This window comes from Phacochoerus africanus, chromosome 5 (genome assembly GCF_016906955.1).
Source record: "Phacochoerus africanus isolate WHEZ1 chromosome 5, ROS_Pafr_v1, whole genome shotgun sequence".
In the NCBI taxonomy this organism is placed as follows: domain Eukaryota; kingdom Metazoa; phylum Chordata; class Mammalia; order Artiodactyla; family Suidae; genus Phacochoerus; species Phacochoerus africanus.
The window spans coordinates 91,378,858-91,667,215 of NC_062548.1; the positions used below are offsets into that span (position 1 = coordinate 91,378,858).

The 288,358-nt window shown below is 38.6% G+C and overlaps 1 protein-coding gene and 2 pseudogenes across 3 annotated transcripts; 1 reads left to right on the plus strand and 2 right to left on the minus strand.

The window, feature by feature from the left end:
- Window positions 1–23,017: 23,017 nt before the first annotated feature.
- ACYP2 (acylphosphatase 2) lies at window positions 23,018–196,717 on the minus strand. 3 transcript variants are annotated; one of them, XM_047782085.1, is made up of 5 exons: window positions 196,423–196,710; window positions 183,615–183,631; window positions 181,603–181,712; window positions 116,388–116,440; window positions 23,018–23,453 (listed from the first exon to the last, which is right to left on the minus strand). In XM_047782085.1, exons 1-5 carry the CDS (start codon window positions 196,562–196,564, stop codon window positions 23,440–23,442), a joined length of 336 nt encoding a protein of 111 aa, XP_047638041.1. In that variant the 5' UTR covers window positions 196,565–196,710; the 3' UTR covers window positions 23,018–23,439. The 3 variants fall into 3 exon arrangements, with proteins under 3 accessions (XP_047638041.1, XP_047638038.1, XP_047638040.1); XM_047782084.1 differs by lacking the exon at window positions 23,018–23,453 and adding an exon at window positions 115,285–115,790 and having other exon boundaries at window positions 196,423–196,717; XM_047782082.1 differs by lacking the exon at window positions 116,388–116,440 and having other exon boundaries at window positions 196,423–196,701.
- On the plus strand, window positions 55,325–55,666 carry LOC125128068 (transcription and mRNA export factor ENY2-like; annotated as a pseudogene).
- Window positions 196,718–277,532: 80,815 nt separating the features above from the next.
- Window positions 277,533–277,767, minus strand: LOC125128471 (thymosin beta-4-like; annotated as a pseudogene).
- Window positions 277,768–288,358: the final 10,591 nt, after the last annotated feature.

Here is a 288,358-nt window from a genome sequence, read left to right on the forward strand (position 1 = left end):
ACTTGCCTTTCCTGTGTCGGGCCGGGCAGGGTATTTATCAGTGCGCATTCGGTCCCTGAGGATCAGCAAGGGGCTGTTCCGAAGCCTCCCCCCGCCCCCCTGCAGCCCTTGGCTTTGGGGCCAGGAGCCGAGCTGCTCGCATCCCTGCATCCCGCTCGCCCTCAATACCGGCAGGACGCCGCCCAGGCTTTGCTCACGTCTGCTGGAGCTGGCTCCAAAACTGCGAGCAGGCAGGAGAGAAACTTGTTTTCCCGTGAACCATTAAATACTGTGCAAGTCATGATTTGCTGCGCCTGGGCTGCCTAGTCTTTGCATGAGAAAGCTTGGCTGTCGCTGTTCACGATTTCTGACACATTCTCCTTCCCCAGCCTGGCGGCAAGCATTAAAAAAAAAAAAAAAAAGCAAGGGAACAATCATTTCAAATGAGGCTCCCCGCGGTGTATGCATCTGCTCCAGCCATAGCGGGGTTCAGAATCAGGTGGAAGGGACTGGAGGCTATGGCGGCAGGTTGAGGCTTGTCCATGTAGCACTTACCCCAAAATAGCAAGGTCCTGGGAAAAACAGTTGATGACTTGTGCCCACCTTCTGGCCTTGGAATTTCTTACCTCATTTCACCATTGCTTCCCAATTTCCACTACCAGAGCCAAAAGTCTTTGGCATCTGTTATGGTAACTCATGCATTTCCCTGGATAATAGGAAAAGGAAATACCTTATTGAGACAAATTCTCCTATATATCAGGCTATGCATGTGTATGTGTTTTGTAACCCGGAGTCAGTTGTAGTGTATGTTTCCATTTAACTGGGGAAATGTTGGTCCTAGGACTCATTGTACGTACTGTGAGCCTAATTCCTTTGAGGAAGAAGAGTGTATGAATAGAAGTTACCTAGATACTTGAGTGTGGACCTTGTTGGTAAAATGATTGGAGTGTGTGGGATGTATAAATAAATCTGGGGAGAGTGGATTGAAACCAAAAGCCAGGGAATTAACATTAATGAGCTCCTGCTTGGGAGCCTAGCATTTGCTCTGCAATGTTTTAAATGCCACATACTTAGCTGGTTTTATTCTAACGATCAAACTGTGATAAGAGTATAGACCTTGCGGGCGGTCAGCATTTGAATCTGGTTTTGTTTTTGTTTTTGTTTTTTTCCTTCATTTTTTTAAAGTTTTATTGAAGTATAGTTGATTTGCAATGTTGTGATCATCCCTGCTGTACAACAAAATGATTCCCTTATACATGTACACACATCCTTTCTCTTTCAGATTTTGGGGGTTTGGGAATGGCATATGCACACTGATATATATGGAATGATTGGCTAACAGGGACCTGCTGTATAGCACAGAGAACTCTACCCAATATTCTGTGATAATCTATGTGGGAGAAGAATCTGAAAGTGTTTGACTCTTGATTCCACCACTGAGTAGCTGGTTCAGTTGGGCAAGTTTTCTAATCTCTCTGAGCCTCAATTTCTTGGTCCACAAAATGGGAAAAAATGGCTAAGGTTGCTGCAAAGTGGAGATGACTAACACAGGCAGAGTAGGGAGAGGAGAGCCAAACACATGTTAAGTCCTTGGATATCATTAATTATTATTTTTATTGAGCAGTTTGGTCTGCATATGCTACTAGATGTCTTAAGGCTTACAGAACTCTCTCATCACTCTTGATAATTCCTATTCCAATCTTCACCAATCTCTTCAAGTTCCTAGAACTCCTCGCCCTCAGGGACAATCCCAACAGCTTGACAGGAAAAAATGAGAAGTTTTCTCAACTTTATCACTCTGAAAACAACGTAATCACCTGAATTTGGAGTTGCCATCGTGGCACAGCAGAAATGAATCTGACTAGGAACCATGAGGTTGCGAGTTTGATCCCTGACCTTACTCAGTGGGTTAAGGATCTCACATTGCCGAGAGCTATGGTATAGGTTGCAGATGTGGCTCGGATCCTGCGTTGCTGTGGCTGAGGTGCAGGCCGGAAGCTGTAGCTCAAATTCGGCCCCTAGCCTGGAAATCTCCATATGCTACAAGTGCGGCCCTAAAAAGCAAAACAATTTTAAAAAATCTAATTGTGCCTACCCCAAGGAAGTCACAATCCAGTTATGGATGCGGGAAAAAAATTGTAAACAGCATTGATATGTAACAGCATTATATAACTGATAGTCACAAGTGTTCAGTTTTGGTACAGATATACAGTATTACTACAAATTATAATAATACAGTATTATAAAAATGTGCCAATGATATATTATTGGAACATCCTCTGCAGGGCACTGCAAAATAATATGGATTTTTATAATAACTATTGACTTCTTTATGTAAAAAAAGCACTGGACTGCTATTATTTTTTTCTGCTACTAACTAGCTAATCTGACCTAGCAGAGACGCCTAAACCTCTCTGCTGCAGATTCTCACTTGTAAAGAAAGGTAGTCAGATTAGATTATTTTTATGATCCCTTCTAGCTGTAAAATAGAGGTGATTCTATTGGAAAATTCATGTCTGAAAAAAAAAAAATCAATGAACATAACAGGCCTGAATGATACATGTCATTTTCTCATTTGTGCTAGGTAATTTGAATACTTGTCAGCAAAAAAGAATTCAAAGTAGTGTACTAACATTGCGCAAGTTAAAAATACCAGTGCTATTAGAGCTAGAACACCATATGCGAGGAAACACAATAGGATGGAAATTGCTCATCCAAAATGTTATAGATGCAGAAAATTGTCAACACTTTTTTTTTTCCAAACCATAGGAAAATGCCAAAAATAATGACAGTTCAGTTGTATAACCTCATAGGAAAGCTGAGCCTCAGGAAGATCCAACTTTTTCTCATTTCTTTCTTTAGTGATGTGATAAAGGTGAGGACTTTAAGAATATGGCAGAAAGCCAAGCTATTTTTAATTTTATTTATTGCTTTAAAGATAGTTTTTTTTTTTGCCTCATATGCATGTATGGTAAGGATTAAATGGCAAAATGCTTGCAGAGAACTTACCTTAACACATAGTAAACACTTGTTAAAAGTTGGCTCTTAGTATTCTTCCTCTTGGTATAATTAGTAGGATAGAAAGTTCATCAGGTATATACATTGCATTGTCTTTTTTTTTTTTTTACACTGCCTTCTTTTAACATCCTTTCAAAGTGCATTTTGTTCTTTTCTTTTTTAAAAAATTTTTATTGGAGTAGACTTACAATGTTGTTAGTTTCAAGTGTACAGCAAAGTGAACGAGTTATACAAATACATATATCTATTCTTTTTCATGTTCTTTTCCCATATAGGTTATTACAGAATATTTAGTAGAGAACCCTGTGCTATGCACTTGGTCCTTGTTGATTATCTGTTTTATGTATAGTAGTGTGTATGTGTTAATCCCAGCCTCCTAATTTATTCCCCTCTACCACGTTTCCCCTTTGGTAGCTATTAGTTTGGTTTCTGAATCTTTAGGTCTTTTTCTGTTTTCTAAGTGCTTTGTCTTTTTTTTTTTTTTTTTTTAAGGTCTTTTAAGTGCCCTGTGATGCCCCCAGGCAACCTTTTCCCACTCATACTGGAGCAGAAACATTAATTATAGATAGCTCACATCCTGTCTGCTGCTATTCAAAAACCAGTCTTTATTTTATGTTTTGTCTTTTTAGGATTGCACCTGAAGCATATGGAAGTTCCCAGGGTAGGGGTCATATTGGAGCTGTAGCCACTGGCCTATACCACAGCTACAGCAACACAGGATCCAAGCCACATTTGAGACCTACACCACAGCTCACGGCAATGTGAGATCCTTAACCCATTGAGCAAGGTCAGGGATCAAACCCATAACCTCATGGTTCCTAGTCGGATTCATTTCTGCTGTGGAAATGTAACTCCTCATTGTAGTTTTGATTTGCACATTCTCTGCAATTGGTGGTGTTGGGCGTCTTTTCGTGTTTTTTGTTTTTTGTTTTTTGTTTTTGGCCATCTTTGGAGAAATATCTGTTCAGATCTGACCATTTTTTAAATTGGGTCATTAAATTGTCTTTATTTCATTACCTTAGCCTGTATGAATTTTATCAAGCCAAATATACATTAATTTGAGAGCAATAAGAATGAGAGATGTTGAAAATTCCCATCGTGGCTCAGTGGTAACAAACCTGACTAGTATCCATGAGGACACAGGTTTGATCCCTGGCCTTGCTCAGTGGGTTAATGGATCCAGTGTTTCCGTGAGCTGTGGTATAAGTCGCAGATGCAGCTTGGATCTAGCATTGCTGTGGCTGTGGCGTAGGCCAGCAGCTACAGCTCCAATTTGATCCCCAGCCTGGGAACTTCCATATGCTATAGGTACGGCCCTAAAAAGACAAAAAAAAAAAAAAGAACCAACAATGTTAGTATTAGGTTTACTCATCTTTGAGGATGGACAAGTTCAAACAAATTACAGATATGATAGAGTTCTGAGTTTTCCTCTGGTCTAAATTCAAAGCTAATTAACTTATATTTCACCTTTAAGAGGAAGGGATTACAAAACAATATGAAGTGTTCATCTCTTAAAAAGTAAAAATCTCCAGTGTAAATCATATAGATTACTCTGATATAAGTGATGTGGATGTATACATGGATATGTTTATATTTATTCCCTGTAGATGTATGAATTAAAATCTTAAAAATTTTTTGAAATCTCTGGAGATAACTAAAACAATGACAGCCTGAATTACTCAAAAATCATTACTAGAGATCAATAGTTTGGAAATTCACTGGATTGAAGGAAGAATTCTGTGTTTTATGAATTTGGAGTGTTCTAACCACTTCTGTAATTTTGTGATTTGAGGTTCATTTTGAGATAATCCAACTATGGTCGCTTATATAGAAGGTGTATAACCAAATAGCGAATGAAAAGCTGGTCTTGGGTGACTAAAACACTAGAGGGTCATTTTGGTATGATAGCAGTATTTTAAACTGAGCAATTGTGTCATAAAGATTCATGACTAGCTATGAACATATAAATTCTTAAGGAAGGAACAATGCAAAATGAAATATGGTTGGGGTGTTAGCATTACCAAAAAGTTAGGAGTCACTATCTAAACTGTCTAGTTTTGATGGTTTTCTGTGTCTTCTAGCTTCTTTTTTTAGGCTGATTTCCCTTGTTCTATCTGAAGACTTCCAGAAATATAAACCTCTTCCTTGTAGGTTGTGACCATATCTTATCTAATTATTGAGGAATCCAGTATGTACTGAGTGCCTTGGATGCTCTGGCCTAGTCTCACTGGACCATGAGATTTTAATTTGTTCATTTGAGATTCTCAGCCCCTAGAAAAGTACCTTGCAAAAAAACAGACCCTTTGAACAAGATTGTCCCAGGAAAATTCTTCTTTATATCCTACCAAATATGAACTACTTTTCCTTTTTAAGTGTTTTTTTTTTTTTATGGATACAGGCAATAATTGTTCAATAAATGTTTTAGATAATTTTTATTTATTTTATTTTATTTTATTTTGGGGGCACACCTGCAGCATATGGAGGTTCCCAGGCTAGGGGTCCAATCAGAGCTGTAGCTACTAGCCTACGCCACAGCCACAGCAACGTGGGATTGGAGCTGAGTCTGTGACCTACACCACAGCTCACAGCAATGCCAGATCCTTAGCCCACTGAGCAAGGCCAGGGATCAAACCCATATCCTCATGATGCTAGTTGGGTTCATTAACTGCTGAGCCATGACAGGAACTCCTGTTTTAGAGAATTTTTAAAAAGGTAACTAAAACTACCTTCAAAATTTTTTATTTAGCTATTAAGCTAAGCAATTTACATTCTTCGAGTTCTGCCCGTAAAATCTACCTTTGTTTCTTTTGATGATACAAATTGCTATTCTCTGTGTTTTCCCTTGGGGAAAAGAACAACTATTTATTGAACTTGAGAATTAGTAGACCTGAGTTTAAGTCCCAGCTCTGTGATGAAAGCTCTGTGACTCTGGGCAAGTTATTTAAATTCTTTGAACTTCAGATTTTGAATATGTATTTTTGTTAGTGTTTAAAAAATAAATGAACAAGAAAAGACCCCAAAGGAGTAGAGATTACATAACTTATCTGCTATGGATTTTATGTTAAATGAGACATGCATAAAGCCCCTGGCACAAAGTAGGTACAGAGTAGGTGTCTTTTCCCACAACTCTTCCCGTCTTTACCCTGTGTGGAAGGTCACCCAGCTAGAAAGTGGTACAGCTAGGATTTGGTTTTCGATCCATCTCTCTTTTTTTAATTGCTTCTACATCTAGTTTCTCTACCTCTTGTTTTAAACCATGGCAACAAAAATTGAACATAAAATTCTAAATAGGGTCTTCTAATGTCACTGTGGTATAATGAAGAGTGGGTAAAAATAACTAGAAAGAGTAAAATTGGCCGGTGTTCTAGGAGAGGAAGCCTTCTAGATAGGAAGGTGTGCCAGGGAGGAGACTACGGTAACCATTCAGTGATGGGAGAGGGGTGCGCAAAGTGAAAGTTTGTACTATCCACTTGTAAAATGTTACCATACACAATGCATTCTGACAAACTTGCAGTTAGAGCTGATATTTAGATTCCATGGTTGGTAAAACAAACAATAACAATCTAAGTTAATAAGCACACAATCAAAAATCACCACCATTCCATTAAAACACATGACTTTACGTGGTGTCACAATTTCAGAGTACGCCAGTGAACTGCTGAACAACAGCAATTTTGATATAGATGGGTGGTCTATTGTATAGACCTATGATAAATTAAAAATTGCTTTCCTTCTATTCTAAAAGTGAAGAGTTGGAAGATAACTTAAAACTTTCATCTAAAGAAAAAATAAGGGAGAGTTCCCATCATGGCGCAGCAGAAACGAATCTGACTAGGAACCAGGAGGTTGCAGTTTCCATCCCTGGCCTCGATCAGTGGGTTAAGGATCCATTGTTGCTGTGAGCTGTGGTGTAGGTCGCAGACACGGCTCGGATCCTGTGTTGCTATGGCTGTGGCATAGGCCGGCAGCTATAGCTCTGATTGGACCCCTAGCCCAGGATCCTCCATATGCCATGGGTGCAGCTCTGAAAGGACAAAAGACAAAAAAAAAAAAAGGAAAAAATTAGGGGTTTTACCTAAAAAGTAGAATATATCTCAAAAAAAATCACAGTTGAAGATTTAAATAGAAAAGTATAACAATTTTAGTTAATAAGGTTTAGTTTAATTTACCTCAAATACCTCCTAGACCTGTATCATTCCTTTCAAAATGGTATGGCAAATAAATATTTCACAAGTCACCACTCTTAAACTATTATTCTAGCATATCCTTGACCCCTTCTGTAATTATAATGGTATTATGTACTTTAAGTTTTATTTAATTATTTCAGTATTTATAAACTTTGCAAGAGTTTGGAAACAGCCATGTTTTTTTACCCTCTGATAATAAGCCCAGGAGCTAATTAATAACCTATTTACCTGATTGGAGTCTTTCTTTCTTTTGTTGGTTCATTCTTTCTTTTATTCTTTCTTTTGTTCTTTCATTCTTCTCTCTTTCTCTGCCAACTTCTGAGGTTTTAATAGTGGGTTGTAAGATTCAGGAAAAGGCATCATAGAGGATTTTCCTATCTTTTAAGGGAAGGTAGGCAGCATTAGAAAGAAATCTGGCATTTCTGCATTTTTCGGCCAGGTAGAGAATAAACATGGAAAATACCCCGGTCCTTACTTTATTTGGATAATGGCTAGTCGACCCTGTGGGAACTTCCGGGAAGACTTTCAGGCTATTGCTCAAGGTATTGAGTTGCCACAGTGAACAAGGACCTGGGCTTCCTTGTTAGAAATCAAGATCCTGGTCAAGTGTGACCTTTCTGAGCCTCTGTGCATTTGTCTGTACACTCCCATACTAACATCTGCCCTGTGGGCTGCAGCAAGGTTAAAGGAGCAGTTACACACAAAAGAGCTTTGTTAAACTGCCCTTTATTAAATGCATCAGTTGGATCACAGTGGTGTCCTAACCACCCTTTTGGGGTTAGTTTCACAGGCAACTCCCTGTGCATTTAGTACAGTTTGCCTCAGTCTGTACTTTGCTACCAGCCTTTCCTGCAAAACTTGCATTTACTTTTTTTGTATATTTTAGTTTCTGTATATTTGTTGAGCCTGCTATTAATCATCATTTTAAGCCATATGTATCTGTGTGAGAATATTATACTGAGAGGCTCATACACAAGATAAATCTTCTCCAAAGTCATATTTCTCTCTCTAAAGACAAGATAGAATAGTATGGAATATAGGACCAAATAACTGCCTTTAGACTTTTGTTTTAATTGGAATATGGGTTGACTAGATTGGATAAGAACAGAAAGTCTCACTAATGGGGAAATATAATGATTCTAAGTATGTTATTTCCCTAATGAATGGTTGAGGTCACATAAAATAAAACATATAGAAGCCATATAATTTTATCTTGTGCATACCTCATGGGGGGTTATATCCCAAACTTACACTATTTTCTTTCTATCATTTTCTATGCATATATAGTAAAGTGAGATGTGGATTTTTTTCCTTTATTTTCTCTTTTCTTTCTTTTTTGTCTTTATAGGACCTCACCAGCAGCATATGGAAGTTCCCAGGCTAGGAGTCGAATCAGAGCTGTAGTTACCAGCCTACGCTATAGCCATAGAAAGGTGGCATCCGAGCTGTGTCTGTGACCTACATCACAGCTCAAGGCAACACCAGACCCTTAACCCACTGAGTGAGCCAGGGATCGAACCTGTATCCTCATGAATACCAGTCAGGTTCATTACTGCTGAGCCATGACAGGAACACTGTGATTTTTTTTTCTTTTTTTTCTTTTTTTTTTTTTTACAATTACTACTCTTTAAACTTTTTACTTTAAACTTCCCTAAGAATTTTTTATACTTTCTAATTTAGATCCTTTAGTCTTTTTTTTTCCTAAACTGAATATAAATATGCTCAAAATTTAACTTCCTATTTTGAATATTCTCTTTGCTTCTCCTTCAGTATTTGAGGGAATATAACACAGTGGTCATAAACTGTGTCCAGGAGTTGGAACCCTCTCTTAGTAACATGTCTTGGCACAAGCTTTATCTTTCTGAACTTTAATTTTCTGATCATAAAGTGGTAATACAATGATTGTACCTGCCTTCCTCATATTGTTTTTTGTGAAGCTAAAATAAGACGGTCCATGATACACTGCCTGTCACACGGTCAGTGCTCAGACACAGGCTACCTATTGGCATTACCATCAGGATATAAATGTCCTCAAAGTTGAAATTGTCTCACATTCCCTCTCTGTGCACCCAACACCAGGCATTGTGCTTGGCATCTGCTACATTCCAAGTAGATGCTCCTGAATAAATGGCAAAAACATCCAGTAAGTTTTCTACAGTCCCTACTGTTTCTCCCTTAGTCCACTGGCTCCTCCTGCTTCTGGAGTATTTCACTGAGTTATGAATACCAGACTGGACTCCCAGAGTATCCTAAGATCTTAATTTTTTTTTAAGTGTAGTTGACATACAATATTATAGAAGTTTCATGTGTACAACATAGTGATTCACAATTTTTAAAGGTTATATTCCATTTATTGTTGCTGTGCAGTGTATCCTTGTAGCTTATTTATTTTTTACATAGTAGTTTGTACCTCTTAATCGCCTACCCCTATCTTGTTCCTCCACTCTTTCCTCTCCCCACTGGTGGTTACCACTAGTTTGTTCTCTGTGAGTCTGGTTCATTTTTGTTATATTCACCTAGTTTGTTTTATTTTTAGATTCCACATATATTATACAGTATGTCTTTGTTCTATTTCGCTAAACATGATACCCTCCAAGTACATCCATGTTGTTGCAAAGGGCAAAATTTCTTTTTTTATGACTGAGTAGTGTGTGTGTCTGTCTGTCTTCTTTATCCATTCATCTGTTGGTGGACACTTAGCTTGTTTCTATATTTTGCCTATCGTAAATACTGCTATATGAACATTGGGGTGCATGCATCTTTTCAAATTAGTGTTTTTGTTTTTTTTCAGAGAGACTTCTGTGTTTTGGAAAGAATGATTTCATTGTTTCAATCAGACTGCATATTTTTTCCTTGGGTATTATTCCAGCTGTCTTTTGGCTTTAGACTTAACACTCTCAAAAGGCATGAATCTTTGCCCTAGCTCTGGCCTCACAGCTCCACGCTTTTGATCCTCTTGTCCAAAGAGTGTATTTTTTTATCACAAACCATCCTTAGTCCTGCTTTTCTCAGTTTGTGGATATAGTTATATTCTGTGTGCTGCATTTCCTCCTTTTGCGGGGGTGGGGGACCAGCGGTGGATTTATTTTCACCTTTATTCACTGGTTAGAAAGAAACTGTTGCTCCATTTCTGGCATCCCTCCCTCTTCCCACTTCAACTGCACTGGAGGACAGACTTGTTCAGCAGATGGTCAGAACAGGACCTTGACTAGGGCCGTGGGGCTAGAGGGCAGCATTACTGAGTTAAAGGTCCCTGTTCAGGGATGGTGCACACCCTTGCCCCCTCTTATACGTCCTGTCTCCGGGAATTTTACAAACCAGATAGGGTCTGTCTCAGTTGCCCTGGCCATTGCAGCCCTCTCTTTTCTACCTGCAACTGGATGGAGTTGATAGGCCAGTCATGGGTTATCATGCAGGTCTTTGGGAGAGGGCAAGGAATTCAAAGGAGAGGGCAGAGGAAGTAAGAGGCTCGCTGTGGCTTCCTGCTCCAAATCGGTCTCTGTAATCCACCTTTTACTTGTAATCTACTTTTACTCCCTTGTTGAACTGGGAATGTGTCCGCTTAATGAAATCGGTACTTTGTTTACTATTTGGCTGTCGTTTCTTGCCTATATGCTCCTTCAGCAGAGAATCCCAGAATCAGTCTTATTGGTCTTATTTGACCAAAGCCACAATGCAGAACCAAATTCTTAACTCATTCTCTATCCAGAATGACCTACTGTACAAAACCTTTCCAGGCAGCCATAACAACCTTTTTCTGAAACCTCATCCTTGACGATATTATTAAGGTACATAGCCTGTTCAAATCACCTCCTAGTCACCTTGTTGATGAAGGAGAGATTCCTGCCCTGGGGTTGAGCACCCGACACCTGGCACTGGACAGGACAGATGAGACTGGCAGCATTTTTTGAGTCACAAGTGCTGACGCCAAGGGGACAGGACACCATGCCATGCGGGGACCACATGGGACTTATACTCAAGAACAGAATGAGCACCTGGAGGCCTTGGGAGGCAGGTTTGGAGTGTCAAGAGGATGAGGTCACCCCTGGTTTCCACTAGATGATGTGATTGGCTTGTTTGAATAATTTTGCCGGCTGACAGGAAACTGAAGCTTGCTACTCAGAAAGTGTATCTGATCCCTTGTAAGGAGGGTTGTTTGGCTATAGGACCTTTTCCCTAGGAGAGGACTATGAAAAGTAGCATAATGTCTTTTCTATCAAAGAAAATCTTGGTTATGGCATTTTGCTCAGGTTTCACTGTCCTGCGACCCCCACCCCTCCCCTTTCCCTCTTCTTCCAGTAACAATTTGTTTCAAATTAGCCAACTGGGAAGAATGTGTGAAACCTGACCTGACCAATGGGAAGGGGACAGATACATCACCTGAGTTAGGGATAAATAGGGGAGGGTCCTTTGTTCACCGCTTGCACTTTTTGGAGTGCCCATGCCCTTCGAGATCTCCCCGTGTTCATGTGTCTCATTTTTCGACACTGACAATCCGAGCCATGTCCGGACTGACAAGGAAAACTTATAGGCCATTTGAGACTCTCCCAATTTTATTAGATGTCAAAACAGCAATAACAACAGGCCTTAATTTTAGGACTTACACCACACAGTGCCATAACATCATTTATTACTTTACTCTAGATGTATGATTGTGCATGTCTTGTTTCCTCTTGAAATTGTGAGCTACTCAGCACTTTAAAAAATATATAATTTGCACCAAGATATAATCTCTTCTGTCACATCGGAAGGTGATATTTTCAAATTTAATCATATAATTTCCTTTTATCACATCCCTGTTTTGCCTGGACATGGCTAACTTTTTTAATGGAGGAAAATTTTAGCAGTGAAGGATGTGCTAGGTAGAATTTAAACTTAGATTAGTGAAGAGTTTGAACTCATGGCTGGCAATGATGCCCAAGATAAACAGACTGCTGAATTAAAGACGTGATGTAACGTGAATTGACAGCTCCAAACATTTGGAGTTACCCATGTTTGCTGACATTTGAGAAGAGCTAATGGATTTTTTTCCCTACTCTCTTTTCAAACAATAGGTGAAACAATAAAATGAATTGGACATTGGCATTCTTTTTAAAATCAGAGTTAAGCTACAGCCTAAATACCAAAATGCTGATGTCTCAAATGTATTATTCAGACTGCATATTGTCGGCACTAATGGGGCCCATTAAGAGGCCTTATTGTTGCTAAATTGAAGCAAATTGGTGTAAAGGAGGAAATGTAAGGAGATCATAGACAGAGTGGAAGAATTTGAAATATTTCCCCTCAACTTTCTAAAAAAATCTAATATAAAATCTTTCATTTATCTCAGTTTAGGTCTATTAAACTAATTTTATTTGCTACTTTATTAAAGTATTTATTAAATTTTATGCAGCCTAAACTCCTTCCCTTTTAGTTATGATATATAATTAGACAAATGACTGAAAGTTTCAACGTATCACCGATCTTCTATTGTTAGAGAAATCCATTATGTCTCTGAGATAGAATGTCTTTTCTTGTATTTCTTTCCAGAAATCCTATATAGATCCATCACAGTGCATATAAAATATTATTGTTGTAAAGCAACTACTGATTTCACTCTAATGTGAAAACTTACAACTGATTTCCTTAAATTAAAATGAGATTTCCATTGCTAATTTCTGTTGGCATGGAAATTTTTTTGAGATAAACACTACTTTTAAGGTTAAGTGCTAATTCAGTTTTTGTACTATTACAGTTTAATTCTAAAAATTTTCTGGTGAAATAAGTCCAAATTGGGTATTAGGAACTTAATGTATACATTTTAAATTAGCTTTTAAAAAATAGATTACAAAGAGAATTCATACTTACTCTAGAAAAATTTGGCAAACAGAGGTAAAAATATAGCAAAATCTGACCGGGTAGAGATAATCCTTGTCCAATTCCAGTGGATTTGTTTCCATTTACACCATGAATCAAGAGCTGTGCTGTCCAGTGTGGCAGCCACTAGCCACACATAACCTAGCCTCCCTGAACTCCACCCTCTTTCTCTGCTCTTCAGCAAGGCATCCAGGCACTGTTTGGATTCCCTCTTATTGCCCCTGCAGTCTGGAAATCACCTTCAGGCAGAAAATTGTGGCAATTTTAGGACTCACTTCATTTGTTCCCCTTTTCTCACTGATCATGGTTTGGAACTGCTTGTTGTCCAACGTCTGAAAATAGTTGTTCCATATATTTGGCACAGTTTTTTTTTTTCTTTTCTTTTTATAGCCACACCTGTGGCATATGGAAGTTCCCAGTCTATGGGTCAAATCAGAGCTGCAGCTGCAGGCCTATGCCAAAGTCACAGAGACACTGGATCCAAGCCACAGCAATGCCGAGCCGTATCTGCGACCTACACCGCAGCTTACAGCAACACTGGATGCTTAACCCACTGAGCCACAGTAGGAACTCCAGCCCAGTTTCTGGTTGTTTACTAAGGGAGATTAAGTTCATTACTTACTGCTATATCATGGATAATAGCGCAAGTTTTTGTCACCTTATTCTATGTGTCTGATATAATCAGCATATGCTTGGCTTATGAGGGATTTTTTTAATAGAGGAATTTAACCTATTTTTAAATATTTTATCATGAATATGCAGTCTTACTTCTGTTATCATAGTTTAAGCCTTTGGGGGAATATTTCTTTTCCTATATTTAACTCAATGAATATTATTGAACACTGACTATGGCCGTGCATTTTTATAGATGCTACAGATACAGCAGGGGACAAACTTATACAAATTTTTGCGTTAATGTTGCTTACATTGGGATGAAAGACTATAGGTAAATTATGGAATATTAATTAGTGATAATTAATGATAAGCACTATGGAGAAAGTAAAAGAGAGAGGTGGATAGGAGAGTGAATATTTGACAATGTAAATTGAGTAGCCAGGGAAGGACTCATTGATAGTGACATTTCCCCAAAGAGCAGAAGGAAATGATACCTGTGGATCTGGGAGAAGAGCATTCAGGTCAGAGACAAAGTAAGTGGAAAGGATGCTTGGGACACTCAAGGACCAGCAAGGGATTCCGTGGGGCTGGAGCAGGGTGAGTAAGGGGCAGAGTAGCGGGCAATCAGGTCAACAAAACAAGGGGAGGCCAGAGTGTAGAGGCCCCATTGGACCTTCGTGATGATCCTGGCTTTTACTGAGAGTATCATAAATGGAATTGGAGGGTTTCAGGCTGAGGAGTGCCATGATCTGATTTCTGTTTGAATAGTATGTCAGTGCTCAATGGGAGGAAAAAGAATGTATACATGTATGTGTAACTTGGTCCCCATGCTGTACAGTGGAAAAAAACAAAAAAACAAGAAATCAGTAGGTCAATGCTATGTTGAGTGTAGACTGAAGAAGTTCAAAGGCAGGAGCAGGGAGTTCAATGAAGCTATTATATGGTGACAGATCAGGGTGTTATCTTAGAATTAGCAAGAAGTAGTTGTATTTGAGCATGTATTTTTAAATTTTTATAATGGGAAATATGAACAAAAAGATAGGGAATGGTCTAAGGAACCCCTATGACCCACTTTAGAGGTTGTCAGCTCACGCTTAATCTTGTTTTATCTACTCCATCTACTTTCTTGCCCTCCCTTCCTTCTACTTAATTATTTGTAAGCAAATTATGGTCATCTGAAGACAGAGACAGCAAGGGAATGAACCACAGAGAAAAGTAAATGTTTTTTTTTCTCTAAGTTTTGGCCGTAAGCATTTCAAAATGTGGTGTTATCACAGTCAAAAAGGTGTAGCCTGTAGGAACACCCATCAGCTGAAGTCGAAGGATAAAGTTGGAACTCAGTTTAGGACGTTAAAGTTTGAGATGCTGGAGTTCCCGTCGTGGCGCGGGGGAAACAAATCCCACTAGGAAGCATGAGGTTGCGGGTTCAATCCCTCGCTCAGTGGGTTAAGGATCCAGCATTGCTGTGAGCTTTGGTGTAGGTCGCAGATGCGGCTCGGATCTGGCGTTGCTGTGACTATGGCTGTGGCCAGCAGCTACAGCTCCAATTAGACCCCTAGCCTGCGAACCTCCATATGCCGTGGGCGCAGCCCTCAAAAGACAAAAAAAAAAAAATTGAGATGCTTAATCCAGTAGACTGTTGGTTATATAAGCCTGGAGTGGAGAAAATAGACTGGACCAGAGATTTAACTTTCAGAGTTGTCGACATACACATAATATTTAAAGTTACCTCCTGGGTAATGTTGCCATCATCAAGGGATGAATACAGATTAAGAAGAGAAGGGGACCAAGGCTTGCGCTTTCAGATCCTCCAAAATTGAGATTAGAGAAATGAGGAGTCACATAGAAGAGGACTGAAAATGTGTGAATAATGAGGAAAAGGAAAATCAAGAAAGTGTGATGTCCATGAAACCAAGAGAAAAAAGTGCTGGTGGTTTTAAGAAGAGGACAGAGAACTGACCAACTCTGCAGTGAAATCATTAGAGATAACAAGAGGAGTGTTGGTAGACAGGTGGCAAAGCGAAAGCATGATGGAACAGGTTCAAGAAAGGAGAGGTAGACTTCTATATGGGATCTAAAATAAGACACAAATGAGCATTACGTATAAAACAGAATCAGAGTCACTGATTTAGAGAACAAACTTGAGGTTGTTGAGGGGGAAGCAGTCGGGGAGTGAATGATTGGGATTTGGGGCTTAGCAGATGCAAACTATTATATATAGGATGGGTAAACAAAAAGTCCTACTGTATAGTGCAGGGAACTATATTCAATATCCTGTGATATACCATATATATTCCTTTTCCATATTCCATAGGAATATGGCTGACTAACTTCGCTATACAACAGAAATTAACATTGTAAATCTACTGTAATTCAATAAAAATTTTTTAAAAAGAATGGAGGGATAGGATTAGAGCAAATATAGGCTTTGGAGGAGTTTGTAAATGGAAGAGATACATGGCAGTAGTTGGAGGAGTCAAAAGGCAGAAATAATGGCATGTTTGTAAACTGATGGGAAAGATTCATTTAATAGGAAACAAAAATTGATGGACCAAAAGTGGGAATGGCAGGAGCAGCATCCTTGAGGGTAAGGCATCCAGATTTACAGATATTCCATTTGTGGTAATAGACAGGAAGGTAGAGGAAGTACTTGGGCACAAATGTAGATAGGAGGGTGGATGCAGTGGTAGAAGGTTGTGCAAGTTCTCTTGTGCTGAAAATAGGATTCAAAGCCAAGGCTGAGTGAGGAGTAAGTATGAAACGGTTCTCTAGGAGGGTGAGGAAGTGAATGGATTAGAGAATCAGAAAAAATGCTGGGCAGCAATTAGGTCGTTTTTTGAAGTGAAAGCTAGAGAGGTTTTGTTTATCTTAGTAACTAATTAACTTTTTAGCCAGGCTTTATATATGGGCCTCTTTTCATTAATTTTTGCTTAAAACTTAAGTTGTTCCTAACAGGATAATTTGATGTGGTATAGTTTCTGGTTATATACTTCAATTCAAGAGAGATTTCTTCTATCATAACTGATGTTTCCTTCTGTTTCAGTTATTCTAGTTTTTTTTGCCCATGAATTTCTATCGTTGATTTATCGATGAGTTAGATATGGGCTCTCTTTACTCTAAATAATTTTCTCTTTCACATTTTCCTCTCTTTCCCTCAACTTTTCAGATTCATTCTCTACACCAGTGTTTCTTAAACCTGCCAGGTTGTCAAAATCACCTGGGGACATTTTTAAACATGATTCAGGGATGAAACCCATGTGAGATTCTGATTCATTAGGTCTAGGATGCAGCTTAATAATAAGTCTATGTGAAATGGTCCTGAGAGTTCCTGCTATAGCTCAGCAAGTTAAAAACCTGACTACTATCCAGGAGGATGCGGGTTTGACCCCTGGCCTTCTTCAGTGGGATAAGGATCTGGCATTGCTGCAAGCTGAAGTGTGGCAGGAGCAAGATGCACCTCGGATTCGGTGTGGCTGTGGCTGTGGCATAAGCCAACATCTGCAGCTCTGAATCCAGCCTTAGCCCAGGAACTTCCGTATGCCACAGATATGGCCCTAGAGAGAAAAAAGAAAAAGATTAAAATGCTCCTGAGATATTTCTGATAATCAGCTGGTTTGACAATCATAGCTCTATATCACTAATGAAATTGCCAATTACTAATTCCAGAATGGATTACAATTCCCCTATTATCTTTTGGGTGTCCTGTGGTCTATTCATAGCTTAGCATGTGAGTACATATATGTTGTTGCTTGTTCTTCAGAATATAATTTTTATATTCCAGCTAATTTTCCCTTAATCCATATATTGTATTTTAATCTGAACATATTCTCAGCAATGCTCCCTGTTCTTTCAAAGATCAACTTTCATTACTTGCTATTGAAGGCATATGCAGATGTTTCCTGGAATTTTATTTTTTCCTATAATAACTTTTAGAGATAGGTTTTTACCTTGATTCTAAAGGATAATATTCCATTTACCTTGGCTGCAGTGCTCTTTTGGATTTCAAGGCTGATTTTTGTTTCCTGTTTCTTTACCTTTTAATGAGGAGAGTTTGGTTTTACACTGGTATTTGCCAACAGACAGAATATAATCCTCTCAGGTCTAATGCCTTAGAATAGTTGATCTGCCCTGATCCAGTATTTGGTTGTTGTTTTGCTATGAGATTTCAGGAGACTTAAATCTTAAAAAAAATTATAAAATACATCATAGATATTGAATGTATAGAATGATTGATAAAGTATAAACAACCATAAAAGGAACACTTACAAAGCTATGCTTTTATTCTTTGACTGCCATGCTTTAAGTAAAGGGACTACCCAATTGGCCAATACCTGTTCCTTTTATTCCCTGTGTGCTGTGATTTCACTCTGTTAACCCAATCACTGGAGAAAGAATAGTGGTTGGGATTGGAGAAGAGAAAGGTTGATTCTTTTTTTGCTACCCCAGAAAATAAGGGGTAGGAGAAGGGTTTCTGTTTCATTTTTCCCTTTTCTTTCTGCCTTTTTAAAATTTTAGACCCTCACCTGCAGCATGTGGAAGTTCCCAGGCTAGGGGTTGAATCAGAGCTGCAGCTGCCGGCCTACACCAGAGCAACACCAGATCTGAGCCACATCTGCAACTACGCTGCAACTTGGGGCAGTGCTAGGTCCTTAACCCACTGAGCGAGGCCAGGGATGGAACCCACATCCTCATGGACACTAGTCGAGTTCTTAACCCACTGAGCCACAGTAGGAACTGCTTGTTTTTTTCTGATTGTTGTAGATATTACATCTCAGAAATAATGGTACATACTGTCTACAAGCTTTATGCCAATTTTCCGGTTAAACATTGAAGGGATATTCTTAACCTAGAGTAATCTGTGCTGAATTCAGTAGAGAATCTGCCCTGGTGCTTGCCAATGACCAAATAACTGACCGTGATCCTTGCTCTTTAGAATTATTTTGAAGCAGAAGCTCCATTTCCAATACAATGAACTTCCTGCAACTTCTCTTCCACTAGGCATCTTCCAGTGTTTATAAAAAACTAGAAGAAAAAAAAGATACCAGTTTGGAAACTTGTATTCACTGATTTTTGCAGAGGTCATTGTGCCAACATGTAAAATAAAAATAGTGAAAGAAAAATGTGCTTTGAGGATGAAAGAATGATCTTGGACCTCCAACCAAGAATATATATAAACCTTTCAGCAAAGGAGAAAGCATAAATTTTGCTCTTTAGAAGGGAGAAGAATCCACTTTCTACAGAAAAATCTAATGAGATTACATAGTAGCTAGACTTTTTAATTCTAGCTACTATGTTTTACTCAAAACTACTTAAATATGTTAAGGAAAATTACCTTTTACATATTTCTACATGTTAAGTTAAAATCTCCAAGATTTGTTTATAAAGCACTTTTTAACTAAGTCACTAATCATACATTTGTGTTTCCCTTTGCATATTTTGTTTTGTTAACATCCAAATATAAACAAAAGACAACAGAAAATCAGTTTCAGAAATATTTTAGCTAGCATGGACTTTTATGGAGGCACTATGAAAAATATTTCCAATGCTCACGTCACAAAAATAGAAGTGGTTACAGGTAAAGTATACCGACCTCACTGGCTTGCCAGAAGTAATCAAGAGAATGGGCAATGTATTGAGTTTAGCATTTATAAAAATTTAGAAAAGACCATACTAAATTCAGTGTCTTTGTTGTTTTTTGTTTTGTTTGAGGCAAAAACCAAAATATTCTCAAAATACGTCATGTGGGGAATCTTGATAACAGGAAATAGATGAGAATGGCTCGGATTGGGGCTCTTGGCTGCCCATCTTCCTCATTGTCCTTCTGCAGCTTTCCTGGGAGTCGGCCTCTGTCTTATTGGAATCCTGTAGGAAGTCCCAATTCAGTCAACCTTTTTGACTGCGCCACTGAGGGCACCTAGGCACACAGCTCATCAGTGGGTAGGCTGGGCCCAGAATGCGAATCTGATTCCTAGACCAGAATATTTTCTACCATAGCACTCTGCCTATTCCCATTCCTGAAATTAGTTCCAGTCATGAAAATCTTGTCCTTTTAACAAGTAGTGAACATTCTTTCACATCTGTATTCATGGAGGCCAGGAAGAGCTACTCTGTGAAAAGTATTTGTGGACTGTATACTTGTTAAATACTAGCTAATTTTTGGAAGTGAATTATTTTTTTCTGCTGTCTCTGAGTTTAGAGGCATATGCTTCTGAAAGATTCCTTCAATAGACAATGTTGAAAATATTTCATTGTAAAAATGGTGACCAGATTCCAGGGAAGTTGAACTAGTGGGTGTTGTTGCCACCCCCACTCCCTCTTGTTAGTTTACCCATTCTGTGCTTTTCTGTATATTGTTAGCACAAGCACTTAACTTTGAAGCACTTACCTCTGAAGCACTTACCTCATCAGGCTGCAGGGAATTCCCCTCTATCTAGTTTCCCAGGTTCCAATGAAACTACTTGCTTCTTCTCAAGCTTAGAAGCCCACAGCCTTCCTAACAGAAAAATCTCTTGTTTCTACCACACCCTTGTTGCGCTATGTGCTGCACCTGCCAAAGATTCCGTCTTTTGCATCTTCCCTCCAACCAAGAAGATTCTATTAAGCTTAACTTCTTGAGTAAGAATTTTTTAAAGACAGGCATTTAAAAAAATTATTGCAGTGTATAGTTTGACAGAGTTGTGTTAGCTTCAAGTGTACGACAAAGTGTTTCAGCTATACATATACCCATTCTTTAGATTCTTTTCCCATATACATTATTAAAAAATAGAGCCCCCTGTGCTATAGAGTAGGTCCTAGTTACCTATTTTATATATAGTAGTGTGTATATGTTAATCCCAGCCTCTTACTTTATCCCTACCATTATGTTTTTCCTTTAGTAACCATAAGTTTTTGAAATCTGAGTCTGTTTTATAAGTTCATTTATATCATTTTAAAATTAGATTCCATATATAAGTGATACCATATGATACTTGTCTGACTTAGTACAATAATCTCTAGTTCCTTCCATGTTGCTACAAGTGGCATTATTTCATTCTTTTTTATGGCTGAGTAATATTCTATTGTATCACCCCTTTATTCCTGCTGATGAACATTTAGGTTGTTTAAAAATAGGAATTTTGCATAAATATGAAAAAATAAACACGTTAAGAAATTATATCCCCCTAATTCTGACATGTTGGTTCTTGAGGAGGGTGTGGGCTTGTGCAGTGCTGAGACACCTGGATGATGGTCACTGTAGAGACCTCTTTTTTTTCCCTGTTATTTAAAATGCCTAATTTAGGTAAATTTACACCTATCAAGATTTATTATTACCTAAAATGTGACACCTACATTTAAAAGTCCCTGTGTGAGTTCAATATGAAATTGATGTATTGAATTTACTGTTAAGGTGTGCTATCTGGTCTCTGTAAAAAATTGCTTTACCTTTTTTTTCTCTAACCATTTGTGAACACGCATTTTTTATCATTATCTAAAACATTTTTTATCCAGTACTAGGACTTAGTTATGTATTAATCATTAAGCAACCTTGACTAATGTGATTCACTTTGTGCAGCTAGAAGATTGTGCCAGTAAAGTGTGATTTTCTTATAAAGACAGTGGGGAAGGGAACTACCAGAGGAAATCAGGGTAATAAAAAGTGACATATTGGTGTCATTTCTGAGATCGTATTTTCTTAAACTCATTTAGCTTCTCTATGTGTAAGAGATACGGGTTTTATTTTCAGCTTGATGTGCAAGAACTGTCTCTTTTTCTCTAAATCAAATAGATCCTGCTTCAAGCTCCATCCTGTCTGGGAGGTAGAAAATTCAATCTTTCACCCCTGGGGCTTTGCACCCCCTCTCAGAAGGATCATGTAAGGGGTCTAATGCAGAGAGAACATTCAAGGTAGTCTTTTCTGGTCTCCAGTCCATGCCAGTTACCATGACTACCATCCAAGCCCCAATGATCCCTTGCAGTCAGGATGCTTTGCAGCACTTGTGGGCATAGGAATCTTGCTATTTATTGCTGGGAGTCTGTGGGCCTGGGGTCCAGCTTCTTTGGGTGGACCACACTATACCCCTTCTCAGGTTTGGCCATCCCCCAGAGGTGCTATTGGGGATAAAGGTGCAGGCCTCCATCTCTTGGGAAATCACTGCCTTTGGTCTTAGATAATCTCCCCATCCCTTTGGCTCTTGCCACTTCTGCTGCTTTTACCTGCTCAAGGCTTAGTGTTTGTCTTTCTACTCAACTCACAGCATAACACCCCCCTTTTAAAAGGAAACCTCAGAAGGAAAGTTGACTTCAGGGGATCTGACATCAAAACTCTGAGGTAAAGGAACTCAGCCTTATCTACTTTCCTTGAACCAGGAGTAGAGAAATACAAGGAGAGCAAAACCCAAATGAATAACACCCCTGAGCCTCTCAAACAATAGGAGAGCTCTTTATTCCTTTAAGTGTATTTGAAAAGTTTTTTTTTTTTTTAAAAAAAAAACCTTTGTCATTCCCTACTGTTTTGTTGTCATATTCATTTGATATCAATATTTTATCATTGAGCTAACCATTCAAGTGAACAAACCCAGCCCATCCTTTATCTCCTCTTAATCCTAATCTTGCAGCAGGCAGAGAGATGCCTGAATTCTTTTGTCCATGCCATGGAGTGTAGCAATAGAGATGTGCTCCATAGATAGAATGGTGGTTTCCAGCCTATATTCCCAAGGCATTTGATATTATTGGACAATTGCAGAGGACAAGAGGCAGAAGGAAAAGCGAGACCAAGTGTGTAGGGCTCCAGGGACCCCTGTTTCAATCATACTAGTCCTTTTCCATTTGCTTTATGGATTACATTCTGTGTAAATTTTTGTTTTAATGGATTCCTTATTCCAAACATTTGGAAATTATTGAAGGACTATGTTAAATATCTTTCTTCCAGTGTATAATTCTCTAGTGTAGAAATAAACCTCCCCCTTAAAATACTCTCTTGCTTAATTATCATCTGCATGTGAATATCCAGAGGTTAGGCCAAGTTTGGAGGGAATAGTATGACTTATTTAGACTCTCAGTTTCTTTTCTGGGTCATAGGACAGTCATTGCGGGTTGTTGTTGATAAAAACCTTACTGCTTACTGTACTAAAAGCGTGGGTTCTTCACACCTCTGTTCACTACACAGAACAGTATATATAGTTCATAAAAAGCACTAAGTTGCTCCAACTGAAGTGCTGAACATGTTTTCATTTAACCAGTATTTTTTAAAGTAATTCTTTAGCCATAAAATCAATATTCTCATATGTACATTTATATCTAACTACTGATTGTTATTAAATAAATTAATCAACTTTGAATTATTATTCAAAGATTCTATAACAATGCAGACAACTGTACATAAAAATTGTTAAGTGATTAACTTTATTATTTTAGGTCCAGCCAAATAACATGTATGCCATAATATTCATTAAAGATCCCATGAGACAAGTTTAATTTATATATTCATGTTAAATACTGTATAATGACATTTTAAATTTTATAATGCTAAGTTTTGGCTTGTTAAAAACAAAGTTGAGTAAAACTATTTCAGTGTCACATATAATGTAACATATGTTATAGCTTTCAGAACAGAAATTTCCTTTATTGCCCTACTCTGCTACTATTATTCTAGTGTATAGGCTGAAGAATACGTATGTCTTTTGTGCAGTATAATTTCTCTCCTATCAATATCGAATACTAAAATTCGAGTATTCAAGTTTAGAGATGGTTTTTTCATTAGAAAAGTTTGTGCGGTCAATTCGAGAACTAGGACTTCCAATCTTGCTCAGCCAGGACTTCCTACAAAAAATAAACAAATAAATAAAACATTAGCATTTAAGTTTATGGACTAGTTAAAATGATCCCACAATAGGTAACAATGGGAGTTTACATTTACTAAGTGACTTTTGCATATAATATGAAATAGATATGATATATACAATCTTAAAAAAATTATCAGAGTACCACAGAGTTTAACATATAATTAATTGTGGACAAAGAAAAACTAATAACAAATTAAGCACAGTCAAATCCTGATGACTTCATATTGGGGTTATTTCCCTCCTCTTAAAATATCCACAGCCATTATTACCTAACTCTTCTATGTGAAAAGATAAAAATACTTTTATAAAGACGTAATAAAAACAATTCACCGTGAGTTTTTCTCATTACTCAGCACATGATAGATTATATATATAAATATACATATATGTACAGAATGAGAGAATGAAAGGATAAAAAATGTGATTTTTCCATAAATATTAAAATTAGATGAACTTTATTAAAACCATTTATTACCACATGCATTAGCAAAGCAACTGCATTAAAGGGACAAATTAAGTGTCTGAAACTTTTTTCTGCTTACATAGTGCCATGTTTTTTCTTAATTAATATGTATCTAATTTACACATTTGGGTACTTACCTAAGATTGTTCATATATAATCCAAGATTATTGTAATATTGCTAATACCTCACATACTGTTAAGGATATTCCAGGATCTTTCTACCTATTGATAATTAGGGGAGTTCCCATCATGGCTGAATCTGAATAGTATCCATGAAGACACAGGTTCGATCCCTGGCCTCACTCAAGAGGTAAGGATCTGATGTTGCCATTAGCTGTGGTGTAGGTCACAGACACTGCTTGGATCACACACTACTGCGGCTGTGGCATAGGCTGGTGGCTACAGCTCCGTTTTGACCCCTAGCCTGGGAACCTCCATGCCGTGGGTATGGTCCTAAAAAGACAAATAAAACTTAAAAAAAAAATAATTAGTTGGGATGACAGATTAAGTGGGACTACAGGTTAATAATATGAGGCAGTTTTATACAAGAGATGGCTGTTATCCTAGTTGTTCTAATAGAAACATTCTACAAGTTTCCCCATATCCCCAAAGTTCTTTGAAGTTGTGAAGCTAGTGCTGTCCATAGCTATTGAATATCATATGTAATAATTTCATATAGCCTTGAATTAAAAATATTTTCTAAGCTAACGTTGTCTGATTAGCTGAAAATCACTCAATCAGACTAGAGAAGAATTCCAGGGATTCCAAGTGCCTTGTGCTATTTAACCCTTTAATTATTATTGAAGTATAGTTCATTTACAATGAGTTTCGGCTATACAACATAGTGATTCAATATCGTTAGATTATACACCATTTAAATTTATTGGCTATGTTCCCTGTGCTGTACATTGCATCCTTGTGTCTTATTTGTTTTGTAAATAGTAATTTGTTTTAACCCTTTTTTTAGTTCTTATTTGTGACAGTTTTCCTGGGTAAGGTGAATTTTCACTTTTCTTTTTTAGAAGTTAAGCCATCAGCACAATAACACATTTTCTTTTCAACGCATTTAGTTGAAATCTTAAAAATCAAAATAGCACTTGTTGAAGAATAAAGTTCAGTTATTAGGAAAAGGGCTGATGGCCATTTGTAGCAACATGGACGGACCTAGAGATTAACATACTAAGTGAAATGAGCCCAAGAGAAATAAGCCAAAAGAAAGACAAACATCACATGGTCTTCCTTATACATGGAATCTAAAATATGACATAAATGAACTTATCTATGAAACAGAAACCGATTCACAGACATATAACAGATTTGTGGTTGCCAAGGGGAAAGGGGGTGGGGATGGGATGGATTGGAAGTTTGGGATTAGCAGGTGAAAACTATTGTACATAGAATGGATAACAAGGTCCTACTGTGTAGCACAGTATATTCAATATACTGTGATAGACCATAATGGGAAAGAATATGAAAAAGGATGGATATGTATATGTATGTATGTATATATGTATATGTACATGTGTGTGTGTATCAACCACTTTGCTATATACCAGAAACTAACACAACATTGTAAATCAACTATACTTCAATAAAATAAATCAATTTTTAAAGGGCTAATGGCTTCAATTTTACCCATGTCCTTGAAACTTTCTAGAAAAGAAAGGCCACTTGTAATAAAAGCTGACAGTTATGGACCACTGACTGTTTGCTCTGCACTGTGCTAAGTTCTTTACATACACTATTTCTTTTAATCCACACATTAACCCTATAAACTATAGTCCATTATTCCTCCCAAGTTATTGAGGAAGAAAGAGACATAGAAGAGTTAATTTAACATGCCTAGAGTAGGAGCAGTGTGTGGGCACAAGTGATCAAATTCTGGATATATTGTGAAGGTAGAGTCAATAGCTTTGCTGACAAATTGGATGTGGGTGTGAGAAAGAGAAGTGAAGTGCGACACTAGGGTTCCTGATTTGAAAAACTACTAGGATGGGATTGTCATTTACTGAAATGGAGAGATTGTGAGAAGAGCAGATTTGGGGGAAGGAGGAGAAGTTCAGTGTTGCAGTGTTAAACTTGAGATGTCTATTAAACATCTAAAGGAGATGTTGAGTAGGCAATTAGATCTATGGATATGACTGGAGAGAAAATTTGGATAGACAGCATTGAAAAGCATAAAGCTGGATGGGATCACCTAGAAAACGAATACAGACAGAAAATGACAGAAGTCCACGGACTGCACCTTACGGCACCCCAATATTAAGAGCTCACAAATTAGAAGAACCACCAAGCAAAGGAGAAGAAGGAATCCATAGGAGAAAAACTGGGAGAGTGTCATGTCTTAGGAGTCAAATGAAGCCCTCTGGGAGCAGGGAGAGATCAACCAGGACAATGCTGCTGGCAGGTCAAGTAGGGTGAGGACTGAGAATTGACCACTGTGTTTAGCAACACAGAGGTCACTGATGACCTTGACAAGGGCAGTTTTGGTGGAGTGAAAGCTGTACTTGAATAGGCTCAAGAGAGAATAAGGGATGGAGGTACAGCAGGATAAGGATCTGGCATCGTCACTGCTGTGTTATCACAGGCCACTGCTGTGGTGCAGGTTTAATCCTTGACCCTGGAACTTTTTTTGTTGTTGTTGTCTTTTCTAGGGCCTCACCCGCGGCATATGGAGGTTCCCAGGCTAGGGGTCTAATTGGAGCTGTAGCCACCAGTCTATGCCAAAGCCACACCAACGTGGGATCCAAGCTGCATCTGTGACCTACACCACAACTCATGGCAACACCAGATCCTTAACCCACTGAGTGAGGCCAGGGATCGAACCTGCAACCTCATGGTTCCCAGTCAGAGTGGTTAACTAATGAGCCATGACAGGAACTCTGGCCCTGGAACTTCTGCATGCCACCGGTTCAGAGGAAAAAAAAGAGAGGGAATAAGAGAGGAATGGAACCAGCAAATGCAGGACTAGGACTGGTGGGTATCAGAGCTGCAACAATTAATCCACCTGAGCTCAATGTAAAACCAGTTAAAACTAGTCGATGGCCTAACTATCACCTGTAGCTGGTCTTCAACAATACCAAGAACTTCTTTTACTGGCCAGGAGGAGTTATGCCACTGGTAGGGCAGATGGTCATGCTGTTAGGTGGTAGGTGCTTCAGTTCGGCTTACACTGTGAGTGTGTAGGTGTCAGGAGGAGCACCACTCTGTACATGTCATTCATGTTGCTAGGAATCATTTTACCTGACCTGCCTACTCACCTAGGAGTGTTCTGGTCACCCGTCACTTGGCAAGCCCTAAAGACCTCACCCTTCGTGCACTTGACAGACCTCAGTCTTGCCCTTGATAGCTGTGGCTCCAGTCCAGAGATGGCCGGAGAATTTGGAGTTCTCCTAGCCAAAAATTAACTAGTCACAACTGTTTTACACAAATTTATATCTAATTGGTGAGAATGGGATTTTGATGTGTGTGTGTGTTTTTTCCCCACTCACCCTTGATGTGAAAAAGAACCACATAATCGGTATCTATTAATAAGTATTTAAGTAGCTCCATATGCAAAGTATATTCTACAGAATGGAATGCATATGTGAATATTTAAATGGAATGCATATGTGAATATTCCCTCAGTAACTTAGGATCTAATAAGATATAATAAGAATATAATAAGGCAGAATGTGCTGCGCAATGTGATTTATATAAAGGGAGAGTGGAATGGGGGAGGGGCTAAATTCTGATTGAGGTTCTCAAGGAGATCTTTTTGCCAGCAATGGCATTTGAGCTGTTTTTTTTAAAAAAATACTATTGAATTTTTCAAATCTTCAAATGTGGAATGCCAGTTTAAGCATGACAGGAAATCAAGAAGCATAAGAAAAAATATTGATAATGTTAATTTAAAATATAAGACTTTTGAGTGGTCAAAAAAATGTTTTAAGGAGTTCCCTTGTGGTGCAATGGGTTAAGGATCCAGCATTGTCTTGTCAATGAAAAGGGATTAATCTCTAAAATATATAAATACCTCCTGTAGCTCAATCAATACCAAAGAAACAAACCAATCAAAAAATGGGCAGGAGATCTAAATAGATATTTCTACAAAGAAGACAGGCAGATGCCCCCCCCCAAAAAACATGAAAAGATGTTCAATATCATTAATTATTAGAGAAATGGAAATCACAACTACTATAAGGTACCACCTTAGACCAGGCAGAATGGCCATCATCAAAAAGTCTACAGACAATGCTGGAGAGGGTGTGGAGAAAAGAGAACCCTCTCAACACTGTTGGTAGGAATGTAAATTGGTGCAACCACCATGGGAAACAGTATGGAGGTTTCTCAAGAAACTAAAAATAGAACTACCATATATGATCTAGCAATCCCACTCCTGATATATCTGGAGAAAACCATAATTCTAAAAGATACACACACCCCACTGTTCATTGCAGCCCTACTCACAATAGCCAAGACATGGAAGTAAACTAAGTGTCCATCAACAGAGGAGTGGATATATGGAAGGAAGAAAGAACATGTGTATATATACAACAGAATATTACTCAGCCATAAACAGGAATGAAATAATGCCATTTGTAGCAACATGTATGGACCTAAAGATTCTCATACTAAGTGAAGTAAGTCAGATAGTGAAAGACAAACATCATATGATATCACTTACATGCGGAATCTAAAAAAAGAATACAAAGGAACGTATTTGCAGAACAGAAGCAGACTCACAGACTTAGAAAAACTTATGGTTACCAAAGCAGACAGGTTGCGGGGAGACTCTGGGTTTGGGATTGGCATATGCAAACTGAAATATATGGAAAGATTAGCCAATGGAGACATGCTGTATAGCACAGAGAACTCTATTCAGTATTCCATGGTAATCTATGTGGGAAAAGAACTTGAAAGAGAATGGATGTGCTTGTAAGTATCATTGAATCACTCTGCTGCACCACAGGAATTATCACAATCTTGTAAATCAACTATACTTCAATAAAACTTTTAAAAAAGTTTTAAGGAGCTCCCTTGTGGTGCAGTGGATTAAGGATTTGGCATTGTCACTGCTGCATCATGAAATAGGTAGACTATTGGGTTTGATCCCTGGCCCAGGAACTTCCATATACTGCTGGCATAGTCAAAAACCAACCAACAAAAAAAGTCTTAAGCAAAACCAAAAAAAGAGCAAACTGGAAAACTTATTTGCAATGTTTTTACTATACAAAGAACACTTAAAAAGGAATGTAAAAAAGATGGCTATCCAATAGAGAAGTGGAGAAAAAATATAAATGGCCAATAAATATATAAAAATATTCTCCCTTTTACTCATAATTTTAAAAATAGAAAAAAAAAAGAATGAGACACTATCTGTTACTTAGGAAATGGCAAAAATTTGAAAGTTTGAAGTGGCAGTTAGGGCATGGGAAAAAGCCATTTTTTTTTTTTTTATGACCACACCTGCTGCATCTGGAAGTTGCTGGGTCAGGGGTCAAATGAGAGCTGCAGCTGGCACCACAGTCATGGCAACACTGGATCCAAGCTGCATCTTCAACACTGTAACTTGCTGCAACCTGAGCAAGGCTGGGGATTGAACCTGCATCTTCACAGAGACATTGTCAATTCTTAACCCACTGAGCTACAATGGGAACACCAAGAGCCCCCTTTTTACATTGCTGAAAAAAATGCAAATTTGTACAGCTTCTTAGAAGGGCAACTTCATACTAGCCATCAATTTTGTAAATGTCCATAATTTACAGACACAATGTCATAAAAAGGTACATTGGGATACAGACTCTGAGCCAGAGATTACCCTGTAGGGAGCCATCTTGGCTTTAACACCTGTGGGAGGCAGGATTGGACTGAGGGAGAAGCTGAGCACAGATGCAGTTTCAGTGAAGATCTTGGCCAATATTCGAGAAGCTCCGAAGCTGGGAAGACCCTTCGGTGTTTTCCTGAGCTGAGACTAGAGAGGGCTGGGTTTTTATGTCCCCACACGAACCAGTCATTAGAGATGAACTGCCCAGAGAAAATGTCCCCTTTAGTGAGGTGACTTCCTTCCACTGAGGCAATTCCTGAGAGGGCTGAAGGCAGGGGACCGGATTCCAACAGCACTCACAGCATCTGGGGAATGAGTCTTGAAGGGGGATCTGAGTGGCCCATCACAGTGTCCACTACACATATTCTCAATAGGTGGGCAAAAGGAATGAACTGAAGCTGCAAGACAAAGGAGTGGTCATTCATAGGATGGAGAAAACAGGATCATGAAATAGGTAGACTCATCAGGTTTAGAAAAGAAAGAAATCACATCTTTGCACAGAAAAGAAGGCAATGGGTCAAAGAAACTGGAGAGCAATTTGGATATGTGGAGGCATTCACGGGACAGCTTCCATTTTCTCAGTAAAGTAGCAGGTAAGGCAATTTCCTGAGAATTAGGTGAAGTGAGGTCAAGTTGAGAGATTCAAGTGAGAAAGATGTTAATAATTCGCTTTAGGAGTTAGCAAATGTTGACTGAAACGAAAGAACTGCTGGGGAGCATTGAAAGCCCTTGAGGTCAGGCTAGATGTCCAGGGGCTGCAAGCAGCTCATCTTGTAAAGTAGTGTGCTTCCTTAGCTGCCTGTCCTGAAAGCATAGTCTGAACCAAGGGAGTCATGGATTGATGCCTGGGCCAAAGGTTCCTCCATAGGGACAATCTGTCTGATGGGGCAAATTTAGCAATTCTATCAGATGTGTTCTGGAGCTCTGACGGGGAACACCTTGTCCCCTAATCTGGATGGATTTTTCTTTTGGCCAGCTGCAGGGCTGTGCTCTTAGGTTTACTAGGGTGAGCTGAATAAACCATACATTGAGGGGCCTTTGATTTTTGGTATCTATACTTGCCCATTGAACTAGTCAGATCCTCCAGAGGAAGACATGCCCAATATCCTGCCTGGTGTATAAATCTGGCTATGCATGTTCTGGAACTCTGGGAAGAAGGTCAGGGCCTCAATGTTTAGCATGTAACCTTCACTGAATACCTGTTTTCAGCACTGCCTGCATCTTTTTCAAACTATGCCTTTAAGACCCTCTCTGGAGCTGAAATACCAGTTTCCATTTGAGCGGATGGGGCAGCTGTTCCCCAGTGTGGAGTGGGGGTTACTGCTTATTAAACAGATTTTTAATTACTTCTATTTTTAACCCCACCTCTCTGCCCACTTCCATGGGCCTGTGCCTTGAGAGGCTCCCACTGTGTAAAATGTGTCATTTCTCTGCTCCCTCCCACTGTAGGTTTATAACTCAGGTCTGTGTTACTGCTAACTAGTCTGCTTTCTAATTTCCAAAGTTTTGTTGCTATAGTTCTCTCACCCATTCTTTATTCTTGTAGGTGTTTAAAACTTTAAAAATGCACTTTATTCATACTTAAATGGGATTTAAGAAGGAACAGAGGGAAATGCACATGTTCAAAATGTAACATCCTTAACTCAAAGTATGGGTTTATCCTTTATATTTAAATCTTTAATCTATCTGGAATGAGGTGATAGCAGTATTTGAAAAAGGTGTGTTACTTTTGAATGCTTAGACATTTTCCTCAGCACAACTATTATCACATACTGAATCTGTGTATATGTCTGAATTTATATCCTAGATATTCTAATGGGCTTCATTGATAGTTTGGTACCAGTTTAGGTATTAACCAAAGATAATCATAACACTAAAATATATTTTAATGTCCAGTAGTCCCTATACCCCCTACCTCATTATTCTTCTATTTCTAAATGGCTATGGCTCAGATAGTCTATTAGATTTTAGTAAAACTTTATTCGCTCCCTTCAAATTCTCTTTTAAATCAAAATAATTTGGATACAGAGGATAAGATGGCGGAGGAGTAGAGGGACACGCTCGCCCTCTCCCACAAACACAACAAAAAAAAGCACATCTACAGAATAAATGACTCGCACAGAACAGCAACCAATCACTGGCAGAAGAACCTAAACTCCAATAACGGCAAGAAGTTCGTGACATTACTAGGCAAAACAAGAGAAAAGAGGAGAGTGAGAGAAGGTGAATCCGAGCGGGACGGGCGCTCCCGAAAGGGAACTGCGGAGGAGAAAGGGATCCCGCACCCTGGAAAGTCACCTACACGGGGGAAAGATCAAACGAACCGGAGGAATCTCCAGATGCAGAGAAGAGTGTAGCAGTAAGTTGGAGTACGGAAAAGCTGATCAAGAACCGAATGGACCATCTGAACTATGGGCACAGTCACCAAAAATTGAGACGCCTGGGTGGGGGCTGGGCACCGAGTCCTCGGCTCCAGAGGTTAGTCCCCGGGAAAGGGCCGGGGGACGCCCGGGTGGGGGCTGGGCAACAAGACCTCGCCTCCGAAGGTTGGTCCCCGAGAGAGGGCCAGGGGGCGCCTGGGTGGGGGCTGGGCACTGAGACCTCGCCTCCGAAGGTTGGTCGCCAAGAAAGGGCCGGGGGACGCCTGGGTGGGGGCTGGGCACCAAGACCTAGGCTTCAGAGGATAGTCCCCGGGCTGGGGGGGTGGGGCAGAGCGGAAACTGCTTGGGAGGTCTAGAAACCATTTGACGGGGCAGAGACTGCCTGGGAGACTAGAAAACAAAGCTGTCGCAGAGGAAGGGAGCAATACCCTAGGGGAGGGGAAGTGGAAAGCCGCATCAGAGGGAACCTGGGAGAAGAGCCTGGTCTGCACCCATGCTGGGGAGGGGAGAGAAGAAGGGGTGGGTCCCCATAGAATACCCCCCACGCCACAGCAAGCTTACAGGCCCTCTAGCTAGCTGAAAGCTGTGCTTCCCGGTGCATCCCCTCCCCCCACCCCAACCACCCCCTATGCTCTCGCTGAACCTGGGGCTGCCTGCCATCCAGGAGGGCTGGCCTCAACAATTGCCTGAAGCCTACCACCACAGGGGCTGTCCCTGCACAGGCCTGCTTGCCCTTTGGAGGGGCTACACTTCCGCAGAGTAGCACCAAACACCACCAGCCCCCGAGAAAAGGCCTGCAGCCCAGAAAAGCTAGAACAAGCCTAGCCAGGCAGTGAATAGATCTGCCTAATTCCCGGACGGTTTTTCTGAGTCCGGCTGCCCCGGGGAGGAGCCTCTTCGGTTTCCAACGGCCCTGCTACCCGCCGAAGCCCCCAGGAGGTGCCCTAGTGGATCAGCTGCATAGGACTGCCAGCTCCAGGCAGGACCCCCTGCAGCCCAGAAAAGCTGCAACAAGGTTGCCCAAGCTGGGAAAAGATCTCAGATGGTCTTTCTGAGTCAGGCTGCCCTGGGGAGGAGCCTCTTTGATTTCCAACAGCCCTGCTACCCGCCCAAGCCCCTAGGGGGTGCCCCACTCCCACGGAATAGCTGCTCAGCACCACCAGCCCCCTAGAAGAGCCCCTGCAGTCCAGAAAAGCTGCAACAAGCTTGGCCAGCCTGTGAAAAGATCTGCCTACATTCTCAGGCCATCCTCCGGAGTTGGGCTGCCCTAGGGAAGAGCCTCTTAGGTTCTCAGTGACCCAGATAGCTGCTCCAGCCCCCAGGGGGTGCTGCACTCCGGAGGAACAGCTGCCCAACACCGCCAACCCCCTGCAAGAACCTCACAGCCTAAAAACACCAGAGCAAGCTCTGCATGACCAAGGGAAATCTGCTACCATCGTGGTGTGGACCTCCCAGTCCTGTCTGCCCACAGGAAGTCCTCCTTTGCTTCAAAGAAACCCTGTTAGCCCCATCAACACTCCAGAAAAGCCACACTGCCTCAAAAAAGATTGACCAACAACGCCAGCCCTCAGGAAATATTCCACGGCAGTGACAAGGCAAACACTGCCCGATCACGGAGAGTACAACTCCCTCAGGAGAAAGAAAACAACAAGCAAGATGAAGAAGCTGAGAAACCACCCCCAGTCAAACCAACAGGAGAACTCACCTAAAACAGTCAACAATGAAACAGATCTCTGCAGTCTGACAGACCTGGAGTTCAAAATAGTGAAAATACTGAAGGAATTAAGAGAAGATATGAACAGTAATGCAGATACCCTCAGGAAGGAACTAGAAAATATAAGGAGGAGCCAAGAAAAACTAGAACATTCATTGGCAGAGATGCAAACTGAACTAAGGGCAGTAAAAACCAGAATGAATAATGCAGAAGAACGAATCAGTGATATGGAAGATAGAAGAATGGAAATCACTCAATCCAGTCAACAGACAGAAAACCGAATCGAAAAACTGGAAAGCAATATGAGAGACCTATGGGATAACATAAAGCGGGCCAATCTACGCATAATAGGAATTCCAGAAGGAGTAGAAAAAGATAAGGGGATGGAAAATATATTTGAAGAAATTATCGCTGGAAACTTCCCAAATCTAAAGGATGCTGGGTTCAAGATACAAGAAGCATAGAGGGCCCCAAACAAACTGAACCCAAACAGACCCACAGCAAGACACATCATAATAAAAATGGCAAAAGTTAGTGATAAAGAGAGGATCCTAAAGGCAGCAAGAGAAAAACAGAATGTTACCTACAAGGGAACCCCCAGAAGAATATCAGCTGACTTCTCTACAGAAACACTACAGGCCAGGAGGGAATGGCAAGAGATATTTAAAGTGCTCAAAGGAAAAAATGTGCAACCTAGAATACTCTATCCAGCAAGAATATCATTTAAAATAGAAGGGGAAATAAAAATTTTTTCCAACAAACAAAAACTTAAAGAATACTGCAACACAAAACCCAGGTTAAAGGAAATATTGAAAGGGCTTCTCTAAACCAAAAAGAAAGGAAGGAAAGGGAAGAAAAAAGAAAAGAAAAAAAAGAAAAAAACGAAGAAGAGGAAGAACTAGGACTGAGGAAACTGCAATCAGAGAGCAGTCACTCAAATAAGCCAGCATACAGATTTAATCATGAACAGGCCTCAAACAAAATAAAATTAAAAAGAAAAAAATAAAAAAGAGTCATCAAAACCATAAAATGTGGGCAAGGGATATTAGGAAGTAAATAACCCTTTTTCTTTGTATGTTTCTCTTCTTAATTTTAATATAGTAATGAAGTGTTTGAACTTACAGGACCATCAGGCTAAAACACACAATTATGGGAAGGGGTTAGCATACTTAAAAAACAGGGCAACCACAAGCCAAAACCAAATATTGCATTTGCAAAAAATGAAAAAAAAAAAAACACTCAAGCAGATAATAACAGGAGACCATCCAACCAAAAAAAAAAGGAAGAATGGAGAACCATAGAATCAACTGGAACATGAGGTTCAAATGGCAATAAATAATCATCTATCAATTATCACCTTAAATGTCAATGGACTGAACGCCCCAATCAAAAGACACAGAGTGGCTGAGTGGATAAAAAGGCAAAAACCTTCAATATGCTGCCTACAAGAAACTCACCTTAGGACAAAAGATACATATAGATTGAAAGTGAAAGGGTGGGGAAAAATATTTCACGCCAATAGACATGACAGAAAAGCAGGAGTCGCAACCCTCATATCAGACACAAGAGACTTTAAAACAAAAGACATAAAGACAGACAAAGAAGGACACTACTTAACCATTAAGGGATCCATCCAAGGAGAGGATGTTACTATCGTCAACATATATGCCCCAAATACAGGAGCACCCAGATACATACAACAAATATTAACAGACATAAAGGGAGATATTGATGAGAATACAATCATAGTAGGAGACCTTAATAACCCCCTCACATCAATGGACAGATCCTCTAGACAGAAGACCAATAAAGCAACAGAGATCCTAAAGGAAGCAATAGAAAAGTTAGACTTCATTGATATCTTCAGGACCCTACATCCAAAAAAAGCAGAATACACATTCTTCTCAAATGCTCATGGAACATTCTCAAGAATCGACCACATATTGGGACACAAAGCTAACCTCAATAAATTTAGGAGCATAGAAATTATCTCAAGTATCTTCTCTGACCACAATGCCATGAAATTAGAAATCAACCATGGGAAAAGGAAAGAGAAAAAACCTACTGCATGGAGACTAAACAACATGCTACTAAAAAACCAATGGGTCCATGAGGAAATCAAGAAGGAAATTAAAAACTACCTTGAAACAAATGATAATGAAGACACAACCGCTCAAAATCTATGGGATGCTGCGAAAGCAGTGCTCAGAGGGAAATTTATAGCAATACAGGCCTTTCTCAAAAAAGAAGAAAGATCCCAAATGGACAACTTAACCCTCCACCTAAACGAATTAGAAAAAGAAGAACAAAAAAGTCCTAAAGTCAGCAGAAGGAAGGAACTTATAAAGATCAAAGAAGAAATCAATAAAATAGAGACTCAAAAAACAATAGAGAAAATTAACAAAACCAAGAGCTGGTTCTTTGAAAAGGTAAACAAAATTGAAAAACCCCTGGCCAGACTCACTAAAAAGAGGCGAGAAAGAACCCAAATAACCAAAATTATAAATGAAAAAGGAGAAATCACAACGGATACAGCAGAAATACAAAAAACCATAAGAGAATACTATGAACAACTATATGGCAACAAGTTTGACAATCTGGAAGAAATGCACAATTTTCTAGACTCTTACAGCCTGCCAAAACTGAATCAAGTAGAAACAGACCAACTGAACAGACCCATCACTAGAAATGAAATGGAAGAGGTCATAAAATCACTCCCTACAAATAAAAGTCCAGGACCAGATGGCTTCACAGGTGAATTTTATCAAACATATAAAGAGGAACTGGTGCCCATCCTCCTTAAACTCTTTCAAAAGGTTGAAGAAGAAGGAATACTCCCAGAGACATTCTATGATGCCACCATCACCCTCATTCCAAAACCAGACAGAGATACCACCAAAAAAGAAAACTATCGCCCAATATCATTGATGAATACAGATGCAAAAATTCTCAACAAAATCTTAGCCAACCGAATCCAACAACATACCAAAAAAATTATACACCATGACCAGGTTGGGTTCATCCCAGGTTCACAAGGATGGTTCAACATACGCAAATCAATCAGCATCATACACCACATTAACAAAAAAAAAGTCAAAAATCATATGATCATCTCAATAGATGCAGAAAAAGCATTTGACAAAGTCCAACATCCATTCATGATCAAGACCCTCGCCAAAGTGGGTATAGAGGGAAAATTCCTGAATATAATCAAAGCCATTTATGACAAACCCACAGCAAATATAATCCTCAGTGGGGAAGAACGGAAAGCCTTCTCACTCCAATCTGGAACAAGACAGGGATGCCCACTCTCACCACTGCTCTTCAACATAGTTTTGGAAGTCCTAGCCACAGCAATCAGACAAACAAAGGAAATAAAAGGCATCCATATAGGAAGAGAAGAGATCAAACTGTCACTGTATGCAGACGACATGATACTATACATTGAAAACCCTAAGGACTCACCACCAAAACTCCTTGAACTGATTCATAAATTCAGCAAAGTAGCAGGATACAAGATTAACATTCAGAAGTGAGTTGCATTTCTGTATACCAGCAATGAAATATTAGAAAAGGAATACAAAAATATAATACCTTTTAAAATTGCACCTCACAAAATCAAATACCTCGGAATACACCTGACCAAGGAGGTAAAGGACCCATATGCCGAGAACTATAAAACTTTCATCAAAGAAATCAAAGATGTAAAGAAATGGAAAGATATTCCATGTTCCAGGATTGGGAAAATCAATATTGTCAAAATGGCCATACTACCCAAAGCAATCTACAGATTCAATGCAATCCCTATCAAATTACCCAGGACATTTTTCACAGAACTAGAACAAACAATCCAAACATTTATATGGAACAACAAAATACCCAGAATCGCCAAAGCAATCCTGAGAAACAAAAACCAAGCAGGAGGCATAACTCTCCCAGACTTCAAGAAATACTACAAAGCCACAGTCATCCAAACAGTGTGGTACTGGTATCAAAACAGACAGACAGACCAATGGAACAGAATAGAGAACCCGGAAATAAACCATGACACCTATGGTCAATTAATCTTTGACAAGGGAGGCAAGAATATCAAATGGGAAAAAGAAAGTCTATTCAGCAAGCATTGCTGGGAAACCTGGACAGCTGCAAGCAAAGCAATGGAACTAGAACACACCCTCACACCATACACAAAAATAAACTCCAAATGGCTGAAAGACTTAAATATACGACAGGACACCATCAAACTCCTAGAAGAAAACATAGGCAAAACACTCTCTGACATCAACCTCATGAATATTTTCTCAGGTCAGTCTCCCAAAGCAATCGAAATTAGAGCAAAAATAAACCCATGGGACCTCATCCAACTGAAAAGCTTTTGCACAGCAAAGGAAACCAAAAAGAAAACAAAAAGACAACTTACAGAATGGGAGAAAATAGTTTCAAATGATGCAACCGACAAGGGCTTACTCTCTAGAATATATAAACAACTTATACAACCCAGCAGCAAAAAAGCCAATCAATCAATGGAAAAATGGGCAAAAGACCTGAATAGACATTTCTCCAAAGAAGATATACAGATGGCCAACAAACACATGAAAAAATGCTCAACATCGCTGGTTATAAGAGAAATGCAAATCAAAACTACCATGAGATATCACCTCACACCAGTCAGAATGGCCATCATTAATAAATCCACAAATAACAAGTGCTGGAGGGGCTGTGGAGAAAAGGGAACCCTCCTACACTGTTGGTGGGAATGTAAACTGGTACAGCCACTATGGAGAACAGTTTGGAGATACCTTAGAAATCTATACATAGAACTTCCATATGAACCCCGCAATCCCACTCTTGGGCATCTATCCGGACAAAACTCTCCTTAAAAGAGACACGTGCACCCACATGTTCATTGCAGCACTATTCACAATAGCCAGGACATGGACACAACCCAAATGTCCATCGACAGATGATTGGATTCGGAAGAGGTGGTATATATACACAATGGAATACTACTCAGCCATCAAAAAGAATGACATAATGCCATTTGCAGCAACATGGATGGAGCTAGAGAATCTCATCCTGAGTGAAATGAGCCAGAAAGACAAAGACAAATACCATATGATATCACTTATAACTGGAATCTAATATCCAGCACAAATGAACATCTCCTCAGAAAAGAAAATCATGGACTTGGAGAAGAGACTTGTGGCTGCCTGATGGGAGGGGGAGGGAGTGGGAGGGATCGGGAGCTTGGGCTTATCAGACACAACTTAGAATAGATTTACAAGGAGATCCTGCTGAATAGCATTGAGAACTTTGTGTAGATACTCATGTTCAACAGAAGAAAGGCTGGGGGAAAAATGTAATTGTAATGTATACATGTAAGGATAACCTGACCCCCTTGCTGTACAGTGGGAAAATAAAAAAAAAAAAAAAGATCCAGAAAATAAATAAATAAATAAATCAAAATAATTTGGGGAGAACCGACATTCTATCAACATTGAATCTTATCATCAAGAGCACAATTTTGTCTGCTTTTGTTCAAGTCTTTATGTTACTCATTAAAATGTTGTTATTTGCTTAAATTTCAGGTCCTGTATATTTCTTGATAAGCTTATACTTAGATATGGTCTGTTTTTCTTGCTGTTTTGAACAGGAGGCTTTTTCATCATTATGTTTTTGGGGAAATTAGTCATCTCTCAAATTATAATCAGATGCCCTACTGAATCTTCTTGATGATACAACAGTTTTTTTCTTTTCATTGGGTTGCCTAGGTAAAACACCACATGTGTTTTTCCAGAATTTATTCTGTAAGTATTTATCATATTGACCAGATGATTTCAAATTGCTCTTTATTTTAGCCTTCCTAGCCACATTTTGGCTACTTACATGCCTTTTAGAGAATTGCTACAGCAACTGTGCAGAGGAAGACTGAATCATGAACAATGTGTGCCCAGCCAAGGGGCCAGTAGGATCACAATACACTAATACACACTCTAACTTCAGCATATTTTACCTATTAGTTTTGTATACTCAATAAATACTGAATGGATGGCTACCTGGATGGGTGAATTATATTTGCTCGAACGAGACTGAAAGCTATTATTTCTGCTGTAAATCTGAATTTGGTTTGTGTGCATATATCTTTCTGATATTTTTATATAAGAAATATGATCCAATATGATATTTTTATATAAGAAATATGTAGGCTTTAAAAAGCAAACAAAAAAAATAAGAAGGTTCAACAAATAAAAATCAAAGAATAAGAATGTAAACTGGAAAATTCTACTGACGGAAGTCGTGTTACTTGATTACCATGTTCTCGCTTCACTCTAGTTGCCTTCTGTAGAAATTTTTGAAAATGAAACTAATTTTTGTCAAGTTTAATTCTCTTATCAAAATCATGTTTGCAATTATAATGACAATTATGGGGAAATAATAGAAGACATTTCATTATGGATGCATTTCTTACATGGTTGATGAGGATCACACACAGTTGTGAAAACAATGTTTTATGGAATGGCAAAGGACAATGATCCTGCACACATTAACTTTTAAGTATTCTGCAGGCCATCTTTGCATTAAAAAGAATCAAACACAGGGCTGATAAATGTTAAATGACCAAGGGAAAATCTAGTCGTTTAATAAATTAACTGTGCTGTGTTTTTCTCTTCCTATTCAGAGAGTCTCCAACTATCAGTCCCCTCAGGGTTTCCAAAGCATTCTAATTCGTGGGTGCAGATGGCACACATTTAGCTGTCAAGTACAGTAAGTACCACACATTTATGGCCTTGGCAGCCAGCAAAGAGGCCAGCTGTGGCCTTCTAAAATGCACTTGGGTTTTTGCTCTCCTAGAGACCCTTTTTTGACTGCCCCGACCTGAAAAGGGCCCTGCTCCCCCACTACTGTTTGCATCATGGGAATTCCCACATTCTAGAATTGCTGTGCTTATATGACTGTTCATGTGTTCACTTCATACCTCCTCTGATTTTGAATCCAAACTCTAAGGAGGCAGGGTCAGAGTCTTCCGCACTATTATATCCCCAACATCTAGCCTGGTGCCTGGTGACAGGGGGCACTTGATAAATATTTACTGACAATTGAGTATTTGTCACCCACCTGCTTCCATGCACGAGAGAAAGAGCATTTCTAGGGTCATACACAGTCTACACACAGAAAGAAACCCTGAGTATGACCTGTTAACTCTGAGATTTTTTTTTTTAATCTCACACAAAACAAAACCCTCCCATTTAAATTTTTTTTTCTTTGAAAGGTGAAGAAATAGTTGCTCTTATTATTGAAAGTGAGTAAATATTTTGATCATAGTAATCTCCTGGGAAATAACTCAAATAACGACAATATTCAATCTCTTAAAGGAGGTTGGATGCCTATGGATCTCTGACCTAATAACTTAAATATAAGCATGTGAACAAAGTTTATTCCTGAAATCTATCCATTTATTTTTGCCAGCCCCCAGATGATATTTCTTGTGATTTTGAGTTTACTCATTATATAAATAAGCATGATAACCAACTTCTCTGAGTTCAGGTGAAGCACCACAGGAGGGCCAAATCCAACCTACAAACCCAGTCACATGAACTCAGTCAGGTTTAGCGCATGGATAGTTGTGTATGTATATCAAATACAAATCCTTAGACATTTTTCTTAGCATCCCAAAGTTGTACAGACACCTACTATTTATTGGATTTGTTGGTGTATTTTTAAGCTTCTTCTTAAAGAAAAGAGGCCTTTCTTCCAACATAATCTTGAACAAGAGCTTAATGCCTATAGCAGGAGTGGAATGCTTCTCTGAGCTAGGGAAGGTTGGGGTTGGGGGGTGTGCCCCCCCTCCCCCGCTGCCTCAGGCTTTTCTCTCAGCACCACTGGGGAATTGAAGGCTCTGAAGAGCACAGTTTGAAAACTTCCCTATTAATCCATTGCTAAGCAAGAATATAAGAGGAGTGGAATGGATGGAAAATCCATCACATGTAGAGGTGGAAATCAACATAGGACTGTCTTTTCTATAACTCAAGTCAGTGTTTCTGACAAAACAGAGTAACCTCCTGGGGTGGTGAAAAAAAAAATCCCATTTAACTAATATCCTTCTCTGAAACAAAGAGGTGAAATAAAAGCACTAGAAAGCCAATACTATTAATAATTCATAGCAGTTCTATTTCCTGGGACTGAAGTGGGGCAGCATAATCCTTTCCCATATCTCTACAGCACCAGCATAAAATATAAACCATAGCAAGAAAGCAGACAGCAGGAAAAGACAGCTAATGAATTAAAAGCTCACATGGTGCATGCTGGAAAATATCGAGTTATCTGCTCATTTCAAGCTTTCGAACTAGCACTAATAATAGCATATTATTATAATAGCATATAGTATTTTTGCTATCCTCTTTTCTTTCCTTATTAGTTACATGTGGACAAATAATACCATATACTTCTTTATTGTGAATATGGGCATTTTAAAGGTATTTTGATATAGAGTCTAAAGTTTCGGTCAGGTATATGGCCCATGATTAATAAAGAGTTTAGTGATTATCAGTGGAATCCTAGGACATCCATCATTAAGCCAAGACCAGATTCCTTATCTTTAAAATAGGATAATATTACTTCTGAGTTATTGAAAGGATTAAAGAGAATGTACATAAATTGCCTAATGAAATATCCTACATACAGTAGGCCTTTAAAATCAGTTATTACATGTAATTGTTCTCTGTCTTTGCAGAAGATGGTGTATAGCCTGTTTAGCAAGCTCTGTGACCTCCAAGTCAGTCACACACGTCCATGCAACTTTCTTAGTAGAACCTTTTGGTCTTTGGGTAGCTACTTCTCAGCTGCAATGGGAAATGGCACGTCACTCAACCTCCTCATTTTGGGGAGGGTCTGCAAGAGTGACCCAGGGTTGAGCCATGCCTAGGATTCTGAGAAGCAGCTGCTGAATCAAGGACCTGGGCGCAGAGAAGGCAGAAGAAGAGAAGTCAGGACTGAAACCTCTACCCTTCTCAGCCACACCAGAGTTTCCAGGTCAGCAAAGGGACAGATACGCTCTTTCTGTTTCATTGAGTAAAAAAGAAAATAGATACTGGCAGCACAGTGGTAATGGAGTCGACTTTGGGATCATTCTGCTTGGATATGACCATTTCCTAACTAGTCATCTTGGGCAAGTTTCTTAAACTCTCAGTGCCTCGTCTGTAAAAAGGAGAGTATGAATCCTGCCTTAGAGAGCTGTTAGGAAGATTAAAACAGAAAATCTGTGTAGAGTGTTTAACACAATCTCTGGAGAATAATAAGCACTCAATATTTTTTAGCTATTGTATCAGTCAGGGTACAGTAGCTCATAGTGAAAATCACCTCAGCTATTTTACAGTGGAATTGAATATATGGAATTAGATGCTTACAAAATCACTGGAAGGGCTGGGAAAACAGAATTGAATGGGCCTGCTGGAGCAACTCTGTAGAAATGGCTGCTAAAGTATATAAATGTTAAAACTGTGATTTTCATATAAATATAAAATGACGTGTGTCAAAGACTTCTATTCAATACATTAACTAATAAGGGAATCTAGAAGATGTTGGTTTGGTTCAAAGGAGAATTTAGACATGCACATGTATATATATTCATGCATACAATCTAGAATGTTGAACTCAACTTGCCAGTAGATGTAATAGTGGTTAAAATTCTGCAGGGCAGCACTGTCCAATGGTAGTGGGCCTCATGTGAAATTTAAAATTTTCTAGAGGCCACATTAAAAGTAAAAATAAGACTTCCTACTGTGACTCAGCAGGTTAAGAACCCAACTAGTATCATGAGGATGTGGGTTCAATCCCTGGCCTCAGTCAGTGGATTAAAGGATCTGCCATTGCCGTGAACGGTAGTAGAGATCACAGATGTGGCTCAGATCTGGTGTTGCTGTGGCTATGGTGTAGGCTGGCAGCTGCAGCTCTGGTTAGATGTCTATCCTGGGAAATTCCATATGCCACAGTTATAGCTATTAAAAAAAACAAAAATAAATGAGATTAATTTTAACAATATATTTTTGTCCAATATATCCAAAATATTAAGGTATAATCCATAGAAACAATAAATAAAATGAACAAGGAATTCTGTACACCTTTTACATCAAGTCTTTGAAATCTAGTGTGTGTTTTACTTTTAGTGCACATCTCACTTCAAACTTGCTACATTCCAGTGCTCAACAACCACATGTGACTAGTGGCTCCTATAGCAGTATAGCCCCAGGGCAATGAAAAAGTAATATTTGAGATGATCTTTTCTTCAGGGAAAAAGTTGATTGTATATCTATCAGAAAAATTAATTTGCTTTGCTATGGACAAGAAGCATTTTCATTTCTATAGTTTGCTACAAGTAAATTTCTGCCTTACAGAGTTATAAAATAGCCTGGTCAACGGAAAATCATTTATAGGTGCACATTTGTAAGCAATCTGAAGATCCCTGAAAACTCCACAAGACAACACTCAGATCTTCCCTCAAAGACACCCCCTAATCTCCATTTCCAAGCCTTAGACAATTCTTTTTCTGATAGGCCCATTAGGGAAACTGCTAGGAAGCAGGAGGCTGCCACCAAAATCATGGCATTTACAAACACACTACCCCACCTTCAGTGCAGGCATCATGAAGCCCCTATCAGAACTGTTGGCTCCCGAGCCATGTAATGTCTGCTAGATCCCCACACTAGCTAAATGGATGTCTCAGACCCTGCTGCTTCTCTCCCTACCAAACTCAGTTCCAAATTTTAATCTCAAATGAGGACCTTTAACTGATGAAACCAAAATCACATTTGAAACTCCAGCTGCAAGGGAGTCCGAGAACTACAGCTCCTAGCTCTCCAGAGTCTGCAGTCAAAGAAAGGCACCGGAAGGCATTTGGAAGGGAAGCTGAGCAAGGCAACGTACCATGTTTCCCACGGCTGTTCTTCAGTTAACAAGAACTTCATGAAACTCTATACTATGGGATACAGAAGATGAGAAATATTGTTTGCTGGTCTGTATGACTGCAACCCTTTTGTACACTCTCTTGGATCTGGAGTCCTTCTCAGGACTAGAGCAAAATCCCAAAGAATACCAGCACTGAAGGGTCTAGTGGAAAAAGAAAAACAGATGGAGCATGGGTAGAAGGAATGGCCAGAGAAGAGAGAGAGAACCCCAAAGTGTGGTGTTAGGAAATCTAAGGACAGAGTAATTTAAGAAGAAAGTGAACTAAGTCACCTGCCAAATGCTCCCGAGACCCAAGTCAAAGATGAACTGAAGAATGCTTTGGAGACCTTTGCAACATCAGCTGCAGTGGGGTACAATCAGATTAGAATGGTTTCAGGAGTGAGGGGCAAGGGAAGAAATAGAGATGCAAAAACAAATCAATCTCTTAACTGTTCGACTGTGGAGAAGAAAAGCGACACAGAGCAGCTTTATACACTTGAAGTTTCTGTTCTCAGCAAGCCAAGTTCAGAATTTGGTCTCTGTTCTGAATTCAATGCTGCCCCACATTTACAGGTACCTTGCCTCCGAAGAACAATAGTTGAGGAGGATTGCTTTAAGGACACACAACTTATGATGTTTTCTATTCCAGATGTGTTAAAAGCTACTCCTCCGTGGCATCAAATGAAAAGGGAGTTGGCCAGACTCGCCTGTATTTTCACCTCTCACCCTGACTTCCCAACCTACCCTCCAAAATGTTCATAAACAAATTGAGTTTTTGGGGTGATGCCATTAGCTGACAGCAGGCTCGTAGACAGTTTAGAGTCAAACTGTGACCCACCCAGAGCAGAGGCCATTATTGCAGACATTTATTTTAATCCTTGTTCCTGGCTCTTTTTTATGTCCCCACCCTTGTTTTTTTTCTTTTCCTTTTTAATTTTGAAATGTCTTCTCTCTTGTTAGAGTTTTACACAGCCTTACAAATTGCTTTAGGTCATCTTGGGAACAAAGTTAAGCATAAACACATAAAGCTAAGAGGGTTTTATTTTATTTTGGTTCTTCCCTTTTTATCCTTGATACCTTTTCATTACTTTTATAAAGGAAATTATTAGAAGGGGGGTGTGGAAATTTATTTACAGAGTTTTGTTTTACAACCGACTTTGCTAGATTGTAAAAAATTTTCCATTACAGTGAAACACACATCATTCTGAGGGCACAAAAATAATCTACAATGAAGCTGTCTCCTGACCTGGGCCTTGAATACTGGGGCTAAGAGGTCTCAGCTCAGAGCCCCAGGCAAGGGCATCTTCAGGCAGGATGCTCAGCTGAGTGGTGAGGTGGGTGCTGTGGGCATCTACCAACTGCAGCCTCCAGCGAGCATGGTGCTGATGGGGGGCTCTGCACAGCACTTGCTGCTGGTGGAGCAGCAGTATTGGTTCTCCTAGGCCTGCAGACCTAGACGAAGCATCATCCATAGCAAGGTGCCTACACTGGCTTTAGAGACGAAATCACAAAGCATCTCACTGACAATCACTTTGAAATAATTTTAGGGGGACTGAATCGAAACAATAGTTCAAATGCAGAATGGAGGGGCGGCTAATGACACAAGTACCAGTGATAAAATGGGAGATTTGATAGATGGAAAACCAAATCTTAGCAGAAGATGGTTGGCTGTGTTTTAAAGGGACCATTCACCCTGAAAATGGAGGCTTTCAGAATACTCTTAAGTATCTAACAACTCTCCTTTATGGATACGTCTTAGTAGTCAGGGAAATGGCTTATCTTTTGAACTTCCTAGGGTTTAAAAAAATTATTTTTTGATTCTCATTTTCCCCTAGGAGGGTATTTTCTCTTTAAATGTAAGCATGTGACTCAGTTCATATGAAGCTTCATGGAATTCCTGCTGTGGTGCATTGAGTTAAGAATGCAACTGCAGCCCCTAGGGAAGCTGCAGAGGCACTGGTTTGGTTCCCAACCCCCAACCCCCGCATAAGTGGGTTAAGGATCTATCTGGTGTTGCTGAGGTCGCAGCTGTGGCTGGGATTCAATCTCTGGCCCAGGAACTTCCGTGTGCCATGGGTGTGGCCATAAAAAAAGAAGTGCTATCGCCCTGATAAAAAAAATTTTTTTTTGTCTTTTTAGGGCTGCACCTGAGGCATATGGAGGTTCCCAGGCTAGGGGTCAAATCAGAGTTGTAGCTGCTGGCCTACACCAGAGCCACAGCAACACCAGATCTGAGCCACATCTGCGACCTACACCACAGCTCATGGCAACGCTGGATCCTTAACCCACTGAGCGAGGCCAGGGATCAAACCCACAACCTCATGGTTCCTAGTGAGATTCGTTTCTGCTGCACCATGACAGGAACTCCACAAATTTAAATATCTTACTGGATGACTTAAAACTGTTGTACTTTTCATAAAGAAATCTACAGCTGGATTAATCTCAGACAAATAAAAGGACATCATCAGTATATCCAAGTTAGCTATCTAGTGGGAGGTAACAAAGTGAAAGAGGGAAGAGTTAGAGGCTAAAAGGGAGTAGAGAGAAAAGGATTTAATGGAAGAGGTTGACAGACATGTATTGATTCCCTCCTCCAAGGTAAAATACCACATGATTTTAATATTGCATTCTGAAATGTGCTTGATTTCTCTCAAGCCATTAATAAAATGATTGAAGAATGTCTGATACTAGAATCAAAATGCAGTTTAATTAATTGCATTTCCCCTTTTGAACTGAAAGCTACCTATTTAGTAAATGGCTCTCAGATTTAGTTTTCCAAATAACTTTTAGATGAGACCAGTCAAAGTAGGCATATAAACCCAAACTCAGCAGAGTGATGTGCATGCATTTGAATTGAATTAAAAGTCTGAGATCTTCAAAGTTATAATCATGATAGCTAAAGACAGAAGATGGGTCCTGCTGTGGAAGAAACCAGGGTCCCTGAAATTGGGTCTAGAAAGTGCTATTTCATCTGACAATTATCCAAATAAGGACTAATGTTCAGGAACATCTTCTCATCACACACTATTCCTGCTACAGCTAAACATATCAAAGAAAGAAAGAAACTAGCTAGCAGCTTCCTATAGAATCCTGTGAGGAATCATAACATTGGTAGAGATGCTCAAGGTCATCAGTGGTCTAGGAAACTGATCTTAAAGCTTCCTCTGAAATGATCAAGCGCAGGGGAACAAATCATGCTAACCAAATCCATAGGGGATCACCTTATAAAGTACAATACCATGTATTCATTTACATTGGGTACCCCATCCATCTATACAAGAATTTTTCAATTGGAGAAGCACATTAATGAGACAAAATAACAATAGTTGGCCTAGGAAATATATAATGATAAAACCTTCCTCCCTAGAAAACACTGAAGTGGAGCTTTCAATAGCCTTTTATAAAACTAACACTATACCCACCACTTTTTAATTAACCTATCATTGCCTCACATAGGTTAATGAGGTTATGGCTTTCTTTGCTGTTACTGTGTTCCTGTTCGGAGGACATCCTTAGGTCACCTGGATTATACTGAAACATATTCCAGTACATCCTTGTTTCCAGGAAAAACCTATCACTTGTTGTACCATGTTTACAAGCCACACCTTAAGGTACTTTGCCTTGAAAGAAGTGATTTTACTTGTTTAAATTTCATAAGACAGTATCTCTGATATTTTTTCTAGATCTAGGAAAGGTGAAGGAAGCGACTTTTTAGCCAGTGACTCCTGGAGTAGCAGGTGACTGCAAGAATGCCACAGAGAGAGTACACCAGAAAGGGAATGTGCTGAAGCATCATAATGTCCTTCACGGCGATCCACAACAATTATCTCACAGAAACATACAGCCAATCTTCTCATTCGGCAATGTGCAAACATGTTGAACATTACCTAATTGTCCAAAGTGCACTCAAAACCTAGAGGCTTAAAACAATGTCTTGCTTACAAGTCTACATTGTGGACAGAGCTTAGTAGGGAGAAGTCATCTCTGCTGTAGAGAGCAGTTCCGAGGCTGAGAACTGGAACAACTGCAAGTCTCAGTCCCTCACACCTGTGGCAGGTGAGCCTGGAAAAACCCAGTAACCTAGGGTTTGGAACAACAGACTCCTCAGGCATCTCTCCCTCATGGTTTTGTGGCCTATCCAGCATGGTGGCTTCAGGGTAGCGAGACTTTTTACATTTCTATTAGCTCAGCAGTCCAAAGGCACATGTGCAACAGGAGGAGTGACACAAATGGGTGAGGATGATCTAGTCTCAGGGTTGACCCCATTGCATGCCACCTGTTAGAAGCCAGTCACTAAGGCTGGCCCCTATTCAGGGGGAGGAGAATCAGACCTTACTTTTAGTGGGAGGAATGTCAAACAATTTGCGGATTTGTTTTAAAATCACAATAGATAGTTGAAAAATTATAGAAGGATACACATTTACTTATTTACGTATTCATTCATTCAACAAAGACTTACTATTACCATATACTAAATAAAGCATTGCTTTTTAACCTTTTGAAAATATTTTAGATAGTCTAGCTCCAGACGCCTTCCATTTGGACATGATTTTAGGTAGTAGGAAAGTTGTATTTTACTTTAGGCCTATCACATAAAAGTACTCAAGCCAGCACAAAATATCAGATGATGAACAAATCATCCATTTGGAGAGGAAATATATTCTCAGCAGCACAAATGGGTCTTTATTAGAATTCATTAAAAGCCTGGGATAGTGGAAGACTAAATCCTCATTTGATACATATATTCTAGAAAAGGTCTGTGTAAAAGCAAATCATTTCTTCCACCAACTTTATACTTTCAGTGACCGACATATGAGTTTTCCTTTACTTCCAAAGTATTTCCCATTGCCAGTATGTGAAAGGATTAATTGAAGAGACAAAAGGTTATCAGAGAGCTCCAAAGCATCATACATTTTTTTTTTGCCCTCATCTAACCTGACATTTCTCCTTCTCTCTACCTAGGCTTCTGGGACGCCACCTTTTGTCTTTCTCCTACATCTCCAGGAGATCCTTATCAGTGGGAGTTCCTCTTACTTTGCTCAGTCCTTCCTTTGGTGATCTCTAGGTTTCTGCTCTTAATCCCCTGCTCTCTTCATCTCTATGTACTCTTTGAATGATTTCCTCTATACCTAGATTTAGCATATAATCCACTATCTACTGAGTGGATTATGATACAATCAAGTGGGGAGGCTCCAGATTCATATAATCCACTATCTACTGAGCTTCCCCACTTGATTGTGTCATATCCACCTCTACCCACACCTCCCTCATCCAATGTGCTCTTCCTCCTGCATTCTGAAATTTGACAGAATCTGGGGAGTCTTAGACTCTCAACATCTGGGCACAGTCAACCACGATGTCCCACTGATTCTAACAATCTTCACTCTCTTTACCATCCTTGTTTCCCTTGATTTACATCAGGCTCTTATCTGCCTACCAGGAATACAGTCAAGATTGGCTCTGAGCACCACGATAGGGAATATTCAGGGAAGAGGCCCAGGCTGCCACAGAAGCTAAGTGCCATTGGTGGTGGTATGCAAGGGGTGGGGCTACCTTTGCAGCTTCCTTCCCTACACAGGCCCCTGCCTCTTTGGACTCTGGGGTAGGCTCCTGCCTGGGCTGGACTGCAAGTCCTCAACACAGTCATGCTCCCCCTCTTGTCAGAAGCAGGCCCTGCACCCCAACAGTGGTCCCACCCTACCTCCCCATGCACACTGACCACTGCCTTTCCCCCTGTGCACCTGCTGCCTCGGGAGCGGTGGCCAATGGGTTGCTCACATGTGGAGCACAGCTGAGCTCCAGGGGCCCTGCACCTAAATAGGAAGAGCTGAAACCTCTTTTCTTGGCTGTGTGAACACGGATTTACACCTCCACTGCCAGCCTTATAAATTCAGTGCTTGTTGAACGTCTGAACAGATGAATGTTCCCACAGCTGAAAGGGGTCTGGCTTTAGCAGCTGTGGGCTTTGTGAGAGTGTACACACACTCACACAGGTTGGACCTGGCCAGAGTCTGAGCTGCCTCTACAGTTCTCACAGCAAGCCCAAGTGCATGAATACTGCAGCCCTGGGTCCTGATCTCAGTGGATCTGTGCTAGTGGCCCCAGAAAACAATGCCTGAGAGACACCAGGGCCAGTTACATAGCCATGGTTAAGATGGGGCTGAGGGCAATGCAAACAGTGGACTTTGTGAGCTCGCATAACAGGTAAAAGGTGACACAAAAGAGTACACTCACAGGTGAACAGCTCCAGTGGAGCAATACTCAGTGACTCTTCTCCCAGTGAGAGTGCAGAAATTCCTCCTAACTCACACTGCATATCAGAAACACAATTCAGAAACAGATCTGGGGGCTCCTATTCCAATAACTAAGGTGAAGACCCTGCCCCTCACAGGTCTGTGACAACCACAGAGCAAATAGGAGGCCCCACTCAATATCCAGTGGAGGCTCTGGTCACCACAACATCAGTCACATCTCTTATCAAGGAGATAATAGCCAGCATGCACCGAGGAAAGAGGTGGCAGGTGTCCTAACGAAAAACATCCTTCATACCAAAAAAACATTAAACCCAGACAGGCTGCCTAAAGTGGTATTGAGCCCAAAGCTACCTCTAAACACACCCTCTGACATGGCCCTGCCCACCAGAGGGACAAGACCCAGCTCTACCCACCAGAAGTAGACACCAGAAGCAAGAGGAATTAAAACCCTTGCAGCCTGCAGAAAGGATACCACAAACATAGAAAGTTAGACAAAATGAGACAACAGAGAAATATGTTTCAGACAAAGGAACAAAGTAAAAACCCACAAAAACAACTAAATGAAGGAGATAGGCATCCTACCTGAAAAAGAATTCAGAGTAATCATAGAAAGGATGATCCAAGATCTCAGAAAAAGAATGGAGACACAGATCAAGAAGTTACAATGCACATCACAGATAGAGGATCTTAAGAGACTACTACAAGCAACTATATATGCCAATAAAATGGACAACCTAGAAGAAATGGACAAATTCTTAAGAAGGTACAACCTTCCAAGAATGAACCAGAAAGAAATAGAAAATATGAATAGGCTATCATAAGTACTGAAATTGAAACTGTGACTTAAAAACATCAAAAAAAACCAAAGTCAGAACCAGATGGTTTCACAAAGTAATTCTATCAAATGTTTAGAGAGGAGTTAACACCTATCCTTCTGAAACTATTCCAAAAAATTTCAGAGGAAGGAACACTCTCAAACTCATTCTGTGAGGCTACCATCACCCTGATACCAAAACCAGACAAAGATACCACAAAAAAGACAATTATAGACCAATATCATTGGTGGAATATATGCAAAAATCCTCAATAAATTATTAGTAAACTGAATCCAATAATACATTAAAAGAATCAAACACCATGATCAAGTGGGATTTATACAGGGATGCGAAGATTCTTCAGTATCCACAAATCAATGTGATATACCATATTAACAAACTGAAGAAGAATAAAAACCATATGATCATCTCAATAGATGCAGGAAAAGCTTCTGATAAAATTTAACACCTATTAATGATTAAAAACTCTCCAGAAAGTGGGCATAGAGGAAACATACCTCAACATAATAAAGACCATATATTACAATCCGACAGCTAACATCATTCTTAATGGTGAAAAACTGAAAACATTTCCATTAAGGTCAGGGATAAGACAAGAATGTATACTTTCACCACTTTTATTCAACATAGTTTTGGAAGTCCTAGCCACAGCAGTCAGAGAAGAAAAAGAAATAAAAGGAATCCAACTGGCAAAGAAGAAAAACTGTCACTGCAAATGACATGATATTGCACATAGAAAATATCATACATAGAAAAACCAGGCAACTACTAGAGCTCATCAATGAATTCAGTAAAGTTGCAGGATACATAATTAATACACAGAAATCTCTTACATTCCCATAGACCAACAACAAAAGATCAGAAAAAGAAATTAAGGAAACGATCCCATTTACTATCACATCAAAGAGAATAAAACACCTAGGAATGAATCTGCCAAAAGAGTGAAAAGACCTAGTAATAAAAGACCTATTAGCACTCTGCTAATATTTTTTTTTTTTTTGGCTGTGCCATAGCATATGGAGTTCCAAGGGCCAGGGATAAGATCTGTGTCACAGCTGTGGCAACAATGGATCCTTTAATCAACTGTGCCAGACTGGGGATAGAACCTGTACCCTAGTGCTGCAGAGATGCCACAAATCCTGCTGCACCACAGCAGGAACGTAAAGACCTGTACTCTGAAAACGTAAGACACAGGAAAGAAATCAAAGATAACACAAGCAGATGGAAAGATATACCATATTCTTGGAATGGAAGAACCAATACTGTTAAAATGATGATACTACCCAAGGCAGTGTACAGATTGAATACGATCCCTATCAAATTACCAACAGCATTCTTCACAGAACTAGAACAAAAATCTAAAAAATTTGTATGAAAACACCACAGACTCCAAATAGCCAAAGCAATCTTGAGAAAGCAAAATGGAAATGGAGTAATTAGGCTCCCCAACTTCAGACTATTCTACGAAGCTATAGCAATTGAAACAGTACGGTTCTGGCACAAAAACAGAAATATAGATTAATGGAACAGGATAGAAAGCCCAGAAACAAACCCATGCATATGTGATCAATCTATGACAACGTAGGAAAGAACATGGAGGAAAGACAGTCTCTTCAATAAGCAGTGCTATGAAAACTGGACAGCTACATATAAAAGAATTAAATTAGAACATTCTCTAATACCACATATAAAAAACTCAAAATGAATTAAAAAGATAACTGTAAGGCCAGATTCTATAAAACTCCTAGAGGAAGGCAGAGGCAGAGCACTCTTTTTTTTTTTGTCTTTTTTTGCCATTTTTTGGGCCGCTTCTGCAGCATATGAAGGTTCCCAGGCTAGGGTCGAATTGGAGCAGCAACCGCCAGCCTACGCCACAGCCACAGCAACGCCGGATCCAAGCCGCATCTGCAACCTGCACCACACGGCAATGCCGGATCCTTAACCCGCTGAGCTAGGCCAGGGATCGAACCTGCAACCCCATGGTTCCTAGTCGGATTCGTTAACCACTGAGCCACGATGGGAACTCCTAGGCAGAGCACTCTTTAACATATATCCCAACAATAACTTTTTTATCTACCTCCTAAAGTAATGAAAATAAAAATAAACCAATGGGACCAAATCAAACTTACAAGCTTTGCACAGCAAAGGAAGCCATTAAAAAAAACAAAAAAGACAATACATAGAATGTGAGAAAATCTTTACAAGTGAAGTAACTGACAAGGGATTAATGTCCAAAATATACAAACATCTCATGCAGCATTATATATATATATGGGCAGGAGATCTATGTAGACATTTCTCCAAAGAAGATAGATGGCCAAACATCTCATGCAACATTGTATATAATGGGCAGGAGATCTATGCAGACATTTCTCCAAAGAAGATAGATGGCCAAAATCCACATGAAAAGATGCTCGACATCACTAATTATTGGAGTAATGCAACTCAAACTATAATGAGTAATCACCTCCCACCAGTCAGAATGGCCATCACCAAAAAGTCTACAATCGATAAATGCTAGAGAGGGTGTGGAGAAAAGGGAACCTTCCTACACTATTGGTGGGAGTGAGTATTAGTGCAACTACTAAGGAAATTGTATGAAGGTTCCTTTAAAAACAAAATACAGAACTACCATATGATCTAGCAATCCCACTCCTGGACATATATCTGGAGAAAACCATAATTCTAAAAGATACATGAACCCCACTTTTCACTGCAGCACTAATTACAATAGTCAAGACATGGAAGTAACCCAAATGAGTCCAAGAGAGGAAGGCATAAAGATGTGGTACATACATACAATGGAATATTACTCAGGCATTAAAAAAGAATGAAATATGCCATTTGTGGCAACATGGATGGACCTAGAAATTATCATACTAAATGAAGTCAGACAGAGAAAGATGAAATCCTATAAAATGACTAATATGTGCAATCTAGTTAAAATGATACAAAAGAACTTATTCATTGATGGAAGCCTGAAAGGCAGTGGAAGAGGGAGCGACACCATGCCTGAGAAGGCAGTAGGGCTTCTACAAGGTGTAAAAATGATCTCTTACCTTACAGAAATCTTAATAGATGATAGCTCTAGATCCCGACATTGGGGATTTAGGAGATTGTGCCAGCTGTTTTCTCAAGTTACTCACCTACTTGATTCCCAATCTCCATATCTCCAAAATGAAAAGTTTGGTTTAAATCAGAGGTTGGCAAACTTCTTCTATAAAGGGCCAGACAATAAATGTTTTAGGTTTTGTGATCTGTATACTCAACCCTACTGTTCTAGTGCAAAAGTAGCCATAGACAATATGTAAACAGAAGGACTTGGCTGTGTTCCAACTTTATTTACAAAAACAGGAGGTCTGGGCAGCCGAAGAGAGTGGTAGGTAATGGTCATCAGCGCAAGGGTCATTTCATCACTGGAAAGGGACGGCCCTCGCCCGAGGTGGTGGCAAGATGAACAAAGATGCACAGATGAGAGCAGTGATTAACTAAAAGTTGATAGAAACTGGAGAAAGAGAACACCTCCAAGAGTTGCTGAGAGCGAAATTAATTGAATGTGGCTGGAAGGATCAGATGAAGGCACACTGTAAAGGTAATTAAAGAAAAAGGACTAGAACACGTTACTGTTGATGACTTGGTGGCTGAAATCACACCAAAAGACAGAGCCCTGGTACCTGACAGTGAAAGAAGGAGCTCCTACGAAGAATAAGAACATTCCTTGCTCAGCATGCCAGCCTTTAAGATTGAATTAGATTGTGTTGTTTTGTAGTTTTATTTCTGAAAGTAAAACTTGCCATAAATTAGGAATAAATTTTTTTTGTCTTTTTGTCTTTTTAGGGCAGCACCCACGGCATGTGGAGGTTCCCAGGCTAGGAGTCTAATCGGAGGTGTAGTCACTGGCCTACACCATGACCATAGCAACACCAGATCCAAGCCACGTCTGTGACCTATACTACAGCTCATGGTAACGCCAGATCCTTAATCCACTGAGCAAGGCCAGGGATCAAACCCACAACCTCGTGGTTCCCAGTCGGATTTGTTTCTACTGCACAATGATGGGAATTCTGGAATCAATTCCCCCAAATAAAATCCTTTTTTGTATGATGGTTAAAAAAATAAAAATAAAAAAATACAGGCAGTGGGCTGTATTTGGCTAAATGGGAAGTAATTTGCCAATCCCTGGTCAAGATGCCTTCCAGATTTACCAATCCATCGGTTCATGAAATAGTACTTCTCAAATCCTTTATGCTAGTTTTTAAATTTACTTTTGTTGTGGCTGGTTAGCTCAGTAAGTATGAACATGAATTTTAAAAAGATAAGGTTTGTGGTTTGATTCATCATGGATCAGCTAGTTTCTCTGTTCCCTGATCACAGACTACACCTCACACTTTTCAACAAATTCATGACCCTGCTTGCAGCTAGGTAAAGCTGTGTGACTGGACAAATGCCATCCTTTCCTGCTTCTAAGGACACAAGCCCTGCAGGTGCTCCCCTAATGATGAGGCAGCAGCATCCTCTTTAACAATATCACTGAATTCATTTCAGAAGAGCAACTTATTTTTAAGAAAACTTGTCAATGTAACAGCAGGCATTGGGGAATCTATAGGTAAACAGAAATATCTCATCACCTTTTAATAAGCCAAATGGGCCTTTATGGTTACTAAGCAAAAGAATGCTCCAAAAACATGCTGTTATGTATATGAGTTAAAACAGAAGCAACAAACTATTTTATGCCAATAGCAGCAATATCCAGGCAATAATACAGAGCCACAGTAATCAAGACAGTGTGGTACTGGTACCAAAACAGACATTTGGACAAATGGGACAGAATAGAGACCACAGAAACAAACCCAGACACCTATGGTCAATTAACCTTTGACAAAGGAGGCAAGAATATAAAATGGGAAAAAGAGTCTTTTCAGCAGGTGGTGCTGGGAAAACTGGACAGCCGCATATAAATCAATGAAAGTAGAACACACCCTCACACCATGCATAAAAATAAACTCAAAATGGCTTAAAGACTTAAATGTAGATGAGATACCATTAAACTCCTAGAAGAGAACATATACAAAACATTATCTGACATCAACCTTACAAATGTTTTCTCAGGTCAGTCTCCCAAAGCAATAGAAATAAAAGCAAAAATAAACCAATGGGAACTAATCAAACTGATAAGCTTTTTGCACAGCAAAGGAAACCAAAAGGAAAACAAAAAAGACAACTTACAGAATGGGAGAAAATAGTTTCAAACCATTCAATTGACAAGGGCTTAATCTATAAAATATACCAACAACTTATATAACTCAAGAGCAGAACAAACAAACAAAACAATAACCCAATTGAAAAATGGGCAAAAGATCTGAATAGACATTTCTCAAAGAAGATATACTGATGGCCAACAAGCACATGAAAAAAATCCTCAACATCACTGATTATTAGAGAAATGCAAATCAAAACTACCATGAGATACCACCTCACACCAGTCCGAATGGCCATGATTAATAAGTCCACAAATAACAAATGTGAGAGGGTGTGGAGAAAAGGGAACCACCCTACACTGTTGGTGGGAATGTGAATTGGTACAACCACTATGGAAAACAGTATGGAGGTACCTTAGAAAACTAAATATAGAACTACCATATGACCTAGCAATTCCACTCTTGGGCATATATCTGTACAAAACTTTCCTTGAAAAAGACACATGCACTCACATGGTCATTGAACACTATTTACAATAGCCAAGACATGGAAACAATCTAAATGTCCATCAACAGATGAATAGATTAAGAAGATGTGGTATATCCATGCAATGGAATACTACTCAGCCATAAAAAAGAACAAAATAGGAGTTCCCGTCATGGCGCAGTGGTTAACAAATCTGACTAGGAAACATGAGGTTGCGGGTTCGGTCCCTGCCCTTGCTCAGTGGGTTAACGATCCGGCGTTGCCGTGAGCTGTGGTGTAGGTTGCAGACACGGCTCGGATCCCACGTTGCTGTGGCTCTGGCGTAGGCCGGTGGCTACGGCTCCAATCGAACCCCTAGCCTGGGAATCTCCACATGCCGTGGGAGCGGCCCAAGAAATAGCAAAAAGACAAAAAAAAAAAAAAAAGAACAAAATAATGCCATTTGCAGCAACATGGATGGAACTAGAGACTCTCATACTAAGTAAGTCAGAAAGAGAAAGACAAGTACTACATGATATCACTTATATCTTGCATCTAATATACAGCACAAATAAACCTTTCCACAGAAAAGAAACTCATGGACTTGGAAAACAGACTTGTGGTTGCCAAGGGGGAGGGAGTGGGATAGATGGGGTGCTTGGGGTTAACAGATACAAACTATTGCCTTTGGACAGGCTTGTGGTTGCCGTGGGGGTGGTGGGTGGCGAAGTGGGGTGGACTGGGAATCTGGGGTTAATAGTTGCAAACTACTGTATTTGGAATGGATAAGCAATGAGATCCTGATGTATAGTTAACTCAGTGGGTTAACGATCTGGTGTTGACATGAGCTGTGGCGTAGGTCGCAGACGCGGCTCGGATCCTGTGTTGCTCTGGCTCTGGCATAGGCTGGCAGCTACAGCTCCAATTCGACCCCTAGCCTGGGAACCACCATATGCCGCTGGAGCGGTCCCAGCAAAAGGCAAAAAGACAAAAAAAAAAAATTTACTCCCTCTAATCTATCCTCTATAGGTACCTTGACTTTTCATTTGAAAATACAACTCAGTTTGTGTCTTTACAGAAAAAAATCTGTATCCTTAGAAAGCTGTACAAAATCCTTCACCATCTAGCCATGGCCCCAGTAATGTATTTTCATCCATTAGAGTCTTCCACTTAGAGAGTCTAGTGTCTCCATATTGTTAGATCAGGTATTTCAACCACCATTCTCCTTTGTTAATAACATAAACATGCTAGTCTAACAGTTTTCAATATTATAAAACTTACACATGGGGGGGAAAAACTCCTTGAAAAACCATGTTGGAGCTACTAAACCCACTGAAAAGACTTAGTATCATTGGTAAAATATTATATGGTATTTAACTCAGGATGTCATTACCTCCTAGCAAGAGACATTGCCAGTACAATTTCAGCATTTGTTGTAACGACTTTGATCACAAAAGCCAAATTTTATATTTTGATCTATGTTCAGATTGTTCCTTCCCAAAGAAAAGAAAAAATAAGAAGAAACAATGCTTTTATTCCCTTGGGCATTTTTCAGACACTTCCATAATCTTTTTATTAATTTAAAATTGATACATGTTCATTGGAGCATTTTGAAAATAATTTGAAAACAAGAAAAGAAAGTTAGGAGTTTCCGTTGTGGCAGAAACGTATCCAACTAGCAACCATGAGGTTGCGGGTTTGATCCCTGGCCTCGCTCAGTGGGTTAAGGATCCGGTGTTTCCATGAGCCATGGTGTAGGTGACAGACATGGCTCAGATCTGACATTGCTGTGGCTGTGGCATAGGTCAGCAGCTACAGCTCTGATTTGACCCCTAGCCTGGAAACCTTCATATGCCCTGGGGGCGGGGGGGGAGAAAAAAAAAAAAAAAGGAAGAAAGCTACCTGTATTTCCAAAGGTAAATGTAATGAAATCCTTGAAGCAAAATCTTTACCTACATCCTCACTGATACCTTAGGATAAATTTTTAGGAGTAGAATCACTGAGTCACATTTTATCTAATCAGGCAGTACATGCAAAATGTACAAAAACTCAAAAAAACAATAGGATATTTAACGAAAAATAAGCCTCCCTTTCTTTCCTCCTCCTCCTTCCTAGGAGGCAGCTACTTTTAGTAGTTTTCATTTATTTTTTCAGAAATACTTCAGGCGTTTATAAGCTTATACATATGAATCCTCTAGCACACATGTTAAGAAATTAGTAAAATTGTTTCAGTAGTGAAATTTGTAATTTTATGTGCTAGATAATCACAGGCATAAAACTTTCCACGATAAGGCAATAATGAGTTATATCATTCTGTATTATCATTTAATTTAGATTTTTATATACTCACTTAACTAATATTTTTATCTTCATTGGACATTTTTAAAACTTTTTATTACAGAGGTTTCAAACACACCCAGAAGTACAAAAATATAATGAAACTACAAGTACCCATTTCATATGTACCTTTTAAGGCTTTTAATAAACAATGCTAAGTTTTTCTCTATAAAGTTTTTTTATTGATCTATGCTCCTAATATGAGATTTACATTATCTTCATTTTTGTACTGTTAAATTTTATAGCTGCTGCAACCAATGTTATATGTATATCTCTTTTAAAAATGATTTTTGTTTTTTCCATTATAGTTGGTATACAGTGTTCTGTCAGTTTTCTACTATACAGCAAAGTGACCCAGTCACACATACAGGTATATATATATTCTTTTTCTCACAATATTCTCCATCATGTTCCATTACTGAGTAAGGCCAGGGATCGAACCCGCAACCTCATGGTTCCTAATTGGATTCATTAACCACTGCACCATGATGGGAACTCCCAGAGGGAGAAAATATTTTAAAAGTATACCTGGAACATTTATAATTACAATTTCTTTAAAGGAACTTCTAACAAAGACAGAGAGGGCAAACACTAAGCTATTTAAGTTTCGGCTTTAATTTTTCTCCAGAAAAAGATGTATGATATATAAATAACATTCATAGCAATTGCTATGTAAATAACTATAGCAGATATAATTAGGGATATGCTTAATGTTGCATTTTATTGTTTGACCACATATTAACTAATAAGAAATTACATTAAATTGGAACTTTATTCTTATCAAATAGACAAACCAGGCAGGGCTTGGATATTTACTACAAAACAGCACATGCTAACATTCCAAACTCTCCTAAATGTAATTCACTTAATGTGTTAGATTCTTTAAGTCTGCTTAACCATTTCTCAGAGCTTGATAATTCCTTAGCAAGAGGATTGTTAAATACCTACAAAGCTGATCCTCACTCTGCGAGCTAATGGTTTCCCCTGCTAAGAGCCTCAGAAAGCACATCCCTGGGGTTGCTGAAAGAAAGCACTAGATCTCCCCATTCCTATCTTATTCCAAGAGTGTAGGGGAAATGTCTTAAAAATGGTTTTCTCTCCTGATCTAATACCAGGAGCTAGAAATAGTCAAGTAGTACTAGTTTCATTTCAAAATTAAAACCTGTTTTAAATGTAATTTTTATGCAATTGTCACCTCTGTCCCACAAATCTAGTCCCTTGTTTCCTATCACTAAGAGTGACATAGAGTGAGATATGCAACAGATATTGAGAGCCAACTAGTCACATGTTACCAGAAAAGTACACTTGGATCCGGGTTCACATTGGTCTGGTTCTCTTTTAGAGAATAGAGTTGAGCTCACACAATTCAAGGGCTTATCTGAAATTTAACTTGAATAAATGCAGACGAGCAGCCCCATTAGAGTCATCGATTAGAGCGGGATCATTTTAACTTAAGGTCAAAATAAACTTTATTGGTGCATTTATTAACATTAAGTTGTTTCACTGAGGAATTTTTTTTTCTTTTTCTTTCCTGTCTTACCTTGCACAGGACTTTAATATTAGGAAGACTGAAATATAATCTAGAGAATTCAGGACCATCTCAGTTCAGGTTGCCATGGCATTTTCCATAACTGATCCCTGTACCCCCTCTTACAAACTAAAATAACATTGAGAATGTAAAAATTATGCACATGATGAATAAGTTATTACCAAAATTTAGTTAAAATGATGTTTTCCTTTTCCTGTTCTGGGACAATAAAGCTAAATGCTATTACAAAGTGGTAAAAAAAAATTGAGAGGCAAAGACACTGGTGACTTTAATGCCTGTTTCTCAAATTGCAACTGAATGTAGATATTTTGGTTTAGTCAAAAGATATGGAAAGCACAGCCAAGGATCTTTAGTGTGGTGACACAAAATTGCTGCTTCCATGTCATTCTCCTTTGTATCTGTGTTAAAAGAAACTGTTCTGGTCTCAGTAATGTTTCTTTTCCTGCAAACACTGTAGCTCATACAAAACAGTCTGATTCCTTTAGTTTTGCCCTCATATGCTTCCTTTTATATAAAAACTTAGTTTAAAAAATTTGACATTTAAGTAATTTCAACAAAATTTCCATTAATTTTCCAATCAATTTCCCTAGATTTTTGTTTCAGAGAACAATAATTTTATAGTCTCAATATGATGCTGGTCTTTGTGAAGCTTAAGAGACTAAACCAGACACTTGTATATGCTGCAAATTCCTGTTTTTATTCCAAAAATAACCTTTATAGCTTTTGGCAGTACAGGTCTTCCCTCCTCACAGCCTTTGGCTGGAGATGGCGGAGGGGGCAGGAAGGTTGTTGGGAGATCTGTTCACTAGTTTTCAGACATAAATAAAGATTGTGAAATATTAACTAATGACTTCAATGAGATTTTAAGTGTAAAATCAGTAATTATAAAATCCACAGATTATATGACTCCCCCAAAGGCTACATACCATCCTTTGGATTTTTTTAGCATAAAAAAGAGAACATGCTGTTAAATAATGTGCAAGTAATTTTATTGCGTCTTCTAAACGTGCGTTTAAAACACTGTGTGTTTATGGAGTTCCTGTCATGGCTCAGTGGTTAACAAACCCGACTACCATCCGTGAGGACATGGGTTTGATCCTTGGCCTTGCCCAGCAGGTTAAGGATCTGATGTTGCCATGAGCTGTGGTATAGGCTGCAAAAACAGCTCAGATCCCGCATTGCAGTGGCTGTGGCACAGGCCTGCAGCTACAGCTGTGATTGGACTCCCAGCCTGGGAACTTTCATAAGCCATCAACATGGCCCTAAAAGACACAAATAATAAATAAATAAATAAATAAATAAATAAAACACTGTGTGTTTAAACTATAGACAGGAACATAAGATTTGGTCATTTTCTACCACATGCCCAGAGATATTAAGGCATGCTCCACACAGTTCATCATTTATTCAAAATGGAGTTTAGACAGGCTCTACTTTTATTAAATTTGAAGTCACAATTTTGTCATACTGTTGCTAGAACAGCAGCACAAAGATAAAAATGGCCCAAAAAGCTTTGTTAGAGGAAAGTTCTACCTAGCACGGCTCCCAACCTAGATCCTTTCTAGACTTCCTGCTTTCCTAACCTCAATTCTTTGTTCTTTTCTGATGAAAACAAGCTGACCTTTGCTAAGCATCTTCTTACAAAAACACTGATGACAAATGCTATCTTTATAAAAGATTCCACAGTTGAAATGTGAAATGGTGTTTTAGGGGCCTCCTGAGGAGCCTGTGTTCTGGCATTGAAAATCTCTTGTGAAAAGATTATTAAGACTATTTTCTTCCTTTGGTTTGTCAATTCATTCATTCATTCAGCATCAACAAATAACCACTGAGTGCTTGTTATGTGCAAAGCAGTATGAGTGATTCAAGGATGTGGAAAGCACAGTCCTTATTTTGGAGGAATCTGCAGTCTTGAAGACAAGAAAAGTGTAAGGTGCACTCAACAACAGTCAGCCTTCCAAAACTGGATCATTTATCTGATTCTTTCATTGTACAAATGAGGGAGTGATAGCCCAGAGAGGTGAAATGACCTGCCCAAAGTACACAGCTGGTATGGACATCTTTGGGAGAATGGCAAGAGCTCTCTAGCTGTGGAGCAGGCCACTTACTCCATCACTCACTGATGGTCCTGGACAAATTAATCAACTGATCTAAGCCAGACCTACAAGGCTGATACCTAGGTTGAAAGGCTGATGAGAAGGGGAGCAGAGACTCTCTCTAGGTCTGCTTTCACTCATGTTTACTCTGACCCAGAAGCAGCAAGTGTGAAGAGTGTATACATGATAAAGACGAAAGTGAGCTGATGCAGCTTCTCCACCCCTCCCCAGTTCCTCAGACCCTCGCCCAAAGTTCAGTGGTCAAGGCTGCCCACAGGGAGCATAAAGCTGTTAGGTTAAGGACTCCAGAGGCTCGGGCCCATGACCTTTCACATACAGAATGCTACAGTTAAGATCCTGCCATCTTCCATTTCTTGTTTTAGGGGGCCTAGCTTGCACCAGCCTTGGCTTCTCTATTCCTGCCAAACATCAATTCCCTTATCTATAATATTCAAAAATATATATACACTGTAGGCTAGTCTAAGACTTATGCAAAATGGACTATGTAAAGTGCCCAGCATGGTGTTGGACCTACAGAAGGTGCTTCATAGACGACTTTCTTAGTTGAGGAACTGACAGTAGGATTCAGGTTTCCTGACTCTTATCCTAATGCTCTTCTTAATAATACACAAATGGCAAATTCCATTTAGTGAGTATTCACTTTGTGCCAATGGAATGATACATTAAAGGGAGAGATGGCAGTAAACATCACATGTCTAGAAATCCTAAGAACTCTGTTTAAACTTGTTATCCTATGAGTTTATCAAAGTGACCAGGTTTATAATGAATATGCCATAATTAGGGGCTTTATTCATCAGTTCAATAATATAACAAAAAGGAAAGAAATTTCATTCAAAATAGAAAAAAAAAGAGGGGAGATGGATAAACTTAACAGAATTGCCTATGATAGTTATAAAGAAAACTATCAAGACTTATGAGCAATATGTCAAGAAAACTATAAAGCTGTATTGGGATATATAAAACAAGATGAACAAATTAAGATATATACCATGTTACTATATTGAAAAAAAATTTCACCAAGTAAAATTTACTATTTTTTGGGGGCTCTGCTTGCAGCATATGGAGATTCCCAGGCCAGGGATCCAACCTGCACCACCGCAGCAACCTGGGCTGCTGCAAAGACAACACTGGATACTTAACCCACTGTGACACAAGGGAATTCCCCCAAATTTACTACTGAATGTTAAAATTCTGCACTAACAAGGAAACCATGAGTTATAATGCCAATCTATTTCCCAGGAAATCCTAAAACAAATTCTAAAAGTATACATTAATTAAATGAGTAAAATAAAGAAGCGTGGAACATATAGAAATCAATTTAATGTATTATACAATCATCATAAAATTAGGGAAAATAACATTTAATACTTGCCTAATTCTATTTAATAATTACCTAATTACACTTTAATAACTGCCACGATAACTGGCTGACAAACACAAAACAAAACGTGACTTAGATCAGCTCTCATACCACATTACCAGAATAAGCCCCTAGTGGATTACAGAATAAATATTTGCTTTAATTCTTAGAAAAGCTATGAGAAAAAAATCAAATATTTATGAAATCTTTAGAGGGATAGTATCTTTGACAAGCTTAGAGCAGTAATGAAAATCACAAAGGGAAAAGTAAAGATCTCAAAGACATCAAGGAAAGATTGTTGTAACATAAAAACAAACAAGAATGGAAAAATAATTTGGAAACATTTGTATAGGTCATGATAGAAAAGAAGTTAGAATATGTAATATGTGAATAACTTCACTTCAAAAATATTAAAACCTCAAGATGGAGTTCCCATCATGGCTCAGTGGTAATGAACCTGCCTAGTACCCATGAGGTTGCAGGTTTGATCCCCAGCCTTGCTCAGTGGGTTAAAGATCTGGCATTGCCATGAGCTGTGTTGTAGGTTGCAGACGCGGCTCAGATCCTGAGTTGCTGTGGCTATGGTGTAGGCCACCAGCTACAGCTCTGATTCAACCTCTAGCCTGGGAACTTCCATATGCCATAGGTGTGACCCTAGAAGAAAAAAAAGAAAGAAAAAAAAATTACAACCTCAAGAGATTGCCATAATATTGCTTTAAATGGCCAAAGAATATAAACATGCAATTCACTTATGAAGGAATACAAGTAAATTATACACATTATTAAGTTCCTGGCAAGATATTTTCTTTGGCAGCGTCTATGGTGTGTAGAAGTTCCCTGACCAGGAATTGAACATGTGCCACAGCAGTGACAACACCAAATCCTTACCTCTAAGCCACCAAGGAACTCCCTTGGAAGGATATTTATCATTGCAAAATACTGGAAACAAACAAAATGTCCAATATAAATTATACTCTATCAATTCAATAAACTATTATATAGCCAATAGAATTTTAACTATGAAAACTAGAAAAGTTGTTATTATTTAATGGTAGAAGGGAGCCATATAATAAGAATACTTATTACGCACATCAAAAAAGGCAAAAATGAAAAAATTACTACTGACAAAGTACAGTGGAATTGTGGTTTATAATTTTTTGTAAATAAGATTGAGAAGGAAGCAGGAAACCCCTATACTAGTAGTTGAACAATAATAGTTATTAAAAACATTAGAGTCTCACATATATTGCATTTTTCAACATATAGATGAAAGCAAAGAGGAGAAACCAGGAGGATCTTTCACCAAGCCAGAACCCTCCAGAGAGCACTCACATTTCCCAAAGGCACTGGAGAATGCAAGAACACACCCTGAGAATCAAGTGTGTGATTTTATCCTACCTTAGTCTACGGAACCTTGTTCGGGTCTGTTCATACCATGATTGTCTTTTTCCTTCCTGAAGCCTTATTTTTACCATAATACTTGCTTTTAAAGTTTGCCTGGATTTATACAAATGCCTTCTTTTAACATGCGAATTTCTTTTTTGTCATTTTTAATAGACCTCTATTTTTACAGTCCTTTACCCTCTCTTTCACTGCCTCCCACATATAAGGCATAATTTAGATTAGGAATTAAGAACCGACACAGATTTGAATCCTGACTCATTTATGTGACTTTGGGCAAATTACTTATTTGTAAGTCTTGGAGACTTTTATCTATAAGATAGAAATAATAATATTTCATGGAGTAATTATGAGGTTTAAACAAAGGAGATAATTCATGTAGTATACTCAGTATAGTACCTACTTGTAACACTGTAAACTCCAAGGTAATGACATATAAACACGGTACTTGAAATGCCAGTCAAAATTTTAACTATTAAGAAAAAAATTAAAACTTAAAACCGGAGTTCCTATTGTGGCTCAGCGGGTTAAGAACCCAACATAGTGTCTGTGACGATGGGGGTTTGATCCCTGGCCTCACTCGGTGGGTTAAGGACCTGGCGTTGCCACAAGCTGTAGTGTAGCTTGAAATGAAGCTTGAATCCAGTGTTGCTGTGGCTGTGGTATAGTCAATAGAACCTTAAAATGGTCTATTTCTTTCCATACATTTGGTAGATCAAGAGAGTCATGGCTTAACTGAAAAAAGGAATTTCCCTTATTTTTCTGTCCTGTGTTTGTCTTTTTAAAAATGCCTTGAATCCTTATGGATTGGAGTCATGTATAAATAAATAGATATACCAAGTTTCCTTAATCAGCAGCACTTTAACTGAAAATTTTCATTTATTCAAGTTGGAGAGAAGACAAAGAAAACGCATTTATTCAGTTATGACTTTGTGAGTTTAACAGCCCAACCACCTCATTTCACTACTGAAGGCTATGAAGTGATCAAAATCAAATTATAGAACTATTTGATGTAGTTCATATTTAAACTTTTGAAATGAAAATGAATCCCAGGTGAAAAGTTCAGGTAGCAAGGAAGGGGCATTTTAAAGGAATTAAAATGTGGTGGCTTAGGTTCAAAGTAACTATGGTTGGCAGAAAATCAAGGCTTTCCATACTGTGTCTTAGGCAACGTCAGTGACTAGAGTGTAGGTTTTCTCTATGTGTGTTTTTTAACACTCCTTGAAATTGGTAAGTGTCATATGAGCATTACTTGGACTTTATTTGAATTTATTTGAATTTCAACAGCTACCAACAGATGTGCTTAGAATGAATAGGCCCCGATTCCCAAATAGCACAGTATTTCAAATCTATTTTCAACTCTGAAATGAGAGCCGACTCCAGGAAGACAGCTCTGAACCTTTTTCCCAGCTGCAGAAATAACTCCTCTTGTTGCCTCTCTGACCTACACCAAGGGAAGCAGCTTGAAAAGATGTTCTTTTGCCAACAATCACTTTACCACTGAAACCCACAAAAGGAAAAATAAACTGTTGGCTCCTCTTCCAATGTTCTCCTCACATCCTCCAGAACCAGGTAGATAAAGAAAACCACAGCATTCTTTTAATTCCTTTCTCATCTTCTAAAATGATCTTGATATTTTTGTTTCCTTATAAAATGGGGCTTCTCTACTAACAAATTACTATTAATCTTCTCCAAAATAAGTTAATTCATCTAAGGTTCAAGGATGCCTGCCGCTCCCCCCCAAGTTTGTTTACTTTGCTCATTGGTTAATTCCCACTTGTCTAACCCAACAACACTCTCTCCCTTCCACTGGTTTCCACCACTGACTTTAAGATGTAATGGCCCCTCTCACTGGAAGGTAAAAACCTCTAGCTGTTCCCCTATCTTATTTCTTCCCTTCACACCCAAGCTTCCGGAGACAACAAATCCCTATTGAGTCAAATGGAAACTCTGACTTTGCTTTCAGACATAATAATGACCTTATTGGGTGCCTTTCTGTGCCAAGTGCTCTTAGAGGCCTTAAATGTTTTTTCTTGATTAAAAATACATGAATAATAATTCTAGTGTCAACATAGGATTGTGATTTGAATATGAAAAAAAATCATTGTAACAAAAAATGAATAATTCATACTCATTATAACAGATGAAAGAATACAGAAACAGATAAAGACAGCACCAATATCTCCTCCATCCATGTTCCACATCTATTTAATCATTGCAACTATCATTAGAGACCAGAATTATTGACCCTGTTTTATAGATGAGAACCCTGAGGCTGAGAAAGGCTCAGAGTATACCCTGCAGTGGTCAATAGGAAGAGCTTCAGGGTCTGATTACCTGGGTTCATTCCTTGACTTTTCTGTTATTATGTGTCCATGAGCAAATTACTTATTATTTCTGTGCCTTAGTTTTCCTACCTGCAAAATGAAGGCAGTGTCTAGTTCATAGGGTGCAATGATGTAATGTGCTCAAACATAAAAATATTGCTGTTTCCAAAGGATAAAAAAGATCAAAAAGAAATTATTTTTAAATGATAGCTGAGAAGAAAATTTTAGGGATTAGAACAAAACTGTTCACCATTCTGCTACTAGTGTAGAGTCTGAAAAAGTTTTGACAGCTGCTGGAATTTCTGCCCCTAGACTACGCTCTTAAAGCAATAATGACATCATCAATGCGTTTTGTTTTTTAAGATCACTTTTTTTTTTCATTTTATTTATTTTTTAATTTTTGTCTTTTTAGGGCTGCAGCTGTGGCATATGGAAATTCCCAGGCTAGGGGTCAAACTGGAGCTACAGGTGCTGGCCTACACCACAGTCACAGCAACATGGGATCCGAGCTCCATCTGTGACTTATACCATAGCCCATGGCAATGCCAGATCCTTAACCCACTGAGCGAGGCTAGGGATTGAACCCACATTCTCATGGATTCTCGTCAGATTCTTAAGCTGCTTAGCCACAATGGTAACTCCCACATTGTTTTTTAAAAAAATCCAATAACCCCTATTTCAATTTTTTTTATTAAATTTTATTCATTTACTATATTACCAATTTTGTTATTTTTAGTAATTTTTATTTCAATTGCAGTAGAATGATTATGTTTAACATTTAGATACTATAAACATATATTTTATATAATGTTTTGACCTAGAATTTAAATTTTGTAATGCCTCTGTGTATCCCTAGCTGATTTGGTCAGCCTGCCATCTGGTTCTACTCCCATGCTATAGATGTTAGCCTCTTCACGGTTTCATCAGGCACAATATGTATTTGCTCTCTATGATGGCTATAGCAGTAAAAATCGCTTAATCATAATTATTAACTTTTCCAGAGTAAATCATTACCCACACCCTAGTAACCCAAATATTTACATCCTACTTCTCTATATGCTATTTCTAAGAGGCAGTAGAGATGACTGCAGTAAAGCTACTTGGGTAATCATTCAAAGCTTTTTCTTTTTTTTAATTTCTAACCATCTCCTTTGCAAACACAGCTTAATGGACTTTCAATGGGAAACAGAGGAAATAAACAAAGTGTATATCTCCTTCTCTTGTCTCTCAACATTCCCTTGAATCTTAAGAAAGTAACCTACTGAATCGTCCCCTCGGCTTTCTAAACTGGGTGGCCTAGCCCGAAGAACAAAAATTCTGTATGCTAAGACACTAAACAAACACGATTGTTTAAAGAATTTAGGTTGAGAAATGAGCGATCCCTTTCAAAACAAGTAAGAACCAAACAACAACATTTGAGGAGTCAAAGAAAAATAAGACTACACAAATCACACGCTCTCTTCACTCCTCTTAAACATTGTCTATCTTGTAAAACAGCATGCAGTGTCTGTTTAATTGTGAGAATTTAAACACTTCACAATTCTATGATGTGCCGATCTGTGGCTAAATTTTATTCTGCCCAAGAAGCCATCTTCTTTCTTTACTCGTATTTCTTTTTTTCTGCCCTCCTGTCTCCGGCTGACTAGCTTCTGAGATTTTGTACTAGGTCTTTCTACACCCCTTAAAAATTTTTTTTATGATTAGAATGCTTCAAGCGCTGAGTTAAATTCATATTTTGTTCTTTTCAGGAGTTTCTAGTCCATACTCTAAGACACAACACAAGCAGAATCAAAAACACCAAAAAAGAGTAACATTTCACAATGAACTTGAAGACTATTATCACTACTCACTTTCCAATTTTAAAAAATACATGCATTCCTTATTTTTGATCAGTTAATATATGTGTGACTTTCTTCTGAACACTTTAAGGAAAAAAATAATAATACAGGTTCTGTGACATTAAGTAATATGAAATCTTTTTTTTTTTTTTTAATGGCCACACCCATGGGATATCGAGGTTTTTAGGCCAGGGACTGAATCTGAGCTGCAGCTGTGACCAACCCCATGGCTGCAGAAACACTGGATCCTTTAACCCACTGCATCCAGGCAGGACTGAACCTGTGCCTCTGCAGCAACCCCAGACGCTGCAGTCAGATTCTTAACCCACTGTACCATGGCAGGAACTCCAGCAATGTGAAATTCTAAAGGTGTCTGCATTCTGACTAATTTAGCCAAAGGTGGTGGTGTTATATAATTAAACTTGGTCCTAGAATAGAGACCCAGCTTTAAATCTCCTGAGTTTAGATCACCTAATGTCCTGCATTCTTGCTACTCTCATGCCATTTTCCCTTGTTTCTTACTTCTCTTTGGTCTTATCTTTCTGTATTTTCAATATCCACCCAGGCCTCTTGTTTCACTGAGCCCCTCCCCTACAATGACCTCATCCTCAGTGTCCCTCATTAGAGCCCACATTGGATGCATGAGCAGCGTTCTAACCATCCTCTACTGTCTACTTTCAGACCACTGTCTCTCAGCCCCTAGCTCACTCTGGTATTTGACTCCTTCAATTCTCTGGCTCTTCCAATCCACTGGTCAGGCCACCTTCTCACTGTTCCTCATTCCTATATGTCCTCTATTCCTCCAGTTCAGATTCTGAGATCAATCATTATAATCATTCCCCTACGCTTCTTCCTTCAGCTCTACATCCAACTCTATTTACTCATGTTGCATCTATAAACTGAATGCAGCTGAAGAACAATTCACAACCATGCTGATGTGGCTCACTTCAAACTCATGATCTTAATGCTGTTTGACAATCACACCCTATGTCATAGTTCAGTCACTCTTCAAGTCTCTAGGCAACTGTTTCCTACCTCTCTCCAGAATCCTGCTGCCTCTCACCTCATCCTCACTCTCACTTGAGTTTAATCTTGCTTTCCCCTTTGCCTCAGTGTTCTCAGTAACCCAAAGAGAATTTCATAGATTCCAAGAAGAGCTTATCCACTTCTATCCACTGGCCCATTACTACACCTTCATTATTTTGCCCTTCTGCTCGTTCCTATAAGTGAGCTTGTCATGCTCGTATTAAAGGCTGACTCCTCCTTCTCTTCTTGGGCACCAGATTCCATTTGCTTTCACCTGTTCAAGGACATCCCCCCAATGATTCTCCTTTCTCTCTCCCACATCATTAATTTTTGCTCCCTGTTCATTCACCTCAGCATGCACACATACTTCTTCTCCCATTCTAAAATTGCTTTCTTTGCCCCACTTTCTCCACCAGCTATCACCCCACCACTTCTTCACAGCAAAACTTCTCAAGAGTTGTGTATTCTTGCTATTTTCGCTTGTTCCCTTCTGGATTTTCTTCTGAACCCATTACAGCCAAGCTTTCACCCTACTGCTCCTCTGAAACTGTCCTTGTCAAGTGACAACTCCATTTATTTCCCTTTGGGGCAAGATCCTCAAGAGAATTATCAACATTCACTGTCTCCAATTTCTTTCCTCCCAATTCCCTTTAAAAACCTATGCTGACCTCTATCACTTTCATTATAAAATTTCTTGGTCATTTCTCATTTTACTTGACCTGTCAGCACATCACACGGTTGAACACTTTCCTTCACACGCTGGCTTTCCACACACAGCACATTTTCAGATTCCATCCTACTTGACTGGTGTCATTCTCGTTTGCAGGTTCTTCCTCTTCTCCCTGACTTTGTAATTTTGGAGGCCTGAGGGCTCAGTCTATTGCTACTTACACCCCTGGTGTTTTCATCCAGCTTTAAATATAGCTTTAAATATCATGTATATTCATCATTTCCAAATTCACATCCCCATCCCAGACCTCTCTTGTGCTCCAAACTCACAATGCCTACTTGGTATCTCAACTCTGTCATCTACCAGTCATCTCCAACTTAACATGTCTAAAAACAAACTTCTGATTTTCCTGCAAAGATCTTCTCTATCATAACCTTCCCTGTCTCTGCTTCTGGCCACTCCATCCTATCAGGTCAAAATCCACAGAGGCATCCTTGACTTCTGTCTCTTATACCCCATATTCAACTCACCATGAAATCAGACTGACTCTACCATCATACTAAATCCACTACTCACCTCCATTGCTACTACCTGGTCTAAGAAATATCTTTCACCTGGATTACCCTGTAGCATCCTAAAAGATTTCTCTATATCTACCACTGTCTCCACACAGCCTATTCTTCAAGGAGCCAGAGTCATCTATGCAGAACATGGAGTCAAATTTTGAGTCCTCTATTCAAAATCCTATAGTGGTTTCCCATTTTGCCAAGAATAAGAGCCAAACTTCTTACAGTTTTGTTTAAGACTACTTGATCTGGCTTCTCTCTTTCTGTCTGATTCAGTCACACTGATCTTGTTATTCCTTGGATACCCTAAGCATGTTCCTGTCCCAAGGCTTCTGATTAGCTCTTCTCTCCACCTAGAATGCTCTACTCCAAAATATCACTTAGCTAACTCCATCATTGTCTTTGAATCTTTGACAAAAAACATACCTTTTCAATGAAATTTCCTCTCACCACCCTCCTTAAAACTGCCATCTGCTCCCCCTCCCTTACCCTCAGGACTCAATCCCCTTACTCAACTCTATTGTTTAATCAATAGCATTTATCGCTTTCTAATGATTTGTTTATTTTTTATTGTTATTGCCTTTCTCCTCTGTTAGAAACTCCAAGAGGGAAGAAATCTTTGTTCTGTTTAACAGTATATCCTAAGGGCCTAGAATAATGCTAGGCATGCTACTGGCACACAATATTTGTTGAATGTTTAATAAAGAAATAAATTATGTGTTCCTTAAATGTAAGGTAGTATTTGTCTCAAAACCATTTAGCCTCACGCTGTTTTTGTAGAAAGGTTTTTTTTCCCCCACTCTTGATTCAATTTTATTTTGTTTATTTATGTCTATTTAGGTTTCTCACATTTCACCTCAGTCTGAAAAGGTACTGGCACAAGTCTGTCCAATATGTTCTCTTATATGTCTTTAAGTTACTGCTGTTAACTGTATTTTTCATTTAAAATATCTTCTCATTACTAATCTTTGGTTGACACTCGTTATTGTCTTTCAATAATTCCTCCTCTTATATTCATCACTACCTCTTCTCTTTGCCCTAACTCTGCTCATCTTGTACACACTGCTAAAGTTATAGTCTGTGATAACTACAGAGCTCAATAATATTTGCAGATTTCTTCCCCTTCCAACCTCAGAAAGGATTATACTTCACTGATCTTTTGAAGCTAGGCAAGGCCATCTGACTAGTTTGGATAGGTCACTTTTAATAGAAATATCTAAAAACCTATTCATGGGGAAGGGATGGTTTTCCACGTCTGTAGCATGTAGAAGTTCCCATGTCAGGGATCAAAGCCACACCACAGCAGTGACCTGAGCTGCTACAGTGACAATGCTGGATCCTTAACCTGCTACACCACAAGGGAACTCTGAGATGGCCTTTTCAATATACACTGCTTGGTCAATTAAATAACCGTATGGAAAAAATGAATCTTCACCTATATCATACCATTTGCAAAAGCAATTCCGAATGATTTTCAGATATAAACGTGAAAGCTCTTAGAAAGGCAAGGTTTCTTAGGACAAAAAGCACTAGTCTAAGGGGAAAATGACAAACTGGAATATACAAAGATTAAAAACTTTTGTTCATTAAAAGACACCAAGATAGCGAAAAAGCAACTCATAGAGGAAGAAGATATTTGCAACACAAGACATGAAAAAGGACTTGTATCTAGTGGATTTCTACAAATCAACGTGAAAAAATAGAATATGCAATAGAAAAATGGGAAGAAGACTGTGGATGCTTTACATAAAGAGGCTATCCAAATGGCAAAATCAAAACCACATGAAAGGGTTCAACTCATTAGATAGTAGGTAAATGAAAAATTAAAACCACTGTGTAACCTTATCACACATGCACCTGAAAAGTGAAAATAAAAAAGATGGCAGAAGCTACAGAAATAAGCTCTCCTGAGGCTGAGAGTGGGTGTCGTGAGACTAAATGTTGAATATCACTAAACTGCAGGGTGGGTCTCTTGAGACTCAAGGGTAGCTGGCACTAACATGCTGTTTTGCATGAGTATATCTTTTGTGAGGAAAAGAGAAGCCAAAAACAGCTGATCAGGATGCCATCAACACAAGCAGCTCCAGTGGGCAATGAGGAATGAGGGATCCTGCCACTCCTGCAACCTCACTACCCTCCCACTGTGCCCTGGGAGGCCCAGACCCCCAGCAGTCCCACGTGCTTGTAGAGGAAATCGGGGCAAGGAAGGTGATGGTGGAGACAAGTGAAGACAGCATGGAGATGGGGGCATTCCCACCACCCCAGCTTCTGGAGGAGGCAGTACACCCCAGGACCCCACAGACTGTGGCCCTACTCCCCAGATCCTAGTCCCTGGGCATCGCAGTCATGAAGCTGCCAGAGCTGGGCAGAAGGAGCCAGGCCACTCATAGAGGGTGGGGAAGCAGCCTCTCCCTCTGTTTTAAGCCGACAGCCACCTGAGCCGGCTTTCTGCAAGAAAGTGGTGGGTAGAAGGCCCTATGAGCTTGTGGCATGGGGAGAATGGAGTCTGAGCTGATAGCTGGGGTGAAGGGCATGGAAGCAAAGAATGAAAGGGGCACCATCTTCTCAGAAGCGATAGAGGAGGAGGAGAGGGTTGAGGTGATGAAGCCAATGGATGAGGAAATGGAAGCAGCAGAGGAACACAGGAGGGTGAACACAGTGAAGTGGTGAGGCAGGGGCCCCAGCCATGAATAAAGGTCCCCACATGACCCCCTGGATGCCATCTGTCTGCAGCTGGAACCCCACAAACGCTGAGGCTGACTGGCCTTCCTCCAGCTGGAGCAGAGAATGGGGCGCCTGAGTCAACACCATCTACAGTGGAGGAACCAAAGCCGAGGAACTTCCTGGGTTTCTGGGTCACTGCCTTTCAGGACCACCTATTGCTCCCTGCTCTGATTAGAGGCAGAGATGTAAAGATGTTCTGGTACTTAACCAATTTGGAGGTGAAGGAGTTCAACCATCCTAGGATGGGCTGCAAATTCAGGTTCTTCTTTTGAAGGAAGCCATACTTCAGAAACAAATGGATTATGAAGAAATACAAAGTCAAGATTTCTTGCCCAAGTGGTGCCTCTTTCCACCCCAATTATAGGGCATATGGGCCATGAACCCAAGGCTTTCCTTCATAGGAACCAAGACCTTACCACGTGCAGATTCTTTGCCAGGTTTTCAGACCACAGCCTTCCAGAATCTGACAGAATTGCTGAGATTATCAAAGAGGACCTCCAGCTAAATCCACCGCAATACTACCTATTGCATAAAGGGGCCCATCTAGCTAGACTCTGCCAGTTAAGGGAGATAGTGGAGATATCCAGGCCCTCTGGACTCCCATCTGGTTAACCTTTGTGCTTGGGAATACTCCCACACAAGGTCCTCTACCAATATCCTGCTGGACCTGGGCCTTGGCAACAGCAAGGATATGACTTACTGTTTTTGTGCTGACCTTTCTGTACCCTCCCTCCTCTGAACATTCAGTGCTCTCAATTTCAAGACTGAGATCTCGGTGGGTGTGCTGCTTCACTTCCACAAGGTCTTCATGCTGTTCTGCATTAACATCACATGCTGCACGGTGGTGATTCACACTCTTCTAGGCTGGGTAAGTGATGCTGTAGATTGCACCATCTTTATCTGCATTGCTTGGACCCTGTTTGCTCCCAAGGCTTCTGGTACTTACTACCACCTGGATTTCCAGCTATGTTTGAGAGACTGTTTTACTCATTCTGCTCTGCACATGGCTTGTGGACAATTGCTGGGCATTAATAATTGAGAGCAGCAAAGGGCCACTTGATCTCTGTCATTTCTACAGTTCCATTGCTCTTCCTGCTCCTCTGGTCACCAACTGCTGCCTGCTACTAGCTATGCCAACCCACTTAGGCTGGATAAACATTTTAGACCATTGTCAGCTCTACCTTCTGTTTTTTTTGTTTGTTTGTTTTGATAAGTAAGGATCTTTGAAACTGATGGTAGACCCAAATTTCCTGTCAGCATATAAAAGATCTTCCTATTCTTCCCCTAAAAGACTTCAATTCCTCGCCATCACTCAGGAACCCTACTGGCTGTCAGGCAAGTGGTTGAGGTGACAAGAGATACCCTGTTTGCATGGTGTCCTTGCCAAGTACCAGCTTTCTCAGCCTCAACCAGGGAAGCCAAAGAAAATTTAAATACTTTTATTTGCCTCCCTACCTCATCCTGAATATGATGAAGCACTGGCAGTGCCAGGGTAGCTGTACAGTTTCTTTCATCTCCCTTTCTCTTATCTTTTTTTTTTTAATTTGTTTTAAAAAATCTGCAGAAGCAGCCTTTTCAGTTTAACTTGGTTCTTTATCATTTCCAGAGGCAGCAAGCTGTCTGGTAAAGATGACCAACAGAGCCGTTACTCCCTCTCACCCGCCTATAGCAAGGTCTAGATGGTTTAAAGGAACACAGATATACATGGGATGAATGGGTGGGAGAACTAGAGAGGTTGTGGTGGGTGTCCTAATCAGGAAAGATGAACAAAAGGCCAGAGGCAGAAATGAGCCAGGGGGAAAACTGGACTAGAATTAAGAGTGGATTGGCTGAAAGCCTGCAAGGAAGGGATACCTTTCTCTGTCAGTGGTGATGGGTGGAGAAATACTTTTCTCAGGATTGACATGGAGGAGTTAGTTCAGGTGTTTACTATGTTGCTGAAAGGAGGGTTCTTTATAGAAATACAATGGAACTTTGCATGTTTCCTCTCTTGTTTATGTATAAGATTAATATTGTGCCCTTAATTTCACCAGTATTTAGTCAAACCCTATTACTTTCCATTTCTGCTTACTGGGAAAATGCAGCTGTATAGATTTTCTTTTGCTTTCAGTTGGGAACATGTGGAAGAATGTTAATCTCTTTCCTGTGCAATATGGAGACTTTTGTGAATATTCATAACAGTTTTCAACTCATTTCTGTTCAAACTGTATCTTTGGAAGTATAATTTGAATAACTTGGTCTTGTCAGATTCTGAAGTCTTTGGAAACTATTGTCTTTATGGAAAAATAATCTACAAAAAAATTGTGGCTGACTGTAATTGACAATTTATCCTGGTACCAAAATTGACAATTTATCCTGGTACCCACATAATAATTGATGTATCTCTATTCCTCAATAGCAAAAACACTTATGAGATTGCTCTATAAAATTGGAAGTGTTATCATTGGCATACTTTCCATCTTTCCTTATATGTATGTTGGTAAACTAAAACCATGTCAGTGTGAAAAAACAGAACTAAAAAGATGGAAAGTAAGGGTGGGAAAATAGAGAAACCAGAATGTTCATACACTGCTACCGGAAGAGTAGCTTGGTACAAATACTTCAGAAAATTGTTTGGCAGTATCTGTGCACACCCTCTAATCCAGCTCTGGGAATATATCCAACAGAAATGCATATATATATTCACAACAACATGCATAAAAGTATTTATAACAGTACAATTCTAATAGCAGACACTGCCCCAACATCCATCACGAGTAGAAAAAAAAGGTTTTCTAAATATTCACACAATGGAATACTATGAGGAATAAAGTACTGTGCCTCCATGAAATATGTTGTGAGCCCCAAAGGCAGTCTCCACGTGCAATAATATGAATCAATCTCACAACATGAGGTTGGATGAACGAGGCCAGACACAAGAGTACATGCTATGAAATTCCATTTATACATGAATTTTAAGAACAGGTAATATTAATCTATGGTGGTAGAAGTTGGAATAGTTATTACTCCAAGAACAGTGAAGGGTCTGAGATTTTACCTTGCTTACAAACTAATGTTAGCTTACCTAGTTAATGGACGTGAGAGACAAAGAACCTTACAACTCAATAGCTACTGTCAGTATCACGCCAGCTCCTTGAGCCCTGCTTCTTAATTATGCAACATGAAGAAAGCTAAGTGACACCTGCACACATAGTGAACTGCATTACAGAAGAGGAACCCTGAGTTTAGGGAACCTCAGTCTTTTATAATGGGAAGTAAACATGCCTACCCTTTGAAGGGAGACATCTTTAATATAATAAATAGTATAATAAAGGAATAATAAGACACAGTTTATTTAAGACTTGGCAAAACTACCCTTTTCTCTGGAGAGAAACATCTATCTCTTTTCCATGTTAGATACATAGGTGTATTCAATTTGTGGCACTTCATTGAGTTGTATACTTGGTGAAGCATACTTTTCTGTATGTATATTTAACAAAATATGCTTGCTTTTAAAAAAAAGGAGCTCTCTTGTGGCACAGCAGGTTAAGGATCTGGTGTTGTCACTGCAGCAGCTTGGGTCACTACTACACTGCAGGTTCAATCTTTGGCCCAGGAACTTCCACATGCAGTGGGCATGGCCAAAAAAATGTTTTTAAAAGAAATCCAAATTTAAACCCACCACTTTTTCTCTGAAACTTCAATGCTAGAAAATGGCCAACTTAAATGCTTCTGATCTAAATTTTAGGGTAGGCTTTAAGTCCATATTTAGAATTCTAATAGGATCATTTACTATACCACAAATGGTTAAAATCCATTTCCTGGGGAGTATGGGATGTTTATCTAGGTATGGGCCATCAACCTTTAGTATTTATAGTGATCCTGCTCATTTGATCAACTGACTTTTATCAGAGTTGAACTGTAAACAGTTTATTAATGATGGTTGTGATGGTTCATTTTCAAAGCTCAGTTTTTCCAGCCAAATAAACTATATAAGACCTACGTATCATTTAGTCCTGTTGTTCAGCAAGGATGATGCTATTCTGAGAATTGGCCCTATCGGATACTTGCTTTTTAAGATGGTCTTATCAAAGTTTAATATCCTTTCTTATTAGGCCTCCCTCTATTGAGGTATAAATATTTCACTGAGTTAGAAACATAATTCCAAACTATGACTTTGGCACCTACCATAGAAGACTGCTGTATTAACAGCAACAAAATCTTCTGTAAACTAATGAAATCATTTGGTTTGGCTTATTTGAGCAAAATATTTCCATTTCTGTATATAAGAAGGTATTTGGAGACAATAAGGATAATTCAGTGTTGAAAATGGCAGTTTTTTAAATATATATAAAGACATGTAATAATGTACAAGATTAAATTATTGCCTTTGAAACATAAGGTAGATTTAATTAGGCTTTTTACAATTCTTACTCTCAGTTCATATCACACATTATAATTTTAAATGGCATCCATATGGATGGCTTGCCCTTTATTTTCTAACAGCAAAATTTCCTCTTTGCTGTTGGTAGCTCAAAGCATAAGAGACACAGGATACTCTGATTTATGTAGAGATCCAAAGTTCAAGTATAGTCAGTCTTACTAAGAAAGTTGAGGATTAGAAAGATAGTAGGTAGAGTTGTTTTTTTTTTTTTTATTTAGCATGAGAGTCTAGAACATTAAATAGGGCACAGTTATATAAGTTGGAGCACCTGGGTTCCAAAGGGCTCTGCCATAAACTAAGCAAACCACTTAATCCTAAAGATATAGTTTTCCTCATCTTTTTAGCAACAGATTTGAAACATCATTCCTTCTAAATCTGAGTATTTACTTACCCCTTAAATATAAGCTTTTCCACAAGGTTCTGTGGCCTCTCCGGGTTTATTCTGTGTTCTTCCTGGGCAACCTCAGCACTTTCAAAGCTTTTGCCATCATCTTTGACAAAAGGACTCAAATTGGAATCTCCAATCCTTACTCCTAGATCAGGGATTGGAATGTCCATTTGCACAATGTTTCCAGCATTGCTTTCTTTCCCTGTCTATTTTTACTTCAACATCTTGTATTATTAGAAATATCCAGAATTCTCTTCCTAAATCTGATCTTTCTCGTCCCCTCATTCTCACTATTAACAAAGTGACCTAATCCCTTCTGTATAACTATCCTTGTCAACACACCATTGTCTCCAGATGAAAGTCCTAACACCCTGCTATTGCATTCAAGGTCAGCTACAGCCAAGCCTCTGCTCAACATTCTTGCCAGACTCCACTCATACTGGAGTCCTTGCTATTCCCCTTGCATCTGTGCCTTTGCTCATAACATTCTCCCACCTTGGATTCTCTTCCCTACCTCCACATCTTTGGAAATCCTACCATTCCTTCTAATTTTAATTCAAATGCCATCTCCTCTAAATAACTTCTAAAACCTACTTCCCATAGCATACACTTTGTAGCATTTATTTCATACAGATTTATATTTAAGTTAGCTGTTTATATGTGCTAGTGATATATCTCTTTGTCACCCAGTTTTAAGTTATTAAAGGGCCCAAGATCATGTCTAGGTCTCTTTTTCTTCTGTGATGAATAAGACACAGTCCTTGTCCTCATGCAGCCAACAGTCTAGCATAGGAAACAATAGCCAGTAAAAGAAATGCTAAAATAAAAGCAAGCACAGGGAGATATGGGACCATATAAGAGGATTACTTCCCCCACCTGAAGGTTAGGGATATCAAGGAAAGCCTATATTATTATATAAGAGGTACATTTTAAGTTCCTTTCTAGACACCCTACTGGACAATAAACTTTTTTACTATAAGGAATCTTTTAATCTATATATCCCTAATGATACATTTTTTATACCTAGGACAAATTGGGCACTCCAAAACTACTTAATGAATGTGTCAGTAATTTTTATTGACACATTGAGTCCTTCATAGCTCTAAATGTGTAGAATATATATCACATTAGTGTTTTGTATTAGTTTTTAATTCCACTTATCAGATGGACAAAAAATAATTGGCTATTAAAAACCAATAAAAAAGGACAGTAACATAATTTTAGGCTTGAGGTTTTAGGTAAGTGTTCACTGCCATGGCTGCTCAAATAATTCCCAAGAAAGAAGACCAGGGCAGGCTTTAGTCAGATCCTTTCAAGTACCTTTTTTCTAAGGAAGGAGGCAACATTGATATCTGAGCTGTTGTGCATTATAGATCCCAACTGAGTCAAAATTGGGTATTTGTTCCTTGATCTCAAAATTCATATGATTTCAAGAAAAACAATAGGCTTTATTACTAGCCCTTAACACTAGGCTACACTAATAATAGCTGTCATTTATTAAGGGCTTACATCATGGTACTACTGTGCTAAGCACTTTATGTGCATTATTCTCTTCATTCCTAAACAACTCCACAACAAGGTATTCCCATCTCCATTTCACGTATTAAGAAAATGGGACTCGGCTGAGATTATCTTACTTGTGTCCAGTCACCCAGCCAGGACATGGTAAAGCCAGGAATCAAATCCAGGTCTGACTCCAGAGTCCAAAAACTATGCGTGGATAGATATGCCCATCTTTTAAGTAGAAAATTATCAAATTCATTTGCCAAATGGCTAAGATTTTCCCTTTTGTATACAAATTTTCTTAGCATATAAAATATTTACTAATTTTGATGTTTATTAATGAAACCTACAACACTTCAAAGTCAGAAGTATGGTACCAGTAACATGTAATTGTTTGTTTGTTTTTTCCTTTAAAGATTGTAAACATATTATGACCTAATTTCTATTGAGATATGAATACCACCCACAAATGAATATAAGACACAATGGCATTTATGATACATCTACTGTTGGATCACATCCCTTTGCTAAAGGCACCATCACAGCTGAAGCATATTTTCAGGTGTTCAAGTGGCTCCGACAAGCTTTCTACTTTAATTCCAGGAGTAACCAGCAGCATCTGGAAGACAACGAACTTTTGTCCAAGACAACCAAATAGCAAAGGTCTTTTGGGTGGGGAAGAGATTATGTCACTGTCTAAAAATCCTTGACAAACTTGGCTCCTCAGCAGTGAGGAAGAATCCAGAGCCAAGCAGCATTTGTGAGGTCCCAAAGACGTGATGAAAAGAGAGGGATAAAAATGGGAAAATTTCAAGGAAAGTGCACAATGGAAGAGAAAAATAATCATAAAATTTTTTTCAGTGTTAGTTTCATGCACACCAAAGAACACTAAAGTGAGACCTAAGATACAATGATTTTAAGTTCCTGCCTTTTTTTTTTTTCTAATCTAATTTTGAAACGTCTGTGAGGAAGTGATTAGAATTTATTACTGTGATTGGAATTTATTACTTGTGATGGGAAGGAAGTGGACTAGAAAGTCTTCGGTTTCCTTTTAGAGCTTTGATCTTATTATGCTAGGGAGGCTGCAGATATATATGCTCCTGGGGATTCATTATTTAGAAATGTGTTTAAACATAATACAGAAATAGATGGGTACCCTCTTAACTTTATATAATATACCCTGGTCCTAAAGTGACCATCATGCTTACTGGGCAACAGTAGAGGCCTTCCCACTGAAGTTAGGAACAAAGAAGGATGTTCACTTGCCACAACTATTCTTTTTCAGCCACACCTGTAGCATGTGGAAGTTCCAGGGCCAGGGATCAAACCCACTCCAGAGCAGTGATCCAAGCCACAGCAGTGACAACACTGGATCCTTAGGTCACTGAGCCACCAGGGAACTCCCACTTGTCACCACTACTACTTTTTACTGTATATTAGACAATATAGTTAATAATAAGAGAAAGAAACTAGATGTACAGAAATTAGAGAAGGAAATAAAAACTACCACAGTTTTGTGATCACTATGGAAAACCTGAGATATTCAAGTCAGGTTGAGCAAGTACTACAAACCAGAAAATTCAGTAAGGTAGTATGATACAGGATTAATATATGGATATCAATACATTTCAAGTGAACAGTGAATTAATTAATTAGTTATTTTAGGGCCACACCAGTGGCATATGGAAGTTCTCAGGCTAGAGGTCGAATTGGATTTATAACTGCCGGCCTGTACCACAGCCATGGCAACATGGGATACCAGCTGCATTTGCAACCTACACCACAGCTCACAGCAATGCCAGATCCCTGACCCACTGAGCAAGGCCAGGGATGGAACCTGCATCCTCATGGATAGTAATTGGATTTGTTTCTGCTGCACCAGAACAGGAACTCCCCAAACAGTGAATTATTTACTTGCTTACATGTTTGTCTTTTTAGGGCCTCGATCACAGCATATGGAGGTTGCCAAGCTAAGGGTTGAATCAGAGCTGTAGCTACCAGCCTATGCCACAGCAACGCAGGATCCGAGCCACACCTATGAACTACACCACAGGTCATGGCAACACCGGACCCTTAACCCAATAAACGAGGCCAGGGATTGAACCCACATCCTCATGGATGCTAGTTGGGTTTGTTAACCACTGAGCCATGACAGGAACACCTCGACCAAACAGTGAATTTAAAAGTGAAATGGGAGAAGATTCCATTTATAGTAGCAACAGTGAAAGATAAAATATCTAAGAAAAAACTTTAGGAATGTGTAAGATTTACAAATACAATTTTAAAGCATTCCTGACATAGACAAAGACTCATACAAGGGACTAGCATACCAAGTTCTTAGGAAGACTCAATGTCATAAAGGTGTCCTTCCTAGGCTAATGTGGAAATTTATTGTCATTACAATTACAAAGCCAAAAATGGAGGAGGGGGTGGCGGGAGGAAAAGCAAATTCCAAACTACATTAAAAGAAAGAATGTCAAGGAAACTTCCAAAAATAAATAGAAGTGAAGAAGTTTATTTCTTATCTTTTTTTTTTTTTTTTGCTTTTTAGGGCTGCACCTGTGGCATATGGAGGTTTTCAGGCTAGGGGTCAAATCAGAGCTACAGCTGCCAGCCTACACCACAGCTACAGAAACGCAGATCCAAGCCAGTCTGTGACCTACACCACAACTCACAGCAACGCCAGATCCTTAACCCACTGAGTGAGACCAGGGATCAAAACCACAACCTCATGGTTTCTAGTTGGATTTGTTTCTGCTGCACCACAATGGGAACTCCAAGAAGGTTATTTCTACTACTTGTTATAAAGCTACAATAATTAAAAGTATAGTCCTGACACAAGACTAAACAAATTAATCAATAGGACAGAACAGAAAGTCTATAAATAGACCCCAATGCATACATAATTTGATGTATGATAAACACAGTGTCTCAAATCAGTAAGGAAGAGATGTACAACTCAAAAAATTGTCTTTACAAAACTGGAGACATTTTTACGAAGATTAAGTTGGATTTGTACCTCATGCTATACACCAGATAAATTCCAGAGGAGCAAAGTTTAAATTTTAAAATGTAAAATACTATGAGAATCCAATTTACCATTGCCATCAAAAAGAATAAAATACCTAGGAATATAGGTACCTAAAGAGTCAAAAGACCTATACTCTGAAAATTATAAGACACTGATGAAAGAAATCAAAGATGACTCAAACAGATGGAATGATATACCATGCTCTTGGATTAGAAGAATCAATATTGTCAAAGTGACTATAGTCCCCAAGGCAATCTACAAATTCGACACAATCCCTATAAAATTATCAATGAAATTCTTCACAGAACTGGAACAAAATATTTTAAGTTTTGTATGGAAACACGAAAGACCCCCAATAGCCAAAGCAATCTTGAAAAAGAAAAACAGAACTGCTTGGATCCTGCCCTGCTGTGATGTAGCTCCAATTTTATCCCTAGCCTGGGAACCTCCATATGTGGGTGCAGCTTTTGCAAATAAATAAAGATGAAAGAAAAACAGAACTGGAGGAATCAGGCTCCCTGACTTCAGACTATACTACAAAACTACAGTCATCAAAACAGTATGGTACTGGCACCAAAACATAAATATAGATCAATGGACAGGATAGAAAGCCTGGAAGTAAACCCAAGCACCTATAGTCAATTAATCTATAACAAAGGAAGCAAGAACATATACTAGAGGAAAGAAAGTCTCTTTAATAACTGGTCCTGGGAAAACCGGACAGCCACATCTAAAAGAATGAAATTGGAACACTCTTGGGAGTTCCCATTGTGGCACAGCAGAAACAAATCCAACTAGTATCCATGAGGATGTGGGTTTGATCACTGGCCTCGCTCAGTGGGTTGGGGATCCAGCATTACCGTGAACTGTGGTGTAGGTCACAGACAGCTCAGATCCTGTGTTGCTGTGGCTGTGGTACAGGCCAGCAGCTGCAGCTCCAATTCTACCCCTAGCCTAGGAACTTCTATATTCCATGGGTATGGTCCTAAAAAGCAAAAAACAAAACAAAAAAAACCCCACAAAAATGAATGAACATTCTCTGACACCATACACATAAATAAACTCAAAATGGATTAAAGACCTAAATATAAGACCAAATACTATAAAACTTAGAGGAAAACATAGGCAGAATACTCTTTGACATGAATTGCAGCAATATCTTGTTTGATCTGTCTCCTAGAATAATGAAAATAAAAAGCAAATAAACCAATGGAACCTAATTAAACTTAAAAGCTTTTGTAAAGCAGAGGAAACCATAAAAAAAATGAAAAGACAACCCATATAATGGGAGAATATCTTTGCAAACAAAGCAACTGACAAGGTATTAAAATCTAAAATATACAAACATCTCATGCAACTTTGTATCAAAAAATGGTAATAAGATCTAAAGGACTTTTCTCCCAAGAAGGTAGATGACCAAAAAAATCATGAAAGGATGCTCAACATCACTAATTATCTGAGAAATGAAAATCAAAACTACAATGAGTTTACCAATCAGAATGGCCATCATCAAAAAGTCTACAAATAAATGCTGGAGAGGGTATGGAGAAAGTGGAACCCTCTTACACTGTGGTACGAATGTAAATTGGTACAACTACTATGGAAAATAGTATGGAGGGTCCTCGAAAACTAAACATAGAACTATCACATGATCCAGCAATCCCATTCCTGTGGTTTTCCAAAGAAAACCATAATTCAAAAAGATACATGCACCCCAATGTTCACTGCAGCATTATTTACAATAGCCAAGACTTGGAAGCAACCTAAGTGTCCATTGGCAGAGGACTGGATAAAGATGTGGTACCTAAAATGGGATATTACTCAGTCATACAAAAGCATGAATACTCCCATTTGCAGCAACACAGATGGACCTAAAGATCATACTGAGTGAAATAAGTCAGACAGAGAAAGACAAATATCATATGATACCACTTATGTGGAATCTAATAAAATGATATAAAAGAACTTATTTATAAGATAGAAACTCTCAGATTTCAAAAACCAATTTTATGATTACTATAGATGAAATCATTGTGGGGAGGGAGAAATAGGGAGGGTGGGAACAACATATACACAACACTGTATAAAATAGATGATTAACAAGAACCTACTGTATAGCACAGGGTAATCTACACAATAGTTTGTTGTTACCTATATGGGAAAAAAGAATGAAAAAAATATATATGTGTATGTGTGTATATATGTATGTGTATATATGTATTTGTATATATAACCGATTCACATTGCTCAACACCTGAAACTAATACAACATTGCAAGTCAACTACACTCCAGTAAAATTTTTTTAAAATACTATGAAAACACAAGGGAGAATTTCTTTGTTAACTTGGAGTGGGGAGGCCTTTCTATTAACTAAAATTTGGAGGCATAAAGGAAAAAAATTGATAAATACAACTGTTTGAAAAAAAATTTAATCTACATGGTGAAAAAAAAAGAATCCACAAGAAAGTCCAAAGAAAAATCACAAACTAGAAATACATAAATTTATAACAAGCAAATTTTTAGAATGGTGAGAAAGAATGTATGCCAAAGGGTTGCAAGTCTGATCTAGAGTTTGCCAAAGAATGCTAACTTCAGATTTTACAGTTGGCCGTCCATATCCACTTGTTCAACACCCAAGGTTTCAACTAACCACAGATTGAAAATATACTGTTTTATTCCAGAAAGTTCTAAAAAACAAAATTTGAATTTGCATGTGCCAACAACTATTTACATAGAATTTACATTGTATTAGGTACGATAATAATCTAAATTATACAAGAGGATGTGCATAGATTATCAAACACTACACCATTTTAAGTAAGTGCCTTGAGCATTCTCAGATTTTGTATCCATGGGGGTCCTGCAACTAATCCCACTTGAATACTGAGGGATGATTGTACACTTAAAGAACCAAGTAGGAGTTCCCACTGTCATGAAGCAGAAACAAATCTACTAATTATGAGGTTGCAGGTTCGATCCCTGGCCTTGCTCAGTAGGTTGAGGATCCAGTGTTGTGGTGAGCTGTGGTGTAGGTCACAAACTTGGCTCAGATCTTGCGTTGCTGTGGCTGTGCCATAGGCCAGAAGCTGTAGCTCCGATTAGACCCCTAGCCTGGGAACCTCCATGTGCCACGGGTGTGGCCCTAAAAAGAAAAAAAAAAAAGAAGAACCAAGTATATGTCAAATATCATCCTATTTTCCATTTTAATGGAGGAATCCAATAAGCATACCACCACTGAGACAAAATGAGTAGAAAACCCTGCACTTGTCTCAAGGACATCAGTGATGGGCAAGGTCACCACATGTGATTACTAAATTCTCTAAGCATATTCTATTTACCAAGCCTGGAGGTTTTCATCTTATTTGATGCTATGATGTAATTGCTGCAGACTGCAGTGACTGCACTCTGAAGTCATTTCTGTAGCAGTACGTATGGCTTTGCACAGATTAACTCAATTGTTATGAATACGGCAAACCTGTGGTTACCTTCACCAAGCATGCAATGTAGTCATATTGCAGCACTGCGTCTGCACTCTCATTAGGCCTGTTATAAATGTGTAGGTAATTTCTCCAATTTACTATTATTTCATCTGAAGTATTTTCATACTCAGCACAATATATTTGATGAGTAACTGGTCCAATTGAATATGGTTTATCTCTTGAACAAAAACTATTTCATCATTCAAGAGAAGAATGTAATTACTTCCTATCTCAAAGAGAAAAAGAAAGAAATAAAACTGCAAAACTTTCTTTGCAATATCTCCCATTTCATTTCAGATAGAAACAACACAATTATATCACAGGTTTCAATTAAAGAAGTTTGAGGGAACGCCTAGGGTCATTGCACCTTGAATATTTTCAGTTAATTTTTTTCAAGTTAAGCCTACCTCTTTAGCACACTTAAAATACATTTAAGAGAACATACTTTAAATAAATTTATTGATAGAAAGTTTATGTTCAATATCACACTTGAATAAGCTGGAAATTTTAGACCAGTCCAAGAATATACTTGATATTTCCATGGAAATTTGGATAAGGGTCAGCTGGCACATGTCATAAAGTTTCCCATGATATACTAAAATTAGAGATTAATTCAACTTATAATAATTGAATTAATTAAAAGTATTTCCATTGGCAGGCCCTGGGAGAGGGGATAAGTTGCTCTGCTCTGGTACTCCTTGCTCCAAGGGTGAAAAGAATATATTCTTTGGATCATGTCTACAGCACTTTCTCTCCAGCTGAGGAGAAAAGAACAAAAATAAAGGCTACCAGACTGAATGTGAAGATTTTACCAAGAAAAAAAAGTGCAAAACCTCTTTACTTAAATAAGAACAGAAGTTCATCCCTTTGGCCTGAATGTTTTCTTTCCAGAGTTACTAAGATAAAATGAGGTGTTAGATCTGGGTTCCATGTCAAAGGTGAAAGAGATCTTATTTTGCAGCTTAAGCCACTGAAGCCAGAAAAACACAGTCAAGGTCAAGGTCAGGCTGTCAGGTATTAAAAATCCTGGGTCTGGCCCTTGGGTTTTGTGACTCCCACATCATTGTGTTCCTCACCCCATTTGCTAGAGAGCTACTCATCTCAGCACTGCTTGTATAAATTGCACCCTTTGTAATATAAGCCTCGGTCTTGGGAATTCCCACTTGTAATGGGTATGATGAGGCAGAGGGTGCTGCAAGGACAAACTTCTAAGGACCAATAAAAGTGGGAAAATAAAAGTTGAGAATGAGAAAGGTGCTGATGCTTTTAGCTGTGCTGCAGGAGCTCTGATTAGAGACAGCTTTTTCATTTATTCATCAGAAAAAAGAACCATCTCTACGGTGGGGAAGGAGAGTGAGTTGCCCAGGCCACAAAATTTTGAAGTGTTAATTTTTGGGAAAAGGCAATTTTCTTTTATGATTCTCTGCTTTCAGTGTACATGCAGACTGAATCCTGAATGGGCTGTTTTCCATCATAAATTAATAAACTAATAACTAGTTTATCCTTTCTTCTTAGTTCAAGGATTGTGACTTCATTCCTAATCATCAAAAATTCAGTTTCTAGGAGTTCCTATTGTGGCTCAGTGGGTTAAGAACTCAACATAGTCTCCATGAGGATGTGGGTTTGATCCCTGGCCTCGCTCGGTGGGATAAGGATCCAGCATTGCTGCAAGCTGTGGCATAGATTGGAGATGCAGCCTGGATATGGTTTTTCTGTGGCTGTGGTGTAGGCTGGCAGCTGCAGCTCCAATTTGACCCCTGGCCCCCTTGCCTGCGAACTTCCATATGCCGCAGGTGTGGCCATAAAGCCATAAGAAAATTCCGTTTCTAAAAATGCGTTACTTAGATATGGTGACACATTCTACCCCCTATTTCTGTGGGCATGTTCAATCCTACCCACCTTCGTTACAATAACCCCAGGCCCCTCTCAACCATCCAACTGGTTCATACGTGTAGCAACACATATTTGACATTCCGAGAATAAATTTCCACCTCTAATAAGAGAACCTGCAGCCCCTGGACTACTGGGGTTATACTTTCTTCTAGGGAATACTCTTAACATCTAGGTAATACTCTTAAGTGGTAAGTATATGTATAATTCTTGATATAAATACTTTAAGTTTTGGGATTATTATTTTTTTAATTTATTTTGGGGGGATTATTTTTAAAGTACATAGTTTGCACAAGGGAAGAATTCTAAAAATAAATTCATATGTAAACATCTGACACTAGAAATATTTACCAGTGTCTTCTTCCCTGTTCCACCATGGAAAACAGCTTTTTGGCTTTTTGGTAAGACATGACTAAGCTCCCCTATTTAGAGCTTGTCTGCCATCCCACCTTCTCGGGTCACCATGGGTGGTAAAGGAGGAATCATATTAAATGTTAGCTCAGCTGTGATAATGCCATGCCCCTTCCTAACTCTGGTGGCTTAGACAACCCGCTTGAGTCTCTTAGTCATTATGAGCTCAGTGCTTCTAACAGGGACATGTGGCACAGCCCCAAATACTCACAGTAGACACTAATGATTCTATTTCAGGGGTGAAGAATGGCAGGAGCTGTGAGGCAGTGGATGCTTTCCTCCTTAACTTTACTAGGAAGCATTTATTTACCTCGTTAGCTTTATTCTAGACTAGAAAATACATGGGCGGTGGGGGAAGCTCTACATGGGCGGTGGGGGAAGCTCTGAGTTGGTGACTTTATCAATTCCATTTCTGTTTTGAAGCTGGCTAAAAGCACAAGACAGAGGCCATTCTCACTCTCTCTATATGCAGGGAAATGTTAGAGTATGGCATTTTTTTCTTTCGGGCAGGGTCCCTCTGAGACATTCCTAGAAAAAAAGCACAGTCCATGAACATAGGGAAGGCATGCTGATCTCAGGAAGTTTAGAAAAATACCACAGGTGCCAGGGAGGCAAAAACCCATTAGAGGAGTCAATTCTCCGGCCAAGTAGCTTTGACCTACACTATAGATCATTTCTGAGTAGCTCTAACAACTGCATACTATGTGTAGGTCTACACATTACAGGTGGATTTATAATTTATTTAGGGAAGTAAATTTACTAAAAAACATTTAGAAGATCAGAGTTAGGTTTTTGTCCATACAAGAAAAAATGATATGTTCATGCAAACCTCTAAATAGCTACATAATAAATAGATATCCCTATAAACCACAAATGAAATAGACCAGACATTATCCAGGTGCTGGCCAATTTATCCTTTGTACATATAAGCATTCATAATATTTTGCAAAGATAATTAAGTAAATTTTTATGTGCAATCACAATAACTTCACACTATGAAAAACACTCAAAGGAATCTTGAATGTACCTACTCATTAATTCACTGGAAAGTATAGCATACTATTTGGTAGGTGCTACAAAATGAATTCTACATTCCCAAAATTTGTAGGTTGAAGCCCTAACTCCAATGTGATGGTATTTGAAGATGTGCCCTCTGAGAGATAATTAGATTTAGATGAGGTCCTGAACATGGATCCCTAATGATGATATTAATTCTCTTAGAAGAAGAGAAAGACACCAGAGCTCTCTCTCTTCCGTGTGAGAACACAGCAAGAAGGTAGCCATCTGCAAGCCAAGAAGACTGTCTTCGCCAGAACCTGACTGTGCTGGTACCCAGATCTTGGATTTCTAGCTTCCAGAACTATGAGAAAATACATCTCTGCTGTTTAAGCCACCTAGTCTATGGTATTTTGTTAGGGCAATCCAAGCTGACTAATGCAAGGTTTAATTTTTTTTAATTAAAAGCCTTTCAGACTTCCCGTCATGGTGCAATGGTTAACGAATCTGACTGGGAACCATGAGGTTGTGGGTTTGATCCCTGGCCTTGCTCAGTGGGTTAAGGATCCGGCGTTGCCGTGAGCTGTGGCGTAGGTTGCAGACGCGGCTCTGATCCTGTGTGCTGTGGCTCTGGTGTAGGCCAGTGGCTACAGCTCCGATTCGACCCCTAGCCTGGGAACTTCCATATGCCACAGGAGCAGCCCAAGAAAAGGCAAAAAGACAAAAAAAAAAGCCTTTAAAAATTTATAGAGCGTGTGTGTGTGTGTGTGTGTGTGTGTGTGTGTATCTGAATCACTTTGCTGTTCAGCAGAAATTAACACAACATTGTAAATCAATTATACTTCCATAAAATAATTTTTTAAAAAACAGGGCAAAGAAAGATCAACTTCAAAGAAGCAAATATTAGACTGACAGCTGATTTCTCAAGAGGATCAAGGGGAGCAGAAGAAAATGGAATGGTAGCTTCAAAGTGCTAAAAGACTATAAATGTAAACCTAGAATTCCCTCCATTACTCTTCAGTAATCAAGTGAGAAAAAAGACATTTTTCAGGGTATTGGAAGAGGTAGAAAATATTTCACCAACAACCTACTTTAAATACTAAAGGGTGTATTCAGCTGCCAGATGGGAGCTTAAATATGTAGGGAAGAATAAAGAACAATGAAAAGGACAAATGCAGATAAATCTAAAAGAATTTTAACTGACTATATCAATAGTTATAATAATACATTAGGGGATGTTAATTATATAATAGGGGATTTATATATAAAATGGGAATGCATAAATGTAGCATATAAACCATATTTGTATCAAGCAAAGGAGACTTTACAGTAATCAGTATACTTTAAAACGCTGTTTAAATTCTTGAGTAAAAGATAGTAATTCTTTCTATGTACCCAGTAACATAACCCAAAATTATGTATTAAAAATTGATTAGACAAAATAGAGAAATAAAAAAATCATAAGATTTTAACATATTGTTCAGATATAGCAAACAAAATAATTTATATATTCCACCTAACAGTCACACATACACTGTACCCCCAACCACAGTATGTTGCTTTTAAATATACATGAATCACTGTAAATATCAACCATATGTGAAAGCAAATTGCCACAAATTCCAACAAATTGAATTCATATAAAGTAAATTATCTGACCACTTAGGAATTAGACCAGCAATCAGTAACAAAAATATACTTAGAAACTCTATAATGCTTATAAATTAAGAAATATACTTGCTAATAACCCATGGGTCAAAGAAGAAATCACAATGAAAATTAAACATATTTTTGAAGTCACTGTTCATGAAAATTTATGAGATGCATTAAACCCACTCTAAGAGGAAAATGTGTGTCCCCAAATACATATAATTATGAAGAAGAAAAGCTGAAAGGCAGTGAACTCAACATCCATGATATACAGTTATGAAAAGAACAACTTAAATGTCAAGAAAATAAGACAAAAAGGTAAAAATAGCAATAAATGGAGAACATGAAGATTAACAAATTTAAACTTGATTCTTTGAAATGACAAATAAGTTTATAAACACTAATGAAAAATAATGAGCTTAGAGATGGTAAGCTTAAATAATCAATATCAGAAATAAAAGCAGGGATACTATCACAGAGCCTACCAATATTAAAAGAGATTATGAGATTGACATCAATAAATTGTGCAATTATTTAAATAATCAACTTTTATGCTTAATATTCTACACATTACTGTCTGTCATATTTTAGTAAAAAGCTCAAGAAAACACGCACCTTACAAAAACTGACAGCACAAGGAAAAACAAAATGTGAACAGTTTGGTATTTTAAAAATCAAATTGATAATTAAAAACCTTTCCACAATGAAAACTGTAGGTCCAGTTGGCTTTGCTGCTTGACCCAAAGTAAATACTTAAGGAAAAAAATAACATCTCTTACACAAATTCTCCCAGAGAACAGAAAAGAGAATGAGAAATACCCTCTGGCTCATTTTATGAAGCCTGATACCAAAGTATGACCAGGGCATTAGTAGAAAGAAAATTACAGTACAATCATATTTATAAACATAGATGTAAAAACCCTAAACAAAATGTTAGGTAAATTAATACTGAAATATGTCACAAAGAGAGCTAATACATAATGATTATGCTTGGTCTACTTTATAAATTGAAGGTTAGTTTAACATTCAAAATTCAATCAGGAATGCAACTCATCTACAGTGACAGGAGACCTGTGATCAGTAGTGGTCTGGGGGGCCTGTGTGGAGGGGTGGGTGGGAGGAAAGGAACCCAGAGGTGCCTAAGGGAACTTATGGAGGGGAGCAACAAATACATTCATCATTTTGATATCAGGCATGATTTCTCAAGTAAATACATACAGGAAAAACGAATCAAGCTACACACTACAAATATGTGCAGTTTATTATGTTATTATCCCTCATTAAAGTTTTAAAAATCAGTGCAATTTATCAGTTACAAAAGAAAGAATCCACATGAACAGATTTAGAAAACATTTAATAAAAGTCAACTTTCGATGATTTTTAAAAATAACTCTTAGCTGACTATGAAGGTAATTTCCTTAAACTGATAAAAGAATATCTTTATTTTAAAAATACCCCATAGCAAAGTATCCTAACTCAAGGTAAAATGTTGAAAGCTTTCCACCTGAGACTGGCAAAAAGACAAAGATGTCCTCCCAGTGCCCCTTCACTTCCTGCTCCATCACACCCCTGTGCCCCTCTGACCCTCCACGACTTGGGTGATCCTGACCACAACCTCAGTCTAGGTTAGAACTAAGCACGTTAACATTATTCCTCTTATCCAGTGACTGATTCAAGCAAGGGCAGGAGTAATCCAACACCCCAGTCCCAGGGATTATGTCAAATGCAACACAAGATAGAAACTGATTCAGTCAAAGGAAGTCAAGAGTTTTGTCTGGGGGATAAAAGCTCTCCCTTTTCCATGGACAGCATAGCATAAAGACGTCATGTCAAAACTGCTGCAGCAATTTCTAACACAATGAGGGGGAGCCTTAGAGGAAGATAGAGTGAAAAGAATCATTATAGAGAAATAGAGCCCAGTGAAGAATTACTCAGTTGTGTTTGGGGAGGGGGGGTGTCCCTTTTTTTTTTTTTTTGACCCAGATCAGTTCTGATTCTCTGTCTGAATCCCAAAGCCTCCTAACCAATATAGTTTGCTTATATCAAGTCACCAGTGCAAAGCTTGCATAGAGTAAGATAAAAGTCAGAAGAACACATGTTCGAAAAGCAAACACACATAGGTCAAAGTCATGGCACAAAGTCAGAGACCAAAAACTTCATGAGAGGATGGCTGTTACGATTAAATAAAATAATGTATGTAAATCATTTAGCATAATAGTGGATGCACACCAAGCGGTCAGCACTGACTGCATCTCGCAGCAGCTAGTGGGGCAGCAGGCTGTGGGGAGTGCTCAGGAAGGCAATAAAGCATCATTTATGTCAAAAAACATTTCCTTATAATTTGAAATTATGTAACTATCCTGAGTGGATAGTCTTATGAAGTTTGGGTGGCAATGAGTGATCATAGTTATATCTTGCTGAAAGCCTATCTTTGCAACATTACATACATTTGTTTTTTCAAGTCACTCTGCAAAACAAGTATTATTGCCAACTGACGCATTGGAAAACAAACTCAGGGTGAACTGATTTAGCAGTCCTTTTCTTTCTTCCCTTTTTTTCTTTTCTTTTTTTTCTTTTTTTTAAGGTCCCACCCACAGCATATGGAAGTTCCCAGGCTAGGGGTAGATTCAGAGCTGCAGATACCAGCCTACGCCACAGCAAGGGGAGTATCCTTAACCCACTGAGCAAGGTCAGGGATGGAACCCATGTCCTCATGGATACTAGTCAAGTTCTTAACCCCCTGAGCCACAGTGGGAACTCCTAGGTTTTTGTTTGATTTTTAGGGCTGTTACAAGATAAAATATGGAGGCAGTTGGATAAACACTACTTGTTTATTTTATTTTTTTTCTTCCATGGAATAGAAGATAGGACTAGCAAATGAGAACTTTTTTCTTTTTTCTTTTCTTTTCTTTTTTTTTTTTGTCCTGAGGGCCATACTGCTGTACATGGAGATTCCCAGGCTGGGGGTCTAATCAGAGCTGTAGCTGCCGGCCTACACCACAGCCACAGCAACACCAGATCTGAGCCACGTCTGCGACCTATACCACAGCTCACGGCAATGCTGGATCCTTAACCCGCTGAGCGAGGCCAGGGATCAAACCCGCAACCTCATGGTTCCTAGTTGGATTTGTTTCCGCCGAACCATGACAGGAACTCCAAATGAGAACTTGTTAAACAAATGATTTTCCAAACTACTACCACCTTGAATTGTTCACGCTAGCTTTTAAGGATACAAATCAAGTGCTCCCCAAATCATATACAGTTTCTAAAAGTTATTATAAGACAGCATAAACAAGTGATAAGAATTAAATTTCATATCTAATTATTCTTCCTAATAATCTTCCAAATCTTCCTAATAATCTTCCAAATGACTTAGCAAAACTCTGTACTCAACATATTATGTAACATACTATGTTTTTAAAAAAATAAGCGAACAACAACTTTGATTAGACCATAAGACATGTATGAAAAGATTCTACTGAATTTGTTGTTATGACACGAAAATTCATCTCCCTGTTCCACAGTCCTTGGATATTTAATGTCACTGCTACATAATCTCCTACCGTCTTCCATAGAAGCAGGGGCTGCCATGGTGGAAAAATAATATTGGTAAAGTCAGCCTCTTGCCTGGACCTCTAATTCAGTTGGGTCAATTTGTAATGGCCTACCTGGCTCCATGCCCTGCTTCTCTTTCCTTTTGAGCTGAATCTATTAAATTAACCTGACTTATAGCCATGCATCTGAATTTGAGGCCAACTCCAACCCTCAGCAGGGGAGAGAATATAAGAAATCCTTTGTCAAGGTCTTCCTACCTCTCCCTGATTTAGTATTCCTCTGATTTTTACTCCTGTCCACTCTGACTGGGTTCCTTGCCTCCCATCCCAGCTTCCTGTGACTGGGCTCCTCACTGTCAAGTGTCAGTCTCCTTGTTACTGGTCCCTCAAATACTCAAAAGAAGACCTCCACAATACCCAATGCCTTTTGGAACTTTTTTTTTTAAGGATTACCTTGGTGTTTAAAGTATTTGTGGGAGTTCCCATTGTGGCTCAGCAGGTTAAGAATCCGACTAGTACCCATAAGGGTACTTTACTAGTATCTGTGAGGACACAGGTTCGATCCCTGGCCTCATTCAGTGGGTTAAGGATCTGGCGTTTCCATGATCTGTGGTGTAGGTTGCAGACACAGCTCAGATCCCGAGTTGCTGTGGCTGTAACATAAGCGGGCAGCTGTGGCTCTGAGTTGACCCCTAGCCTGGGAACCTCCATATGGCACAGGTGTGGGCCTAAAAGACTAATTAATTAAATTTACTAAAAACACAAGGCACAGACAGACCTGAAAAGAAAAAAGTATTTGTGCCACTTCTTAAGTAATCCAGAACATGGCCTCTGTGAGGGCCATATTCTATCCATCCACATGATTCCCTCCCGCACTAACACACATGGATGAAACATGAATCTACTTTTCAAACTCATAGGAAGCAGTATGACACACAGGTTAAGGGTGTGGTTTGTGCAATCAGGTTTCTCAGGTCTGAAAGCTAGCAGAACTTTAAGATTCTTAATCCCTGTATACCATAATTTCTTCATCTCTAAAATAGGGATAAAGACAGCACCTGCTTCACACACAAAAAGTCTACACGTTATATATACTAGTGCCAAATAAATAATGAGTGCCACTTAAATATTAGTTGTTGCCGTTATTATTCTTATCTACCCATTTACAGAATGATAATCTGTATTACTGTCTTTAGTCCTTGTATTGCTGAAGCTCTGCCTGATCTTATACGTCTATTCATTTCTGATCTGTTTCCATACTTCATATAAATTCCTCCTTCTTAATTTATGGTAAATGTGATCACTTTCCCAAAAGAAAGTTAATAAAGCATTGAAATTCATTAGTTCCATCTATCTTCATTTCATTTCAAAGAACTAGGAGCTATTGTTAAATCAGCCTGAGCCTGCCCATACTTCTCTTTTTCTGTGATAAGATGCTACTTTTATAGCCACTCTATCATCAGGGCTTATCTTTTTTTTTTTTGTCTTTTGTCTTTTTTTTTGTTGTTGTTGTTGCTATTTCTTGGGCCGCTTCCCCAGCATATGGAGGTTCCCAGGCTAGGGGTTGAATCGGAGCTATAGCCACCGGCCTACGCCAGAGCCACAGCAACGCGGGATCCGAGCCGCGTCTGCAACCTACACCACAGCTCATGGCAACGCCGGATCGTTAACCCACTGAGCAAGGGCAGGGACCGAACCCACAACCTCATGGTTCCTAGTCGGATTCGTTAACCACTGCGCCACAACGGGAACTCAAATCAGGGCTTATCTTGAAGAGCAGCTGTGGTTTAGCTTTTTGAGCAAAAGATTTGGAAGTTCTGCAAAATCAAACCAAGATGGCGGCAGCCTTGCCTACTGACCGGTTCCATTCCGACAAGGCCAATTGGATCCTCAATCCTGGAATTTTTAAGCTGTGATCTCAGAGGAGGAATCTCAAAATGATCATGTGTAGACCTCTGTATCACATTTCATAGTCTCAAATATTTGTGGAATTTTTATAAAATATGAATAAAAATGAAGATTAAATGATGTAACATCCATTTACATGATTCTGTTCTTATTCTATGCAATACTGGTACCACCCTTCATACGCATAATAATACCTTAGTTAATAAAGCCTTAAAATATCACTATTTCTGATATTTTAAGGCTTTATCACAAAGAGTATGACATGTATGACATCTTTAGAAGCAGAGGAGCCAGAAATAATGTGCACACTCCATAAGCAAAAGAAATAAGAGATAGAAAAAGTGGTTTACTCCAACCTCCTAAAGAAGAATTGAACAAAATTCCCAGTCCCTAAACATCTAATACTTGGCTAAACTGCCTGGGGTTGGGGTGGGGATGGGGGAGGAGGGCAGGACAGTTATTCATTTTTTGAAAAAAGATGCTCTAAACACACACAGGTATTGAGGCTGAATTTAAAATTCAATGTATCTTCACATGCCTGGTCCAATTTGAAACTGTGAAGCACTCAACTTCCAAATTCAGTTCACATTCACTATTTGTACCAAATGGCTTGCAAATAGACCTTCAGAATATAAGTATCTTTGCCAAAATAACAGGCTTTTACCCAATTTCATAGACTTAGGCAGCTTGTCATAATTCCATTATTTTTTTGGAGAAAAACCTGTATCACACTTCTTTAAGCATTTCTTAAGTGTGCTACTAAGAATTAACCAGGGTAGCAGGAATGCTGTATAATTTTCAATGCCATCAAAAATTATTCCTAAATCAGAGCTTTACCATGTGCTTCATAGTTACTGTTAAGTGTTGATTCATTGGAAGGGAGTGACAACGGTTTAGTGGAGGAAGTAGCCACTGCCAAATCTAAACCTGAGTCAAGAACATGGAATCATAGAAGACTGTGTTCCACTCCAGGGCTGAACTCTGTCACCTCTTCCAGTATTTACTTCCCCCCTCTTTGGTTTCACTTAAGGGTTGGTTACTCAAACTCCTCTTGTGACCCATGGCCTATGAGTTACCCTGCTGTTAGTTTTCAGGAGAAGAGCTCAGAATGTACATTCACAGCTGTTTAAAATTAACACTTCTTTCTTATCAGAAACAGCTCAACTCTTTTCCTGACATCAACACATTATTGAAAATTCTGCTGTGTAAATTCTTTGTCCTTCCTGACTCTGCCCTTTATTACTGCCTACAGCCAGTAATAAGAATGGATTGTCTGTCAGAGGAAACTGTGGCCTCACCAATGCATATAAAAATTCCAGATGTTCAGCATCTTTAAATGATGGCTCCAGACTTATTCAGTTGAATCAGTTTTTACTCAATTGGGTATTTAGATATTTTTGGTTTTGAATACTGAATGTAGAGTTGGCTAAGCACCCAGGACACCACGTGAATTTACAGTGATGGTGAGTACTTGGGTCACACTGGTACAAGTCTGTGGTTTCTGCAGTAAATACAAACAAGTAAGACTGGAGTGTATATACGAGACTTCATTTTCTCAAAAACTTTCCTATATTTTCTCTAAATATTTATGTTCAAGTAGGCACCAAAGTGGTAACTCTACTGGAATAAAACATTAATCAGACACAGTAGAGAATTTATTTAGGCCCAGATTATCCTCAGCCCCTTCAGCCCCTGGACTTTCTGCAGTAAGGTTCCCAGGCTAGGGGTCAAATCGGAGCTGTAGCCACTAGCCTACAGCAACGTGGGATCAGAGCCACATCTGTGATCTATACCTCAGCTCAGGGCAATGCTGGATCCTTAATCCACTAAACAAGGCCAGGGATCGAACCCACATCGTCATGGATACTAGTCGTATTTGTTATTGCTGAACCACAACAGGAACTCCTGCAGTGAGGTTTTATTTTTATATTACTCAATGGATTTATAACATTTATAGCTGTACAATGAACATCACAACCCAATGGCAGTGAGTTTTTAATCCTAGGTTACAGTCCATGTATTACTTGGTATCTTCTGGAAAGCTCCCCTCCCCCACTGCTGTATATTCAGAAAGCGAAGGTCCATTTTACTATTTGTCTCAGAAAAAAAAGTAAGAGAAAAAATCCTTTAGGTATTCCAGAGCCAAAAAATGATTATCGCTAATTGGGAGTAGTCTTTGTCATTGGGTCCTCATTAGTATGAATAATGTATTACCCATTTATTTCCATTAAAAATTGTCAAAAAATAAAGATCACTAGCAATTTAACTTTTGAATGCAAAAGATGCAATTTAAATGATGCCCAAAGACTTAGTGTCCCATAATACGAACACAAGCGAGAAAGTAAAACCTCATGGTGACAGTAAGGTCCTTGAAACCTAAAAAAACCATATAGGAAAGCTGAAACACGACAAAACTGAAAAGAAGCAGCTAGTCCTGTCACTCCTCATCTTTTAAAAGAAAAAAAAAGTGTTATTACAGGATTTTGTTTGCAACAAATCATTTTAAATACCTTTAATATTTTTTTTCTGTGTGATTTAAATGGTTAAAAATATGGATTATTTTAAATTGTCCTAATGACAGAAAAAACAGGCAATACCCAGTCACGAGAACCAGTTTCTTTTCTGCTCCAATCACACTCTGCCCAGCCCTTCTCCTGGCTTAGCTAGAGACACACAGCAGGGTTGACCACAGCTAGACTGGAGAATTTGGGAAGGCAAGGACTTTATCTTATCATAGCGTGTATCTCTAATAAACAAGATGGTGCCTAGCACACTGCAGATACTCAACTATTACCTGAAATGATTGGAATTGGATTTCATGAGGGCCTGTCATTGCTGTGCCACCAGCTGGTAGTCCCTTCCCTGGTCCTCCTTCAACCATTTAGGATTTGAGAACTGTTTTCAGGCACACTACAGGAATCGATTTAAGAGCAACCTTCTTCTCCCCCACCCTGCCTACTTTTGCCCCTCAAACGTAATCACTAATGTCTATAGGTTCTGTACATGACAAAGCACTTTCTCATACAGTGTTTTTATCTAACCCTCACAACAACCTTTTGAGGTAGGTAAAGCAGACACAGTCTCCACTTAACACATAAGGAATGAGAGGTTTAAGAAGGTTAAAGAATTCGGTCAAGGTCACACAACCAAAAAATGCTCTTTTTTTTTTGCAATCATAGTATTAAGAGCAGACTAACGGTAACAGAACCTTAATACCAATGTCCTAACGTGGATTCCTGAGCCACCCACTTTCAAAGGCACCTCACATTCAGGAGCTGCCCTGTCTTTCACTCACTCTCCCTTACACTGCTTATCTGTTAGAAACACATCCCAAGCCAATGCTTTGTTTAATAAAGAAAATAATGTTTGCCAAATAAAAAATAGTACCACTATAGGAGTTCCCATCATGGCTCAGTGGAAACGAATCTGACTGGTATCCATGAGGTTGCAGGTTCAATCCCTGGACTCACTCAGTGGATTAAAGATGCAGCGTCACCGTGAGCTGTGGTGTAGGCCACAGACATAGCTTGGATTTGGCATTGCTGTGGCTCTGGTGTAGGCCGGCAGCTACAGCTCTGATTTGATCCCTAGCCTGGGAACCTCCATATACTGTGGGTGCGGCCCTAAAAAAAAAAAAAAAAAAAAAAAGGAATAAAGAATAAAAAACATTGTACCACTTAGTCATGGAATATAAGAAAACATGAGTTTTCAAAAACCCATTAAGGCAGTATCCTACGTAAGGTGTGACTTAAAGGAACTATGTCTGATAAATTACTAGGAAAAGTGCTTCCTAAATTAAAGATGAACCAATTAAAATTATATTAGAAATGAGCAAGAACTAAAGTTCTTTTGGTCAACTGGTTTTCAACTTTCTCCCATTTAAAATAATTCTGACAGGAATTAAAAATTTAGTGGCAAAATCCCTGGTGGCACAGAGGGTTAAGAACACGACATTGTCACTGCAGCAGGTTGCTGCTGTGGTGCAGGTTTGAGCCCTAGCCAAGGAACTTCCTTTTACCACAGGCATGGCCAAAAAAAATCTGTGGCAAATTATGTAAGACAAGACAGCAGTCTGGGCTTATCCAGAACAGAAAGAAGTTCTTCAAACCATTTCTAACACAGTGTTGTAGAACCAAATGCTTCAGACTATTTAAATTTATACCAGAATCTAAATTCTGGGCTCATAAACAAACCAAGCTCTCAAACTCCTGAAATTTACTCTGAATAGTTAATATGAAAGTGGTCTGGGAAAAAAAAAGTACAGAAAAAGCTTACACCCAGATTTATTCTGTAATTTTTGTAAATCACATTTTTGGAAAGAGGTAGGAAGTAAGGAAAAATCTAAAGATAGGCTTTTTCTTAGTTATGTAAAGTATTTTATTTCTAATCTAAGAAGAGTAGCTCGCTCTTGTTGTAGATGTTTTCTGTTCTCACCATTTAAGGTTAGCCGAATAAAATTGGTGATGTTGAAAATTCAAGGAAATTCAAATTAAAATTGAGCCAAATGCTGGCTGTCAGACTGATGAGATTAATTCCAACTTTTGCTGTTTGCCCAAGAGAGTCTCATGATTTTTATTTTTAATGAGATAAAGACAAGGAATGTATAAATTGGTACTCCAGCTTGGGGATAGAAATGTGACTCCCCGAATTGTCATGTACCGGGAATATCATAGCTTCCAAGGAAAGGGAAAGCTATTCTGCAAAACAGAAGCATTTGAGAAGGGGGCAGGGTGTTGCAGTTAAAGGACAAGGCTGAGAAAGGATGATGGACAACCTTGTGGTGTCCAAGAGGAAACTTACCAATACTCGTAAAATGCTTGCTGAAGGCATGTGCTGTAGAAACCAGAAAGGATGGAACTCTATACCCAGACTGACCTGGCAAATTGTGGTAGCCTCCAGAGAAACACAGGAGGGGGACCCTAAAAGTGTAAGACCTGGGAATTGGAAATGTGGGGAGAGCTTCAGGTTTCCAAAGGCTATTATAAAACAACTGAGGTCTAAGTTAACTATATGTAGATTGTTAAATGCTGAAGCAATTCCAGGTGATATCTAGATCATATAGTAAATGATTATTAGGGATTGTATACCAATACACATTAGGTAAATCAGTTTGTAAATACTATCTTTCCTCATACTTCCACTCTTCCAAACATGAAGAACCCAGTGATAATAACAATATGATCTTTGAAGTCAAATAGACCTCAAGTCAAATCCTAGCTCTGCCCTTTCCTAGCTGTGAGACTCGAACTAGTCACTTAACTGTTCTGAACCTCAGTTTTGTCATTCAACAAAAACAGGACAATACGCTTTGCAATATCAAAGGTGCTCAGTAAGGATGTTTACCAATTGACAGGTGTGCTGTTAAAGAAGAGGTGACATGAATGCTAAGAATATGTGTGGCCAGGCCCTCAACAAATGTTAGCCATGGTTCCTATGGTCAATCAAGTTTATAAAAAAGAAAGTGCTTCATATCAGGCATTTGGCTCAAAATGTGCAATGGTCACTAACCAAGAGAAATTCAACTGGTGTTTTGTGTTATTACTCTTCAACTAATAAAGTAGGGAGCTTATAATTTAGTCATGTATAACTGTGGCTTTTATTAATGAAAACATAAGGATTTTTTTTTCAACAGAATGTATTCACCAGCTATTGCCACATAATCCTGCACAAGGAAGCTTCCCAAACTCAGTAATTTACAACAAGCTGGTTGATTCTCATGCTCATGTATCTGCATGTTAACTGAAATAAGGCTAGTCTACACAGGGCTTAGCTGGGTGACTCTGCTTTCTACTGTGGGTTGGGATCAGGTTCACTCCACCCATGTTCATTCAGGGACCAAGCTAAAGGAGTGGCAATTGCCCAGGGTAAGACCTTCTCGTGATAAATTATCTGTGGGCAAAACCAAAGCCCAACCATGAAAGCATACTTAAGCATTAGTGTCACATGTACTAACATTCCATTGATAAACGCATGTCTCATGGCAAAACACAACATCAGTGGATCGGAGCTGAACAACAGTCAGAAAGTACCCACCAACTAACAAAAAAGTCAAAAACCACATGATCATCTCAATAGATGCAGAAAAAGCATTTGACAAAGTCCAACATCCATTCATGATAAAAACTCTTACCCAACTAAGTACAGAGCGAACATACCTTAACATAAAGCCATTTATGACAAACCTACAGCAAATATAATACTCAATGGAGAAAAGCTGAAAGCCTTCCTGCTAAAACTGGAACAAGACAGCGATGCTCACTCTTACCACTTTCATTCAACATAGTACTGGAAGTCCTAGCCACAACAATCAGACAAACAAAAGAAATAAAAGGCATCCAAATAGGAAGAGAAGAGGTAAAACTGTCACTGTATGCAGATGACATGATACTATACATAGAAAACCCTAAGGACTCAACCCAAAAACTACTTGAACTGATCAACAAATTCAGCAAAGTAGCAGGATATAAGATTAACCTTCAGAAATTGTTTGCATTTCTGCATACCAACAATGAAATATTAGAAAAGGAATACAAAAATATAATGCTTTCTAAAACTGCACCCAAAAAAATCAAATACCTGGGAATAAATCTGACCAAGGAGGTTCTCATATGCTGAGAACTATAAAACATGAATCAAGGAAATTAGAGACGATGCAAAGAAATGGAAAGATAAATCATGCTCCTGGCTTGGAAAAAAAATTAATATTGTAAAAATGGCCATACTACCCAACCAATCTACAGATTCAATGCAATCCCTATCAAATTACTCATGATATTTTTCATGGAACTAGAACAAACAATCCAAACATTTATATGGAACCATAAAAGACCCAGAATTGCCAAGGCAATCCTGACGAGCAAAAAACCAAGCAGGAGGCATAACTCTCACAGATGTCAGGCAACATTACATAGCTACAGTCATCAAGACAATGTGGTACTGGTACCAAAACGGACATACAGACCAATGGAACAGAATAGAGAAGCCAGAAATAAACCCAGACACCTATGGTCAGTTAATCTTCAACAAAGGAGGCAAGGATATAAAATGGGGAAAAGACAGTGGTTTTTTTTATTATTATTATTTTTTAATAGTTATTTCCCCAATACAATTTTTTTTCTACTGTACAGCATGGAGACCCAGTCATACATACACGTACACATTATCATGCTCCATCATAAGTGACTAGACATAGTTCCCAGTGCTACTCAGCAGGATCTCATTGCTAATCCATTCCAAAGGCAACAGTTTATATCCACCAACCCCACTCCCTCCCCCTCCCACTTGGCAACCACAAGTCTATTCTGCAAGTCCATGATTTTCTTTACTGTGGAAAGGTTCATTTGTGCCTTATATTAGATTCCAGATATAAGTGATAGCATGTGGTATTTGTCTTTCTCTTTCTGACTTACTTCACTCAGGATGAGTCTCTAGTTCCATGCATGTTGCTGCAAATGGCATCATGTCATTCTTCCTTATGGCTGAGTAGTATTCCATTGTGTACATATACCACATCTTCCCAATCCAATCATCTGTCGATGGACATTTGGGTTGTGTCCATGTCCTGGCTATTGTGAATAGAGCTGCAGTGAACATGCGAGTGCATGTGAAGACAGTCTTTTCAACAAGTGGAACTGAAAAATCTGGACAGCTGCATGTAAATCAATGAAACTGGAACACACCCTCACACCATGCACAAAAACTCAAAATGGCTTAAAAACATAAACATAAGACAAGACACCATCAAACTCCTAGAAAAGAATCTAAGCAAAACATTATTTGACATCAACCTTGCAACTGTTTTCTCAGGTCAGTCTCCCAAAGCAACAGAAATAAAAGCAAAAATAAACCAATGGGACCTCATCAAACTGACAAGCTTTTGCATAGCAAAGGAAACCATTAAAAAAAAAAAAACCAAAAAGACAACTTACAGAATAGGAGAAAATAGTTTCAAATGATGCATCTGAGAAGGGCTTAATCTCTAGAATATACAAGCAATTTATACAACTCAACAGCAAAAAAGCCAACAACCCAATTTGAAAAATGGGTAAAAGACCTGAATAGACATTTCTCCAAGGAAGATATACAGATGGCCAACAAGCACATGGAAAAATGCTCAACATCACTGGTTAGTAGAGAAATGCAAATCAAAACTACCATGAGATACCACCTCACACCCAGTCAGAATGGCTGTCATTAGTAAGTCTACAAGTAACAAATACTAGAGAGGGTGTGGAGAAAAGGGAACCCTCCTGCACTGCTGGGGAGAATGTAAATTGATACAACCACTATGGAAAACACTATGGAGGTACCTTAGAAAATTAAATATAGAACTACCATATGACCCAGCAATCCCACTCTTGTGCATATATCTGTACAAAACTTTCCTTGAAAAAGACATATGCACCCGTATGTTCATTGCAGCACTATTCACAACAGCCAAGACATGGAAACAACCAACTTTGCTATACAGTAGAAAACTGACAGAACACTGTAAACCAAGTATAATGGAAAAAATAAAAATCATTTTTTAAAAAAGTACCCAACAATGAATACTACAATTTGACATAGTTGGGTATGATTACATTACATATCTATACTTCCATGTGGAGCTAAATTAATTATCAATAAGACTTTAAAACCAAAGATCCTATGATAATTAGGTGATGAGAAGAGGCAGTAATGAAGATGAAAATTTCTGATACTTCAATTACTAAATAAATGAGGTAATTCAGGCTTCAGAAGTTCATTTATAATTGTATAGGAAGTAATTTTAATTATTATTGCACGTCTTACATGTTTCAATTTCATCAGTCTTTTTACTCAAACTGCTACATCAAAAGTAATTGATATCATTATTAAAGCAGAAGATAACAAATCCTTACTATTTAGTGAGATTCATGGTTGAATATGTATCTGTCATTTTTTAGAATAAACATCTGTCATTTTTTTATATCCATAAGTGTAAGCTTTCTGGGCAAAGCTCTAGTTGCCTTAATTACATAAGAGAAAACTACAAAATGTATAAAGATTGATTTTAAAAGGAAAATAAAACATTTGGTCAACATATGTGCTTTAAAGTTTAAGCATTTTCGTGACTCAGCAGAAATGAATCTGACTAGCATCCTTGAGGATGCAGGTTCAATCCCTGGCCTCACTCAGTGGGTTTAGGATCTGGTGTTGCTGTAAGCTGTGGTGTAGGTCACAGACATGGCTTGGCTCCTGCGTTGCTGTGGCGTAGGCCAGCAGCTACAGCTCTGATTCGACCCCTAGCCTAGGAACTTCCATATGCCACAGGTGCAGCCCTAAAAAGACAATAAATAAATAAGTTTAAGCATTTAACAAACTTAAAATTCTTCATTGAGAAAATAGACAACAAAAGTACACTTAGTCAAAGGAGCACCAAATCATTTTATAAATTATTCAGGGCAAACTTAGAGAAATGACTTTAATTAAGAAAGATTGCACTTAAGTGTTAATATGATAAAATATCTGACATAGTATTTCAAATCCGTGTGACGATGATAAAGAATTCCTTGGCAATAACAAAAGAGTAAGTTTAACAGAAAATGAGATTTCTAGAGCTCCAATGTTGTGCATTTGGGGCTTCAAGCAAAACAATGTAAAATATCCAGATTAGGTACTGGAACAGTTTAAGACCAACTGCTTTGGTAAAAAATGCTATGCACTGTCTTTACTGTATAGGAGGTAGAGCATTAGATGTTAATTAACTCTAATCAACTAATTTGTGAATTACTCTTTTAAACCCTAACATGTTATCATTTCTATTCTACTTTTCCTTATTAATCCTCTTTTGAAAAATCTCCATTAGATCTGCTGATTTAAACAAGTCTCAAATCTGAGCTCCTCATGGTGGTGTACATAATCCTCCATTAACTTGTCCCAACTTATTTTTGACTGCCCCATGATACAAGTGCATTTCTCTTGCTTATCTGGTCTAGTGATTCCAAAGTATTTTTTAGGCACGTAATTCCTCACTTGCAACACAGGCTTTCCAGTAAGTACCTGTGTATAATGTTTGACCCATCTTTTAAGGCTCCTTTCATATCCTTCCTCTTACACTGATGATTTCTTTGTTAACTCCATCTTCCAGAGAGTTCTTCTACCTCTAATCTTTGATAGCATTTATTGTCTGACTGTGAATATGTAAATCACATAACTGTCTTGAATTGTTGAACTTTTCCTATGTATTCTCTTTTTCTTTCTTATGAATAGAATCCAGTTTTGCTTGGATGGCAAACACATTTAAAAATACTCACCTTCCAAAATCCCCTGGCAGATGGAAAAAGGCCATGTGACCCAAGTTCTGACTAAAGGGAAGAAGCACAAGCCTATTTGTAGAGTCCTCCAGAAAAGCAACTGTTTTTCTGATAGAAGGGAACAGAGACATGAATATGATGCCTAGAGGTGAAAGAGCCTCAAGTGATCACAAGAACAAAAGCTCTATGTAAGGTCAGAAAAAAAACCTGGGATATTGATGACTCCATGACACCATTTTACCAGCCCCAGAATGTCTACCTCTAGCCTTGTTATTTGAGAAAAATAATTAGTTAAGCTATTCTAATTAGATTTCCATTACATACTGCAAAACAGCAATCCTAAGTGATAGGTTTTAATACTATTTTTATGAATAAGGGTTTTTTTGTTTTGTTTTCGTTTTGCTTTTTAGGGCCACACCCTCAGCATATGGAGATTCCCAGGCTAGTGGTCAAATTGAAGCTATAGCTGCCAGCCTACACCACATCCACAACAACATAGGACCTGAGCTGCATCTGTGACCTACACCACTGCTCACAGCAATGCCAGATCCCACCCACTGAGCAAGGCCAGGGATTGAACCCACAACATCATGGATATTACTGGGATTCGTTTCCGCTGCCCCACATCGGGAACTCCCTGAATAAGGTGTTTTAAATAATCAAATGTTTGATGCTTAGCATTGTGCTAGTATACAGAAACTACAAAAATAAATAAATACCTAAGATCCTTGCACTACAAGTTATCAATTGAAGATATACAAAACAAATGATTAATACAAGTTGGATGTGACTCATTGAATATTTACTGAGTACATGTATAGATATGCAGCACACCAGCAGAGGACTAGAGAGGTAAGTCAGCCAAGGATTATTTCCTCAAAGAGGTTAAAATAGATCTGTATAAATACTGTAGTATTTATAATATCTATGGTAAAATCCATCTATACAATATATAGATATGTACTGACAGATATATTCATAAATAGCTGGAACAATGTGCAAGACCAAGCACTATAAAAAGAAAGCACACATTAAATCCTAGTTTCAAGGAAGACAAAACTTGATGACATCCAGAAAGAATTATTTCATACAGAAGGTACACCTGTGAAAGAAGTTGAAGAATGGGTAAGATGTAGACTTGTGGAAATTGGGGGTGGAGGGAATGAAGGAGCATTGGGGTTTTAGAAGACAAGGAAGAAAAATCAAAGTGTTAGCAAGGTTTGGGGCTATGAAAATGGTGGCAATGTTAACAGAAAGAGGGGAAATGGAAGAAGGTACATATATGGGTAATAAATAAAGGGTTGGATTTGGCACCACCCTTAGTCTTAATAACAAAAATCAACAGAAAACATGCTTTCCTTCAACCCTCATCTCACTCCACCTATCATTCTATCCTCTACTCCCTTTCATATCCTGCTAAAGCCATGTGTTTGGCAGTTATCTTTGCGATAACCTCACTTTAACCCCATTATCTTTACTCTAAGCCATCTCTGTCATGTTAAAGATCCATCTAAAATAGTCAACATAATTAACAATGGAAACCTAGAGCTGTGCTGTCCAATATGGTAGCCGATAATCTGTTGGGTGTTTAAATTTAAATTAACAGCAAATAGAATAAAAATTCAGTTTCCAGTCTCATTAGTCACATTTTAAGTGCTCGGCAGCCACATATATTCTCCATAGTCACAAAAATTTCTATTGGACAGTGATAAACCTAGAGTTTGCCCTTGAGGTCGGAAAAAGGCCAGGAAGCATGGCTATCATCACAATTTCCAACACTTTCTAGGTGAGCTTTGAACCTATGCAATGGTTCAAGAAAGGGAAGTAAGAGCTAAACAATGAAAAACCCAGGAAAGTAAAATAAGAATCTAGTAGAATGGTTGAAAAATAAAACAAATATAATCAATTAATATATACCTGTACTGGCAAAATCAGAAAATATGAGGAAAAAGCTAATTTACAATTGCAACAAAGGATAAAATACTTTGAAATAATCTTAAAAATGTGCTATAGTTATAGGAATAGGAATAAAATTAAAAAATGTCATTAGGAAGTAAAAATAAGATCAAGAGAGATATAATTTGTTTTTCCTGATTTATTGAGAAATAACTGACATACAATATTGTGCAAATTTAAGGTATACAACACTACGATTTGATATATGCATATACTGTGCAGTGATTACAATAAGTTTAACATATCCATCACCTTACATTGTTGCCTTTCTGTGTGTGTGAGCACATTTAAGATCCATTATCTTGGGGAAAAAGATCTATTCTCTTAGCAAGTTAACAATACTGTTAACTATAGTCCCCTTGCTTTATATTGTTTGATGGCAAGATATTATAAATAGGTCAATCTCCCCAAATTAATCTTTACATTTAACATAATTGCTACCAAAAAATTCAAGTTGCAAAAAAATTTTTGCAACTTGGCAAATTACTCTCAAATTTATCTGGAAGATGACCAGCTATTTGGCTAGCCAAAAAACTTTAAGAGGAGGTTTTGCTCAAATGAGAAATCAATTGAAGCATATTATACACACTCAATAATTAAAACAGTATGGATCTTGCACAGCAATAGAATAGATCGATGAAACAAAGCTTTAAAGCCTAAAACAGATCCATTTATATGGATCATTGTTTATGACAAAATGGGCATCTCAAATTAGAAGAGTGATGAATTATTTAACAGTTTAAAAAAATAGAATCCTGTTTCATAATATGTCAGATAAAGTCTATATTGGTTAAAGTTTTAGTTTTAAAATAGAAAACACTGAAGTATTAGAAAAACAGAGAGCTGCATAATTTTAAAGTATTTCTATTGGGAAGGAATTCCTAAGCATGATCCCCAAGGCAGAAACCATGTGACTGACAGATTAGATTCATAAAAATACAAGAATTACATATGGTACAAATCCCACCATAAACAATTATCGAAGAATCTGTTACTGACCTAATTTTCATCATCATGAGCTTTGATACATAAATTTATTTCATACATTAATACAAAGGCAGGTCATACAGCTATTAGTAATGATCGTGGAGATATATGTATTTGCTGACATGGAAAGATTCACAAAAAGAACTATACCTAAGTATGTAAAGTATGCTTCAGTCTTATGAAAAATTATGTACATAGTCATATATTTACAAACTTATTATATAATTGAATTCTGGAAGAATATACACCAATCTTTTAAGTTTTTTTTCCCACAGCTGCACCTATGGTATATGGAAGCTCCCAGGCTAGGGGTCAAACTGGAGCTGCAGCTGCAGCCTATACCCCAGCCATGGCAACACTGGACTGTAACCTATGGCACACCTTGCGGCAATGCCAGATCCTTAACCCACTGACTGAGGTAAGTGATCTAACCCACATCCTCATAGAGACGTCAGGTTCTTAACCCAGAGTCACAATGGGAACTCCTCAAAATCCCAATATCAGCTATCTCTAGATGGTATTTTTTTCTTTCCTTTTTTTTTGCCACGCCCACAACATGCAGAGGTTCCCAGACCAGGGACTGAACACAAGCCACAGCTGTAACCTGAGCCACTGCAGTGATAACACTGAGTCCTTAACCACTAAGACACCAGGGAATGACCATAACTATTTTATAAAAGGAAATCTGCTAAATGAGTGAACTGACTAGTGAGGAAGGCACTCAAGTTCCTCAATTTCAGACATATCATGGAGGTATGGGTAATAAACTACATGTATAACATCACAAAAGCTGTTTTCCTTGTATTCTTTTAGTGTTTTCATTCCTTTTTTTTGATGCTGGAAGCAGGGATGCCATTAGCAAAGGCCTACATGACAGACCACTGTTAATATGATCATAACTGGGTTATTCCAGCCTCAGTAAAGCACATCAGCACTGCAGGGGAACGGAGATTATACTGAGGATCCAGGAATGACCGGTGAACTCCAAATTAAAAAGCAAAACAAATTAGAAATTCTATGTGCAATTTGATGTGTGATCTATGACAACTGTTTCCTGTAATGTGAAAGGCAATCCATCCACTATAAATGAGGAATTAACAAATTTTCCAAAAGACTCTTGCATCTCCAAAAAGAAAAAAAGAAAAAAGCTCAGGCAATATAAAGTAAAACAAAAATAGCCAGCTTCAAATTGAAAAACAATCTAAAATGTGCCTTGCTAGAAAAACTAACATGGCCACACCATCACCCCTACTACTAAATTCATTCATTCATTTCATCTGTTTATTCATTCATTCCTCTACACTGAATACCTACTAAGTGCCAAGTACTAGAGCAGGCAGTAGTCAGAGCTTACAATCATCAGATATAAGCATGTTATGCCTCAGACTGAAATCCTGCCAGATGGAAGTTAGCTAAAAATAAATTTTCGAGAAAAAAAGGAATAAAGCAGAACTCCTAGCATCATGTATAGTCAAGCAGATAAGCGTTTGCTCTGACTCAATTTTCAAGCACTGATGGTCCTATTCATCTCATCAATTAAAGATAGAAATAATGAGTTTTAAAGGTGTAGAAGAAAGAAGACACTAATGTAACATGGAGAAATGGTAGATTTCTTTCAGATATCTGAACCACAGAATGTGGGAGCGGGAGGGAAACTGCTAAGAACAGAATTAAATTTACTCTTTAGTAAATGAGTCACTTCTAATATTTAGGAATTAAGTATAACCAATAACACCTGAAAATTGAATGCCACAGCCCTCAAAGTAAGATACAAATTATACATTCCAAAACAGAAGTAACAACACTGCCCACAGCCAGGTCTGGATATAGATGCCATCAGAGCTGGGCTTCAGTCAGTCTTTCAGCCCAGCTAAGGAGATCAGGAATGCTCATAGCCTGCACAGAGCAAGGACTAAGAGCAGTTTGATTTGTCTCTCAAAACCTAGGACATAACTGTATTCTTTTTATGTCATGTAGGTCCTGGGCATCAGATTTAAATATTACTGTAAAGTTACACTTTTACAGTGGAGATAGAATTGAGAAAGTATTTATCAATTTGCTTAAATAAATAGAAATGTGAATCTGGAGCCCAACGTCTTTTTTTTTTTTTTCACCTCAGGAACTGTTGAGTACTGTAAAGCAGTATTTCTCAAACTAAGTCCTATAGGTATATTAATAAAAGTCTTCAAATTCTTGCTGACATTTTAAAAAATATTTTGTTTTAATTTTTTTTTTTGTCCTTTTGCTATTTCTTTGGACTGCTCCCGTGGCCTATGGAGGTTCCCAGGCTAGGGGTCAAATCGGAGCTACAGCCACCGGCCTACACCAAAGCCACAGCAACGCGGGATCCAAGCCATGTCTGCAACCTACACCACAGCTCATGGCAATGCCGGATCCTTAACCGACTGAGCAAGGGCAGGGATCGAACCTGCAACCTCATGGTTCCTAGTCAGATTCGTTAACCACTGCACCATGACGGGAACTCCTGTTTTAATTTTTATGACCATCCTTTAAAAAGAAATCTAAAGATAGTCTTCACCTTTTGGATGAACCCCTGCACCTGCATATTGCTTTAGGTTTTTTATGCAACAGTTTGTATGTAAAATCGAGTTTGTTGATTTAAGTCAAGGCAAGCTGACTGGAAGACTATATATAAACCAAGTAGTGGGAGAGCCCAATATCATCTTTGACTGTTTTAACTCATATCAATTTATTAGAAGTAAGTATAGTCATTTTCTAATAAGAGTTCTTATATTCCTGATCCTAGCAACAGTTCCATCAGATACCACTTAATGAAGATATTAATTAACTGAACATTATCTCTAAGTAATAAAGTTTTACAGAGCTGACAAGTGATACAGCTTCAATGTGCTATTTCAAGCTTACTCATTGGCAAAGAGTAGGTTTGATTTGCCTAAGTTCTAGTCACAGACATGAAGGCATTGAGAGTCTTTGAGTAACTTATGTAAACAGGCATTTGCTGAGTAAGTATTCCCAAAATCCAAATACAGAAACAGAAGAACCACAGAACTAGACTTTTGGTAACATCTTTCTGCTATAATTCTCCAAATCAATACTATTTCACCAAAGCAGTGTCACCTATCCCATTAAAGCCATGTTGGTTTGAATTGCAATGTTCATTTGAATCGTAATGGTTTTGTAGTTCTATTTAATTTGTACATTTGTTTTGGTTTTACTTAGTATAAGAATTATGAGCATAAAATATTACAGTTTTATGTTTGTATTATGTTAAGTAACATAAGTAATGTAAGTAAGAGAACTTAAGTAATATTAAAATAATAATTTCAATCAATACTCGAAGTCCACAGGAATTTTATTTTTTCTTCAAAAGGGTAGGATACATCCCTCAAATTGAGCAACTCTGTGTTATGACATACATTAGTTTTTTTTTTTTTTTATTAAAGAGAAAAGAGTATAGTACCATGGTTCTCAATAGGCAGCTTAAATTTTCCTTTTTTATTTCAGAGTAACATTCCCTGCATCCTTGTATCTTCTTCATTCTCCAAATTCGAAGCTCAAAGTGACAGGCCATCTGCAGATGGCCAGAAATGGATACCATCAGCAAAAGGAACCCTCTTTGTAACGGTCACTATACCAAAGATAATTGCTTTCATTTTTGGCTAAACTGTCAGCTTCTGTAGACAGGATGGCATCAATGCCTGTCACAACTGGGTGGCTCAATGTCTGCCAAATGAAGGTCATTTTCTTTTTTTATTCCAGTCTTATTCAAACAAATGTCTTAATATAGTTATTTTAACCATACAAGACATACTCTATAGTGTAGCGTTGTTGTTGATGGAACCAAGAGTCACAATCTACTAACAAGTATCAATATCCTTGGAGACAACTCTCTGTAGGAGGCTCCCTGGATTAAAAAAAAAAAGATTCTAAAATGACACAAATAGTATATTCCAATTTTCCAGAGAAAACAAAAACATGATCAACTTTTATTTCCTTTCCATAAAAATCACTAACTATGAAATAATGAGTACCCCCAAAAAGGCAAAAAGCCAATATGGATGAAAATAAGCAGTATATTCACAAGCAGTATTAAAAATACATTATTTAGGAGTTCCCATCGTGGCGCAGCAGAAACGAATCCAACTAGGAACATGAGGTTGCGGGTTCAATCCCTGGCCTCGCTCAGTGGGTTAAGGATTTGGCATTGCCATAAGCTGTGGTATAGGACTCAGATATGGCATTGCTGTGGCTATGGTGTAGGCATAGGCCTGTGGCAATAGCTCTAACTAGACCCCTAGCCTGGGAACCTCCATATGCCATGGGTGCGGCCCTAAAAAGACAAAAAAAATAAGAATACATTATTTAAATATACTTTTCAAACCTTCTAGTTCACAAAAACGAAGATTCTCTATCTCCCCTACCAAAATATATTATGTGTGTGTATATATATATATGTCTTTTAAGAAAACATATTTTAAAAAAATTTCTGGGTGGTACTAACCTGGAAGCCAGCAAACATTCCTCGCTTCATTCTTAAGAAGTGAAGAAATACATCTGCAAAAATAAACAGCTTGAAAAACCTGGGCTTGCCAAAAAAAATTAAAACCCAAAATGTGTTTCCACTGGTTCCTCAATAATTTTCTTTAATAATGGAGAAATCACTGTAAAAGCTAATAAATTTTATATTAGGGGCTGCCTCACTGAACATATATGCCCCCCCCCCCCAAACACACACACATTTACACGATAGGGTATCAGGACACAAGCTGACAAATGACTAATCCTGTCCAATTTGATTTATGATACAATATTGCTCACTACTATATGAAAGTAACATTTTTCCTTCTTACTTTTCTCTGTAGTTGGGACTTATATCAAGCCCTGAAAAACAAACAAAAATAACCTTCCTTCCTTCCAAATTCTAAACATCAATTCGTATCAGCAGGCTATCTAATGAGTTAAGTCAATCACTAAGCCACTATTTCAATTTGTGCTTCTGCAGCAAACAACCTTCAGAGCTAAGAAAATCATTTCTGGGTGTATCCTGCTATTCTGGACAGAAACTAATTTCCTGCCCAACCCTGGGGTCACATGATACCAAGCTAATGGAAATTCACATAGAGATCAAGCTCCAATCATTAAAAAGACACACACACCAAACTTCCATTCACCATTCTAGGTTTTAAAAAGTAAATTGTGGTCACCTTAGGGAAAATGTAGATGAAAATTAACCTAAGTTGAAAATTAGAAATCCAAGGTTTAGGGCAGTATATTATTAACATCAGCATCAGAACTGAGAGAGAGAGACAGAGAGGCCACTTTAGGACTGCAGAGAGGAAAATAGAGAGATTTTATGTGAATTGTACAGAAGACAAATAAAAACGTAGAGACAAAAAAAAAAATTAGAGGATAAGTGCAACCAGAAAACTTCCAAGTGAATCATGCAAGGTCAAAGGAAAAGCAAGCTTGACATCTCCCTGAGCTGGAAGCATACACAAACCACATGAGGAACATAGCCCAGAAGATATATCTTATGGGTATGTGTGAGGTCCTGGAACATTCAATGTTGTCACAATTTTAGGATTTCAGAAATTCCACAAGATAACAAGTTCATTAGCCTCCTCTTGTCCACATTTTTGGTCGTTATTTTAATTCTGTATTCAAAAATGCCTAATATTGAACTCACGCAAAACTTGAAAGATAAGTTTCAAAGAACAAATCAGAATATTATAGGAAATTACCCAAAAAATATTATGGAAAAAGTCCAAACTGATACGAAAGATGGTTTATGGTTTATATATTTCATGTCCTACCCACTCGACTTCAGAGTACCAAAGTATATATTTGCATCTTTAAGACTGCAGGGCTTTATTAAATATTGATTCCAAGCTACCAAAAAAAAAAAAACAACAAAAAACAAAAACTAGCTATCATGATCTTTAATTTTGATTCATGCCTGCATTGACAAAAATATATGCAAGATACCAGTGATGATTAATTTTATGTGTCAACATGGCTAGACTATGGTGTCCAGTTGTTTGGTTGAACATCAGTTTAGATGTTGCTGCAAAGTTATTTTTTAGATTTGATTAACATTTACAATCAGGTGACTTTAAGCAAAGCAGATTATTCATAATACGAGCGAGCCTAATCCAGTCGGTTGAAGACCTGAAAACAAAGACTAAAGTTTCTAAGAAAAGAATCCAGTTTCCAGCCTGAAGCTTATATATTTTACCTGAATTTCCAGCCAGGCAGCCCACCCTATAGATTTCAGATTTGTCAGTCCCCATAATAATGAAACTCTCTCTTTCCCTACGTGTGTGTGTGTGTGTGTGTGTGTGTGTATATATATATATATGTGTGTGTGTGTGTGTGTATATATATATATATGTATATACATATCCATAGATAGTGTGTTTATGTGTATGTATTATGATTGCATATGTGTGTGTACATACATAGACACACTATTGATTATGCTCTGGAGAAACCTGATTAATACAACGCCCAAAACCTTTTTTAAAAAGTATTACATTTATCCTAATATTATGCAAATTTTATAACTTGAGGAAAACATTGGCTATTATCAAATATTCAAGGTTGTCAAATCATTTAAATAACCTGCGTTGATATGGAGAAAGCCTATGAATGTTCCCTCTATGGTTTTTAAAGCTTTCATTACACATATTAAGAGTTTAAAACATATTGCACCCCCTACAGGAGAACATTTGGTTTGCATTTCTAAATTGTATTTTGGAGTAAGTAAGTAAATTTCACTTACTCTACAATCATAAAAAGAGGATTCAATTGAACTAAAGATCATAAAGAGGATTCGATTGAACTAAAAGGAAATGGATTGGTACACCTATTTCAGGAAACAAAGAGATGCCAGTACCATGGAGAATTTATATAACACTAATAGCCACCTGGTATAAATAAAGGATGTCATTTGTGAAAACTGCAAGAGTCTTAGGTTTGTCAAAGCACACAGGATAAATTATCTTGTTTTCGAAGTACCTTTTAGTACTTTAGTTTTGAATAAAACACAATAGAGATGGTATATTAGCAGATGACAGGCAACCTAATTAAACAAAAATATAAATAACGTGTTTGGGATAGAAAATTTTAGAAACATCACTGTTTTAATTTGATAGGACGGCAATTCAAAACCATTCTCTATGCATAGCGAACAATGATAATAAAGAACAGATCTAAATTGCAATTCATGACATGTGCCTCTAATTCACATTATCCATTATAAATATTTGAAAAAAATATTTGCAAGCAGATAAATTCAGTGACATCTTGAATCCAAGGCCCAAACATAATAGCCAAATGCCTTAAGGGACAGGGAAGTTAATAACAGCATCAGGTAAAGAGATATGGGGAGGCAGGGCATGCATGTCCCATGAAAAGGTAACCTTATTTTTAAAACACGATGGCAACTTTATTCTATTCCAACAGAATGCATCAGCCTGGTATAGAATTCAACAAACATCTGGCACTTTGTGATACCTAAACTAGAGAACAGAAGTAAATTAGAACAGTAAACACATCAATTAGGAAAAGAGAACATAAACATAAATATCTAGAAAATACATTCTAAAAGGGAATTTCTATTTGATTAGTACACTACTCCTAATTATTGGTATGTTTTAACCTAAAGCAAAGTCTGTACCACATGAGAGGAGAAAAATTAGCTGCAAATGAGTATCCCTTAACCAATTGTATGAGACACGTTAGTAAATCCGTACAGATCAAAGGCTCTAAGATGGAAGTTAAACTTTAGGAGCTGAAGGAGAATTTCAGAGACGGGATTTAGGAAAGGAATCAAATCGTTAGGAAGAGATTACTAAAAAGGAGATACCTGGTGAGTTAAATCTAAGTCACTACAGAAAGGATGTTGAAGAGATGGGTCTCTTAAAAAATACCTCAAGACAAATGATAAGATGTATCCACTCAAAATCTAAGGGATGCCTCAAAAGCAGTGCTCAGAGGGAAATTCATAGCAATACAGACCTTCCTCTAAAAAGATCTCAAATCGACAACTTGACCCAATACCTAAATGAATTAGAAAAAGAACAAAACCTAAAGTCAGCAGAAGGAAGGAAATCATAAAGATCAGAGAGGAAATCAATAAAATAGAGATTCAAAAAACAATAGAAAAAAAATCAATAAAACCAAGAGCTGGTTCTTTGAAAAGGTAAACAAAATTGACAAGCCTCTGGCTAGATTCACCAAGAAGAGGAGAGAAAAAAACCCAAACAAACAAAATCAGAAATGATAAAAGAGAAGTCACAATGGATACCACAGAAATACAAAAAACCATGAGAGAATACTATGAACAATTGTATGCCAATAAATTTGACAAACTAGAAGAAATGGACAACTTTCTAGAGACTTACAGCCTGTCAAAACTGAATCAAGAAGAAATAGATCAACTGAACAGACCCATCACTAGAAATGAAATTGAGTATGTCATAAAAACACTCCCTACAAATAAAAGGCTTCACAGGTGAATTCTACCAAACATACAAAGAGGAATGTATACCCATCCCCCTTAAACTTTTTCAAAAGGTTGAAGAAGAAGGAACGCTCCCAAAGACATTCTATGATGCCACCATCACCCTAATTCCAAAACTAGACAAAGATACCACCAAAAAAGAAAATTATAGGTCAATATCTTTGATGAATATAGACGCAAAAATTCTCAACAAAATTTTAGCCATCCAAATCCAAAAACATATCAAAAAGATCATACACCACGACCAGGTGGGATTCATTCCAGGTTCACAAGGATGGTTCAACATATGCAAATCAAATCAACATCATACACCACATTAACAAAAGAAAAGTCAAAAACCACATGATCATCTCAATAGATGCAGAAAAAGCATTTGACAAAGTCCAACATCCATTCATGATAAAAACTCTTACCCAACTGGGTACAGAGAGAACATACCTTAACATAAAGCCATTTATGACAAACCCACAGCAAATATAATACTCAATGGAGAAAAGCTGAAAGCCTTCCTGCTAAAACTGGAACAAGACAGCGATGCTCACTCTTACCACTTTCATTCAACATAGTACTGGAAGTCCTAGCCACAACAATCAGACAAACAAAAGAAATAAAAGGCATCCAAATAGGAAGAGAAAAGGTAAAACTGTCACTGTATGCAGATGACATGATACTATACATAGAAAACCCTAAGGACTCAACCCAAAAACTACTTGAACTGATCAACAAATTCAGCAAAGTAGCAGGATATAAGATTAACCTTCAGAAATTGTTTGCATTTCTGCATACCAACAATGAAATATTAGAAAAGGAATACAAAAATACAGTACCTTTTAAAATTGCACCCAAAAAATCAAATACCTGGGAATACACCTGACCAAGGATGTGAATGACTTATATGCTGAGAACTATAAAACATTAATCAGTTAAAGAAGATGTAAAGAAATGGAAAGATAAATCATGCTCCTGGCTTGGAAAAATTAATATTGTAAAAGTGGCCATACTACCCAAAGCAATCTACAGATTCAATGCAATCCCTATCAAATTATCCATGACATTTTTCACAGAACTAGAACAAACAATCCAAACATTTATATGGAACCACAAAAGACCCAGAATCGCCAAAGCAATCCTGAGAAACAAAAACCAAGCAGGAGGCATAACTCTTCCAGACTTCAAGAAATACTACAAAGCCACAGTCATCAAAACAGTGTGGTACTGGTATCAAAAACAGACAGACAGACCAATGGAACAGAATAGAGAACCCAGAAATAAACCCTGTCACCTAGGGGCAATTAATCTTTGATAAGGGAGGCAAGAACATAAAATGGGAAAAAGAAAGTCTATTCAGCAAGCATTGCTGGGAAACCTGGACAGCTGCATGCAAAGCAATGAGACCAGAACACACCCTCACACCATGCACAAAAATACACTCCAAATGGCTGAAAGACTTAAATATAAGACAAGACACCATCAAACTCCTAGAAGAAAACAGGCAAAACACTCTCTGACATCAACATCATGAATATTTTTTCAGGTCAGTCTCCCAAAGCAATAGAAATTAGAGCAAAAATAAACCCATGGGACCTCATCAAACTGACAAGCTTTTGCACAGCAAAGGAAACCAAAAAGAAAACTTACAGAATGGGAGAAAATAGTTTCAAATGATGCAACTGACAAGGGCTTGATCTCTAGAATATACAAGCAACTTATACAACTTAACAGCAAAAAAGCCAACAATCCAATTGAAAAATGGGTAAAAGAACTGAATATACATTTTTCCAAGGAATATGTACAGATGGCCAACAAGCACATGAAAAAATGCTCAACATCACTGATTATTAGAGAAATACAAATCAAAACTACCATGAGATACCACCTCACACCAGTCAGAATGGCCATCATTAATAAGTCCACAAATAACAAATGCTGGAGGGGGTGTGGAAAAAAGGGAACCCTCCCGCACTGTTGGTGGGTATGTAAGCTGGTACAACCACTATGGAGATCAGTATGCAGATGCCTTAGAAATCTATTCATAGAACTACCATATTACCCAGCAATCCCACTCTTGGGCATATATCCGGACAAAACTTTTCCTTAAAAAAGACACGTGCACCCACATGTTCATTGCAGCTCTGTTCACAATAGTCAAGACATGGAAGCAACCCAAATGTCCATCAACAGATGACTGGATTAGGAAGATGTGGTATACATACATACATACATACACACACACACACACACACACACACACACACACACACACACACACAAAATGGAATACTACTCAGCCGTAAGCAAGAACGACATGATGCCATTTGCAGCAACGGGCATGGAACTAGAGACTCATCCTGAGTGAATTAAGTCAGAAAAAGAAAGACAAATACCATATGATATCACTTATATCTGGAATCTAATAAAAGGCACAAATGAACCTTAAGTCCTGAAAATCATGGACTTGCAGAATTGACTTGTGGTTGCCAAGGTGGTGGGAGTAAGGTGGTTGGGGAGCTTGGGGTTAATAGGTGCAGACTACTGCCTTTGGAATGGGTTAGCAATGAGATCCCGCTGTGTAGCACTGGGAACTATGTCTAGTCACTTATGATGGAGCATGATAATGTGCAAAAATAGAATATGTACGTGTATGTGTGACTGGGTCACCATGCTGCACAGTAGAAAAAAAAATTGTATTGGGGAAATAACTATTAAAAAAAGAGAGAGAGAGAGAGAGATGGGTCTCCACATCGCCTGAGCCCTGTGCAGAGCTAAAAGCATCTCACAACAACAGGGGTCTGTCTGTTGCATGGTCTGGGAAGAGAAAGCAAATCAAGCCCCCTCAAGAAAGGAGTGGAGAAGGGGGCGTGGTAGGAGTGGGTGGGGAGAGAAGATACATAACTGGTGTCCTAAAAGGATATGCAAAGGTTTTGTGAGAAACCAAGGACAATAACAAACAGCAGACCTCTGCAAAAACTGAGTTTTCTGACCCTCACATAGCCTATATGCTTCTGAGTGTTACCTCTTCAGTGCTGACTAGCTGCCTCTGGTTCTTCATCTTGCCTTTGATTCAAATAGCCTCTCTGCACCCAGCTGCTGTCTCACAATTTTTGAGCTCAGTTCCTACAAATTGGCAATATTCACCCTGGCCTTACAGACTTCACCCACCATACCTATACAGGTCCTTGGGAAAACACTCCCCTGACATAAGGAAGCAAAAAACTTCACAGCCATCTAAGGGAAGACATAGTAGTTCAAAGTAGGGAAATCAGAACAAATAGAACAGTCATCTACCAAGGCCAAGTTAATGGAAGAAATAGTAACAATGTAATAAGAATATTTAAGGAGATACACATAGACAATCACTACAAAAATTTTGGAGGGATGGAAGCTAAAAGAAATGTGAAATCTGGGGTTAAAATTCCAATAGAGGAAGTAAAATTGAAAAATCAAACTAGTAAACTGCAAAATAAAGTAAAAGAACTACCACATCATAAAGCGAAAATTACAAAGAACTAAGTTATTGTCGAAATACAAGAGGAATGGAGGACAGATCTAGAAAGCCTAATATCCAAACACTAGGACATTTAGAAAAAAAGAACATAAGCAATGTCCAAATAGGAAAACTTCTGAGTTGAGAAAGAATTGAATTTTCAAGTCAAAGGAGATTACCAAATGCTAGGCAGTTAAAATAGGCAAGAGAAGAAAAAAAAAAAGACACACGATTGACATATTATGGTAAAATTTTTGAACTCTAATAGTAAAAATCAAGTCTTATAGACCTCAAGAGAGAAAGAAAAGGGTACTAACAAAGGTAAAATAAATAGACTGCCACTCTTTCATATACCATACTAGAATATGAAAGTACACAGACTTAAAAAAAAAAAACTGTATTCTAACAACCTTGTATCCAGGCAAGATATAACCTATAAATCTAATGACATAAACTTCAGAGTTTTAAGGATTCAAAAATTACTGATTTAACCTTTTGTGAAGGAAAAGTATTAGAAGAGTACTCTAGGTTAGACACATAAAAGATCAATGTAATACATCATACTAACAAAAACAAGAGAAAGCAAACCATCTGGTTAGTTCAACAGATACAGAAGACATCTGACAAACTCTAACACCCTTTCCTGATTTAAAAAAAAAAAAATCACTCAACAAACTAAGAATAGAAGGGAACTTTCTCAATCTTACAAAAGACATTTACTAGAAACACAGCTAACATCATACTTCATGGTGAAAGACTTCCCCCCTAAGATTAAGAATCAGACAAGGATTTCTGCTCTAACTACTTCTATTCAACATAGTACTCTACTACCCAAGGAAATTAGGCAAGAACTAGAAAAAAGTCACCCAGATTAGAAAGAAGTAAAACTATCTCTATTTGTATACGACATGATCCTATATAAACAGTCCTAAAGACTCCACCGAATAACTATCAGAACCAATAAATGAGTTCATCAGGGTTGCAGGATGCAAGATCAAATAGAAAAATCTATTGTATTTCTATATACTCAGCAAAATTAAGAAAATAATTCTAGTAACAGTAGAATCAAGGGAGTTCTCACTGTGGCTCAGCCAAAACTAACCCACCTAGTATCCATGAGGATGCAGGTTCCATCCCTGGCCTCACTCAGTGGGTTGAGGATCTGGCGTTGGCACAAGCAGTGGTGTAGGTCACAGAGGCAGCTTGGATCCTGCACTGCTGTGGCTGTGGCAGAGGCCGACAGCTACAGTTCCAATTCAACCCCTAGCCCGGGAACTTCTATATGCTGCGGGTGCAGCCCTAAAAAAGATAAAAGAAAAAAGGCAAAACAGAAGAATCAAAAGGAGTAAAATACTTAGGAATAAATTTAACAAAGAAGAGCAAGAAGTACACAGTAGTCTGTGAGGATAAAAAACCGCCACTGAAAATCTGAGGTCTCCATTCTGACCTAGGTTTGGGGAGGCCCCCCAACCAAGCAAATGCATATGGTTCTCTTTTCCTGCTTCCACTTGAATGTTATCAGAAAGCAAAACATCCTGAAATAGCCCTGAGAGTTTTCACTAGTAATACCAACTCTGGGTATGTATACTTTAAATATCATTATAGTTAAATGACCATCCTGTGTGGACAGCATTTTAATAATGTGTAAATGTTTATAAGGGATGATAATTATTTCTTAGCCTAAATAGTTTTCAAAACTAGTTAGGGATATCAAACATGACAAATTGATTACAACATTATAAAGCAACAGGAAAAGATGAGAGAATCTTAGCAGAACTTGTAAATAGACAATAGAAGTGAACTAAATTAAGTATCAAGAAAATAGTCTTTAATGTTTCATTAATGTTAATGGTACTTAATAATCTACAAATATAGTTTGTATTATATGTTCATACAATATAATTTTATAATATGAACTTTTTTGGGTTTTGCTTTTTGCTTTTTAGGGCTGTGCTTGAGGCATATGGAAGTTCCTAACCCAGGATCGAATCAGAGCTGCAGCTGCCAACACCACAGCCACAGCCAATGTGGGATCGAAGCCACATCTGTGACCTATACCACAGCTCACCGCAGTGCTGGATCCTCCCACTGAGTGAGGCCAGGGATCAAACCTTCATCCTCATGGATACTAGTCAGGTTAGTAACCTACTGAGCCACAACAAGAGCTCCTGAACTTTCTGATTTAAAAAAAAAAAAAAAAAAAATCAGTGCATTTAAGATTTGGATAGTATGCCTCATGTTTTTGTTTTTAAGCTGGTTAAAAAAAAGCTTTAACTCAAGATATGCAGTTAAATTTTTCTTTATTTCCACTTAACATCTGACTTCCTACAGAATTGACTAAAATCCATTTGCAATACTGTAAATAAGAAACATATATATTTGATCATTTAGATAACCAAAATATATACCTCAGATATATCTGGTATTCATCTATAGTCCCTGGCTCAGAGCTCCCAAAACCTTTGGAATTTTCCAATTGGTAAGAGCAATGGGAGCATCCATCACAACTGGGTTTATGTTAATGAAAGTGACTTTTGGATCCCACTCCCGGGTAGGGGCTGGTTGCCAGGAGAACCAACCATGTGAGTATAAAGTTGGCCATGATTTCCAGGGAGGGAAAAAGGGCTTGAGGGTGAATCAGTTGTAACTGGCCAATGTTTTGGTCAATTATGACTAATGAAGCCTCCATAAAAACCCAAAAGTAAAGGATTTTGGCTTTTTGTCTTTTTTGTTGTTGTTGTTGTTGCTATTTCTTGGGCTGCTCCTGTGGCATATGGAGGTTCCCAGGCTAGGGGTTGAATTGGAGCTGTAGCCACTGGCCTACGCCAGAGCCACAACAACGTGGGATCCGAGCCACGTCTGCAACCTACACCACAGCTCACGGCAATGCCGGATCGTTAACCCACTGAGCAAGGGCAGGGACCGAACCCGCAACCTCATGGTTCCTAGTCGGATTTGTTAACCACTGCGCCACGACGGGAACTCCGATTTTGGCTCTTGTTCCAGAGAGCTTCCATGTGGGAAAGAACAATGCTTCCACTTAACCATGCCAGGCACCAACCTTCATGATGACGGAAGCTCCATTGTTTGGGACCTCATCACATGTATCTCTTCATCTGGCCATCAATTTGTATCTTTTAAAATCCTTCTGGAGTTCCCATTGTGGCTTAACAGGTTAAGACTCCGACTAGTATCCATGATGATGTGGGTTTGGTCCTTGGCCTTGCTCAGGGGGTTAAGGATCCAGCAATGCCTCAGACTGTGGTGTAGATTGCAGATGCGGCTTGGATCCAGCATTGCTGTGGCTGTGACTCCAATTTGACCCCTAGCCTGGGAACTTCCAGAGTGTGGCGAAGGAGAAGGAAGAAGAAGGAGGAGAAGGAAGAAGAAGGAGGAGAAGGAAGAAGAAGAAGGAAGGAGGAAGAAGAAGAAGGAAGGAGGAAGAAGAAGGAGGAGGAAGAAGAAGAAGAAGGAGGAGGAAGAAGGAGGAGGAAGGAGGAGGAGGAAGGAGGAGGAGGAAAGAGGAGGAGGAAAGAGGAGGAGGAAAGAGGAGGAGGAAGGAGGAGGAGAAAGGAGGAGGAAGGAGGAGGAAGGAGGAGGAAGGAGGAGGAGGAAGAGGAAGGAGGAAGAGGAAGGAGGAAGAGGAAGGAGGAAGAGGAAGGAGGAAGAGGAAGGAGGAAGAGGAAGGAGGAGGAGGAAGAGGAAGGAGAAGAAAACATCCTTCTATAATAAATCAGTAATCTAGTAAGTAAACAATGTTTTCGTGAATTCTGAGAACCCTTCTAGAAAACTCATCAAATGGGGACCTCTGGTTTATAGCTAATCAATCAGAAGCACAGATACCAATGTGGGCTCACAAGTGGCCTCTGAACTAGAGGGTGGTCTTGTGGGACTTAGCCCTTTACCTGTGGAACCTGATTCTATCTCAGTAAATAATGTCCAAATTGAGCTGAATTCTTGGACATCTTGCTGGCATTGGAGAATTGCTTGTTTGGTGTGGGGAAGCCTCTAACACACCTTTTGGAATTGGGCCTAGGAGCCCTTTTCACCATTACACAGCATTCCTCAAAGAAAATGCTATTGGGGTGAAGAATGACCAGTCTTGGGGTTTCATATATCATGTCTATTTAAACTCTGTTTTTTAATCTTTTTGAACACCGTACAAATAAAATTAAGAGAATGAATTATAATACTCTGTAATTTTAAAGCAAATTTTAAATGAATCATAAATGGGAAAGTTTCTAATTTCTCCCAACTCATAATTCAACTATTTTCTAATTATTATTACTTATTCCTTAGAGATAAAAAGACAGTAATCTCATTACTGAACACACAAATTGCTGCCACTATTCCACTAGATGTGTCATTTGTATAAAAATAGTTGTCGATCATTCCAGGCTACATTCCAGACAATACTATAGACTAAAAAATATGACTGATTTTTATCCACATAATTATTATTAAATGAAAACCTGGCCTTTTGAAAAAAGTGAACAGAAAACAAAGTTTCATTTTATCTTTGACCACTTATCATAGCTAAGTATGCACCAGTTCATGAATTATGTTCATGATTCATACCCATGGTAGAGTCAGCCCTAGGGGCTTATCTCAGCCTACCATCTACAAATGATGTCTATCTGAACAAACTCCTTCACCCTCCCTACACTTCCTTTTCCTTAACAGTTAAAAAAAAAAAAGTTATTAAGTAACTTTATAGAGAACTAATCTCTGAATTAAATGAGATAATATATTGTCATACAGATATATAAGCATTCATTCAGCAAATGCTACCTAGTATTTCTCTGCTATTATCTTCCATATTATAGTAAACTTTCAATTTGCATTACTTGATAAACAGAGAATGTAGAGACCTTTTCCTTTTCCTTCTTTAAAGGATAGCAAAAACCTTAATAGATCTTAAAACATTTTTATTTATTTATTTTTTGCTTTTTAGGGCTACACGTACAGCAAATGGAAGTTCCCAAGCTAGGGGTCGAAACAGAGCTGCAGCTGCCAGCCTATGCTACAGCCAAAGCAACGCAGTGTCTGAGCTGTGTCTGCAACATACACCACAGCTCACAGCAACACCAGATATTTACCCACTGAGCAAGGCCAGGGATCAAACCCTCATCCTCATGGATACTAGTCAGGTTTGTTTCTGCTCAGCCACAATGGCAACTCCTAAACAATTTAAACCAAGTCTTTCAACTGGAAACGAAGTCTAGATTATAAGAAAAGCTTTTAATACTTTTTTTCGTAATAAGGAATAGTAATAGAAACCACCTTTCTTCTTACATTTAAAAAATATTCCAGTCCTCTTTTTTTAAACAGGCAAAATACAATGAATAAATGAATCACTTTGTTGTACAGCAGTAATTATCACAACATTGTAAGTCAACTATACTTCAATACTATACTTCAATTATACTTTTAAAATGAAAAAAAAACACAGTGAATGAAGTGGCAGCAAAGTTTTTCAATTAATCACACAACTTACCAGGTTTTTGCTGGAGTTAGAACTTTACATCTATAAAATTAGATATGCTATCTACATTTATATTTTAAGCCATGCTCAGATTTTTGTATTTCACAGAGTAGCAGTATTTTTTGAATTTCGAAAAGCACCATAAGACTGACAACTTTTTATAATTCAAATTTTAAATAACTAAAAATAAGGGTTATAGGGTTATTGTTAAATGGAGCAACAAAAATGTGAATACTAGGGAAATTTTAAAACTACAATACACTATCTGAAGCATTTAATGAAGGAAAGAATATTTTGATACCTAAGAGGAAAAACATTTTCAGATTAAAGAAAAAAGGTTTCTTTCCCAAGCAAGAGTAACTGGCCTCCCTATGCTGACACATATGTGCTCTGTTTGTACATCCTATCTTGTCTCATTTCTCCAAGGATTAGTTCTTGGATTTAAATCTGGGTATCTCCAAATAACGAAAGATTTGACAAACTTAAGATCTTGTAATCTTAAACTGCACATGCTAGACACTCTCAACCAGAACAAAACCCAGCTCTCAACGTAAGCCATGTTCTGGAGGGTAGAAATCAGTACCAACAAATTAACAAACATGTTCAGATATAGATTAGTGCTAAGAAGAGAAATGAAGCAAACTAAGACCGAAATGGAGGGGAAGGGAGAGTATTCAGAGGCGTCTTTAACCAGGGTACATTCGAGCAGAGATCTCAACAAATGAGGGAGTGAGTCATTCGGAAACCTATGGGAATAATAATGTTTAATAGTTATAAAGCATTTTCTCCTGTGCCAGTCAGTATTGCAATTGCTTTACAGAGATAAATTCATTTATGATTCTCCTAACAACTGCATGTACCTACTATTATGATCCTCATTTTACAGATGAGGAAACAGAGGCTAAGAGAGTTAAGGTAACTTGTGTAAGTCAGACAGTTAGTGAACAGCAAAGCTAAATTGGGAACCCAAAGAGTTTGACTCCAAAGAGTCTTGCTCTTGACCAGTGTCACTATGCTCTACTGCCTCTCAGGGAACAACAGGGGCAAAGACCCTAACGTGCTAGTGCATTCACCTGGCATGACCCAGAAACAGCACGGAGGGCCCAGTGTGCCTGCAGGGGAGCAAGGGAGACAGGACTAGAACGTCAGATCAGAGAGATGATGGTGCAGCAGAGAAGGGGGCCAGTTTACATGGGGCCTTGAAGTACACAGTAGGATATGGGGTTTTATTCTGGGTGAAATAAGCGTCCGCTGAACCATTCTGAACAGAGGAGTCAAGACCCAATTCGTGTCTTAAAAGGATCACTCTGGCTGCTGTGCAGAGACTCAACTAGTGAGGACACAGATAAAAGCAGGACCCAAGGCTGATGGCTCTGCAACGGTCCCAGAAGATAAATGGTGGTTTGGATCTAAGTGATCTTTACAGTGAGGGGATGAGAAGTGGTCAGATTCTGGCCATGTTTTGAAAGGAGAAGAGATTTAGTGATGGGTAGGAGATGGGAAGACAAAGAAACAGAGGAGTCATAGATGATACCAAGTCATAGAGTAACTGTAAGAAAGGAGCCGGCATTGCTTATATAGGAAATACTGGCTAAAAAACAGGTTAAAATCAAGAGGATGATTCAGGAGGACTGAGTGGCGTCTGAGAATCTCCATTTCTCACATGTTCCCAGGTGATGCTGACACTGCTGGTCCATGCACCACACTTGTGAATAACAAGACTCTACATATTGTATTTTAAATAATTTCTTTCTGACTTTAAAAAGAAATATATGTTCATCTTACAAACACAAAAAATACCACATAAAATAATTCTATATGCAGAAACACTATTAATATTTAGATATACCTCTTTCTGGACTTTCTGATGTGTTTACGTGTTCATGTATATAATTAAAATTATTATTTTAGAAAATTAGAATCCCTTTGTATACTATTTTTGAACAATATAATGAGCACCTTCTAGTTTCTTTAAACATTTTTAAACAACGATTTCAAAGAGATCAAGATATACAAACTGATATGCAGGGAAAAATGCAACTTTATTAACTTCCTGTGCCAGGCCATAGCTTGCTACACAGCTTCCATCCCAAGTAATACTGGGGAGAAAACGTTACTTTTAAAAATAAGTAACATTTTTCAAAGAGGCATTTAAATATTTTAAAAATATTTTAAAGGACATGTTTTAGGTAAATATGCTACTATCATTTAGGTTCAAACTCTGTCAGGACTCTGTTTCTCCCTTCCAAAAAGCTCCTTCCCATTTCTTTTTTCCTCCAAGATGGTATCTGAGTGCAAGGGAGAACTTGTCCTTTCCTGCTGATAGGAATGGAAAGTGTGGCTCTCCGGGTCCTCCCCAGCCTCCACTTGACCCTGAGGCTCACCAGGCACCATGCAGTGCTGCCTGCTGTACAGCAATTGATTCCAGAACTTGGTGGGCACGTGCCAGCCCTTGGGCCTTGCTTTTTACTTCTGGTCTGCAGCTTCCTCATCCTTCCTCAGTTCTCTTTCTGCTACTTATTCCCTCAACTCTGCATCAGGCAGCCCTCATCCAGCATCACATGCACAGGCTGTGGGCTCCTCAAAGTACCTCTCAAGCCATCCACGCTAGCGTCTCTCTCTGCAGCCACACAGCCCTGGGCTCCCAAGGGGTGCAGACTGTGTCGGGAAGTAGAGAACCATCCCATGCTGTTGGATACCCTGCGTCCTGCTCTGAGGTTTTTAACAATAAGAGGGTACAGAGACACTCTCCAATCTGATCTCATGTTGCTATCTGTACCCAGAGTGACCTAAAAGGCTTTCTCTGTCCTTCTTTCAGAAAGGTAAGAGCACCTACAGCCGATCACATACATCCTGCATTTTGCCATATAGTAAAACTATACATTCAAACTACTGCATTTTCCTCCTGAAACAAAGAGGAGCTTTCGGAATTTAGAAACAAAGGCTGACTTTTCAGACTTTTCAGACTATGGATGAAAAAATAATAATTTAAAAATTAAATTCCCTGTCTTCCTTCTCCTATGGGTATAGCATCTAAAATATTGCTTGCATATGTGATTTTATTGAGTGAACAACATTTCATTATATGAATATAATTTATTTAAACAATTATCTATGATTGAACACTGTAATTAATTGTAATTTTCACCATTAAAAATAACTTTTACATAAATCTAAGCACATGTAATTATTTCCTAGGTATATATTCCTATAAGTGGATCAACAGAGTAAAAGGAAAGGATACAAACACTTTCACAAGGTTTTCTGCTACATTCTGCCAGTCTGTCTTTCAGAAATTTTTATACCAATTCTCCATACAAACTGCAATAGCTGAGAGTGGCTATTTCCTCCACACACCTCCCACAATGGGTTTGATCATTCTTTTTTTCCTCCGCTTTCAAAATTAAGTTGAATTACACATAACATAAAAATCAACAATTTTAGAAATGTCTATCCAAGGAAGACGGATGACCAACAAGCACATGAAAAAAATGCTCAACATCACTGATTATTAGAGAAATGCAAATCAAAACTACCATGAGATACCACCTCACACCAGTCAGAATGGCCATCATTAATAAGTCCATAAATAACAAATGCTGGAGGGGGTATGGAGAAAAGGGAACCCTCCTGCACTGTTGGTGGGAATGTAAACTGGTACAACCACTACGGAGATCAGAATGGATACCACTACGGAGATCAGAATGGATAGAACTTAGAAATTTATACATAGAAGTACCATATGACCTAGCAATCCCACTCTTGGGCATATATCTGGACAAAAATTTCCTTAAAAAATACACATGCATCTGCATGTTCATTGCAGCCCTGTTCACAGTAGCCAAGACATGGATGGAGTTCCCATCGTGGTGCAGTGGAAACGAATCCAACTAGGAACCATGAGGTTGCAGGTTCGATCTCTGGCTTCATTCAGTGGGTTGAAGATCTGGCATTGCTGTGAGCTGTGGTGTAGGTTGCAGACGCGGCTTGGATACCGCGTTGCTGTGGCTCTGGTGTAGGCCTGCAGCAACGGCTCCAATTAGACCCCTAGCATGGGAACTTCCATATACCACAGGTGCCGCCCTCAAAAGACAAAAAAACACAATAGCCAAGACATAGAAACAACCCAAATGTCCATCGACAGATGACTGGATTAGGAAGATGTAGTATATATACACAATGGAATACTCCTCAGCCATAAAAAAGAACAAAATAATGCCATTTGCAGCAACATGGATGGAACTAGAGACTCTTATACCGAGTGAAGAATGTCAGAAAGAGAAAGACAAATACCATATGCTATCACTTTTATCCGGAATCTAATATATAGCACAAATGAACTTTTCCACAGAAAAAAAAAATATGGACTTAGAGAATAGACCTGTGGTTGCCAAGGGGCAGGGGGAGGGAGTGGGATGGATTGGGAGCTTGGGGTTAATAGATGCAGACTACTGCCTTCGGAGTGGGTTAGCAATGAGATCCTGCTGTGTAGCCTTGGGAGCTATGTCTAGTCACTTATGATGGAGCATGATAATGTGCAAAAAAAGAATGTATACATGTATGTGTAACTGGGTCACCGTGCTGTAGAGTAGGAAATTGACAGAACACTGTAAACCAGCTATAATGGAAAAAAAATAAAAATATATTTTAAAAAATCAACCATTTTAAAGTCAACAATTTAGTGGCATTTAGAATATTCACAATGTTATGCTAGTATTCTTTTTACTCTTTGCCAATTTGATGGTTGGAAAAACTCTCTTTAAATTGAATACTAGATATATTAAACATTTCGTATAGATTTGCTGATCAATGCCTTTTCTTTTTTGTAAACTACCAAGCTATTTTTTTATATTTGGATGTTTTTGGCTGTGTTTTATGCAAATATTTAACACATTAGTATATGTATATATGTATATATACTATATATATATATATAAAACACATACATAATAGTATATGTATATATACTATATATATATAAAACATATACATAATAGTATATGTATATATACTATATATATATATATAAAACATATACATAATAGTATATGTTACATATACTTACAACATAGAGAATGCAATTATATTGACAACTTATCTTTTGACCATAAATTTTGTAGATGGTGTCCCTTGGCATATAATACTTTAAATACATCAAAACTATCCTACATCTCCTTCACATTTTATTCACGTTTATAAGGCCCTCACTAACTTCAAGATTTGGTATCTATAAATACTTCCTTTTCTTTAATGATTTCATTGTTTACATTTAACTTCTAATCTGGTCAGGATTTATTTGGTAGGACGGAGAAAACAAACATTTTCCCAAATAGTTACCAGTGGTCTCGGCATTCTTTATTAAATAATCCATCTTGATCATATAGTAATTACATTTTCTGAATTTTCTGTTCTATTTCATTGACCTAACTGGCCTGTATCTGTATTAGTGTTACATACTAAAATTACTATACTATTTAATTCTTTATTCTTCTAAATAAGTTTTAAAACATTCTGTTGTTTCTCTAAAAAACATCCCTGGGAGATGATCACTGTGTGAGTTAGGATGTGCTAGGCTGCAAAAATCAAAGAGGTTTAAACAATAAAGAAATTGACTGGCTTTCAACTGAATCCAAATGTAGATCACATTTCAAGGTTGCTTAAAACAGTGGCTCATCAATGTCATTAATAATCCATCTCCCACTTTCCAGCTCTGCTAGCTGTTATGTCAAATTCAACCTACAGCTAGGTCTCCTCGTGTGGAGGAACATCCTCCTCACGTGCAGGATGGCTGCCAGAAATAAATCAGACCGCTGCATCCTCATCCAGCAAGAGATTAGAAGCCACCAGCAAACTGTTTTTTCGTGTGTATCCTGTCATCTACTCATTCTTTTTTACCGTTTATGATTAAGGAGGACAAAATTAAAATTATTTGCTTGGATTAATCAGGCAGGGGCAGTTAAGACCTGGCATGGGATTGGTATTGGGAAGCCAGTCACTATTTCTTGAGATTTCCCGTCGTGGTGCAGTGGTTAACGAATCCGACTAGGAACCATGAGGTTGCAGGTTCGATCCCTGCCCTTGCTCAGTGGGTTAAGGATCCGGCGTTGCTGTGAGCTGTGGTGTAGGTTGCAGACGCGGCTCGGATCCCATGTTGCTGTGGCTCTGGCGTAGGCCGGCAGCTACAGCTCTGATTCAACCCCAAGCCTGGGAATCTCCATATGCCGCGGGAGTGGCCCAAGAAATGGCAAAAAAGACAAAAAAAAAAAAAGAATTTCTTGGAGTTCCTGTCATGGCCAGTGGTTAACGAATCTGACTAGCATCCATCAGGATGCAGGTACAATCTCTGGCCTTGCTCAGTGAGTTAACGATCCAGCATTGCTGTGAGCTGTGGTGTAGGTTGCAGACGTGGCTCAGATCCTGCATTGCTGTGGCTGTGGCGTAGCCCGGCAGCTACAGCTCTGATTTGATCCCTAGCCTGGGAACCTCCACATGCCTTGGTGTGGCCCTAAAAAAGCAGAGGGGAAAAAAAAAAAAAAGAATTTCTTTAAATGCATTAATTAACTTGAAATGAATTGGTATCTTTATAATATTGAATCTTTTAATCCAAAGATACAGCACCTCTCCTATTTATTCAAGTTTTCTGCTTTTCTATCATGTATTTTTAGTAAGGGCTTGTGGTTCTATTCACACATATTCTGTACATGATTCTACTTATTTCACAAATCTATTTATTCTAGATAATTTTAGTTAGGGTTCTATCATGAATGGGATCTTATTTTCCTTTATATTTTGTACCTAGTTGTATCATTTCAGATTTTTTAGCTTTTGTTGTTTTGTTTTTAAGTTTAAACTAGCTTAAGCATGAAAGAAAGTTTATTGGTTCATATAATTGGGCAGTCCTAGGAAGTACCACCCTTCAACCCAAGCAAGAGGCCCCCAGCCTGGGCCTATATTCTCTAGGGCCCCCATGTACCAAGACACAAATAAATTCATTAAATAATACATGAATGCCTCTTCCACTCAGGATGTGGCCCTTAGAACTGACAGATGCAACATGTAATGCTGAACATCAATTCTCACGGCTAACATTGTTCAGGCCCCTGGAATGTTTCTCCACATTTCCTGCCCAGTATCCTTAAAAAATGACTATTTGTAAATATTGTACCACTGTGACCTTGAAGAGAGACCCTGACCTTAATTAAAAATAGTTTTCTTGAAAACAAACTTATGTTTACCAAAGGGGGAAAGGAATAGGTATAAACTAGGAATTTCAGATTAACAGGTACACACTACCATATATAAAACAGATAAACAACAAAGACCTATTGTTTGGCACAGGGAATTGTATTATGATGTAATCATCTATCATGGAAAAGAATCTAAAAAAGAATATATAGCTGAATCACTTTGTTGTATACCTGAAACACAACATTGTAAATCAACTATATTTCAATTTAAAAAACCTAAAAAATTTTTATTTTTGTGAAAACATAACAAATTATAATAAGATTAAATTTTCAAAGGACTAAATTTTCAATCTTCAGATTTAAATAATTTTATTAAAATTTGTTGTAATTATAGCTCATCTTTGAATATTAACATACAACTTTAAGTATTTTAGAAGATATGCAGCATTTCGAAAAATATATTAGAATACTTAATCTTTCAAAATTTTCCTATTGCTTTCATTTACATTTTTTTTTTCTTTTTTGGCCACACTCACATCATGTGCAAATTCCCAGGCCAGGGATCAAAACTATGCTAGAGCAGCAACCCAAGCCACTAAAGTGACAATGCCAGATTTTTAACCTGCTGAGCCACAAAAGCAAAATTAAATCTTGCTTTAATTTACATTTTTGATGAAATATATTCCAATTGGGCATATTTTCAATACAATTACATTTTAAAATATTTTAGATTATTACTAAAACAAAAATTAAGTATCGATAATAGTATCAGTGATTTTGCTGAAATTGAAGCAGTGGAAATAAGTTTTATAGAATTATTACATTATTTTATATTACCCTCATCCTAAAATTCTGGCCCAAACTCAGAACATCCAGGTTTACATTTTAAAACTCAACGTATCAACATATGGTTTCTGAACCTCCATTTTTACTCTTGCCCAGACCTTGCAATGATTAGGGGAGGACCTTGTCCTGAGTTTTATGTGGTCTCCTCATGGGTGGATCCAGGGATTAAATGACATTGTCAAGGTAGGATGGCTGCTGACAGTCCATTCATATACCAGCCTAGTAGATAATGGATCGCAACTGCTGTTAGATCTTTCTCTGCTACTAATCCTGCTTGAACCACTTGCTCATCCCCCAGGCAAATCATGGTACTCTGGGGATGTGGTGCCATGACCAGACCAGCAGCATCTTATCTGCTCCCCTGTACCGGGAAGCTGAGGGTACATGGAGTGGAGAAGGTGACTGCCTAAAGATGATGGTAGTTAAAATTAAGTCCACCACATTGGAACCTAAGGTAGGTACTTATTTTGCAAGTTAATTTTCTATTTCCCTCTTATCAAACTCTTATTAATTCTAATAGTATTCTGTTGGTTTTTGTTGGCTTCTAGGTAGAGGATGCTTCAAATGCAAATAATGATAATCTGTCTCCTGTGTTATAAAATTTTTATTAGTAGTATTTTCCTTTTTTTTCTTCCTTTCTTTTTTGGCCACCCTGCCACATATGGAGTTCCATGCTAGGGATCATATCCGAACAGCAGTTGAGATCTAAGCTACAGCTGCAGCAGTGCTGGATCCTTAACCCACTGCACTGGGCTGGGGATCAAACCTGCATCTCAGTGTTCCCAAGAGGCCATGGATCCCGTTGCACCCCAGAGAGAACTCCAGTATTTTGCTTTGCATGTTATAGTGCCTCAAACTCTCAAAGCATGGTTCAGTGGTACTGAGAGCAAATATCCTTATCTTGTCCCTAGTTTGAACTGGATCTGCCTTTAGCATTTCAGCATTAAATATCATGTTGATACTGTTTTAACAAAGATATCCTTTGCTCTTTCCAGAATTATATGCCTAGTTCTTCCTACCAATTTTGGGGAATCCAGAGTTTGTACCAATGTGTGCACTGCTACTGTATACGAATGATTAAACAACCAAAAAAACCTCCCAATTGGATAAACAAACTGCTCTAAATTCAGTCATTGCCAATCATGTAAATTTGAATGACTGAATCCCTACTCTACTCTTCCAAGCCTGAAACAATCCAAAAGAAAGGCTGTCTAGACACCAAATGGTGGTCATAAATTTCATCTTCTCTTTTTCTGTTTCCTTTATTTTTAGTAGAAGTCTATAATAAGCACATAAATAAGCATTTGGGATTTTGTGAGAGACAGCTCAGATTTTAAGATTTATGGCCTTTATATTAAGCACTTTGTACATGTTTATTTCACAACAAAAATTTAACATAAAATGTCCTTACTAGTGAAGTGAAAATTTGTTACTACTAGTCAGGAAAATCAGTGGCAAAAAAATGGCTTTGTGATCATGGCCAAATAAGAAGTGAACTCTGACAAAGCAGGATGGTATCTACTTCACTCACCATTATATATCATATATATTACCACGGGCTGGCACATACTAAATGCTCAGTAAATATCTGATGAATTAAATTGATTCAAAGATATAGAGAACAATGTCCTGAAGTTGGGTCATTGCACAATGGACATTACAGAATTCAGGTTCTATATAATTTTAAGAGGATATTAATAGGTATTTGTGGCCTGGCAGGAAGTAATGCTTACAGAGCTAGGAATTTTCTCCGATTCAATTCCACTACTATTTTAAGTAGTAGGCACTATCATCAGCTACATTCAGAATGCCTAGGTGTTCAGAGAGGTTAAGGAACTTGTACGAACCAGGCTTCAAATCCACGCCTTTCCTCCACTCTAGCATGCTACCTGCTATAACACATAATGTGTGGTTTGTATTTATCCCTGACCAGCCAGTCTAAAGGGCGCTGCCTCATTTACTCTTTCATCACCCTACCTATTTCCTTCTAGTAGGTAACAATATTTATGATGGTCTTGTTTATTTTTTCCCTTGTCAATTATCTGACTCTTGAGAGACATATATTATCTAACTTGTTCACAGCCATATCGTGGTGCCTACAACATAGTAAGTGCTCGATACTTATTGAGTGCATTGAACGAATGAGTGAATGAATTAATGAGGTGACCTACCATAATATTACAAGTACCATAATACTAGAAGAAGATTAACTTAGGTAAAGAGAACTACACAGGGTCACCAAACTATGAAGAGAACTGGCAGCCCAGAATTTTAAATTTCATGTTTAGTTTATTCTAGTCTCATACTCCTTCATTAAAAACCTCCTCTTACTGTTTCATTATGGTGCTATTGTTATATGAGGTACATGATGATCAACACTATATTCTCTTCCAAATTCTTTGCACTAAATGCTTTTTATTTTTTCTAGAATTACAAGCACACAAGGAGTAAAAAGCTATCACGCAGTCCATTATCCAGCATCCAAGCAAAGCCTGGCCCAGAAAACAGAAAAAAAAATCTCAGATTCAAGTACAAGTGTTATTTACACCAGTTCAACGTGTTAGGAGCCCAGAACTAAGTTGTGAGTTTGGGCCACAACTTTGCTTTACTCTATAGTAGCTACAGAGGATAGCCAACCAATTATTTTGATATGCATTTTTGTCCTTATAAACACTATGTAAAATAAATAAGGTGAATTAGAAAAAAAAATCTCCATCACTACTGAATAAACAACTCAAGGAACACACTCCACTCAAGAATATAGCGATCATTTTAAGAGGTGTTTATTGGCAGTTTTAAATGGCGTAATAAACTTTGTTATGATAAAAAAAATCAGTGTAAAAATTGTATTTATACTTCAATACAGAAGTGTTAAATAAAACACTAGTAGGTCTATGTGATGGAATTGTATGTGGCCAACGAAAACCATGTTTTATAAGATTTAAAGAAGGGAGAAATGCTTTCAGTTCATCTTCATACCAGCCACGGTCCTGCCAGGAAGTAGACAACATGCTCAAGAAGGGTGCCTGACAAGACTGACTGCTGAAGATGGTCTCATGGCAGGACATATGGCCTCCAGGAGAAAAATGATGCCACTTCCAACCACAGCCTGGCAAGGAGGGATCTCCTCTATCTCCTTACCATCTGATTTCGATCAGTGGAACCCAACTGGAAGGCTGGGTGAGAGAGCCCACTGGTGGAGTCTACAGAGGTCAGCTTCCCAGAACAGAGCTGGGTGGAGAAGGATGGAGTGTGGGGCTGGAGGAGCAAATAGAGAATACCCAGCATGGTATGTATGCCAAAAAAAAATCCGACTGCAACACAGTATTACAATAGAATTCCAAATTTGTAATTGTATATATGGGTCAGATTCCCTGTTAACAGTCTAAGCTGTGCATGCAGGAAGTTTGCTGTCCAGTGCTCTTGGGAACGGTGGTTGTGAGTGGGGAGGGAAGAAGGACTGGCAGAGCAGGAGGATGAACTGTAAAGCAATTACAACAGAGGCCATGGACATTCCTATATAGAACTCTGGAGCTAGGATAGCCCTCCAGAGTCGTCCCAATTGAGGCAAGAAGGCTGGGCTTCTGGTAGTCCCTCAACAACCAGTTATTGAACACAGACTGCCCTGTGAGGTCAAGGGCAATGCCTGAGTAGGGCCATTAGCAGCTAACACTGCCAGCACCAAGGGAGTGTGTCATCCTGAAAAGGGAAGGGGAGGGAAGCCACAATGACTGCTAAGATAGCACTTCACCATGGCTGACTGGGTCATAGAGTTATTGTTATTCTCCTGCTTTGTTTTTAATATTTGTACATTGTTCCAAATGCTCTTTAATATAGAAGGAGATGATTGGCAATCTTTATCACAATATGTATTAGTTTGATCATCAGTAAATTTATAGTAAAAAATGGAAAATAGTTGTTATTGCTTGGTAATCTGCATACTCCTACAAGACTTAGAATTACAGGGGAAAAAAGTTTGTTCTAAGTCCCACTGCGATGCAGATATATATGTGAGAAGGTTGGTACCCTTGGCTACACATTCCAAAGAATGACTAAGGGCTGAAGCCAGAGGTTCCTGTCATGATGTCTGGTAGTATTTCAGTATAATCAATGTGAGATTAAGTAGATACCAGTTAGTTTAACTTTTAATGCTAGGGTGGTTAGGTAAACTTGCTGTTAGGATTCATAACAGAGTGGTGAGCTGGCATTACATAAAAAAAACCCCAATATTCCAGAGCATCTTCTACAAATCTTTCAGATCAACAAATGACACTTTGCGAATTTTTTTTTTTTTTTTGGCCAAGCCCATGGTATTCGGAAGTTTCCAGGTAAGGAATCAAACCCTTGCCATAGCAGTGACCAAGCCACAGCAGTGACGAGGCTGGATCAGTAACTGCAGAGCTACCAGGGTACTCCTTGCTATTTTATTAAAAATTGGATTTTGTTGGTCCATCAGTGACTTATTAATCAACACAATATGTTCAAAATACATTGGAGTTCTCTTGTGGCACAGAGTTTAAGAATTTGGCATTGTCACTGCAGCAGCTAAGGTCGCTGCTGTGACATGGTTCAATCCCTGGCTCAGGAACCTCCATGTGCTGTGGACACAGCTAAAAAAGGGGAAAAAACTATTACTGGTGAAATTAAAAATAGTCAAAATATGTAGATTGGGTTAAATGATTTAGAAACACCCCTCGATCCCTGTAAAAACATAAGAATCCAGAAAACTATGACATGTAGTATTAGAGGTAACATTAGAGGTTTGATTCTTTACTTGGTCCCTTATTTAGCTGATGGTTTCAGAGTTCTGACTGCCTGATCTTTCTCCCCCAGAATGCCATCGTCTGTCTTCAATGAATTTTGCACACAAAAGGAAGTGTAAGCACTTAAAAGAATTACACAGAGCAATAGGATACCTGTGAGGTTACAGAAAATTTGAGCTACACTTGCCACTTACTTATGAATGCTTGATTAATAAATGCCTTTTGTGTCCCTGAATTTTGCCTGAAACCTGTTTTTATTTTTATCTGGTAGCAAGTTTGTGAGAGAGTAGCCAAACACAGCACTTCCTGCATACTATTATCATTTACATTATTCCCCAAAAATGACCTGAGTCATGCATGCCTGAATTGCCTTAGGCTCATTTTGCAACATGTACTCTGCTACCCAGGCCAAACACAGAGGATATCAAATAAGATACTATTCCTATCCTTCCAGAACAGTCTACTGATTCAGAATTGATTTACAAGGAGTTCCCGCCTCAGCGGTTAATGAATCCAACTAGCAACCATGAGAATGCAGGTTCTATCCCTGGCCTTACTAAGTAGGTTAAGGATTCGGCATTGCCATGAGCTGTGGTGTAGGTCACAGGTATGACTCAGATCCTGAGTTGCTGTGGTTTAGGTCAGTGGCTACAGCTCCAATTTGACCTGGGAACCTCCACGTGCCGTGTGTGTGGCCCTGAAAAAAAGACAAAACAACAAAAATTGATTTATAAGAATATAGTCACATCCCATTTCTAGGAGTAAGTATATTACATTTTTCATGTAATAATTCCCCTTTCACTCTACTAATTCATTACAAGATGCTGGTATTAAGTTCTGACCAATTCTTTATCAGATGTCCACAAACTACAGTCTGCAGGCCAGATCTGGCCAGCCACCTGCTTTTGTACAGCCCCAAAGCTAAAACAGTTTTGATGTATTAAGACAGGAAAAATTAAAAGAATATTCATGGCATATAAAAGTTTTCTGTAATTCAGATTTCAGTGTCCATAAATAAAGGTTTATTGGAACACAACTTCGTTCACTAGTTGACATAATCATTTATGGCTGCGTTTATGCTATAATGAGAGAGCTGAGTAGCTGTGACTGAGACTGAGGCAGGAGATAGATGGGTCCCAGGCTGAATAATGCAATCTGTCTTCTACGGACAGATACTCTGAGATAAAGATTACGGCTGGAGCATGGAGGAGGTGCATCCTGCTTGGATTAAAGATAAAGAGACCACATATTTTTCATTCTTGAGGTCAAGGAGACCTCCCAAATTACACATGCACAGAAAGGTTCCTCTGGAGTCAGAGAAGGCAGGGGGCGCCAGACTACAGTACATCCTGTCAACTTCCCAGAAACCCTTGGACTAGAATTCATCCTGGCTAAAAGATGCACATGTACAGAGGGGAGAGCCCTGAGTCAGGCCAAATATGGACTAAAGCAAGATGACTGGCCAGAAGAAGCCTGGAAAGACTGCTCCTGTATGAGTCATTTAAACCACCCCCAAAGCACATGGCACTTTTTCTTTTCCTCTTTGTCTCCCTCCCCCCAGTCCCAGGCCACCTGTGCTTTCTTTGCACCTCTCTTCTCTCATAATAAACACTTTGTCTCACTACTCTCAGTCTCTTTCCCCAAAGGGACAAAGACTAGGGACCTATATCAAGCCTGATGGCACCTGAGGTCTAGTAGTTAGGGTTCGGTACTCTTAACCCGTAGTCACCCCAAATCAAGACTATTAGGCCCACGAAGTCTAAAGTATTTGCTATTTGGTCCTCTACACACACACACACACGAAAGTTGCTAACCTCCTCTTGATAGGATATACTGCCGAACAAGTCAGGATACAGTCTCAATTCTCATTGTGCTTAGGTTCTAGAGAGAGAACACACAGAAATACCCAACAGCAGTAAATGCTATGGAAAATAGGGATGATGAAAATAACCAGGTCTACTGAGATGAGTCCAACAAAGTCCTCTGTGAGGAAGTGATATTTGAGGGGGGAACTGAATGACAAGAACACAACCATGTGAAGATGGAGATTTCTCAGCTTGGAGTAGCAGCAAAGCAAAAAAGATGGCCAGTGGAGCAGGTGTAAGGACCACAAAGGAAGAGTGATAGCAGTTTATACAGCAGAGTCTTTTTGTTTCTAAAGACTGTAGGGGACAATGAGAATCTCCCTGGAACTTAGTGGCAGCAGCTGAAGAATCATTAATAACAACGTCTTCAACATAAAGCATACCATCAAAAGGGCAAACAGGCTAAGAGATTCCATGATTTCCCTCAATAAACCCCCCCACCGAGAAGGCAGCAAATCTGCAAAATTCCCCTCTCTTCCCACTTTTCTTCTCTAAAGTATCTGAGAAATGATGGAATAAGTGGAAATCAGTCCATTAACATCTAAACCTTGCAATAGAGCAAGGTCACTGTCATGGGTTACACACACGTTGTGTGGTTGATGATCATGGGCAATGAAAGAAATTAAACCCAGGCCATCACCTCAGTTGTTACCAATGTGTTCCCAAACAAACACACGTGATCATTCTGAACAACTTCAACAGCTTTATTTAAAGCACCCGGCTTTTGTACTCTCCCTTTGTGAGCATTTATATTTATTTTTAATGACTATGGTTGGAGGGAATATGAATTTTTAAAATCAATCTTCCTATCAGTACAGGCAAAGAAGTCAGCACCTTTCTAAAGAAAAACAAGCCTCTCAAAAGAAGAAAAAGAAATGTAATTAGAAATGTATTAAGGATTAAAAAGCTGTTTTTAACTTGTTTCCTGAGAAACCAAAAATAGACCTGACAAGTACAACTGCCAAAGCAGCTTAGATCTACTTACACTATTATTAAATTTTCCAGTTCAAAATTTTTAGAATCACTAATTTAAGAGGTGAAAGAAAAGCTCTTACATGAAATAAAATTAAGTCCCCAGTTATTTGTGTTTGTGATTCTTCTTCTAGTGAAAAATTGACCTTCATGAACAAAAAAATTGCCAGGTTGCTCTCAAAGAAGTTAATAATTTATTTTGCAACCAACAACCCATTGTAATTCTAATATAACCACAAATGCCACCATAGTCTGCAAACTTTGTACAAATAACAAGTTCCTGGCAACTCAATGTACTTAATTTTAACAAGACATGTAAATTTGGTCACCAGACATTAAAACTCTTAGTAGAAAGACAACAGTAAAGACATTGCTCTGTAGCAGCAGCTCACTCCACTCAGTACCTTCAGTATGAGAAAGAAATGTGTGACTAAAAATTGAGGTCCTACATTTAAAGCCCTTCTAAGTAGCTGTAAGGGATGAAAAGGTTCATACTAGGGCTGGATAGAGCAGACCTGAAAGACCAGCAGGAAATCTTGGGAATATGTGATCAACTCAGGAGCCTAGGAAGCCACATTCTCCCCACCATTAAGCCATAGAAGAGCAGTAAAAGCCTAGCCCTGAGTGAGAATCCTCCTTCCACTTTCCCACTTTGCCAATTGCATTCCATTCCAGGAGTTCCAGGGCTTCAGATAAAGAAGGTCAAAAGACCAAAAGCATAAAGCTTATTTTCCTTTTGTCTCTCCAAAGCCCAACCACAGCCACGCCAAATCCGAGCTGTGCCTGTGACCAACAGCACAGCTCACAGCAACGCCAGATCCTCAACCCACTGAGCAGGGCCGCGGATTGATCCCCCATCTTCACAGATACAAGCTGAGCCACAACAGGCACTCCCCAAAGCCCAGCCTTTCTTTCTCAAATTGCCTCCTCTTTGTGAAGCCACTTTTACAATCCCTGCTTTCAAGACTCTTCCCAGTCTAGCTGGAGATATGACCATGCTTCGCCCCATCTAAGAGATTGTGTCTATTCCGTCAAAATGTTTTAATAAAATTTAACAGGCTTGGGGGTAAAAGTTTTTTCTACTACCTAGAATTGACAACCAAGTATTACATGCCAGCAAATTCTAAAAGAAAAAATGAACAGCTGGAGCCAGATTCCTCCTTGGGTGCTTCTTAGGAGAAAGATGAGCAACTGTAACCAACTTCCAAACTTTAAAAGAATCTGAGAGGGGAAAGCAAGTCACAGGCACCTGCAAAGGCAGCCTCCTATGTGCCATATTTTCGGGGAATCACTACCTCACTCAGCTATGAACACAAAGTTCTAAGAATATAAAAAACTGACTACTGGGAGTTCCCACTGTGGTACAGTGGGATCAGCCACATCTCTGCAGCTCTGGGACACAGGTATGCTGCCCAGCCCTGGCACAGTGAGTTAAGGATACCACATTGCTGCAGCTTAGGTCAAAACTGTGGCTCAGATATGATCCCAGTCCTGGGAACTCCATATGCCACAGGGCAGCTAAAAAAAAAAAGAAAGAAAAAAAGAAAAATCAACTACTGATTCATTTAACCAAAAGTCAGATGTAACCATACTGGGGAAATTAAGCAAAGTATGGTGTATAGTGTAAGAGTTTTTTTTTCACCTATCAGAAAGTCAATGATAATGTCTAAAACTGATGACGTAATTGGGGGTATGGGATTGGCATATTGTATATGGAATGGATCATCAATGAGGACCTGCTGTATAGCACAGAGAATTGTACCCAATATTCTGTAATAACCTATATGGGAAAAAAAGGATACGTATATGTATAACTGAATCATTTTGCTGTACAGCAGAAATTACTACAATACTGTAAATCAACTGTAATCCAATAAAAATTTAAATTAGTGATTCAAGAGTACCAATTTGATTTTATTATTTTCAAACTGGGAGGAAAGCCAAGAAATCACTACAACAGTTATTGAAGAGTGAGATGGAATAGGTTGGAGAGGTGTGTCTGCCTTTTAAAATATATATATATATATATTCTACCACTATTAGACTTTTAAAACATGTACGGGTATTATTTTTTAAAGAACAAAATTAACAAAAACAGCAGACAATATTTTTATTTAGAAAAAAAGACTTGTGGACCTTTTCTGTGTGCTGTTTAAGTATAGGGTAATATGGATATAGCTGATAGATCACAACTAATCTTAAATTCCTACAGGATAAAGTTTATTCAGTTCTAATGTGGGAGCCCAATAAAGGTGCATGTATGTCAGTAAAACCCCTAGATTAGACATTAAAGTAGGGGTGGGGGCTTGAGGGATGGAAGGCTCTCATGGGCATGTATCAAAGTCAGCCAAGTAGATGAAAACCAGGCAGACCCACCCAACAAAGTAGAGAAAACTAACATACAAGGACATTAGAAGCAAGAACACAGTGGCCATTTGGTGTTGGCAAAAATGGCGCTATATACCTTAATTGGCCCTGGAAGAATCATTGCTAAAATTATAGACATAACCATCAAGAGAAGGTTAACTTTAGCTAAGTAGCTTCCAATTTGGCAGTGAGGTGGGGTTGGGGGGATTAGGGATTAGTATAATCTACTTTAAAAGAAGAGAATCTAAAATGGTTTAATCAAAAAAAATCTGTAATATTCCTAAGGACTCTTCAGGGAGCAAAATAAGTTTTACAAATCCCAACAAGTTTCAAAGAATGGAGACTGGTACCCAAAAAAAGATTTGGCTTATCTTATCTGTGTTTCACCTTAGTTGACCATTTTATATGGTATTTAAGTGAACCCATGCAAATACAAAGTTTGCCTTTATCATCATTAGCTATCCAGAAAATAGCAATATTTAAAATTTTATTTCAAATAGTTATAGACACAGTCAGACTACAGTTAATGGATCATCTATAATAATCATCGTCTACATTAGTAGTGTTTTATCCATTTTACATTTTCCCAAGAGATAACTTTATATTCATTTTCAGAACTCTCCCTCTTTGTTGAGTTTCTCTCAGTTTAATTCAATGATCACATGTATTTTTAAATAACTCAGCAGATATATAACAAATGACTTCTCCTATACCTGTCTAAATATTATCCTAGTAATATGTCTAAAATTGTATTAATAACTCTTCCCTTGGTAATATCCAATTACTTTTTATACTCCCTAGTTCACCATTCATGTTGCTTTTTCCCTTTACTGGACTTTCTGATGTAGGAGATTTGACAGGGAGGTATTATCTGGGGCAAAACCCCAGATTTGACAGGAAGGTTTTGAAGGAGCCAAGAGGCCAAGTAGACATTTTGACAAAATGGTTTTGTGACGTTTACATCAAAATATAGAAACAATTCTTACTCTAAAATTTACAGTCACACCAGTGCTCAGGAAATGGGATGGAGTGAGGCTCTGGGATGGCCTGGGGCCTTGGAACAGAAGGAGGATTCCTTCTTTGCATATTATGTGGTAGTTTTATAAAGTTGGCTTGTTATTTAGACCCTATCAAACTGGTCTAGACTCAAAACAATGGCATCAGTATAGACTGACAAAGACCATTTGTCCATTATTCTGAATCTTTAGATTCTCTCCTACCCAACTCTCCTCCCACTGGATTTTCATCACAATCTCAAGTACTATGTGGACATCACGACATGTCATCCAAATACTTCAGAACACAGCTTTAAAAAAAATAGGCATTTTCCTACATAACCATGATGTTACTATCACATTTAACAAATTTAGCACTAATACCCAGGCCAGAGTCAAATGTCCCCTAACAGTACCTCTAATGTGTTTTTACAGCTGGTTTATCCAAACTAGGAAAAAATAAATTAGTCTCTATCTGTGACAGACATAATGGAAAAATATTATTACGACTTGTGATGGAGCATGATTATGTGAGAAAAAAGAATGTATACATGTATATGCGACTGGGTCACCTTGCTGTGCAGTCGAAAATTGACAGGGTCACCTTGCTGTGCAGTCAAAAATTAACAGAATACTGTAGATCAGCTATAATGGAAAAAATAAAAATTATGAAAAAATTACAACTGTAAAATCTAAATGTAGATGTTCACTATGCTATTCCTTTTCTATGCATTTGAAAATTTTTATATTATACATTTGAAAATTCTTGTAATATACAATGTCCCCAATTACATTATTTTATCTTCACAAATATGTCTGTATATGTGAAAGAAGAGGGAAGTTTCTAACTTATGCTATTGAGCCCTGTCCCATTTGATTCTGCCATAATGATCTGGACAATAATATAGAAAAGATATTCATCATCTCTCTCAGTGGATGAGCTAGGAGGAACAATGCATGTGTTAAACAGGTCGATCAACATCCAAAAATGCAACAAGGACTGGTAAAGAAATGAGTGATGATGCATTGGATGTAGTTTTATATTCAGTAAGATCTGGAAGCAGAAGATCACAGGTCAAAAGATGTAATAATAATGAAGAAGAGACCTAAGGATTACCATCTAGCTTTTGTAACAGCTAGAGCAAAGGGAATTGTGGGAGGCATCAAAGCAAACAAAATAGGTCTTTTAACTGAGAGTGACTGCTACCCCTCCTATGAGACCCATCTGTCAGCTCTGTCAGATAAGTATTATTACCATGGGCACTGGGGTGGTAAATGGGAAGGAGAGACAGTGGTATAGAATACGGTGGTACAAAAGCCAAATGGCTGTATAACTTTGATACAAGTTTGCTTTGTTAATGAAGGCAGAGATTATGTTACTCACCTTCTTATCCACAGTTCCCAACACCTTGCCTGACATACAGTAGGTACTTTATCATGTTCATGGAATGAATGAATGCTTGCCTACAGGGCATAAGCAATGAATGATCAAGATATCAGTTCGTGTTTTGAAGATTTATAGTCCTCTGGATGTTCTAAGGCATTACCATGGCCACATGAATGTATATATCTTGGTCTATTTGGCTGGCTACAAACAGCATGATGTTGATGATTTAGGCTGCATCCACGTAAGAAGGCCAACAATGAGGCACTACAGGACCAACTGACCAGACTCTAACTTTGCCAGATAACTATCTAAACGTAATGTAAAGCTGAAAACATCTCAGAATAGAGGGTCACACGAGCTCATTTTGGTGCAGGAAGACATCATGTTTTCTACAAGTTAAGCTAGGTGGTTCAGACTCAATACCCTTATGTGGGGTCCAATGATTTGAGGAGGGAATACTCTGCAAATTGGCCAGTGATTTTCAATCAAGAGCCACATGGATTTCCTGCCAGAAGACCTCTGTATCCAACAGCCCAAGGTGTATCAGCTTTTCCATGGGACAGGGTAGCAAGGAGATGCTTTGGAAGACTGGTTTAGATTGTTGTCCTAGTACCAAGCCTCCTCTGTAACCCGAGGCACTGGTGATCAGATGTGACACAGCTCTGTGAACCATCTTACCATGGACGGGGCATGGTGATACCCAGTATTGCCTCTAAGTGTAGTTTTCTTCTGCCTCAAGTTATAGAAAACTTGTATTGTCTCTCAAATGTAAGAGTACGTGAGAGAGTTTGTGTATGATACTAGATAACTTCTCAGGTTCCTTCTAGATCTAAAATTTCAGGATATTTTCAAAGTACCACCAAATTTCAGCTTTGGAATTTGTAATGACTGGTAATATTCAAAATATATTCATGATTACAGGAATTAAGGCAGAGGACTATAAAGGAGGATGAAAAACCAACAAGATGGGAGTGAAATACATAAATTTCAAACCATTAGAAATGCAATACCATTTAACCCAATTAGTCTATATGGTATCTCCAAAATGGTTAGTGGGAAAGTTAGGGTGTTTGTCACAAGGGGCACTTCAAAAGAATAAAGATGGTTTCCATTTATATTGGTCCAAATACCTTAGCTTCTCTTTAATCCAACTGTATTTTCATTTTATATTGCCTCTTTGCCAAATCTCATACTTATTTTCTGCACTGTTCTCTTGTGCTTGTTCCCAAGGCCACCCAGTGCAATGGCTCTCCAACAAGTATTTCTGCCTCCGGTCTTTGCCATTTCCATTAATCCTGAACATTCCATTAATGACTCTTCCTAAATAATCATTATGATTGGGTCATTTACCACCCATCCTCCTAGCTCAAAGCCTTCGGTGGCTCTGAGCTGCTCAAGGGATTAAATCTAAACTCATAAGCAGTTGAGTCCTTACCAACCTGGCTCTCACTTTTAACATCTCTTTCAGACAGAAAGTTGAAACTTTATGGAGTCTGAACTGATTCCATATCATTTACTTCTGGAAGTTTCATCTTGGCCCTGCCAGGGCTTTTACAGAGCTCTGTTCCTTCACTTTTCTCTGAATACCAAATCCCACCCACCCCAAAGCCCAAATCAGACTCCACAGTTTTAATTTCCTCAGCCAATAGCTATCCTTTGGCCTTCTGAGGTTTTACCACACTTTGCTACCATTTGACAGAATACTCTATATTAGTAATTAACTTTGACAGACATAGGTTTTGTGTCCTCAGGTAGATTACAATCTCAAGGTCAAGGACTTTTAGTCTTCCACGGTGCCTAGCACAACGCATATGGCAGGTACCCAGCAAATATGGAACACTCAATGAACAATTTCAAACACTTTTTTGTTTGAATTTTGTCTGAGAAAACACCAAACTTCAGATTTTTTTCTCTCTAGCTTAATCGTGTGTTTCTCCGCTAAAAAAAAAAATAATGCAATTCTCGTGTGCCTGCAGCTGATATAACAGAGGGTCTCAGAGACAGCACCTGGCCAACAACACCCTCTGATAGCACTTAATAAGGGTGAGTCATTTTAAACTAGACAAGCAAGCATTATATTCCAGAAAAGTGTCTCTACCCACTGTGACTGAAAAGGAAAAACTTCCAGTGACTTAAAGTATACAAAACCAAAAATATATACTCAAAAATCATAGATAACTGTCATATGTGGACATGAATGTGGTCTTAACATGTGCTATTTGGCTGGTCAATATCTTCCGAACTTAAAATGTGCTCAACAGAAAAGCAAAACCCCTACCACTTGGGAACTTGTGTTAGAAATGCAGAGTACTGGGGACCCCGTCAAGCTTACTGAACAAAAATTCGGCCTTTTAACAAAATCCCTAGATGATTTAGAAAGCCTTGAACAACCCCAAAATGGGTGTAGCTGACTGCACAGGAGTTTTTTATTTATTTTATATAGGTGCAAGTATTAGGATTCCTGCCTTTCAAAACAGCCTACACCAGTGGTCCAGCACTTGCTGGACCCCACCCCCGGGGTTTCTTGTTCAGTAGATCTGGGGTGATACCCAAGAATCTGCATTTGGTGCAAATCAACTATGATGAGGTATTACCTCACCCCAGTCAGAATGGCCATCATCAAAATTTTACAAACAATAAACGCTAGAGAGGATGTGGAGAAAAGGGAACCCTCCTACACTGTTGGTGGGACTATCAATTGGTACAGCCACTATGGAGAACAGTATGGGGGTTCCTTAAAAAACTAAATATAGAATCACCATATGATTCAGCAATCCATGACTCGAAAAGATACGTCCACCCCAATGTTCACTGCAGCACTATTTACAACAGCCAAGACATGGAAGCAATCTTAATGTCCATCAACAGAGGAATGGATAAAGATGTGATACATATATACAATGAAGTATTATTCAGCCATAAAAAATTAAATAATGGCATTTACAGCAATATGGATGGACCTAGAGATTATCATACTAAGTAAATCAGACAAATATCATATGCTATCGCTTATATGCGGAATCTAATTTAATGCAAAAGAACTTATTTATAAAACAGGAGCAAACTCACAAATTTCAAAATTTCTTTATGGTTACCCTAGGGTAAACCATAGTGGGAGGGATAAATTCAGAGGATGGAAATAATTACTGTATATTAAATAGATAATTAACAAAGACCTACTCTACAGCACAGGAAAATCTACTCAGTAGTTTAATAACCTATATGGGAAAAAAGAATGGATATATGTACATACATAACTGGTTCACTTTGCTGTGCACCTGAATCTAATACAATATTGTAAGTCAACTATACTCCAGTAAAAAAAAAAAAAAAAAAATTAAAAAGGAATCTGCATTTCTAAACAACTTCCAGGTGATGCTAGTGGCAGTGATGCTGGTCCAGGAACCACAACCACTGGTTCACATCACCTAAAAATAACATGTTAGACATTCTGGGAATTTTCTTCAGGTACACTCTCAGTAGAAAGACAAATACCAAGATAGCAAAGAAGAGAAAAAGTGGCAGCAAAATGTTTCACTTATGTTACAGGAAGGTAACATTCCTTCTACATAACAGAATAACAATAGTTGAACAAATTACTATAGCAACAACTATATGTTATCCACAAGGTTTTTCCTGACATACTGACATTATTCAGAAAAGAAAACCCATCTTATAAAAAGCCTATTTCGACACTGAGACTTATCAGAAATAAAAACCATAGGAAACATATCCCATTAAGGGCTGTGAAAGAACAATACAGGTAGATGGATCTGAAAATGACTCAGGCCTGGATTTGTATTCTTTTGGCCAAGCAGTCATACAAAAATATGAGTTTTTATCTACATGGCTCTAAAACCAGAAGACAAGGAGAGCAGAGCAATGTTGAGAATTTTTTTTTTAATTTTTAAAACAATCTCAGCTCCTTTTTAAAAACTAAAACTCTCAAAATTATAAATATATGCAGGTATAAACCAAAGAGCTCCACCTAGAGTTTGAAAAAAGTGTTATTTCTTAAAACACATCCACATAACAAAGCACTATTTACCCATGTCTTATTTATGCTCTTGTTGATGTCGAAAATATCTGCTTTTATGACATCTTTATAAAAAGGTAACAGTTATTTCACACTTAACTAAAGAAGAACTGAGTTTTTAAAAATAATTGGTTTTTAATAATGGTATTTTTCTTCCAAAAACTTAGCAATTATATTTAGAAGCCATTCTCTTAAAGCAAACTATTAATGTTGGAATAGTGTTTAGAGCACCATGGGAAAGACAACTTAAAAAATGGATTCTTACCTGAACTTGCTATATGACGTTGAGCAACTCACCTGTCAGCTCTGAGTTTTCTCATCTATGAGAGTTAAACGACATCAGTGGTTCTCAGCCCTGATTGTGCACTGGAATCACCTGGGAGCAATAGAAAGCAACTGATGCCTGAGTCCCACCCCCACAGATCCTGATTTATTTGTTCTACTATGGGGCCCAACCCAGTACAGTTGCAAAAGCTCCCCAGGTGATTCTAATACGCAGATTGGCAGCTTTCGATCCGAGGCTCACCAGGCTCTCTTCCACCCCTCACCCCCATGTCTATTACTCTAGTTAGAATCTCTTTAGGAGCTTTAGGTACTTCAGAGTCACCTGGAATGCTTGTTAAACACCTGCTGGATTCACCCCCAGGGCTTCTGATTCTGTAGGGGGCCAAGTATTTGCATTTCCAACTAGTTGCCAATGACGATGATGCTACTAGTGCAGGGTCATACATTGACGATCACTGTTCTAGACGGTGACCTCAAAACTGGATTTTCTGAATTCCCCAGATTATGTTTCCTCTACTTTATCAAACCGTAGTATATTGTCAGTTGGCCTCCTGGATTCCAAGCACTGTTCCCCTTAGCCCACACCACCAGCACAGTTAACATCCTAACCCACAAATCCTGTGCTATTCCCTGGCCTGAAACTTTCCAGTGACTCCCCAAGGCTGACAGAAGACAAGACCAACTAACATGATCAACCAACAGGCTTTTCTGAGTTCAACCCCAAACTTTCTTTCCAGTTTCAGTTTTCAAGAGCCGCTGTCATTTGCCCGTGCTCCAGTCACTTCTACCCACACAATGAAAGCTCTTCCAGCTCGGTGCCTTTGTACTGGATATCCCCTTCCTCTGGGATGTCTTTATTCCACCTTCTCTGACATAAATGTCACTGTCCACTCTGTACGCTAGGAACTGTGCTAGATGCTGGGAATTCAAGCCAGAGAACAAACTCTTCCCTTAAGGAGTCGTGAGATGTGTGGGAGGCATTGTGGATCAGTGAACCCAACACCATTCCCCACCTTCTCCCCCATTGTATCATACATATTCTTTATTTTTCTATATATTATGAGGTTTTGACTTTTTCTAGGGCCACACCTGCAGCATATGGAAGTTCCCAGGCTAGGGGTCGAATAAGAGCTGAGACCACCGGCCTACACTACAGCCACAGCAATGCAGGATCCAAGTTGCGTCTGTGGCCTGTTCCACAGCTGACGGCAATCCCAGATCCTGAACCCACTGAGTGGGGCCAGGGGTCGAACCCACATCTTCATGGGTACTAGTCAGGTTCATTACAGCTGAGCCATGATGGGAAATCTGAGGTTTTGACATATTAAAAAACCTTTCTAACTGGAAAGACTTCCCCTCTTTGGGGCTTACCAGATCTTAGAGATAGAAAAGGGCTCAGCCCTGACCATGCAACCTAACCGGTTCAGAGGCCTGCCTCCTCCATGGGACCCATGCCTCTCCGAAGGCAGTAGTCCTCTCCCTCAAATATCGCTGGGCCAGATGCCAGGCAACTAGGTCATCCCACAGTCAAAAGCCCTCCATGCTAGCCATTCATGCTAGCCATTCATGCTAGCCAATCCTAAACTGCTCACCTGCCCTGCCTTGCCTGCCCCATAGACACCCCAACAAAGGCTCTGGGCTAAACCTTTCCCTCGCTCCCTTCCAACTACCCTGGTGTTGTCCCTGTGACCCTGCACAGCTTGCCAAGCCTTCCATCTCTAGGACTTATGAGCAGAGTAAACATCTTGTTCCTGAACCTCAGTGACAACACCTAAAAGAACACCAAATACTCACCTTCCTCACCAGTGTCTGGAAAAGCTTATCACAGCTAGAGGTGACCAACGGCCCAGCCAGGAGAGTGTGCTGCAGCCTTCTGGGAAAGTTTGCTTTCCAGACAGACCTAGAGCCATCCCTTCCTCTAGCTGTGGGTGTGACTGTAATGCTGGAAGCTGAAAGAGTCTTTTACAACCACGAGAGGACAAGAAATCCCACAGACCCAGACCGCAACGTTGAGCAACTAACCGGATACATCCGCTGACCTCCAGGCCCCTTTATATATGAGAAAAACAAACCCACCCCCATTTGTTTGAGCCACCATTGCTTACAGCTGAAAGCATTTTCTCAAGCAGAGGTGGGGCACAGTAAGCAAGTAATCCTTCACGGCAGCTGTGCGAAGTGACTGGATGAAGCAGAGCATGTGGTGAGAGGCTATAACAGTGTAAGTAGGGAGTAATCAGTGAGGTCTGGAGATACAATACGCAGAGGGGAGCTTCCTCAAAAGTCCTAAGAAAGGAAGAGCATGTGCAGCGAGGGGACTGAAAGACAGCAAGCGGCAAAAAAAGCCAGAAAGAGATGCAAGACCTGGCCTGCTTCCCAAGAAAGGAGGGAACACCCTGTACCTGCACACACTGCTGCCCACTCCCAGGCTCCTATGAACATTCCATCCTGTGCAGAATTCACCTGTTTCCCTCTTTTCCCCTAGTTAGACTTTTTGAACTTTTCACAACACCTCTAACCATCTTTGTAAGCAGATGCTTGAAGCAAGCAGAGGGATGTGGAAAGATACCTACTAAATACTTGCCGAAAGAAAAAGCGATCATAATAGACTATTTTAACTCTGAAAAATTATCTCAAATAAGGGGACTAATTTATAACTCTTTGAGGCTCAGTAATACAGTTGAACCCCACCACCCACCCAGTATGCCATCTTTACACAACCAGATGAGATGCTTGCTGCATTAGAACTGTACTGGGGTTAAAACATGACGTGAACTTTGATGAGATTTTCACTTCAACAATTTCTTGATTTTTAAGTAGGAAAGGAAGAGTTCCCTTCGTGGCTCAGTGGTTAATGACCCCGACTAGGATCCATGAGAATGTGGGTTCAAACCCTGGCCTCGCTAAGTGGATTAAGGACCCAGCATTACCATGAGCTGTGGTATAGGTGGCAGACATGGCTCGGATCCCACGTTGCTGTGGCTGTGGCTTAGCCCAGAGGCTACAGTTCAAATTCAACCCCTAGCCTGGGAAGGTCCATATGCCGCGCGAGTGCAGCCCTAAAAAGCCAAAAACAAACAAACAAAATCAGGAGCTTGATGTTAGCATCCCAACAAAAGAGAGAGACGGAAGGTTCTATCATGCACTGAAATATTATCCATATTTGTTTTTAAGCACCAGGTTCATGGGTGATTTTATTTCATTTCCATTTCTTAAGTTTTTATAATTAACTTCCTTCCCTTAAATTACCTAAATCGGTACAACTGTTCACTTACAAATTAGAGAAAACTTCCTCATCCATGAGTCCTTATTTTACTCAGCATTTATTTGAAAAATATTGCATAAATTTTATAAGTAAAAATGAATCACCAAGTTTAAATTTAAAATGCACATAGCCTTTAACTCATGTCCAGGAATTAACACTTCAAAAATATTGGGCAAAGCACACATTTAATGTCAGGGTTGTGGTGGGGGAGGGCAGCGGGGAGCAGTATTTTAATTGTTTGAATTGCCAGCACCTGGTCATAATAAAGTCAACCGATTTCAGTTGGTTGTTTTTGGGGCTCTCTGCGCACACGCACTCTTATTGCCTGCGCCCCACCCTTCATGCTGTTGCCTCTGACCAGACTCAATGCACTGGCAGCCTCTTCTTCACCATGCAGCTCGCAGCTCAGATGTCACCTCCCTGGAAAGCCCTTCCCTGACCATCCAACCTAAAGAAGACCACAATTCCCTTCACCGCCATTTACCACTATTTGAAAATACCCAGTATTTGGTGTTTGTCATGGGGATACTCACACCTGAAACTGAACTTTATCTTTGGCTCACTGCTGAATCCTAGCACCTGGACTGTGCCTGGCACACAGAATAGGTACCAAATAAGTGTAGAATAAATGAAAAAGATGTACATATACACATGTACACGAAAACTCCTGTAACAAGATGCATAACAGCAAAACTTGAATGGTCAATAACAGAAGAATGATTAAATAAATTATGATTTACCCCTATAATGGAATACTCTGCAGTGATTTAAAAGAACATTTACTGCCATGAAAAGACATTGACAATATATAGTACAGCAAAATGTTTAAAAGTTGCAGAACAATATGTGTACCATGATTATTTACAAATGATAAAGACATAAATGAGTATGCCTTTTTCATTTATGAGTATATATAGTTGAGGGGTTTTTTTTACAATAAGAGAATTATACTATATGTATTTTTAACACATACATATGCTTTTACACACATAGTAAAAAATGTGGAGGATGGCGGGGCTTACATCTCTTACTCCATGTAATTCTGTATCATTTAAATTTTTCGAACAACCAGGTAAACCTTTTGCAAATTAAAAAAAATATATATATATATCACATTTATTTCACAGAGAGGTGACTGAAATCGTTTTCAAGCTTTTGGAAATTTGAGATATAATTTTCAAAAATATATTATGCTCACTGTTTTATACTGTAGATTAAAACACATAAAATAAATACTAAAAAGTATATTTTACTTACAGTCTCAATTTTTTTTTAATGAAGTAGTCTGATAACTGCCAAAACTTGGAAGCAATCAAGATGTCCTTCAACAAGTGAATGGATAAACTAACTGCAATATATCCATACAATGGACTATTATTCAGCAATAAAAAGAAATGAGCCAAACCCAGAGACTGTACAACACCAAGAGTGAACTCGAAGGTAAACTATGGACTTTAGGTGATTGTGATATATCAGTGTAGGTTTGTCCTTGGTAAAAAATATACCACTCTGGTGAGTGATGTTGATTATGTGAGAGGCTATATATGCATGGAGCAGGGAAATCTCTACACCTTCCTCTCAATTTTATTGTAAGCCTAAAATTGCTTTAAAATTAGCAAAGTCTTTTTTTAAAAAAAGAAATGTTAAAAAAGTAAAAGTTCCTATAATTTTTAAATTAAAGCTATACAATCATCATCTAACCAAAATCTGTTTTTTTGAAATGAATTCCAAAATCACATACACACACAAATGAACTATCAAGTCATAAAAAGACATGGAGGAATCGTAAAGACATATTTCTAAGTGAAAGAAGCCTATCTGAAAAGGCTATATACTGTATGATTCCAGCTCTATGACATTCCAAAAAAGGCAAAACTATGGCGACAGCAAAAACACTAGTAGTTGCTAGGGATGGGAGCCGGGGGGGATGAATATATGGAGCATAGGAGGCTTGGGGGGGGGCAATGAAATTATTATTCTGTATGACACTGATGACAAATAGAAGTAATTATATATATTTATCAAAACCCACAGAATATACAACACAAAGAAGGAAACCCAATGTAAACTACAAGCTTTAGTTAAAAATAGTGTATCAATATTGGCTCATCAATTGCAGCAAATGTGTCATATTAATGCAAGAAGTTAATATTAGAGGAAGTGGGTGGGGTAGAGAGATCCATGGGAACTCTTTGTACTTTCTGCTCAATGTTCCTATAAATCTAAAACTTCACTAAAAAACAAAGTCTATTAATTCTTTAAAAATTAATGTTTCATTATACACTTATTTAATCAGATGTGATACTCTAAATTCACATATTAAAATGTAACTTTAAAGCAAAAGCCATGCATTTAAGTAATTTTAATAAAGATTTATATTCCAAAAGAAAATAAATGACTTAGTATTTGAGGTCTAAAACCTGATATTAGAACTCTGACTCTACTGTGGATATTTTTCATGTTTCTAGTTTTCCATTACAGTAATTTATATCAATTAAGTTATACTATAATTTTTTTCCAAAATTACACCTCCTTAATGAATTTTTGTTCTCCTAAAAAATGTCCAAGTCTTCTATATTTCAATAGAACATCCACTGGGAAACACACACATACACACACAAATAGAACATCCAATGGAACTTTCCTAATAACCCTATCTATCTGTGCAAGGACTTTGATGAATAAGGTAGAAAAATATTAGCAAAGAGCTTTGAGATTCTCAGATGAAAAAGGAAAAACGAGCAAGCCTAATGGTCTGTCAGAGAAAAGTTATTTTTATAAATATTGAAAAATTTTTGAGTCTGACACTACCTAGTTATTCAAGAAATCCATTGCTTCATTCCAATCCACCACTGTAACACCTGGAAATTTCAAACAATTGCATCTCATAGTTAAAGCAAAGTGCTGTTAAAATTTCACATTTCAGGAGTTCCCATGGCTCAGTGGTAATGAACCTGACTATTCTCCATGAGGATGCGGGTTCAATCCCTGGCCTTGCTCAGTGTGTTAAGGATCCAGTGTAGCTGTGGTTATGGTATAGGCCAGCAGCTGCAGCTCCAATTTGACCCCTAGCCTGGGAACTTCCATATGGTACACATGCGGCCATAAAAAATTCAAAAAAATAAAAAATAAAAAAATTTCACATTTTAGGAGTTCTCTGTGGAGCAGGTTGAGGATCTGGTATTGTCACTGCTGTGGATCTGGTTACTGCTGTGGATCTGGTTGCTGCTATGGCACAGATTTAGTCCCTGGCCTGGGAACTTCCACATGCCATAGGCGCAGCCAAAAAAATCACATTTCATACAAATGCTAACTATCTGTGGAAGAGATAAATACAACTATATTGATTCTATTCTACTTTTGGCTCAAACTATGAACATACTTTAAGTATATATATATTGTCAACTCTGTACAGAAGTACAGAATCCTAGTTGGACAGGGCCTGTGAGGTCACCTATCCTAACTTACTACCCAGTGAGTTAGATTTTCTAAACACCCTTGACTTGACTGTTATCTACACCAGGACTCTGAAAACTTTTTCTTTAAAAGGCCAGACAGTAAACATTTAAGGTTTTGTGCCCATCTGATCTGTTGCAAGTGCTTATCTCTGACACTGCAGCACAAAAGCAGCAGCATGGGCAGGGCTGTGCCCCAAGGAATCTTTATTTACAAAACAGGAAGTAGGCCAGATCTGGGCAGAAAGCCATCATATGCCGACCCCTGATAGAGACTCCTTCCTAGTTATTGATAAAATTCCATTAGATACATTGGGCACCTTTGCAGGAAAGTTCTTTGTCAGGGAAAACTGAAAGAAGCAAATTCATCCATTACTATAAACAAAATATTGCCTTCTGAAATAACATAGAACATCTATCCTTTGCCATTGGCCCTCCAGATACTTAACTTTCAGAATTCCCTCAAGTAGAACTTTCTCCAGCCTAAATATCCCCAGCGTCTTCAAGCGTCCCTCCTATTATGACACAGTTTTCCAGATCCTGTGACCAGTCGATCATCCTGTTGTACACATACTCCAGTCCATTAACTACCTTTGAAGTGCAGAGTACAGATACATGACATGTGGTTTTCAAAATATGTAGTGATCAAGATGGAATTTTAATTTTAGAATTTGACTCACTGTCTCCAAATACAAATGTTTTTATTTTTTTTCTGGGCTTATTTTAACAAAATTATCATTTAATCTTTAAGAAAAAATACATTTTGTATAGATATAGTCAAAAGTTTATGCCCAGTGTCATAACTCTATGTGTTAATTTTAAATTACCAAGAAATAGAAAATATTTTCTGTTTAATTTGGGGGAAAAAAAAGTAGGCTTCACAAAATAATAAATTCAGAATGATTCCTACACATCAAAAAATGTTGGCAGAACTTACTTCTACAATTGGAATCATATAATGAGATTTACAAAAGAAAACCATCATTTTTTCTGATAAAATGAAACATAGAAGGGGAAGAAAACACACATCTGCAGTGTGTCCTTGGATGCTTCTGGCTTGTTAGCAAGAACAGAGCTGCTACAGTGATAGCCAGGCTCCTTCTATGATGGTCCTTGTCATATTCCACATTTTAATAACTTGGGAAGAAGCCACATCTGTGTTTTTAAAGATAAATTAGCGCTAATTTCCATGACTTCCTGTCACAGCATTGTGAAAAAAATTTTCTAGTAACTAGAAGAAAACTAGACCATATTTATATAGCTATAAATGCACCACATTTGGCCTGACTTTACAACCCATTTCCGTAACTTACTGTGGGTTTAATTTTTTGATAATTCAGTACAGTATTTTGCACATAGTAGATGCTAGAGGGATAAATCCATTCTTTAAAGTATAAATATTTTTATTTGTAGTGACAACACAATTTATATTGTTTGTTAAGCTTGAATTACACTCTCTGGTGTCTGCTTCCTGCTTGCTTGTCATCACAAACGCTTCCCCTGGGTAATCTCATCCATGCATATGAATTCAAACACTACCTGCACACTGATGACAACAAAATTTGTTTCTCTGGCCCAGTTTCTCTGCAGGGATGACCCATATGGCTAAGAGGTTAGTGACACATCCACCTGGACAGCCCAACTGCCACTAAAACAATATGGGCAAAGATGGAACACCATGGCTGATTCAATGATAAGGAACATTTACTTAATACTCCTTATGTGCCATGCACTGTGCTAAGTGCTTCACATGGATTTTTCTCAATCTTCACAGTGCAGTTAAGCATGGCATATTCATTTTCTTTTACCTGAAGCCTCATTAAAATGATAGCATCAAAATATGAAAGATGTAACAGATATCATTAACTACTAGCACCCATTCCCCTCCCCCCTTCGTCTAGGGCAAGAGAGCACTAATTTTGTTCAGGACCATCAGTATGTCAAACCAGTTTCTCAGCCTTCTTTGCAGCAAGGAGTAACTACATGATCCTACACGAGCCAATGAAATATAAGGAAATGTCCATTGGGGAAGTTCAGGAAAAGCAACACAACCCTTATCCCTTCTTGCTTTCTTCCTGATTTAACAGCAGATATTATGTGCAGATGCGCTTTTCACTTTTTCACCTTGAAAGAAAGACTGACAGAATCACAGACATTGGCCCTCATATTACTGAGCTACTGAACAAAAGCCAGTAATCATCTACCTCCAGACTTCTTGTTACTGAGAAAAATGAACTCCTATTTGTTATACCCATTTGCAGCATGTTTTCCTACTAACTTGCAGCTGAAAACAGTCCTACTGGATGTAATACTATAATCTGAACAAGAGAGTTCAACAAATTAGAGGGAAAGTAGATGGAAAAGTACCTATACAGAAAAAAAAAAAAAAAAAAAAAAAAAGGATGCTACAGCCCAAGTGCTTGCAGAAGCAAAAACAATGAGAAGAAAGTCAGCTCACCTCATGGAATTCACAGCAGGCATAGGATTTGGAGGCACAAAGGACTTCAGAAGACAAGACCTATGGATTTAGCCTTTGGAGTTCCCAAAAAAACAAACCAAAAACAGCTCTCCACCAGTCACTACCATTCCTCAAGCTAACAAGTCTACAATTACATATTAGAAAAGTTCTTCAAAAGTCTGTTTAGGCTTGGCTGCCTGTTCATATTTAAGAGTAAGTCAATGAAAATATGATGGCAGGGAAAACCTGAGTATGAAAAAAAGAAGCAAAACCAACAAATGGGGGAAAAAAGGAAAGGCAAGGGTAAAAAGAAAAGAAACTTAGAGGAAACAAAAACAATGCAAAAAGGAGAAGAAAACTGAAAACAGAAAAACACACACTATCCTCAGAGGAATATAAAAAAAAAAAAGAACAATGTGCTATGAAGTAGAAACAATCAAAATATCACAGCACAAACAAACAAAATTGATAGGAATGTTGGAAAATTAAATTGAAACCATTTCCCAGAAAATAAAATTTGGAGACAAGGTGAGAAAAGTTGAAAATTAGAGGATCAGGGCCATATGGAAATTTCAAAAAAGAAGAATCAAGAAGAAAAAGGGAAAGAAATTTTCAAAGGAAAATAATTAATTCTACTCCTCCAAGAGCCTACATTTAAAGTGAAATTAAAACATTCATGGGAGTTCCCATCATGGCACAATGAAAAAGAATCCAATTAGGAACCATGAGGTTGCGAGTTGGATCCCTGGCCTTGCTCCGTGAGTTAAGGATCTGGCATTGCTGTGAGCTGTGGTGTAGGTCACAGTCTCAGCTGGGATCCTGAGTTGCTATGGCTGTGGCTTAGGCTGGCAGCTGTAGCTCCAATTTGACCCCTGGCCTGGGAACCTGCATTAGCCACAGGTGTGGCCCTAAAAAGCAAAAAGCAAAAAATAAATAAATAAATAATGTATGAAAGAAAGTGCAGAAAAAGAGGGATAAACTGAACATCTAAAAAGATTTCTGAGAATAAACAGATGTAGTTCCCAGTTCTTAGTATGAGAATGATATCAACTCTCTCAACAGCAAGACAAGTCATGGAACTGTGCCTTCAGAGTTCTGAGTGGAAGATGATTTGGGGCATAGAATTTTTTAATTTCAACAATCAATCAAGTCTGAGGGCAGATGAAGGTAGGCAAGAATACAAACTTTTTGTCCTTTATGCACCTTTTGGGGGGAAGTTTATGGAGAATTATGTTTCACAAAGCAAGGAACCAAATCAAGGAAAGGAAAACACCTAATTGAGGAAATAGAAACCTGCTCCAGGAAAGGGGGAGGGGACCACCAGAATGACAGCTGTGCAGCAGACCCAGACCTAGACTGGGAGGAAGAGAAGCTTCCAGGGAAAAGTGTAAGTGATAGGTTATCAGATGCACTTTGACATTTGGAGGTAAATCTTCTGTGAGGGTTACAAAAATAGATTGATAGGTACATAGAGTTTCTTTTAGAGAAAAATAGTAAAGCATTAAATTGAACTATATGAAATTGCTGTTTTGTAGCTCAAAATCTGTCAAACATTGGCTGTTTCATATTGTTCATCATAACTTGCAAGCAAATAATATGATGTAGGAAATTTGCATGGAATACTCTAACAAAAACAAAAGTTGGAGCAATATGTGAAACAATACCAAACATTGTTATGAAACTGGATAATAGACACGTGAGGTTGGTTCACTGTCCTGTATGTTTGAACATCCCATAATTAAAGGAAGAAAAAAGAAGAAAATCATGACAGCACAAAAATGTGCAAAGCTTCAATAACCTTTCAGACACTGGAGTAATTTCCACTTAGCCATGCTCAGATGAAGTCCAGCTGTATAACCACTGGACATGGAAAGAAAAAATTCAGTGAAAGAGCCCATCTACAGTGGACCATCGCTCACAGTGAGTAAGGCAACATCAGGAATGTTTCACACCTCCTATTCCATCCCTTCTTCTAGGCATTGACTCCACTGATTCTAGGACTGCATTGTGCAACAAAACAGTATTGACAGCTATTAAAATCCTTAGATATAAAATCAAATAAGGCAACCATTTCTCCCTGCCTATCATTTTCCTCTAAGTTCATTTATCTTCTTGTACAAACCAGATTCCAAGATTCATCATTCTATTTACACCCATGTAAATACCCTTAAGTCCCTGCTCTCTTACTTCTGCTCTTTGTAGCTGGCAACAACCATTGCTGGATGAGCCCTACTTCCTGCCTTCTCTGCATCTGTACCCAGAGAACTAAATATTTCTGGAAAAAATCATCTAAACCAATGGACAGGCTTAATGTTATATTTATTATTGCAAATTGTAAACTGGCAATTTTACCATTGTTACTATCTTAAATGCAGCTAAGTCACCTTAAAGAAGCAAAGTGTAAAACCAACTTCACAACAAAACAACGAATGCCAGAATACTGTAATGGTATCCACAAAGAACTGAAAAAAAAAAGTGGCATGTTAGAATTCCACTCACAGCAAAGATATTTTTCAAGAATGAAGCTAAAATAAAAGCACATCAAGACCAAAAACAAAAAACAAAAAACCTGAGGTAGCATATCACCAGGAGGCCCAAATTAAAGAAAATAATAAAGGATAGTCTTTTGGCAGAATGGAAATATTCCTACACAGAAGCCCAGAGAATTTAGGAAGAAAAAAAGAACAACAAAAATGGCAAGTATATGGAAAACCCCAAAAATAGTGACTTTTAAAAATAATCACTTATGAGCTTTAAAATAGATAATTAAAACACATCACAATAGCATCTAAGTAAATAGAAAGATAAATGGATTTAAAGGGTGCTACAGATGTTGCATTGTTGGCAAAGAGAATAAAGGCATAAATTAATATAAAATTTGGGAATATATCCGGACAAAACTTTCCTTAAAAAAGACACATGCACCCAAATGTTCATTGCAGCCCTATTCACAATAGCCAAGACATGGAAACAATGCAAATGTCCATCGACAGATGATTGGATTAGGAAGATGTGGTATATATACACAATGGAATACTACTCAGCCATAAAAAAGAACAAAATAATGCCATTTGCAGCAACATGGATGGAACTAGAGACTCTCATACTGAGTGAAGTAAGTCAGAAAGAGAAAGACAAATAACACATGATATCACTTATATCTGGAATCTAATATACAGAACAAATAAAACTTTCCACAAAAAAGAAACTCATGGACTTGGAGAACAGACTTGTGGTTGCCAAGGGGGAGGGGGAGGGAGTGGGGTGGACTGGGAATCTGGGATTAATAGATGCAAACTATTGCGTTTGGACTAGATAATCAATGAGATCCTGTGGTAGAGCACAGGGAACTATACCTTGTCAGTTGTGATGGAGCATGATGGAGGATAATGTGAGAAAAAGAATGTACATATGTATGTGTGATGGGTCACTTTGCTATGTAGTAAAAAATTGACAGAACACTGTAAACCAACTACAATGGAAAAAATAAAAATTATTTAAAAAAAAGAAAAAAATGTATATATATAATTTGGTCAGTTATGGTTGTATGTGTTACCTCCAGGGAAAGCACTAGTAAAAGAAATAAAAGAATATATAACTTCTAAACCAATAGAGGAAAAAAAAGTAATAAAAAAGTCAATCTAAATGAAGGTTAGAAAGAGGAAATGGTGAGTTCCCATTGTGGCACGGTGGAAACGAATCTGACTAGTATCCATGAGGATATGGGTTTGATTCCTGACCTTGCTCAGTGGGTTAAGGACCAGGCATTGCCGTGAGCTGTGGTGTAGATCACAAACACAGCTCAGATCTGGTGTTACTGTGGCTGTGGCATAGGCCTGCAGCTCTAGCTCCAGTTTGACCCCTAGCCTGGGAACCTCCATATGCGACAGACGCAGCCCTAAAAAGCAAAAAAAAAAAAAAAAAGAGAGAGAGAGAGGGGAAATGGAACATAGAATTGATAAAAGCAAAAAGAAGAGTTCTGTTGTAGTGCAGTGAAAACAAATCCGACCAGTATCTATGAGGATGCAGGTTCAATCCCTGGCCTTGCTCAGTGGGTCAGGGATCTGCATTGCTATGAACTGTGGTGTAGGTCACAGACAGAGCTCAGATTCTGTGTTACTGCGGCTGTTGCATAGGCCAGAAGCTATAGCTCCAATTCAACCCCCAGCGTGGGAACTTCCACAGCTGTGGGTGCAGCCCTATTAAAAAAAAAAAAAAACTAGTAGAAAGAACACAGTAAGATATTTAATTCTAAATAAATCAGTAATTTCATTAAACATAAATGGACGAAATAGTCTAATTTTAAAACAAAGGTTATATGACTACATAAAGAAACAAAACCCAACTATATGCTATTTACAATGGACACACAAAATATAATGAGAAAGAAACAATGAAAAAAATGGAAAAAAAATTCTATGCAAACACATTCAGAAATTAAGCTTGTATAACTCTACTGATATCAGAAAAAGTAACTTTAAGGCAAAAAGCATTATTAAAGATAGAGAGAAACTCTTTACAGTGATAAAAGTCTTAAGTCACCAGGAGAATACGACAGGTCTAAATTTGCATGTGCCAAATAACATGGACTCAAATTATATAAACAAAAAATTGACAGGTCTACCAAAAGAAGAAGCAAGTCCATAATCATAACCAGACAAAAAGTCAAAAACAAAGTCAATAAGGGTTTTGGACAATATGATCAAGCAAAATTGATTTAATGGACATATATAAAACATTATATCCAATGATTACAGAATATACATTCTTTGCAAAACATAGAGAACTTTCATAAAAATGATCATATACTGGGTCATAAAAACAGTCTAAAAAACTTGAAAGAATTGAAATTATATATAAGATGTTCTCTGACTATAAGGTATTTAGGTATAAATGAACAACAAAAAGATACCTAGAAAAGTGGGATATATTTAGAAACTAATAAATATATTTCTATGTAATTGATAGGTCAAAGAAAATTACACTAAAATTTAGAAAATAATCTTGAAAAAAAATTTAACTATACATTAAAAACTTATAAGATATAATTAAAACAGTGCTTAGAAAAAAATATGCCCTTTAAAATATATATTTTAAAAAGAAAGGCTAAAAAATAAATCCACTAAGCATCCATTTCAAGAAGTTAAGAAAAGAACGGCAAACTACAAAGAAAACTGAAGAAAGAAAATAACTGTAGCACAATTATAACAACAAAATCAATGAAACAGTAAATAACATATACAGAAAGGATCAAAAAAAAAGGCAGAGGTTGGTTCTTTTAAATATTAATAATACTAATATAGGCCTAAGGAGAAAAAGACCAAAAAAAAAAAAAAACCACAGACAACTAATGTCAGAAATTAAAGGGAAAAACACTACAGGCATTGAAATACTGAAAAGATAAGATTTTATATCAACAAATTGGAAATTTTAGAAAATAAGGACAAAATTGACAAAATACAACTTACCAACGTGGACAAAAGGAAAAGAAAATAGTTTTATAACTGCTGAATTTATTATAAAACATTTTAACAAAGAAAACTCCAGGCCCAAAAGTAATCACTGATGGATCTACGGAACAATGCCAAAATTATATAAATTCTAGACTAACATAACTTTGACAATCTACCAAAAGATTATAAGGAAAGGAAAATTACAAATCAGTCTCTAACATGAACATAGATGCAAAAATCTCCAGCAATCCCACTCTTGGGCATCTATTCGGACAAAACTCTACTTAAAAGAGACACATGCACCCGAATGTTCATTGCAGCCCTATTCACAAGAGCCAGGACATGGAAACAACCCAAATGTCCATCGACAGATGATTGGATTCGGAAGAGGTGGTATATATACACAATGGAATACTACTCAGCCATAAAAAAGAATGACATAATGCCATTTGCAGCAACATGGATGGAACTAGAGAATCTCATACTGAGTGAAATGAGCCAGAAAGACAAAGACAAATACCATATGATATCACCTATAACTGGAATCTAATATCCAGCACAAATGAACATCTCCTCAGAAAAGAAAATCATGGACTTGGAGAAGAGACTTGTGGCTGCCTGATGAGAGGGGGAGGGAGTGGGAGGGATGGGAGCTTGGGCTTATCAGACACAACTTAGAATAGATTTACAAGGAGATCCTGCTGAGTAGCATGGAGAACTATGTCTAGATACTCATGTTGCAACAGAACAAAGGGTGGGGAAAAAATATATATACATGTAAGGATAACTTGATCCCCTTGCTGGACAGTGGGAAAAAAAAAATTAAAGTAATTTACAAAAAAAAAAAATGTAAGCAAACAGGAGTTCTTGTTGTGGCTCAGTGGTTAACAAATCCAACTAGGCACCATGAGGTTGTGGATTCTATCCCTGGCCTTGCTCAGTGGGTTAAGGATCCAGAGTTGCCGTGAGCCGTGGTGTATGTCACAGACATGGCTCGGATCTGGTGTTGCTGTGGCTGTGGTGTAGGCCAGCAACTACAGTTCTGATTAGACCCCTAGCCTGGGAACCTCCATATGCCGTGGGAGCAGCCCTAGAAAAGACAAAAAAAAAAAAGTAAGCAAACAATATCCAGCAATATATAAAAAGGAAAATTGATCATGACTAATATAAGTTTATTCTAGGAATACAGTATTGATTAGAATTAGAATATTAATCAATATAATCTCCTGGAGTTCCAGTTGTGGCACAGCAGAAATGAATCCAACTGGTATCATGAGGATGTGGGTTTGATCCCTGGCCTTGCTCAGTTGTTCAGAGATCCAGCATTGCTGTGACTTGTGGTGTAGGCAGCAGACACCGCTCAGATCCCATGTTGCTGTGGCTGTGGTGTAGGTCGGCAGCTGTGGCTCCTATAAAACCCCTAGCCTGAGAATTTCTATATGCCATGGGTGTGGCCCTAGAAAGCAAAAAATAATAATAATAACTTCTCCCAATAACAGAATAAAGAATAAAAATTATATCATCATTTTAATCAATACAGAGAAAGTATTGATAGGATTCAGTATCCATTTGTGATTTTAAAAGTAGAAGAAATTTTAATAACCTGATAAATAGTATCTACCAAAAAAGCTTATACCAAGAACACTATTTAAGAGTAAAATGTTGAAAACTTGAGATCAGTAACAAGACATGGATGTGGACTATCACAATTACTTCTGTTCAATATTGTACTTGAAGTCCTAACCAGTGTAGTTAGCAATAAAGAAATAAAAAGTGAAAGAATAGGAAAGGAAAAAATAAAACTCTCAATATTGTCAATGATATACACATAAAACTCAAAAGAATCTTTAAGCAAACTGTTAGACTCAACAAATAAGTCTAGAAAAGTCGTTGGAAATGAGGCAATACACAATACTCAATTGTATTTCTATATATCAGCAATAAATAAGAAAGAGCTTAAAAGATAGCATTTATAGTAGCATCAAAACTATCAAATACCACTGGAGCTCAACTTCCCTCATAAAAACAACAAAATTACAACCAAATGGTGAGCAACCTTCAACCAAATGTAGTGGAAACTTTCAAAAAGATATCCTACTACAGAATACAAAGAGGAGGCCACATCAAGAGGTAGAAGGGGCAATTGTGTGATATAAGCAACCCCATACATCCCAGGTGGGAAGCCCCACAGACTGGAAAGTAACTGTATCACAGAGACTCAGCTACAGGAGTGAGAGTTCTGAGCTCCACATCAAATTCCCATGCCTGGAGATCTGGCACTGGGAGAAAGAGCCCTTGGAGCATCTGGCATTGAAGGCCAGTGGGGCTAGTGTGCAGGAGCTCCACGGGACTGGGGGAAATGGAGACCCCATTCTTGAAAGGTGCACACAGACTTTCATGTGCACTGGGTCCCAGGGCAAAGCAAAGTTTCCATAGGAATCTAGGTTGGACCTTTCTGCAGTTCTTGGAGGATCTCCTGGGAAAACAGGGGTGAATGTGGCTTGTTGTGGGGGAAGGTCATTGGAAGCAAAGCTCTTGGGAATATTCATCAGCATGCCTTTCTCTGGAGGTGCCCCTTTTGGGAAAACCTGGCCCCACCCATCAGTACTGAGAAGCCCCAGGCCAAACAATAATCCAGGTGGGATCACAGCACCACCCATCAGTAAAAGATTCCCAAGGCATACAGCTGCCTCTAATCTCACCCAGAGACAAAGCCCCACCCACCAGAGGGATAGGAATCAGCCCCACCTACAAGTGGGCAGGCACCAGTCCCTCCCATTAGGAAGCCTACAGCAAGCCCCCATATCAGCCACAAGGGGGGCAGACACCAGAAGTAAGAGAGGTTACACCTCTATTGTCTGCAAAAAGGTTACCACACGAAAAACCTATAAAAATGAAAAGACAGAGAACCATAACTCAGATAAGGGAGAAAGGAAAAAAAAAACCAGAAAAAAAGCTAAGTGAACAGGAGATTATCAGCCTCCAGGAAAAAGACTTTAGACTGCTGATGCCAAAGATGATGCAAGACATTGGAAATAAACTGGAGGCAAAGACAGATAATTCAAAAGAAACACTGAGCAAAGAAATACAAGATATAAAACTTAAGCAAGAAGAGATGCAAAATACAATAACTGAAATAAAAAATTCATTAGAAGCAACCAACAGCAGAATACACGAGGCAGAAGAAATAAGCGAGGTGGAGGACAGACTAGTGGAAATCATGGATGTGGAACAGAAAGGAGAAAAAAGATTGAAAACAAATGAAGAGAGTCTCAGAGAACTTGGAGACAACAGTAAAAGAATCAACATCCATATTATAGGGGTGCCAGAAGAAGAGAGAAAGGGACAGAAAATATTCAAAGAGATAATAGCTGAAAAATTCCCTAACATGGGAAAGGAACCACTCACTCAAATCCAGGAAGTGCAATGAGTGCACATAAAATAAACCCAAGGAGGAACACCCCAAGACACATATTAATCGAACTGACCAAAATTAAACACAAAGCGAAAATATTGAAAGCAGCTAGGGAAAAGAAACAAACAACACGCAAGGGAACCCCAATAAGGTTATTGCAGACCAGAAGGGAGTGGCATGATATACTTAATGTGATGAAAGGAAAAAAAACCTCCAACCAAGATTACTTTACCTAGCAAGGCTCTCATTCAGATTTGAAGGGGAAATCAAAAGCTTTACAGATAAGCAAAAGCTAAGAGAATTCAGCAACACTAAACCAGCTTTACAACAAATACTAAAGGAATTGCTCCAGGCAGAAAAGAAAAGGCCACAACCAGAAACAAAAATACCGCAAATGACAAGGCTCACCAGTAAAGGCATATATACAGTAAAGATAAGAAATATCCATGCACAATTATGCTACCAAAGTCTGAAATTGTGAGAAGAGGAGGGTACAAATGCAGGACACTGGAGATGCACTTGCAATTAAGAGACCAACAACTTAAAACAATCTCATATATATATAGACTCCTATATCAAAAGCTCAGGGTAACTGCAAACCAAAAATCTACAACTGACACACAAACAAATTAAAAAAATCAACTCAAATACAACATTAAAGATAGTCATCAAACCACAAGAGGAGAGAACAAGAGAAGAAGGGAAGAAAAATGAGCAATAAAAACAAATCCAAAGCAATTAATAAAATAGCAATAAGAACATACATAGGGAGTTCCCGTCGTGGCGCAGTGGTTAACGAATCCGACTAGGAACCATGAGGTTGCGGGTTCGGTCCCTGCCCTTGCTCAGTGGGTTAACGATCTGGCGTTGCCGTGAGCTGTGGTGTAGGTTGCAGACGCGGCTCGGATCCCGCGTTGCTGTGGCTCTGGCGTAGGCCGGTGGCTACAGCTCTGATTCAACCCCTAGCCTGGGAACCTCCATATGCCGCGGGAGTGGCCCAAGAAATAGCAACAACAACAACAACAACAACAAAAAGACAAAAAGACAAAAAAAAAAAAAAGAACATACATATCAGTAATTACCTTAAATGTTAAATGGACTAAACACCCAACCAAAAGATGTAGACTGGCTGAATGGATACAAAAACAAGACCCATATACATGCTGTCTTCAAGAGACCCACTTCACTTCTAGGGACACATACAAACTGAAAGTGACAGGATGGATGAAAATATTACATGCAAACGGGAATCAAAAGAAAGGTGGAGTAGCAATATTCATATTAGACAAAATAGACTTTAAAATGAAGAATATTTTAAGAGACAAGGAAGGTCACTACATAATGATCAAAGGATCAACCCAAGAAGAAGATATAACAGTTTTAAATATCTATGCACCCAACATAGGATCGCCACAATATATAAGGCAACTGCTAACAACCTTAAAAGGAGAAATCAACAACACAATAATAGTGAGGGAGTTTAACACCCCACTTACAGCAATGGACAGATCATCCAAACAGAAAATCAATAAGGAAACACAGGCCCTGAATGAAGCATTAGACCAGATGGACTTAGATATTTATAGGACATTCCATCCAAAAACAACAGAATTCTTCTCAAGTGCACATGGAACATTCTCTAAGACTAATCACATCCTGGGATACAAATCAAGCCTCAGTAACTTTAAGAAAACTGAAATCATATCAAGCAAATTTTCCAACCACAATGCTCTACAACAGGAAATCAACAACAAGAAAAAAACTGCAAAAACACAAACACATAGAGACTAAACAACATGCTACTAAACAAACAATGGATCACTGAAGAAATCAAAGAGGAAATTAAAAAATACCCAGAATGAATATTCCAGTAATTAAAATTATAAGACCCCAACCGTAGTTCTTCTTTTGGATTTAACTTTACATATTTTGTTATTCTATTTTGTAAGTCTTGCTTTTATTTTCACTTACATAATTTTATTATGCAACATTTGATACATTGTACATAATATAAGGAACACCTGTATAGGAAAAAAAAAAAACTATGGAGTTCCCATCATGGCTCAGCAGAAAGGAATCCAACTAGGAACCATGACGTTGTGGGTTCAATCCCTGGCCTCGCTCAGTGGATTAAGGATCCGGCATTGCCATGAGCTGTGGTGTAGGTTGCAGATGCAGCTCAGATCTGGCATTGCTGTGGCTGTGGTGTAGGCCAGCAGCAACAGCTCCAATTGGACCCCTAGCCTGGGAACCTCCATATGCCGCAGGTGCACCCTAAAAAGGACAAAAGACAAAAACAAAAACAAAAAACTATCAAATGCCTTGGGAGCAAATAAATACACAAGAACTTTTTTGCAGAAAATTATAGAACACTATTAAGAGTATTAAAGAAGAACAAAATAAATGAGATTTATCACATTTATGACATAAATTCTCCCTAAATTTACCAATACACTTAATCCAGTCCCAGTCAAAAGTCAACAGGTTATTTTGTAGAACTCGACAAATTGATCTATAAGTTACATGGTAATGAAAGGTACTGGAATAGCCACACTATATTGATGAAGAATATAAGTTAGAATAACTTGCCTACCATATGCTAGGACTTAAAGCTACAATAATTTTTTTTCAAGATAATCTGTGATGTTATTAAACATGACACAGATAGGTTTGTTTTTTTTTTCTCTTTGCTTCCTTTATTTATTTTTTTTACCTTTCATTTTTTTTTCCTACTCCACAGCATGGTGACCCATAAGGCTACAAGAATTAACAGGGCATGGTATTGGTGCAAAAATAGACAAACAAATGAAAGTGAATACAGAATCCAGAATCAGGCTCATGCAAATGATCCATGGACACTTGAAACTGCAGGAGAAAGATATTTGCTTAATACTAATTCATCAACCCATATAATTATATGTGATGCATTACTCTATATATGTGTTATAGTACACTATAAAAACAAAACATACCAGTGCATTGATGCTTAAAACTAAAAATAATAGTAGTAAAGTACTACGGAAGAATAAAATTGTTACAAACTATGATTACACCAAAATATGAAGAAAGCAAGTTAGTGTTCAAAGTAATTGTTACACTAAATGTGAAGAGACTGAATTCTGACATTAAAAGAAAAAAATTTTCAAAATGTGTTAAACAACCAAACATAGCTATATGTTGTTTACAAAAAGTACCCTTAAAATGATCAAGAATGGATAAAAATATAAAGGTAAGCATAGAAATATAAGTGAAATGTACATTTAAAAGAAGGAGTAGCAAGGTAGAAATTAAATTTAAAAGCATTAAAATGTATAAAGACAAATACTATGTAATGAAAAAAGGCACTGTTTATGAAGACTACACAAGTCATAAATCTGTATGTATCAAACAACACAATAGCAAGAAATGCAAAGAAAAATTAAATTGCAATAACTTGAAAACATATGTAGAAAGACTTTGATATACCACTTTCACAATAAGTTCATTTAGTTGTCAAAAAATGGAACTGAATAATATAATCAACACACTCAAATATGTATATATACATACATATTTTATATATGTTTTATATATATTTAATATATATGTTATTTTATATATACATGTATATATGAAATCTCATATGCCTTAGAAAGAGAATATACCTTCTTTTAAGGTCTCTTTTACAGTAAATATTGTTGCATATCTCCCTAGCAGCCATTCCTCTTTCTCTTCCTTCTTGATACCAAAACCCACTTGTTAGGAAGAAAGCTAAAAATGCCAGATACTTCCCTAACATCACTTGAAGCCAGGCATAGGCCTGAGACCTTGCTTTGTCCAGTGGGACCTGTAGCGAAATATGCCAGAGTCTTCTAAGAATTTCCTCCATGAGAAGAGAAAGTTGTATGATGAAAAAGCTTCACATTCTTCCTGCCTCTGAATTGATCCTATGAGGGTGTGAAGGATTTGCAGGCAAGCAAAAGGGATGGAAAGCCAAGAGGGTCCCAAAAAAACTGACCCTAGAGTCCTAACATAATGGAGCCATTGAACCAACTCTGGAACTACCTGCCATGGTCTTTTTGGAAAATGAGAAAAATCAGGCCCTTCATTAAGCCACTTTTACTCAGACTCTCTCTTACTTGCAGCCTAAAACATCCTAATTGCATCACCCATCCTAACTGATCTATCCAAAATAAATCATGTTATTATAAGAATTTAACAATTTTTTTTAAAGTAGAGATCTAGGCCCCATCTCAGATCATAATCAAATAAAAATAGAAATATTATAAAAAGTGACTAAAAAAACCATAACCACTGGAAACTTAAAAACACATAACCAAAACACCATTGGATATTTTCTCAAAGAGGAAATAAAACATGAAATTACAAACTACCCAGAAAGCAATGAAAAGAATACTTTTCACCAAAACCTATAGAACAAACCAAAAGCAGTGTTCAGGGGGAAATGGCTAATCACTATCATTAACATAAAAAGACTAAAACTAAAGACAACTACCACTCACATTGAAGATATAGAGACCAAGCAACAAAGAAATAAAAAAGAGGGAATAAGATAAAAGTTGAGAAGTTCCCTTGTGGCACAGCAGGCTAAGGATAAGACCTTGTCACTGCAGCAGCTTGGCTTGCTGCTGTGGCCTGGGTTTGATCCCTGGCCGCGAAACTTCCACATGCCACAGGCACAATCCAAAAAAAAAAAACACCAACAAGCTGAAATTAATGAAGTAGAAAACCAAAAAAGTAAAAATGATCAATAAATCCAAAAGTTAAGATATCCCAAGAAAATAGACAAATTTCCTCTGAGACTGATTAAGGAAAAACAAGGAGAGAATAAATCTGTATATGACTAGGAATTTTCAAAGAAGAAATAAACACAAATATAAGAGAGGTTTTTCTTTTTTAAATGATAAATTAAAATTGGAAACCCTAGAACAACTGGATAAGAAATAATGAGATAATGAGATTGGTACCCTTATAAGAATAGGCCAGAAAGCTGGCTCTCTTTGCACCATGTAGGATACAATAAGTCAGCAGTCCGCAATCTAGAAAAGGGCCCTCACCAAACCTTGCCCTTGCTGGCACCCCGAACTTGCACTTGCAGCCTTCATAACTGCAAGAATTCCTGTTGCTTATAAACTACCCTGTCTATGATACATTATTACAGCAGCCCAAACTAAGACAAATCTTTAGGAATAAATTCAGCAAGAAGTATAACACATATATGACAACAACCATAAGATCACATTAAAGGATAAATTTTAAAATCTGAGCAAATGAAATGCGTCCATATTCTTAGATGGGAAGATTTAATGTCAATTCTCTTAATATCTGAAAATGTGCAATTAAAAGACAAGTAAAATATGGATTCCTAAAAGAGAAAAAAGACATAAGTAAAAGCTGAGGAAATCTGAATAAACTATGGACTTTAGTTAATGCTAAGGCATCTTTATTGGTCCATTAATTGTAAAATATGTATACTAACATAAAGTGTTAATAGGGGAAATGGTGAGTATTCAGAAACTCTCTGTACTATCTTCCCAATCCCAATTTTTCTCTAATTCCAAAACTGTTTTTATTTTTTTTAATTTTTTTTTATTTTTTTATTTTCCCACTGTACAGCAAGGGGGTCAGGTTATCCTTACATGTATACATTACAATTACATTTTTCCCCCAGCCTTTCTTCTGTTGCAACATGAGTATCTAGACATAGTTCTCAATGCTATTCAGCAGGATCTCCTTGTAAATCTATTCTAAGTTGTGTCTGATAAGCCCAAGCTCCCGATCCCTCCCACTCCCTCCCCCTCCCATCAGGCAGCCACAAGTCTCTTCTCCAAGTCCATGATTTTCTTTTCTAAGGAGATGTTCATTTGTGCTGGATATTAGATTCCAGTTATAAGTGATATCATATGGTATTTGTCTTTGTCTTTCTGGCTCATTTCACTTAGTATGAGATTCTCTAGCTCCATCCATGTTGCTGCAAATGGCATTATGTCGTTCTTTTTTATGGCTGAGTAGTATTCCATTGTGTATATATACCACATCTTCTGAATCCAATCCTCTGTCGATGGACATTTGGGTTGTTTCCATGTCTTGGCTATTGTGAATAGTGCTGCAAGGTTGGAGTTCCCGTCGTGGCGCAGTGGTTAACGAATCCGACTAGGAACCATGAGGTTGCGGGTTCGGTCCCTGCCCTTGCTCAGTGGGTTAAGGATCCGGCGTTGACGTGAGCTGTGGTGTAGGTCACAGACGCAGCTCAGAGCCCGCGTTGCTGTGGCTCTGGCGTAGGCTGGCAGCTACAGCTCCAATTAGACCCCTAGCCTGGGACCTCCATATGCCACAGGAGCGGCCCAAGAAATGGCAAAAAGATTAAAAAAATAAAAAATAAAAAAAAACAAGGTTTATTTTAATGACGCATTCGTAAAAACAATTAGGGAAGTTTTTTTAAAAAATAGAATTCCAATTAAATGGACAAAAGTATCTTAAAGTTTAGAGAGAAAATAAATGTCCAAGAAAGCAAATAAATGAATGAAAAAGAATAGGGAAAGAAAATGTACTATAAAGCCACTGTAATTAAATCAATACAAAGTCTTAGTTTAGGAATAGATAAATCAATCAGCAGACTAGAATAGAGAATCCAGAAATAAAATTCAGTTTATATGAGATTTTAATATATGACAAAAACATATTTCAACTCAGTGAGGAAAGGGTGACTGTTTAATAAATGATGCTGGCACAACTGGCTACCTATCTGGTAGAAAATAGGCCCCAGTCTCATATTAGAAATAAAAAACAAATTCCAGATGGAGTAGATTCCTAATGTAATAAATAAAACATCAAAAAATAAGAAGAAAAGCTGGGAAACAACACTTACAATCTGTTTTTAACCAGAAAGAAAAGATAGCCACATGAGTTTATAAAAATGAAAAACAATTTATGTTGCAAAAGCTATCATAAACAAAACCAATAGGCAAATGATAGGTTTGGGGAAATACTTGCAAAAGAGATAACAGATGAGTTAACAGTCATCACCAGTATACAAAGTGCTTTTAAAAACTGGCAAGAGACAAGCAATCCAGTGGGAAAATTGGTAAAGAATGTGAAATGGGAATCCATGAGAACAAATCCACAGAGCACAAAGATGCTTCAACTAACTAGTAATTAGAGGAATGAAAATTATAGTTAAAAAAAATACACCACTCTACATCCAATCCGATAAAAGAAAAATGAGAGAGCAACAGTACCAAATGCCAACAGGATGAAGAGAAAAAAAAATTAAATTGTTTACAGCTGTTCTGAAAAGCAGTTGGGCAAATATTTTTATGTTAAAAGTACACACTCACTTCAACCAACAAATCACAATCCTGGAAATCTATCCCATAAAAATAAAATCACCACTAAAATGTTTATTACAGCATTGCTCTTATTGTGGAAAAAACAAAAAGTGAGAAAATGAATTCCCAGAAATAAGGGAGTAAATAGTTATACATTTAAACTGTGGAATCAGAAAAGAAAATCATGGACATGAAGAACAGACCTGTGGTTGCCAAGAGGGAGGAGGAAGGAGTAGGAGGGACTGGGAATTTGGGGTTAATAGATGCAAACTATAGCCTTTGCAATGGATAAGCAATGAGATCCTGCTGTATAGCCCTGGAAACTATGTCTGGTCACTTGTGATGAAGCATGATAATGTGAGAAAAAAGAATGTATATATGTAAAAAAAATAAAAATACAATTAAAAAAAAATAAACTGTGGAGTATCAAGCAGCCATTAAAAAGAATGAGTTAGAGCTATAACATTTGACTTGGATTTTCCTGGATGTATTTTTGAATAATAAAAGTAACGTGGGAAGATGTACATATACCGTGGTCCCATTTTTAAAAACAAAACACTGAATAATACCCCCAAATATACACGCATCCAAGACTCTGTGTGGGGGGTGTGTGTGTGTGTGTGTGTGTGTGTAAGCAAACATGGAGACAAATATAGAAGGAAACACACACAGGTTGCTAACAGATGACTGGTAGTGCAGCAGCGAAGAGGGATGTGCAAATGTTGGAAAGGAAAAGGGGGCAAAACATATGATTACAGTGATGTTAAAATTAATCAAAAACTTGCTATGACATGGATTAGGATATAAGGTGATCGGCATGAGCATCCATCCTGCATGTGGTCCCCATAACCAAACTCTTTCATAGTCATCTGGCATTTCTCATCCATTGAACTATTAGTTCTGTATAACTCCTATGGTCCTCTCACTTGTGCATTTTGTGACCATCCTACTGAAAAATATGACTTTTCCATTAACTATTATCCCCTATTTTATGAAACTGAATTTCGGACCCCACTTTTCAAGCTGGGGTAGGATTTTACACACAAATGCAAATATGTACCTCTACATAAAGAAATTAGGAAAAATAAGGAGTTGGTAGTTTCATATTACCTGGTTGTTGAATGTCCACAAAGCAAAAAAAACTAGTTACAGAAAAATATTCATAAAGTATTCTATTTCGGTAAAAGCAAACCCTAATTATAAATGTATAATTAAATATTTTAAGTGAAAAAGAAAGTTTGGAAAGGATTCATAAAGCCACTGGCCCAGGTTACATAAAGGGGAGAGAAGCAGAGAGGAGGGTCCAATTACTAGCTTAGCTTTTATACTGCTCTGCATTTTATTACTTCACTTATTACATGAAAAATCTATTGCTTTTGAAGTCTAAAAAATTAAGTAAACAAAGATAAACTACAAAAAAATAACAAAATAATATAGGTACTAATTAGTACCTACCTCATAAGATCCGTTGTGAAGATTAAATGAGATAATCCATAAAAAGCATTTAGTCTATTACCTAACATGTTGCAAATGTTCAATAAATAGTAGCTATTTTTTTATTAAAAAAAAACAACTACAGAGAGCAGTGGAAATTAGGAAGCTAAAAAGATAAAGTCTTTGAAAACGACATTGTGAACATACATAAGGCACTTTTTCCCCTTATTACTGAATCTGGTCTCCTTCGCACAGTAAGACTAATATGATGGTAACTATATAGCTTATCAAACACACTTTCATTAACAGTACAAATAAAACTACGTTTAGGTAAATGAGATAATTAGTAAAAAGGAAGTGGCAAACGTTTTGCCCTTCAAGCTCTTTAAGAACTTCAAGAACCACTGTAAAGCACAATGCTTCTATCACAACCACTTTAAACAAGAAATACTTGGAGGATAGAACACAATTCATACAAATTGGAGAGTGATGCTACTGCTTTTTTTGATGGCCTGCCCAAGTGAGAAATCCATTCCTAAAGGTAGAAATTCCACTCTCAACTCTAAGAATTTCTTTGCTGGTCTGCCTAAAAGCATGATGATTCAATGATAATCTACAAACTGAATTTGGTCCATCAATTCTATTCTTACTTTCCAACCAAACATTGGAATAGGCTCATAAATTGCATGCATGGGTTATTAGTCTTTTTACTTACATGGAATTGACTTTCTCTTCAGGGCCTTGCACTTGGCCTGTCACAGTGCCTTTGCTGGTATTCTTCACCCAGCCAACCACTCCTATTTTCCTAGCTTCATCTTCAGTGTACTGGTTTCAGGAGAAAACAAGAGAGAAGAATCAAAAGTGAGAATTTAGGGAGTTCCCATTATGGCTCAGCAGAAATGAACCTGATTGGTAGCCATGAGGATGTGGGTTTGATCCCTGGCCTCCATCAGTGGGTAGGGGTCTGGCATTGCTGTGGCTGTGGTATAGGCTGGTAGCTGCAGCTCTAATTCAACCCATAGCCTGGGAATATCCATATGCCACAGATGTGGACCTAGAAAGCAAAAAAAAAATTTTTTTAAGTCTGAATTTATAACATGCTTGATTCTAACATTCAAAAAATACTAAGCTGATCACTTTTTTTTCCTAAAGTATGTAGTTCACCTATGGTAGTACCTGTATTTATAAGAACTTTCATTTAAATGGTATTTTTCATTAAATTCTACTTTCAGTAAAGACCAGCACATCATGAGAAAATAAACAGATAGTGGGAAATATTTCAGATAATAGTTTCACTGACGTGTTTTGAGATCCATAAAATTCAGTTGCATTGCCCTCATGCCTGCCAGTGCTAAATTACATTGTCAGTCTGGGTTCCAAAGGATGATCAGAACAAGATTCTCAATCACTGAGAAAAAAAATCCAATTATTATCAATAAAAAGTATTGGATTAAAAGATTCCAATGTTTTCTGTTGGCTCTGGACTTGCCACGCAAATGTTTTGACTGTCTAAGAGTACATTTATTTTTCCTATTATTCTTAATTTAAAATTCCTTTTCCCATTTGCAAATTCAGTTATGCTACTGGCAAATGAAAACCCTGCTACATTTTGATTTTGAATGACTTTAAGCCACTAAACATACTAAAACTCTATGGATCCAGTCTGCAAGCACTTTTTAGAAATGTGCTCTTCTCCTGTTTGAAGGCCAGGGTGACCAATTCTACACTCCACATCCCCAACTAAATGAAGCAACACAAACCAAGATGATTACAGCTAGAACTGATGGAAGGGCTGGTTCTGAAAATAAGTCAAGCTTTCACAGATTATGGAAAAGGAGAAAAACTGAACTCGAGGGGATGGGACTATCTCAAAATGCACAGACTTGATTTGAAGGAACCTATTAGAACCCTCAGGGATCAGAAACAGAAACCTAGCTGGTGACTCCCACGTCAGCTAGAAGGTTAGAATACACCACATTTAACTTTTAGGGAAGGAGTACTATACTTTTAAAATAGATATTTTTTAAGCATTTTTAAATAAATAACTACTTCAAAGATTTTAAAAGTAACAAGGGGTTTTAACTTTTAAAAACCTACAAACCACTTCCTCATGCCACATGGTTGTTTCTCATTTTGCAATTCAAGATATGTATGTACCCTTGGAGTTCCCACTGTGGCACAGTGGGTCAAGAATCTGACTGTAGGTGCTCAGGTCGCTGCAGAGGTGAGAGTTTGACGCCTGCCCAGCAGAGTAGGTTAAAGGATCCGGTGTTGCTGCTTTAGTATAGGTCGCAGTTATGGCTAGGATTCAATTTCTGGCCCAGGAACTTCCATATGCCATGGATGCAGTCATAGGGAAAAATAAAAGATAGGTACCCTTGACTGAGGGATTCCTCCATCCAGAACAAGTGGAAGATCCCATACTTGGTATTAAATATACCTAATCAAAATGTTTAATTAGATCACCCCCAAGAGAGGTACTTCTAAAATTCATAGAAATATTAACAAAAAACTAAGATGGCTGTAATGTTTTTGATAGACTACTTTTAAAAGACATCCTTAATAAAAATCTCAACCAGTAATTTGAAAGAAATAAAATATTTCTTCATTTGCTGTTCAGGACAGGAAATAAGCAATAGATCAGCACTAAGTAGAAAACTGGTCTGTAACTAGAAATAACAGTGGGAGGCAATGACAAAAACTAACAAGCAGATTGTATTGACTTACCATTCTGAAGCAAACACCTGTATAAGAGAAAGATGAAAAGAAATGTCAGCTTTTCCACCTTTTAAAAAGTTATATATTTCCTGACTTAACTTTCATTAAATAGTAAATGAAATGAACAAAATCTTTAATATCTGAATATATTCAGAAAGCGGTTTTTTAATTATTTTCTTTAAAAAAAAAAAAGAGACAGGGAAGATTATTTTTGGAGAAAAAGAATAATATTCTGAAACCAAAGTATAATTAAATGTCAAACTGCATATTCAGTTTTAAATTTTTAAATAAAACAAAATATTCACTCCAAGAACAGTTGAGTATGTTGGCATAAAATTTACTCACCCTCAGCTTTTAGAATGTCTTCTTTAAATACAAGGACTAAATTCAAGTTTAAATATAACAAAACATTTATATTTTAATTTTAATTCCACAACCTAGAAAAGGCAATTGATCCATGATTGCCAACAGCTGGGTGTAGGAAGGAAAGGCGAGCTGGAAAGGAGCTTGAGGGAACTTTTGGGGGGGGGAGGTGATTGGACTGTTCTCTGTCTCAGTTGTGGTAGTGGCAGTGATGGTTACATGACTGCATGAATTTATCAAAATGTGTATACTAAAAAGGGTGAATGTTACCGAATGTAAATTATACCTCAGTGTTTTTTAATTAAGGGGAAAAAATACATTGGCAAATCCCAGGGGAAAAGATCAAACCAATCTCAAGGAGGTCAAAAGACAGCTTCTCCAAACAGAAATGGAGCCTGGTTAAGAGGATACAGAAGAGATCAGTGGCTTAGGTAATTTTATGCAGTTTCATAAGCAGATTTATAATAAGAAGGAACATCATTTGTTTCCAGTGGCAGTGTGTTATGGAACCAAATGAATACGAAGGAAGAGCAGTGAAGGCAATAAAGACAGGATAGTATCACAAATGAAATTTTTAGGGGCCTAGAAAAATATTTTAAAAGATGTCTATAAAATGTGGAGGAATGATGAGGAGAAAGTATTGACCTGAAGGGGACTCAGAAAGGCAATATGTTATAGAGATGGAAGGAAAGACATGAGTTAGTAATATAGAAGGAATGGGCAGAAAATTTAAGAGACGCTTCAGGTCAACCAGACCATGTAGAAGAGAGAGAGATGAAACAGGCCGAATTGTGGAGAAGGGTGAGGTTCTTTTATCCTAAAAGTGAGGGAATCCCAGAAGATGCTGACTAAGAGCTGAAGGTTTGGGTCCAGGAATATTGTAATATTCCCTTCTTGAGTTCCTCAACAGTGAACGGTCCCAAATGATGTTCACATTAAGAAAGCACATGAGGAAGTTCCCGTCCTAGGGCAGTGGAAATGAATCCCAGTAGGAACCATGAACTTTCAGGTTTGATCCCTGGCCTCATTCAGTGGGTTAAGGATCTGACATTGCCGTGGGCTGTGGTGTGGGTTGCAGACGTGGCTCAGATCTGGCATTGCTGTGGCTCTGGGAACCTCCATATGCCACAGGTGCAGCCCTAAAAAGACAGACAAAAAAAAAAAAGAAAGCACATAAGGGAGTTCCAGTCATGGCTCGGCGGAAACAAATCTGACTAGCATCCCTGAGGATGTGGGTTTGATCCCTGGCCTCACTCAGTGGCTTAAGGATCCAGCATTGCCCTGAGCTGTAGTGTACATCACAGACTCAGCTCAGACCTCACGTTGCTGTGGCTGGTGTAGGCCAGCAGCTGTAGCTCCGATTCGGCCCTTAACCCATAGAGAACTTCCATACGCCTTGGGTGTGGCCCTAAAAGGAACAACAACAACAAAAAAAAGCACATGCAACTGATGGAAACAGAAATGGAAACATATGGTTCACCTCTTTCAAATTCAAAGAGTGGTCCATGACTTAGAGGCACCAATATCACCTGAGAGTTTTTTAGAAAACTGCATTATCAGGATTCTCCCCAGACCTAAAGAAACAGAAACTCTGCAGGTTGAGTCCAGAAACCCAAGTTTAACACACTCTCTCCAGGTGATACTCCTGCTAAAGATCAGAATCAATGGTTGGCTCTACCTTAAAGGAAGGTCTGGGAAAGTTTTGAAAAGGATTTATATTTCAGGTCAAGAATTGCATCACAAAGGGGAAAACTCAAAACTCAAAACTCAAATCTAGGGTACTACAGATCTGATGCATTTCCCATTGATACTGTTCCCGTTTGTGTTGGTAATAAATCATATGTTGCATATCAATATTGCCTCAGCTATTTTTACAAGTCAGCGGCACTACATGAAAGAAACCATGGACAATGACAATGAAACGGAAAAAATAAAACCAAAGTTGCACTCTAACTGGACTTGGTGTTGCAGCCGGCCAGGCAACTGCTGTTCCAGCTGTTCTTTAGACAGCTTCCTCCACCCCTACCACTTGCTAGGAGAAATAGCAGGGCTGCCAGAAAGGGAGGTTTACAACATGCTGCCCACTTCCAACCACTACCCCACCCCCACCCCTACCCCATGTGAAGAGCAACATCCTTGCAACATTTTATACATCCCCAGCAGCCCTTCCACCATCTATTTACTGATGACAGAAAGGCCATTTGCTTAAGATGACATGCTTTGAGGAATTGTTTAAAGAGGTATCCAATATACTGCAAGGTCAAGGAAATTACCCACTTCAGTCTATGAAATATTTTACTCACACAGACATAATCTAAGAATCAGGTAACAAATACCTAATAAGCACACTATTGGACTTTCTGATTGTTCACTTAACAAATATTCATTAACTGTCTAATTCTAAAAGCAGAGAATGAGGAGTTCCCATCGTGCGCAGTGGTTAACGAATCAGACTAGGAACAATGAGGTTTTGAGTTCGGTCCCTGTCCTTGCTCAGTGGGTTAAGGATCTGGCGTTGCTGTGAGCTGTGATGTAGGTCACAGACACGGCTCAGATACCGAGTTGCTGTGGCTCAGGCACAGGCTGGCAGCTACAGCTCCGATTCAACCCCTAGCCTGGGAACCTCCATATGCCGTGGGAGCGGCCCTAGAAAAGGCAGAAAGACAATAAATAAATAAATAAATAAATAAATAAATAAATAAATAAATAAATAAATAAATAAATAAAAGCAGAGAATGAGATGAGTAAATAAGACCATCCCTGCTATCCAGGAGTTTACAGTGTAGTGGGGAAGATAGACAAGTAAACTGGCAATTAAAACGTAGAAGAGGGGAGTTCCCTCGTGGCTCAGTGGTTAACGAACCTGACTAGCATTGTGAGGACACGGGTTCGGTCCCTGGCCTTGATCAGTGGGTTAAGGATACACGTTGCAGTGAGCTGTGATGTAGGTTGCAGACGCAGCTTGGATCTGGTGTTGCTGTGGCGTAGCCCAACAGCTGCACCTCAAATTTAATCCCTAGCATGGGAACTTCCATATGCTGCAGGTGTGGCCCTAAAAAAAAAAGTTGAACATAACAGGTACAAACTTCCAATTATAAGTTAAATAAGTGCTAGGGATGTAAGGAACAACATGATAAAAATAATTAACATATGAAAGTCGTTAAGAGAGTCAATTCTTAGAGCTCTCATCCCAAAGAAAATAAAATTCTGTTTCTTTTCTTGTCTATATGAGATGATGGATGTCCACTAAACTTACTGTGAGAGTCATTTCATGATGTATGTAAGCTGAATCATTATGTTGTATATTTTAAACTTATACAGTACATCAATTATATCTCAACAAAACTGGGGAAAAATAAAAATAAAGAAAATTTTAAATAAATAAAAGAGTAATTATGAGTTGTAAAATACATAAACCAGGATGCAAGTGGGATTTCATGGGACAAAAATATGATCCTGTCTTAGGTGATTTTAAAGCAGGCTTACTGAAAATGTATCTTAGAGTTGAGACTTCAATGATGAGCAAAATTTAGTATAATGAGAATGGAATAACATTACAGATGGAAGAGCACGTGCAAAATCAAGTTTATGGCCTATTTAGATATCACACAGAGTTAAATATTCAAAACTAATCATTGTACTCATTTTACCAATTATTTCTAGCCCCAAACTTAAAAATAGCTTAATTCTGTTTCAACTGTTTATAGAAAAACAGATTGTAATGTTTTTATATCCTAGTCCAAGTTATCATAATCTCTCAACTAATCCATAGCAATAACCCTGTCACTAGTCTCCCTATGTTTTGTTCTGCCCCCTACAGTCTAGTCTCCATAAAGCATCAAGGTGGTCTTATTTTCTTAAGTAAAATCAAATAACTTCCTTTTCCAGCTTAAAATCCTCTGGTGGGCTCCCTATTATACTCAAAATAAAATATATTCTGGTTACCACAGCCTCCAGGTCCCTTTCTAATGTTTCATCTCATCTCTTAGGAACACCCCCCCACCGCCTCGTTCATTCCATTCCAGCCAAATTTTTCTCCTTTGCGTCCCTTGACAGGCCAAGCATATTTCTACCTCGTGGCCTGTGCATTTACTATTCCCTCTGCCTGAAATGCTCTCCCCCCCCATCTTCTCATGGCTGGTTCCTTCTCATCATTCATATATCTGCACCAACGTCATTTCCACAGAATAAAAATGCTGTGGTCAATTTATCTAAAACAGTGGTGCACCCCTATATACCTCCTGGATATGCATGACACCAATTATCATATATTATTATGTATTATTTGTTTACTTTTTTTTCATTTCCTGTCTTCACTGTAAATTCTACTGGGGCAGAATTTTCTCTGTCTTTTCCACTAATGTGTCCCTAGTATTAGACCAGAGCTTGGCACATGGTTGTTGAATGAATGAAACAGAAAATAGCTGATATATATATTTTTTTTTTTTCTTTTTAGGGCTGCAACTGTGTCATGTGGAAGTTTCCAGGCTAGGGGTCAAATTGGAGCTACAGCTGCTGGCCTATGCCACAGCCACAACAACACCAGATCCGAGCCACATCTGCAACCTACACCACAGCTTGCAGCAACACCAGATCTTTAACCCACTGAGCAAGGCAAGGGATCGAAACTGCATCCTCACGGATACTAGCCAGGTTCTCAACCCACCGAGCTACAACAGGAACTCCCCAGCTGATAAATATTTAATGTCTTATTTCCTATAATAATCCATTATTAACATTTCAAATAAACATACAACCATACTGATTAGAATTTAGGTTTAATTTCAAAGTGGTGATAAAGTTACTGCACTCAAAGCTGGAAACAATCATAAGAATTCTGAGTTGATTCTAGCAGAACTTTACTAATTTACCTAAATGATAATATATAGTTTGGTGTGTTGTGTGCATGAGTTTATTTATAATATACTATATACTATAAAGGGTAGCAAAAAGTCACTAGATAATGCCTAAATTGACAAATCAAGAAATATTAGGAGTTTCCATTGTGGCTCAATGGTAGAAAACCCGACTAGATCCTTGCTCAGTGGCTTAAGGATCTGGCATTGCCATGAGCTGCAGTGTAGGTTGTAGATGCAGCTCCGATCCCACATTGATGTGGCTGTGGTACAGGCCAGCAGCTGCAGCTCCAATTTGACCCTGAGCCTGGGAGCTTCCTTATACCATGGTGGTGGCCTTAAAAAAGACAAAAAAAAATTAATATCAGCATGTTGGTTATAAATAATGGCTTAACAACCATAAGAAGGGAAAAAAAGAAATGGTCAAGTTGATTGTCTTATAGAACTTAAAGGATTTGGGATAGGAGCCTAGAGGAGGATATAATGGCTGTATTTTAACTATGGATGGTAAAGGCACACATATTTATTTATTTATTACTCATGTGCCCAGCTCACACTCCCTATGTCTTGATGCGCCCTAGGTGTTTGGAAGCATAGACATCAGAGGCAGACTGCCAGGCACAGCTGTGTGACCTTGGCAGGTTACTTCAGCTCTTTCTTTTTCTTTTTTTTTTTTTTTGTCTTTTTGCTATTTCTTGGGCCACTCCCGAGGCATATGGAGGTTCCCAGGCTAGGGGTCCAATCGGAGCTGTAGCTGCCAGCCTATGCCAAAGCCACAGCAACGCTGGATCCGAGCCACGTCTGCAACCTACACCACAGCTCATGGCAGTGCCGGATCCTTAACCCACTGAACAAGGGCAGGGACCAAACCCGCAACCTCATGGTTCCTAGTCGGATTCGTTAACCACTGCGCCATGATGGGAACCCCACACACATATTTATTAAGTAAATCTTAAAACAGTAGAACTAAAAGATCGTTAAATTTTAACAGACTTAATTTTAGGCTAAATTCATACTGCTTGACAAGGTAGATAATACAAGTGTTACTCATTACTTTAAGTTGTGATAAATGGAAAAGAACATAAGACAGAGATAAACCATATGCCAAAGATTCAATACATACTTTATGGAAATTTAGGTTATCCTGATTACAGATAAAACGTTTTGAGGTTGAGACCATGGAGATCTAAGACTTTCTGTAACACGTCCTTTTACATCACTACTTGGCAAAGAATATCAAATGTAATTATCATGCTATTAAATGTAATTTATAGATGAATATCTGTGGTAGACATTGTTAGCTGCCTGGACAAAATCCATTTTCCCCTTCTGCTTTTCTGGCAGAATTCTTATTTTCCTTGGGGCAGCATCACACTCTTCTATATCATCCAGTCCTCCTTAGAAGAGGGATGGCCCATGAGAAATAAGCCAAGTCACTGGTTGAAGCTTTCAGAAAAGCTCTTTATCAGGGGCTGACTTAGCCAAAGTTTCCATCCTTGTACCCTCTCTCTTTCTGTCTGTAGGGTGAGTGTAATGACTTGTGCTACAGCAGCCATCTTGACACCATGAGGAAAAGTCCAAGGAAACCAGAGAGACCTTGGCCATGACATCCATGAGGGATGGGGGAAGAGGGGAATGGGAAATGACTGCTGAAAGGAATTGTGGGGCAGGGATTCTTTTGGAGATGATGGAAATGTTCTATATTAGTGGTTGTAGCTGCAAAACACTATAAATACAGTAAAAACCGCTATATATTTAGTATGCTTTGAATGTGTTACAAGGGTGAATTGGATCTCAATTTTTTTAAATGTCACACACACACACACACAAAGAAAGAAGAAAACAGGACTATGATGTAGTCCTTCTTATCTCTTTCTGTAGAACAACGGCAGCCACTCCCCAGGTTGTTGATCATATGACCTCCCTGACTGCTCCTATCACTTCACACCAAAATCCTCTGCCATGCACATCATCTGGAAGTGCTGCAATCGAACTAAAAAGTTGAGTTCTCTCTAGATTTTACAGCTTATTTCTGGAGGAGAAAGTTTATTTGCCTTCGTGATAGTTCCTTCAATGAGGAGAAATATCCATTAGTGTGTCACTCCTGGCTACCCTCTGACTGTTCCTGACTCCTCCTCAGAGACATTCAGTGACTTATCTAGTGGGTAAGTTTAGAAGGAGAAGCATACATAGCCCAGGTGCTTTCTCTTCTTCCTTCTGGGAGTTAGTTACTCAGAGGAATAGCTCTTCTGCTCTGTCCATTGAGGGAGCCCTGCTGGTACCTGGGTTGGTGTGTTTAATTCTGCAGTACAGATTATTATAAAATCCACTTACCTCAAGATTTACACCACTTCCCCCAAACTCTTCTTTACTCATTTTACTTGTCAATAACTCACATAATGAAAAGGGGTGTTACTTACTGGGCCCCTCAATCACGACTCATTTTTTTGGGGGGAGGGGAGGCCATATCTGCAGCATATAGAAGTTCCCAGGCCAGGGGTCCAATTGGAGCTAGAGCTGCTGGCCTACACCACAGACACAGCCACACCTGATCCAAGCTATGTCTTCAACCTACACTGCAGCTCATGGAACACTGGATCCTTAACCCACCGAGCGGGGGCAGGGATCAAACCTGCATCCTCATGGATACTAGTCCAGTTCGTAACCATTGAGCCACAAAGGGAACTCCCTACAACTCTTATTTAAAAGCCTTAGAGGGAATGTATATCAAGAGGTGGCCAGATCTCCAGTCCATTAACTTTGTAAAGCAGTGAACCATGCAGGAATTAACCACTCAAAGCTTCATAATCCACTTGGAATTTTCTAAGAGTCTTTCTGAGAATTCTGATCCCTAGTTTGAAGCATACTGTACAACAGAGGGGCATCCATATAGTAAAAAAGGTGAAAGTGATCACGGCTTTTCTGCCCTTGACCAGCACTGGCTGAGACAGAGCAATCTCAGGACAGGGCCTGTGTTGGAGAAGATGCTTCTATAGGCTTCCACAGCCTCTCTGCACTGCTTCCACCTCACTTGATAAAGAGAAGGGAAGCTGACATGACACATGTAGGTTTTTTACTGACACAATGCTCTAGAAACTGGGACAGACATCAGCTGCTTCGGGTACAAGAGTTTCAAATACAATATGCTGCTCAGTCGAGGCTCAATCAGCTACAACTGGACCTTGCCTTGTGGAAGGATGTGTCAGGGAGCAACTCTGAGGTGCATATTTGCAAAGCCAATCATATTTTAAATCCACAAAAAAGTTTATATTTAAAGAAACAATATGACAAGTTTTAAGTCTCAGCACTCTTTCATGTAAAATCAGATTTTCACATTGCACTATACCCCTTCATCCTGGGGTCTAACCACATGTATGAATTCTGAGTGTAGAGTCATCTAGTCACTACCTTACAAAGCAGCCCTTAATGACTTTAAACATTTTTGATTGTTAGAAAGTCCTTCCTAACATGGAATAAAATTCTGCCTCATTTTAACCTTTCACCATCCACCTAGGATCTGACCCCTGGAGCCACACACCATGGTATTGTTCAAATAGTCAAAACGGCCATTAGCCTACTGCTTCTTCTCCAAGCCAACTGTCTCCAAGCACTTCAATTTAATTTTAGATACTCTGGATGTCCCCATCAGAAGCACAGCCTGTAGGGGATACAAAAACAAGCGAGCTTGACCTTCAAAATTCTATCCTTATTGTCCAGTGAGAGACACAGATACGTGTACACAAATAACTGTAGCTGAAAGGATAATGGATTAGGAGAAGTAAAAACAAGAAGTAGAACAGAACTACCAATGAAATGCTATAGGCAAAAAGATGAGAAAGTAAATTAGAGTGAACCATAGTTCTTGACTTTAAGGTAGTAAAGTTTTCAACCTCTAAAACATTTACCTGTCTACATAAGGGGAAATGTGTACATCTAAATCATGTGGTATCTGTCAAAGCTATTTAGTAATTCATCCCAATTTTCATCTTCAGCAGTCATCAAGAAAATTTCTATTTATTTCTGCAGTCCAATAAGTTATTCCCACTCTAAATCTGAGTCAATACTGCCATAAACAAACTGTTGAATTTCTAACATACATATAAACAAACAGATTGCCACAAAACATTTCTACGAATGTTCTTAATACTCACCTGAGACTTGGTAAAGCTTAATAAATTTCCCTTTAAAATTTTTAGATATTATTCTACATATAACTGTAATTAAACATTTATAGGGACATTATAAGTCACCTCATAGCTACGAATGCTCTAAAAACAGAGGGTCAGTCCCCTACTCCCCTATTCCTCACCCCAAAGACCCCAGTGCAACAGAAATTGGTGAGAAAAAAACATGGAGCTTCTTGAGAACATGGAGATAAAGCAGATGATGGAGGAGGTGGGCAGGGAACAAGTAACTTAACAGTGGAGAAACACTATCTCAGCCCGGTGATCAAGGTCAATATCAACAGTGATGAGTCATGTTGACGGTTCATACCTTTGATAAGGTGTGATGAGAATGGTATTCTCTCCCTCATCTGTCTTTCTAACAATAACCCACGACCTCAGTCTTATACCAAAAATGTCAGACAAACCCCAGTTTGGGAGCATTCTACATGGTACCTAGCCTCAATATACTCCTCCAAACTGCCAAGGTCATGGAAAACAAGGCAAATCTGAGAAACTGCCACAGCGTAAGTGAGCCTAAGGGGACAAGATGAATAAATGTAATGTAAGAGCCTAGATGAACTCTGAACAGAAGAAGGAATTTAGGTAAAAACTAATAAAATGTAGACTTTAGTTAACAGTAATGTATCAATATTGGCTCACCAGTCATGACAACTGTACCATACCACTGTAAGATGTTAACAACAGGGGAAACAGAAGGTGGAGTATACAGGAACTCTCTATAGAATATCTCTAACTTTTCTATAACTCTAAAACTGTTCTAAAACAAAAAAAAAAGTGTATCTGAAAAAAAAAAAAAGCAGAGGGAGGCATTCCTGCTGTGGTGCCACAGGTTAAGGATCTGGCATTGCAGCAGTCAGATTCGATTGCTGGCCAAGGAATTTCCATGAGCTGGAAGATATGGCCAAAAAGGAAAGAGAAAAAAAAAAGTAGAAGGAGAAAGCATCAATGGAGAATAGCAGCAGCCTGATAGAAGAACTGTTCAGATATTGAAGACTGGGAAGTCATTCTGGCTTATCCATGAACTTGACCATTATGCTAACTAAAACAGCCTGTTTGTGGCCTATCAAACATACATTGTACATCTGCTTTAACTATTAAACAAAAGGGTACATTAACCAGAGGTAAAGAATGTCCATGTTAAAAATAAAGATTAAATGCCTCCCTTTCTGGGATGCCAGTGCTGGTGTCCTTTGATGATAAAACTCCCTTCCCAGATGCAAAGGCCATGCTAATTCAATATGTACATGCTCTGTTTTTTTTGAAACCTTGAAGGAATGAATCCTTGATTTTTTTGATGTTCTTTAGTCTGACAAGATGTAAAACTGTGCTGGAGTTCCCACTGTGATGCAGTGGGTTAATGCTCCAGCTTGTCTCTGGAGGCGACGATTCAATCCCTGGCCTAGTGCCGTGGGTTAAGGATCCAGCACTGCTGCAGCTGTGGTGTAGGTCACAGCTCCAGCTTGGATTCAGTTTCTAGCCCAGGAACTTCCATATGCTGTGTGTGCAGCCGAAAAAGGAAAAAAACAAAACTGTGGAGTTCTGTGGTGGCTCAGTGGTAATGAACCCAACAAGGATCCACGAGGATTCAGGTTCATATTCTGGTCTTACTCAGTGGGTTAAGGATTTGCCATTGCTGAAAGCTGTGGTGTAGATCACAGACGTGGATGGGACCCAGCTTTGCCATGGTATAGGCTGACAGCTGTGGCTCCAATTCAACCCCTAGCCTGGGAACTTCCATATGCCACAGGTATGGCCCTAAAAAGCAAAAAAATAAAAACAGTAACAACAAAAAAAAATGTGCTGAAAACCATGCTTCTCCAGAGCAGTTCCTTGGAATTATCTGAGAGACTGTCTCCTGGGCTATAGTCCTCAGTTTCGCTGGAATAAAACTCTTTTCTATGCCTATTATAGACTGTTTATTGATTATTTCTGTCAATAAACCTATGGATCTATGAATAGACTTTGTGGAAGGGCCTGAGAAGCAAACCCACTATTTGTAATATTATTTCTATAAATATATTTTCCTGAATTTCAAACAACTAACTTATAAACTAATTCTTAGAATGAAAACTTTCCTAAGTTAGGGTCTGCGTATTTGAGAACAATGGGTCTATGTATTTGAGAACAATGCAGAGTACACTTGACCCCCTAGAACATTCTACCATTTTGTCACCAAGGATTTTTTTTTTTTTTCTATTTAGGGCCTCACCCGTGGCATATGGAACTTCCCAACCTAGAGGATGAATCGGAGCTGCAGCTGCCAAGAGCTACAGTGTAAGTCAGTGACCCGTGGTGTAGGTCACAGATTTGGCTCAATTCTGGCACTGTTGTGGCTGGAAACTTCCATATGGCACAGGGGCAGCCATTACAAAAATAAAAAAAAAAAGAAAGAAATAAACACCCCCAGCTTTTTTTTATGAAATAAATTTCCAAAACAAATTTACTTTTTAAACTTAGTAATGTTTATCATACTTTTAAATGTATTTATATTATTTTCATCAATTATGTTCTAACAATAGTCACAACAGTAACTCAAGCCAGAGAGGAAAAAAAATGAATAGAGAATTATGGTCAAAGGCAATTAAGAAAATAAATTACATATACATATATTGCTAAGTGACCAACTGGATACACTCATGTATAAAATGTGGTAACATTGTGTAGGGGAAATACAATGAAAATCAAATTCAAAGAGGAAAAGGTATGCAAAACTTCCCACTAGTTAAAAAGCTTACTTTTGAATGAATGATGGCAAATATTTAATTGCTACCGTATTTATATTCCATTGGACAAATTTCAGTGATTTAACATTTCAATTTAGATACGACAATAATTACAATAATCCAGACGTTACATCCTTTGCAATGATTTAAATTTATGATGAAACAAAAAATTAGTTAACAACGCTTTTATGAGCTAGACAGGGGGAAAAAAGTATAATCTCCGACGAAGTAAACCTTTAAACACCATGTAGGTGTTTTTCCCAAAACGCAAGGCAACCTCAGTAGTTTCAGTGGTAACAAAAGGTGACCGCTCGTTCAAGAACCCTCTCTTCTTTTCCTCCCCGATTTATTTTGCCCACTCGGTCAAGACACACAAACGCCCTCCCCAGTACCCAGCCCCCAACCCCCCCGCACCCCCTTAGGCCGCCAGGTCCCTATGTCACGCGCATCCTCCTTCTCCCTGCCTTTCCAGCTTCCCGGTACTCCTCTCTCCTTCCCCCGCCCAGCCCAGCTGTCCCGCGCAAGCGCCTTTCGCCTCCTTCCCTCCCACTGCTGCTGTGTCATGGCCGAGCGGAAGTCCCGGCCACAATGGGGCTGGGGAACCTTAAGATAGGGTGAGCTTGTAGCAGCATTCTACTCTTACTCCCCTAACACCTCTTTGATCTCCCGCTGTTGGTGAATCCCCTACCCTGCACTCTCCCGAACACTTCATAGTCCACGGATTTGAGTGGCCTGGCGGTAGACATGGCAGCGGCGAGCCTTCTGCCCAGGAGCCGGAGTGGGGTTCGGGGCGCGGTGACTGCAGCGGCCGCGAGAGGGAAGGGGCACATGGGACCGCTTGGCGCACCCTGCGCCTGTCACCGGTCTGGGACGCGAGCGCGACGGGGTCACGCGTCGGAAGGCGGCAAATGAGACGGCGGGGACTGAGAGTGAGGGCAGCCCGGGACGCCCGGAAGAAGAGGCTGCTAGGCCCCTGGAGCCCGAGGTCTCCTTTCCCTGCGCCAAGCTCGCTTGCCGGGAGGGATGCCCCCTAGGCGTCCCAGCGATTTAATGAACCACTATGTTCATTGGTTTCTCACTGTTTGTAAATAAAAGCCGGTCCAGATGGCAATAGTTCGATACCTCAAGAGGATTGCTTTTGAAATGAAAGACCTACTCGCTTGGTGGTTAAGAAGTATTGGTTAGAGAGTAAAATTTTATTAAACAATTCCCCGCCCCTCCTCTCGGTTGCCCCCTCCCTGCTGCCGCCCCCGCCCCGCCTTGCCCTGCCCTGCAGGCAACACCAAGCCCTTGCCACGTTCTCCGTCGAGCCCTATGCAGGCCCTTTCAAATCTATCCGGAGGTGCAGAGCCATTTCTTAAGGTTACATCCTCATCCTCTATGTTGAATCAGAAAGGCTTTGGGCCAGAATCCATAGTCTATTAATTTTTTTTTATAATTTTTTTTTATTTTCCCACTGTACAGCAAGGGGGTCAGGTTATACTTACATGTATACATTACAATTACATTTTTTCCCCCACCCTTTCTTCTGTTGGAACATGAGTATTTAGACAAAGTTCTCCATGCTACTCAGCAGGATCTCCTTGTATATCTATTCTAAGTTGTGTCTGATAAGCCCAAGCTCCCGATCCCTCCCACTCCCTCCCCCTCCCATCAGGCAGCCACAAGTCTCTTCTCCAAGTCCATGATTTTCTTTTCTAAGGAGATGTTCATTTGTGCTGGATATTAGATTCCAGTTATAAGTAGAATCCATATTCTAAATGGACTGATATATTCTGAGATAACAAACCTTATAAATCTAAACATTTTTACTCGGGTAGCTATAGGAAAAAAAAATCCTGTCTGCAGTTAACTCATAGAGTTTTTCATAGTCTTCTTGTTGTTCAGAAGCACCCCAATTGCCTAGAAGGCTAAAGCAGTTTATCCTTAGAAATTTTTACTTTCTGGTGAACTGTTATGAAGTCTCAATTAAAAGCAACCCACCACTCCGAAGAGTTGATAACCTACACTGCCTTCTGGAATTACAAATCCTTTTTACTTGTGAGAATTTGCCTTTCTCAACGTATTTATTGGCTTCAATACCTTCACACATTTTTCTGCATCTGGCCACACAGTTAAAATAATCCTCTGCAGTCTGATTCAATGTTATGTGCCAGTTCTGTTAGCACCCAAAATCATCTAAAACTTGGTTAGAATGTGCTTATATCATTTTAAAGTAAAACGTATTCTGGAAGCACTAATCCAGGAAATTTTATGTAATACAGATCCTGGTTTATTACAGGGACCTCTTAATTTACATCTTCTCATCTCCCTTCTAGTTCATTCCATGTAGACCCTAGAATCAACCTAGGTCTTGTGTCATTCTTTTCAGTCACCTATCTTCATAGTCTCTACACCACATTCTGAATAAAACCAAAGATCTTCAGCCTCCACTAACCTCTTTACCTGCTTCTGCCATCCTACAGATTCTGGTTAACCTATTGTTAAAACAGGTTGGATTATTCTGCTCTCTGAACACAACCTGACATTTAAAATGTTCTTAGGTCTGCTTTATATGGAATACCTCCTCCTATTCCCAGATCTCCCTATATCCTGTTCAGTTGCCTGTGCAAGTACTTAACCAGATTTCATCCTAATTATTTAGTGTCTGCACTGCTAGTACCATGCCTTCCAAGAAGTAAGCTCTAAAACTGGACTGAGGTCCTGTCCCTGACTTTCACTGATCCTTCACTGACAGGAAGGTTGACATTTCCCTCTTCTTAATCAGTGTTAGACTTTTCTCCACAGTTACCCAGGAGTAGCCCTGCCAATTATTATGTAGCTTTATTGTAATTTTAGAAGTGCTATGGAAACAATTGCCACTTGCTTAGCTAAAAAATTGACTGTCTGCCAACAGGTAAACATTAACAAATTTTTATGGACCATTTCAGCATGAATTGCCAATAATATGTGCTTCTATATCTTTAGAAATTTTAAGCATATGTTGCTAATGCTTATGCTAATTTTAAACAACAAAAAAAATTTTTTTTTTTTGTCTTTTTGCTATTTCTTGGGCCGCTCCTGAGGCACATGGAGGTCCCCAGGCTAGGGGTCGAATCGGAGCCGTAGCCACCAGCCTACGCCAGAGCCACAGCAACGCAGGATCTGAGTCGCCTCTGCAGCCTACACCACAGCTCACGGCAACACCAGATCGTTAACCCACTGAGCAAGGGCAGGGATCGAACCTGCAACCTCATGGTTCCTAGTCAGATTCGTTAACCACTGCGCCACGACGGGAACTCCAACAAAAACATTTCTGCATAGAGAAATTTTTGAAAACAGAAGGAAAAAAATCTATAACCCTAACACAATTTTATCATTTTTTGTGTAATCTTTTTTCCCATTTTTTAAAGTTTTATCAAAGTATTGTTGATTTACAATGTGATAATTTCTGCTGTACAGCAGTGTTCAGTTATACATTTTTTTGTGTATTCTCTTAAAATGTTTTAAATGGTTAAAATAATATAAATCACCGAGTTGCTGTTGTGGCTCAGCAGAAACAAATCTGAGTAGGAACCATGAGGTTGTGGGTTCAATCCCTGGCCTCGCTCAGTGGGGTAAGGATCCGGCATTGCTGTGAGCTGTGGTCTAGGTCGCAGACGTGGCTCGGATCTGGCATTGCTGTGGCTCTAGCTCCAATTAGACCCCTAAGCCTGGGAACCTCCACATGCCACAGGTGCGGCACCCAAAAGACAAAAACTAACTAACTAACTAAATATATATATATATATATATACACATATATAAATATTAGAAATTATAAATTTAAACTTATATATTATATATACTTTAATATAAATTATAAATATAAATTCGACTTTTATTATTTTCCCGTTATTGTTTTTCTAATGAATATTTTAGTTATTTCATGACATTCTATTAAGTGAGTATAACCATAAATTTACCTACTTAGTCCCTGTTGTTACATTCTCAGGTTGCTTCTAATTTTTAAGTTGCTACTATAAAAATAAATCATGAAGAAAATATTCCTTCATGTAGCTTCCTTCCCATATTTTAAAATTATTTATGGTAGATTTAAAATACCAAATCAAAGGGTACAAATAAGTATTGTTCCTGATATACATTACCAGATCATTTTCAAAGGGCTGTACCAATTTAAACATACCACTACCGATAATGTATATGATTATTTGGCTTTTGATGCAAACAAATATAAGCAAGCTCTTCAAGTACAATACATGGTTCAATTAGATGAAAAGTTTTAATTTTGTAACTGAACAATAGCTTTGGGATAACTAGGCTTTGTGTTACCGCTGACTGAAATTAAAACCTAGTTATATAATTCTCTTCCTTGAACCCTTTAAAATAATTTGTGTGTGATGTAGGATCATGTTTAAGGTAATACATAGAAAAGGAAAAGCCTGCCTATATGATATGGGTGTAAAAATGACCAGATTCCAGAACCTTTTGAAACAGGGACAGACATCACAGTCTTTGTATCCAAATGACATTTGAACTGAGGACATAACCAACCATCTGTAAATCTCTATAATTTGTCATGACAGTCAGTTGATACTAATTCCTAGAGTGATTTTTCAAAAATTTGATATTGAAGTCTAATTTATTTCAGGAACAACCAAATTTACTTTATCCATCAACAAATTTCTACCTCTGAAATATTTTTGTAACTCATGTTGAAAAAGCAGAACTTAGGGTACAAATCGTAAACTTTCCACAATTGAGGAGGACTAAACAAATCAATGATTCTCTCATGGAAGGAACACTTACAGGTAAAGAAGTGGTTAGATAATTATTACTAAACTGGATTCAAGATCATTAGACACCAGACTGTTAGTCAGCTGAGGAAGTACCTGGTATCCCAGAAGAGGCTTTAATCTATTACAGTTGATTAGGAAATTGTTTAAGCATTTTATCAGAAATCCATATTCTGAAATTCCTGTTGTGGCTGAGCAGTAACAAATCTGACTGGTATCCATGAGGATGCAGGTTCAATCCCTGGCCTTGCTCAGTGGGGTTAAGGATCCAGTGTTGCTGTGAGCTGTGGTGTAGGCTCACAGCTGCAGCTCTGATTTGACCCCTAGCCTGGAAACTTGCATATGCCTCAGGTACAGACCTGAAAAGAAAAAAAAAAAAAGAATGCATATTCCTTCCCAGAAGTACATTCTGTCCCAAGTTTGAAGCTTTTATTTTATTTATTTATTTATTTTTTTTTGGTCTTTTTGCCTTTTCTAGGGCCGCTCCCGAGGCAAACAGAGATTCCCAGCCTAGGGAATTGGAGCTATAGCCATCCACCTATGCCACAGCCACAGCCACAAGGGATCCGAGCCGCATCTGCAACCTACACCACAGCTCACGGCAATGCCGGATCCTTAACCCCACTGAGCAAGGCCGGGGATCAAACCCGCAGCCTCATGGTTCCTAGTCGGATTTGTTGACCACTGCACCAGGACGGGAACTCCTGAAGCAATTTTCTTTATCACAGTCCAGTTTGATATTCAAAACTCAGGAGTACATTTAACCTTAAAGCTGCTTCCCTTTGCCAGCTTGGTACTGCTTAGGCTACTGTGGTGGGAGAGTCCTCTACTTGCCTTACTTTCCCCCTTCCTAGATGAGAATTGGAAGGAGCAGGTAGATACTTATGGGCTGTCTAGGTTGGTGGATATTCAAAGCTGATTAGTTCTTTTGCAGGATCCTTTCTAGGGGCTACTCGGAGCTTTTCTCCATGAGGAATTCTTGACTTTTGCTCCCTTAATAGAGAATGCCTATACTTTAGCTGTGCACTCACACCCCCATCCCAGTTCTGTATTGCATGCTACACCTTCAATTTCTTTCTGTTCAGAGAGACTATCCCCTAAGTAGATGGCTGAGTGAATGGGATCCCTTTTAAAATGGCCATAGAACCAGGTCCCTCCTTCCATTACATTGGATTGTGGGGACTCATATTTCTGCCCTAGCACTGATAGACATTGAAGTTTGCTCTGAATTTGACCGCTTTTTTTGCTCTACCTGGCAGGCATTATTCGGGTATCTGCAGCCTTTCTCTTTACTTTCTGCAGGTCTGGGTCAAATACCAGTCCATTCTAGTTTCAATGAGTAAATGCCAAGCTCTCAGAGTAGTTCTTTTAAGACCTTCTCTCTAGGCATGCAGTGAAGGAAAAATACTCTCTCCCATGGTGAAAGAGGGCAAAGAGGGAAGAGCCCAGTAACTTTCCCCAAAGAAATCCACTCGAGCCTGAGATAGGTGTTGGTCTCAGGATCTTAAAACTGGTATTAAACAATCCTTACCTAGATTATGTAGGCATAGGTAATCTAGCACTTCATATTGTAATGTGGGTATAACTGTTGTTTCATTTTGTGTCTCAGGTCTCAAATAAGGCAAAAGTCTCATTTTTCAGATCAATAGAATTCAATATATAGGCCTCATTTGGTACAAATGCAAATCAAAACTACAATGAGGTACCACCTCACATGGGTCAGAATGGCCATAATTAGTAAGTCTATAAATAAAAAATGCTGGAGAGGGTGTGAAGAAAAGGGAACCCTCCTAGACTGTTGGTGGGAATGTAATTTGGTACAACCTCTATGGAAAATAGTCTGGAGGTACCTCAGAAAAGTAAATTTAGAATTACCATATGATCATAATCCCACTCCTGGGCATATATCTGGCAAAACTTCCCTTGGAAAAGATACATACACTCATATGTTCATTGCAGCACTATTCACAATAGCCAAAACATGAAAACAACCTACATGTCCATAGACAGATGAATGGATTAAGAAGATGTGGTATATATACACAATGGAATACTACTCAGCCATAAAAAAGAACAAAATTATGCCATCTGCAGCAACATGCTAGAGACCCTCAAACTAAGTAAAGTAAGTCAGAAAGAGAAAGACAAATACCACATGATATCATATCTTGAATCTAATATACAGTACAAATGAATCTGTCTAAAGAAAAGAAAGACTCATGGACAAGGAGAACAGACTTATGGTTGCCAAGGAGGAGGGGGAGGGAGTGGGATAGACTGGGAGTTTGGGGTTAGTAGATGAAAACTATTGCATTTGGAGTGGATAAGCAATGAGATCCTGCTGTATAACACAGGGAACTATATCTAGTCAATTGTGATGGAACATGATGGAGAATAATGTGAGAAAAAAGAATATATATAACTGGGTCACTTTGCTGTACAGCAGAAATTGATAGAACATTGTAAATCAACTATAATAAAAAATTTTAAAGCCTCATTTGGATCCTGATTTGAATTTACAAATTCAACAAGACATTATTAAGACCATTAGGGAAATTTGAACACAGATTGACAAATATTACAGAATTATCCTTAATTTTTTAATGTAATTATTCATTGAGGATGTATTGTTTTTAATGCCTTACCTGTTAGAGGTGTAAACTGAAATATATGTGTGCTATGAAATTATATTTGGGACTTACTTTAAAATCTTTGGGGTTGGGGTCTGACAGTTCAAATAGAAAAACTTAGTAAATTGGTGATAGTTATTGAAGCTGTATAATGAGTACATGTGGATTCATTATATTCTAACTTTGTGTGTGTTTGAAATTTTTATGTAAAGTTTTAATATAAAATTTAAAATGTAACTGTTCCATTTCATTTTGTAAAAATATGTGACCAATAATCCTCAAAGCTATCAAGGTCATGAAAACAAGAATGGCCTGAGAAACAACCAAGAAGAACATAGGAGACATGATGAGCAACTGTAATGTGTATTGTGGATGGAATCCTGGAACAGAACAAGGCTGTTGGTTAAAAACTGAGGAAATGGGAATAAAGTATGAACTTTGGTTAATATTAAGGTATCAGTACTGGTTCATTAACTGTAATAAATGTACCATCCTACTGTAAGGTATTAATAATAGGGGAACACTCTGTAGTAGCTTCATAATAATTTTACAGATATAAAACTGTCCTAAAATAAAAATTTTCAAAGTCCATTTTAAGATCATGTTATATATTTTCATAATAACATCTCAAAATAATTTCTCATTGAAGTGCATAAACAATATTACTAGTTTTAAAAATATTTTTAAACTATTTCAGTGTATAGGACATGATTTTAAATTTTTAGTAAACCTGTAAGTTGTACTTAGGCTAAGAGAGGACTAAACACTTTACTTTCAAAACATTAAAACAGATCTTAGTAAAGAAGCACAAATAGATCATGAAAAGAATGTGTAACAGGAGTTCCTGTCATGGCGCAGTGGTTATCGAACCCGACTAGGAACCATGAGGTTGTGGGTTCGGTCCCTGCTCTTGCTCAGTGGGTTAACAATCCAGCGTTGCCGTGAGCTGTGGTGTAGGTTGCAGACGCGGCTCGGATTCTGAGTTGCTGTGGCTCTGGCTTAGGCCGGCGGCTACAGCTCTGATTAGACCCCTAGCCTGGGAACCTCCATATGCCGTGGGGAGCGGCCCAAGAAATAGCTAAAAAGACCAAAAAAAAAAAAAGTGTAACAGAAACATAGTTTGTTTCCAGAAAAAGAAAATCCATAAAATGCATAAGAATCTATCTAGAAGTGAGAAAACAATATAGAAAAATATCAATATGCTTAGCACTGTGTGCTTTAAAAAACACGAAATAAGCATCTAGTAGTCTGGAGTAAATAAGACCAGCTAAAAAGAGGACTAATCACAGGTATTGCTGCTTGAACACATCACAAAGGCAATATATAGCAAAGCCAAGTTTTAAACAGCATGCGCCCAGGCTCTGAGCTGCAGCACCGAGATAGGGAAGGGGAGAAAAGGACAGACACTAAAGCCAAAAAAAAAAGGCAATGCTGGCCTTTTCCCTCAGAATACATCCAAGCGCAAATTTACAGACTTCAGCTAATCTCTGGTTTGCTTCTTCAATGAAATCAAGGAGCCAGGGAAGACATCCTTTCTGATTCTTCCCTAGTGTATACATGTATGCACTTACCCTCAGATCTGTGCTAGTATGACATCGTCTTCTCCATTGTTTAAAATAACTCATCTACTTCATGATGTCTTTGGTGGATCACTGGGTTAGTGTACAACTGGGTAAGTGCATTCCAATCTTTTTTAATTAGTTATTTTATTAAACTATAGCTGATTTACAATGTTATGCTAATTTCTGCTGTACTGCAAAGTAACTTAGTTATACACATATATACATTCTTCTTACCTTTTTTTTTTTAATGGTTGCACTCACAGCATATGGAAGTTCCCAGGTCAGGGAATGAATACCAACCACAGCTGTGACCTATGCCACAACTGCAGCAATACCAGATCATTTAACCCACAGCACCCAACCCCAGGTCACAATGACTGCAGCTGCTTGGCACCAAGAGGCAGGTTGCAGGACACCCATTTTACTAGTTGGTATCATAGTTAATATCACGTAGCAGGTTTTAGAGTAGCAGCTTCCAGGATATGACAGTGTCCAGACCATGGCAGTTTCCTGATGTTGACAGGGAAGACAGTTTTAAAGCCAGCAAATTTCCCAATTCAACATGGTTTCCTGATTGAAGAAGAATCAGTAGTTCCCTTGGTTGCCTAGTTCTGCTTGAGAGTAGATCCCAAAATCTCAGCCTCAAAATGGTTCTCAACCCTAGCTGCATCTTAGAATCACCTGAGGAATTTATTAATTATACTTGTACACATGCCCTGAGGTTTTGATTCAATATATCCACAATGGATTCCAGAGTCCATATTTTTAAAAGCAAACCAGATTCTTGGGGTGCAAAGCTAAGGTTTAGAACTACCCGAGATTCTTTCCTTAGTCCTGCCAACAACTACATATGCTATTTAAAACCCAACATTAAATCCATTTGTTTTTACCATCTAGAAGTGTTAGGTTTTTGTTGTTGTTTTGTTTTGATTTATTTTTGTAACCGAACTTTGACCAATGGAATGCCTGGGGGGGGATGAAAATCTTCGCAACGGGGATAGGTCAAAGTTTTAGCATAATGAAAGTTTAAATGTGCCATTCCCTTCCTGTCAATAAAGAACACTGAAATTTTCAGGGCTTATAAAGAGAAGAGATTGTAAGAAAAAACAAGCCAAGAAGAGTAATAAAACTATGCCTGGAATTTTGAAAAAGAAATTGATGTTGAGAGACTAAAGCATAAAGGTTAGGTAACCTATATTCTGTAAATTAGTTACATCCTAATTTACACCCTAATTTATTTTTATTGTCTTACCTGCTTTGCAGCTATAGTGTTTTATTTCAGAATAAAAAATGAAATAATAACATGAAAAAGAACCCTTCCAATGCCCTTATCGGGTAAATGAACTAAAATTTCTGGTCTGTTGCTGCCACCTACCAACTATCCGAGGCAATGCAGGTCATGTGGACATTACTATTCCAATCTTCCAGGAGAGTTGTTAGTACCACTTCTCTCTTATTTCAGCATCACACTTCTAGAATGCTTTGAGGTATGTGCTAAACTCTTAAATAATAAGCCCTTTAAGTGTTGTTAGGCCTTTTCACTCAACAGATCACTTAAATATGAAAATGTCTTGAGTATGAATTACTATCCAATGTGAATGGCAGAGGAAAAGCAAAAGTTACAAGAAAATTTATTCTGTAAATGCTGAACTCCTACTAGGTGTTGCAATATACTCATTAGCTGCATCCTTTAAAAAATAAGCCTTGTCGGAGTTCTGTCGTGGCTAAGCAGAAACGAATCTGACTAGCAGCCATGAGAATGCAGGTTCGATCCCTGGCCTCGCTCAGTGGGTTAAGGATCTGGCATTGCCATGAGCTGTGGTGTAGGTCAGCAGCTGCAGCTCTTATTCAACACCTAGCCTGGGAACTTCGATATGCCAGGTGTGAGGCCCTAAAAAGACAGAAATAAATAATAGATAAATAAATAAAGGCTTGTTTAAAACTCACATATTTCAGAGTTATATTATTATATAAATAAAATGATTATTTTGCAATATGAAAATTTTTCATATAGAATTATTTATTTTTCACTACCATTTATAAAGTTTTGCCTTTTAAGAGTTGGTAATGATGGTAAATGTAGTAAAGTGTCAATAATTCAGCATTTAAAAGATATTTTGCTGTTGGAATATATGTGATTTCCTTTTGAGTCTGTGAGTACTACACTAACACTTGCAGTAGCATTTTACAAATATTATTTTATGTTTGCAATAACCGTATGAACTTAGTAGGGTATGTACTATCTGCACTTTAAAAGCAAGGAAATAGACTCCAAACATTAATGGGACTGATTGCCCAAGACCACCCCAAAATAGATCCCAGCTAGAATGTAACCTCCTGAGGTAAAATTCAGAGTTCTTTCCACTATGCCACACTCCCTTCCAACAGTCTTTCATTCACTTGTTCAATAAATATCTCTTTAGTGCTTACTGTGTGCTATGTGTAGGTGCTGGGGAGAAAGTGGTCTCTAATTTAGAGACAGGGTGGGATAGGACATAGAAAGATTGTCATGGAAGTTCTCTGAGGAAGTGATACCTGGAAAATGTATAAGGAATAAACCAGGAAGGAAGTGAAAGAATTTAATCCAGGAAGAGGGAATAAGGTGGAGAATGAGTGAGCTTCAAGCAGGAAGAATTAAAAGGCCAGTGTGACTAAAGCATTATTTAAAAGAGGAAAGGTGGCATTAAATAGGGCTGTCAGTCCAGGCAAGAAGAAACCATATGTGCCAGAAGGTGTTCTGAATATAGTGGGAGGCCAGTGAAGGGTGCTCAGGCTCTATGCACCATGCTACAAATCAGAACACTTCCCAAGAGGGGAAACATTAGCATAAACTGTTCAGCTCACTTCAGTGCATTTCCATTCTCTCCCAAGATCTTGTCACGTAAAGTCCTGGATGCATTAGTTCCTTTCCAATTCTTCAAATATGCAGAGATATTTGGAGTTCCCATTGTGGCACTGCAGAAGTGAATCTGGCTAGTATCCATGAGGATGCAGCTTCAATCCCTGCCTTTGCTTGAGTTGGGGATCCAGCATTGCCATGAGCTGTGGTGTACGCCGCAGATGCAGCTTGGATCCTGCGTTGCTGTGGTGTAAGCTGGCAACTCCAATTCTACCCCTAGTCTGGGAACTTCCATATGCCACAGGTGTGGGCTGAAAAAGCAAATATATATATTTGGTTTGGTTTGGCTTTTATCCAGTTTTGGTAGTTGTCTTCAGCTGGTAGTTGGTCTGATGCAAGCTAATCCAAAGCAAGTCTTTTCTCACTTCCTCTGAAGACTGCTGTCACACCTCAGAGATAGTGTGGGTTCCAGACTCCTGCAGTAGGGTGAATATCATAATAAAGTGAGTCACACAAATTATTTTATTTCCCAGAATATATAAACTTTATGTTTATACTGTGCTATAGTCTATTAAGTTGTGCAATAGCATTGTCTAAAAAAAAAATGTTCATACTTCAATTTTTTTAATGTTGAGGGGGAGTGGCCAAGATGGAGGAGCAGGAAGACCCCCTCAGGGACACATTAAAATTACAACTATTACAGAGCAACTATCGATGAGAAAGTTCTGAAGAATAGCAGGAAAATCAAAGATCTAAAGAAGAAACCATGAGACAGGTAGGAGGGGTAGAGTCTTGATATAGTTAAGAGCCATACCCTTAGGTAGGCAACCTACAACAGGGAGGAGGATAATTACAATTGCAGAGGTTCTCCCCAAGAAGCAAGAGGTCTGTGCCCCCATCAGTCTCCCTAGCCTGGGGGTCCTGCACTGGGAAGAAGAATTCCCCAGAATGTTTGTGTTTTTTTTGTTCTATTGTTTTTAATGTATTTATCTATTCTTGGCCATGCCCATGGCATGCAGAAGTTCCCAGGTCAGGGATCAAACCCATGCCATAGCTGTAACCAGAGCCACAGCAGTGACAATGCCAGATCCTTAACCTGCTGAACCACGAGGGAACTCTCCAGAATGTTTGCTTTTGAAGGCCACTGGGGCTGGAGAGCTGTAGGATATAGAGATTCCACTCTAAAAGGGCACACAAAATCTCCCATACTCCAGGACCCAGGATGAAAGCAGTAATTTGCAAATGTTCTATCGCTGAGCTATACCCCTGGAAAGCAGTAATTTGAAAGGATCCTGGGTCAGACATACTTGTTGATCTTAGAGAATCCCCTAGAGAGGCAGAAGAAAATTGTGACTCACTCTGGAGTTGTAGATCGTGGCAGTAGCCACTTGGAGAAGTACAGCCCACCACAAGGACAGTGGTGCTGCAAAGTACAGTTTTGAAGTACTCTTCTAGTTTTTTTTTTTCCTTTCTTTTTCTTTTTATGGTTTCATCCATGGCATATGAAAGTTCCTGGGCCAGGGACTGAATCAGAGCCACATTTGTTACCTGAGCCACAGCTGCAGAAATGCTGGATCCTTTAACCCACTGTGAAAGGCCAGGGATCAAACCCATGCTTCTACAGTGACCTAAATCAGTGTAGTCAGAGTCTCTCTCTCTCTCTTTTTTTTTTTTTTTTTGCTTTTTGTCTTTTTAGGGCTGAACCCGTGGCATGTGGAGGTTCCCAGGCTAGGGGTCTAGTCAGAGCTGTAGTCACCAGCATACATCACAGCCAGAGCAATGCCAGATCTGAGTTGTGTCTGCAACCTACACCACAGTTCACGGCAAGGCCGGATCCTTAACCCACTGAGCAAGGCCAGGGATCGAACACACAACCTCATGGCTCCTAGTTGGATTCATTTCTGTTGTGCCACAATGGGTACTCCCAGTGTAGTCAGATTCTTAACCTACTGCACCGTGGTGGGAATATACTTCCTCTAGCTTACTAAGCTGGGACTCAGATCCACCCACCAGCACGCTGGCTGCCATGGACTGCCCTGAGCCCCCAGGCACACTAGGACCTGACCCTACCCACCAGAGTGCTCAGGACCCAGTCTCTCTCACCAGTGGTCTGGAATAAGAATTGGGACTCCCTTGGCCATGAAGCCAGCCAAAACCCAGACCCAACCATCAGCAGTTGGCAACTTCTGCACAAGGCAAGGCCTGGCAACCAACTGGACTAGGGGCCAGCCACACCTCCTAGATTACCCACAGCAGTCAGCTTGCCACAACACAAGGACCCACAGAGCCCACATAGAGGGCACCCTTAGAGCATAGAGCTCTGAAGCTAGAGGGATGTATAATCCTCTGCCCCATAGTATGTTTCCTACATGAGGCCATTTCTCCAAGACTGGGACACCTAATTAACCTACCAAGTACATGGAAATAAAAATAAGAAATTAGGCAAAACTAGGTGGCAGAGGAATATGTTCCAAATGAAGGAATAAGATAAACTTCCTGTCCTCCAAAGTTAAGTGGAGATAAGCAACCTACCTAATAAATATATTGACATCATAAACATGCTCAAAGAACTTGGGAGAAGACTGGATCAATAGTGGAAAGTTTAACACAAAGAAAATAGGGGTTTCCTTGTGGTATAGCAGGTTAAGGATCTACCATTGTCACTGCAGTGGCTTGGTCACTGCTGTGGTGCAGGTTCAATCCCTGACCAGGGAAATTCTGCATGCTGCAGGTGAGCCAAAATAAAAGAAAGGGAGGGAGGGAGGAAGAAAGGAAGGAAGGAATGAATAAAGAAGAACCAAACATAGCTGAAGAATGAAATAACTGAAATAAACTAGAAGAAATCAACAGTAGATTGTATGATACAGAGAAATGTATCAGTGAACTGAAAGACAGGGTAGTGGAAATCACTGAAGCCAAACAGAAAAAAAATTTTAAAAGTAAGGACAGTTTAGAGAACTCTGAGACAACACCAAACATACCATTATTCACATTACAGGGTCTCAGAAGGAGAATAGAGAGAGAGACAGAGAACATATTAGAAGACAGGCAACAGACATAATAGCTGAAAAGTTCCCTAACCCGAGAAAAGAAACAGATATGCAGGTCCAGGAAGCAAGAGAGTCCAAAATAGGATGAACCCGAAGAGGAACACAGCAAGGCACATTGTAACTGAAATGGTATAATTAAAGATAAATAGAGAATATTAAAAGCAGCAAGGGGAAAGCAACAAGTTATGTACAGGAGTTCCCGTCCTGGTGCAGCGGAAACGAATCCAACTAGGAACCAAGAGGTTTCAGGTTTGATCCCTGGCCCTGCTCAGTGTGTTAAGGATCCGGTGTTGCCTTGAGCTGTGGTGTAGGTCGCAGACATGGCTCAGATCTGGCATTGCTGTGGCTGTGGAGTAGGCTGGCAGCTACAGCTCTGATTAGACCCCTAGCCTGGGAACCTCTATATGCTGCAGGTGTGGCCCTAAAAAGCAAAAAAACAAAAAACAGTTTTACAGACAGGCAAATGGTAAGAGTTTAGCACCACAAAACTAGCTTTACAAGAAATGACTTTTCTAAGCAAAAAAAGAAAAGGCCACACTAGAAATGTGAAAATTACAAAAGGAAAAATCTCATTGATAAAGGTAAATACGCAATAAAGGTAGCAGGTCAACAACCACTTAATAATGCTCGTAGGAAATTTAAAAGACCAAAGTAGTAAACTTATCTCTATCTAGGAATAAGAGCAAATAAAAGTAGACCAACTCTCACAAACCCTGCAATAGCCTAAATTTATCTCAATCCCTTAAATCATCAATATGATCTGGCCCCACTCTAACTGCTGACCAAAAAGAAAAAAAAAAAAGTTAAATCCTTTTAGGGGAAGGTAACATCAACCAGAACCTTCATACATACATATCTTCAAATTAAAAATAATACCAGGCATGCCAGTGTTGACAAAAATTTGACTGATGAATGATCCAGTTAAGAATAAAAAGAAGAATTTGAGCCAGAACGAGGATTATAACCTAGGAGGTAGACTCTTAAAAACTCTGAGAACTATTCTGCCTGTTAGAAGTAAAGCATAGTCATATACATTTTTGAGACAAAGGATCCAACATTAAAATGATATACCAACATATTACATAAAGTTCACCAAAGATAATTAGTCCAGGCAAGCACAAAGAGAGTAACAAATCATCATGACCCCTTATGGACTTGGGAAAGAATGCCAATCTTTTAAGAAGTTACATTGTTAGTGTAAGAAAAAAAGGAAAAAACATTTATCTTTATTTTTGAGCAGGCACTCTCATCTTTGACAAGATCTAGTTAATGTATGACACAGATGGAAGAGGCCCAAACAGACAGACAATTTTATGTTTGCATTTTTCTTGTCCTGCCTTAAAGTAAAAATTTTATTTCATCACCAGGAAAAAGGACCAAAAGACAGAAATGCAAGAGAAAAACAAACAACAGAAACAGACCCACAAGCAATCCAGATACGGTATTATCAGACGTGGATTTTTTTTTTTTTTTAATAAGAACATGAGCTTATGAGAAAAATACTGTAGAATTACCAATTATATGAAATGTTTACTTGAGGCTAGAAAATCATGAAATTTGTATTGATGCCAATCTTCTTAGTTGTGTGATTTTCCCCCCAACAATTCTGTCCTATCCCTTGGACTTTCAGTGTGCCTTAGCCCACTTCTTTTTTTTTTTTTTTTTTTTTCCGCCTTTTCTAGGACTGCTCCCATGGCATATGGAGATTTCCAGGCTAGGGGTCTAATTGGAGCTGTGCCCACTGGCCTGTGCCAGAGCCACAGCAACATGGGATCTGAGCTCCGTCTGCGACCTAGACCACAGCTCACGGCAACGCCGGATCCTTAATCCACTGATCAAGGACAGGGATCGAAACTTCAACCTCATGGTTCCTAGTCAGATTCAATAACCACTGCGCTACGACAGGAGCTCCCTTTCTTTTTTTTCTTTTTTCTTTTTTGTCTTTTTAGGGTTGCACCTGCAGTATATGGAGGTTCCCAGGCTAGGGGTAGAATTGGAGCTACAGCTGCTGGCCCACATCACAACCACAGCAATGTGGGATCCAAGCTGCATCTGCGACTTACACCACAACTCACGGCAATGCCAGATCCTTAACCCACTGAGCCAAGGCCAGGGATGAAACCCACAACTTCATGGTTCCTAGTCAGATTTGCTTCTGCTGTGCTACAACGGGAACTCCAGCCCACTTCTAAAAGTCATGTGGATCAGTGAACTGGAATGGTTGGAACTCCAGCTCTGTGCTTAAGAATTCTTTATTCCAGAACTTTCAAAAGCTATCCTGCTTGGACCCACAACAGGCCCCAGATGCTTCAAATCATGATTCTCAGGTGATGGTTTATAAAGGCCAAAGTAGGACAATTCTGAGGTCTCTGCTGCCCAGAGTTTCCTCGTGGTAGCTACTTGTGGTGACTGGCTTAATCATACACCCTCTACTGGATGTGCTCCCTTCCATATCTCAACCAGTATAATCTATACTTCCCAAATCAACTCTTTTAGCCAAAATTCTTGTTTCAATATCAGCTTTTGAGGGAATCTAAACTTTAGCACTTGTATGCACAGGTGCAGGGATACAGATATATGTCCAGAGTTGGAATTTTGCCAGTTAAGTACAACAGCAAGGGGGAGGGGCAAAGGAGCATTATTATAAACTTAACACAGCTAACTCTGGTGAAAAGAAGAAAAAATTTTAAATGTATAAAGTCTCCATTTTTGCCCCATTTATAAAATTCCCTCTCTCCACCCCATTGCCAGTTTAGATAATCTCAACACCTGCAAAATATCTGAATTTTTAAAAATACCATTCAGGAATTCCATTGTGGCACAGCGAAAAGGAATCCAACTAGAATCCATGAGGATGAGGGTTCGATCCCTGGCCTCACTCAGTGGGCCAAGAATCTGGCATTGCCTTGAGTTGTGGTGTTGGTCACAGAGGCAGCTTGGATCCAGCATTGCTATGGCTGTGGTGTAGGCCGGCAGCTACAGCTCCAATTCAACACCTAGCCTGGGAACTTCTATATGCCACAGGTATGGCCCTAAAAAACAAAAAATAAAATAAAAATTTAAAAAATAACATTGGGAGTTCCCGTCATGGCGCAGTGGTTAACAAATCCGACTAGGAACCATGAGGTTGCAGGATCGGTCCCTGCCCTTGCTCAGTGGGTTAACGATCCAGCGTTGCCATGAGCTGTGGTGTAGGTTGCAGACGCGGCTCGGATCCTGCGTTGCTGTGGCTCTGGCGTAGGCCGGAGGCTACAGCTCTGATTCAACCCTAGCCTGGGAACCTCCATATGCCGCGGGAGCGGCCCAAGAAATAGCAACAACAACAACAACAAAGACAAAAAAAAAATAATAAAAAATAAAAAAAAATAAAAAATAACATTCAAAATTATCTGAATAGTGAAAAAAAATTCTCCCCCAAACAACTAGATATATGCCAAGAACTCTGTGGTTTTGGGAGGGATTACTTGAATTATTCACCACGCCTCAGTTTGGCATGTGCCATTGTGTATGAAAATATTTTCTAAGACTTGACTTTAAAACCTCACATTTTATGCAATGTTCTGTCAGCTCTTTTAATCTAGCTGCACATTATAATCACTTGGGGTACCTTTTTTTTTTTTAACCACCTCTGGAGATTTTAATTTAATTAACATGGGCCAGATCAGCATTTTCTTTAAAACCTCACAGATAATTCTAGAGTTTAACCAGAGTTGAGAACCATGAATCTGAGGGATTGTGATAAATGACAATTTACCCTTTTCAAAGTGATTTTCATCAAGTGCAGCATACCCAAACTAAAATAAGCCCCAAACAGTAATTTTCACGGAAAACTGAACATTTTATCTGGCTTGCCACTCAGGCCCTAGAAACCAGTTACTGCATAAATCTCTATATGACAATACATGGAAAAGTTGCATATAAAAAATGACAAAAAGGCTTATCGACCATGATTAAGCACACCTTTTTTGGTATCTATATTTTACTATACATTAATTTAAAAATAAATGTGAGAGGAGTTCCTGTCATGGCTCAGTAGAAACGAATCTCACTAGGAACCATGAGGTTGCGGGTTTGATCCCTGGCCTCACTCAGTGGATTAAGGATCTGGCCTTGAGGTGAACTGTGGTGTGGGTCACAGGCTCGGCTCAGATTTGGCGTTGCTATGGCTGTGGCATAGGCCTGCAGCTGTAGCTCTGATTCGACCCCTAGCCTGGGAATCTCCATATGCCTCAGGTGCTGCCCTAAAAAGCATATATATTTAGTATAGAAATAAAATTTCTTTAAAAAAAGTAAATGTGATAAACTATCAAAGGTACATAGTAGAGGAATCTGATAACAGTTTCCAGTTCTTCAAAAAGGAATTTGTGAAAACTCTTGGTTGTTGTTATCAGAGTAGTTTCTTTCTCATCCAATCCTGATTCTCCAAGACTCTATTGATCTTCATCCAAGCATTAAGCTAATCTTGTCTCACAGTAGACCGCATGAGGACACAGCTTGTACCAGAACCCTAATTCTACTTACAGAGAGTTCTTAATTTGTGTGTTTGGAACTGCTCAAAGGTTTGTGGGTTTTTTTTGCGGGGTTTTTCTTTCCAGCGATACCCACGGCCTATGGAAATTCCTGGGGCAGGGGTTGAATCCAAGCCTCACTTGCCACTCACACCATAGCTGTGGCAATGCGAGATCCTTAACTCACTGTGCTGGCTGGGGATTGAACCCATGCCACTGCAGCGGCAATGCTGGATCCTTAACCTGTTTCGCCACAGCAGGAACTCCTCAAAGTTCATTTTAAGTGCCAAGGCATTACCACAAATGGAGGGTGTCCCTATAGTTACAATCAGGAAAGGTCTGGCTGCCTGCTTTCTTGTTCAACCTGGGGCAGGCTTTGGTCTGTTCAGTTTAGCCCTGTAGGCCTGTAGCTCTCTTTCTCTTTAACCTGCAGGCTCTGGCATTTGTGTTCTCTGTAGCCGAAAGCATTTCCTCCACCCACTGCATGCCTTGGCCAGCTAGATAAAGGGGAGAGAGTTTATTCTGCTCTATTTGGCAAGAGAAGTAACTTCAAGCTATAAATGGATCACTTGTGGTACTTCCAATGGGATGACATTAAATATCCTCTGGCAGCACTGACTCAGAGTATTATTCTCTAATATTTCGTACTCACTACCTTGAGGTCTATACTTTGAAAGAAATTAATGCTATTTTATCGTTATATAATAAGTACAGGAAGAAAAGTTATTGCTCACTTTACAGATGAGGAAACTAAATCAGAGTAAGTCATTGAACTTTTTAGTGCTATAATTAGGATGAATAAAATCATAATAACCATTGCATGGATCCACATAAATTTTAAACTGTTTTCTTATATAAAATTCTGATATATATATCAGAATTAAGAAATAAATGACAAACTGGTGAAAATATTCACAGCATGAATAACTGAAAAGGCTAAATGTCAATATGTTAGGAAATCCTGCAAATCAACAGAAGTGCTGCCTTCTGGAAACTTATAAAAGCACAAATATAGGAGTTCTCATCATGGTGCAGCAGAAATGAGTCTGACTAGGAACCATGAGGTTGTGGGTTTGATTCCTGGACTTGCTCAGTGGGTTAAAGATCCAGCGTTGCTGTGAGCTGTGGTGTAGGTCACAAATGCGGCTCAGATCTGACATTGCTGTGGCTGTGATGTAGGCTAGTGGCTACAGCTCTGATTGGACCCCTAGCCTGGTAACTTCCATATGCCACAGGTGCGGCCCTAAAAAGACAAAAAGACACACACACACACACACACACACACACACACAGAACAAATACAAATGGCCAAAAAATACATGAAGTAACATCTAGAAAACAATGACTTGGTGGATATTTGTCCTTTTTATCAACCATTATTCCCTCTCCTCCTCTTTGATATGAAACATCCTTCTCCCAAATCCCAACTCTGGTTCTGGGAGGGCCAATGACCTTGTAACTGATGTCTGTTCTTTCTGTTGGCGAAGAATCCACCCTCTCTTTTTTCTCTTTTACAAACTTTTCACCTCCCTTGTGAGTCCTTGTGAGCTTCCTCTATTCTTGTGCCTTGGTGGCACATGACCCAATCCTAAATGATCAGATTATCTCATTCTCCCATGCCACCATGATTGGCTAAAAGATAAACAAAATATCAAGCCAGGCCCAAGTCTTCCTTAGAATCTTCGTTGCAAACATCAAAAATGAGGTACAGCTGGCCCTCAGTCACTGGGTTCCACACCGGGGAATTCAACCAACCATGAATCAAAGATATTGAGAGGAAAAAATTCCAGAATGTTCCAAAAGTCAAAACTTGAATTTCTTACCTACAGGCAACTATTTACAAAGCATACACTGTGGTAGGTATTGTAAGTAATCTAGAGATGATTTAAAGTGTACTGGAGGGAGTTCCTGCTGTGGCTCAGCGGTTATGAATCTGACTAGGATCCATGAGGGTGCAGTTTCAGTTCCTGGCTTTGCTAAGTTGGTTAAGGATCCAGCATTGCTGTGAGCTGTGGTGTAGTTCACAGATACAGCTCAGACCTGGAGATGCTGTGGCTGTGGCATATGCCAGCAGCTGCAGCTCCGATTTACACCCTAGCCTGGGAATTTCCATATGCCACAGGTGTACACCTAAAAAAAATAAAAATAAAGTGTACAGGAGCATGTTTGTGAGTTATATGCTAATATTACATCATTTTAATATAAGGGACTTGAGCATCCTCAATTTTGCTATCTGCAGGGGGTCATGGAACTAATTCTTCTTGCATACCAAGGGACAACTGTATTCTTTTTGAGACTCATGAGACTTCTGAGACATTTAATCCTGGAGCTGCCATGAATCATTTTGACAAGAGGCAGAAAAAACGAAGCCAACAAAAAGAGTGGGACGAAAGATAAATAGCAAGTCCTAATGGTATTTTCTGAGCCCCTGGATCTAGTTATTCCTGAGGCAGCACTCTTTCTCAGGCTTTTCAGTTACATGAGCCAACATGTTCACATATTTTATTTAATCAACTTAAACTGGGTTTCTATCAAGGAGATCAAATAAGCCCTGATTACTACAGAACTAAATCAAAGAGAACAAAGAGTTCTCTTTCCTCTAGACCTCCTAGGCTAAAATGATGTAAGCATAGAGCTGTCTGCAACTATAATCCCATCCTTAGAAAAAGCCTGTATGCAGTGTAAAAGCAAGGAGGACGGCACATTCTCTGACATCAATTGAGTTTCCGAAGGAAGTTAACCCTGAGGCCAACACCCAGATGAATGAGGCCATACATCTCATATTTTGCTTAAGACAGCTTGTATTAAGTCTCTGTCACTGCAACCAAGAGTCCTAATATAATATCTATTTGTTTCTGTCTTACAATGAGATATAAGAAAATATTTTAAAAAGAATGTATATACATATATATATAATGGAATCATTTTACTGTATAGCAGAAATTAAAACATTGTAAATCAACTAACTTCAATACATTTTTTAAAAAAGAAATAGTATATTAATTTAAAAAGAAAGAAGGAAGAAAGAAAGAAAGAAAATACACACACTTTACCCAGCAGTTCTGCAATTATAAATTTCTCCCAAGGGAAAAAAATAGGCAAGGATGCAAAGAATATTAATAAAACAATTGTCATGGCAAAGTTTTTTGTTATAGTACAAAACTGGAACTGGAATTTACTCAAATATCCATCAGGTTTTTTTTTTAAAAAAAATAAAGTTAAACAGATGAGTTTTAGAGGATGGTGATGTTGATCAGGGCTTCTTATCTAGGATCCAGGGATGAGCTTCAGGGGTTCAAATGCTGGCTCTCTCCTGGAGCCATTTGTAGGTTCTTCTGATGCCCTGCAGGGCCCTCTGACCACACAGCTCCCTGACACGGTGAGCACTACTGGGGCAACCAGCCCCTTGCCCTGGTAGGTGGCCCTCTTTGGGAGATTGCTCTCAAGAAGTCTTAAGTGCAAATAACTTGTACTCCTTAAAAACCCTCCAGAGCCTCCTAGGACCTACAAAGCCCAAACTTTTTGGCATGGTATACGAGACCTTCCATTATGAGGTTTGAATTGATTGTTCTAGCCTCATTTCTCACTCAAAAGGGATTTTTTTAAAAATGCTAGGTACTTTCATCTATTGTTGTTCAAAAACATAGTCCCTTATGAATAGTGTGATAATGGAATGGTCAATTCAAACCACAGTTTTGAATATCATTCTTGGCATGGACCAAATATAAAGTAAGTTAAAACGGGGCTTGATTTTGTACAATTGGTAGAGTGTTACAAATTTAAATGTGACACTAGAGACATTCTTCTTTGACTGGAACAGGGGTTCTAACATTGACCTTTTAAAGAGGAAATGAAAGGGTATTTTTTGGCTCTACAGTGAACTAAATCTGAAAATGTACAATAATGTAAATGTTCATATGTTGTATTTTATAATTTTAGAATAAACTCACAGACAAATCATGGAAGACTAAATTGTTATTACAAAAAAGAATATGTTATCCACCTGGAAATTCTTAAACTAAATTCATAGCTGACAGAGGTTGGGAAGTAAAAACGGAGAAGAGCAGATAAAGGAGAACATCTGAGCACAAATGTCCTCACCAAGAGATGCTCTCTCAGTTAAAGGAACAGCAGAGAGAGGTTCAAGGATATTGTCTGAAATCAAAGAAATGACTGGTGGAGGAAGCAGAGATTAGTGACAAGAAGGTGCTGGGAGGACAGAGACGGCGAAGAAGGGAGGCAGGGCAGGTGAGCTAAATTCATACCCATCGTCACATCTAAATCAAGAAACAACACATTTAGATATATCAAGGTAATCACAAAAAGAACTAAAAACAGAACTGCTAAAAGTAATTACCTCTGGAGAACAAGTTACAAGGACACCATGAGGAAGCAATCAGTCAAGTCCAGAATATGGGACCTTCTACCAGATGACTCACCTAGATTCTCTAATAAATCAATGGCATGGGGGGGATGAGCTACGGAGTAAATCACATTTCGGAGACAAAACAATCTAATTCAATATGGAGACTTCATTTGGGCTCCTTATTAGAGCAATTCTGAAACAAAAATTTATTATGAGCTGGATATAAAATGATGACAGGAAATTGTTAATTTTGTTAGGTATAATGATGGCACATAGGTAAGATTTTAAAATATCTTTGGATTTAGGAACATAATGAAGTATTTCTAGGTAAAATAACATGATATCTGGGATTTGCTTTTCAAATCCTTTAGAACAAAACCCCCCCTACCCTCAAAATATATGGGGGGTAAATAAATAAGACTGGCCAAAGGTTGATAATTGTAAAAGCTGGTTCATAACTATATGTAAGTTTGAAAATTTCAAAAATAATAGACCGTTTTCTTTTTGTTTTTACTTTTTAAAGAAGCAGGTGCCTCTGAGGAGTGGGATAGGGTTTGGGGAACAGTAGTACTGGCAAGATTGTTTTATATGTTTTATTTACCCAGCGAATATTGAATCCCTACAATGTATGAGGCACCGGTTAGGCACTTTGGGGACAAGAATAGAACAGATCAAAATTTCTCTTCTAGTGGAGCTCACATTCCAGTCAAGGGAAACGGACAATAAACCATACACATAATAAATTAGTTTTGATATGTTAGAAGTGGATTAGTGCTGTGAGGAAAAAATAAAGCATGGTAAGAAGGATCCAGGAGTGGAGTCAGTGTTGCAATTTTAAATAACATGGTCAGGAAGGGCTCAGTGAAAAATATGACACTTGAACAGGTGAAGGAGATTAAAAATCCTTCCAAGCTGTTAAATATACCCATGGGTTAAATATACCCATATCTTCACTTTGATAAAAAAGAATTGGAAAAGAGTACTTTAAAAATTAAAACCTCTCTCCTCATTCCTCCATCTCACCTATCAAAATTCTCTCTTATGCTTCAGGCCAGCATTCAAGGGATCAGCTTTCATGGAGTCTTCTTCATCCACAGCTAGAATTAACCACTTTTTTGTGTTTTCTAGTACATCAGTAGTAACCATAACATGCATTTCATTCTCCCAGTATAATATGGCTCTTTATAGCTTTAATAAACATTTTTACTTTCATTACTTTATTTATACTTACAATAATCTTGAGTGGTTTTTATTTCAATATCTTTTTTTTTTTTTTTTTTTCTTTCTAGGGCCACACCTGTGGCATATGGAAGTTCCTGGGCCAGGGGTCAAATCAGAGCTGTAGCTGCCGGCCTATGCCACAGCCATGGCAACGCAGGATCCAAGCCACATCTGTGAACTTCACTGCAGCTTGCAGCAACGCTGGATCCTTAACCCACTGAGTGAGGTCGGGAATGGAACCCACATCCTCACCGACACTATGTCAGGTTCTTAACTGGCTGAGCCACAACAGGAATTCCTCAATAGCATTATTATTTCCACTTACCAAATGAGAAAGCCAGGGCTCTGAAAGAATAAGTGACCTACATCAGATTAGGCGGATATAGAGACAGCGTCTGCACTCTAGATCACATTCTCTGAAGGCAAATGTTACTTCCACTATTTGTCCACAGTTAGCTGTTCCCAAGTCTCTTTCTATGTCAGAATTAGCTTTAAATCAAAGTACTATTTGCAAGTGATTTTAAATGAGGTAGTTCAAAAAATCCTAGGAGAACAACAACAACAAAAAATCTTAGGAGGAAAAGCAAGTCTCCCACCTAATCAGTCCTCAGTTTATAAGGACAACACTTTTCTCATCATTTTTAATTTTAGTTCTGCTGGTTATTGTCTGTGTAACTCTAGATAATATGTTTTCACTTTCATGTGTCAATCTTAACACCTTAAGATATTATCAGCTGCGATCTTAACACCTTTAGATATTATCAGCTGACTGTCTCTTGTAAAAGGTGAGGACTTAGCCATTTGATTTGCCCTGATGTCTTAGGTTAGGTTCGCCCAGGACACTGACTCTGAGACAGAGGTTTGTAGGCAGGGGCTTTGGGGACCACCCTAGAGGAATGAAGGCAGCAGGACAGAACTGCAAGAGGAGCTGACCTTCTGTGCAGTTGCCACAGAAGCTTCAGCCCATCACCACAGCTCTGTTGCTGGGAAAGCCTTTCATCGTTGTCACAAATTGAGGCAAAGGGGCTGGGCCTTTGTACCCCACCCTCGACCATTCACTGGACGAAAACTGGAGAACATAAAATTAGACAAGGTACCTCTTCTCAGCTGAGACCAATTCCAGAAAAAAGACTCAGAGGTAAGTTTTCAGCAGCCAATATACTTGTAAGTGGAGAATGAGTGTCTTAGTTCTAGAGTGGGAATCTGAGTGGACACTATGGCATCTACTGTAGCCCACCCCTTATATTGCAAAGATCCAACTCTTACAGTAAATCTGCCTTATTTGGAGTTAACTCCCCCAGATGTCTGTTTAGTTCCTTTGGAGAACTTACAAGACCATTGGTGAGCTAAATGACAGCCCTTGCCTCTGCAGATGCTCACAAAACCACATCTGAGACCCACTATTCCCCTCCCTCCTACCAATTTCAGATTCCCTTCACCTTCAGGTAGCACACCTGCTGGTCTAGGTGACTTAGCTAAGGTGGAGGGGGCAACCCTAATCTCCATCCCTGAGGAATCTGAGTCTATAGTCACCAAACCCTCCTCAGGTTAGGTTGGCTACATTGTCCACTGTCAAAACTGGACAGGTGAGAGAGAAGGTGCTAAATGTATTCTCTGCCCACCATTAAGCTGAAATCTCATCCTCTTGCAATGATCGGTGTCCATTATTCCTGCCAGGATGTGGTTCCTTTCCCTATTCTTCTCTCCTTCACATCTCACATATAAGTGTCTATAAGACAGCTCTAATCCATTGTTCCCAGGCATAGCAAGTTCAACATCTTCAAACCTAAACTGATGTTTTTTCCTTCATTCGTAACCATGTTCTTCATCCTTCATCTATCCAGCTCCTGTGCTGGAAACCACGTTCATCTTTGGCTCCTCCATCTCCTTCACTCTCTATCTCTACCAAGTTCTATAAATTCTACCCCCTAAATAGCTTGTAAATTCTCCCTCAATCTCCTTTCCTACAGTCACTATCCATATTTAGGGGCTCATCATTTCTCACCTGGACTATTACAAAAGCCTCCCAATTGCTCTCGCTTTCTCCATCCCACCCCCGCTCCACATTATTATAACACACCTTTTAAAAGATATGCCATTTCACTGCTTAAAACTTTTCTAATGTTTTTGTTTGGTTTGTTTTGGTTTTTTGGTTTTTTTGTCTTTTGTCTTTTTAGGGCTGCACCCATGGCATATGGAGGTTCCCAGGCTAGGGGTCTAATCAGAGTTGTTGCTCCCGGCCTACGCCAGAGCCACAGCAACACCAGATCTGAGCTGAGTCTGTGACCTACACCATGGCTCATGGCAACACCGGATCCTTAACCCACTGAGCAAGGCCAGGGATCGAACTTGCAACCTCATGGTTCCTAGTCAGAGTTGTTTCTGCTGCGCCAAGACACGAACAACAAAACTCTTCTAATGTTTAGGCTCCTCACAATCTGGCCCTTTCCTACTGAAAGGGCAAAGGGCAAAGGGCTGGGTCCAGGACAACATGGTAGAGGAGATGCGACAGGATTGATAAAGATCATCATTAGAATGCAAGGGCAGGTAGGGCAAAGGGCAAAGAGGAAGAAGAGTAACTTCTTCTTAACTGTAACTATTAACTGCAGTGGGACGAAATTGCATTAGCAAAGGCAGGAAAAGGAAGAAATACTATGATTTTAGGAATGCCAAGTATCCCAGTTTGACTGCAAAAGAGGTTCATGGAGAAGAGTGGCAGGAGATATGGGCGAAAAGCAAGGTGAAAGCAGAGTGTAAATAGGTTTGAATGCCAAGAAGAGAATTCCTGAGATTTCTCGTCACATGGTTCTATTCAAGGTTAATAAGCAATGATGAAGAGATACACAAACACTTGATAGTTTCAATTCAGTGGGGGAAAATGCTGAATTAATAGGTGATTGGGGAGTTCTCATTGTGGCTCAGTGGTAATGAACCTGACTAGTATCCATGAGAAGGGTTCCATCCCTGGCTTTATTTAGTGGGTTAATGATCTGGCATTGCTGTGAGTTGTGATATAGATCACAGATGTGGTTCTGATCTGGCATTGCTGTGGCTGTGGTGTAGACCAGCAGCTGCAGCTCCAATTTGACCCCTAGCCTGGGAACTTCCACATGCTGCAGGTGCAGCCCTAAAAAGCAAAAAAAAAAAAAAAAAAAAGGTGATTTGATGAATATATTAAAATGACATTCTAGTAAGATTAAATTCTTACATTGAAAATTGGTAATAAACTCAGTACCATTAATATTACCTAAATATATAGTTAATAAGTCAACAATACTGATTTAACTAGTAACTATTACTCAAGATACATGAACCTTTTAGAGTAGTTTATCAACTCTTCTGTATTTCTGGTGATTAAGCTATACTGGGAAGTAAGGGTGAGTAAGAACTAGTCCTTGCTGCAAGGAATTCACAGTCTAACAATATAACAAACATTTTCAACTCCATTTTACATGATTCTAGGGCACCTCTAGTCTTCTCAGGAAATATCTGAAAATTGTTACAGTAGACTTTCTGCTAACTCACTTTATCAAGAAATCTTTCCAACTAGCTTCTCTTTCTTACTTTCTTATCTATCTATCTTATCTAACACTCTTTCAGCAGTCAGTTGAATGTATACTTGTGGGATGCAGGGCCTCAGAATAATACCATTTGAGGTGGAAGAGAATATAAACTGGCAACCACTGGAACTGAGCAGTAAGGATGTGCATGATCAAATGTCTCCCATGTACTCTTGGTGATGTATTAAGTAGGAACAACCTTTCCCCCAGTCTGAAGTGAAAACACTGGTCGACTCCATAATTTCCCAGCTCAATATTAATTCACAGACCAGACCATGGTCTCTTAAGTAACAGTTAATTCAATAATTAGAACATCCAGTCCAAGATGGTGAAGAGACTTCGGAACTTGACTTAAATGCAAGTCTTTTCTCTGCCCAGGTTGGTCCAGTTGCAGATGGAAGAGAGGGCTGTGGTTGGCTTTGCTCCTTCCACTTCACCCCAGCCTGTTTGCAGCCAGTTTCTGACCCCTCCAAGGCAGTGTAAGAGAAGAGGCTGTGTGTTCTTAGGCCTTGGCAGACATCTATGTGGACTGTTTGGTCACTTTCTTGGGCTCTTCAGAAATCCCCTCTAGGGCCCTTCTCATGACAGCAGAGGTAGATGGTGACCAGTGACTCATTCCACAGTAATCCTGCTACTTAAAGCTGTCCTTCCACCCCTCTAGGCAGTCCTACTGGACATGACCCAAGATGACTCCATGTTGGCTTTCTCTCCTTCATGAGCTCCTCTTATCCATGGGGAAATAAATGCACCTTTGCCCTAACACTTTAAAGAGTACAGTCTGGTTCTAACCTTGCAACATTCTTCTGGCTCCACGAAATCAGTCAGCAAGTCTGTTCTTGCCTTTCCAGAGAGGAGTCAGATCCCAGTTCATGATGATTCTCAACTGTAAGTGTCATGTATTAAGCTTTCTCGAGTCTAATGAAAGCCCCTTTACTTGGTGAGAAAAGATATGTCTCATCACACAGCCTTCTCTAAAGATCTATTCCTCAAGGAAGTTCTCCCACATTCCCACATTCTGACCACCTCTTTTTCCCACTACTTGTTATATCCTTGATCTAAGAGTCTTGGGAAATTTCCCCTTGGAAATTCTACATATGGGAATCTGTCTTTCGAATTTCACATCTATTTTATCCTAGTGTCCTGGCTAAAACTTTAGTTTTAATATCCTGCTGCCTATCCATCCATCTATCCAATCCTTTTATCAACCTATTTACCTCTTCTCTCCCCTCCCCCAACTTTTAAGCCAGAGAAGAATTTACTGACAACAGAATGTCCAGAGTTCTCATTTCCCTCTTGTACATTGGCTGGTAACATTCAAGATGATGTCTACTTGATCAGCTGAGGTCCTTTCACCTGCAGAATTGCAGAACTTTTATGGAACCACTTATTGCCCTGTGTCTCTCATTCCTCTGCTTTCCAAATGGGTGTGATTATTGTAGTTAGGCAAAACTTTAGTTGGGGGCAATAATGAAGTACAAGAAAATAGCAGAAAGAAAAGTATGGAAGAACAAAGTTAGCATGTCTATGTCAATAAGATTAGAAATATTTAACATTAGAAAATAACAGGTATACCCACTTTGATTTCTAAAATATGTGCCTCTTGATATGTGTACAATTGTGTTTTCCAAGTTAGACTTTCCCATGGATTAATACCATTATTTTTAAATTCCTCATTTTCACTGAAGAGTCACATTGACTCCCACAACTCTAATTGGTCATTCCTTCCTGTACTTTATATAATGTAGTGCGTACAAAGCCTGCTTCTGAGAAAATAATTGTTTCTAGATTTTCATGTAATAGCAATAGAATTTGCTATTAGAAAACATTACTGTATGATTGTTTTAAATTGCTCTCTTAATTGCATTTAGATCTATTGTCCTGTAGCATAATGTTATATAGGTGCAAGGTTCTATAGGTAGGTAAGTTTGCAAAAGCCTGTATTAAGTTCTTCTTAAAATCTTTAATAAATGAAAGTGCTTTGAATCTGAAAAAGATAATATGCAGCATTTCCAAACTAATTTGACCACAAAATCCTATTTTTTAAAAAAAAATGGGAACACAGTTTAGGAAATACAGATTTTATGCACTCCCTTGAAGTAGTTTCCACTTGTTTCAAATGTCTAGCAAATGTGCCTACATACTGTTTTTATATTCTTTTCACAGTATTTATTTTGAAAAATTTCAGAGAGTTCCTGTCGTGGTTCAGAGATTAATGGACCTAACTAGTATCCATGAGGACTCAGCTTTGATCCCTGGCCTCATTCAGTGGATCCAGTGTTACTGCGAGCTGTGGAGTAGGTTGCAGACGCGGCTCAGATCCCATGTTGCTGTGGCTGTGGTGTAGGCCAGCAGCTGTAGCTCTGATTCTATCCCTAGCCTGGGAGCCTCCATATCCCGCCTGTGTGGCCCCAAGAAAAAAAAAATTCAAATCGTCCAAAAAATGCAAAGATTGGTACAGTTAACACTCATACAGGAGTTTCCTGGTGGCTTAGTGGGTTAAGGATCCAGTGTTGTCACTGCAGTGGCTCCGGTTATTGCCTTGGAACAGTTTTGAGCCCTAGCCTGGAAACTTTCACATACCACAGGTAAGAGTCCCTCCCTCGCAAAAACAAAACAAAACAAAACAAAACAAAAAACACCCATACATTCTTCACTGAGATCAAATCATTATTAACTTTTGCTGCATTTGCCTGTCTCCCCTGTCCCCCAACTCTCTCCTCCTCCTCTATTTTTCCTCTCTTGCCATTTATATTTTTTTGAAAGTAAGTTGCACACATCAGAAAATTTTACCCCAAATATTCCATGCCTCATCTTAAGAATAAGAACATTCACCTACATAATCACAATATCATCACATCTAAGACAACTGACCCAAATTTAATAGTATCATCTAATACAGAGTCTATACTTCAGTTTCGCCAATGAGGGATTCTGTGAATACCATCCTTCAAGGTATTTTCTCCATCTGGCTGGACATGGATGATAGGAAGAGGGCAGGGCAAAGCTAAATGACTGTGGGGCAGTGAAGCTTCTTACTTAAATGACTGTTATTGTTACTTGTACTTTCAGTAAACCCAAAAGAAGAAAATCAAATCTGCATTACTTACAAGCTAAGAAATAAAACCAAACACTAAGATTTGGATATAATCCTTGGACAGACAATCCTTAAATGGGTACATTCTCCAGACTCTTAAGGATGCTGGCATATAAGCCACTCTCGTCTATTCATCAGACGAGATTAATTCATCAGGTTCAAGTTTTGCCTAGAAAGTAGAATTTTGTTTTTGTTTTTTTAAGGGTGCTTTTGCCCAGGATCTAGGAGGGTGTGAAAGCATATTTTATCCAGATTATGCCCTTTTCTTGTGAGAGATGGGATCCTACAATTACTAGTAGGACCCTGGCATCTCATGTCAGCTTCTTCACAGCAGGCCAGACTCTCCTAATATGCCTGTGTAGAAAGTCATTCTCTGTGACTTGTGCCTGGTTTTTTCATCCTCCTAGATTCATTGTGTATTCTTTCCTAACACTCTGTTTACTACTGACCCTTCCACCAGTGGCTGTTTTCTGTAAACTTAGGGCTTTGATTTCTCTTGAAAGTAACACCTTACCAGAACTGGTCCCAGTCAAACTTTCTGGGTGAAATGTGGGATTTTAAATCTTTACAGCTCACAAATAAATGTAATTGAACAAAGAAAGACAGGTGTGGCGTGTCCTTGTGGCTCAGTGGGTTAAGGATCCGGTGTTATCACTGCAATGGCCCGTAATGCTGCTGTGCCATGGGTTTGATCCTTGTCTTGAGAATTTCTACGTGCCACAGCCGTGAAAGAGAGAGGTGGGGAGAAGGAGGTAGGGGGGGAGGGAGAGAGAGAGAGAAAGAAAGGGAGGGAGGGAGGAAGGAAGGAAAGAGAGAGAGAGGGAGGGAGGAAGAAGGGAAGGAACAGAGGAACAAAGGAAAGAAAGAAAAAAAAAGAAGGGAGGAAGAGAAAAAGAAAGGTGTGCTACCATCAGCGCTTTAAATATAATAGGAAAGGAAGATAATGCTTCAGGCTCATATGGCTTGTTATTGCTATGGTCTCTGTCTTGGAAGCTAATGTACTTATTGATTAGTCCTCCAAAGAGACATCATTCACAAACTGACCCCTGATTTGTGGCAGCAAAGTAACATTTACATTACTTTCAATTACGGAATGACCAGATCCTACTGCTTGGAAAACACGAGCACCTGTTGCCTTGACAACACAGCATGCAGATCTCTAGTTCCCTCCATAATTTCCCTAAGAAGATACTGATTACTTATGTATGAGTCCTACCTATGAACATGGGTTTTTGCCTACAAGATGAGAAATGTTAACTCATAACTCTTTTACTGAAAGTTTGCCATTATCAGATAATTTCATCAAGATTCAGGTTGCAATCTATACAAAAGAAACTTAAAGACATGAAAGGTCATAATAATGTAGAAGATTAGGTTTAAAACTTGATTATTAGGAAGAAAGCATCCTATTTTATTTGTTTATTTTTATTTATTTTTATTTTTTTGTCTTTTTGCCTTTCGAGGGCCACTCCCACGGCATATGGAGGTTCCCAGGCTAGGGGTCGAATCGGAACTATAGCCACTGGTCTACGCCAGAGCCACAGCAACGCAGGATCCAACCCGCATCTGCAACCTACACCACAGCTCACAGCAACGCCGGATCCTTAACCCACTGAGCAAGGCCAGGGATCGAACCCACAACCTCATGGTTCCTAGTCGGATTGGTTAACCACCGAGCCACGACGGGAACTCCAGAAAGCATCCTATTTTATTAAGAAAGTACTTTTGCTATAAAAGAAATATATATGTGTCATGGAGGCTAAATAATATGCTACTAAACAACCAATGGATGCCTGAGGAAATCCAAAAATACCTAGAGACAAATGAAAGCAAAAATACAATGATCCAAAATCTATGGGATACAGCAAAGGTGTTCTAAGGGAGGAGTTTATATGATACAATCTTACTTCAGGAAACAAGAAAAATCTCAAATAAATAATCTAATCTTACAACAAAGGCAACAGAAAGAAGAACAAAAGATGAAGAAGTAAAGAAATCATAAAGATCAGACCAGAAATAAATACTGCAGAGATAGGCGTTCTCTTGCTCTCTTGTGGTTAAGGATCTGGCATTGTCACTCCAGTATCTTGGGTCATTGCTGTGGCTTGAGTTTGATCCCTGGCCTGGGAACTTCCATGTGCCACAGGTGCTCAGCCAAAAAAGTAGATAAACAAGAGCTCCCGTCATGGCGCAGCAGAAATGAATCTGACTGGGAACCATGAGGTTGTGGGTTCCATCCCTGGATTCGATCAGTGGGTTAAGGATCCGGTGATTAGACCCCCTAGCCTGGGAACCTCCATATGTCGCAAGTGCAGCTCTGAAAAGACAAAAAGCCAAAAAAAAAAAAAAAGTAGATAATGATTAAACAAAGTTTTTTTTTTTAAAAATATATAGAGATTAAAAAAAATACAAAAGACCAACAAAACTAAAAGTTGGCTCTTTGAAATGATAAACAAAATTGATAAATGTTTAGCCTGATTCATAAAAAAGAAAAGGGGAGGGAGTTCCCATTGTGGCCCAGAGGTAAAGAACCCATGAAGATGTAGGTTCGATCCCTGGCCTTGCTCAGAGGGTTAAAGGATCCGGCAGTGCTGTGAACTGTGGTATAGGCCGACAGCTACAGCTCCTATTGACCCCTAGCGTGGAAACTTCCATAAGCTATGGCTGTGACCCTAAAAAGACAAAATAAATAAACAAATAAATAAAATAAAGTGATCTTTAAAAAAAAAATTTGAGAAAGAAATAAATGGGGAGAGGGCCTAAATCAATAAAATCAGAAGTGGAAAAGGATAAGTTACAATTGACACTATAGAAATACAAAGGATCATAAGAGACTACTGCAAGCAACTATACACCAATAAAATGGACAACCTAGAAGAAATGGACAAATTCTTAAAAGACACAATCTCACAAGACTGAACAAGAAGGAAATGGAAAATATGAACAGGTCAATTACCAGTAGTGAAATTTAATCAGTTATTTAAACACCCAACACTAGTGCCCACTATGCCTCAGTGAGTTAAGAACCCAAATAGTGTTGGTGAGGGTGGGGATTTGATCACTGGCCTTGCTCAGTGTGTTAAGGATCTGGCATTACCACAAGCTGTGGCTTGGATCTGGCATTGCTGTGGCTGTGGCATAGGCTGGTAGCTGTAGCTCTGATTTGACTCCTAGTCTGGGAACTTTCATATGCCACAGGTGCAGCCACAAAAAGAAAAGAAAAAAAACTTTTTAAAGTCTATTTTGTCTAATATAATTACCCTAGCTTTCTTTTGGTTTCCATTTCTTTCCTTCCCTTCACTTTCAGTCAGCATGTGTCTTTGAATACTGTTTTATTTCCAAAAAAAAAAAAAAAAAAAAAACTTATCTAGAAGACCCTGAAAACTCAGGTTCAGGTTTAGAGTTAAATAGAAATAGTTTATAGCAATAGTTAAATTGGGAGTTCCCATCATGGCTCAGTGGTAACAAACCCAACTAGGATCCATGAGGATGTGGGTTCAATCCATGGCCTTGCTCAGTGGGTTAAGGATCCTACATTTCCAGAAGCTGTGATGTAGGTTGCAGATGCAGCTCAGATCCTGCATTGCTGTGGCTGTGGTGTAGGTCAACAGCTGTAGCTCTGATTTGACCCCTAGCCTGGGAACTTTCATATGCTGCGGGTATGGCCCTAAAAAAAAAAAAAAAAAAAGTTAAATTTTCATGCTCACAGAGGTGAAAACACTAAGACAAATTTCAAGACAGCTAAGTGCTATTTTACTTCCATTGTACTTACAAATTTACTCATACTCCAGGAAGTCAGGGATCCTGGTCTGTGCACTACTTCTTTTCCAGGTCTATCCAGAAGACTGCTGTACCCTCTCTTTCTCCCTCCTTGACTCATCCCCAGGCCCACCAGTTCTTCAAAGTCCCTCCTCCAAGGCAATACGGTTTTTTGTTGTTGTTTTTTTGCAGTCTCTGAAAAATAAAAATAAATTTAAATCTACCAATTGAATTTCTACATAAAAATCTACCAAACATCCTGACTAGTTAATATTTTCTATATTCAGTATACAGGCATACTTCATTTTATTGTGCTTTGCTTTATTGTACTTTGCAGATAATGGGGGGGGGTTATTTTTTACAAACTGAAGATTTGTAGCAACCGTGCATAGAGTGAGTCTATTGGCACCATTTTTTTCCCAATAGCATGTGCTCACTTTATTTTTCTGTGTCACATTTTTGTTAATTCTCTCAATATTTCACACTTTCTCATTACCATTGTTTTGTTATGGTGATCTGTGATCAGTAATCTTCGATGCTACTATAATGACTTGCTGAAGGCTCAGATGGTTGGCATTTTTTAGCAATGAAGTATTTTTAAATTAATTTATGTATATATTTTTAGACATAATGTTAATGCACACTTAGTATACACAGCATAGTGTAAACATAACTTTTATATGCATTAGTAAACAAAAAAGTGTCTGTGACTTGCTTTATTGTGATATTCACTTTATTACAGTGGTCTGGAAGTAAACCCATGATATCTCTGAGGTATCACCAAGTGTACAAAGAGCCATTTTTGATCTTTTTTAGTACATTATTGGTTAGGTAGATTATTTAAATAGAGCATGGGACTGAGCAATATAAAACCTGGCTTCTAGTCCTGTCTCTACCATTAACTAGCAGTGCAATTTTCCTTGAGCCACTCAACCTCTAAGCCTTCATTATGCAATCTGCAGAATAAGGGAATCAGACAATACACTTTTTTTTTTTTTTGGCTTTTGCTTTTTAGGGCTGCACCTATGGCATATGGAAGTTCCCAGGCTAGGGGGAAAATTGCAGCTGCAGCTGCCAGCCCATGCCACAGCCACAGCAACACAGGATCCAGACCTTGCCTGTAACCTACACCACAGCTCTCGGCTATGCCGGATCCTTAACTCCCTAAGCAAGGCCAGAGATGGAACCCACATCCCCATCAATCCTAGTCGAGTTCATTTCCACTGAACCACAACGGAACTCCAACACATTATTTTTTCATTGGTAATTATATGTGATAAGTCCATACATTCTCCATATCAATTTTTAATATAATGCAAATGAGTCTGAAGTCCCCTTTATACAAATTCCCCATCATCTCGATCCCAGTTCCTTTTCCATCTCCCCATTATTATCAGTTTGCTATATCTTCTTCCAGAACTCTTTCCTTGCATTTATATAACCTCCCTATCAGGTTTAATATTTTACATGTAAAAAACTAAGCAGTCTTTGTACAAAGAAATAAGAGCTTAACTTGTGTTCAAAGGTATAATTTTCCAGATGGGAACATTTTCATTTCTCAGCTCTGGTGAATGTTGAATGTTAAAAGTAAAATCAAAACACTTTTAAAAATGCAAAACTCATGCTATCTGCTATAAGGAATTCACAAAATATAAATGTTAATGAAAAGAAGAAACGTCAACATGAATGACATTTAAAGACCTTTAGTTTTGTAAAAAGTTTAGGGAAAAAGAAACTTCTAGAGGTAGATATCATGTCATTTTAGTATTAGGAATTATTTTTATAATACCATTATTAACTATATTAATAACCTAATTAGTCTGTCAGGCACACAATGTCCATTGTATTTTTTATTGTGCACAACAAGCTATATCTAGAATTGCTTTTTAGGCAAATTAACAATGCCATTTCCTAAAGTTATCATGTCTGGGTTCCATGAGAAACTGAGAAAAAAACAGGTCTTTGTGAAGCCTTTGTGTTAAGTTGTCTGGGCCATAATGCTCAAACATATAGTCAAATATTACTCTGGATGTTGCTGTAAGGAATCACATTCCCTGACCTCAACTACCCTACAAAGCTACAGTCATCAAAACAGTATGGTACTGGCACCAAAACAGACATATAGATGAGAGGAGCAGGATAGAAATCTCAGAAATAAATTCACGCACTTATGGTCAATTAATCTATAACAAAGGAGGCAACAATATACAATGAAGTCTCTTCAATAGGTGGTGCTGGGAAAACTGGACAGCTACATGTAAAAGAGTGAAATTAGAACCTTCTCTAATACCATATACAAGAATAAACTCAAAATGGACTAAAGACCTCAAAGTAAGGCCAGATACTACAAAACTATAAGAGGAAAACACAGGCAGAAGGGTCTTGGTTTGTTTGTTCATTTTTTCCTTTTTCAAATTTATTCTTTTTTTAGTATTATTTTCCATTTATTGGGGTTTTTTGGCCACTCCCACAACATGCAGAAATTCTGAAGCTCGGGATTGAACCCAGGTCACAACTGCAACACAAGCCACAACAGGGAACCCCAGGCAGAATACTCATTAACATAAATCTCAGTAATATCCTTTTGGATCCATTTCCTACAATAATGGAAGTAAAAACAAAAATAAACAAATGGGCTCTAATTACACTTAACATCTTTTTCACAGCAAAGGAAACCATTGACAAAACAAAATGAGTGAATTGGAGAAAAATTTGCAAATGAAATTCCTGATAAAGAGTTAATATTGGGAGTTCCCGTCATGGTTCAGTGGTTAAGAAATCTGACTAGGAACCATGAGGTTGTGGGTTCAATCCCTGGCCCTGCTTATTGGGTTAAGGATCTGGCGTTGCTGTGAGCTGTGGAGTAGGTCGCAGATGAGACTTGGATCTGGCACTGCTGTGGCTCTGGCATAGGCCAGCAGTTAGACCCCTAGCCTGGGAACCTCCATGTGCCAAGGGTGTGGCCCTAGGAAAAAAAAAAAAGAGTTAATATCTAAAATATATAAACAACTGATACAACTCAATCTCAAAACACACACATGCACACACACACACATACCAACTTCTAAAATGTACAGAAAACCTAAATATACATTCTTCCAAACAAGATATACAGATGGCAAATAGGCACATAGAAAATGCTTAATATTGTTAATCGGCAGAGAAACACTAATCAAAACCAAAATGAAACATCACCTCACTTCTTTCAGAGTGGTTATCATCAGAAAGACCACAGATAACAAATGTTGGCAGGATGTAGAGAAAAAAGAGCCCTCCTATATTGTTGGTGGGAATGTAAATTGGTGCAGCCACTGTGGAAAACTGTATGAAGGTTGCTCAAATTACAAATAGAACTACCATGGAGTTCCTGTCGTGGCTCAGTGGTTAATGAATCCAACTAGGAACCATGAGGTTGCGGGTTCGGTCCCTGCCCTTGCTCAGTGGGTTAAGGATCCAGCATTGCTGTAAGCTGTGGTGTAGGTCACAGACATGGCTTGGATCTGGCGTTGCTGTGGCTGTGGCATAGGCCGGCAGCTACAGCTCCAATTAGACCCCTAGCCTGGGAACCTCCATATGCCGCGGGAGTGGCCCAAGAAATGGCAAAAAGACAAAAAACCAAAACAAAACAAAACAAATAGAACTACCACAAGATCCAGCAACTCCACTCCTAGGTGTATTGAAGACAATGAAAACACAATTTGAAAAAATATGTATACCCCAATATTCATAGCAGCATTATTTACAACAGCCAAGATATGGAGGCAACCTAAGTTTCTATCAACAGATGAATGAGTAAAGAAGATGTGGTATCAACATACATGGTAAACTACTCAGCCATAAAGATGAATGAAACTTTGCCATTTGCAATAACATGGATGAGCTTAGAAGGTATTAAATTTAGTGAAATAAGTCAGACAGAAAAAGATAAATACTATACCTTATCATTTATGTGTGGAATCTCAAAAATAAAACAACAGTATAACAAAACAGAAACAGACTCACAGATACAGAGAACAAACTAGTGGTTACTAGTGAAGAAAGAGAGGCAGGAAGGGGCAAGATAGGGGTAAGGGATTAAGTACAAACTACAACGTATAAAAGAAATAAGCTACAAGGATACAGCACAGGAATACAGCCAATATTTAATAATAACTTTAAATGGATTATAATCTATAAAATTTTTGAATCACTATGTTGTACACCTAAAACTAATATAATATTGTAAATCAACTATACCTCAAAAAAAATCAAAACAAAAACCCAACCTTACTGGCCCACTTGAATATCACCGCCTGGTCACCCTTATGGTGCTTCCAAATTTGGTGGCAACATATGAATCTTTCCATTCATTCCATTTTTTTGGCTTCATTTGGGCAGTGAGAGATGTTTATACAAGTTCTTAGGGAAATGGAGGTGGGGGTATTTGGCAAATTATCCCCTTATATGACAAAACTGGATCACGTTACCTTCTGGTTTGGTTATATAAATAGTTCATCTCTCTGATTACTATAATTGAGCCTATTTTGATGCAGACCATTTACTATCAGGAATTCTGTAGGATGGCAATGGCAAATACAGCTAAATGGAATCCCAAGTCAGAATTTAGCTGATTTGTAATTTCTCAATCTCCACACGACTCTCAAACAGAGACTACATCTTCATGATCCCTATATTCCTTGGACAAATACAACTCATGTTAATGAATGAAGAGATAAAGGTCACCTATTTGTTTTTAACATAAAATAAATTATATTATTGCCTCAATAAGAATTGTCATTTTGTATAATTTTGTGGCTAATAAGAAAAATCATTAAATACACACATTTATTTTCTTTTCTACCTTATTTTAAGTACTTCATAGATGTTCCTGACAAGGTCAAAGAGATTACTTCTGATACCTGGTGTGTGCCATCTAGGAATACTTGTTTAGGAGTTCCTGCTGTGGTACAGCAGGTTAAGGATCCAGTGTAGTCTCTGCAGTAACTCAGGTCACTGCTGAGGCACAAGTTCGAACCCTGTCCAGCGTGGTAGGTTAAGGATCCAGTGGTTGCAGCACTTATTCAATCCTTGGCCCAGGAATTTCCATATGCTGTGGATGTGGCCAAAAAAAGAGAAAAAAATTTTTAATTGTTCTCATTAACTCAACTGTTTTCTCACACACACACAAAATAACAAAACTCTCTTTAGTTAGAAATATATTCCTACTTACCAAAACTGGCCATGTTTGGTTAAAAATGCCCCATTCATTTGGCCACATTTTATGCTCTCTTTACATATTATAATGTTTCATAAATTAAGCTAAATGATGATATTTAAAATAAAATTTCAGGAGTTCCCGTCATGGCTCAGTGGTTAACGAACCCAAATCCGGCATTGCCTGAGCTGTGGTGTAGGTTGCAAAAGTGGCTCGGATCCTGTGTTGCTGTGGCTGTGGCATAGGCCGAGGGCTATAGCTCCAATTCAACCCCTAGCCTGGGAACCTCCATATGCTGCAGGTGAGGCTCTAAAAAAGACAATAAATAAATAAAATAAAATAAAATAAAATAAAATTTCATTACACCACCTAAAATTGCTATACCAATAAATACATGCAGAGCCTCTTCCTCAAACAGCTGGTGAAAGATTATTCTATTAATCATAAGTAATGTATTTATTAAGGTACTTTGGATACATATAACAGAAATCAACTAGCAGTACCTTTAGTAAAAGCAAAAAGAAGATTTATTATAAGGATACAGATGTCTCATAGAACCCAACAACTGGGCCCTAGAAAAGAACTGGAAGAACAAATAAAATGTCAGAACCTGGAGTTCCCTTCGTGGCTCAATGGTTAACGAACCCGATAAGCATCCATGAGGACTTAGGTTCAAGCCCTGGCCTTGCTCAATGGGTTAAGGATCCGCCTTCGCCATGAGCCGTGGTGTAGGTCGAAGACATGGCTTGGATCCTTGCTGCTATGGCTATGGCACAGGCCAGCGGCTACAGCTCCAATTCGATCCCTAGCCTAGGAACCTCCATATGCAGTGGGTGCGGCCCTAGAAAGACCAAAAAAAAAAAAAAAAAAAAAACCTAGGCAGTTCTCTTCTTGGGACCTATTTTATCCCCCTTTTTCCTATAGAATAGCTTTTGCTTCTTGATCCATATAGGAGACGTTAACCTAAAACAATAAAACAATCATTTATTTTACCAGAAAAATGGTTTTATTTGGGAGCAGCACAGAATTGCAATTTGAGACCCGTGAATAATGTGAACCACATGCAAGTCTGGTAAAACAAAAGAGAGGAAACTCCTTTATAGAAGAGAAAGGAAAGTTTGATGGGCTATGGTAAAAAAAAAAAAAAAAAAAAGCTAATTGGCTTGAAACTGAGAGTTTGAAGTATAATGGCTTTTCATTGGCTGAGCTGTGACAGTCTCTAACTAGCTGAGCCAGCTAGTGAGCCAGGCCAGGAGAATTCTTTCTTCCTCTATATGGCAGTAGTAAAGTCAGGTCACTTTCTGTGAGAAATGCAAAGTACATCTCTTCCTGTTGAGCTCTGTATTGACAATGGTGAGTGAGAGCTCTTTCTCTGACCTCCTGATTCCATTTTAGTGAGCTTTCCCTTTATTAATTTTCACAGAGGAAAGCAATGGCCATGCCCAAACTCCTGAGTTTACATGTGCGTCACAGCCAGACTGACTCCTTTATTCAAATCTCTAGAGAAGATATTTCATTGCCCCAAATTTGCCACCTCCACCTGTGGCTGCAGCAGAGTATCCTACTGCATACAGCCCAAAGCAAAGAAATATTAAAAAGGTTCTTTGTAAGCTAGGAAGACACACTGAATCCTACAAATGGATAGGACTATGCAAACCCTGTTCCTCTCTCAAATTCAACAAAACAATGTCATTCCTCCTCTCTTGGAATGAAGTGACAAAAGAAGCAGAGAAAGGCCCAAGATTATTTTAAAAAATCAATATCTTTCCATATAGAAATATTAGTAAGAATAAGCTAAGCTAGTTTATCAGTGACACATTCAACTGGACAACTTCCAGCCAAAAGAGATCTATAAAATGAAATGTTATAGTGAACAATGTGTATTCACTCTCCCTTCCTCATTGCTTTTCTTAAAAACTATGTGTTACTTGGAGTTCCCATCGTGGCTCAGTGGTTAACGAGCCTGACTAGTATCCATGAGGATGTGGGTTCAATTCCTGGCCTCACTCAATGGGTTAAGGATCTGGTATTGCCGTGAGCTATGGTGTAGGTTGCAGGTGGCTCAGATCCTGCATTGCTGTGGCTGCAGCATGCTCTGGCAGCTACAGCTCCAATTCAACCCCTAGCCTGGGAACCTCCATATGCCTCGGGTGCAGCCCTAAAAAGACAAAAGAGAAAAAAAAAAAAAAACCCTATGGGTTACCCAAACAGAGCTAAAACTTCTGTATACTTAAGATAACCAAAGCACTTAGGCTAATAATAAAACAATTTGTGCCTACAGCCTCTATTTGGAAAAAGCAAACAATTTCTAAATATTAACCATTAAGAGTCAGTGAACTGATGATTATCTGTTGTTCTGTTAAGTTTTACATTCCTCTGAGGGTTTACTAGTCCACCGTGTGGACATACCAGTAAGTACGAGACATCTTGCCTAGGAAAAAAATAAATCACTTTCAGATATAAATTCAAAGTTGAGATGTTTAAAATAGAATTAGGCACAGTTATCACAAATTTCCCCTTTAGTGATGAATAATTTGCTAGACCGAACTCCAGGAACACCTAAAGCCCAATTTTTCCCATAGCAGATAACAATTCATATTAAGCAGGCTCTTCCTCTAAATATATTCTCTTAGTTTCATCTTTCAACATTATCTGCTAAATTTAATCACAATGCTTAAGTTACATTTTTCCCCATAAATGGTATTAAGGAAAGGTGTAATAAAGAGGGGAAGTACAGTGTAAGGTAGAATTAAATCCTTAATTTATTTCTGACTTTCTGTGACATTGGAAGACTTCCTTTTTCAGCTTCTTGTCCTACGAATTTTATAACACTGCAATGCCTCACAGTGGTATTGTAAGAAGAAAATAAAATGTGAAAATTGAGCAAATACAAAAATTTGCCATGATGGTTGGCATTGCTGCTAGTAATATTGCCCTACTCATAGGAACACAGATAACATCTGCCCTAGACTTGACTTCCAGAAATTCAACATTTAAGGCTTTAAGTAAGTTAATAATATATGCATTTGTATAATGCTTTATAGTTTATAAAATAATTTCAGAAATGAGCAACATTTAATTCTCATAAAAGTTGCATAACAGAAGTGTTACCATCTGAGGAGACAGAGGTTCAGAGATGTCAAGTCATCTGCCCAAGTTCACACAACTGGTAGTAAACCTAGGGTTCAAAGTTAGGATTCAAACCCTGTATTTTTGACTTCAGGTTCAATGTTTTCCTTTATTGTAGTGAAGCTTGTCGATTTTTTTTAAAAATCTTCTCTATTTCTATAAAGATTCTCTTTTTCTACAGAAAAATCTATTGTTCACTCAAACTTATAGGAGTCATATGGAGTAATCCATTGTAAAGTGTTCTACTAATTTTCCTGGACTGATCAGAGATCCTGTTGACTTCTTTTAACTACTTAAATATTCAATTTCTTTAATTAATTCTTTAACTCCTACCCTACTTAATTTTTCCTTCTTCCAGTTTTATTGAGATATAATTGACATATAGCACTGCATGAATTTAAGGTGTGCAGCATAATGATTTGACTTACACACATATTGAAATGATTACCACAATAAATAGTGAACATCCATTATCTCATATGGATCCAAAAGTAAAGAAATAGAAAAAAAAATTCCCCTTGAGATGAGAACTCAGGATTTACTCTTTAAAAGCTTTCTTATATGGAGTTCCCATCGTGGTGCTGAGGAAATGAATCCGACTAGGAACCATGAGGTTGCAGGTTCAATCCCTGGCCTTGTTCAGTGGGTTAAGGATCCGGCATTGCCGTGAGCTATGGTGTAGGTTGCAGACGAGGCTTGAATCTGGCGTTGCTGTGGCTCTGGCATAGGCTACAGCTCCAATTAGACCCCTAGCCTGTGAATCTCCATATGCCGTAGGTGCGGCCCTAGAAAGGATAAATAAATAAATAAATAAATCTTTCAGATATAACATAATCACAGTGTTAATTATACCTATCATGTTGTATATTACATCCCTAATCTTATTTATCTTATAATTTTTGACTATGTTTATAAAATACCACCCCCCACAACATCCCTGCCTTTGATAACCCCAAATCTGATCTCTTTTTGTGAGTTTGTTTTTGTAGTATAATAGACCTACAGCACTGTATTAGTACAAAACATAGTGACTCACTATTTCAATACATTTCAAAATTTATCTCCATGATATCTCTGTAGCACGGGGTGAAGTTTTGATCCCCTTTTTGGCAGGGTGGGTTAAAGGACCCAGAGCTGCTGCAGCTGTGGTGTGGATCACAACTGTGGCTGGTACCTGATCCTGGCGTGGGAACTCCATATGCAGTGGAGCAGCCAAAAAAGAAAAAAAAAAAAAATCACTGTGATAAAACTAGTTACCAACTGTCACCAGACAAAAATATTACATAATTATTGATTATATTCCCCACACTGTACATTTCATATCCATGGCTTTTATTTTGTAACTGAAAGTTTGTACCTCATAATTTCCCTCATCTACTTCTCTCCTCCCCACAACTCCCTCCCCTTTGGCAAATGCCTGTTTATTCTCTGTATCTAAGACTCTATTTCTTTTAAGTTACATTTGCTCATTTGTTTTTGTTTTTTTAGGTTCCACATATAAATTAAATCATATGGCTTTCTCTCTCTGACTTATTTCACTTAGCAGAGTACCCTCTAGATCCATTCACATTGTGGCAAATGGCAAGATTTCATTCTTTTTATGGTTCAGTATACCATGGCTTCTTCATCCATTCATCTACTGATGGATATTTAGGTTGCTTCCATATCTTGGCTATTTTAAATAATGCTGCAATGGGAGTTCCTGTCGTGGCACAGTGGAAAAAAATCCAACTAGGAACCATGAGGCTGTAGGTTCAATCCCTGGCCTTGCTCAGCCGGTTAAGGATCTGGTGTTGCCATGAGCTGTGGTATAGGTCATAAACATCAGCTTGGATCTGATGTGGCTATGACTGTGGCTGTAGCTCCACAGTGCGGCCCTAAAAAGAAAATAAATAAATAAATAAATAAATAAATAATCTGCAATGAACACTGGGGCACATGTATCTTCTTACCCTACTTATTAATTTGTCTATGCTTTTACCTTTATTAGATTTCATTACATGCATTACATGTGTTTCAATTTCAAAACAATGTAATGTGTTTAGGTTTAGTATCAGTTGAGAGAATACAGCTTAAAGGAGACAAAAAATGGTAAGTCTGAGGAACAAATGATTTTATGGCCCAGTGGTTTGGCATGGGTGGAGTAATGCATATATGGATTCAAATGAGGATTTCAAAATGCAGACCTCAATTCCCTTATGGGTAAAATGTGGTTGATACCTATTTCACATGGTTAGAGTGAGACATAAATAAATATATGGTATATTTGAAGGTATATAAATATGTATATATTTGTGCTTGGCAGAGTAATTGGTACAAAATAAGTGCACAATAAATGGAAATTTTATGCCTTTGGTTGGGAAAGTTGAAAATAAGTCAAGTTTGGAAAAGGTATTAAACATGGCTTGACTAACATTGAGGAGGTTGTGAATACGAGTAAGCAATAAATATTAATTTCACAATTTTGAGACATTAGATCATGGTGCATGTGCTGATGCAAGTGAACTTTAGGCAACAATTCACTCAACTGAGGATGCATAAATAAGTCCAGAAGGATATTTGAACAATGTCCTTAAACAGAAAACAAAATCTAGAATTTTCTCATGAATGGAGATGCTGTATATCACTTTCCAGATAGTGCCTGTTAAATGTTTTATTCACCAGTTATGCACAAGAAGCAAAGCCCATGCACAACAGATGGCAGTCCAATTTTGGCTTCTCTAAAAAGGTTTGCCTCCTACTTATAAGAGCCCAAGAATGTGTTGACTCAAGTATGGCAGATGAATCCTCAGCACAGATTACTACTTCACAGTGTGACTCAGACTGTGTTTCTCCTCATTGGTGATAGCCAAGCCTTGAAACATGGCCTGAATTTAGAGTCTGAATCTGAAGACAATTTATGTGCAATTTAGTATCCAACTCCAGCAAGTTTATGCATATATATATAAAGCATTAAAGCATGGAAAAATTATTTGATGAGCCATTAAGAACTGGGTAGCAATCAAGGCTTTAAACAAAATAGCTGAATTTATGTAGTCAGTCAACACCGGTTCATGGAATAGCAAATGGAAGACTAACCTTGATGCCTCGCTTTTCCCTTACCTCCCCTAAATCCAATCATAGCAAGTTCACTTGCTAAATTGCCCTTACATCCATGGACTTCTGTCTCCACTGCAACCCCGCTTAGTCTAAGCCAACAGCACCCACTTCTTGGTATCGCTACATTTAATCCAGACCCTCTTTGATGCAATCTGACAGATTTTTCCAAAATGCAAACTCGATCCTGTCACTGCCACCCTTCCATTCCTAATGTTTAAAAGCCTTCAATAGCTTTCCTTTGTCCCTATGATAAAGGTCAAAACATTTAGCATGGTCATTAAATTATAAGGTTCTTAATTACCACAATGTTCCTTGATTATCAGTGTTTTTAGTTACCAACAGTAGAAATGGACTCTAGCTTATTTAAAGAACAGGAAATTTATTAAAAGGATATTGCAACTTGAAAAGAAAGTGATTCTGATCCTTTCAGACAAGAAAGCAGTTAATAAAAGCATGTGAGCCACCCATAAAGCTGGGGGGCCGAGCTGAGGAAATGGATGCCACAGATTGCACAGCCAACATCCTAGAAACCATTGCTGGAGCCACTCCACTCTTACCAAGACAAGAAGGGAATTCTTGACTGTTTTGCATCTGACTCTTGATCCAAATTCTGGGTAGGTGCCCTTGATTTACTGAGGTTAGGTCATGTGACCATACCCAGCCACCTAGAGCTAAGCTTCTGTAACAGGTCAGCCTACCATCATTAACACTACTAAAGGGAGGAATTCCCCAAACACAAGAAGGAGTTTCAAATGCTGAGCAGCCATTTGAAAATAAAAAGAAAGAAAAGAGAAAAAAAGAATTAACATCCACTGCAACTTATGACCAATGATTTGGTCTGGTCTCTCCCTCCAGCATCATCTAGCCTCCTCTGCTCCACACACCCCCCAACCCATGCTCCAGCTACACTGTCCTTCCTTCAAACATTTCTCCCAGAAGGCTCTTCCTCTGCCTTCCCTTTATCTATCAGCATCCCCACCTCACTCTGGTTCAGGCTAGTGTATAGGTCTGGGTACTGTTAGGAAAAGGGTAACACCCTCACAAGTGAGTTCAATGAGAAAATCATTTACAAATATGTGAGCCCTATTAAAGGAAGTCAACCAGCTGTAGTGAAGCATCCTTGGCTAGCAATAGTAGGAAGCCCTAATCAACCTCCACAGGGGTAAGGGATGATGGGGGTGTTCCTGGAACTCAGAGAGAATAGCTGTGGCCTCCAGCAATGAAAGGAAGTCAATCTATACTGGCTGGGAGAGAGAATTAACTGCCTAATTTCACTCTGCTCCCACCCCATAGCCTCCTGCTGATGCCTCTTATTGGCCAAACTCAAACTGAGGCCAGAGGGACAGGTTGCCTGGTGATGGAGGCAACTAAGGCCACTAAGGCCACTCCTGGAACACAAAACAGAGGAGATGGAGAGTGGATCTGGAAGGGCTACCGGAAAAAATCCAGGGTAGTCAGTGTCCTTCGTTTTAGGTTCCTTTCCTTAGCAGTACTGAAAAAAAATGTTTTAATTGAACTATAATTGATATGTAACATTTTATTAGTTTCAGGTGTACAACATAATGATTCAATATCTTTGTCTCTTACAAAGTCCTCAAGGGTACTTACCTCTATTTGTAACTATATAATCATAGGTATTTTTTAAATTATTATTTAATGTGTATTAACAATAATTTTAAATTCCTTGAGGTCAGTGATTGTGTCTGTCTTTGCTTACCACTCTTTCCCTAGGAATTAGTATGGTATGGTGCAACATTAGTAGCACACAAAAGGGCCTCACTAAATACCTCTCAAATTAAAGAAAGTATCCTTAATATGGACTATATTGAAAGTATCTTCAATATGGAAAACAGTCTATTCACAAGTCTTTAATAACCAAAATAGGGAAATCACGACTTCTTACTTCCTTGTCAGCCATACCCTTTTCCAGTTTATTCTTTGTCCACCTAGTAAAATGGTCTGTAATTATAAAATCTCTGAAGTCCTGCCTAGACTGAATAAAATGCTAATAATTTACTTTTATTTTGCCCAGAGTTTCTCCTGCTCAGTTAATTTTTCTAGGTAATTTATTGAGAATTCATTTTATGGCACAGATGAAGGGAGCTAACTAACTCAGGCTTCATGATAACCAGAAAGTTTAAACCACAATGCACAGCAAGCACTTCAACTTAAACCTTTTTGCCTTTGTGATATATTAAAATATGCTTTGCAATGGGCATAATGCCATTATGGTGAATAACATATGGTACCTGACAGTCCCTATTCATATGGAAAATATGCTAATAATATCCTGCATAAGAAGTAAAAGTGGAACCAGATTTACTTTTTCTGTATAAATTCATCTGGATTCAGCATCTAAAAATATTTCCAATGTCATGGAGGAAATGACATGGAAGCTGAATAGAGATGGCTGGTGTGCAAGGTCAGTTACAAAGTATCTACTGGAGGAAGACAAGTGTAATCCATGACCTGGATGATCAGAGTCAAGGTAAAGTTACCGGCTAGTAAGAAACATTTAAAGAAACCCCTGAGCCTGATCAAGGTTTACACAGGTCCTTCAAGGCTCATCTCTTCCCAGATCCAAAGAACTCATGCCAGGCTTTGGGAAACAGACTCAGCATCCTCCAGACAGTGCTTCAACTAGTGGACTGTGTTTCTCTTTACTGCCCAGAGTTCTATCAGACCCAATGCTCCCTTTTTATAACAATGATTGATAATGCCTCTTCTGTTATCCTGAAATGGAATTCATAGGTAATATTATTTATACAAGACATTTGTTAAGCCAAAGTAATGCTCTAAATATAAAATAAAAGATAAATAAAATACACTTACAATAAGGTTTCACACACACACATATATATATATATATCTCAGAATGTAAACTCTTAAGCACTCAGAGGCTTACACCTATGGGTAGAATCACTGTAATGCAGCAGCCACAAATGTGCATCAGGTTGCACTGGAGTCTCAAATACCATGAGCAGCATTGTTGTTAGGGATATGCATTTTCCTTTTTTTCTTCTTTTTGTCTTTTTGCCATTTCTAGGGCTGCTCCTGAGGCATATGGAGATTCCCAGGTTAGGGCCTATGCCAGCAGCTACAGCAATGCGGGATCTGAGCCATGTCTGCAACCCACACCACAGCTCACAGCAACGCCGGATCCTTAACCCACTGAGCAAGGCCAGGGATTGAACCTGAAACCTCATGTTTCCTTGTTGGATTCGTTAACCACTGAGCCACGACGGGAACTCCAGGGATATGCATTTTCAAAATTGATTGCCTCTTGGTAAAGTTCCGCAGCAGACAATGTACAACCTTCTCTTGCCTTACACAATAGTTACATTCCTGGAAAAGTCAGTGATTTTAAAAATATGTAAAAACTACTTAGAACTTTATATAAAATGGAGCTGTGTTATACGCACAGATAATTGTAAATGTTTTATACCTACGTGAAATTCCTATAGAACATTTGAAAGTCTCGTTCAATTGCCAGAACAGTTTTTTCATATATGGGTTTGTTTCACATTGCAAAACATCTCTGGCCCTAGCCCACGAAATGCTAGTGCATCTTCCAATCATTTTAACAAGCCAAAATTGGTTTATAAGTTCCCAAAATGCCACAAGGATATACTGTATCTCCTCTGTCATAGGGAATTGCTATGCTGGAAGATTCAGTAATCAGTTTTCTGACTATGATAGTGTCACTGTGCTACTACTATCAGTATGTGCTTTTTTTTTTTTTTTTTTTGGCTGCACCCACAGCATGTGGAAGTTCATGGGACAGGGATCAAACCTGAGCCACAGCAGTGACCTGAGCTGCTGCAGTGACAACACCATGCTTAACCCACTGTACCCAGTATGCGACATTGTAAATCTTCCTTTGGCTAGTAGAGTTCTTTCCACCAGGCCCCAAACCAAAAATTCTTCTAACTTAAAAAAAAGAAAAGTTTATGAGCAGGATACTGGAGAAGCTCACCCAATGGAAAGAAAAGCTGGATAAGAAAGCCTCAGAATACCATTTAAAATTAAGTTCCACTAAACATGACAGAAAATCCAAAATTACTGTGGTTAAACAGACAGAATTTTAATTTTCTCACATAAACTGAGCCTGGAGATGACAAGTTCAGAGTTGGTATAGCAGCTCTACTCCATGAAGTCCCCTGGGACCCAGGCTCATTCTGTTCGATCTCCGCCCTGGCCCTCATAGTCCAAGGTGGCAGCAGAATGCAGGAAGGGGTGAAAAAGCTTGCAAATCCCAACTACCTCCTAAGGAAGACTCTCAGAAGCTGCCACAAGACAATTTCACTTACACCTCATTGTCCAAAACTTAGTCATGTGGCCATGCCTGGTTGCAGGAAGGCTGAGAAAGTGATTATTGGGGTGGGTATGTGACCAGATGAAAACTCTATTACTAAAAAACAGACAAGAATGGATATTGGATAATAATCTAATAACTAGTGCCTCACTTGGAGAGAAGAAGAATCAAGGTTGCTCTGAGGTTTCAGTTGACAGCATTGTTTGTGCATATTCAGTGCTGGGAGCAGTTAGCATTTATGACTGTGCTGTAATCCAGATGTATTCTTGGCTGTTTAGCCTTCCTTGGTATGGTGAACTGAATAACAGCCATTTTCTACTTCCTGGAACCATTTAATATATTACCTAATATGGTATAAGGAACTTTGAAGATGTACTTAAATTAAGGCTCTTGAAACAGGGAGATTACCTAGGATTATATCTGGGTGGGTATAAGGTAATTTCAAGAGTTCTCATAGGAGGAAGGCAGGAGATCAGAGAGAGAGATGTGCAGACAAAAGCAAAAGTTTGGGGTGATGTAAGGAAGGGTACCCTCTAGAAGCTGAAAAAAGGCAAGAAACAGATGATTTCCTGAAGCCTCCAGAAATATCAGATCTTGATTTTACATTTTCAATATCCAGACCTATAAAAAACAAAGAAACAAAAATATATATATATATATTGTTTTAAACCACTACAGTTTTGGTAATTTGTTATGGAAGCAGTAGGAAACTAATACACTTGGTAACTGATTATTTTCTGAGCAGGCTCTAAGTCAGGTTTGAAAACCTTCTCATAACCTTCACAAACTATCTAATATACTCCCATTAAATCCCTTTCCTGCTGAAGCTAATCAGAGGTGGTTTCTACCATCCCTAAAAAAGGACCCAGGCTTGTACAGTCAGAGACCACCTCTCTAATGAGGTCACCAATAAAAAAACTCAGCACTATCAACACTCTCTATTTGTCTCTGCTCAGGAGTCATTCCCAAGAGAGTAAAACCAGTTTTCTAGATTAGATCACATACCTATCCTATGGTCAGGGATCTGAGGTCCTCTGTTTGGAAGCCCCACTCGAACCACTTGGATTGGGGAAGGGGCAATTTACTGAAAGTAATGAGGGAGATACTTTTACCAGAGGAAGGAGGAAAATAACACTGATCAGTCAAAACCAACATATTTTTATTAATTTAATGTTTTGGAGACATAAAACACATCTTCATATCCATGAGTCAGATTGCCAAAATCAAAAACCAATAAGGGGGGAGTTCTCTGGGGCTCAGCAAGGTTAAGGATCAGGCATTGTCACCGCTGTAGCTCAGAATATTGCCATGGAGCGGGTTTGATCCCTGGCCCAGGAACTTCTGCATGCTGGAGGCAGGGCCAAAAAAAAAAAAAAAAAAGCCAATAAGGGAAGTCCAGTTAAATATGGAAGATTAAGTACATGCACTATCTCTTCTTTTTTCTGAAATTCCAACAAATGGTATAAACTTTAAGGGCAAATAGGAAATGAACATCAGCAGACCAAAAAAAGCTAACAAGTTTTTTTTTTAAAGCTAAGAAACAGGTGGAAGAATGGTAAGAGATATTGCTGAGCAAGAGAAGCTAAAGCCTAAGTATTCAAAGAGGTGGATATCAAAAAGCAGACAGCCAGTTTACCCTGCAGACACTCAGAAAAGCTAAGGGTTTAGAAGCATGAGCACCTCCTATGCATAAAATAAGCATTTCATGTCTCATTATTAAAGGTGGGCCTATAAAGAATTTGATAAAATTCTGTCTTATAAATATAAAACATATTTGAACAAATAAATTAGTATCCTCTACTCATTTCTGGAAGTTATTAGATTATTTAAAATATAAGTATTTAACAAATAACTGCAAGACATTTGAGGAAAACCTCCAACATCAACAATAAATCCCAGAGGAAACAAAGTTAATGCAAGGATCAGAACAAAACTTTATTAAAAACTGAGGAATTCCCATTGTGGTGCAGCAGAAACAAATCCAACTAGGAACCATGAGGTTGCGGGTTCGATCCCTGGTCTTGCTTAGTGGGTTAAGGATCTTGAGTTGCCATGAGCTGTGGTGTAGGTCACATACATGGCCCAGATCTGGCATTGCCATGGCTGTAGGGTAGGTTGGCAGCTGTAGCTCTCATTAGACCCCTAGCCTGGGACCTCCATGTGCCGCAGGTGTGGCACTAACAAAAAAAGCAAAAAAAAAAAAAGCTTTATTAAAAACTGTAATTGAGATCATCAGAGAGATAAAAGAAGGTATTACATTAATGAAGTAAGAGGATGACTGCTTTAATAAAGAAATTATCAGAATAAGTTTATGAAAATGTTTATTAAAAACATGGCTGTAAATAAAAACATTCCATTAAAGGGTTAGAAGATAAAAGAAAGGAAATCTTCTAAAAAGTAAAAGCAAAAGATAAAAAAGATGGACAAGAGGGGCAAAATAAGAGGCTTAAAGGACCATTACAGAATGTCCAATATCTGGCTAATAGGATTTACGGAAAGAGAAAACAGAAAAGAACAAAAGGGAACAAATCACCAAATAAATCAAAGAGGGAGTTGCCATCGTGGCTTAACAAAAACAACTCTGACTAGTTAGTATCCATGAGGATAAGGTTTGATCCCTGGACTCGCTCAGCTGGTTAAGGATCCAGTATTGCCATGAGCTGTGATATAGGTCACAGACACAGCTTAGAACCTACATTGCTGTGGCTGTAGCGTAGGCCGGTAGCTACAGCTCCCATTTGACCCCTAGCCTGGGAAATTCCATATGTGTGGGTTCAGTCCTAAAAAGAAAAAAATAAAAAAAAATCCAGAGCTGAAAAACATGCTAATTAGACCTGCAATCTCAGATCTCTAAAATCCACTAAGTGCCCAGCTCAATGAATTAAAAAAAAAAAAAAAAAAGACACCAAATCGCAAAAAGATATTCGAGGATACTAAGAATAAACTTAAAACTTGGAGGATTGGGAGAAGAGATAATTTAATAAAAAAGAAAGTATCAGTTATCAGAATAGGCATCAAACTTTTTTTTTTGTCTTTTTTTTGCTATTTCTTGGGCCGCTCCTGCAGTATATGGAGGTTCCCAGGCTAGGGGTCCAATCGGAGCTGTGGCCGCCAGCCTACGCCAGAGCCACAGCAACGCGGGATCTGAGCCGCGTCTGCAACCTACACCACAGCTCACAGCAACGCCGGATCGTTAACCCACTGAGCAAGGGCAGGGACCGAACCCGCAACCTCATGGTTCCTAGTCGGATTCGTTAACCACTGCGCCACGACGGGAACTCCCAAACTTCTTAATACAAATGAAGTTCAGAAATCAATGAAGCAAAATCTTTCCAGTTCTGAGGAGAAGCTATTTTCAGCCTAGAATTAAGTAACAATCAATTATGAGAGTATATATAGACAGACAGCTCTGCACCCTTTCTCAGGAAACTACTAAAGAATGGGTCCCAGTAAAATGAGAGACCTAATGAAAAAGAAGAAAACGCAGAATCTGGGAAACGTCCTAGCTAAAACTAGTACAGGGACTTCTATCCTGGGATGACAATCTAAGTAGCAATCGATCCAGTCAGGAGCAGGAGGGCAGAGACAATCACCAGATTATCTGAAATGTTAAATGTAGTGGTGATAAACTTCTGAAAATCTAATTCAATATTTGGTTAGAGTAACAGAAAACTGCCAAGATGAAAAAGAAGGTGGTTCTTAAATCCAAAGAAAACAAACAGCTGTACAATGAAGCAAAAGTAGTCAAAGTACATTTAACTGGCTTACTAATGACCAACATGATAACCGAAATACTAAATACTGAATTAACTAGAAATTAGATTAGATTAGATTAAGAGGATGGGGAAAGGAAGTATATGTGTGTGGCGTTTATTAACTCTATAAAGTTTATAAAGTCTAAAGTTTATAAATCAAGAAATGGCAATATAGCTATAGGCAAATTATATCAGTAAAAACCGCCAGAGATGTAAAAGCCTCAGCTAAAGGGAGAGAGAAAGTACTGCTTTTTAAATTTTTTAATAGAAGCTTCAAAATATTATTTAGTATTTTGTATAATTTTGATTTTTAAAACATTCATATTGCCCTCCAAGAAAAGAACTAATAAGAATAAATCCAGAGATTATTCATATTTTAGCCTGTATCATGCATTAATGCCAACACTCTAATGAGTTCAAATTCTTTTCGAGATTCAACATTTGCTCAATTTTACAAAAGCTCATTGCTCCATATGCTCTGTCTTTCTCAGCAACCAGTATTTGAATTTTCAAAAATTGTATTTGAAATATTTCAAATATTGAAGTATTTTCAATATTTGAATTACTCATAATGGGAAAAACATTCTCTTCTATTTCCTGTGTGTTGATTAGAGAATATCCCAAAGCATGAAATATGATTTTAAAATATTTGTTTTGTTATTCTTCATATTTACTGCATCACCTCTGTATGGCATTTGATAACTGAATGAAAGTCTCCCTTACTCTGCTCCGCTTTAGCCTGGTTCTCCCTCAATCTCATTATTCAGGGTCTTCTCTGCTCTAATGCCTAATTTATGTAATTCCTACATTCACCTTATAAATTACCTATATAAAACATTCAGTTTTCTATAAACAACAGTATTGTGTATATTTTTACTAACAACAAATACACATATATTACAGTAGAGGAGTTTATAAATTCAGAACCTATTAACAATCTGGATTTTTTGTGGCACCCATGGCACTTGGATGTTTCCAGGTACAGGGATCAAACCTGAGCCATAGCAGTAACAACACTGAATCCTTAACGCACTAGCCACCAGGGAACTCCTAGAATAAGTGCATAACTCCTAGAATAAATAAGTATAGTAAAATACACTTCTGAAAATTACATGACAGTAAGCAATTATCATAGAATTGAATTCTATTCTCACTATTCTTTTTTCTTTTTCTTTCTTTCTTTTTTTTGCCTTTTTTTTTTTTTTTTTTTTTTTTTTTTGCTTTTTAGGACCATACCTGCGGCATATGGAAGTTTCCAGGCTAGGGGTCAAATCAGAGCTACAGCTGCTGGCCTACACCACAGCCACAGCAACCTGGGATCCGAGGCACGTCTGCAAACTTCACCACAGCTCCTAGCAACACCAGATAGCCACAACAGGAACTCCCTCTTTTTTTCTACTTTTAAAAAATATTCTTGGGGAGATGGGCTTAAGATGGCAGAATAGAAGGACTGGAGCTCAACTTCTCTCATAAAAACAACAAAATTACAACCAAATGCTGAGCAACCTTCAACCAAATGGACTGGAAACTTTCGAAAAGATATTCTACTCCAGAAGACAAAGAGGAGGCCACACCAAGAGGTATAAAAGATAAATAAAATTTATATATTTCAGATTAAAAAAATATTCTTTGCATGGGCATTTTCTCCTCAGAATGTTTCTAACTGATAAACTCTGTCATACTAAGAGTAATTTTATATACCAAACCTCTGGGGAACTGTAAAGGGAGCATATTCATTAAAATTTAGTGTTTATGTTGAAGATTCAATTTAGCAAATTGCTGATTTCAAGAAAGTGGTGGCAGAGCAAATAAAATGTTCTCTGTCCATGGTTCTTCACTCACAATTATAACTTGGAAAAAAATACTTGGTACTGTATGGATTTATAGCTGCAAAATAATACAAGAGACATACAACTAGAAAACAAAATGTAAGAACAGGAAGAAAAATTTCAACACCAGGAAACCCCAAGGGGCAGGTTGCTTAGTTAGCTCGCGAAATCAATTAAACAGTGCAGTTTGGGAGTTCCTGTCATGGCTCAGCAGAAAGGAATATGACTAGTATCCATGAGGACACAGGTTCGATCCCTGGCCTAGCTCAGTGGGTTAAGGATCCAGCGTTGCCGTGAGCTATGGTGTAGGAGATAGACATGGCTCAGATCTGGAGTTGCTATGGTTGTAGCTCTGATTCGACCCCTAGTTTGAGAACCTCCATGTGCCGCTGGTGCAGCCCTAAAAAGCTAACAAACAAACAAACAAACAAAACAGTACAGTTTATGGTTCAGGTTTAAAGTTCATATGTCTTCCCTGCCAACCTATATATTTAGGGGAGAAGGGGATATACTAGAAAGCTATTTTACCTGAATTAGTTGGATAATTGCTATAATCTCCATTTAATTTTGCAAATGGAATTAAATTTGGAGTCAGGCCTGAGCTCAGATTCAACCTCCACCACATATTAACTGCATGTGTTTAAGACAGTCCATTAACATCTCTGAACCTCTACTTTTCTTTTACAAAATAGAAAAGTACTTTTTCTACCTAACTAGCAAGGATTTTTGTAGGGTCGAAATTTGGACAATATATGGCAAAATGCTTCATAAACAAGAGAATGTTATACAAATATGTTATTCTTTATTATCATCTTTAGTAATTTAATGGAATTATTATAAAAGTTTTTATTATTCTTGACAGATGATTTAGAAAAAAAGAAATTACCTCATTGAAGAAAAACTAGTTATTGCACAGCCAGCTCTTTCTTACACTGAGAAAAAGATAGTGTTGAGAAATATTTAAGTAAAGGATACTAGCCAGAGAATTAAATACAGCTTCTAGTTTGAGTGCTGATACTAAAAATTTCTTGGACAAATCTCCCTAATTTATTTACCTTGCTTTCCTTATCTCTAAAGTAATCCCTACCTCACTAGATTATCATGAGGACACATACAGTAAAATGATGGGAGAGATGTCAAATCCTTTAAACAAAAGTCTCCTGTTTTCAAATGAGTTATTTATTCCTTTTTTTCTTTAGGTATGTGAAGAATCAGCTTATCTTGGTTATACGCCTTGTTTTAACAAGACTGCTACAGTACAATTGTCAGAGATTTATAGATGTGGTGGAGCTAACTAAGGAAATCTTTAAGAAATATTGGAGGACCTCAACTTCACTCTAATTGCAGCATGGTTAACAAATAGTACTATTATGCTTCCTATCATGTAGGAACTGCCAGGCCAAGGTGGAAGAGTTCCACAGAGTCCCAGGCCTCTGAACATAAGACCCAGGAGTCTAGCTTGAAACTGTCCTGTCATTCTTTACACTTCCCTGTACTCTCATCTTGATACTGATTAAATATATTTTGAATTAGTCACCTCATTTCTGTCTCCACTGCCAATGCCCCAGGTCAGTCCCCTGGTGGTTCTCAACCAGATCCCTATAAAAGCCAGCTTACCTGTTGACCTAATCTCCAGTCTTTCCTGATCAACCCAACTCCTGTCAACAGAGGGCTCTTTTTAAAACCTGTCTTCAAGTGACATGTCTGTTGAAAACAACTACCTCTCTATCATCCCCAAAGAAAGCCAGAATTCTTGAACCTACAAAGCAGCCTCCTTTATAATCTGACCCAGGCTACCTCCTTAACTCACAAATTCCACCCAACACCACCACTCCCTCCCACCCAATTGCTTAGTGAAGCAACATAGTATTGTACCTATAGCCAACGCCAATCAGTTCTCCACTTCTTCCTTTTAGTAATGGAACCCTTGAGTTTTAGCTGAGCACAAGGACTCTCTAGCAGTGACCATGTGTCTAGATTATGACTGATGGAATGTAAGGGAAAGTGATGTGTGCTTGCTTCCAGGTTTTGTCATTAAGAGTCTTGCTCAAAAAAAAAAAAAAAATAGTGCTGTTAAGAAAACTATTCAAACCACAGCCAAGTAAAATCCAGAAACTAAAATAACCCATTATCTGCCAAATAAGAGAAACAGAATATTCAACAAATTTAAAGTAAGATCAGTCTGTCAGCAGAGTCTTGTAGGAGTCTTCAAACTTCCTTTTCAGACCCAGGAAATCTTTAAAAGAGAAATTTAGAAATGCACTGTTGGCAGGAATCAGAAGTTTAAAAAAAAAAACCAAAATCTTTTTTTTTATTATTAATATATGCCTAATCTAGAAACTATCTGGCTGTTATGCCATTTTTAAGTGCCAAGCTCAATGAAAAGAAGGTGAATCTTACATGTCAGTATACTCTTCCCAGAATAATTCACCTTAGTCCACTGTAGGCAGAAGTCTAACGAATGTGTTGAACCTTTGCTAGTTCCAGGTTATAACATACTCAGTAGTTCTTCCTTAATCATATAGGAAGCTCCCCTTCTCAGCTCTACCTTCAGCTACAAGCCAGGATCTAAGGTTTGAGGCCTGAGTTGCTGGTTAGGGTTTCCATTATTAACTTGACCCTCTACCTAGAGACTCCAGGCCAGTATCATCATTGTTTCCTGACAGGAAATTGCTTTCTTCTCTTTCTTGAAATGAGAATTAATAAAAGACCAAGAACACCTGTGCCCTCTCCCTGTGAAAGTAGACTTTAATTAGTCACAGTCAAATCAAGAGCAGAAACTACAGGGTAATTTAAAGAGGAGAAGCTTTCTATAAGGAATTATTGAGTAATGACAGGAGAGTCACTATAAAAATGAGATGAGAGGAGTTCCTGCTATGGCACAACAGGATCAGTGGTGTCTCTGCAGCTCCAGGACCTGATTAGGACCTGATTAGGACCGGCTCAGATCTGGTCCCTGGCCCAGAAACACCATATGCTATGCGGCAGCCAAAAAAAGAAAAGAAAAACATAATGAGAGCTATAAAGGGTGCTGAAGAACTAAGGGAAAGAGCCAAAAAAAAAAAGAAACTTTGAGGTCAAACTTCAAAGTTTGTTGAAGAAAGCATGGTCACAGCCCACTTGATGGCAGATTAGTTAGTTGCCTAGGCCATAGATGACCCAGAGTTGCCGGGAAAGCAGAAACAACCCTATGGGCAGAGGCCAGCCAGAGCTGGTAGGTGTTGCTGGGCAGACTGGGTGTGCAGAGGGAACAGATGCAGAGAGAGTCAGAGGGCAGATGAGTCAGAGGGCCACTGCAGGTGTGAGGCCTGGAATGCTCAGTGTCCATGTCAGGACAGACACAATAAACAATTCTATGGGGCACAGGTGAGATGAAGCTAATGGGTGGTGCACAGAAAGAGGTGGGCTGCCACTGTAGGCACTGTTGGAACTGAGAGCTGGAGAGGCCTCTCTCTACAGGAACCTAGCATACCTATGCATGTGGCTTGGGACAGAATAGCTCTGACTCACTGAATAGGACAAAGGCTGAACATCTATCTCACTAGAAAGCCAGCCAGATGGGGTCCCAGCATGCCCATGCAGAGCAGTAACCTTGGCTTGGATAGAGATTGTGCTGTCTGGGGTTTCCAGCCACAATTCACAAGAGCTGAAGAAAACATGCAGCAAAAGCTAAACACTACGGGACCCTAGCACTGAGCAAGCAGTGAAAAAAAAAAAAAAAAGCATACTCTTCAGGCTACCAAGCCTTCAGAGCGAAGAAGGAAAGCTCCTCTTTCTTCTTCAGCGTCTTTCTCCATCTTCCTCTACTGATGAAACATTATGCCAGATGCCAAAGGAAAAATATTTACTGGACCCAGACCCATTTAAGCAGATTAGTCAATGGTGGGAGTTGAGAAGCAATGAATTTACAGTGAGCATATTCTCCCTCTGGCTGAAGCCCTCCATACAATGAGATCTCTCCAGTTAACTGCTCTCTGCTTTCCCCTAGAATTTAACTTATTCCCCTATGCCGCCTGCTTCCAGCAACTCCCTCATAACGCTAATCTTCTATCCTGCCCCCTAGTCATTTACAATTGGGTATATCAGAAGTCTCTCTACAGCCCCCTTGAAAGACAGCTCATAATTGTGAGCCAGTAGAACCATCTGGTGAAAAATACGGTGTTGCATAGCTCTTTAAAGCAAGTTGATAAAAGCAGTCAAATCTGGAGTTCCCTCATGGCTCAGTGGGTTAAGGATCTGGTGTTGTCACTTCTATGGCTCTGGTTACAGTTGTGGCATGGGTTCGATCCCTGGCCTGGCATGCCCCAGGTGTGGCCAAAAAAAAAAAAAAAAAGCAATCCAAAGGTTGAATTAGAGACTCGACGATTTTTAGAGTGACGAGACTGTTTTGTATGGCATAGAGTGGTATATATACCACTCTATGCATTTTTTGAAATCCATTGAACTGTACATAACAAAGAGTGGACTTTAATGTACGTAAACTTTTAAAAACTAACTCCCGTTAGAGGATCCCAGAACGGGATATAGACTGTGAGAAATGAATCTAACTGTATTACAAAGGCATGACATAACCTTTTTGAAAGAGTTGGGGAAAGAGCTGACCTAACGTAACTGGAAAATGTTATGTTGACTAGATACTATAAAACTAAATATGAAAGAACTGTATATAAAAACTGTTCCCTCCTTTGTAAATTAGTTTCTTACAGGAATACAGGTTAAGAATCCTGAAAGTACTTCACATCTATACTAGGGTTGAGCAAATGATAAACAATAGATAAGCCAGGTTCCTCACAGTCAGAGGAAAAGTTTGAAAATAGGGAGAGGCTAGAATAAACTCTGTGACACTAAGTTAGAGTTGCACACACCAGTATAAATTCATATTTAGTTTAAATATTTTGGATAGTGAGATAGTAGAGAGATGGATATAGATACTGTGTGTACACATGAATATATTTCCTAGCTCTATCCGCTGAGAAAACCTATAAGCAGTGTTCTCTCAATAGCAATGAACATGTCTGTGCCCAGATCTTCATTTCCAAAAACCAAGAAATCAGCAGAAATGGCTAATTCTAGGGTGTAGGCAGAGAAGATATAAGATGAGCTTGGAGAAAAGTCAGGTATAGTGCCAGAAAGTAAGAAAGTGCTCAGACAACAAAAGGAATACTGGAACCATTCTGAAAGAGCTCCCAACAGCCAAAGATGGAAAAATCTGAACAAGCATATTCTGAGATGCAGAAATGGATTTTTTAAAAGATAATATAGTTAAGGAGTTCCCGTCGTGGCGCAGAGGAAACGAATCTGACTAGGAACCATGAGGTTGTGGGTTAGGTCCCTGCCCTCCTCAGTGGGTTAAGGATCCGATGTTGCCTTGAGCTGTGGTGTAGGTCAAAGAAGAAGCTTGGATCCTGCATTGCTGTGGCTGTGGTGTAGGCCAGAGGCTGCAGCTCCGATTTGACCCCTAGCCTAGGAACCTCCATATGCCACAGGTGCGACCCAAAAAGACAAAAAAAAAAAAAAAAGATAATATAGTAAGAGTGGAAGTAAGAAGCTGCAGAAGGCCAGGGACTGCTGTTTGCTGTCAAAGGCCTTAGAAAATAATTTGATACTTTAAACCATGTCCATATTGGCTTATATAGCTTTGGAAGAAAAATTTAAAGCTACATTTAGAAAAAACTACATTAAAATGAACAAAGAATGTAATGCTTAAAAGGGAGGATTTTTTTTTTTCTTTTTAGGTCTACACTTGCAGCATATGAAGTTCCCAGGCTAGGGGTCCAATTGGAGCTACAGCTGCTGGCCTATGTCATAGCCACAGCAACATGGGATCCGAGCAGTGTCTGCGACCTACACCACAGTTCACGGCAACACCAGATCCTTAACCCACTGAGCAAGGCCAGGGATTGAACCTACAACCTCATGGTTCCTAGTCAGATTCATTTCTGCTGTGCCATGACGGGAACTCCAAGGGAGGATTTTTGATGAGACAGTTTTGTTTGTTTGGTTGGTTTGATTTCTATGTTTTATTAAAATACGAGATACTTAGCTAGTTTACATGTGGATAAAAAGCCAATAAAGGGAAAGGACAAAATTATAGGAAGAAAAAGAAACAATTGATTAAGGTAAGTGTCTGAGGTGAGGAGGCAATATTATAGTTTGTTGGGAGGATTAACAGAGCACTAAGCATGGTTCATTACTTTTAATCTATCCCAGGGCAGAGATTGACACATGCAGCATCTCAGAAAACCCCTGTCCTGGTCCCCTCTTGCTTCCTGCTGAACCCTGAGATGCACCCATCTTTGCTTAGTTTGGGATGCTCTATCATAAACCATGCACCCCTATGTTCATAGCAGCACTATTCCTAATAGCCAAGACATGGAAACAACCTAAATGTTCATAGACAGATGAATGGATTAAGAAGATGTATACATACATACAGTGGAATACTACTCAGCCATAAAAAGAATGAAATAATGCCATTTGCAGCAACATAGATGCAACTAGAGATTTTCATACTAAGTGAAATGAGTTAGAAAGACAAATACCATGTGATATCACTTATATGCAGAGTCTAAAATATGGCACAAATGAACCTATCTACACAACAGAAACAGACTCCAGAGAACAGACCTGTGGTTGCAAGGCATGAGGGGAGAGAATGGGATGATCTGGGGAGTTTGGAGTTGGTAGATGCAAACTATCACATTTATAAAGGATAAGCAATGAGGTCCTACTGTGTAGCACAAGGAACTATATCCAGTCTCTTGGGATAGACCATGATGGAAGACATATAAGAAACGGAATGAATATATATGTATGACTGAGTCACTCTCCTACGTAGCAGAAATTGGCACAACACGGTAAATCAACTACACTTTAATAAAAAAGAAATGGTTGCAATGCTAAGTTTTATGTTACATAGGTCTCACCACAATAAAGAGTTTTTTTAAAGCAAGATATAAAATTAGGGAGAGTCATTCCTAAATCTACAACACTGTATTTATCAGATTATCTTTAGTGATGGAGTGAAGTCCAAAGTTAAAATGTTTAGAAAGAGGTGGAAGATCAATTTTACCTTCATATGCAACTACGGAACTAGCCTTGGTTGGAAAGAAAGAACTCACTTCGCCCATCACAGGGGCAATTTTGTCTCCCTAACAACTGTAGAGTTTTTTTCTAGAACTATGATTCAACTCTTTGGGGGAGAGTTCCTTAACACAGTATAATTGACGTATTTCCACTTAGTATAATGGTCATGACATATTTAATACATTAAAACCTTTTTTATGAAATCCATTTCACATTTCAAAAATTTGTTCTCAGCTTCATAAATGATTTAGAAGGACTGCCAAAGACCACTTTTAATTATAGCAATAAGCAAAGAACTAATTGGGGGTATTCAGTCAAAATGGAAAAGAATACTTCTACTAAAACTTACTTCCACATTTTATTCCTTACTTAGTCCAAACAATATTCTAATACAATACAATAAATTTATTTATGACAAGGTGATAATTGGTATGCAGTCCTAGAAAAATGGGTCTTGTGATTTTTTTTGATTTGCACCTTCTTTGGGAATATTTCTTTAAATAACTGTATGGCAAATAAAATGACTTGGCAGGCCCAGGCAGAGAAGGACTATTCTCAGTAGCAACTTGCCTTTATATGGGCATATTTCTACATTCTAAAATAATGTCTTCATTATCCTGGTTAGAGTTCAACTTTTTAAAATCTATAAGAAATACGTGCTGCATGAGTGTATGTGATGATTCACAGATTTGAAATAACTCCTACTCTCCTTTGGTTCTGGCACAAAATGTGTCAGTGAAGCCTGCAATTAAGAAAATTATCTTGGCCTGTCTTGCCACAAGGATAATGACGTCAATATACACATGCAGAGTAGAAATGTGTTAGCAAAAATGAGTCCTACTCCAGCAATGGCTTGCGTCTTAGCGCCATTGCCATGGCATCTAAATTTTTATCATTAATAATAACAATAATATTTACTAATTACTGCTATATTGTTCCTTTCAGTGATCAGAACAGCCCTATGAGATAGGTACTATTATGGCTCCTATTTTACAGATGAAGAAAAGTTAAATAAATTGCCCAAGATCATATTCTTAGCCAGTGGTAGAGCTTGGATTTGAACCCAGATCTCTCAGACTCAGATATTCACTCTTTTGATCAGGACTGTTTAGATAATTTGAAGAGCCCAGTACAAAAGGAAAATGTGGGACCCCCTGTTTAAAAATTATTGCTAATTTCAACATGGTGGTAGCAAGGCATTAAACCAGTCACAGGCCCTTCTAAGCACAGGACCCTGTATGGTTGCACACTTTGTATATCCATCAGCAGGCACTGCTCTTAACCATATCACTTCCCTTCACCATGTCCTTCAACCCCATGCTTCAACCGAATTCAGCAAATATTTTGTCCAAGCCACAACTCCACATAAGACATCCTATGTCTATTCCTAAGAGAAACATGTCCAATCTGGAAACAAATATTTATTTCTTAATCAATACATTTACTTGCTGAGATTTCACATTATGCTAAACAGATGAAAGTATCCCATAATTTTATAAATGAGTTTTGAATATCAACCTTCTTTTTGGTGGGTTCCTAATGCCTCCCTTTTAATTAGTCTGTTTCCCTCTTTAAATAAATAAATTAATTAATTAACAATTATTTCCACCAAAATTTTAAGCATATATAATATCACAGTGTATGTACTGCTTGCTCATTCCCACTGTGGTTATTTGCAGCTGCTTCACCTAATGATGGGAAAAGACCTCAGATCCTTGTAATTGTAGAGTCCTGACCAATGAGCTCTTGGTCTCTCTGGGTATCCTTTTGAAGATCTTTCCAAACCTTTCACTTGGCACCTTCATTCAAGTGGAATGTCTGAAGCTTGATGGATGGCATGTTTTAGTGTAAACCTTTTACTGTCCAGCATATATCCTGAGAACAGAGGAAGTCTGTTTGCAGTGTTTATAGAGTTACTGGGACATGCAAGTTACATTTCTAGGGAAAATAATCCATTTCAGGGGAAATCTGTGGTGGAGGAGAGTTTGGAGGTGGAGGACTAGAAGACAGAGAAGGCATCATCCCTGCCCCTGGTGGGGATTTATGATGCCTAACCTGAAATGCCTAGCCCCAGACTATCCTATCCTTATGTACCCTTTTCTAAAAGAAATTTTGTGATTTCCTTTTCTATAAGAAATTTTGACTGTTCCTATCTTTAATTTCTTCCTAATATGGGATAAGAAGAGGAGAGTCACAGACAACCTCAACCTGAGACTCTTCATACTTTAGGACTTGAATGTGGACTCCTGAGGTGGATATCTCCCTACCTCATGCATTAAGTCGAATGAGATTATAGGTAAATTTGCAAATCTGGCATGGAAAGAATAAGGCACAAACAAATATCTAGAACAGCAGTTCTCAACTGCATCAGACCCACGATCTCCTTTTTATAATGCAGTATCCCCTTCATTGTCCTGAAAGGGAATTACAGATGATACAATCTAACAACACACATGAAAAAAAAAAAAATCACTTTTAAAAATTAGCATAATTCTCTAAGAGTGAGATAAAAGAGAAATAAAATTAGAGTTAGGATTATGTTCAAATAATTATAAATAGGCTTATTACCTACATTAATGACTTAGGGGACATTTGATAGTTGGGCAGGACAACTTCTATGTTCTATGGAACTGTTCCAAACATCTGTCAATCCTGGCCCTCAGCCACCAAATAGCAGTTAGCTTGCTTTCAATGACTATGATAACCAAAAATGTACTTGCAGTTCCTGTAACACAGCCTAAAATGTGGTACCACCCCTACTGAGAACCACTGGTCTAGGAGTGCCTGTTTATTAGATTTATTTGGATTCTCCCTTGGTTAGGATTTCTAGGTAACAGAACAAGATATATACTTGTAAGAGTTCCAGGGCTTAATAAGCCTGAACTCAACAAGCATGCATTTTCTATTTGTACACAACTATTTTTAGGCCACCAGTTTTAAAATAGTAGTACACACACCCCCAACATTCACCAAGGTCCCTGACCACAAGGGTGATGAGGTTAGGGAGTGGCCCTGCTATGTGTGGACTGATGGTTATGCATAATGATGTATAAAGAGCATTTATTTTGTGCCATATTTAAAATTTAGGGAGGTGGAATTTATGGGTATGTCACTGTGGTATATTTGTTGGCCTTGTACCTTATTTTTTGGTCCTCTCTGACCCTTACCTTGGGTTAAAGTAGACTTCACTGTAAACATTTTTGCTCTAGCCAAGGAAAGGTTCTTTCTTTCTGCTTGCTGAAAACAAAATTGAAGCCAAACAGGGACCCAAAGGGAATAAGGTCTCTTCACCCTCAAATCCCTTGACACACACCCCTAATTAGGATCAATCCAAACAGTATTCACCAAACACTCAGAAAGATATTGAGATCTGGCCAAAAATAAAAAGGGGGAAAAAAACCCGAATGTTTGTGGAAACTTCTATGAGTCACCCTCAAGAATTTATCAGAGGTCAGTGTTTTGCTGCCAGAATAAGCTAATATTTGAATGGAAGAATAATTCTAAACCACCTAAGGGAAAACTTTAACAGGAAAATTTCTCCGTACCATGACCTACGATATAACATTTGACCCTCTTAAATCATGCTCATCCAAGAGCATGTTTAACTATAAGCATGGTTTCTTGGTGGCATAGTTTTTATGTGGGCCATTAAGAAGAAAGTGGATTTGAATCAATAGATGGGAGAGAAAAAAATGTGTTCCAACTAAGGAAACCATTCTTTTCCTTTCCCAGCTAAATTTCACTTATAATACATCGCATGTACCCTCAGCTGCCTTGCCCCCTCTGACACTTTGAGATACTCACTTGATTAAATAATGGCCCTTGTTGAAGGCAATGTTCCCTGTAGTTACACCTGTGCAGCTAAATGTGCCTAGTGAAGAACCAAACCATGCAGAGAGACCCCACTTTAAATTTATGATTATAAACTTTGAGTAGCCCTTAATCTTACCAGCAATCACACTGTATTTCCCAGGTCTTATTATTAATCCTCTACCTTGGGTGATATTTCATACCTTCACTTCTGTCCTCAGACTTCAAATGTCTACTCACCATCCATTTTCATTCTCTGTTGATGGCCTTGCTTCCTATTTCACTGAGGAATTAAAATGAATCAGAAGACAGTTCCCACAAATAGCTACCATCTCTCTCAGTGCCCAAGCCTGGGCTTCTTTCCTATGGCTGTAGATGAAGATGTTGTGCCCCTAGATAAGGCCTGTTGCTCTCCTTGTAGATTATTAAGTACCAATTAACCTTCACATACTCAAGGACATCACTAGAAATTCAGTTATCAATTCTTTCCTTTTCACTGGATCTTTTCCATCAATCAATGGACACCATTTCTCCCACCTTTGAAAAACCCTCTCTTGACCCCACCTTCCTCCTCTAGCTACTATCCCCATTTTTTTCTTTTCTAGAAGTTGTCTATGGTCACCATACCCAAAATCTCCCTTTCCAGTCTCTCTTAAACCAAATATAATCAATATTTATCCAATCCACTCCAATTAAATTGCTCTTATCAAGGTCACCTCAAACTCCTTGTTGCAATATCCGATGGCTAGGTCTTAGACTTCATATTACTTCAGTAAAATATGACCAGAGTTCCCATCGTGGCACAGCGGTAATGAACCCAACTAGTATCCATGAGGACGTGGGTTTGATCCCTGACCTTGCTCTGTGGGTTAAGGATCTGGCATTGACAAGAGCCGTGGTGTAGGTTGCAGATGGGGCTTGGATCCCGTGTTGCTGTGGCTCTGGTGTAGGCCAGCAGCTGCAGCTCCAATTTAACCCCTCACCTGGGAACTTCCATATTCCACAGGTGAGGCACTGAAAAGGGGGAAAAAAAAGACAAAATATGATCATTCTCTTCTCCTTGAACACTTTTCCACTTGGCTTATAGAACTGGACTTAATCTGTCCTTCCTCCTACATCTCTGGCTTCTCCCCAGTCTTCTTCGATGGGTTCTCTTCAACTCTCTGATCTCCAAAACTTGGAGTATTCCAAAATTCAGTCCTTGGACCTCTTTATTGTCCTCATTCTCTTATTTGATCATCACATCTAGTCTCATGGCTTTAAGTACCATCCAATATATGCTGTGTCCTACCTGTATTTTTTCCCTGAACCCCAGACTCACACACCCTGATGCCTCTTTAATAACTCTGTTTGGATGATAAACAGAAGTTCAATTTAATAAGTCCAAAACTAAACTCCTGACTTCCTCTTGCTACCCCCCACTGCTAAACTCTGTAGCTCTTCTACTTTTCCCCAGTTGCTCAGGCCAAAACCTTGAAGTCATCCCTGATGCTTTTCTTTCTCTCATTCCCCATATCTCATTTGTCAGCTTAACCTTCAACATACATCCAGAATCTGGCCACTCCTCACCACTTCCACTATATCTCACCTAAATTAGTGCAGGAGCCTCCCAACTAGTCTCTGATCTTCCATCTTTAACATCATTCAGACTCTTCAGTACAGAAGCCAGAGTGATACTGAGAAACATAAATCAGAGAGGGTCACCCCTCTGCTCAAAAACGGTCTAATAATATTTTTTAATAAAAGCTCAACTTCTAAAGTTCCTTTGATGCCTTATATGCTCTGCTCCTGGACCATTCCTTCTTCACCTTTGTCCCCTGCTTCCTTCTCCCTTGCCTCTCCTATTCTAATAGGACTCTCCCCACCCATTGTCATTCCTTAAACCTTCCAGGCACCTCAATACCTTTGCAATCCCTGTTCCTGGGATGTTCTCCTCCCAGACATGACTTACTTACTTACCTCCTTGGCTCAGATGTCACCTTTTCAGTGAGCCCTCCTCTGTTTACCTATCTGCAATGGTTTATTTATGTGTCGCCCTGACTGGGCCATGAGGTTCCCAGACATTCAGTCAAACATTATGCTGCCTTTCACACTTGGACTGGAACTACACTACTGGCTATACTGGGTCTCTAGCTTGCTAACTGCAGATCCTGGGACTTCTAAGCCCCTATAATCTCAGCCTTCATAGTCACAGGAGCCAATTCCTTATAATAAATCATATATATATATATGTGTGTGTGTGTGTGTAATGATAGGTAGATAGATAGTATATCTCATGGGACCGTTAAGGGGATTAAATGGATGAATATACAGTACTTGAAAGAGTGTTTAGTATAGTACTACAGTAAGTGCTATATTAAGTAAAATAAATTATATACATATATCATATATTCCTGTTCTCAAGAAGTTCACATATAGTGGGGAGGAAAATATATCTGCAAAAGGTACAGAGTGTACAGTGGCAGCACAGACGATGGGAGGAGTGAACTTCCCCTTAGAGTCAAATAGGCCTTTGCAGAGAAGATGATATTTAATATGAATCTTAGAGAAAGAAGAAGTGTTTACTAGACCAACAAACAAGAAGGGCATTCCAGGCCAAGGACACAGAATAAATGTTTAAATCAGGAGGCTCAAAAGTAAGAATAAATCCATCCTCCCACCCTCCAGGAAGTGATGATCTGGAGTTTGTCTCAGTATATCCAGCTTTTTTCCCCCTATTTTATGCTTTAATTTCTTTATTATGTAAGGGAAGGTGTTGGTAACACCGAATATTAAATTATAGTCATTGCACTGTGTAGGAGGGAAAGTTGTGCAGATTGTTACACCCTTGGGAAATGTTTATCCCCATCTGTTTAATGCACTGGGCAAAAAGAATCTGCTAGTCCTAAGTCACCTTAATATTCTTGAAAGAATCTTCAAGTTTCTTATAATTAATTGGTATTTACAATACCTAACCTGCTGATATGATCACTGATTAACCATTTTGCTTTAAAATGTTATGTAAGAATTCATTTGTTTAATGAATTTCAATTTTTCCATATGTTTTATTGCTTTATTAACTAAAAGTATGTTTTATTTATTGCCAGAAATATTAGCTAATAGCATTTTTTAAAAAATAAGACAACCCAGAGTTCCCGTTGTGGCACAACGGAAATGAATCCAACTAGGAACCATGAGGTTGTGGTTCGATCCCTGGCCTATGCTCAGTGGGTTAAAGATCTGGCGTTGCTGTGAGCTGTGGCATAGGCCGGAAGCTGTAACTCCATTTTCTCTACCCCTAGCCTGGGAACCTCCATATGCTGCGTGTGTGGCCCTAAAAGGAAAAAAAATAATAATAATAAGGCATTTTACTAATTTGCAGTGAGATATCTCTGCATGGAAACAGAAAGTGAGGTTTCTGTAGATCTGTATATTTTCTCCCTAGAGATAGCCTAAATGGGAAGTCAAATCATAATCAAAATGTTGCTCAGTAATAAGAATAAAGATAGACAATTTAAACATATGGAACTAGACTAAATGACTGTGATAGACAGAATAAAGACCTCCAAAGATGTCTACATCCTAATACTCAGAACCCATGAATATGTTGCCCTACATGGCAAAAGGACTTTGCAGGTGTGATTACATGAAGGATCTTGAGATGGGAGGCTTATCCTTAATTATTGAGGTAGGCCTTATATAATCACAAGCATTCTTATAAAAGAAATATAAGAAGGTCAAAGGCAATAGGAAGGGATGTGACTATGGAAACAAAAGATTGGAGTGATGCCAGGTGGGAGCTATGAGCCAAAGAATACAGGCAACTTGAGGAAGCTTAAAAAGGCAAGGAAATGGATTTCCCCTTGAAACCTCTAGAAGGAATGCAGCACTGCTGATAACACTGAGTTTTGCTTAGTGAGACTCGCTTTAGATTCCTGACCTTCAGAACTGTAACAGAATAAATTTTTATTATTTTAAGCCATTAGGTTGTGGTAATTAATTCAGCACAAGGAAACTAATACTGACTTGGAGGCATCTGTATTACTTAAAATTAGATTCAGCTGTGAATGGTAGCAATCCCCAACTGTAAGCAGCTTGAACAAATGCTTGAACAAGTTATGATCCCTTACAAAGATAAAGTCCAGATTAAACAGTCCAAGACTGTTATAGCAGGTCCACCATTACCAGGTAACCAGGCTCCCTCATACTCAGCACATGATTTCAATTTCATGGTTCAAGATAGCTGTTTAATTTCCAGCCATCACACATACATTCTGACAAGCATGAAGAAGAAAAAGGGCCCTTTCCTTATGGAAATTTATTGGAAGTTGCACACGTCATGTCAGCTTGCATCCCAGAGGCGATCAGTTGATCATAAAGCTCCACACAGTTTTAAAGGAAGCTGGAAATATAGTCCTTATTCTGAGTGACTTTGTGCCCTTTGAAAAATAAAGGGTTCTATGCCCAAGGAAAAGAAAAGAAATAATGACAATTTATACAGCCTACTACAGCATCAATCTCAGTTGACATCATATTACAAAGAGAATCGAAGTCTTCAATTATCCATTAGCTATAATCCCTACAGCCACCGCCAATCAGAAACAGAAACATGCAAGCTAATATTTCCTTTGCTAATCTGAGCTTGGATGGGTACTGCCAGTTTTGCCCGTGTTTTTTTAATGTGGGAACTGAAGGCTAATCAATCTTTTTTTGACTGATATCTTTAGGTATAATAAAATATCTTCAATTAGGTTATTGATATTTTTAACCGGCCCAAGTCTGTCTCTTTCAGGTAATTATATGTTTTTCTGCCATGATCCCACATTTTATTCTCAGAGGGCAGTTTTATTTTCTCAGTCACAAGTCCTTGAAGGAGACTTCTTAGCCACAAAGGATGATAAAAAATTATAAAGAGAAAATATCTGTCATTAGGTTAAGACCTGGTGCCAGCAGATAAGTTTCACTCTCTTCAATGGCTGCTAATCATGGTCAGTCATTCCAGTATTAGAATTGTCTGACATCTGTCCCAATATAGAGCAAAATGTGATCATGTAAATGGCTAAGATAAGTCCAATACCACTGTTTGAAAGGTACCCATGCAATTTGTCTCCAAAATTCTTTTTAGCTGTGGAGTCAGGGCTAGTCTAACAAATGCTCATGGAATTACATCATGTCAGATACAGTTAATATCCCCATTTTGCTGATGAAGAAACTGGGGCCTAGAGAAATTAAGCAATTTGGCCAAGAAAGGGATATTCAATGTCAGAGTAAGGATTCAGACTTCTTAACCAGAGTCCAACTCTGTATTACGACGCTATTGATATGATTTGAGAAATTTGGAGAATGTCTCTGCTACAAAGTATTTCCCCATTATTTTCCAAAATGCCTAAAATTCCAAACATTCTTTTGTTCTTGAAAGCAAATACAATGGCAAACTCTTTAGAGAATCCAGGGGAAAACATCATCATGTTTGTTCTATCTCCATGACAGATACTTTAGCTCAGACCACCGGCATCTCTCACCTGGATTACTACATAGCCATCCAAGTGGTCTACATTCTCCCAGGATGGCTCCTTCCAATCTGTTCACCACATTACACCCAGAATGATCTTCCCAAAATGGACATCTGGTCATGTCATTCCCCTACTTAAACCCTTTCAGGGACTCTTCGTTACCTTCAGCATGCTCTACACCAGTGGTTCTCAACCTAGGGGGCAAAATTTTATATAACAAATAGTTTTTAGCAACTCCCCCTTACTATCCTAAAAGGAAATTCATAGAGAAAGTAACCTATATATATGCACAATTTAAAAATAATTTTAGGAGTTCCCATTGTGGCGCAAATCCGACTAGGAACCATGAGGTTGCAAGTTCGATCCCTGGCCTTTCTCAGAGGGTTAAGGATCCAGTGTTGCTGTGAGCTGTGGTGTAGGTCCCAGACACGGCTTGGATGTGGCATAGCTGTGGCTGTGTCGTAGGCCAGTGGCTATAGCTCTGATTAGACCCCTAGCCTGGGAACCTCCATATGCCACAGGTGCACCCCTAGAAAGACAAAAAGACAATAATAATAATAATAATAATAATAATAATTTTAATCTAACACTCTTACTTCAATATAAAGAAGAAATAAAAGTAATTAACATAAGTAACATTAGTTCAATTTTAAAATGCTTGGCCAGGAGTTCCCACTGTGATGCAACAGAAATGCAGCACTTTGGGAGTGCTGGGACGCAGGTTCAATCACCAGCCCAGCACAGTGGGTTAAGGATTCAGCATTTCCGAAACTGCAGCTTAGGTAGTAACTGTGGCTCAGATCTGATCCCTGGCCCAGAAACTCCATATGCTACTGGGTGGCCAAAAAATAATAATAAAATAAAATAAAATGTTTGGCCATGATCACATTAGAAGCAAGAAATCCTACAAATTGCAGGAGAGTAGAGACAGTACTGTACTCTTCCCACCTCCAACCCCCTAGAGATAAGTGCTGATCTATACTCTTTAATGTGATGTGTAAAGTATTTGTGTTCTGGACTCTCTTTACTCCCCAGCCAATACTGTCACTGGTCATTTTGCCTTGGACTTTAAACCTCATAAACTACCTTAATACCTGATACACAATGGTCTCTGTCACTTAGTGGCCTATAGAAGATACTTCATCTACCTGGAACTCTTCCTCATCCTCTCTCCAGCTTTATCTGGCTAATTCCTTCTCATTCAGGTCTCTGCTTAGAAGTAATTTCCTCCAAAAGCTTCTCTTGATACATCAATGAGACGTGGCATCCTTCCACAGCATCCCGAAATTTCCTCTACTACAGCTCATGTCAATCTTAACGACATTGCAACAATCTCTTTACTTCTCTAGCCACTCCTTGAATAACGAGTTTCTTAAGGGCGCAGGCACAACAATGTGTTGTGGTCACTGTTACAGCACAGAATGGTGGTCAGACTTGGCATTTATATTGACTTGTTAGAGGAAAAGGAAGTTGGAGAGCATTAAGACTTAAACAAAAATAAACAAAAGGGACCTAATCAAACTTACAACCTTTTGCACAGCAATCATAAAAAAATTTTAAAGACAGCCTATGGAATGGGAGAAAATAGTTACAAATGATGCAACTTAACAAGGGCTTAATCTCCAAAATATGCAAACAAGTCATACAACTCAATAACAACAACAACAACAAAAAAAAATCAGAAAATGGGCAGGCAACCTAAATAGAAATTTCTCCAAAGAAGACATATGAATGGCCAACAGGCACATGAAAAGATATCCAATATCACTAACTATCAGAGAAATGCAAATTAAAACTACAATGAGATACCACCTCACACCTGTCAGAATGGCCACCATCAAGTCTACAGATAACAAATGCTGAAGACAGTATGGAGAAAAGGGAACCCTCCTACACTGTTGCTAGGAATGTAAATTGGTACAACCACTATGGAAAATAGTATGGAGGTTTCTCAGAAAACTAAAAATAGAACTTCCATATGATCTAGCAATTCCTTCTGGGCATGTATCTGGACAAAACTGTACTTCAAAAAGATACATGCACCCCTATGTTCATAGCAGCACTATTCCTAATAGCCAAGACATGGAAATAACCTAAATGTTCACTGACAGATGAATGGATTAAGAAGATGCGGTAAATATATATAGTGGAATACTACCCAGTCATAAAAAAGAATGAAATAATGCCATTTGCAGCAACATGGATGCAATTGGAGATTTTCATACTAAGTGAAATAAGTCAGAAAGAGAAAGACCATATGATATCACTTATATGTGGAATCTAAAGTAAGGCACAAATGAATCTATCTACACAATAGAAACCGACTCACAGACATAGAGAACAGACTTGTGGTTGCCAAGGGTGTGGGAGTGAACGAGTGGGATAGTGTTGGAGTTTGGGGTAAGTAGATGGAAACTATTACATTTATAATGGATAAGCAATGAGGTCCTACTGTATAGCACAGAGAATTATATCCAATCTCTTGACATATGCCATAATGGACAAGAATATAAGAAAAGGAATGTGTGTGTATTTATAAATGATAAATGGGTTACTTCGCTGTACAGCAGAAATTGGTTGGCCCAACCCTGTAAATCAACTATACTTTAATAAAAAAGAAAAAAATGTCTAAAAGAAAGAGCTCTTTTGGAATGGACTGCTTCCCCTTAGGAAATCTAAAATAGCAATTAAAATATCATGAGTTCAAAAAAAAAAATTAACTAGCTGAACTGTCTTACATTTCAACTGCAGGACATTTCTGAGAAAGAAATAGGTTGGGAGTATTATGGTCAGCTATTATATTTTAGAATCATATTATTTTGGAAATGCATAAAAATGAAAAAATTAAAACATATTTTGAAAAAAAAAAAAAAAAGAGTTCCCATCGTGGGGCAGCAGAAACGAATGCAATAGGAATGATGAGGTTGTGGGTTCGATTCCTGGCCTCACTCAGTGCATTAAGGATCGGGCATTGCCATGAGCTATGGTGCAGGTCGCAGATGTGGCTGGGATTTGGTGGTGTTGTGGTTCTGGTGTAGGCCAGCAGCAACAGCTCCAATTAAACCCCTAGCCTGGGAACCTCCAAATGCCACAGGTGCGGCCCTAAAAAGACAAAAGAAAAAAGAAAAAAGAAAACAAAGAAACCTGACAATCCCTGTCTAATCAAAAGAAAAATATCCAATAAATCCCAGTGGAGGGGCATTCTACACAAAGCCTAGTGAGTACTCCTCAAAAATATTAAGGTCATCAAAAACAGGGGAAGTATGAGAAACTGCCATGGCCAAGAAGAGTCTAAAGAGACATGATAACTAAATGTAATCTGATATTATAGATCAGATTTTGAAACAGAAAAAGGACACCAGGTAAAATCTAAGGAAATATAAATAATGTACTTTCACTAATAATAATATATAAATACTGATTCATTAATTACAACAAATATTACCATGCTAATGTAAGATGATAATAATAGAGGAAACTGGGAGTTCCTACTGTGGTGTAGCGGGATCAGCGGCGCCTCTGCAGCGCCAGGACACAGGTTTGATTCTCTGCCTGGCACAGTGAGTTAAGGATCCCTCGTAGGTTGCAATTGAGGCTCAGATCTGATCCCTAGCTCAGGAACTGCATATGCCATGGAGCGGCCAAAAAAAGAAAAAAAAGTGGGCACAGAATATATGGGAACTCTGTGTACAATCTTTGCGATTTTTCTGTAAATCTAAAATTGTTCTAAAATAAAATTTATTGTTTAATGGGCAAAACATTTAAATAGATACTGAATCCCCCCAAAATGGTGTATATAAATGCAATATGAAAAACTTCAACATGTTTAGTCATAAATCAAATGCAAATTAGGTCATAATGCAATACCACCACAGATATATTAGAATGGTTAAAGATGCAAAAAAGCCTGGCAAAATCAAGTGTTCATGTGGATACAGAGCAACTGAAATTCTAGAACACTGATTATGGGAATGTAAAAATGATAGTTACTCTTAAAAATAGTATGGCAATTTTTAGTTTAAACATACGTTTTCCACAAGATCCAGCGATTTCAATTTTAGGTATTTAATCAAGAATAATAAAATACATTTTTCACACATAAATACACAAAATATAAAATGATATCATCAATCACAAAAATAACAACAACAGAAAAGGAGAAATCACTTGGAAATTCATGAAAACTTGGAGTTCCCATCATGGCACAGCTGAAATGAATCTGACTAGGAACCATGAGGTTGAGGGTCCAAACCCTGGCCTCACTCAGTGGGTTAAGGATCTGGCGTTGGCGTGAGCTGTGGTGTAGGTCACAGACTTGGCTTGGATCCTGTGTTGCTATGGCTGTGGCATAGGCCAGCAGCTACAGCTCCGATTAGATCCCTAACCTGGGAACCTCCATATGCTGCAAGTGCGGACCTAAAAAGACAAAAGACAAAAAAGAAAAAAAAAAATTCATGAATACTTTTTGAAATAATAGCATTAGGTTATGCATGCTATAATATTTAGGGGTAAAATGTCATGCCTGTGTCTTAATCTCAAATGACTCAGTAAAGGTAGAAAAGAAGGAAGGATGGAAGGCAGGCAGGCAGGCAGGAAAGAAGGAGAGAGAAGCAAATTTGACAAAATGTTAAAAACTGGTGAATCAAGATAAAGAGTATATGACTCTCAACAAAACAAAACAAAACAAAACAAAACAGAAGACAAACAAAAAACCCAAAGGAGTTCCCCTTGTGGTTCAGTGGAAACAGATCTGACTAGTATCCATGAGGATGAAGGTTCGATTCCTGACCTCACTTGGTGAGTTAAGGATCCAGAGTTGCTGTGAGCTATGTAGTATAGATTGCAGATGTGGCTCGGATCTGGTGTTGCTGAGGCTGGAGCATAGGCTGGCAGGACCCCTGGCCTGAGAACCTCCATATGCTGTGTGTGATGTTCTAAAAAAAAAAAAAAAAAAAAAAAAAAAAAAGTAAGTCATTGCACTTTTCCCAAGGTATAATGAGTACAGAGGTAGAGAAGCCAAGAGTTAAATTCACTGGGTTCCCTCTGCGTGGAAAGAATCAAGAGTATAAGAGAAGCATCTTCTATCAACGGGGTGGCCTTTGTCTTTTTGGTGAAGTAGGAAGAAACCTACTTAGACAGGGGGAAGCAATGGGGACTTGAGGAAAATAAGGGTAGTTTAGAATAACTATTGCTTCGAATGGAATAAGGGCTGAGGAGAGATTAATTATTTTAAAAATTATCCCTGATAATCTAGAGTTAGGATCTAACAAGATCCACGAAGTAATCCAAGTTTGAATCAAGGAGCTTAGATGAGGAGTTCTCTTGTGGTGCAGTGGGTTAAGGATCTGGCATTGTCACTGTAACTGCTTGGGTCACTGCTGTGGCACGGGTTCGATTCATGGCCTGGGAAATTCCATGTGCTGTGGCTTGGCAAAAAAAAAAAAAAACCAAAAAAACAAAAAAACGGAGCTGAGATGAAAAAGTGAACAATGTAAGGAACTAGTACTAACTGGAATGAGAGATAACCAGGATGACTAGAGTGACGAGGCTCTACAGAGGACAAAAAAGCCAAATGAAATACTGATATTACTGGCGAACATTTATCTCGTATTTAATATGTGCCAGGTATATGTGGATTATAACCTCATTTAACCTTCACATGAATCCTGTGAGAAACATAAGGCATAGAGGGATTAAGTAACTTGGCCCTGGTCACTCAGCTAGTGTAGGGCAGAGTCAGGATTTATTATCATTATTATTATTATTATTATTACTTTGTCTTTTGTCTTTTTAGGGCCGCACCCTCAGCATATGGAAGTTCCCAGGCTAGGGGTCTAATCAGAGCTATAGCCGCCAGCCTACACCAGAGCCAGAGCAACACAGGATAAGTGCCACATCTGCAACCTACACCACAGCTCACAGCAACACCAGATCCTTAACCCACTAGGCAAGGCCAGTTATCGAGCCTGCAACCTCATGGTTCCTATGAATTTGTTTCTGTTGTGCCACAACGGGAACTCCAGAGTCAGGATTTAAATGTAGGCCATTTGACTCTAAAATCTGTAGCCTTGAAAATAAAAATAATAAGCAGACAAGAAAATTAATTAATTAATTAATTAAATATGTAGTCTTAACCACACATTATTGGTTGAGGGCTAATGGAATTTATGTTGGTCTGATGATAAATACCAGGTTCAACAGATTGGGAGAAGTGACAAGGCAAGAGGAGATGGCTGGGGATGACATTTCAGTTTAAAATCTTGGAGGCTGAGGAGTTCCCGTTGTGGCTCAGCGGAAACAAATCCGACTAGGAACCGTGAGGTTGTGGCTTCGATCCCTGGCCTTGCTCAGTGGGTTAAGGATCCGGTGTTGCCGTAACCTGTGGTGTACTTTGCAGACGTGGCTCAGATCTGACATTGCTGAGGCTATGGCACAGGCCAGCAGCTGCAGCTCCAATTAGACCCCTAGCCTGGGAACCTCCATATGCCTTGGGTGAAGCCCTAAAAAGCAAAAAAACAAAAACAAAAACAAATCTTAGAGGTTGAGCAGATTCCATATCCAAAGAAAGTAGGTGGCAAGAAGTCAGTAACACTGAGAAAATATGAGGTCAGGTTGTGAAAAAGTCATGGACAGAGACGATGAAATTGTCAAGGATGATATCTTTATAGAGAAAAATAGAAGTTCCTGAAGCTATCAAAGAATTACGGGGAGTTCCCATTGTGGCTCAGTGGTTTAAGCATCCAGCATTGTTGCAAGCTGCAGTGTAGCTTGCATACGCAGCTGGGATCCTGTGTTGCCACAGCATTGGTGTATGTTGCAGCTGCAGCTCCGATTTTTTTTTTTTCTGTATTTTTGGGGCCACACCCTTGGCATATTGAAGTCTCCAGGCTAGGAGTCAAATCAGAGCTACAGCTGCCAGCCTATGCCACAGCCACAGCAACACCAGATCTGAGCTGTGTCTTCGACCTACACCACAGTTCATGGCAATACCAGATCCTTAACCCACTGAACAAGGCCAGGGATCGAACCTGCCTCCTCATGGATACTAGTTGGGTTTGTTACTGCTGAGCCACAAGGGAAACTCCTGAAGCTCCAATTTGGCCCAAAACTTCCATATGCTGCAGGTATGGCTGAAAAAAAGGAACTATGGGATAACAGCAAGGCTGAAAGACAAATTTGTTAGGGTAGGTAAACATTTCAAAGAAAACCATATAATCTAGTGTTCATTCCCACCACCCTCTTCTTTTCTCTTTCTTTGGGGAGGAACCCCACCTCCATCCTGTCCCCCTACAGAACACACCCCCATCACCTCCCCCCTTCCTTCTATACTACAGCTGTGGCTATGTGGGATCCTTAACCACTTTGCCAGGCCGGAGATTGAAACCACAGTGCTGCAGAGACAAAGGTGTACCCTTAACCCACCGTGCAAAAGTGGGAATTCTGAAACCTTTATTTTACATTGGAGAAAGATGACCAAGGCAACCAAGGATAAAAGACATGCTGTATTGCTAATAATCATGGCTAGTTGCTGACAAAGTCAAATACAAGATCTCAGTTGTTAACTCTTTGTTGTTTGATTTGTCTTAACACTGAGAATCAGGCTATTAAATACTGAAGTAATCACTTATTATGAGACTATACATAACATTTTATTCCCAGAAGATAAATAGAACTTTTATTCCAAGATTAAACATATTAAACTCTTATTCCCAGAGCTACTTTTCTGTTTTTCATTAAAAAAATTTTTTTTGCCTTTTTGTTCTTTTGGGCCACACCAGCAGCATATGGAGGTACCCAGGCTAGGGGTCTAATCCGAGCTGTAGCCTCTGGCCTAGGCCAGAGCCACAGCAACGCCAAGATCCAAGCCTCGTCTGCAACCTACACCATAGCTTACACCAGATCCTTAACCCACTGAGCAAGGCCAGGGGTTTGAACCCACAACCTCATGGTTCCTAGTCGGATTCATTTCCGCTGTGCCACGAAGGGAACTCCTGTTTTTCATTAAAATTTTTTGATGTATCTGACACTTGCTCCATTTAAATGTAATTTTTATTTCCTTGGATATTCTTTTTTTTTTTTTTAGTTTAAAACTTTTTATTTGCATTTTTAAAAATTGTGCATTCCATACCTTAAAAATCGTTTTAACTAAAACGGCACTCTGATTAAACTGCATTTTACAGCCCTCAGGAAACTTGGACCAGCTTGCTTTCTCTCTAGATTTCACTATCGTCCCACCCAGCTTCCTCCTTCACCAACATGCAAGTTCCTTTCCTTCCCTGCCACCCAGATAGACAGATGTTGAGAGGCAGGCGAGGCCTTCATGTCAGTAGTTCTCCATTCTTTAATGTGAAAAGGGGCAACACGATCATTTAAACTTGATCCAGTCTCTTATCTTATAAAGTTAAACAGCTAAAATAAGTAAAATAAGAAGGCAATGCAGGGAATTCCTGTTGTGGCACAGCAGAAATGAATCCAACTAGGAACCATGAGGTTGCAGGTTCCATCCCTGGCTTTGCTCAGTGGGTTAAGGATCCTGCGTTGCTGTGAGCTGTGGTGTAAGTTGCAGACGCAGCTCGGATCCTGTGTTGCTGTGGCCTAGGCCACAGCTGAGGTTCTGATTCGACCTCTAGGCTTGGAATCTCCAAGTGCCTTCGGGTGTGGCCCTAAAAAGAACAAAAAAAAAAGAAAAGGAAAAGAAAAAAGACAATGCTGGGTGCTTGCCTCATTATGACTCTCCTGCTTGGTTCTCCTGTTCAATCGTTTCTTTTGAAGGCAGTGAATGTTTCTTGTGTTTCTGTCTCCAATTTTGATATAACGAATTTCTCAATCTCAGCCATATAGGCTTTGTCAGACATGGTTGCAGAGGAAGCAGAGCGAGGCACAAGCAAGTACAATCTGGTTTTCACAGTGGCCGATGCTGAGTGCCTTTCCTTGGATATTCTTGAATAAAACATTCTCATGCTTTTTCCTGGCACAAATAATATTCATTTGGCACTGTTCAATGACATTTAGAAAATGTCTCCTGCTTCCTCCATTCTGAGAGTTGTATTATCTTATCCCTCACGAACACGTAGCATTTTTTGTGTTTCCTTCAGGCGTGCGCTCCACGCACACTCTCTCTCATAATGGTAATAATGACATAATAATAATAATAGGAGAAAGATCTCTGTTCCGCAGTTCTCTCTCTCTCTCTCTCTCTCTCTCTCTTTTTTTTTTTTTTTTTTTTTTGCTGCACGCACAGCATGTGGAAGTTCCCAGGCTGGGGATCAAATCCACATCACAGCAGCAAACAGAACCACAGCAGTGACAACGCCAGACCCCTAACCCTTTGAGCTACTAGGGAACTCCTGCTACTGCTAGGCAGTTCTTAATCTCTTCTAAAGTCACAAACATTTAGAAGCTTCCTGGTGGCTCAGTGGGTTAAGGATCCAGCATTGTCACTGCTGTGGCTCAGCTCACTGCTGTGGTGAGGAATCAATCCCTGGCCCTGGGGCTTCTGCATGATGTGGCATGGCAAAAAAAAAATAATAAATAAAATACATTTGGAATAAACAGTCCAATTCCCCTTAATAGGTTACTTTGTTGAAATTAAATTTGTTTTGCATTTGTCTTTATTTTTACTACGCCAAATAAGAGCATAACACTGTACCTCTTACTATAGCATTCAAGAAGTTATTTATCAGAATCTGGCTATTCCTTCTGTCCTCCTATTACCTAAACTTGGTAACAAGTTACCTCCTGTTACTTGGTTTGCCTTTCCATGTGCATTGAGCCAAAAGACACAAATGAGCCAAAGATCAGAAGAAGGAAGGATTTACTACTTGCAGCAAGTAAGGAGAACACCAGGGATCTTTTCCAAAATAATGTTTCCCAAAACAGCAAAAGTGGGGAAGTTCTAGGTTAAGGGTAATTCGTATTCATGAAGGGGCTTGGGCAGTCAGGAGAGTCTAAGCTGTAGTTGACTGCTGTCAGAAAACATCATCACCATCATACCTTAGGTTCCAGTTGATCTTGTGGTTGAGAGCTTCAAGCTAATCTTTACCATGGAAACAAAACTGGGAATCTTTACAACTAATATTTTATCTTTGCTATTGTTAGTTCTCTTGCTTGATAGCAATCATTTGTTTCTGCATCTTTTTTCACTCTCTTAAGATTATTAATTACTGACCACTGCTCTAGAGCAAGCATTGTGGCTAGGCTTACATCACAAAATGGATTAGGCCAAAAATGACTTCTCACATGTCAAGAAAGCCATGCCTGGTTCTCTTTCCTCAGGGACCCGCTAACGCATCTACTTGCATGCATTTCCTCTACTATCACCCTAAACCACAGTCCTTGCCTCCATCTTCTTTGACCAGGCTATTTCAAATGCCTACCAATTGCTAAGCTGCCCCTGGCACTCCATCCCTTATCATCTTTCTTAACTAGCAGCCAGAATAATCCTATTGAAATATGTCAGGTCGTGTCACTGCTTAGCCCTTGAACGGCTTTCCAACTTATTCAGAGTAAAAGACAAAAGTCCTCACAGTGGGTCACAAGACCCAAAATGATCTGGCCCTTCTTCCCTCTCTGACCTTGTGTCTTTATCCCTCTGCTTCAGCTGCACTAACTCCTTCCTGTCCCTTGACTAAGCCAAGAAGCTCCCACCTCAAGACTCATGCTGTCTTTGTCTGGAATGCTTTCCCCAAATACATCTGCATGGCATGGGCCCTCACTTGTTTCACATCGTTGCTTAAAATATCACCTTTAGGAAGCCTTCTTTAAGCCCCCATTTTATTTTATTTTACTTTATTTTACATGTCTTCACCCAAGGCAAATGGAAGCTCCCTGGCCATGGACTGAATCTGAGCTGCAGCTGCCACCTGCACTGCAGCTGCAGCAATTGCTGCAGTACTAAATCCTTTAACCCATTGCTCCAGGCCAGGGATCGAACCCAAGCATCCACATCAACCTGAGCCACTGCAGTCAGATTCTTAACCCACTGTGCCACAGAGAGAACTCCTAACCCTCTATTTTAAATCCCACCCAACAAGCAATTTCTATTCCTTTCCCCTGCCTTTGTTAATATAACATTTATCATCATCTGATATATTTTTTATTATATTTTTTATTGGATGTATTATTTATTACCTGCATTTCCATATGCTCAAATATAAGTTTCATGAGGAGTTTCTGAGTTTTGTTGATTGAACAGTGCCAGACACAGAGAAGACTCCACAGGAGAAAAAAAAAAATTAACTCAGCATTTAGCATGAGAAATGAGAGCTGTTTACTAAACAGAGTAATACCTGGGACACTGGATAAGAATTGTGATTATGCATACAATGGAAGCTTTAAGAAGCTTAGTGGAATCCTGGCAGGTAGGGCATGCTGGGGAATGCAAACTTTGGTTTGTGTGCCTAGCTTCCCTCCACAGCTTCTGGCTTCTTTGGTGAAGATGTTTGGGGCTTGTGTCATGTTCATCTTTATTTAGTTTAGCTAAGGTAAACTGAAGCTGTAGGTATTGCATTTTACTGGATGCATCTCAAAGTATGGGATACTATTCAGTTAGCTTCTCCATTCTCCAGTCTATCATAAACCCTTGGCAAGAAACTTTGTGTGGGTTTTACAGAAGTGAGAATATTTATCTCTCTTTTCCCTCATCTCCTGTCATTCTTGATTTTTATATCCCTTTTCTAAAGATCTAATTCATTGGCGCTTCTAGAGAGCTTTTTGTTAGATTCTAAACTTCAAATGAAGCACAGTTTTAGAAAGAAAAAGAAATGGAAGTTGAAAAACAAACAAATCTTTAACTCCAATTTCTTTTTTTCAGCTGCTAGACTTCTCTCCAGTTAGTTAATCAGTGCCTGGAATCTGCATCCACAATTAAAGATGGCATAATTTTGCAAATGCAGCTGTTTTAAAGAACATTTTGGACTTAGTAAACTAAGTCCAGGCAGGACCCCCTCCCCTCAAGTCTCAATTTAAATCATCTCTGAAGATTTACCCTTCTTCACAACTTGGATAAAATCTTGAGCAGGTCTCATACATTTTAGGTAATTCTTTCATACAGATTAAATATATATATATATTTATATTAAGAATATATATAGTTTATATTAAGAATATATATATTTATATTAAGTATACACACACACACACACACACTTTTTCTTTTGGCCTCAGCTGAGCTGCCGCAGTGACAACTCAGGATCTTTAATGCACCACAAGGCAACTCCCTTTTTAGGCAGTTCTTAGTAAAAAGTCTAGTCTACATTAGAGGTCCACATCTGAGATAACATTACTCTTAAAAGGGGCAGGGACTTTTTTTTTATTATAAGACAGTTTCCTCCTTTATTCAAGTCTCACTTCCCATTCCATGTCAGTCTGAATGTACTTTACTCCTGAGATTGCATCTCTCTCCTGTCCTTCCCTCCCTTCCTCTGCTCTGCCACTTTTAGCGGATATAGTTAGAGTCTTGCACTTAGACTTTTCAAAGTGCAGCTACAATTCCCATGTACCCCCAAATCCCAGGAGATACAAGTTCTCCAGATGATTCTCTTGAAAACTCATTTGAGGGGTAGGAACTCCCCACTCCAGTCTCCTATACATTGGTTGGGTGTAAGGAATGGACAGAAATGCTGGGAACAGACCTCACCAACCTACTGCTACAACCTCAGAGAATTCTTCACCAACTCATGTATTCTGGAAATGGATCATACCACATAATGAATATAATTAATACTACCATGCATTATATATGAAAATTCAATTTTCACACCATAAAAAATAGAGGTATCAAGAGGGACTGCCTTCCTGTCTTCATTCAGTTCCCTCTCCCCCACCCTCTACTTCTGGTAACCATAAATCTGGTGTCTTTTTCTATGAGTTTGTTTCCAAAATATAATTGACCTACAGCATATGTTAGTTCAGCATTATATGTGACAGAATGATTCAAACTCATCACAACAGTAAGTCTAGTTATGATGCTACCATACAAAGATATTACATAGTGACTGACTGTACTCCCCATGCTGTACATTTCATACCCATGATTCATGTATTTTGCAATTGGAAGTTTGTACCTGATAATCTCCCTCAACTATTTCTTTCCCCATCCCCACCTCTGGCAAACATTTGTTTTGTTCTCTGTCTCTGTTTCTGTACTCTTATTTATGCTTTGTTATGTTTGTCTTGTTTTTTAGAGTCCACATATAAATGAAATCATATGGTATTTCTCTTTGTCTCACTTATTTCACTTAGCATAACAGCCTTCAGTTTCATCCATGTTGTCGAAATTTGCAAGATTTCTTTTTTGTGGCTGAGTAATATTCCATTGTGTGTGTGTGTGTGTGTGTGTGTGTGTGTATGGAATATAATATACACACAGAGATCTTTATTAATTCACCTATTGATGGGCATTTAGGTTGCTTCTGTATTTTTGGCAATTGTAGTAATGCTGCAATGAACATAGGGGTGCATATATCTTTTCTAATTAGTGTTTTTGTTTTCTTCAGATAAATACCCAGGAGTAGTATTGCTGGATCAATAATAGTTCAATTTTTAATTTTTTGAGGAATTTTCATACTGGCTGCTTTCTCTATATCCTTGCCAACATTTGTTTTTTGTGGTCTTTTTGATGATAATAATTCTGACAGGTGTGAGGTGATATCTCACTGGTTTTGATTTGCATTTCTCTGCTGATTAACAATGTTGAGAATCTTTTCATGTGCCGTAGGCCATATGTTCTTTGGAAAAATGTCTCTTCAGGCCTTTTGCCCACTTTCATATCAGGTTGTTTGCTTTTTTTGATGTTGAATTGCATGATATATATATATATGTGTGTGTGTGTGTGTGTGTGTGTGTGTGTATATATATGTATGTATGTATATGTTGGATATTAATCCCTTATTGGTCATATCCTTTGTAAATACTTTCTCCCATTCAGTAGGTTCTTTTTGTTTTGATGGTTTCCTTTGCTGCATGAAAGCTTTTAAGTTTAATTAGGTACTCTTTGCTTACTTTTATTTTTGCTTCCTTTGCCTTAGGAAATAAATCTGAAAAAATATTGCCATGATTTATGTCAAAGAGTGTTCTGCCTATGTTTTCTTCTACGAATTTTTTGGTCTCAGGTCTTACATTTAAGTCTTTAACCTACATTGAATTTAAATTTAAATTTAAATTTAAATGGTCATTTTAACAGTACGAATTCTTCTAATTCATGAACATGGTATATCTTTCTGTTTGTGTCATCTTCATTTTTTCTATCAATGTCTTATAGTTTTCTGAGTACAGATCTTCCTTTATTCCTTTTTAAAATTTTTAATTAATTAATTAATTAATTAATTTTGCTTTTTAGGGCTGTACCTGTGGAACATGGAGGTTCCCAGACTAGGGGTCCAATTGGAGCTACAGCTGCCAGTTTATGCCACAGCCACAGCAATGCCAGATCTGAGCTGCATCTGTGAACTACACCACAGCTCACAGCAACACCAGATCCTTAACCCACTGAGCAAGGCCAGGGATCAAACATGCAACCTCATGGTTCCTAGTCAGATTGATTTCCACTGCACCATGATGGGAACTCATAGATTTACTCCTATTTTATTCTTTGTCATTTGATAGTAAATAAAAATATTGCTTTAAACAGTTTTTTATTTTTTTTTTACAGCCGAACCTGCAGCATAAAGAAGTTCCCAGGCTAGGGGTTGAATCGGAGCTGTAGCTGCCAGCCTACACCACAGAACTAAGATGCATCTACAGCCTACACCACAGCTCATGGCAATGCTGGATCCTTAACCCAGTGAATGAGGCCAGGGATCAAACCTGCATCCTCATGGATACTAGTCAGATTCATTAGCACCGAGCCACAACAGGAACTCTAAACAGGTTTTAAAATACTTTTCTAGTGACTATAAAACTGTAGGTGCAAAAAAATTTTTTAGAGCAAAACTGTATATCCTAGAAAGTGCTATCACTTTAGAAGGCAGTAATTTCATTTATTCTGTCATTATCAAAAACTAGGATCAACAAACTAGGATCTGTGGGCCAAACATGTTCCATCGAATATTTTTGTAAGTAAAAATGTATTGCAATACAGTTAGGCTATTTTATCTCATTTTATTTTATTTTATTTATTTATTTATTTATTTTGTCTTTTTGCTATTTCTTTGGGCCTCTCCCGGGGCATATGGAGGTTCCCAGGCTAGGGGTCGAATCGGAGCTGTAGCCACCAGCCTACGCCAGAGCCACAGCAACGCGGGATCCGAGCCGCGTCTGCAACCTACACCACAGCCCATGGCAACGCCGGATCGTTAACCCACTGAGCAAGGACAGGGACCGAACCCGCAACCTCATGGTTCCTAGTCGGATTCGTTAACCACTGCGCCACGACGGGAACTCCTATTTTATTTATTTTTGGCTGCACCTGTGGCATACACAAGTACCTGGGACAGGGATCAAACTCACACCACAGCAGTGACCCAAGCCACAGCAATGATAATACTAGTTCCTTAACTTCTAGGCCACCAGGGAACTCCACTTCTTCATTTTAGTGGCGTCTCTAAAAGCTTTCACATTGTAACAGCAAAGTTGATTAACTGACAGAACCCATGTGACCCACAAGCCCAAAATGTTTACTATCTGAACATTTACAGAAAAAGTTTACCAAACTAAACTTAAAATAATTTTGGAGCCCTTATTTTGTTTTTCATTTTAGATACATGGAAAGTTGTTTTGAACAGCATTTATAACAATTTTTGAGTTGTTAAAATAGACTTGATATTTCAAAAATACTGAGTCGTTTGAGTTGAAGAATGGTAAATAACTTGAGTGATCACATGTTCTGATGCCATTTTGTCCAAAATAAAATGTAGATATATTTTAAATAACCACACTGATTTTCTTTCTTCTTTTTTTTTTTTTTTTCTTTCTTAGGGCCACACCTGCCACATATAGAAGTTCCCTGGCTAGGGGTCGAATCAGAGCTATAGCTGCTGGCCTACACTATGGCCACAGCAACACAGGATCCGAGTCTCACCTGTAACCTACACCACAGCTCATGGCAATGCTGGATCCTTAGCCCAATGAGTGAGGCCAGGGACTGAACCTGCATCCTCATGGATACTAGTCAGGCTCGTTACCGATGAGCCACAACATGAACTTCTACCACACTGTTTTTTATTAGGAGGTTCATAAATAGGTGCTTCATAAATCTGAAGCACCAAAGTGGGATTCTCAGAAATGTTTAGGTAATAAAAACTATGTTGAAATAAACATAGAGGATCCCAAGGGGATTATTCTTTTAAATTGAGAATTAGCTGGCTTATCTTATTGCTTATTTTGCCTTCTTTCAAAATCAATCCTGGAGTTTCCGTCGTGGTGCAGTGGAAATGAATCTGACTAGGAACCATGAGGTTGCGGGTTTGATCCCTGGCCTTTCTCAGTGGGTTAAGGATCCAGCATGGTTGTGAGGTGTGGTGTAGGTCGCAGGCGTGACTCGGATCTGGCATTGCTATGGCTGTGGCATAGGCCAGAGGCTACAGCTCCGATTGGATGCCTAGCCTGGGAATCTCCACATGCTGCAGGTGCGGCCCTAAAAAGACAAAAAAGACCAAAAAAAAAAAATCAATCCTGAATAAAAAGATCTGTATGATTCCAAAACAACTGGACAAATAAGTTGAGCATTACTAGAGTCATGGAGTACAAAAGAAGTTGTTTGACAGAACTTTTTATCTTACAACTGGGTTGTACTGGTGTTAAACATGTAACCCTAAATTTAATTGAAACATCTGAGCAACTTTAAATAAATAGTTCACAGTTTAATAAACAGTTCACAGTTTACAGACTGTTCTGTGAAGACAGTCACATTTTAAGTGCTCATGCTATATAAATACTTTAGCTAGCCTTTGGCCAGTGAGCAAAGTAAAACATTAAAACTTAACCCCCAGAGAATTTCCTATCATCTTGCCGGTGCTATTACTGAGCTTGCTTTTCCCCACAACTTTCTATTCTGAAAAATTTCAAACCCACAGAAAAGTCGCAAGAATAACAAGACTCATATACTCTCTCTTTTTTTTTTTTTTAAACAGCCACACTTGTGGCATATGGAAATTTCCCAGGCTAGAGGTCGAATCAGAGCTGCAGCTGCCAGCCCATGCCACAGCCACATCAATGCCAGACCCAAGCGGCATCTGCAACCTACACCACAGGTCACGGCAATGCCAGATCTTCAACCCACTGAGCAGGGCCAGGGATTGAACCCATATCCTCATTGATACTAGTTGGGTTCTTAACCTGCTGAGTCACAATGGGAACTCTGGCACTTGTTACTTTTAAGCTACAAGCCAAGTTGTGGATGCCCTTCAAAGAGTAAAACAAGTTCTAACTTTCTCAGTTGTTAGTGGTATTCAAGGGAATGGACAAAATTAAAGGGACTAAACTTTATGAACCTGGTTTATCCTCAGACTCATGAGTACAAAATACTATAAGAAGTGCTGGCAACTTGGTGGTTATATATGGGCACACAGGAACTTCTGTGCCCTGTGGGAACATACCTGAGAAATTTATGAAATTCAAAACAGTGGAAACATAGTGCCTCACAGAGCATCTGGCAACAGTATTAATGCTCACTAGAGTCTAGAGTCCTCAGGATACAGGCTTTAGAAACAAAAGCAGCAGTTTTGGAATCTGCTGTTGCTGATTATTCAGCTGAAACAAATGCAAAAAGTTAAAAACCTATGCTACTCTCAGCACACTAGGAATAGAGATGAACTTCTCAACTTGATAAAGAACATCTAGAAAAAACCTGTAGATAACATCATACCGAAAAGTAAGAAACTAGAATCTTTCTCACTAAGATCAGGAGCAAGTCAAGAATGTGCCTAGCTTACTACTCCTTTTCAACATTATACTAGAAGCCCCAGTTAATGCAATAAGACAATAAAAGGAAGTCAAAGGTATTGAGATTGAGAAAGAAGAAATAAAACTGTCTTTGTTCACAGATGACATGAGTGTCTATGTAGATTCCAAAAGAATCAACAAAATAAGTCATGGAACTAAAAAGCAATTATAGCAAGGTTGTAAGATATAAGGTCGATATACAAAGGCAATGTTTTCCTATTTCCCAGCAAAGAAAAAAGGAAATTTGAAATTAAATACATAATATTACTTACTAATAGCATTCAAAGAATTGAAATACTTATATATACACCTAACAAAATATGTAAAAGAGCTGTGTAAGTAAAACTACAGAATTCTGATGAAATAAAGCAAAGAAATAAATGAGAGATATACCATGTTCATAAGTAGGCAGACTCAATATTGTCAAGATGTTAGTTCAACACAATCCCAATCAAAATCCCAGCAAGTTATTTTGTGGATATTGACAAAATGTTTCTGAAGTTTATAAAGAGGCAAAGCTGCAGAATAGTCAATTCAATATTGAAGGAGAAGAACAAAGTCAGAGAACTGACACTACCTGAGTTCAAGACTTAACCATAAAGCTAGAATAATCAAGACAGTGTAGTTATATGTCAACTACATCTCAATAGAACCAGAAGGAAAAAAGAAGATAGTGTGGTATTGGCAAAAGAATTTAAAAAATAGATCAATGGAACAGAATAGAAAAACCAGAAACAGATCCACATAAATACAGTCAACTGATCTTTGACAAAGAGAAAAAGATAATACAATAGTCTTTCCAACAAGTTGAGCTGGAACAACTTAATCCATATCCAAAAAAGTGAATCTAGACACATATTTACATATTTTACAAAAAATAAAATGGATTATAAACCTAAATATAAAATGCAAAATTATAAAACTCCTAGAAGATAACCTAAAGGAAAGCCAATATGACCTTGGGAAAGCCAATATGACTTTTTATACTTAACATTAAAGACATGATCTATGAAAGAAATAATTGATAAACTATATTTAGTTAAAATTAAAAATTTATGCTCTATGAAAGATACTGTCAAGAGAATGAGAATACAGGCCCCTGGGAGAAAATACTTGCAAAAGACACACAAAAAAAAGACTATTATCCAAAATATACAAAGAACTCTTAAAATTACAAACTGATTGAAAATTGATAAAAGACTTCATTAAAGAAAATATGCAGATAGCAATAAAGCTTATGAAAAGCTGCTCAACAAAATATGTCACTAGGAAACTGTAAGTTAAAACAATGATATGCCACTATACACCTATTAGAGTGGCCAAAATCCAGATCAATGACAGCACAAAATGCTGGCAAGGATGTGGAGCAATAGAAAATCTCATTCATTACTTCTGGGAATGTAAAATGATTTGGAAGACAATTTGGTAGTTTCTTACAAAACTAACCGTACTCTTACCATACCATCCATCAGTCACACTAGGTATTGGTATTTACCCAAAGGAGTTGAAAACTTCATGTTCACACAAAAACCTGCACACAGATGCTTAGAGCAGCTTTATTAATAATTATCAAAACTTGGAAGCCAGCAAGATATTCTTCAGTAGGTGAATGGGTAAACAAACTGTAGTATAACCAGTCAATGGAATATTACTCACTTCTAAGAAGAAATG

Bases quoted from the DNA above. Each gene is read 5' to 3' on its own strand.
- ACYP2 (XM_047782082.1), bottom strand. From the start codon at position 196,564: ATGTGCCCCTTCCCTCTCGCGGCCGCTGCAGTCACCGCGCCCCGAACC. The intron at 23,454-181,602 runs GTAAGTAAAAAG...TATTTTTTGTAG, and splicing joins GAAGAGAAAGTCAATTCCAT to GAAGTCCTGGCTGAGCAAGA.